Below are 217,257 nucleotides of genomic sequence, written 5' to 3' on the forward strand. Positions count from 1 at the left end.
CTTGATAAGTAGTGCTAGATATTCTGACTTGGGCAGAAACAGAGACAGACACATGAGGGTCCCCACTGGCAGTCAGACCCTGTGGGCAGCAGGAAAGGTGATGCTCAGTGCATGTGAAGGAAGGTCACTTGGCTGTGCTGCATGAAAAAATCCCTGTTAACTGCCCAGTGCAGTTCAAGCTTGCTGACTGAAGGCCAATGTATAAAATATGTCGTTAGTCTCCTCAGTTATCAAGACAGCCCTTCTCAGAGTATATATTTTCCTTCCATCCAGCTCATTAAATATCAGTCTTAAAAGCAAAACAAATGAAGTGAGAAAACAAAAGCCAGCTCACTACTGAAATAAAAGTTTAATTGAAGAGTGCCAGCTGAGTTTCACATACATGGTCAAATATTAGTAATGAAAGGTTGCAATTATTTCCCTTCTTCTCTTTAAATATTCCAAATAGATGTCTTTTGGAGAGTCAAATCCAGTAGATTACCCCAGGCTTTAAAGCACAAGAACTGTAAGGAATAGACCACAGAGCAAAAACCAAAGATCAAAAAACATTCCTTTAAAACAACCCTTCTTTAAAAAAATAAAAGTGCAAAATCAATAGGTACAGTTGCAGAACCTGGGTTCCACAAGGAAGCCCTTAATGGATGCTCAAGAGCATTGCTTCCAGCTGCCTTAAGAGCCTTGTAGAGAAATGAGAACAAAATTACCTTTATTTCACAGTAACAGCAAAAGTCAAAGAGTTTCTAAAATTGGATGGTTATTTATTGGAAGAACTTTCTACTGAGTTTGTTTAAAAACTTATTAAATCAGAGTTTGTCTCCTTGATCTTACACCTTCAACTGCACTTGATGACCAGAGGGGTTGCAATTTTAGGAGCTGGTCACTGATTTTTACTGCTGAAGTTCACGGTTGTCACAACTCCGTTCTTGGCAGATAACAGCCTACCTATGAGCAATGGAAAGAAAAAAAGGATGGCAGAATAATACAAAAATTATGCAAACACAAGAGTAAATGTTTAGGCTGTGATACACATTCTGCTTGGGAAATGTAAAGGAAGACAAAGAATTAGCTGTAAGGCTCATGGATTCATTCCTTTTCTATGTGTTTTCCTGAATTTCTTCCCCCCCAAATCCCTTCTTGTCTGAGCATTCCTCAGTGTCCTACTAGAGTTACCAGAAAAACTTACTGATCTTCCTTCTAACAGTTTTTACATGACAGCTTGATATTCCCACTGGATATTTATAGAATAATTAATGAAAAACAAAAGTCAGAATTGGAAAAGGGCTTTTGGATCATCCTCTCCATCTCTCTCTGCCATAAGCACTGCAGTCAAAAAAGCAACATAAAAAGCTGACATTTTTGCAGTCTAAAACAGGCTTGAAAGAGAAAATTGTGATGCTCTAAAATACAAATTCTGGAAGTAACTATGGATAAACTACCTTCATTTCTTTGCCTTTGTTTTTTATTCCACTTTTGTTGCTGCTTTTGTAGTTATCAAGGCCACTTCTTGCTGACAATAATTATTCTCATACAATATCATAGTTTAGTCTGATGTTTGTCCCTGACATTCAGTCTGTATTGCAGCATGCTGTCATTTACAACTGAGGCCCAAGAGCACCATGAGATTTCCAGTTCTCTTGTCTGTAATGCCCAGGCAGGGACAGATACATTGCAAGGGAGGCACCAGAGAACTGATGAACAGTTATTGGTAATTCAAATGGCATAGCAGAACTAGCAACAATTTTCTCTCTAACCTACTGTCTTCAAGCCCTACAAAGGCTAACACTGCCTTCAGAAGCACTGTTTGAATTGTTCCTCTTCCCTGTGATTATAGCCAATTCTGTTGGTAGAAAATTAGCCTTATGATACTCCATTACAGCTATTCCCATTATATAAACATTTATTGTTTAGCACATTTCTCCTTTCCTGTAGCTGCAATGCTGATGTGCAGATAATACTCGTCTCATTTATTACTTTTTAGTTTGCATCCCTTTATTCATCTCTCAAGGAAAGTTTCCTGAGCTCTAAGATCCTGGTCACACCAGACTTCGTAATAAATAGGATTTATATGAAAATTTAAGATTCTTCTTGTCTTTGGTAGAGACTGTCTACCAGCCCGACTGACAGACTCGTTTGTGACTTGCTGCCAAAGGATTTGTTTTCTACTAGCACGGGTTCAGGTCTATTAGCAAAGACAGGATGTCTTGACTGTTATGTCTGTGCTTTGGATAATGTTTGCAGGAGCTGGTGTTCTTGGCTAATGGACCTTGGCTAATGGGATTTTGTTTCAAACAAAGGCTTTTCTATGTTTTACCTTTGCATCAGTCAATTACAGTCTGGCACTTGTTTTTCATCAGCTGACTTAATCTATCTCTTAGCTTCCTGCATGGCTTAGTAGATCCAAGTGGGATGAGCAGCAAAGCAGGAATTTCCCTGGCTAGAGCTTTCTGTCATACACCTGCGGTGAGCTGAGCCCTGGGCTGTCATTGTGCCTGTGAGGCAAAAGGTCCCAGCAGCCCAGGCTTCACCCAGCACTGGGGCGTTCACAACCAGATTGAAGAGCCACACACAAAGGCTGGACAACCTTGGCTTTCATCCACAGAAGTCCAGAGCACCAGCACTGTCAAATTAAGCATCATCAGATAAGCACAGCTCAAAGGCAATTATGTCCTTAAGCACATGTTGCCCTTTCCTCTTTGTGGGACTCAGCTGTGATCCAGAGCCAATGCAGCATTTGTTTCCCCAGATTCTCCAGTCTCTGCAGAATCTGGAGGCACTGAACTTCTATTGGCTCACTAAGTCTGGAGGAGGAGGGATAAGATCCCGTGGGTTCAGCCGAGCAACGAGGCAAACATCGTAACTGTCGTGCATGAGGACATCGGTGGCCACCACGTTCCACTGGTTCTCCCACGTATCCAGCTCAAGGATCTCTTTGGTGATAACTTCATGACGAGCTGAAAAACAAAGGCAACAGCAGCAGGCATCAGGGGGCAAGTCAAAAAGGATCAGAGAGATTTGGGCAGTTGTTACTATGAACCTTCTGAAATGGGAAATTAAAAGGTAATTTCTGTGATACTAACACTGTGCAAAGAGCGCGTGAGTTGTCAACATACAGAAAATTAAATAGTGCAGATGGAAATCTTCACAGTGCATTCAATTCTCACACTCTGGGCGCCAGGTGCAGCTGCAAAGACAAAAGCATCAAGTGCTCCATCTTTTACAAGTATGCAGGTGGCATTTTATCCTGCAGTCAATTGTCAGATGTTCATCTTTTAGAGACTGAGTATTGCCTCTTGCTCACAAGTGTGCCTGCATGCAGTGAGGTCTTTTCTTTGCCCCGACCAAGATGCAATTCTCAGCCTGCAGGAAGCACTCCAATACTATGGCTTTTCTTGGGTGCACAATCTGGACATCCTGTGATTTAGGGAGAAATAAAGACAGAAAAAAAAAACAAACACCAAGGGTCTAGATGCACTTTAGGTGTTCCAAAATGCTGAGGAATTTGTCATGGACAGGCAGGTTAGAAGAATGCCATTAAATCACAGCCAATCTCCAGACAAGAAGCTTTTTACAAAGACACAAAAATGAAAGAATCACCACAAAGCAGAGAACCAGCAGTGCTATATTGAAATTCTTACAGGACCAGAGACCCTTTCTTTGCTAACAACAGTCCTCAGCTCTGCAACAATTGTTACTCAAAGCCAATGTTTCCTAAAAATAAAACCATCTTTCATTTCTGCTCACTTTTTCTTTTAATCTTAAAGTTGCTTTCTCACAGCAAGTGACCTTAGCCTAAACTTTCCTTACTTTGAGCTGAAGACATGCATGTGCTTTGCCATCAGATGAGCCTGGGAAGGGATGTATTAAAAGCCAGGTCTCAGACTTCCAAGGACACTTCACTGGTAATGGGATAAGAACCATGATAGCAAGAAACATTGTATACTCAATGCTGTTTTATTGAGTCTTAAGAGACAGGTGACAGGATAAAATTTACAGGCTCCTGAGTGAGATTTCCATTCAGTTATCCCTTATGGGAAGTTATTTTATACAAACAAACCTGCAGCAACAGCCCTGCCTCGCATTTATCAATTGCACCTCATGGTTTAGGCACTGCTCTTGTGTGAAACTGATGCTAAGGGATTGAAGAAGGGAAAAAGAATGAAAGCAGAGGAGTTTTCATCCAGAGACACAGGTTGTTTCTCAAGTTAGAAACAGACTATATATTTCTCCAGGGGACAGCAACCCTGGGGGTTTAGTACCCCCAAGACAATGCTGTTATGGTTTAGGTTCCATGCAAATAACAATGTTATAATAATGTAGTGTGGTGGGGTTTAAAATACCCCTAAGGCTCCTCTGCAAGGAGGAGCTTTGGGATGTGGGGAGGTCAGCTGGAACCAAGACTTCTCCTCCCAGGAGCTGGCTTCCTTGCTGAGTAGATACAGGACAGCTCTATTTTCTGCAGGTCCTGAACATGCACAAGTTTTGTGGACATTTCTGCATATTTTTGTTATGCTTATCTAAGGAAATCTCCTACTAGTCATTCACCATTGCCCTCTTTCATCTGGATAAAGGAGGGCAGCACAGCATTTCTACCCCTGCTTCAACAACCTGTTCTCATTTCTTCCCCCACTGTTTCACAATTTATTGTGGTATGATTTTTGTTGGTCCACAGCCAGACTCCTGGGGCTCTCATAGATCTCCACAAAGATCTATGAGATCTATCTCCACAAGCTTACTCTCTGTGAGCTTTGAGTAAGATTTCAGGATATAATCTCATCTGAATAGTCTTTGTTCCATTCCTTTCTGTGAAACAAGTTGTGATGGTTTGTTTTTTGAACCTGGAGCTTTATAGGAGAATAATAATACATTGGGAGGCTGCACCCATTCAAGATAGAAGACAGCAAACTGCTAAAAAAAGCCATTTACAAGTGAAGAGAGAAGACATGACTGAAAAAGAGCAAACAAATAGCACGTGCCAGTGCCAGCAAACTCCTGTATGACCCTGCAAGAGTGAAGAGGTTTTTCCTGAGGCAAATACAGAAACACAAACAGACCAAAGCTGTGACGTAGGAGGCTCCTGTCTCTGTGGTTTTTTTTATTAGATAGTCTCTTTCATGCAATAAATTTTTGTGCCTGGATTTTCTTTGGCATGGATGATGACAAAAATGAGACAATCAGAGGAAAAATAATCAAATGCTGGAACCAAGACAGTCCATGAGTGATTGCAACACTTCAGAAAAAAAAAAATTCATAATTAAAACATCAAAGGCAGATTCAGCAACCCTTCCTTACAAGCCTTGCTGTGTTTTTTCCTGACCCTGGCTGACTCTCAACCTTTATGTCCCTTGTTTCCTTTTTCTGTGGGATATTCTAACTGTTTTTGTTCCACTCTAGAAATTCTGTTTTCCAGCACATGGAGTGTTAGTTAACTCTTAACCCTTGGGAGGTAAAAAGAGTATTTTTTTTTAAACAAGGGAAGCAGTAATTCTCCAGCCTTATCTTGTTCAAAGGAAATTAAACAGCACCCTTTAGATGAGAAAGTTCATGTGAGGCAAAGCACTACTTAAAATAGTCACACTTCAGAAAGAAAAATTACACCTTTTCTATTTAAAAGAGAAATGAGTTGAAGAATTTCAGTTCTCAAGCCTTATTTTTTAAATTTATTTTTTCCCTTAGTTTTTCTTGGTAAGAACAACAGAAAAGGTGGTGCTTTTCAAAGAGAGTAACACCTTTGATTCCAGGCTGTAATGCTGGATTTGGGCTTTAATCCAAATAAACAGTTTGAAGGTACAAATAATTCCTGATTCTTCATCATTGATTTGACTTATTTAATTGCAATTTTTAAAAGGCAATATCTTAGCAGCCAATATTGCTCACAGGAGAATCATGTGACACATACAAAAAGAAATTGGCTGTATTACAGAGATTACCTTCTTAAAAAGCCACCCCACACACCTCTCTGTGCTCATAGCATTATTCTGTCTCACCAGACAACCACCTTATAGGAAATTAAATATTCCTTATAGGAATGAAGGGGTTTCATTCATTTTATTTCTACCAAATGAGGCAGTGTTTTTCTGCACATTCTTGTTTAACCATGAGAAGTTTTAAGAAATTTTCTTAGACTCTGTTCTTCTGCACAGGATTTAAACCACTTTATATTAGAATTATTCCAACTGTACAAACCTAACCCTGATGCAGATCCTTTTCTAGCAGTAAAACTGTGCTTTATTCATACTCAGGAAAGAAAGACTCTAAACCAGCAAATGGTTCATTAATCCCAGCATAATTTAACCCCCACCAGAAACTGTGATATGTTAAAAACAGTCAGAAATCTTTTGGAACATTTTTGCCTTCTTGATGTACAAGTGCAGACTGAAAGTTAACAATGAGCCTACAAATCCATTTCTTCCCAGTGACAAGACTTAAATTACACCTGAAAATGTTTAATTTTTAAGTGTTAAAATTGTATTTTATATATGCAAATATAGTAATCAAAGCAAAATTAGTCTAATCTTTAACTTTTATATTCTGGTCTGCAAAAACAAAACACTTTCCCAAAATTTTTCATATTTTTTTCTTTGAATGTGCAGAAAGAAGAAAAAGATTAGTTTTCAGTAAGTGATTGCCTACACTCCATATACACAATCATGTTTTTTCTTGAAAAGGTTTATGATTCACTCCCCAAATATGACCAGACTTCATTTTATGCCATAAGTTTTCTCATGCCATTTGAATCAGGATTGAACATAAAACAGGATGAACGATTCTTGGAAAGACCCACAGAGTGACTGCAGGCAACATAAATATTTGATGTGCTTTTTCATCTGTTTTGTTGGGGGTTTATTTGTTTGGTTTGTTGTTGTTTTTTTTTAAACCACATTCCAATTCTGATTTGGAGGCTAGAAAGGAAGGAACCACTTTCCATATGACAATAGTATTCATTACCATTTTTGGTCTCTTTTTTTGACCTTTCTTTCTCTTTTGCATTTGTAACTGAAAATTCAGGTACAATTATTTGGTTTTGAGTTGGGAGGGCTAAAGGGAGGCAGATGTAGGAGAATTAAGCAATATGCTTAGGAGGTAGAAAATCTGTATTTCATCCAGGACTACTAACCATTAAGCTATTATGTTTGTAAGCCAAGATAAATAAATTCACTCTGCTGTAGTCTGCTCATTGTCTAGAGGACTGAACTAAAAAATTAAAAAAAAAAAAAAAAAATCATTCTGAATTTCCATTCCCTTGAGTTAAATCTGTGGCAAGTTTGCTGAAATATGGTTGAAATTTCATTGTTTCTTCCAGAAGCCCATTGACATCAGCTGGGAGGTTGAGAGCAGGTGCCAAGTCACAAGTCATGATGCCTCTGCACCAGTGCAAGGCTGAGCTATCCAGAGCATTTTGGGACAAGTTCACCTGCCTTTTAGCAGTGACACCTTGTGTGCTGGGGAAAGCCTCAGTGTCACATCTGTCCTTGAGCTCTGTGTCCTGGGACATCTTCACACAGGCCACTTGTTTGAGCTCCTCCTGATGCTGGTTCTCAGGTTGATACAACATTTTTTCCTTTCCAGTTTGAAGGTTCCCAATATGCTCTGTATTCTTCTGCCGTATATCTATATAAATAAAAGAAAAGGACACCAAACCTGCAGCAGTTGAACTGCTGTCTTTTCTGCTCTTGTGATGGAAAAAAAACACCTGAATATCACAGGGTGCTTGCCAATTCAACAGTCCTTGAAATATTTACTCAGGTGTTTCTTTCACTTGTCCACCCAGTTCTTGACAGCAAACAGCCGCCCAGAGCTGCCTTGAAGCATTTCAGCCTCCACTGCTGTTTTTTACCTGTTTTGTCATGCCATTATCTGTACCAGAGAATGATTTCAAACATATGGGACTAGCCTCTGCTACTTATCTTCCTCGCCACTAATAGCTGCTTCCATAATTACATGAGGCAGAGTTAGGTGACCTGGGAATTCATATTTGTGTTGCAATGGGATAGAAGTGCATTTAGATCATTACTACCAGATGTCCTGGCTTCTCATTTGCAGTAGGAAAAATAATAAGTTCATCAAGTCTGTGGCCTTCAATCCCATTTGTGTGTGTGAGCTGCTCCCTAACTCCACCAGCCTCGCTGGGGAGACACAGCCAGCCCCCTTGTGAGATCAAGGACATCCATCATCTGTGCCTGTGGGCAGAAGCAGGCAGAGAATACACAGGAGAGGCGACTTGGCTTGGCTGTTTAACATGCTGGCCAGCCTTCATGATGTGAAGTACCAAGGCAGTGTATCCCACCAGACACACCCAAAGCTGGGAAGAAGGCTGGGGCTTGAATTTACCACTGTGACAGCTTATTGCTTTCCCAGCACCTGCATGGAGTAAGGTAAGATATTCATTCTCATAGACAGATCCTCTTTCCTCCTGGATCTGCTGTGCAGTTCTTCAGGACCATAGTTTCATGATTGACCCATTCACTCACAAATCAATGGGTAATAAAATAAAATAAAAAAATATCTATAAAGAATGGGCTGGTCTACAGAAGGGAGCTTCTAATTCAGTTGCTTCAACTGTTATCCTTGGGATTAACCCAGCTGCTTAAGCTTTTAAAATCTTTCAGATTTTGCCTGCTCTTCATGGCCAAGGTGTCTTTCAGGCACAATCTTACAAGTAGGTGATAGCAGGATCAAAGGATCACAGGTTACAGAGGCAGCGAGTCAATGCAATATGAACTCATATAGGTAAAAACAGCAAATCAGAGTAAAAACTATTTGGCTCAGCCCATCCTGAAAGACTAAATGCCTTACAATAGGTTCATATATAATTTATAGAAGATATGAAACATGTTTAGACTGTGTGCACAGCAGGCAGTTTTGAGCACAAAGAAGATGTCATACATGGCTACAAGCCATGTTTCTAAACAACCTATTGACCTCTTCAGCTATTAATTAAAATGCATTAAAATATCTATTAATCATTCATTAACCCTTTATAAACAATAAATGAGCCTCAGTAAGAGGCAGGACTGAATAGCTAATATCACTCTTCTGGAGAGTGAGAAGGTCAAATTTAGATGTGAAATGAGCAGGTGCTGCTGCCCAGCAATTCCCCTGACCTGATTTGGCCTCATTTATGGCAGCACATTTCCAGCTAATGAGCAGGGTAGATGAGCAGCCCTCCCTGGGCAGGCAGCATTTGCAGAGGTCTCTCCCAGTGCCAGCAGCTCATGCTGGTGCTGGGGGAGAATTTGGTGAAAGGTCAAGCTGCATTCTTTGGGGTGGCTTTGGGCTGCAGAGCCCTGTGCTGAGCAAAATACAAGGGCCCTGAATCCCTTCCATTGGTGGGAATATTTATTCTAATGGCAACAACTGTGGGCAGGAGAACTTTAATTATTCATCTGTGCACACTAAATTTTAACAGAGGGAAACAAACAGTGCTGCAGATAAGCAGCCCGGGGTTTGAACTTCTGCTTTATTTAGCTGGGAACATGGGAAGGTGCTGGAGAACCAGGTTTTGTTCCAATCTCTCAACCCCCAAGCTTCACAAGTGCAGTATTTAATGTGCCAGACTCCTTAATATGTCTATATTTAATCCCAGTAATGTTCCATAACCACTATAATAAAAAACAAGCACTAGAATGATTCTCCATCTAAATCACATAATGGAGGAGACTAAAGGGAACAACTTTTATGGGAGATTAGTCAAAGTAAATAACTATTAAGCTAGTCCACTGTTTGAAGTGGGCAGTGTGGAGATAGAAATTCATTAGCTCAGCTGTAATACAGTAATTACGACACAGTTCTGCACTACTGCAAGCAGAGCTGCTTCTATTCCAATGCATGGATTGCAGATTATGTAAATGAGGAAGAATAGGCTAGAAAATTAATCCATGGTACATCTTGGGGTTTTTTTTGGTTTATTTTAAGAATCAAAATTAATACAGGTAATAGGACTCTCTATCACTAACACCTATCCTGGGTAACAGTTGCAAGCACAAAATAATTTAGATTCTTGCATGTCTGTTTCATAGATATTTCTTCCCTTTTCTCTTCCTCTGGCTGTAGCACTATTCAAGTGAAAAGTTAATTTCTACTTGATATCAGTAAGTAAATAACAAAACTGTATTAAGCAGCCCTGGTCCCACATGAGACTAAACACATTACAGAAATTTTCAACATATATGGTAGGGAAGCAGTACATTCACCTTCTCTGCTCTAAGCTGCATAGGAGGGAGATGGCAAAACTGCCAGCTCAGAGACAGACAGTTCTAAAACAAGCCCCATTACCTGATGAAATTATAAGACCTTTTAGGGGATACGCGCTGCTAAGAGCAGATCTATTAAACATTTCATAATTCGCATTGAGGTGGCTGTACTTGTACTTTGCACATCAGCTGATGTCACATGGGTGACAGTATCACAGTAAAGGTGGCATTTTAATTAACTTCATAGAATCACTTAGGCTGGAAAATCCCTCTAAGATCACCAAGTCCAATCGTTAGCCCAGCACTACCAAGCCACCGCTAACTCCTGTCCCTCAGTGCCACAACTACACGGCTTTTAAACACCTCCAGGGATGGTGAATCCACCACTGCACTGGGCAGCCCATTCGGTGCTTGAAGGTGCTTTTAGTGAAGAAATTTTCCTTAATATCCAATCTAAACCTCCCTGGCATAACTTGGGGCTGTTTCCTCATCTTGTCACTTGTTACAGCTGGGAGAAGAGCCAACCCCACCTGGCTACAATCTCCTTTCAGGTGTTGAAGAGCCATAAGGTCCCCCCTGAGCCTCCTTTTCTCCAGGCTAAACACTCCCAGCTACTGCCAAGGAGACTTGTGCTCCAGCCCCTTCCCCAGCTCCACTGCCCTTCTCTGGGCACACTCCAGCACCTCAATGTCTTTTGTGTACTGAGGGGCCCAAATCTGAACCCAGGATTTGAGCTGTGGCCCCAACAGTGCCCAGTGCAGGGGGACAATCACTGCCCTGGTCCTGCTGGCCACACATTACTGATACAGCCAGGATGCTTTGAGTTAAAAAAAAAAAAATAAAAAAAATCAACTCTTCATTTCAGTTTCCTTCTTTCAAATCTAAGAAACAGCCAGCTGGACTAACATCTATAGCCTGAAACTAAAGCCACACTTCCCAGCCACCAGATACAGACTACAAGTGACAGTGACAGCAGATGACATGGTTCCAGCAAGTAGGCACACACCCTTTCATTACTTTTACCAGAAAAAACATTTATAATGCTCAGAAGCAGACAAAAAGAAAGGGAACCTGATCTGGCAGGCATTTTACAAGGGTGCAATCCTGCATACCTGAAGAGCTTCTCCCCCCTCCATCAGGGAGCCACGCTAATGAGGCTGCTTCTGCTGGGCACAGGCTGATGTCTGTAGCTGTCAGCCTGTGCAGGTTGACAGGTTTTTGTTCAATGAAGAGAAAATAAAACATGTCAACAAGAATACTGTACAGTCAGGCTGTAAAGGCTGGTTTAAAATCCACGCTTACAGCAGGAAATGCGGCAGTATTTTAGCAGAAAGCTGTCTGGCTGTTGCACACTGAGCCCTGCTGAGTATTCATACTAGGGGTAATGTTTGCCCTCTGCGCTGAACTATAAACTAATGGAAAAAAATTAAAAAGTGTCTGATTATCTTGATGGATGCTACAACAGTGCTAGAAAATGACAACACTCACGACACAAGGCTTCATGAACTGGCTGGAGCTGAGGCAAACATGTTAACAGCTCCTGTTTACCACAGTAGTTTTAGTGGAAAAAGAGCTAATTTGTATAAACTGCTGGATAACAGATGAATAAACTGTTTGTATAAACTACTGGCCATCAGATGTTTCCTCCTTGCTAAGGATTTAAAAGAAGTGGGTTTTTTATTATTTCTGACTGTAAAAACATACAACATTCTTTATCTAGTGATAACAATACAGAGGTCTGTCAGGTGTCAACAAACTATAGACACCAAGTTCCTGATGTGTTTGGTCTAGGTAAGCAAAGCTAGAGTCCCTCACATCCTGATTTAAATATGAAGCTTTAGGAGAAGGAGAGCTCCTCAGGATTCTGAATTTCTTTCTGCTCCTTCAGAGCAGACATAAAGCACCAAGGATCTGAATCTCCCTCTGAAGTGTCTGTGGTTCTCCATCTGCTGCAGGGAGCCTGGGGTTACCAAGGCCTTAGGTGTAGGCACTGCAGACAAGTGTCTAAGCTTCAGCTGAATTAATCCCCTTTCCTCTTCCATGGCCAGCTTTGAACAAGCTTCTAACCTGAACCTCTAACAGCAGGGGAAGCCTTACAGGCTTTACCAACTTATCTCAACATTGAAAAATATTCCTTGCAGTTCAGAGGAAGCTTGAACACACTCATCTTTTAGAAGGACTCCTATTGCTACTGTCAGCTGGCCAGGCTGACTTTCCTCTCAAGTAGCTGCAGTTTTTCTTCCTTTTCTCTTGGGGATGGTGTTAGGGCTGCACCATTTGTCCTCCCTTCAGGCAGACAAGCACTTGTGACAGGAAATACATATGGAATGGGAATCCTGCCATTGCAAAACTTCAATTGCCATGTGGGACTCAGAAAATACAGTAGCTGAGCAGTACTCATCCTTTCTTGCGTATTTCAGACCCTTTAAGCAGTTAACAGCTGCTTTTCAGCTTTGGCTACAGCATCTCTGGGCTCCAATGATCCACTTAGGTCTATACACATCCAGGAAGGCATACAGAGCATGATACATATCAGTAAAAAATGAACATGCAACATCTTTACTAGGTCAACTTCCTGCTGAATCAAGAGTGGGTTTAAGCAAAAGCAAAGGCAAGCAAAGACTGAAGAGATTGGCACAGATCCATACTATACAAGGGGTTAGTTTCAGCTCCATAGGCTAAGACTTTCATTGCAGCAGTGATCTTGGCTTCTTCTTTTTTTTCCCTCTGCTGTGCTTATTCTTGAATGATCACAGCAGCCCTTTGGCGTTCAGTAGGCAGAAAACCCAAAGACTACAGCTGTGCTTCCAGCTTGTTCCAAGAACTCTACTTGGATGACACTAAATTACAATGTTTTGTAAAATTGGAATATCCTCTTTTGGTCGCATCCCTCACAAAAAGCAAAGTGACATGCCAAGAAGCCCAAAGACCAAAACCAAACAAACACATTCTAAAATAATACTATCTTCTATTAAAGCAGCAGCAGCACATGCTGTTCTGTACCTTGAAGCTGCTGAGCAGCTGCAATTGTGAAAGTGCAGAGTCAAGTCACCCTCTCCAAGGATGTCCCATGTGACAGTAATAAACCTCTCACTGCACCCTTCATCCTCAGAGAGTACATCAGGCAAGAGCCCTTTCCAGCATGCAGAGAACATGTGGCCAGGGAAGAGAGGCCAGCCAGGTGACATCTTCATGTTCAGCTTATGGCCTCTGCCCACCCTTGTCCTGATGGTAGCTAGAAGCCATTACTGTGACCATTTAGAAAGCCCTTTTCCTATAGTAACTTGAAAGTCACATTAAGATGCCTGTCTTTAAGGCACAGGTTCCTCTCAACTCCTAAATTATATGGTTGTGCTTGATTTGACAGTGAGACTCTTATTTTGCCTGCCTTGTTAATAGACACCATAGCAATGTCTAACAACACAAGTATACACTACTTTTTACTGGTGTACAGAATGCACATGTAGGGGGTCAGAATTCAGGTTGCACAGATAACTGAAAAACCGGCATTTTCTAACTTTGACTTCTTGTTTCCAATCTAAATAACACTGTTAGTGCAGAGGAGTTCTATGCATAATGATAGATTGCAATAGTAGAGGGAGGAATCAGGATCCCATTGAGCTAGCATTATACAAATATACAAAAGATGGCCTTCTTGAAATCCACAGGAAGACTTTCAGCCTCTCCCAGAACAACCACTCTTTATACATGACTCAGTGACAGAATGTGGTGTTATTGTACAGAAAGCGTTTTTATGGCTCTGAAGTTACCCTAGTCAGAAAATCTCATATTAATCTGTTAGTCATCTGGAACAAAATTGCTTCATTTTTCAGTGCTAATGATCACAGAGTCATCAGATTGTTTAGGGTGGAAAAGACCTTTATGATCATCCAGTCCAACCATTAACCCAGCACTGCCAAGCCCACCACTAAACCATGTACCCAAGTTCCTCATCTACACATCTTTTATATCCCTCCAGGGATGGTGACTCAGCCATTTCCCATGATTAGCCTTTTGAAATTTTTACCCACTAACTTTAGGCTCTTTCATAGTGCTGCTGAGAAAAAGACAACTAGAATGGCACAAGTTTTGCTGTGGAAACATGGTGAGTTGTTATAAGCATAATTTCTCTGATGTCACAGAACTTCCGTCAGAAATGACATGAGAACCTGCCTGGTAGAGAGCTGCCAAACAATTCTTTTCAGGAAGCAGCTTCCTCAAACAGTAGCAAATGAAAGCAGAAGGCAGGTTGTGAACTAGCTAATGAAAATCATCATTCTGAAATAACAGCAGCTTTAAGTTTAGAGGTTGTTATACAAATAAAAGTGTAATGAGAGGGATGGATCTCCCAGTGATACCATGTGACCATTCCTGGTCAACAGTGAGGCTGACATGATATTTATTAGCAGTGGATAACTGCTATTGCTATCTCTGCTATTGCTTTCTCCTAGAAAGGAAATTGGGGTGGGAGCTGTATGTAGCAGAGTCATGTAAGTGCGCTCATTTTGCAATTCTTTGCATCTATAATGGAAAAAAAATAAATATAGGTTATATGCACTGGAGATCTAGATAAAGCTAAGCAAACTTGGAAGGAAGAAGACTTAAAAGAAGAAAGGTGTCCATGGGGCTGGGATTATTTAAAACCACCAGATCTGGAAATTTAGTCTCTTTGTATCTCAGTTCCCTACCCAGGGTACTCATTAAGTATACAAGCTTTATCAATGCTGATTACAAAAAGCATGTAAATAAGTAGGCAGAATGAGATAACATGGCTAAGGACTGATGGATAGGGCCTTAATCTTCCACAAATACGCCCAAGTTCTCTAAGGTCCATAAAACACTAAGCTCCTCATTTGTGTGATTCTAAATGTAAATCCTGAATAATTCTGCTGAGGTTTTAGATTTGGACAGGTTCAGTGCAGATCAGAAACATCCTTAATTTTTTGTGTTTTGTTAAGGAAAAAAGCAAAAGTCAAACAGAATCCAATTCATATTGACATTAGGGGCTGGCAGTCCAAAGGGCAGAATCAGGTCTGTGGCTCCAGGGCCAGTGCCACCTGATAGGGCTGACCACTCATCAGGCCAGTCTGTGTCCAGTGAAACTGATTTTAACTACACAGAGAATGCTGGACTCATGTTAGTACCTGCTCCATGAAATCCTCCACAGAGGTACAGCTTCCCTTCCACAGAGCCTGCGCTGGTAGAGTTTGTCCGCAAGGAGAGGAGGGGAGAAGGCATAGGGGGTCCATCCCTCCAAAAGTCTCCATCAGGGTTATAAATCTCCACTGCATCAAGGCATTTCCGTGTCTGTCCTCTGTCATAACCAAGGCACCCAATTCCTCCTGCAAAAGATACATAGGTCAAATGTAGCAGTCCCATGTTCTGCTGTAAAATGCAGTGCTGGCTGCATTTTCTGTTTACATCTTCTCATCTCCCACTCTTTCCTCTTTGCAGCTTCAGAAGTTTGTGAAAGAGCACAAAGCAGAAGCTACAGCACATTATCCACAGACACCGAAGCAAGATCTTTTCTGAAGTCTTCTATCAAAGGAAGGACAAGCAGAATGTCTTCAAAACACAAAGGTATTTTGTTTTGTTTTCTTCCCGTATAGTAGAAATTATCATAATTGTTTGTTCTGTTTGCTGGACAAATTTCAGTGGATCAAAACCTATATTTCAAATACCATTGGTGGATTTGACCCTCACACATTGCCAGCAATTATTTGCATTTATTGGTTAGTTTTCATCAATAAAAGAAAAAATATTACACTTATCTCTTACAGCAAATTACACCTGTTTCTTAAGGCAAATCAAATTCCAGGAACAAACCCATCCAACACACAGCAGTGCCAGCAGCACAGAAGAGCAACAAGCCCTACTGTTGAGTGGTTAATTAGGGTGCTTGAAATCAGTGTGCAAGACTGAAACAGATCAGTTTCCTTTTGCTGCAGATGTACCTGAGATCCCTGTGAGCACTAGCAGCACTGTACCCTGATAGCACATTTCAAACTCTGCCTTTCCAAATCCCTTCCAGTGATCAAATCCACATTTTGAATTTACAGCCTTTGGTTCTGGGGAATGAATATTCTGACGTCCTGGCGCAGGTTTTCCATCTGTGCCAATGGACACAATACTCTGTAATGAGCACTGATGGTGTTCTTTTGTGCAAGTGTGTGTTTGTCACTAGCTTTAAACATAAAATGAGTGCAATAGGCAAGCCATTTCCACATGGAGGCTGCCATTCCAGACACACGTGTAGGGCTGCTCAATTGTGCAGATCCAAAGTGCGTGGTAAGCATGTAATTATGCCCTTGCATATACAAAGGGAAAGGACTGCAAGTGCAACCTGTGCTGGTTCAGCTGCTTTTAAAATATATTGGCCCTAGTGCTGTTAAGCTGGTCTCTCAGAGAAATGAGTCCCTAATGCTCCCAGTTTTACTTGCATATGATTTTCCATCTACTTCTTAAAAGGGACCGTGTTATTTTTTAAATCTTTTGTGCATTCTCCAGAAGTGTTTGCAAGCAGAAACTCCCCATAAATGGGGACTGTAACACTCCAAATTTGCTAGCACTGTATTCCTGATTGTATATTAGAGTCAGGCAAAGAAAATCAGTTAAATCTGCATCAGAGCAGCACAATTAGAATAAAATTCAGTGTCCATTATCATCAGCAGAAAGATTTCCTCTGGCTGAAATTAACAGTATTTTATTTCACTCAACATTTGAATTTGAAAACCTTCACTGAATTTGGTTTTCATCTCCTTTTCCAGCAAAGCAAATCTGTACTTGCCTCAATACCCACCAGCGAGGTCCTTGCAGTTTGTACTAGACTCCCCTCAGTGTGTGCTTACACCAGGCTGGCATCTAAATGTGTTCAGTATTAACACCCTCAATTAAAGCAGCATTTGCTCTGATGGGCTCCATCTCTGAGGCTTGATTCACCTAAGAGAGCTGAGGTAGAGATTAACCGTGGTCATGGAATTTTGCTAGTCATTTCCATGTCAAAAAGGGAAGCATCACTCTGTGAGCCTTTCTCATGATGGAATCTCACTGAGCTATTCCTTGGGGTATTTCAGAATTCAGACATTTACTCATTGTATTGTTCTTTACTGCCAGAAGCATTATCCTCTCCTGTGCGGTCTTTTCCACTACTCCTCAATGCCTCATTAAAGAGGTGCCACTCTTTGGACAGGACAATATTCCCCTGAATTTATCAAGAAAAATTTTAACAGCTAAGCATTTTTTTTTAACTTTTTAAGGTTTTTAAAATTTTTTTAATTTTTTAAGGCTATTTAACTGACTGCTTCTCATAGGGTTTCTACTTGTACAGCTTCTATTGGCAGATTCACAGCATGCAAGACAATTTACCACCAGTTTATGTACAGTCCACAGACTGCAGTGTAATGCAGAGGGAGATTCTCAAGACAGTTTTAACTGGGAACCAATAATATTAAAACTCCCCACAGACTAAATTGACCCTTTCAAAATACAGCTTTGTGGTGCCAAAGACAGATGGCTGCTGGTTGTCAAGCTAGATATTTTTAAATTAGCCTAGTTTTTACTGTACCCCACCGAAGAATATGCACTCACCCAAAAGAAAAGTCTACATGTGAAAAATGAAAGAGGTTCTTGTTCAATCAAAGGAATAAATGGTTCCAGTTAGAGAATGCATGCAGCATGTCAGAAACCAATAACTTTGCTGATTGCCTTATTATTTCAAGCAGGGAGGAGGAGGTGAAGAAAATGGCCCTGAACTTTTCTAGAAGCATAATAGCTGTTTATTACTTACTGTGCTTTTATTGTAATTTTCTAAATAGAGTAACTGTGGGGCAAGGCAACTTCAGAAAGAGCACAAATAATCAGGTACAAAACTAACAAAGCACTCAGTGACTTTTTGCAAAAAAACCTCCCAACCATTACCTGTTAATGAAGACATTCATCTGCCAGTACAGGGGATCCACCACCAAATATTTTTCCTGTATAGATATTAGGAAAGAAGTTTGCCAGCACCTATTGGTGTATCTTTTCAAAAATTTCAGAGCTACTGCATGTTTTCAAGCATTTATGAAACCTTCATTGGGTGGTTTAAACAACTTATATTTAACCTGTTTTAATCCTGTCTTTATCAGAGATAAAGATTCTCTGCAATGATAGACAGAAACAGTCCTGAAGGTACAAAATATCTCCATTTTATTTAAACCCTGCACAGCTATTTCAGCTAAATCAAATTTCATATTCAATTTACAATAGCAAAACAAAGTTCTCAGAAGATATAAAGGAAGAGAGAAAAATCAGAGGGGAGTAGAATTTAATTTTCAAGCTTAGAAGAAGAGCATTCTGGAGAACAAGAAATCATGAACTTCAACCTCCTTTCTTAAAGCAATGTTAACACTGAAGGGTTGCTAACAAAGGAGCTGAGGATATCAGACTCTCTGAGTATTGTTTTTCTGTGTTCCCAGATGCAGTAGTTGAGAATTACTCTTGTGAGACAGTATATTTTTTCCTCTATGGAAATAGATGTCTCAGGACTCTTTCCAAAGAAATGAATACAAAAATCAACAACAAAAAAAGTCTCAAATTTAAATCAATTCACATCTACAACCAAGGGGAGGAATCTCGCATTAACCAGGCTATTCATCATCTACAATGTATATACCATGTGAGATTTCAAATTGGCAGAAAAAAACCCAAACCCTTTCTGTGTCAGACAACTCTGGCCACTTTCTGCTCCATCATTCAAGAATCCAGATCATCCTGTCCCACTGGCTTCTTCATTCATATTTATGAAACCATCAGGAATGCAAGTGGAGACATAGGGAACTGTAGTTAAGACCACAAAGATTGTCTTTATCTCAGGTTCTCTGGATAGAGCAGCTGAAAAACTGAGCTCATGCTCTGCTCCTACAGGAGCCTCTACATAAAATGGGGGTGACAATTTGGGAGCTAAGGCAGGGTGCAGAAGAGGGCACAGGGGTTTAGGTCATTCAAGGGACACTCTTGTGCCAAGTGATCCATCAGCAGTGCATGGTGTACTTGAAGTTGTGCCTTAAACCACCCAAAATTATAGATGGGGTCAGTAAAACTCACCTGGTCGCAGCCTCCTGGGAGCCCCACCAGGTGTGCCAAGGGCACCAATGACTGTTTCCATGCCCATGATGTGGGGAGGGCCCTTTGTTAAGCCACACTCATGAACAGAGCAGGTGAATTCAACCCTACCTGGTTCAGTTCTCTGCCTAAAGCTCAATTACATGTCCTTTGTGCAGGGAAGATTGATTTCTCATTGTGAGTTTTAAACATTTCTGTCATTATCACATTGGTCACATGAGAAGATCAAATCCCAGAACCCAGTCTACCTATCCCTTACAAATACACCCTTTCAACACTTCAGGCTTTTTACAATTGCACTTTTCCTAGGAGATATTTCAGATGCCACTGAAGCCACCTTTGTGTTTCCCAATCTATATCACACTTGGATTAGTCTGCAATTAAACATACTTTCAAGGGCACTAGTGGACTTTAAAGTTAGCATAAAGCTCCCTTAGTAAAACAAAGATATCAATAAAATACATCTTCATTAAGCAGTCAGGACAAAGAAGACAAGACTTTGATGCAAGAAGGCAAGGCAGGGCACGTGATGTGATTAGCACAACTTCAGCATTTCAGTGAGGCAGTCCTGTGCCGTGCTCTACCCACACTCTGCTTGTAGCTTGCTGAAGGCAAGGCACCCAGCTTGGGCTGGGGTCAGCTGCCTCTCCCTGACCCCATGCTCATTGCAGAAGACCAAATGCAATTTAGAGCCACATCAGCCTTAATAACAGCACAGCCTTCCAGCACCTGGGGGGAAGGTCTATAAGTGATGGTGAAGTGCTAAAGAGTCACTGTCAATTAGTTCAGCAGGTGCAAAAGCAATAACTGCTTTAAATACCTCTGAATATTTCTATAGGAGTGAGCCTGACATGCAGCTGAGTTACAAGAAATAAGGAACATTCCAGCATCCACTGACTTCACCCATGTCACTGATACAAAACAGGCACTGGCACAGAAGAATTGCACTTGCAAATCTCATCCACACCGAGCTCTTATGGAATTAAATTTGCCAGGCAGCCAAGTCCAACAGTGACAATTTTTTCTCCTCCAGGAGAATCACAGAGACACAAGTCTAGATTGCTCATTGCATAGACAGGATGGTTGAACAAAATAATTCCTACGTGGTGGCTGGGGGCCCACACAGGACTGCACTCCATTGAGACTGACTGCCGGATTCACACCACATAGTTTGGTTCCCCCACCAACAGACAGCTGAAATCAGACATGCTCTACTGTCTCTCAGACAGGGCAGTGTATCAGGAACAGCAAGAGCAGAGCTGCTTCCAAAGGGAAGCTGAGCCAGGTAACGAGCTCACCATGAGGGCACAGCTCCACAGAGCCAGAGACGGGCAATGGCAGGAGTCTCCACCAGTGGGTGTCAGGCAAAGGCACAGCAGGAACTGACCCCTCAGGCCTGTGTTTAAATGATGTTCCTGGACCTATGAGCAAAAGGGGTGAGTGGAGGCCCCAGGTGATGCTGCTCAGGATGATCAGGACTTGTTGGTGCCTGCAGGGTACTGACTGTTATTCTTCATCCTGTAACTGAGTCCTCAGATCACAGTACCGAGCAATGTATGCTCTCAGTAGTGGCTCTTTGAATTTTTATCAAAGGGACCTGGGAAACGGGTAAAAAACAAAAAAAAACCAAAAAACAACAAAGCAAAAAAACAAAACAAGGAAACAAAAGACCCACCAAAAACCAAAACCAACTAACCAACCAACCAAAAAAACCCAAACAAAAAAAACAAGGCAAACAAAAAAAAAAACCAAAAAACAAACCACAAACAAACAAACAGACAAACAAAAAAAGGGTAACTCTTCAACAAGAAACTGAAATGTAAGATTTGTCTCAGTAAAGTAATTCATTATTAAATTGATCTCCGGAATGCACAATGGATTTAATAGTGCTAATCTCTTATGTAACGTTTCCCTTCATTACCAGCACTCAAGCTGAGTCTCAGCAGTTCCATTTGTCTCTCATTCTCTGCTAAGCTGGGCTGCATAGCTGGTGTCTCAGAAATGAGGGAGCCATAAACCAGCCCAGGCAGGCACTTCCAAAGATGAAACCGAGGAGCATTGTCATCGTTTGGTAACCCAGAGCACAGCAAGTGAGGCAATGCAGCTTGTAGAAGACATGAGGGCAGAAGATTGATTAGAAGCAGGGCTGAAAAACCAGATTATTTTCTTCCTAAGCATGGTCAATGTCTCAGATTCAGCTCCTTCTTTTCTCATAAAATGCCTTTTTGCACTTTGAAAATACTTCAATGTGTAGAAAGCAGTTTCAATCTCATCTATCAGACCAATTTATCTGCCTGTTTTTGTTCCTCCCTGCACATGGACACTTTGGAGGCTGTTGCACAGATATAAAAGCTCAAAATCAGACCCATAAGCTGCTACTTGTCAGAAGTCCAAAGCATATTTATAAATAGACATGTTTATTTTAAAAGAAAGTGTTATTCAAATGCACAGTTAATACTCAAGCATGAAAGCTAAAATGTCTCCTTCCAGCTCCTCCTACACACACTTTATTTTCCAGAGAGACCCCAAACTACATATTCAAATAAGTATTTTATGATCAAGACATTCAGTATTTAATTGAACCTCATTTAACTGTTTAAAACTTTTAAAAGAAGCTTTCAGCAAGAACCCTGGGGGGAAAAGCCCCACGCTGTAAGAGGTAGGATGCCAATCTGAGGGGGATAAACAAAAATTCTTTGGTTTCTAAATCTTCCCTAATAGGATTTCTCATTTAAGTCCTTCAATACATTATTATTTATAAAGCAAGAATTATACAGCATAAAAGCAACACATGGCTAAAGCTGTCATAGTGATACAACTTTTTTTTACCAGTGACCTGTATTTCAGAGACACCAGTTCTACTGAGTGTGTTTTAACACAAGTAATGAATATGACATTCAAATAGATTCATTTGGATAAATTTTCCTAATTTGTATGTTGGCTGTGATAAGTTTTCAGAGAAGTAGCTTGAAAGGATGTTTTTTTAAGTGAGAGATTAAAATGCATGACCTTAAATAGAGCCCTCCCATCTGGTTTTCTTCCAAAAGTGTCTCAATTGCCTCTGTCATTAAGAGCACAATACTGCCCTTTCTTGGGCTTTCCAACGAATATAGTTATGTTCCTGGGAAAATATGGAGAGAAAGAGCTGAGACCAGTGAAAAGAGATGAATAGGAGAAAGGATTTTGAGCCTTAGGAAATGCTGTTCATTTACTTATGAGGATTATGTATGGTGTATAAATAGCATGAGATTCTCTAGGAACATTAGACAACAAACAGACAATTATGTTGCAGGATTGCTGATTAAGACACACTGTACAGGTTCTTGAACAATACTCAGACCAAAAACTCTGATCTATTTCTCATTTTCCTTCCATCAGCGTGACTCCAGAATAATTCCATTTAAGTCATTAGGGTTTTACATGTTGGAGCTGGCAATTAGTCTGGGAAGGGTTTTTGAACAGTGGCTACATACTCTGTGCTGAGCCAATAGGACTTTTCAGAAATTAACACTTCAAAGGCTAAGCATCAGTTTCTGATCTGGGTGAGAATAAAGTGATCTTGACACAACACAACTGCCATCAGCAGACTACTTACTACAGATTTACACCTACATGGATGAAAACAAAGATTAGACTTATCTATCAAAGAATCTGCTACTTCACCTTATTCAACTCTAGTATTCCATCAATTCTTTCTGCTTCTTGTTTATGATAGAAATTGCATTTATACATCACAGACATTAGACAGGATCAACTTTCTCTGCATTTTTCATCTATGCCCTAGAGTCCCTCAATCTGCTAACACCTGTGTAAGGGATCCTACTGGAAGGAGCTGACATCCTTACTTCATTTAAGGACTTTGTTTTCAAGACTTATTTGAAAAAAATCTTATCTCTCTGCATCTCTATGTGCCCAGCTAGACCTATCTCTATTTCATATATTTATTCCTGGGAAGCAGGATGTGGTCCTCCAGGCATACAGAAGATATCTTGCATTTACCTGTTTCCACCTTGCCTCCCTTCCTTTCCTTCCTCTGCCTCCATCAGGCTCCAGTGGATCTCCTTAGCTGGCTGCAGACTGCAGGATGCTGTGGAGATGGTGCACCCCAAAAGGAACAAGAATAGTAGGAGAAGTGGGGGATATCTCTGGGAATCCAAGCAGTGCCATTCCATGCTTCTGAACAGCCCTTCACTGAGTGTCCCCTGACTGGGGCTGCACAGGAGCCTGATAGATGTCCAGGTTCTGAGCACACACACTTCACCATGAGAAATTCCCATTAGGATTGGGCAGGGTATCAATAGCAATAGCAGAGACTCAATTAAAGTCCCTCTCATCTATAGCACAAAGGCTTAGTCATTATGCCTGAGCTGTCTCTGAGGCCACTACACTAGAGAACAACCTATGATCCTCTTCAGAATGTGTCTTTTTTGCACAAATCACCCTTGATAGGGTCTTCCTAGACTCCCAGAGTACCTGACACTCCTTATGAAGCAGGGTGATGTCCAAGGGATCCATAGCTTTGGGGAACCTGAAGTGGTTTTACTACCCTCATGACAGTTGCTATTCTTTGCTCTGTCAGTGTCAACCTCTATTCTTTCCATTCCCATTCTCTCCTGAACATCACCTGCACGATCAAGTACCACATCAGCCAGATCAGGAACTCTTTCACTGCTTTCCTCTCAATGCCATGAATTGTCCATTTCCCCAGCTGGGGTTACCAATGCCATTGTGTCCAAAGGGGAGCTGGGCCCACCTCACAGCCCAGCAGCCACAGAACACACAAGGTGACAAGAACCTGTCACCACGGATAAACTGGAACATGGCTTTTCTGTGTGAGGTTTAATTCCAGTTGGCAATTGTGAGTTTACAGCTGGAGATGAGGCCACGTGTGGTGCCTGTGGAGTAAGATGCCAATATCATGGCTGTATTGCTGTTTCCAGCCAGAGCTCATTTGGAAATTGCTTCATCACTTTGAGAGGTCTTGGAAAATGCTTTAAACACTCCACAGAGTTTTCATGATCATGACAGTGATGGTTAACATTTAACAACCATGTTGTCTTTTAACAGATAAATCTCTGTTTCCATCCATACTTTTGTAGGTGGATTTAAACTAGCATATTCAAAGGCAGAATTTGTTGACCAATCATTTTTGGCTCAGACTTGTCTTTCAATTAAAAAATTAATAAGCTGGAATATTATTTGACTTCCCAAGAAAACAAGACTTATGCAATTCCTCTAACTATATGTGTGTTCTCTATCTACATTTACATCTTTTTCTCTACCCTGCATAGCTTTTGTGCCTGCTGGCCAGTTTCAACTAAATTTTTCAGATTTACGGATGTTAAAATTCTTACAAGGTTTGTGAAAACTGGCAATGAGGAGTTTGTGAAAGCAGCCCAGACCTAGGTCAAAATGTCTTCTCTGCAACTGATATTCCTGCTACCTGATGGTAACTCACCCGTGTCTGCACTTGCTGCAGTTACACCTTGAGTGGGCAGAGCATCAGAAGGGAGGCAGGCTCAGAAATGTAATGGTAAAAATAGACCAATCTTTCTCAAAAATCTGCTGCTTGGAGCAGTGTGTGTGAGCTTCGTTACCCTTGGTATAAATCATGAGCAAGTTTGTCCATTACAGTGGAATTACCCCAGATCTATACTGTTAAAATTGAGAACAAACACTGCCTTTATGAATGTTTAGTTAGACTTAGTGGTGAGAGTGAAGGGTCCAATGCAGCAAACTGTAAAGTGCATTGGTTCTCTTAGGAATAGGCTCAAATAAAGACTGCCATGGGAAGGTGTGTGAAGCAGCAGAATGATGGAGACAGAGCAAAACCCTGTTACCACCTATGTGCGGATCAGATTATAGCAAAGATTTTTTCTCCCATACACAGAGAATTTTTGGTATTAGCCAGCAGGTAAGAAAGAATTCAAGTTAGTGTTCAGTCCCCTGAATACTGCAGCACTGGCTGCTACACATACAAAACCAAGGCTTTTTTTATTTTTAATTAGCAAAATGCTTCTGAAGGTCCACGAGACCATGAGCTTTCCTCATGTCATTTAAACAGGCATTTTTCAGATTTAAGGCTGTATTTTGTGTTCAATCTGTATATTTCATTACTGTAATCGCTCACATGTGCTTCCTGCTTTGTGAGGTTTTGAGGGAAGAAAATGGAAGCTGTTTTCCCCATTAGCTGCCACTCCTTTTCCTTGTGCCAGTGTCAGGCTTGCTGTGAAGAAGACTGACAATTTGTTTCACCACATGCATCCCAAGGTGGCTGCTTTTCTTTGCTCCCTGACTCCCTGTGTCATCACAGCCTTTGAGGTCTTGATCTCGGAGCACTTCTTACTGAAACACATGAATGCTGCTCTTCTCTTCCCAGCTATTCCAGCTGCTTCTGCTGCCCCATTAGAGCATCAGTGCCAGTATAAATAATTATATGTATTTAACCTTTTACAGAGCACGAACTCTCCACATTTTCAAAGCACCTTTGAACCTGGGCAGCCAACACTCTCATTATTTAACAGCACACCAACATTCTCTGTCACTAACCTTTGACAAGAGCGACATGACTTTCTGTTTGCAAAACTCACTTTTCCATATGGGCTTCTTTCACCCCTCCTCCTGGTTGTACCTATGGGCCTCTCTCAAACCACTTAAGAGAAAGAGGTTTCTCTAAAAGAAGACAAATGCAGCATTAGAGCCACTTGCCTCTTCTGCTTCAAAGACACCTTTCCTGCATATCCCCCCTCCACAACACACCTTCTGTTTTATGAGCCAGGAACAAACTCTGCTTTATCCCTGCTCTGAAACAACCCAGACAAAGCCAGAGCACCCTGATACAGGAGGTGTATTAAGCTGACAACACTGTATTTTTGTGTTCACTTTGATAAGCTTGTAAGGAGGGACAGTTTGAAGCAGAAGGGATTGAAATGTCCTGTGGTCCTGATAGAATTTCTGCTTTCTTCATGCCTAAAGCTGCCCATGAGACCATGGGAGCATGGAAGGGCATGAATCTCTCACAGCCCACCTGTAGATTGACTGGATGAACTTCTTTCCCTGCTTCTCCAAGAATTTTCCAGCCATATATTTATCCACACTAAGGGACAAAAGATTTTGGGGGTAGGTAGGAGATTAATGAACTGATTTGTTCAAAGTACTGTTTCACAAAACCAGAAAGGATTCAATCAAAATTAGAAAAAAGGAAATATTTAGATTTATTTTTTTTTTGAAAAAGCATGCTGTGTTGAGGTAGGTAAAGAGAAGAATTCACTGAGTTTTATCAGGAGACACTCATGATGTTGGTTTTGGAAAATCAAAATTCTCTTTGACCGTATGCCTTTCCTTCATGATGCTGCATATAATCTTCAGCATTTCACTGCTCACCTGTGAAGTGGTGCTTCAAGACTTGTCTACTCACTTTTTAAAATTCATTGTTATTTATGGCACATACTGATACCCTAAAGGAAAATGTCTGAAAAAGTGAAGTATCTTTGTTTCTCAAATCCAGAACACTACACATTCACATAATTTAATCTACATAAATTACAGAAGGAAGAAATCATGTGGAGAACAAATAACTTTAGAAAAATACTCTCCATTTAGTACGAGGTACTTTGTCCTACGGTACGTAACAAAGGGTGAGATATTTCACTTCACAAAGGCAAATTGCTGCGAAGAAGAAAAAGTCATGGTGCTATCTGTTAAAAATCTGTTTCCTCTTACCCAAGACATAAATCTCCCCGTTGACTACGGCTGTGCTGAAGCGGTACTTGGAGAACTTCATTGGAGCTTTTTCCACCCATTTGTCTTGGCCCGGGTCGTACTGAAACATTCTGTTACTTAATCGATCCGGCTCCTCGTCAGGCAGATCCATCTGTATGAAATATGACAGCCATATAATAATACAACATTTGGAGCCCTCCACACATGCCTGCAGGCAATTAATCACAGCAGACAGCTCGGCAGATAAATAGCATAAACACATCGATTACAGCTGCAGGGGATTGTACTCCCCAGGGTTTAGCAGCACCCATGGCTGGTGGCTGGGAGCCTGCTGTAGAAGGCAAAGGAATAAGAGGCTATCTATATCCTGCAGGAATAAAGCCAAGGATTTGGTACTAACAGTACATTCAGGGTTAAGGTTCTCAGCTCTGGAAGAACATACCCCCTTCCACTGTACTGGTTATTATATTATTGTTAGGCTGCTCTACAGTCCTAATAAAAATGAGGGAAAATCAGTCTATTGTTTTATTCCTGCTAAATGTTGAAATCTCTTTCCACTGTTACTCAGACTATACCATGGGTCTCAGTCAGGTACTTTGCCGGCCTTTCTTAGTTATATATATATATATATATGTGTATATATATATATATATATGTATTTATTTATCTATCTTATCCTAATAAACATGTGCATGTTTATTTAGTCAGCCTATCCACAGTGATGTTCAACAGCTGTAGCTTCAATAGTTTTCATTATAAGCTCCTAACCCCCTTGCTATATCTTTGCTGCCATAACACTTTTTATACTCACTCCTACTCCTCTTGTTCTCTCTAATCTTCTTCCCCCTTCTCTGCCTGTCTTATACAATGCAGGGAATTCAGATCCTGTTTTCTGGGTACAACACCCTTGAATGTTAGCAGTAGGATGTGGAGGGAGGATTCTGAAATATTTTGGGATGAAAGTTTTCACATAGAGAGAGTGAGAAGGAGAGAAATGCTTTGCTTGCTTGTGATGGTGTTACATGTGTCCTTGTTTTCTTGTAATTTTTTTATTCCCAAAAGACCTTTCTAACACTAATGTCATGGACAAGATAAGAGGCAAACTAGAGAGTAAATATAAAGCCCCTTGGTTATTCCCTGTAAGTGCCCGGGGCATGTTCTTTCTCTGTGGTAAGTGTGAAACACTAATTTATTCACTGAAAGAGGGGTATTTGAAAGCTGTGTATTTTCAGCACAGACTAAACATGTACTTAGGAGAAGACACCACTTGACATGCTGCAAATTCACATGCAACTTCATTTTTTGGAGTGCACCCTGTTCTCTCTGTGTACAGAAAACATAACTTCCAGCAGCCCTTCTCTGAAGATCTTCTCTGAAGATCTGAAATCTTCCTCTCAGCCTCACCAAACACTTTCTTCCATTTTAACAGTCCCCAGTTACCAAGGCTGGAGTCACTTTGGGTTTTAACTGTACTGGCATCAGGGGCCAGAGCAATGCTGAGTAGAGCAGCGCTGTTGTGAGCGAGCCCTTGCCCTCCTAAGCTGTCATTTTATGTCCTGGCTTGACTTTGTCTTGTCTTATTTCAATTACAAAGCCTGAATGGGAAGGGAACATGTATTTATCTCTGTCCTGTAATGGACACATGCATTTAGGGCACTCTGTTAATGCTGTTGTTAGTGTTTGTTCAGGATTGACAGAACATTCAGTGCTGCTCCAGCACAGGGACAGCCCCTGGCTTGGCCAGCTCTTTTGCTTTCCTAGTGCAGCTGTGGAAACCCCACATATACAATCACTGCATCTGTCAGGGAGAGGATAGATGGTACCAGAAGAATTCAGCACTCTCTAGTGCTGGTCTTAAAGCACTTTTTTGAGAGCTTTAGCTAATTTATTCTGGTCTGTGCAGGTACGCCATAATCTTACAAAGCTGTGGGTTTTGATCAATTGCTGTTAATCTGCTCATCTCAAACCTATTTCTATATAAACTCAGACGCCCATGCACTGTTACTGATAGCACTGGTAGGCAGGTACCCACTTCAGGTGGGTTTTAAAAAATTATTCTTGGCTCAATATTCCTGACTTGTGCTTCTAAGCCACTTTTCCTTCTCACAATCTGTTCTGGAAAAAAGCTTAACAAAGCTGGTTGTCTGCCTTCAACATCTATCTTTGTTATATGACATATATTTCAGTTCAAGTTTTTTTTTTTAACAGACAGATTGTTTCTATGTTAAATGTTTTCATATTTTAGTTCTTCGCATAAGACATACCCTTGCACAGTTGTTTCTGTATCAGAAATATTCTGTGATCTTTCTGTTGCATCCCTGGGGACTCCTGCACTCAAAATATTCAGAGATGTGGAGGTCTTGTTAGCTGAATGCATCTCACTTTTAAATACTTTAAACAATAATTTATTTCAAGAGGGCAGAAACCATTGAGTTGTGATGACAGTCTGAACATGTTGCAACGAGGGTTACAGATGCTCCACTTCATTGTCAAGTGAATGTGAGGCTTTTCCCTGAGCACTCAGATTTAAAATTCACAAAGCAATAAATAAAAGTGGGCTAGACTCTTAAAAAAAGATATTTTGCACTGGGAGCAACTGGAGAGAATGAGCACGGCCCTTGACATCCATCTTCCTTGTAACATAGCCCTGTATAGTCTCTCTACTACTGAACATGTATCCATGGCCCTGCTGAAAATCCCTGTAAAAACTTTACATAGCCAAGCAATGCAACAGAAATAAATAAATAGATTGGTTAAACGACTCTGTTTCCCAGAGAATGCTTTGACTTTTCATTTAAAATGCAATGCAATGAAAATAAAATAAATTAACTTTAGTTAACCAAGAAACCTTCCTGAGAAATTGAGGTGAACTTTAAATGTCATAAATAAATCTGTCCCTGAAGTGTACCTGTGTACATGCTTTTTAAAAACAGGGCACGGTTAAGGGTCCCTGTATGATTAAATGCCATTTTTTATTATATCTAGAAAAATTAAGAAGATGGTAAATAAGGACTAGGAAGGATGGAACCTATAACAAAGGAAATGTATTTTAAACTCTTGCCTGTCCGTATCTCTGTGAATAAAAACTGTCCTTCCTGAAGCTGAATGAGGATGGCATAGATGGATATTATTCTTCTTCACCCTGTTAGGTTTTCCTACAGACCATGTTTAATCAGAAGAATGTGAGCAACTCATTCTCCTGCTATCACTGATGTATCTTCCCATGCAAGAAGCACTGTAAAATGACACAGCAGCTCTTGTTAGTGCACAAAACAAGCCAGGTACAGGGGCACAGTTCTCAACCTGTGGTGTCCATCCGCCCAGCACGTACAGCTTGTCCTTCACCGTCACCACCATGTGGCAGGCCAATGGAACTGGCAGAGGGGCCGTGCTTCTCCAGGTGCCTTGCTCCATGGAATACTTCTCCACACAGTTTGTGACCAGATACTGGTTTTTCACTTTCATTTGCCCTCCTATTACATAGAGGTCGTTGTGGGCAGTGCCCAGTGCGTAGAGCTCACGGAGCTCAGTGGTGCACAGACTGTGCCAAAAGTGGTTTCCTCGCTGGTGGTACCTGTAGGAAAATCCAGAGTTGTCAATGCCCTGGTTCACCCGGGTCCCATCAGTCTGTTTGGAAATGTTACCCCCTTTAATTGTCAGTGTTTATTCAGTACAGTGACCAGAGGAGCTCTCTCCTTCACAGAGAAGTTATAAAATCAAGCCCAATGATTGCAACATTTTTAGTATGAGGAATCCTAGGTGTCCTTTCAAAGATATTTGACCCTAATTAAGGTAAGAAGTCACTTATTTCTGCATGTGCTGCTCAATCACAGTTTCTGCTGAAATTAGCAGGAGCGGTGAGGACTCCGTACTGCTGAAAAGAAAGCCACTTCACCTGCCTCACTATGAATTTATTTCCTCAGATTTAGGCATTTGCATTTGAAAATGCTGTCACCATTTTAAAATTTTATCTTTCATCCAGGAAATGTCTGGTTTTCTTTAAAATGTGTGCATCTGAAAAAGATATGAGTAAAAACAGAATGAGGTTTTTGAGCTATCAATCATTATCTTTAATCTATGAAGCAACTATCATCAGCATCAACAGAGAAGCATGTTTTCTCTGTGTTACTGGGCTCATTGAATTGTTCACTTGGCTCATATCCCCCTGCTAGTGACCTAGAAAAGAGATATCCAAGGAAATTACTAAGATTTGGGTAAGGAGAATATAAAATCTACATGCACTGATTTAATTGAGCTCATTTGCTCGGAGATACCACAAGAGTAACTCTTCATTCTTTCAGGAGAAGAGGCATCAAGATTTGGTTCTATGTATATAACTCGGAGCTAAGAAAATAAGTAGTGACAAATTGATTAAAATATTCAAAATCTCTAAGGAAAAAAAATCACGTAAAAAATGCTTTGTATAATGGTCTTTTTTCTTTTTTGTCCCCAGGGACATTATTTAGATTTAAAATTTTTAAATAATTAGGGGATTTCTGACAGAGGGTACACACCTATAAATTTCAATGTTCCTGGTCCTTTGTCTAGACATTTTGACGGCGCTTGCCTCGCCTGCCACAATGATATCATTTTTCTCAGTGACAACACCAGTGCAAACACATCCTAAACCCTCTCCATACTTCGGGGAGGAAATGAAGTAAGTCTTTCGTGTGGCAGGAGCGTAACAAAAGCTGGCATCTGCATAGCTGCCATGCCTGGACCTGATGCCTTGGGAGTTGTTGCCAATGCAGAGCAGGAGGTCCGTAGTCTCCATGCCGTATCGCAGGCTGAGGGAAGGGTGGCTGGACAGCTGGATGGTTTTCAGTGCTTCCTCAAACATATCATTGCATTCTGAATTGCACAGAATAATTGTGTTCCTTTTCCGGGCTTCCACAAGAAAAGAGGGGCTGACCAGTACCAGTCGCACTTGCTTGAGGAGCTCAACAAGATGTTCTAAACGTGACTCTCTGCTGTGCTTGACCCATCTAATGACGAGGTCCAGAATGCTCTCCTCCCTGGAAATATTCAGATCATCTGATTTGATCAGATTCATCAGCTGCTGGAATTCGATCTCTAGTATTTCTTCCTGCAAGCTCACCTCAGCAAAATGCTGATACACGTATTTCCTCGCTTGGTCACATAAATCTTCTGCCCCAATGTGGTTTGCGAAATAGTAGATGCCCAAGCAGTTGGAAGCATCCATATGGTCCATCATGTACTTCTGACACGCATTGCAGACCTCTTCCATCTGCATGAAGTAGGCAGCGAGGGCGACAGTCTGCACGTTGTGGTTGGTGAGGCGCAGCTCCGCGCTGTACATGTAGTGCAGGATCACCGACACGCTCTCGGCAGAGACGTCATGCAGCACCACTTCCCTCTGCACACACTCTGCCAAGCCACACGTGAACATGGCTTTGAAATAGGCACTGAAGGCAGCCAGCACCACCTTATGGCAGGGGAATTTCTCGCCTTCTGCAACCAGCACCACATCGATTATCTGTGTTGATTCCTTCATTCGCTTTACTTGCTCCAATAAAGTCAAGCTATGGCGCTGCTTCCTCTTCTCTTCTGCCTTGGGATTCATGGTTGATCTCCAAACTTCCTCTCTGTAAATATCCTCAGAACTCAAGGTCTTCATTGGGAATGTTTCTAGAGCTAGAAGCATAATATTGTCCAATAAGAACAAACTATTGAGCAAATTAATATTTCTGTAATTATCTAAAGTTCGTCATCTATATGGTGTGATATGAACCAGTAATGTATAAAACTTGTGCAAAATTATGGTGAGATCTCAGGTTCAGGACCTCCAAGACAAAATATAAGAAAAATCAACATTTCAAATGACCTTCAGTACTGAATACCTACCCCAAGTTCAGTGATTATTTAAAGACAATTACAGACTTCCTTTCAAAGTAGCCTTTTTCAACTGCCTCCTCCCTCTTTTCCCTGATCCTGATAGAGAGCCTATAAATATTGAGCTGAGAGGTCAACACAGTGTTGTGGGTAGAGGCAGCATTTACCCCCAAAGGCTGGTAGTGAAGTGACAGGAAGACACTTTATCCAACTGGCCAGATTCTTTTCTCTCTCATAGCAAAGCAAAGGTCACTGGTTTCTACAAAGTTGCTACTGGTTTCTTTTGGAATAGATAAAGGATCTGTAAACAGAGGCCAGCCTTCAAGCTGTCCTCCTCAGCAGGATGTTTATGTGCTGCAGAGTCACAGTTTTGGTTCCACTCACTGTAAGCTCAAGGGACATTTTAAATTAAATTGTAATTATTAACATACTCCCTCCAGTTCTATTTATGAGGGGGGAATTAAAGGAAATTTGTGGTCTCATTTCTGTTTGGTTTTTGTTGGATCTTTTTTGAAGACAGATCCTTTTGTGAATCTTTTTCTGCAGAATGTGAGGTACAGGTGTAGAATTTCAGTGGGAGAATGACATTTACCACCACTTGAGGGATACCAGTCCTTATCACAGTTTTTGGCTGTAATATGGTAATGAGAGAGTTCTGTTCTAGAAATGCATTAAGGACTTGTGTCATGAATCACCAGTACACGAACAAGTCCTAAAGCTGTGGTATAACCATATTTGAAACACATTGGAAACATGCTACATAGTGCTTAATGAGACTGTTGAAATTAGTAACATTCCTCAGCAGCTTAAATATTTGCAGGATCAAGGGCTTGTATCACAGATTGAATTGGTTTTCTCAAATCCTGGCAGCACAAACTCTTAGTTTCATTAAAGAAACATGTATCAACATAAAAAATGAGTATATGAAATTCTTTGAAATTCCTCTAAAGGTATTTTTTGCAAACAGTCCAGATTTTTCCACAGATTTAGAAAGATAGATATTTAAAAATATTACAGTTATTTCCCAGGTGGAAAGGAAATCTACAGCTTTATCACCAAACTCAAACCTACTCTTTTAGCTGTTCAGTTGTTCTTGGAACTATTCATCATCCTACAAGTTAGGTAGATTCCTCACTTTGAGTGCTAATTTAAAAGCCAAGCATGTTTGAAGATTGGCATTTCCTTGATTTGATCAATTCTTTCCATATTCCTAATATGGAACCAGAAGCAACAAATCTAAGAAATGAAACTGGGTTATTACCAGATTTTAAAAAGGGATTTGGAAGATTAAACACTAACATTTGGATGTGGGCCAAGCTCTGAGCTCCTCTTATGATACTTCTAAAATTCAATCAAAACAGTAAGTTTAGTACAAAAAAGACAGAGATGGTATTTAAAAATCTAGATTTTTTTCTTTCTGTCTCCTTTGAAATTAAATACTGCATTTGAGAAAACATGAGTCTTAATCCTGCATCGACAGCCTGTGGAGCAGCCTTTACAGTCAGTAGAAGCCTTTCATGAGATAGGAGATGTTCTTTTTTTTATCCTACATGGCAATTAGACATTTATTGTTTTCCCCTAGTGTTATTTTATCACTTTTTTAATATTTGATCTTCACTGCATTTTGATAAAGGAGCCTCCCTATACCTCAGAAATTGTGGTTACCATCTCAAAGACCACAAGCACAGACATCTTAAAGAAGATGAGCTGTAGAGTCTTGAACCAGGCTGCTCATCTCCAGCTGTATGAAAGTATTAGTAAGCACCAACAAGCCCCAATCCTGTTTCACAATCTGACTAATCATGACTTTTCCTTCAAAATTATCAACTTCCCTCCTTTCTCTTTTATGATGTCAGAACTTCATGCATCCCCCAGCTTTTCTATAATGGTCAAAATGTGTATTTTTAATGTAAAGAACAAGTGAGATAATTAATCACCATCATTTCCCCCTGACTTTTTTACAGATCAAGAAGAAGCCGTGTGTAGAAGTGAGTTATGGTTTCATTTCCTTTGCTGGCCATTTTTAAGTTTTCTTTCACTGTTAATTTAACTTTCTTAAGAGCAGCAGCCATTTATGTGCTATTTGAGGTATTAATAATCTGATGGACGAGGCCCACACCCACTGCCAGGCAAGGAGGGGCAGTGCCCGTCTGCGCCCAGGGCAGGTGGTCTCCTCTGCCAGCTGAAAGCTGCTGTGTCTGCTCTGGGTGCCCTCCCCAGCAGCAACAGCAGCCTGGGAGCAGATGGGTGCACCCCTTCTCCTGGCCCTGGTCCATACCCAGCCATCCTCTCATCCTGTGCAGAGTCTGCACCTCCCAGGCAGGATCACTGCAGCCCTCCAACCTGCCTTCACCCACCTCATTCAGTTCTGCAGAGCAGTGCTGCTTCCCCAGGCAGAGCTGTAGGAAGGGAGTGGTTACCTCACACCTGCAAGAAGACAATATTCACTTTTCTTTGTCAGAACACACCTTCTTTACCTCTGTGCTTTGACAGCACAGCCAGCTCCTGACTGAACTGTATCAAAAAACAAAATCGTGCTGCTGACTTGCATGTGAGTCTACTTGCTCCATGCTACAGCTGAGGAAACTGAAGCTAAAAGGTTAAAAGAGAAACAGGATTAAAACCCAGGGGTGAAATCCTTTCATTAGCTTCAGAAATTCATCTCTGTGCTTTAGCTGCAAACTTGTCACTTCCCTCCTGGCTTTTAGCAGTGTTTAGGTGAGGTCATTGGAAGGATATTAATATTCTCCTTTATATCACTGGAAAGACTATTAAAGGGTAATAATGAAAGAGTACTTCTTTGCCTTCCCTCTGGGTTACAGAGGGAAAAAGATGGTACATTGATGGTAAAAGAGAGGATAAGTGTGATACAAATATAATTTGCAGTGAGACACTGCTCTGAGATTGTGTCAGAGACTGGGTTCTCATTATAAAACTTCCAGCGCAAGGTTCAAATCCTTTATAATATCACCAGGAGCTGAAAGTTTATGTCTTACGCAGAATTTTGGAATAATTTTTTCTCCTACTGTGAAAAATGGATTCAGGTGCAAATCTCCATTGGATGTTACTTTATTTGAGAGCTGGGCTATTAATTTTTCTCCAGTACTCTCTTCTACTTTAATTATTATATCAACCATTTAGTTAGTCTAATTTCACCTTTTTATTTTTTTTGCCTTTGTGCCATGAACCTTATGAAGAGCCATGTATAATGGTATGCAGGAGCTCCAGCATACACTTTGCAAGGCAGTAGCATGCTGCATGAGCAGTTTAAAACATAAATAAGCACACTGCTGTGAGCTCAGCTCTCCAGCTTTTATGAGGCTATCAAACTATAAATAAATGCTGTCCTCAATTCTCAGTTACACTGTAGGCTCTTTGAACTGCCCCAGTGCAAAGGGGCTGTAAACCAGATGGAAGTAGCTCATCAGGAATTTCCCCCAACCTCTGGGGTAAAAAAAAAAGCTACCCTGTAATTAGAGACATTATTTTGTCTGTATTTTTTGTCTGGGACATAGATTTTTTTCATCTTTTCCCGAGGAATCTCCTGTTTCCATGTCGTGGTGGGAGGGTGGGAGCTGCAGGACCTGGCCCAGCAGAGGTCACAGCAGCCAGCGTGGGGGGCACCTCCTGCATCCTCCTCTTCCCCCCCTGCTTTTTCTTCTCTTTTTCTTTGCCTTAATGAGGCTGCCCTACCTTCAGGCGGCCTCCCTTCAGGTGCTGAAAGGATCAGAGTTCAATCACATCAAAGAACCAGTGCCTCTGCCTATAAATTATTTGTGCTTCCTTTGTTATCAGTAAGCTGAGAAGGAAATCTGTTAATTGTATGCATTATGACATTTGGCTGACAGCCACAGTGAGGCAGAAATCAGCGCCCAGATGATAATCACACTATAATCTCAGAGTTCAATTATGAAGGCTGTGCTGGCATTTAAGATCAAGATTTTAAACTGTGCAAGAGATCCCACAGTGCTCAAAAAGTGAAAATAATAATGCTAATCTTGATACAAGGAAAAGGTAAAATAAGACATATAAAGGAAGCTTCCAATGAATTACAGATGTTTCTATGTCTATAGGATAATAGGAATAATTCTCTTAATTCTGACACCTGGAGAGGCACCAGAAGAAATTATTATGTGATTGAATTATAAGGATTTAGAGGGTAACAAGGTGATAAAAGCAGTTATGGCACCTATTTATCAAGAACAAGTTGTGTAAATCCAATCTAATTTTCTTCATTTTTTTCAGGGATAATAGGGGGTATATTAGATACTTCATCTTAAGACTACTGATATGGTTATATGTGACAAATTGTGATGAAATCCACAGACTAAATCAACATCAGTTAGGTGCCCAACTGGTTGAAAAAGCAGATTCAAATTATAGTTATTGATGGTCAGACTGGGAAGCATCTCTACTCTGTGACTGGAGATCTCTGCTGAAAAGGTCACTCACAGTTTCAGGGAATCCTTACTTTCTTTGACTGAGATATGATTTCTTGAATTAATTCCATCCATTCTGTCCAGATAAAATATACAGACTTGTGGCAGAACATTAAGTGGGAGAACAACCAATTATTTTTAGGAAATTTATGTTCATATGGGCACACAGGTAAGTGTGACTAAAAGACGGTACTCTGTAACAATTATGCATTCAATGCATGGATCTGTTTCGAGTATCACTGGAGCTACCAACAGCCAGGGTACCCTTCTGGAAGTTTTCCATATTCAGTCCATTGCCAATTACTTAGAAAATTAGGATTTTGAGGCTTTCAAAGGCATCTAATTAAGTTAAAAGCCCAGCCCCTGCTTCAGCTCATTGTGCAGTGTAAGAACTGAAATGTCTGCATCGCTTCTAAAACTTCAGCTTTAAATAGCGTAGGGAATTCTGAAAGATTTGCCAGATGATGGGATCACCTTCTATGAAACTCACAGAAAGAACTCTCCTTGCTCAGCCCTCTCATTCTCCCAGGATCAGCCCCATGGCAGGTACAGTTCAGGTGATCTGAACTGATTTATTTATTTAATCTGAATTGATTTATGGCAGGGAAGGAGAAATTTTGAAGTTTTGAAACTACTAACACTACAGATCAGATGACATCATTTGCCCATAGAAGATAAAGTCTAACAATCCTTCTGAGAGAGATTTTAACTACTTTTCTCCCTCCATACCTGTGGCTCCTTGTTTCTGTTACCGACAAGCCTGAGTCAAGGCACTCTGAGCTCTCACTATATCCAAGCAGAAACCAGTTCTTGCTGGGATGTGCTGCTAGGCAGGCTCATGGGAGCTTTCTTAGCTTGTTACAGTCTGCAAGTAGTGCAAAAGGAGGCTCTCAGTGCAGGGAGACAGGCTGCTCACCTACAAGCTGCTTCTGTAGATGTCGGCAGCTGTGGCTGTACTGTGTTCCCCTGTGTGCACCCCTGCATCCCTGCTGCTCCAAGCATCCCACTCCAGCTCAGCCTGCAGTCATCTCCACTCAGACTGCAACAGACACAGCCTGGCCTTTCTGCAGAAGCTTCATTTTCCTTCTCATTGCATTCCTCTTCATTTAAAGTAAAAATAAAATGGGACTCCGTAAGGTTCTCTGAGCTAGGAGAAACTTGGTACCTACCAGGGAGATTTTTTAAGCAGTCTGCAAAGCTTCAAAAACTGTGTTTGGGAGCATGATTGACCATTGGAGACCTGCAGATGCTTTGATCAGTTTTCAAAGCCTTTGGGTAGTTTATGATTCTGGGAAGATTTGACAGTTTGAGCTCCGTTTACTGCCAAGACAGAGGCCTAGATGTGGGATTGGATTAATATTGATCCTATCTCAACAAATAACAGGCATATTTTTTTTTCTTTAAACTGTTATAGATTCATGAAGAAATGGAAAGAAATCAAAGCAGCTGGAAATGAAAGACCATATGGGCCATCTTTTCGAATGTGCCCTCACCTGACTTAGTCTAGTTCAAAGCTCAGTGGAGTCAGTGGAAAGAATCCCACAATTTAGGTAGAAAAATGTGGCTCTGTTAACAAACAAACACCTATGAACAAAAACCTCAATCTGAGCCAATTATGTGCATTAATTTTATGAGAAGAATAGAAGCTAAAGATGTACATACCAAGCCCATTTCTTTTACAATTCACATATGCAGATCACTTTTCTTGCATATAAAAACTAACAGAAATGGCAACGTGATCATTCAAAGAAGAAGGATGCACAAGTTTTTTAAAATGACAGATGCCAGCAGAAGGAAAATGTATTTCTAAAATGCATTTCAGTAGCTCTTTAAGCAGTCTGACAAAGGCCTTAGGGGTTTCTCTTTTTGCATTTCTCTAAATATGCTGGCCAGTATAGGAAAGGCTCACTTTCCAGAACAACTATATCATATAATGTAAACAGGACTGTATCACAATTAGAAGAAACATATCTTGGTAACTGTGCAAACTAAGCTCTCTTTTTACAAAAGATTGCCAACTCTAATTGCTAATATTTACATCACTCTGGAGCATGCATCCCTCTGGTGAGCAAATGCTAGTGTGTAAAAACTTTACTAACCCTGTCATTCAGCAGTGAGGTTAGAATAAAGTGCAAATTGTAAACCCTTAAAACTTGATGTCAGGATTCCATTCATTACTGTTTAAATCCAAACTTACCACTGAATTTCTCCAGTTCCAATTTCAGTTGCTACCAAGCAAATATGTGGGTATGTCCATATTCACAGAAAGGAAAATTCAGAGCAACCCATGGCAGCAACACACACCACCACCTCCAAAATGGCCCCTGCACTGACACACACATTCAATATCTCCTAAATCTGCAATCCCTACTGAACCCTCATATTGAAAATGTTCATCCCTTTGGCAGGGAGCAGTCCCAGGCATGTATAGATAATCTGATGGAAGAGGCAAGAGCTTCTCTGAGCTTTCTATCTGGAAGTAAGTCCAGATGTTTGCAGGTTTGTGGAGTATTGAAATCTCCCCACTGTGCACAGACCTCAGGCATTGAAATTTCTGCATCCACTGGCTGATCCTGTTTCCACAATGCTGACAAACCACATACAGCTGCAAACAGACCCCCAGTTTGATGTTGATCAGTGCTTCCTGTCCTAACTTTGTAATGAATCTCTTACAATTCCTTTATGAAGTGGACAGCAGGCACTGTAAGGAACTGAGAGGGCTCAGTTTTGGCACCAACAGTGGGTCCCTAAAGCCTCCTCCCCCTGTTGCTGCTGGCCCTGTGTTTGTGCTCCACTGTAAGGAGCTCCTGCTCCTCCTTTAAGGGTTCCCCAAGACAAACATTCAGTTATCCCTGCCCACAAGTCTCCCATGCACCCAGCAACCCAAACCAAGCTTGGCCCTGGTGATCCCACATTGCTCATCTGTCCCAACACCCAACACCCTTCCCTTTCCTGTCCAAGTGGGGATGGGATTTGCATGTACCTTTCCGACGCTGGGAGCGGCGAGGGCCTGGGAGAGGGCATGGGAGAGGGAAGCAGAGCTCCCACACAGCAGCACAGAGCTCTGGTGACAGTGAGGTGCCAGGAGTATAAATAGCCCTGCACTGGGCTCCCAGCTGGGATGAGGAGCTGCTCTAATGTCAGGCACAGGGGCACATTAGGACACAGCCTGGAGCTGTTCTCCTTGCCCCTGTCCATGTGCTGCCTGTGCTAGAGAGCACCAGGCTCCTCTTTGGGCTGGTGCAGCCACAGTTGGTGTTGGTGGGCACTTTTAGGAGTTATGTCCCCCACAGAACTCGCACAGAATGAGGAATATCTCTGTGTGGAAGCTGTTCCTGGGTGGCTGGAGCAGTTCCAGCCCAGGAACACTCACCTACCTCTGAGCTGTGGCTACCCAACCACAGCAGGTGCTGTTGCTTGCTGGCCCTATTCAAGTAAGTTCCAAAACCAAGGCCACTGTCTCCATAGCTGATAGAAATTTTCCCAAACTGATCCTCCTGCCCTTCTTTGAGACCCCCAAGGGCTGGAGCTGTACACAAAAGAAGGATTGCTGACCAAATTGAAGTGTTAGCTGTATATTTTGTGGCTATCTTTTTGTTTGTGCTGGTGTAGATCAGAAACAGATCCACTAAATTGGTCTAGAATAGTGGGGCTCCTCTGATCTTCTACTCTGAAAATTAAAGAGGAACAGGGAGGGCTGTAATACACTATTTTTATTTCCATATGTTTAAGCAAAGATGGAAAAAAGATTAAGCAGAATTTAGGGTTATAAAATTGATTAATGTTGAGCCAATACTTTTAGTTGAGAAAGACATTAAGGGGTTTTCAGAATGTTCTTTTTTAAATGGCATTAATTTATTTATTCACCATGCTAATTGGTTGATTGATTGTAATAGCTTCTGAGAAAATTGAAAATGAAATGTATTTCCTTATCTAGATTTTTAGTCTGATGATTTTATTACTCAGTTTTTCTAAAAGCCATAGAGGAAGCATGCAGAAAAGTTCAACTGCTAATAGCAGTTTGTTGGGTTTAGAGGGAAAATTAAAGTACATTATTTTAAAAGCGTATTTCATAACATTTGCGAACAAAACTAGGAAAAAAAATCCCAGGGATGAAAGTTTATTCTCATCAGAGAATTCAATAGACAAGATTACAAAGGTATATGTTGTCTAAACTCCCAGATTGTTCTTATTAAAAGTTCAGATTTATCTTAGAAATAAAAATACCCAATCTGATACCACAGGTCTCACAGAAGCCAAGATAGAACAGTGTGTTGATGAAATGCCACAGCTGTGATAAAAATGGACCATATCCTGTAAATTGCCCTGTTCTCCTCTAACTTGGAACAATTTATAGCTTGGTGCTGGTTATCAATGGAGCATTTATGTAGTTAATTTTATTTATATGAAACCAGTGCACTAGCATAATAATAATTACGTTTCCTTTATGGGTGCATTTCTTCTGCTAATTTCCATAATGAGCCTGTTTCACAAAAACACTAACAATTTTAAGGCAAATTTCTCTTTATTGCTCATGAAATTACATGTATTTCTCTTGCACTTCACTGAATTAACTGGGACACCCTGTCATGCAGTGGGGCAACCCCTGGGCAGCTCTCAGCAGCTTCATGATGTCACAAATGGAGTGTGTGCCCCCCATATTTTTGCTGGAATTAAAAGCTTTTTCTGCCATAAACCAAGCCTATTTTCACCTTCTTCATGTAATTAAGTCATAATCCTTTCATTCTGATATCATTATCTGTTGTCATGGTGATTTTTATTATAAAAATGAATGGCTGAGATGTGGGCGAAGACAAGTTTTTCCTGAACTTTGTTAAGCTAATACCAAAGGGAAGAGTATCTGTGATAATTCAACAAATGTGTGATCTTTTAGCACAGTGTATTTTAAAACAACGAGAAGGAGTAGGCATCAGAGACGCTGATAGAGACAGAAAAGAGACAGAAAAGGCACATTTAATGCAAATATATCAGTGTTTAGGAAATATGTGTTGGATTTAATGTTTTAGAACAGTCTCTGCATGACAGCAGTCATACAGTGCATGCTGGTGCTGCATGAGCAGAGACATTCCTTTCTAAATCTCAACTCTCAATGATTCACTTATTGGGAAAATAGCCCTTTTTTTATGAGGAAGTCTGACCAGTTTCCAAGTGTGTGTTAATCACAGTCCAGACTTTGAGAACAGCTACAGAACATTCACACTTCAACCAAACGCAGGACACCTGTTCTGGTGAGTGGGTGCACACAAAGTGTCCATGGGTGAAGCTTTGCTCTGGTTTGCCGTGAGCGGGACCATGAGTCACTGTCAGTTCTAGCTGAACTTCAGAGGAGACCTACATCAGCTCAGTTAAACTCTGGTGGGCATCAGGACATGGTTTTTCTTTTCTGCCACTGAAACATTGCAGCCAAGGTTTTCAGCTGAGCCCATCTCTGTCACTCTTGGCATGGCTCAGAGCAAAACCTCATTCTCCTCTGAAAAATACAGCTGTGTCATTAAATGGTGGCACATCATCGTGGCCTGGGAGAGGAGACCCTCATGCTTGGTGACCCCCTGCCCATGGGTGACTCCCCAGGATGGCCACTGCTCTTCTCATCTCTCAGCATTTTCTCGGGGCTCCTCAGCCTCCTTTCCTGTAGAGTGAGGGCAGCCTCTGGTTTGGCAACAGGTATCTCATGTTTACCTCCAACATGAGTAGTTCTGGAGTGTTCATTCATCCATGTGGCATCAGCTGAGTGACAGCAGCAGTGCAGCTCACGCCACAGCTGCTCCCTGCTCCCAGCACGTCCTGCGTGGGCAGCGTTGGCATCTCCTGGCTGGGCAGAGAGCCCCAGTGCCTCCAGCTCTCTGGGTGGGTCTGGACCACATTACAGTGGCTGCTCTACAAACCATTTGTTGTCAGAAGCAGTAATGGTGTTTTGGCTATCATATCTGTATAAACAGTGCCAGTGTGGGTACATAGGGACAAAAAAATCAGAAATACAGTGATTTCAAACTTAATTGTATTATCTATTCTCTTCTGGCAGTCCAGATACAATATTGATCTGGGGTTTTTTCCTTGTTGTTGTTGACCTTTAGAGCAGGCCAAGGGCAATCTGGAGCTTGTCTGTGACCACAGGTCCGGGAGGCAGCACCCTGCAGCCCCTCTGAATTGAAATCTCTTTCTGGCTCTGTCAACTGATTCCCAGGTTGCCTGACAGATAATGTGGCATGCCAGCAACCCGCTGCTTTTCCATTTAAATAAATGAGAAAGTTGTGGTTAAATTAACACTCCAGCAGAGGTAATAAGGACTAACTCAGCAGCTGCCATGATGTATGCAAATTGCAGTTTCACACATTAGGAGCTAAATGTTGCTTAATTTGTAGGTCTTTCTGTCTTTTAAATGAGAGAGCCTTCATCAAGTTCAGGGAATCTTAAAACAGAAGGCAAAAGAAACCCCCTGAAGTCAACCACTCACCAGTGCTTATAACTGCACCTAGAGTTTTTCTTCTGGGGTTTCCCTCCTGAGCCCCAATAAACAGTTATTACTGAGTTACACTGCACTGCTGGGTGCTTTTAGGCAAAATATCTGCTGATTTCCAAAGAACAGACAGCCCGATTAAGGATGTAGTGCTGGCCCTTTGGTATAAACAGAAACCTCATTTAATTTGCAGTGGTGCCACAATCCAGAGGCTCAATATCCATCAGGGCTTTTTCCTCTGGAAATGAAACTGTAACAGAGAAAAAGAAGAGCTGTGATAGCTGCCAGTTAATCAGACAGCAGGAACAGGCTGATAGGAGAGTCCTTTTTCTCCTTTTACATCAGTAGTGATGGGAATAGATATGCAAAGAATCATGTAACTAGATGGGTTTTTGGAAAGGTTGCTCTGTACATTAGTTTTATTGCTCCTTAATCTCTCTAAGAAAATGATGGCTGTAACTGTGTTGGAGTCCAAAGATTTCCAAATTGACACCAAAACTGAAACTAAGTAAGGGAAGTACATCCTCAAAGCAGCAGAACTTGGGGTTATTATGGCCACAGAAAATAGGAATAACTCATGTCCATCAAGGTGTGCTCTGTGAGAAGCAAAATATTAAAACATTCTGAATCAAATTTTAGCTGCCTCATAAATATGCAGCCTCTGCAAATAAAGCTAAAAATATACTTGAAGCTCACACAATCTTTTCCAGGTTTTATTCAGAAAGGCAGAGACTTAATTCTGAAACAAATCCCATCCACATGATTTAGGGATTTTCCCATCTTCTGATTTATGTGGTCAGTACTCAAAATCTACCACTACAGGTCTTTGAATACATTTGGAGGAGATTCTCCTTCCTCTGCTCTTGTCAGTAACCCCTCCATGCTCTCTTCCTGATCCTGGACATCATCTTCTTAGCCTTCATCTCACCTAGAGATACCTTAGTGACCCCTGGTATCCCATTAGCAAAGAAATAATAGGAACTTGCCCTGTCTAGTCATTACTTGGCTGCAAGTGTTGAAACAAACTACCACAGGAAAACGTAAGATAAAAGGCTGCAATGACTTTGTGGACAAGAAACACTCAGACTCTAACCAAAACACGGTGTCTGAGTGATTCCCCAGAAGTGAAATGCATAGTCAGGCTGGTTTCCAGCTCACTGCTGCAGTCAGAGCTAGCAGGTGCCTCCTCTCCATTGCTCTTATCTCTCAAGGAAAGGAGATCTGAGCAGTCAGCTGGGATGAGAGCTGCAGCCTGGCCTGAGCTGAGCTATTTGAGACAGGGACTGAGGGAAAAGCCCCCAGTGCCTCCATTCTGCTCTTCAGATGCAGTCTTGCCACAGCTGGGTGGTTTACTGTTCAGAACACCAAAGAAGAGTGCAGTTGTGTCTGCTCTGACTCTGTTACTCTGGACAAGCCCCTGCCACTCTCTTCAGTCTTTATGTCTCATTGCTGAACCAGGATAACGATTTCCTAGCAGTCTGAGAGATTAATTAGCATTTACTAAGCTGCAGGGCCTGCTTGCCAATTGTGCAGATACATGTTTGTGTATTCCAATAAATTCTGCATTTGCTGCAGCCCCCCAGCCTGGGACACACTGTGTTTCTCTCTCCCATTCCTGTGCTGTCCCAAAGGTGACTGGGATTTGTAATGTAGTGCTGAAGCTCCAAGCCACATGATGAAACTCTGTACCAGAGACACAGCCTGGGCTGTCTGTCCAGCCCTGGGTGACTGGAGACACATGGTCACAGCAGGAGCAGGGAGGAAGGACCAGCAGGGCCTGACCCTCACAGCGCTCAGTAAACGGTGCACATCCTGACAGGCTGAGAAACAGATATCCTCCTTCACCCTGTGATCTGAGGCACCAGGCTGCAGCTTCATGCGTTCACCTCTGAAAGTTCTCATGAATTAAGAGGTAAAAACTTGGAAAGATCTGCAATACCACCATTCTTTTAATTGCCCACCTACAGCTGCCCATAAACATGCAGCTGATTTTGCTCAAACCTTGAACATAGTGGTTTATCCTAAAGCAGCATACAAAATAAACAGGAATTAGGATCCTTCAAAAAAGGTAAAATTTCTTCTATTTCTGTTCAGAAAAAAAAAAAAAAAGGATGAAGAAATGTAGCATCTTCCAAGCTACATCCCATGTGGCAATCTTCCAAACCTCCTTCCATATGTTCCCAAGTGTTGAAAGCCCAAATGTTCCCTATCTTGCTGCCAAATTCTCTGCCTCAATCCAAATGGCTTTTACAATACGGTTGGATATTGTCTGGTGAAAAAAATCCCCTCAGATTGATTGATAATTAAAAATATATTTGATCATCAGATAGATAAGAATGGCCGAGGGGTGCTGTGCTGAATGAATCATTCATACTCACATATTTCAAAACAGAAGGGTATCTTTCTGATCTTAATGGAGTTGCCCCAGAAATCCTTAATTGTTACAGAACATATTGCTGAAGAGATTTGAAACTGGGCGCAGAGGAGGAGGCAGATGATCCCCAGCAGAGATCTGCACTGCCGGGTGCCGTCTGGGGAACGTGTCTGGCTGCCTGCAGAGGGAGGCTTTGGGCTCCAGCAGACATCGCTGGCTTGGTCTCAGCCCTGTCTCATTTCAGACTGAGCCCCACAAAACTGATGGCTAGGGATTTGTCCTTGTTTTAAACCAAAGCATAGCTGCTGCTGTAATCCCATCCCTGCAAGGGCTGGGGCACTAAGCAGAGGTCTCGGGATGGGATTGAGGCTACATGTGTTGGTCAGTGCTTCTTGTACACATTTCACAGCACAGGAGGGAAAGAGAGACTCTCCAGCTTAGGAGTGGAATGTTGCAGCTTCCCATCTGCTGTCCTCTTCCTCAAACCTCACAAGGTCTAGGAATGATGGAGCTTCACAGAGATATCTCCCTCCAGGAGCTGTCCTTCCTCTTGTGTCTGAAAGTGTAGCATCTCCAGACCTTAGTTTCCATTTAAAAACTTACTGTAACTCCAGTGAAGGTTCAGTAATGTACCCAAAAAAAGTCAACAAGTGAGATTAAACACGTGCTGGTGTCAGAACATGGTACTGTGGGCAAGATGGGAATCAGGAATCCCCTCCAATGGGTCTGCAACAGAAACATGACCTGACATTGGTCCTCAGCAGCTGCAGATGCCACTGACTCCAGAGCACAAACAAAACCACAGGTACCTTTGCTACATGACAGTCAGCAACTGTAGCCAAGATACAAAGATAACTTGTGTTGGAGGAAACAGGATGAGGTCTGGGGGCATGAACTCTCAGATACTGTAACTTTTGATGTTATTAACAGTACATGCTACAAATTTACAATAAGATAAATAAGGGGGTGTTGATGGCCTTGGGGATTGAAGACAAATCTCTAAAGCATATGAGGCTCTGGTAACCATCCCTTGATGTCCTGAGATTGTCCAGGAAGCATTGCCATCTTATATAGGATATGCTTTGGGATGCTTTGTCCCACTTTTCACTGCAATGCTTCTCATTTGACTTCTCCTTTCTGTGTACCCCTGGGTTAATTACCACGTGCATTAATTCAGCCTAGGAGAAAAAACAGTGAGTGCATTTTCCTGCCCTAGAAGGTATAAAGTAGTTGCAGCAGGCACTGTAAAAATTAAATAACTGAGAGGGAACAATTATGAACCAGATGCAAACAGTAATGGGTCTGGTGCTTAGTACAAATAGGTCACATGTGATTTCATGGTATTAGGGCACAACACTGAGCACAACGGGGCCCTAGTTCTGTTGGTCACCCAGTGCTATCACAGTAAAAGAACCCCCCCAGGAGCTAGCAGTGTATTTGGGATAAGGTTTCTGCAAGACATCAAGATCCTGCCTAACACCTATACCAGGATGGCAGAGTATCTGCTACAGTTCTTTTGTTGCTCCATAGCACAATGATTTATTTTTTCTGTAATGTGTATTTCACACTAGGGATATTTTTTATTTTCTCTGGTACTATTTCTGCTTTGCATCAGTGTGAGCAAGAGCAGGATCAGGCCTCCAGTTAAATAACTAATGTAACTGTTTTGCTGAACCAGCTTCCTGGCTGGGAAATGAATCCAGTCAGCTGTGGATAACAAGCCCCAGTAATAGAGATTTCAAAGATTTCATACATTAATTTTCTTTCTTAATATTTGAAGAGTTACTTTTCTTACAAAATCTGTTAGGCAGATGTTAGGAAGTAATTACTGTACATGAATCAGAAAGAGAATGCACATCTTACATTGAACATGAGTGGACTGAGTAAAGAAACTTACGGTAGATAAAAAAGAAAGCTAAAACATATCTGAGTGAAATATGCCAGAATTTTCCTCAGGATTATAAGGAGCACAAGGCAATCTCCTCTCATGAGCCATGTGTTCATTGTCTTTCCAAAATAAGCAGCCCACTGCTTTATTTATCAACAGCAGAACTATTGAGAGAAATTGGCCCTGGCTGGGCAGGAAGAGTTCCCATCAACACCTAACATCTAATTGCTTTCCAGACAATTGCATCAGTGTCCAGTGTGGTGGACAGAACACAAACATCACAGAACCAAAATACTCTCAGGTATCCCAAAAAGTCCTTAAATCATGGAGCACATAGATATGGCTGATAGGACCGATTATGTTGGTTAAACTCTTGTCTCCATGTACAGATTTATTGTAATTTTTATGTATAAATACAAACAATCTTCAAGTGATGGTATCAGGAGTAACAACACCAGAACAATAGGATAGAAAGCAAAACTGTATGGAAAATGTTGCCCTGAAGAATGCAGTTCTCCAGGCTGTGGTTTTGTCCAGGCCACAATACCGCATATATTTACAAACATGGGCAATCTTCAATGGCTGAAGAAGTTGCTGCTTCCACTGTACACAGAGCTCTGATGGATAAATTTTGAGATGAGGTGGGAGTTAGTAATTGGGTAAACAAAATCAGGAGCATTAAGAATGGATTCTGCTCTCAGCTTGCCTCCAGCATTGAGCCCTACTTTTCTCTGCCTTGGTTTCTCCTACGTAAAATACAAAAATCATTCTTCCTTTCCGAAGTACTTTAAAATCTCAACTTCAAAGTACAACATTAGAGTTAAATAAAATATCTCCACAGCTGATTATAATAAAAATACTGTGTATCTTCTTCCATCACTAGCAGTTAATGCCCTTCAGAGGTGGGGTTTCTATAATTACCTTTATGTCACAGTGTGGCTGGAGCAGCTGAGGCTGTAATCAAGGAAATGATTCACCTGTATCATGAAAGCTGATGTAAGATACTTTTTAGGGACATAAAATAGACCTTCAGATTGTGCTTATTGTCACACATACAGTCAATTTCATTCAAAATACAAATTTCACATCAGTAACTACAGCCTTTTAAATTCCATCCCAGAGTCTGTAACTTATAAACACCATAAACAGAAATTTTACTGTCACAGTCGGCCCACTGTGACTCTGAGCCCAATCTTCCGGGCAGGCATGGCAAAACAGAGGGATGGGAATGATGGAGTTACCTGCAGTACTTTAATGATGGCAAAATAACAAACCACAGAAACTGCACGTCCTGGGGGCAAGCTCCCCAGACCCAGGGGCATGGCAAACTTAACAATACACAGGGGTGCCTCAGGGCAGGGGTCCAATGGCAAACACTGAACAGGGACAGGACCTTATATGTGACAGGTCCTGAACCAACTGAGAGCCAGAACCAGGAACATGGCCTGTTATAGAAGGATCCCAGTAACATCCTAGCTTCCATCCTTTCAGTATCCCTCCTCCCAGCTCGCAGGTTTATGCCTTCTGTACAAGTCACCTGAGCTATCCAACCCAACCAGCCAGTTCAGTTCCCATATGTTACAAAGGAAGCCTTTAAAATTACAAATCAGACAGAATGTTTAATATTTAAAGTCCAATTTACAATATAGAACCTAATTTTGAGAAATGCTATGAAAGCATCGGGGTTGGGCGCATTTTAGAACAGCATTTGTCACAAAAAAAGAGCTTGAACATTTGGGTTGCCAAGGCAGAAACAAGCACCACAGACTCATTTTACCCTTATGGGGATTCATCAAGGTTGTGCAGTGCAGCTGTTGTCTTAGTAAAAGAAAGTATTGGCCCCTGGCTGAAGGAAACAGAAACATAATTATGTTATGATGAGCTACAAAACGTGCAAAGAAAAATTGGAATGCAAAGCATGATAGATGATGCTTTGTCAATTGCAAAGAAAAAAAGAAAAGCAAGCGGCACAATAACAATCCTTCTCCAGTCAACGCTTCCAGTGCAGTACCAAAATAAAGCACTACTCTAACCATGGCAGGGTAGTGCTAGCTTTTGGCTATAGCATTTAGCCCTGGTGCAATAATGCTGGGTTTGTAGAGTGGATTATGCAGTCAGCCTTAGGAATAAAAGTAAGAAAAGAAATGGCCAGGTACTCCTCAAAACTGAGACTATAATTCCTGCTAGAGAAAATTTATATCTTACTCTGATTTTTATGCATATTAAAATTCAAAGGTTTGAACCTTGTCCTTCGGGTTCCTTTTGATTATGTTTTCTGCCTCCAAAACCCTTATTCTGCCAAGGTGACCAACATTTTATGAACATTACTGTGGCTTTATGCAGGGCAATGTTGTTATGTAAAAAAAAACAACTTTAAGCTGTCTGTGCTCATATTGACAAGGTCAGGATTTCCCTTCAGGTGAACCACTGAAGTTCATTCTAGTGATGTGAATAAATCCAGAGGGAAAATTGGACTAATTATATACCAGTACAGGAAACTTTTATTCAGAAATTGCAAAGCTAAAAAGAGACAAATGTCTAAAGAAAACCTCTAAATAAAGGGTAGAAAGAATAAAAATAACCCAAACCAAGCCAGCTGGGGGTTTTCTGGTAGGGTTGCAATGCCCTTGTCCAGCAGAGCTGAGGCTGTGCCCTCTAGTGCCTGCAGAACTGAGCTGAGACACCACTGCTGAGCCTGTGCACTTCCAGACCTCTGGAAAACCCCATTCCTTCCCAAGGCAGAGCTATTCTCAAGCAAAATGCTAGAATAACTCCATCAACATCCCTCCTATGCAAAAAAAACTCTAGGGTAGAATTTCCACTCTCATTTTGAATTTCCAGCCTTTGGAAGATGCCTTCCTCTTCATACGAAGAATGTCTCAGAATCTGGTATTAATAATCTTGTGGGGTTTTAATTAAAAAAAAAACCAACCAGAAACCAAATGAACCACCAACAAAATATATATTGCTTCTGTAATTAAAAACAACCAATTCCCAAATTAGCATCTATGTAGGATAGGTAATCTTTAATAATTAACTAATACATTAGTTTTAAAGGCTGAAACTGATATTCAATTACTGTATTTTTAAGTGTACATTTTTTTTAAAGTTAGGAGTATTTTTACCACTGATTATTTTTATTTACATGGGAAAATTACTTAATTATTTGTCTATAGTTTACATCTAGAGGTATTAAACCACTTGTAGCTTAAACCAACAATTTTGTTCCTACTGACTGGGGAAGGTAAGATTACTGAGGGGCAACAAATCAGTGGAAGTAAATCAGTGGAAATTGCAAACAATTTCTATGATACTCATGTATTCCCTGTGCTTACCCTTCAACCTTTCTCCATTTCATACTAATTTGTGAGAAGATCCATGAGGCTGTAGAATTTTGCAGAACAATCTTGATCCACTTATAATTCCTCTTGACATTGTTAAGATTAACCTGATCAATACAATATTTTCCTGTAGTGTTTCCTTCCTCAGCCTGGTTTGCATGATACCAAGCTTCTTTTCTGGCTGCAAGACATTAAAATAGATATTTTACAGGAAAATGAGAACAATTTGACTCAGCCTCCACTCCTGCCCCCATACATGTCTTATTCAGGAATAGAAACAGGAAAGCAAAGGCAGATTACAGAAATAAGTAAAGGTGAATGACTGGACTCCATCTAGGAATTATTAATTTTAGAAAAAAGAACAAAAAACAAACCAGTCAAAGAGAAGAGCAAATCCAAATTAATTACTCTAAACTGACAGCTTTAGTGGCATTGGCTTCTTTGCTTTTCACTTGATTCCAATTCTTCCTCTTCATGCTTCATTTCCCATCATTTCCCACATGTTCACTTGCTTGTGCTGTCTGTTGCTCTCTCCAGCTGCTCCCTGACTACTATAACTTCTAGCATTTTTCTGGTTTTACAGGAAATTCTTCCATAACCACATACTCCTAATATATTTTATTATTCTCTTCTCCTCCTTTGAAGTACTTTTTCCTCTTTCTTGTCAGCAAAAATTCACTTTGTGGTCCTGGTGAGCAGAATCCCAAATGGTTTAGCACACAGAACCTATCAAATCTACTTCTCTAACAAAACCACTACTTTACAATTTAGGAACATGGTGTTGTCAACAAGAGCAGGAAGATCTCATACAGTCTATTTATCTTTGCATGCCAACAGGATGGGATCCATTAAAAATTCATTTTGGGAACAAAAGCCTAACTGCAAAGAAAGTCCTTGTTCCTTGTTCCTTGCTCCCTTACCCTACTGTCAGAGCTACACAACAGACTGCTGTGCTCTCTCCTATCATCCCTCTTCTCCTCTTCTCTTCTCTTCTCTTCTCTTCTCTTCTCTTCTCTTCTCTTCTCTTCTCTTCTCTTCTCTTCTCTTCTCTTCTCTTCTCTTCTCTTCTCTTCTCTTCTCTTCTCTTCTCTTCTCTTCTCTTCTCTTCTCTTCTCTTCTCTTCTCTTCTCTTCTCTTCTCTTCTCTTCTCTTCTCTTCTCTTCTCTTCTCTTCTCTTCTCTTCTCTTCTCTTCTCTTCTCCTCTTCTCTCTTCTCTTTTCTTCCTCTCCACTTGCTGTGATATCAAGTTTCATTACATGTATTTACTCTGTCATTCCATCAATTGATCCATTTCCTAAAATTTGCCTTGTCTGAAAGTGTACCACTTTTCTCTGTACTCCTGTGCATACCTTGGGGGTCAATGGAGACACTTACATAAAGCAGCGCCCAACCTTTAATAAACAAAACATCCTTTCCTACAAGGATTGAGTAATTGCAGAGTTAGTGTAAAGATTCTCCAAGTGTGAATCTATTCTTTTATTACAAGTTGATTTAGCCTAAACTCCATTTCTGAAACGTATTTCACTCTACCAATACAAGAGATGTTACAGTCTCATAAATACTGCATGCTCAGGCATCCCTTTGATTTCTCACAGGGAGCCAGTATGCAGTAATTGCTGGCTGAAGCCTGGTGTATAGTCTGGGTATTAGGTACACAAATTCCCCAGACCCAATCCAGTTTTCTCCGGTGATGTTTCATGCACTGCTTAAACTGCAAAATAATAAAGCAACAAGTCAGCAGTTGCTCCACATTCATTTTTATGTGGTTAACATTGAGGTGGGGAAGTGTGTGTTACCCATGGAAAGAAATGTTCTCAGATTCCTGGGCTCTTAGGGAAGTTAGTGAGAAGGGAAGGAGCTGTTGGTTGATTCTTCATTCCAGTGCTGTGGTGAGGATCTGGCCTGCAGAACAGGCAGGCTCCACCACAGTTATGCTGCCTCCAATTTTAGCTACACCGAGGTTAACAGGGTATCAAGGGAATCATATATCTGGACTGACCAGGGCAAGCTCTCAAAGTCAGGATCTTGCCCTCGTGTCCCAACAAAGGTCGTTTTCCTTGAGATGTTATTTTTATCCAGAAGTTTAAAAAGAGATTTTTTCCTCAACTCCCTCCACCCTTCTGTGGCCCTGGGAACTCTGATATTCCCAGCACCACAACAGGAGAGGAGCTTGTTCCTGGCATCAGATTTCATAGATGGCTGTAGGGAACCAGTAAAGTGTTCCTGGCAGATAAATCCTGAGCAGGACAAGATGCTTCTTCCCTTCTTTCTTTTCTTCTTAATCCAGTTATTATCTGATCTGTATCATTTAAATAATTATATATGTCCTTGTTTCTACCAACTCTGGAGCTGGCTGGTGATAGCACTTTAATTCCATCCATTCATGCTTAGATCATAACTGGCCTAGCAAATGGTACAGCTCCAGGTACAGCTCCCAGGGCTCTGCTTAAGAGCCATCTGACCTAAATCTCACTCATTGTAAACAACCATAAATGTTGGTTTTGTTTATTCTTTTCCAAACAACAGCAGTTACAGGAACATGTAATTTCGCTTTTGCCATTTATAACTAACACCCCCCCTAGGCATTTAATATAAATGACACTGAAAGATGAATAAAATGAAATCTGGTTTTGATTTCCTTTTTATTTTCATATGGCTCATCTCTGAGGTTTTGCATTTATTGTTATTAGTGTTAGCATGTATTTCTTTCCTTTCCTCAGCCTTTGTTCACAGATTTGCACTTGATAAACATGTTGCCTTACTTTAGAAATAAGGTTAATAGCTGCCTCTTCTTAGAAAGGCTTGAGGCCTCTAAGCATATATAGGCATGTAAAAATGAAAGGAGCTGGTGAAATGTAAACGGTATGAATCTGTGCTCAATAAATGCTAAGCACTTAGCAGTATTAAATGACAAAATTCTGTGTTGGGATGCCTTTAAGCTGGGGAGCTATTTTGGCTTCAAGGAACCTTGCTGTGACAATTTTTATAAGCAAGTATCATATACCACCACACAGATCTCACATTACAGAGTAGCAGCATGTGTATGGCATATTATCTATAGTGATATTACGATTTATGTGAGTGTAAATCATATGCTGTGCTTATAAATGGCCTTTACCCTGAATGAAGGTGCAAAGCTTGGGCGCTTCTCTGAACCAGTATCTGAGAGATCTCCCCGGTATGGCTTCAAAGCCTGAAGAGATGCACGTTAAACGCAAAAGCGAAGTTTGGTGCTGGGATCCCAAGGAGCGGTCCGGATCGGGATGCCCAGGAGGCGGCACGGCTCCACGATGTTCTCTGTCTGAAATCCTGCTGGAGCAGCCGCCCCCGGGGTGTCTCGGCTGTCCCCCAGCCCGCATTATCTCAGCGGCCGGCGCTGTGGTCGGCTCCCGGTGCTGGGATGCGGGAGCGCTGCTGCCGCCTGGGCTCGGCGGGGCGGCGGAGCCCCCGCGGGCGGGCACCGGGGCTGGGGGCACCGTGCCTCCGCCCTCCCCGGGGCCAGGGGGCACCGCGGGGCTCCCCCGCTGCCGCCCAGCCCAGCCCGGCCGAGGGTGCGGCAGCACCGCCCGCCCCTCCATCCATCCTTTCATCCATCCATCCGTGCGTGCATGCATCCTCCATCCATCCAGCCGCCCTCCCACCGCCCTTCCGCCGCTGTCTCGCTCCTCTCCGGGAGCAGCCCGTGCGCACCGTGCGGTGGAGCCACCGCGCCTCGGCTCCGCGGGCGGACTCGGGGCAGCCGCGCCCGGCCGCGGCCGGAGGATGCGTGTGCAGGGCTGGCGACCTGGCATCGCGTCGGTGCTTGGATCCTCCCTCCTCCTTCTTCTCCTCCTCCTCCTCCCCTCCCTCCCGCTCTCCGCCTGGCAGCGCGGGGCTGGGGAAGTTGCGCTTACACGAGAGATGGCTTCGCAGCGGGGATCGCTTTGAGAAAAGGTCTCCCCCTCCCTCGCCTCCCCCCGTCGCCGCGGCCTCCGAACTGTAAGTGGCAGGAAGGAAGTAAAGTTGCAAACAACCTGCCGCGGCAGGAACTTTGTGAGCTGCTCCAGCTGCATGTGTTCAAGGTGCCTTTGATGTACGTGCAGCAGCTTCTGGAAAGTGGACTGCAGCTTTCCCACCCGCCAGCCCTCCCTCTCCCCATCCCTTCCCAGCCTCCCCTCCCACCACCGCCACTTCAGCCCGCACACACGCAATTTGTTTGAGAAGAAAAAAAAAAAAAAAAAAAAAAGAAGTGATGAACGAGAAGTGGTGAATTGCCCAAGCGACTTTCCTGAAAGAGCGAGCGAGGCGGGGAGAGGAGCCGGGGCGAGCCCCGCGCAGCGCCGGGAGGGACCCGCCGGGAGCCGCGGGGCTGCCGGGCTGTGAAGGCGGCTCCGCAGAGAGATGCAAAAAGCCTCAGCTGCTTGCGTTTGACTTGCGATGCCGGCTCCTCACTAGAATGCAAACCCTTGCACAGGATGAAAACAGGTTTGTGGCAAATTCTCCTGGAAATGTTTCGCTCCCCGCCGTCGCCACCTTCCTGTCTGAGATGTCAGAGAAGATCTTTATGATGACACGGTGGCAGATACCTCTGCTGTGTACCCTCCAGTGTTCTTTGGAGATGTTCCGCCAGATAAATCTTTTATGCAGCTGTCCTTTCATATCTGTAGCGATTGCTGCATAATTTGCTCTTGATTGCAGTTAAAATATTCTCTTTAGGATCCGTTTCACAAAATGATGCAAAAACACTCAGATGGGAGAAGTGTGGAATAGAAGGCTGGAAATGAAGTACTGATGGTGGATTGATTTTCCCTTCTTCTTTATCCACCCCCCGCCCCCCCCCCCATCCAATGCTCTACCTCTAAATGTGAGCCTTTTCTGGACAAAAAAATGTGCTATATTTCTGTTTTGAAGCAGTGATTTTGGGGGCTCTTTGGCTGGAGTTTTGAGAGCACCCTCCCATCAGTGGTGCTTGCCCTACTGATTGACTTCCTTGAGTATCTGTGGCTGCCAAGCCCATCAGCTTTTATCTTGTCTTTGCCTGTTTTTAAAGTATGTCTTGTTTCTTCTAACACTTTGCAGGTCATTCTTCCAGAATGCCAGAGGAAAGTTCACCAAAGCGGAGTCCTCAAAACATCCCATACAAGGATCTGCCCCATATCATCAATGCTGATGGGCAGTATCTCTTCTGCAGGTATTGGAAGCCAGCAGCATCTCCCAGGTGAGCACTTTCAACATTTCCTTTTTACTATCACTACATATGACTCAGTAAATGCAATTATTATTATTTGTAGCTTGACTGGCTTTACAGGGCCATGTACATGGACCTTTATAGAGCCTCTAAGACAGCTTTCTCTCAACTGAGAAAGTCCCTACTGTAAAGATTGCATTCTCCAAACCTTTGCTTGCTTGAGGCAGCCTTGCTGATATAAAACATGGAGTTACTGTCGTTCCATGCACAGCTGGCTTGGTTGGCAGTTCAATATTCAATATTCTACCAAGTGGCTCTGGCAGGTGGCTGCTGCCGATCAGCAGGAAACAACTATCCCCAAACTCACAGCACAGGCAGGACAGGGATACAGGCTCTGGGATGTTCACTCTTTCTGATTTTCTCTGTGTCAACAAACTTAACATCAGCATCTGAGTTCAGGTTCAATAGTAATAGCAGGGCAACAGGCAGAATGTTTGACTGCATTGCTTTTTGACCGGTTTTAAATTATTTATACCTGGTAAATGATTCAGGGAGCTCTCTCACTGGCAATTGCAATTTCAAAACTGACCTGTGTAATAAACACAGACAAAGAATCAGATGGAGAATTTTTTCTAATATTTTTGTCATCATTTAAATAATATCTTTAATAGTTTTCTCTGCTAATTATTATGTTGTGGCTCCCATAGTTATGATCTTTCTTCTTTCAATATCCGCTGGCTTGGCATGTATTTGTGCTGTCACTAGTTTTGTAGGTATCTACTTCATAAAAATCTGGATATTGTTTAATTGTTTTCTTTCTCTGCAAGCCAAAAGGAAGAGCTGTGTTGATTTTATACAGCTAGAAAACAGTCACAGGAAAAAGTTGTTCAGTCTGTTGTAGGGAGTTAAACTTTATCCTGACGACCCAACAGGTTAGACACCATTCTTTGCCCAAACCAGCCTGCAACTGCTCTGAAGGAGGGATATGGATCCAAACTAGCTGGCTTTGGGGTTTATGCCTTCAAAACTAAGGGACAATGGGAAGAACACAGGGCTGGGTTAACAGACAGGTAATACAGAGGGTGGGCAAGCACCAAAATATACCGTCCCCAGAGGAGAGGACAGTGCAGCCACCCCACCACAGCTCCATTGCACAGGTTGGGCTGTAGGACAGAGGTCTGGTTCAAGGTCTCCTGGTCTACAGAGCATTTTATAGTTATATCTACTTGCTGCCTTTCAGAAAGGAGGAAAGTTTTTGGCACTGATGCATTACATAGACTTTGCACCAGCCTGAAGATTGCCTTTACGGAAAAATAATGCTATAAAATTAAGGTTCTACAGTGAAACCAGGCTGGTTTTTATTATAGTGGTAATGAATTATTAACTACCCATAACATTCATCACCCAGTTGTGGAACTGCTTTTTTATCACATTTCATTTCTTATCAAATTAGTAGTGGGTGGATGTGTCTTTGTTCCAGAAACAATAAGGAGCTGAGAGTGAAAACTTGGTGTCTAAGTCCTCTGGGTAGTTAATATTTTTTTAGTGGTCTGTGCACCAAGCAGTTAATTAAGAGTGAACTTGTCCTAGTTTTGTGACAAGAAAAGTGGATGTATCAGTGTTGCTCATTTACAAGGAGCTCCTGAGTGTGTGTTTGCATGTTTGTGTGTAAGGAGGGGGCGTATTGTTTATTATTAGCTCCTCGTGAATTGTTATATATGAGAGAGATGGTAAGTGACTGAATAACAAGTCAGTGCCTGGATCCTGCAATCAAGAATGCTCTTGAAGTGCTTTTATAGGCAAACCAAAAATACATTATTTTGCCCCCTTTCACTTTACATAAGCTCTGCTTTTTCTTCTTCCTATGTAGAAGCTCAGGAACTTTCATCTAATTTTAAACGTTCAGCAAAACTGATCTCTCTGTATATATGTGTAGGGAGAGAAAGAGAGACACCTCAGGGGACTTTTACAGGCCTGTTACAATTTATTTCAAATACTGAAAGCAGTTCTTTCAATCTTCTAACTCAATTGTTGATTCAGGTTCAAATCTTAACACTAATGAATGATGCTATAATCGTCAAACGGTGGGATCTTTCATTGATCCATTATGTGCCTAATCCCAGCTAGAGCTGTAGAAATACCTCTTCACTGCAGATGCCCAAAGACTATCAGTGACTTGTCTTCCATTAGAATAGAACTTATAGCCCCTGATCCCTCCCCCAGGGAGGGGGAAAACCCAGGATGTCTGCCAAAGGAAATATTAAAAAGTAGCTTTAGCCTGGGCTTGAAGAGCAGACAATGGCCAGGGAGTCTCTGAAAGTGGGGATCACTGACAAGCATCACCCTTTGGAGCTGGTGCTTCTTTTTTATCTCCTTAAACAGGCACATAAATGTGGATAAAAGTCTGCTGCAGATTAATGTGCTGTAGCTTATTTAAAAAAAAAACAACAAACAAAAAAAACACCAAAACCTATTTTTTCAGGAAGATGGAGAAATTTTGTGAGGCTTTATTGCTTCACGCTCACAAATACCCAGGCTCTGATCCTGTGTGGTGTTGATCTGACTGATCAGCCCATACTGGTGCACATATGGAAGCTTTGTTATAAGTGCCACTGAGGCCAAGGTTGTCCTGCCAGTGAAAGGCACCTATTGTGAGTTCCTCAGCAGGGTCTGCTTTGTTTCAGAGGGGGATTTAGGTGATTACTTCGCAGGAAGCTGACACACAAAGGCACTCAGATGTCATAATGATTAGATGGGGTAGATGGAGTAAGGAGTAATGGGACTAAGGAAGAAGAAAGACAATGTTTTCCACTTGTTTTTTTTTGCGTGGGAAGTCACCCAACAGCAGGGCTGGGGCCTGGGTGTCATCTTCTCTTGCTGCCTGCTGGCAGCAGTGCAGGTGCAGCTTCCCTGGCCAGCAGCCCTGCAAGCTGCCCAACTTGTTGAGCCAGTTCCATCTTAAAGTGTAATTAAGTGGTCTTGCTGAATGCAGCAGGGAAGAAAAAGCAGTATGTTCTGGTGTCATTTTCATGTTTTGTGCCAACAGTAGGATTTGTGCACCATGGAAATGGGTAACTCTTTGGCTCAAGTGCTCGCTGCTGAATGCAACGCTTAAGAGCTATGCAAGGCATGGCATGTTCAGCACTGTGTAATGTTGTTTGGAGGAATGAAATCATTTGAACCAAACAGGGCTGATCTCATGCCTATAGCATGTCCCAGCAGCCAAAGAAACCCTACTTAATGGGAAAACAGTCATTGTGTAAACATAAACAGCTCCATGCAAGGCATAAACCTCTGCCTCCACCCTGAGCACTCTGAGACAAAATATGAGGTAACAGGAGGTGAGGAATTAAGAAACCACGTTCTATTCCCAGATCTCAAACAAAGCTGCTAAGAATAGAGGCTGATGAGGAAAGGGAAGGAAAGTTAGGAGGAGAAGTCAAGACATTTCCTTTGAGGCCCCTGAAGGGCCTGGGGAACTTCAGAGGTGACCTTCTTCCTCTGTGGTCTGTATCCCCGTAGACTTTTCTGGATACTTCCACCATTCTTGTCACTGCCTAGATAAGCACAAGTAGTTTTTTCTGGGGCATTTTTAGCCCATCTTCTTGACCTCAAGTAAACCCTGTGAGATTTATTGACTCAGAGTAATTTTTTCAAAGGTGCTCAGAGATGCAGCTGCCACTGAGCTCAGAGAGTTGTTCCTGAGCCTCTCCTGGTAGATCAGTCACTTTAAGCTGGGCACTTGAGACACCTGAAGCTAGAGGATGCACTTGAAAATGTGATTTCCAGACATCTGTGGACCTGAGCTTCCTCAGTCACCAAAGAGAAAGTTACCTGGCTAGTTAGCATGGTGCTTGATTGTCTCTCAAAGGGGGTGTGTAGGTGGACTTAGAAGGTTGCCAGTGTCCACTGTGGGTCACAGAGGTGTTCCTGGCCATTGTAAATGCACACTGCAATGGATTGGCTCAACTTTAGACATTGTCTGAGTAAACAATGCCTTTGTAAGAGTTCTTTCAGTTCTACACCTGAGATGTGTTTAAAAATACAAAATTAAACAAACAAAAAGCACACACTTCTCTATTTAGTTTTAACCTTTCTTTTATTCTTCGAAAAATGCCTGCCATTCTTTCTGACTTGTCAGTAATGAAAGGCCAAGCCAATAAGGAGAAAACAGATTTCTCTGTTCCCCAAAGACTTTGCAGATGTGCCTGTGGTGCAGAAATACAAACTGCTTTTATATTTGAACTGGCCCTTAAATTGTGAATATTGCTTGATGGTTTTGGAATCCCATTACCAGAACTTCCATGCCATTTCCAGAAGAGCAGCGCAGCTCCCAGCATGAGCAAATGACAAAATTGAATTTGACTTTCAGACCTTTCCAAAGTGAATGAATAAATAAATAAATAAGCCAAAGTGAAGTCAAAGCAAAAGAAATCAATTCACTCATTATAATGTCTTTAATTAGAGTGTATTGTGCTAGTCTCTAGAAATACTTAAAGCAGTTTCTAATTCAGTGTCATTCTTGAAGAACACTTTGTTTGTACTAAAGAGGTCAACTTGAAATTAAAGCCAAATCTGTAGGATGCAAAGTGACTTATGTCAGCACAGTTTGCCATAGGATGAATTCAGCTCCCTCTGTTTTTCTGATCCCATCACACACACTGCAAAGGGAAATAACAATGATCATTGTCAAATCAGCATTCCAGGCTTTGCTTGCTGTATTGCTATTGCCTGAGTTTCTAAAGCATCCCTTCTTTTCATCAGCTGTGTATGTGTTCCTCTAATGCCTCTGTTATCTTTGCTCCATGTGACTCTTATTCACTGTCAATGGGGGCATCCTTCTATGATTCCTTATGTGGTTCCAGAGGATGGGCAAATTATCAAACCAGCTTCATGTAAGAGGGACTCTGACAGGCAGGGGAGCAGCTTTGGTTCTCACTGCAGATGAGAACAGGCTTCTTCAGTAGCATTGGGTTTTTTTTCAGTCTCCACAGGAATGCCCAACACTAGCAAATCTGCCTTGTATTCCACAAAACCCAAGGAAAAAGGTGAATAGAAAATGGAATAACAATTGTAATTAAACTGTCCCTTTTGCTCATTGCCCTGTTAAGATCTGCTTCTGAGCACAGGTGTACAACTTCGTGACATCAAATATAAATATGTATTTTGTCTGGGAACAAGGTGACTTCTGGAGTTCCCTGTTGTGAGTCTCAAAGTAGTAATGTTTCATCCTGAACCTGAGAGCAGCAAAAAAAGCAAAATCAGTGTTGGTTCTGTGTGCCACCTGATGAATTTGAAACAATGCTGTCCAGCACGGTGAGTATAAGAAGGAGAGGTAGAAATAGGAGAAAAAAAAAAAAAGTTCTAGAGATAGTGTTGCAAAGATCATTTTTCTGCTCATTATTCTGCCAGAGACTGAAGCAAACCTGGCATCTGTAAAACAAACAGTTCATTTGCTTTTAATTGGAATACAAGTGTGATGATCAGTACTGGCTTTGTGCCATTACTCCAATGGATGCCCAAGTTGCTCACTCAGCTTTTAGAGATCTGCTGGTCCCTCCAAATGTCTTTATCCTGGGCAGACCCTCCAGTGACCTCTTCTTCAGCTCAATGAACTGGGAACACTCTGAACCAGCTCTTTGTTGGTAGTGACACAGTAGCTGAAGCAGACAACTCAGTCATCATATCAGGGTTCCAGAGCACTTTACTTCACTGCTATATGGAATATGTGGGTTTAGTGAAAATAATATAAGAGCTGCACACAATTCCTTGGTTCAAGTTTTTCAGTACTCTTGGAACATCCCTTGGGAGCACACAACAGCTCTTTTAGATCACTGAAAATACATCTACAAGAAGTGGCTGGTACAGCTTCTCTGGCTGGAAGATGGTATTTTTTCTAGATGTCTGCAGCAGAGGAGTTTGCCTTACAAGTTCCCTTCAGACTGCTGTGACTTGGTCCTTTTTTGAGCCAGGGTGAATATCTGATCTCTTTGTTCTTCTAGGGAAATTGCATTGTTCTAAGAGCTGTCCCTGAAGACTTGTTTGGCTGAGCTGCCTTCCCTAGGTTCTGCGTGTCATTGTCCTAATGTGTTCCCACTTGAATGGAAGCCATCAGTGTTTGAAACCTCCTATTGTCCTTTATCCAAGAGATGTGACACAACCCTCATAGCAAATGGCTGATTATTCCAGGTATCCAAGGAGGCAGTGTTGCATCTTGACCATGAGATTCCTAAAGATACGCTTAGGCAGGTCCCTTACCTCATCCCACCCCAGTTATATCCTTAACTGCACCCAGCCATCCCTGTCCTGAACTCCAGAGCAGACATTCTGACGCTGTCAGTATGCCTTATCATCCATAACAGGAAGGAAGGAAATTAGCAAACATCAGGGTAAGTAAAGTTTTTAGACATCATTAAAATTGTATCTCCTCTAGGGTTTCCTCTTGCAGACCATTACCATTTCACTTACATTAACTGCAAGGAAAATACTGGTACAGCAATCCCAAATACCAACCCTGGGCTAGTCCCAGCCATAAACATCTTCTAAAACAACCAGACATGGGGGCTGACTGAGTGGTGGTGGCAGAAGGGCATCCCCAAGCTGCCCAGACTCACTGCCCACACAGGGGTACCAAGGTGTGGCCTTGGAGCCAGGAAGGGAACAGCTGGTGGAAGCTGCTCTGGTGGCCACAGAACTGCAGTCAGATTTACCCACCTCCAAGAATGCTCCTATGGGATATCCCCATCAGCAGGAGAGGGAATAGATCTTGCTCTTGGTCTTTCTCTGCTTGGGAATGTGTTTGTTCCTCTTAGGCAGATGCAGTATATTTGTATCTTAAGGGATTTTCTCTTTCTGTAGCAGTTTTCAATGTCCCAGGACCTTCAGTAACACCAAACTTCATGAGTACTTCCACTGGCATGAAAGAGTCTCCCCTTCTGTGTCAGACACTGGCACACCAGCCAGAAACCATCTCTGATTCTGTTTGGCAGGAACTCACTTGATGATGGAAGCCTCTGAATCCTCCAGTACTGAGTGATGGCAAAGGCAACTTACTAGACCTAGAGGGTTTAGTGTCAGAAAACAGAAAAAAGAAGTCAGTGAGGAACAGAGAACAGGCAAAACATGGTCAAGACAGTCATTAGACAGAATAACCACTGATTTACAGAATCAGACTTACAATTTATCTGTACTTTTGTTTCCTTGTCTACAATTGCGTGTAGTCATCCAGTCAAGTGATACAAATTGGGGCTGGAGTCTCTAGGTGAAAGTTGCCAGAGAAAGTAAGTTATTCCTTGAGCAGCTAGTGGTTGAAGAAGGCTTGATGTTTCAAGAGAAATTTCAAATAAAGTCCACTAAGAGATGAATTAGTTGTTCTCTGCTGTTCTGCTGCAAATAAATTGTCTCAGCAGCAACTGTTGAAAAGAGAGGGGAAAAAGGGGGACAAAATATTGATGACTGGGCCAAAGTCAAACATTCAGCAGTAACAGGATAATAATCGTTTGCTCCAGTGTTGTGTACAGATAGGTAAGGAGAAAATGTACAAACTACTATAGATTTGGTATGCAAGAAAGATTGCTGATCTTTCTCAGATGTCTGTCTGAGCTGTGATAAATGGCTTGCTCTGTGTGTTTTCTTTCTTCCTTGCTCAAGTTTGAACCTTGCAGAGTGAGGGAATAAGACCTAAATTATTGGCCTTTCTTTAGAACAGAATTTGGTTTAATTTGCTGTAGATGTCAGCAGGTTAGTTGGTTCACCAACAGACAAGATGAGCTTATTTTTATAATTTTTCAACATACTTTTAACTTTTATTTTCAAAACTATCTCAGTGGGCTTTCAAATTCAACTGTCAGTTCCAGAAATCTGCAATGGTTTAATTTGCTGGGTGAAAATCATGAGGAGTGACAAGGAAGCAGTAAGTAATTAAATTTCTGTAAGATAACATCTAGCTGACTTAATGGTTAAGCTTTTTCTTCATTTTTTCAATTTTATGTGAGAGATAGTCCACAATATTTGGAGCATTAAAATCTGTATTCTGAGCATCATTCATAACCTCATATTATTAAAAAGACATTCAAGCAATCAGCATTCAGTCATCCTCTGATCCTCCCCAAACAAGGGGCATAGAGCATCTCAACCCAGGTTGTCCTGAAAATGCACAGAGCATCTCTCCCACATTATTAGATGCCCATAAATTCATTAGGACTGAAAGATTTTTTTAAATTGACTTTTTTCTTTCTAGGTTAGCTGTGGCCCCATGCATGTAGCACAGGGAACCCATGGTGATATCTTAACTCTGCTGTTATGCTCCTGCTGGCTGCTTTAGAGTCGGGTTTTACTCATGCTGTGTGTCCATCCTTGCCTCTGGCATGCTGTATAGCCACAGGAAAGGCTTTCTACCTCTGTGCTTCAGTTTATGTGGCAGTGGGAAGAGGGGTTGATCCTTGCTTGGGATGGGGTAATGGATCAGAGAATCTCTTGAGGTGCCACTCATCTCTGCCTTGTGTGACCTCTGCAAGCAGCCTGGTTGCACTATTTGTAAAGCATTTGGGGTTTTCTGTATGAGGAGTGTTGTACAAAAGCCAGCTGCTGTTATTATTTATCCTGTTTATTTACTGGTCACATTTCTCAGAGCTGGGGAATGGAAAAAAACAAGCAATCAGCAGATTCACTTTGTTTACATTTCATTTTGCTTTCGGTGTTTGAATGCTGATTTGTTAAACACTATTCCTTCCTTTGAAGCCTGTAATTTTGCATAGTGGAAACATTGCCTCATTCTTACACACAGGTGTAGATTTTTCTTTTGAAGCTTATTTAAGGGTTCTGCCCATCAGAGGTTTGCTTCCTGCTGGGCACATTCTCCTCCACACCCTTCTCACACACACCCAGCTCTCACTCTTTCTTTGCCAGGAATAGAAGGAGTTGAAGCTGGCCCGGCTGGTGGGGTTAATAATTGTGGTATTGAAAGTATTTGCTCTGGATATTGTTGAGATTTTTAAAAAATGGTCAGAAATATGTGGTACAGTCTCTGGTGAAGTGTTCCACATGAAACACAGCATTCCTGCAGCAGAATAACAGCTTGTGGTTTAAATAAATGTTGTTATTTCTGCTCAGCTGTAGGTGTACATGTATGTTTTGGTTCAGTGACTGCCAGATACTGTAAATGAGTATTGATTTCCTTTTCTATTTTAAGCTTTTCTGCAGAAAAGACATCCTACGTGCCTTTGGCTTTCTTTGCCTGTACCTAAAATGATTGCAGCCAAGGACTCATCTAACTAAATACTCTTTTTTATATTGTTACCACCCACCTTTATTCTAGTAGTTGCACCTCAAGTCGGACAGGTCCCCATTCACATTTTGGAGCTTAAGGCTGTTACATCTGGCCCTTTTTGAGAGAAAATCAACCAGGCAGTGATTAAAACTCATGGCAGGTAGGTTCCTTATTTGTGTTAGCATGGCAGCCCTCACTGCAAGAGGTAAAGCTACCTTGGTGTTAGAAATAAAATGACATTTTAAGGAACCAAGCCTCCAGTAGTTAAAGCCTTTGGACGCCCAGATTAGCTCATTGCAGCCAAGAAATAACTTAGATCGATTTGGCAACCATAGGCTGAAGTCTGTATTCAACTCTTAAGTCATCTGTAGGTAAACCCTTGCACCTCACCTGTGGCTAAAATACATTTTGGTTCAAAACATGAATAAACATTTCAGCCTTTAATGCTCCTGTTGCAGTGATCATGGTCTCAGCAGCATTCTATGTCTCATGTTTAACTGCTTATATTCAACTTTCCTTCCTACCTCAGGTCTACAGCAAACATGGAATAGTAAATTAATTGAAACATGCTGAAAGCCTTGGCAAACGTTTTGCCTGTGACATTCCTAATTTCCCAGAGGAGTAGCTGCTGATATTGATTTTGACAGAGCCTGTAAAGCCTCTTGCTGCAAAGATTCCTCTCATAGCTGGGCAAGGCTGAAGTGCAGCTCTGGGATATGCCAAGATTTCATTGGAAATTAATGTGTTTAATCTCAAAATATGTTAAAATATACATAAGCCCTTTACGATTAAGAAATCAATCCTTTAGTTTCTGCCTCTAAGTTTATAAGATAATTCCACCCTAGGTTTTGGAAAATCAAGCGGAAAAACTTGGCAATTTAGAGACCCATGCTGCCTCTGACATCTGAACTTATAACAAGTGTGTCAGTTCATTAAGAATAACTAATTAAGATCTCTGCCAACACAGAGGACTGCTGACAAAATTGGATCAGGAAGGTAAAAGTGAGGATGGGAAATTGACTCAGTGCAGGAAGTAATCAAGAGTTCCACATTAGGAGTGGAATTGCCTGGCCACAAACAGTGGTTATTATTGGGTCTAAGTATGCCAGGGACTTGAAGGCTTAAACCATTGCCATACAACTGTGAATTGCACAGTTAGTGCTTTATTAAAAAGATATAATAACATAATATCTTGACTTCACAGAGCAGGTAAAGTGTCATCTCCTCTCTTGCTCCTTTATTCACCCCTCTCTTCCTGGAAGGTGTCCCTGACCATCATAGGGGGGTTGGAACTATGGGATCTTTAAGGTCCCTTTCAACGCAAACCATTCTGTGATTCTGAAGCTAGTGAAGATTTTCCCATATAAACCCCAAATGCCTGATCAAAGTACTTCATTCATGCAGGAATAGCTCAGAAATGTTCTGACCCTCTTGTGCCAGGTGTGTGCTTTTCAGCCTTTTCCCCGCACAGGTGCTGGGCTGCTGAGCTGAATTCTTCCTGTAACAACTTTTTTGGTACTGCTGGTCATGAGTTGTCTGTACCATCCACTCCCTGAAATAGCAGCTTGAAACTGTAGGTGGTCAGAGTCATGGCTACAGCCTGAACCATGGAAAGAAACATTTTTAAGAACCATTGATTTAGGGGGGGATTGACTATGAAGAACCTCTGGTGCACCTGGGTTCAGACTACAAGTGATGTCCTGCATGAAAAATACCTTACAAAAGAATTGAGGTCAGAAGAAGTCTGCAGACTTTTCCTAGAGGACTTCAGCAAATGCCACTTAACATTTAGATGAAATATTCTCTGGAGCACTTGATTATTTGTCTCAAACCACAAGCCCTTCACAACAAATATTTGAAAATAACCGAGCAAGCAGCATGTTCCTAAGGACTTAAACATTACCATGTACTTGTGTGGATCTAACCAGGGGGAATGGCTTTAGTAAATAAAATAATTTCCATCATTTGGAAGCTACAGAGGCATATCCAAAATGCCTCACCTCAATTCAGGAATGCTGCTGTTTATTTCCATCTTCTGTGCTATGCCAAAAAATGAGATTAAATTGTCAATATGTGGCTGGGATGCCATGTAACGAGCATTCTTGCATGTCTTGGGCTCATTCCTTAATTAAGCACACCTTGTTCCTCTCTAGGAAGCTTCTCTTGAAGGGTTGAGTTGGATTTGTCAGGCTATGAACTTACAGCAGCAATTATGACTTGTCACTGGAACAGGTTCCAATGATCTGAATATGCCAAGACTTCAAGGGAGTTCAGTAAAAAGGAACTGGTTTTTCACAGCTATTTTGAAACAGAGACATACTTTTATATTAAAAAAAACCTTTTTTTGCTCAGAGAGCTGATGCAGTCCTGAACTAGTTAGTAGTGCTCAGTTTAAGCAATAGTGACGGTGCAGAAGAAGCTTCTTGCCCTTCAACTGCAGTTTTCTCATGCTTGGAAAGGACAGCCCATCTCATTACACAGGCCTTTCTATTTTCAAGGCTTTGGCTCACTAGGCAGTATCTGCATTTCGATTTCAAGAAGAAGCTGCTACACGACTGGCTAAACAGTCATTTTTGTCCCTTTGGAAATCATTAAACATTCAGTGCAAGTGAAGAGGAGAGTCTGTGAAAATTGTTCTTGCTCTTATTCCCTGTCTGTTGGTTCTCCATTGAGAATGGTGGCCCTGCAGCCATCACTCATCTGCAGTGGCTTTGCTTCCAAATCAAAGTTAATTTTTAATAAAAGTAGCCAGAAGTATTTTACTTTTCCTGATTTCCAAGGGGATCTGTGCCAGAAACTCTTTTATTTCTTGGCATAGTCTCCCTCCACACTCTAAAGCTAATCTGAAAAATTTGGGGGTGATTTCAGATTGACTTGAATTTTGCAGCTGATGTCTTCCATTTAAGCAGTGTTTTGCACAGTTTTTTTGGACAGACACTGAGTATTTTGTGCATCTATCCCTGTAGCACCCCTTGGGGATTTTTTTCTCCCTTGTAACCCTTGTACTGAGCAAGGGCTGAAGCAGAGCAAAGCACAGCACTGGGATGTCCAGTTCCAGCATTCCTCCCAGTCAGGTCCTGGACCAGTTCTGTCCCCCCCATCATCCCTTCCTCGGTCCTGTGTGTGTGGCAATGCCTACCCCTTGTCTTACTGGAAACAGAAAAAATGATCCTTCTGTCAAGGCTTCCTGTGCTCTGTGGAAGGGCAGCAGCCACAGGAAAGCTCAGATCCAACCCTGGCTTGCCCAAGTCTCCAGGGATCTTGTCTGTCTTGCAGGTTCAGAGCAGCAGGTCTGGCAGTCAGTTCTGCCAAGGCAAATCCCATCTCTGATATCAGTGAGGAGTGTCTCCCTAGGGCATTCCATGTAACTCTAGAATCCCTCCTCCTCAGCTTTATCCAAGAAAGGGGTGGGAAGATCCAACCCATGAATTTTAAGCTACACACCAGGCATTTCACCCCTGATCTCTGCTTCATGTCCCCTAAAATATTACTTCAAAGTTTCCTTGAAACTAAATACAGCTGATCTTAAATGTTGACTTTGCAGAGATTTACCCAGAGCTGTGCACTTGCAAGGACCCAATAATTCTTTCTCTCCCACCCCCACCTGAAATTTCCTTCCTCCCTTCTCCCTGTATTAGGCCACTCATGAGTTATTCTCAGTGAGGGCCTGCTTTTTGAAAAACTACAATAAATCAGCTTAAACTATTTCTCCACATTGTTTTGTGCTGGCTCTAGCTGGATCCTGTTGAACCTTTTGTTATGAAATATATTTGTACTAACCAGTTCTGTCTCTGCTCTGCTGATTTATGATGTCTGCATTTTCTGAGGTGGTTGGAAAACGTAGCTATGTTATTCCTTTTGAACATCATGGCACTTCTGAAATGTCCTCCTAATTCTGCTCTTGTGAGGAGCTGTGATTTTGAGATGTATAATGAGACCAGAGTAGCAAACATGTTGCAACAGGATTGCTTACAGGAGCAGGCACAGATTCCAAGACTGAGCCCTAAATCTCTATGGTGTAGGACAGCAAGATGGTGCTTAAATTAACAGTGTCTTCAGAGGGGCTTGCATGGGAACTTCCAAGCCTGAGGAAATGAGGAAATGAGGAAAGAAAGCAGGAAGCAGAGCTTGCTGAAGAGGCTTATTTTTTTAATTGCCTATTTAAGATTTGGACAGGAATAAAGATACTGATTCTACTAGTCTAGATCAAACCACATCAAACACTAATGTACAGAACCCTCAACCCCCACCAGCTCTGTATAGTCAAGCAGAAGTTGTGTGTTGTGAGCATAAGGCAAGTTCCTTTGACATGTTCTTTCATGCATCAATGTTTTTCAAAGTTAAGCCCCAGAGATAAACTCCTCCAGATTCAGAGCTCTGTGAGGTATCCGTGCCAATGCTGTGTGGTCTGTGATTTTGAGAGAAGGTTGATAGAGACTCAGCTCCATGCTATTGACATTCTGATTTGCTTTTTCCCCTGAACTGGGAAGAATTGTGAGAGCTGCTAGAAAGAGGTGGCTCCCCAGAGCCTGGGTCTGCTTAACAAAGCTGTGGGGCAGCAGGGCAGAGAATGCAAAAACCTGAGCAAGAGAGCAAGAAAAGCTCTCGGGTGTAATGCCTCCTTGAAACATGGATTGGAACTGGGAGAAAAGTCACTCCCTCTTGCACCTTCAGGGGGACATAACTCAGATGTTTCCCAGAGGCAGAAGGATGGTGTGAAGAGACACACCTGACTCCATAAATATTCCTGTCTAACTAGGCTGAACTCACGGGTAACTGTGTAGGTCAAAGGCATGCATAACATGAGTAAAATTGCTGTAGCTTTTTGTAACCCCTACACATGGCCTAAGTTTTTTTTTGGGTTGTCTTGGGGCACAAATCACCTCCAGAAAAAAGAATGCAAAAACTGACTCAAAAAGCAGATACAGAGGCAACCTCTTTCCAAACTTTGGGTCTTACACTCAAAGCAAGAGGCTGAAGAACCCCCCAGAGAAAAGGAAAAGATCACCAATAGTGCAAAAAAAGTTTCTTTTTCATTATGTGTTCTTGTAAATTGTTAGCTGGATTTTTTTTTTTTTTTTAATCTTTAAGCAAATACCAAGGGTAGAAAATTAGATTGGCACTTAAACCTCTACAAATCTTATTATATGATAGATAGCTAATCCTCATGGTGAGGCCCATTTACCCAGCTAACACAAGAATGAACACCTTTCAGTGACTTTCCATTGTAATATACTTTGGAAGCAAAATACACACATAACATTTTTAACTAAAAGATCTGTGAGCAACTATCCAGCTGCTTGTCCCAAAAGGTCACCAGTTTTTGGTAAATAAAATTAAATTGTTCAGCTACAAAGGAACTGATAAATCAGCTCAAACAATACAACAAACTGTAGTACTTAAGCCAGTCATTTTTCTGGCAGCTTAGCTGGCTCAGAGCTTTGTCAGATAACTTTTAAAAATTCCTTTAAGAATTTAGTGTCTGGAATTCAAAACTATGCAAGTCAGATGTTCTTTGTTAAAGCTGATCTGGTTCTGGTAACAACATCAGTAAGACCAAATGAAAAGCACAGTTGCCTAACATACAATAACATGGTATTAGCTTAAATTGTGAGGGCTAGATTCAGGAAATCACTTCTGTGTGTGATTAAATCAGTCCTTATTCCGGACAGCATTTATAAATCCTTTTTTAACTTTCATCCTGTACTTTGAGAGTCCTGTTGACTTTCATGTGTTGAAGAAAGTTTCCTGAGGTTAAGGCAAGTACTTAAATATTATTCTGAAGAGGGATGCTTTTGAATGGGGTGGAAAAGATTGCATTTTTCATATATGCAGTCATAGGAAGCTTGTCTTCCGTTCTTTGGTTCAGCCCTAATGTTTTGGGTTATTTTCTGGCAATAAAAGAGTGTGCACAGGGTCCCAGAAAAGTGGCTCTGTCCCCAGAGGACAAAAGATGTTAAAGTCACACCATCCTGCTTGCAACCTTCTTTGTCTGGTTCAGTTTCAACATGAATTTTGTTGAAAGCAAAGCAAGAACATGGGTCTCATGCCCAGCAGGACCCAAGCCCTCAGTGGTGTTTCAAGCCTACAAAGTGTCAGCACAGCAGCTTGCTGGGTGTTTTCAGTGTATTTTTCTTTTAACAGCCTTGGTTTAAGAGGGCTTTTGCTCACATGTGTAAGTCCAGTACTGCAACTTATTTTTCCTAGAATTGTTCTCCTGCAGTTGACTGTGGAATTGCATCTCTGAATAATTGTCTTAGCCCTTGACAAGACAATGCCAAAAAAGACAAAAAAAAAAAGAAAGTGAGAACCTTTAAACCTGGTACTGCCTTTCTACCTAGAACTGCAACCTAAAGCATGGCCCTGCCTTGCAAAGCTGCTGCAAAATGTGAAATATTAGTGGATGTGAAGCTACAGTGAGAAATAGGGAAGGGCTGGACACAGCTAAAGCTTGGATCAGCTGGTGACCTCTCCAAGAGGCAGGACACACAAATAACGTGTGCCCATGGATTTGTGAGCTCTGTCCTGCAGCCTGGCCACCACAGCTCCCACCCTCCCCAGCAAAGGACAGGGTGTTTGCAGGTGCTTTGTATTAACTGTGGGTGTGCAGTGCTGTGTTTTACAAAGATTAACAGGCTGTGTAGGAGGTGATGCCAGTCAGGGGTCACCAGCACAGCGGAGATGTGGGAGCAGGGACAGGTCACAGGTACATATCACCTCCTCACCAAAGAGAACTAAATACAGCCAGTATTTAGTAGTTGATTTGAACAGCAAAGACAAATATTATTCTGCTTTCTTGTTGTAATAAGCAACTTCATCTGTTTGCCAAGCTGTGCAGTACCAGGAGATAGAAACCTGCAGTGAGGAGGGGGCAGGAGGAGGAGGAGGTGATAAAGGCTACAGGAAGGGCACGAATCTGCGAAAACCATCTGTTGCTTTTGCAAACAGCAGTCAATAAAGTGGTTTCCTTTAATAGCCTGTAATTGTTGTTGCAGAGTTAGGTGAGAGCAAGGGCTCTTACTCCTGCTCAGCTCACACCTTGGCTTTGTGTGCAGATGCTGGGCGCAGGGAGTCCGGCTGCTGTGAGCAGCTTTCTGAGTGGGGACCAAACCACGCTACTTCAAAATGCTCAGCAATCACAGCTCCACCAGCCAAAACCAGCTGGTGCATCCAAAGATACACGAGCTTTCCCTGCCTATGGTCAGAGACATGAGAATTAGCAGGGATTCAGGAACAGGTCACCTTCCAGAGAACTTTGCAGGCTGTGCACAATGTTTTCTACCCAATAGGTGTGAACTTCCAAGGATTTCAGCAGCATAACTGCAAAAGGTGGAGGTGAAGAAATTTCTCCCCATTGCCAGTTTGATACATGGCCACGGCACAAACCTTTTTAGAACAAAATTCTCTTTGAGACTGCTCAGAAAGGCACTGCAGTCCTGCAAAATCTCAAACACTGCAGGATCCATATCAATTTAAAATGACACTGTTGAAAGCAAACTCAGATATTCTGTTATTCCAACCATGGTGGTAAGGAAGGAGAAGGCAGTGACTAAGAGCAGGGATATCTGCAAAAATGTTTACATACAGGAAAGAACTGCTGTCAGTCAATCTAATCATTTGTTGTATTTTCCTGTCAGCTTGCAAGTGATAACATGTTAAATCATATATTTGTTACAGTACATTCAGGTATTATTTGCCAAATCTAAACTTATTTTGTAATGGAAAATTGAAGATTAAGTGAAAGAGCCAAATCCTTCAATCCTTGTTCAGATAATACTCATACTAATTTCAATTTTTGAAGATTGTGTTCAATATATGGCCCTTGTGCTGAAAGCTGGAGCTAAAGAGCTGTGTAGATGTGACCTAGTTTTTAGTCAGCAAAGCCACTCTCACTTTTTGTTAAATAACAGGACAGGCTGATTTTGTTTCAGTGTAACAAATTGGAAATTTTATGCTTTGTTTATGATTATTGATAGGACAAAACTTTTAAAAGTATCTAAGTCTTTTTAACAGCTACTGTCATTAGAGCTCTTAAGGCACAGATAGGCTCAGGGGTTTTATTCAGTATTTTGCAGACAAATAATAATTGAGGTCTGTTCCCTGTGGTGTGCAAAGGCTCAGTTCTGTAACACCAGGCAATTGTGTTCCAGGTGGAAGAAAAGGTCACAGGAACACCTTGCCTCTCTAAAGCTTTGAGGCTTTATCTTTTCTCACTTGGTTTCACATAAAATGAGGGCCCTTAGCATCTAGAAGGATGCTGACAGGCAAAGTCATGGTACTGCATCAGTTTGAATAAAAGCAAAACAGGGGCTTTGCTGTCACAGAGATGAAGAACCAAGAATTTCCTGGAAGATCTCTCCTTGCCAGCTTCCCATTAGGTTTTGTTTGCTTAGTTCCATTTAGTGCAAAAATTCAGATACTCTTTCTCTGAGAAGTGAAGGGCTATATTCAGTCAGCCAAGCTGCACCTTAATCTCTGTGCCTAGTCAGCAGAAACATACAGGTCCCCTAAAGAGCTTAAGCAAGACATTGAGCAAGGAAGCTGTCAAGTTTGAAGGTAGTAGGAGGTATGGCAGAGAGATTTAACCTGGCTGAATCTGCTGGATATCAGGGCAGTGGGCCCACGGGAAGAAAGTTAATATTCTCTACTGAATAATCAATGTCTCGATTTCTTCAGCATTTGGAGGTACAATAATAGATTGTGCACTCCTAAAACCAGTCTGTCTGCCAGGTGCATTGATAACTTGACAAATCAATTGATCAGGGACAGTGACAAAGGAAGGAATGACTGCTCCACACGGATTGTTTTGCAACCTTCAGTGACACTAAAGAGGATTTGTAAGGCACAACAAGTTAAATATGGCACATGACCTAACCTCACCCTTGCTAATTGGTGTCAGACAGATACCAGAGCATCTTTGCCTTGTTGCTTTTGTGTTTGCAATGAACTCTGTATAATTCTTCTGGTCTGGATTGATGCTCTTTCAAATTGTCCAGCTGAGCAAATGCTTTGAAGCAGGTGCTAATTAAAGAGCTAGGACAGGAGTTTCTGCATCATCCAACATATTTTTTAAGTTTAAGTATATTAAGATTTAAGCAGTTTATTGCTGTGAACACACTATCTAAAAGAGTATTCAAAACCTCAATCAATATATAATTCAGGAATTCCTTAGCTATTAACTGCTGTCACTGTTTTATATTGTCAGTTCTTGCACTATTTCACTGTTCATGTACTGAAAATGCCAAACTTGTAGCCTTCAAATGGTTTTGTAGTTGCTGATGTTGCAATGACAAATGATCCTTTTAAACAAACAAGTTATGTTTATGTTTCTAAAGCTGGATTTTAAATATTCACCTGTCAAATCTAGCAGAACTTCTGTAATCTCATTGCTACTTCTGCTCTAGTTCTAGCCCAAGCCTATACAAATTTTATCTAGCAGAAACACTGGGGAGATTCAAATTCAGTCATTTTCATTTGATGACATTCCACTAAAAGTAAGGTATTTTTCATAAAACTGGAATATTCAAAGATAAGTATTTGCAAAAATGTCTATTAGACTAGTTTTTTATTATCTCTATCTGCACAGTGGCTATGTACGAGTCACTTTAATCATAGAAGTGATGCAACTGTTTTGGGATAGAAACTGGAATGGTAAAATTACCATAATTGGGTCAAAAGATAAAATTCCAAACTCCAAGCAAAGTGCTGGAGACTTATTCCTTGGCTGAAATTCCACCTTTGAGTGTTCTGGAGCATCAGACAATGTTTCAAGTCACAAAGCTAAGGACAGTGTTGGTATTTGAGTCACAGAGAGATACCAGTCCCAAAATACACAGATAGCATCACTTACACTGGAGGAGCCTCAAGCCCCCTGGAGTTATCCAGCTCAGGGACTGGTGCTGATGCCCATCTGCATCTTGAACTTGCAGCAGACCATGATGGCCCTGTCCCATGAGCAGTTGCCTTCCCTGTAATCCATCCTACCACAGCCTGGTGAAGGGCAGGTCAATGGCAGGTCAGGGTGCCAAGGGTTTCCCCTGTACTCAAACTCTGCAAATTCTGTACCTGCCTGCTGTTTGCTGATGTCTGAAATGCTGCTGCTGAATTGAATGTGCTGGTTTCCCTTGCAGCTCTGAAGCCTTTGCTGGTTGATGGCCAAGTTAATGATTTGTGCATTGCTGCTCCATTTAGGGCCCTGGTGTTTATCGCCCATGGCGCTGGGGAGCACTGCGGCCGCTACGACGACTTGGCCCAGAAGCTGACGGGACTCAACTTGTTTGTGTTTGCCCATGACCATGGTGAGTTGCCTAAAACTGTACTTGATTTACAGCAGCTCAGGCCTTTGCTGAAGTAAATGTCATTACAGCTACTCAGCAGTGAGAGAAGAGCCAATAAAATATTTACAACTAGACATAAATGAGAAAGGGAATATCTGTTGTTTTGTCAAGATCTGCATATTGAATCTGTAAAAGCTATCCCTGTTTGCTTTCAGTTTTCCTCAGCCTTGCCCTTGACATCACTGCTGGTGCTATTTTGACCTCACTCTAAGGGATTATTTCTCTTCCTCCTCTCCTGGGGGTGAAGTGGTATTGGCCACTGTGGAAGTGGGACTAGGAGCCACTTCTGCTGGATTCACAGTCAATGTCCTAAGTGATGCCAGACAGGAGGCTGAAATGTCAGCATAGCTTTAATACACTGATACAATGAGACAGCTGCACCCTTGGAGCATGGAGAGGCAAGAAGGCATCACAGACACCTTTGAGCACATCTCCACAGTCCAGCAGAGAGACTGGAGCTGGCTGTGCAGCCTCAGCTCTGAGGAGAAACCAGCCTGAGTGGTGCAAGGCTGTGACAACACCCCTTTGGCCCTTAGCCAGCAGTGGGGCAGTGCTGGGCCAGGTACACGTAGCTGTCCCTGCCTCTTCTGGCCTGAAGATCTCTGCTCTGTGCCCCATGCTGTGATGGAGATGTGCTGGGTGTCACCACGTCTCCTGCAGTGCATGCATCAGGACATGCCAGTAACATATTCCAGCCTCTCCTGGTTCTCTGGTAGCCTCCTGTCACACATCACACTTGCAACTTCATCACTTCCTTGTATTTGGAGATCTTTGCTTTGATTTTATCATTGCAGACTACTGCTCCCTGTGCCAGCCACTCTGTCAATAAAATGAATCAATGGGATTGATGATGGCAGCAGACAAAATGCAAGGCCAAATTCTGAGCTGACAGGTTGAAATGGGATGAATTTTGGTGTAAATCTGATGTTCTTTGGGCAGATTATCCACTAACATTGGGAAGTTTACTGCAATTTACTTAGCTGAAGCCAAGACTCAAACCTGCCCCTAGGTCTCCTCAAAGACAGGACTGTTTAATTTGAGTTTGAAGATCCTGAATGTACATGAGTCATTGCACCATTTATTTGTGAGAGGAATGTTAAACCTTACTTAATCTGGGTACCAAGGCTTTCCCTTGCTCTTGCTTTTGTGACTCACTTTTGGTCACAGCACTGTACTTGATGTGCAGAAATTACCCCTATTCTCTGAAAAAGAGAATGCCTGGTCCTCAGGACAGCTTGCAAGGAAAATAAATAAAACCCAGGTGAGTTCTTTTTTCTGAGAAATTTATCACATGCCATGTTTGAGGCTGGCTTTGCAAAGAGACCTGTGCAGAAGTATCCTTGCTCACCACCTAAGTCTCTTTCTCCCTGAGTAGGCAGAATGTTTCTAAGTGTTGATTAATTCATTTTGATACACTTCCTTCTGAGGTGGAGGTAGGCTAGCAGGAGCCTGCAGCTATCCCAGTGGAAGTGTCTCCATCCCCTTCTGTTTATCTGTGTGGTATAAAGTTCCTGGGAAGGGGGATGGAGAGGCCACATGCTGCTCACCCTGCAGCTGCTGTTAGCAGACCACAGCCAGTCCATACAAAAGTGACTGAACACCAGGACACACGAGCAACTTGTTCAGTCTCCATGAGCCCGTGAGGGGCTGCAGATGCTCTCTGTGCATGCTTAACACCATGCCTTAGCTCCTCATTCTCATAAAGCTTGATAAAAGTTTTAACTAGAGTTAAAATAGCAATAATTGAAACGATGAATCTAGAAGAAATGCTAAAACATTGTGTTTATTGCATGGATTTGATACAGGGAATGCCTCATCTGTTGATGGAGAAGGGTCTTTGAGGTGCATGTTCTTGTCAAGCATGTTTTGTGCTGTGTGACTATTTGCTCTTTCTCCTTGAATATCATTTTCACTAGACAAACAAAAATATTTCTTTGTGCTTTGGGTTTGGTTTTTTTTTTTAAATACACTAGTATTGCTGGATTAAGCAGTGCAGTTAGAACAAATCTGGTTTCTCAGGTCAGTTAACATCTGTCAGACTTACAGTTTTGTTTGTAAATTCTGTTCTCCTGATCAGCAAAGAATAGAGGGTGAAAAGGAACCTGAAAGCAGAACAATGGAAACAGTTGTGTTACACAAAGAGCTGATGTAACTAAGCCTTGATTCTCTGTAAGTTAGAAAGACAATTAACATCTTTTAGTCTTTGTATAATAATCTTTGCATTTAAAGAGGCAGCCACCAGGGATAAACTTTGATGAAATACAAGTTACAGCCTGAGCTAAATGCCAGTGAGAGGTGAAGGACATAAATGCCTCCATTGCTAAAACTGCTCTGGTCAGACTGGGACATTTAAACTTTTCCTGCACTATTTTATCTATTCCAAATTATTTCAGCAGTGTGTTCCCCTTTGTGTCCCTTCCCTTGGATATCTTTAGGTAATATCAATTATTCAATTGTGTTAGCACTATAATAGCTGTCTGTTCCCTACCTCATACCATGGCTCTTAGCTGAATGAGCTCAGTGTAGACTTCCAGACCTGGATATTTTTTCTGGTTCTGGTATTCTCATGGATAAAATTCCCAGTACAGGTGCATTATCCATGAGATCATTAATGCAGTTCCACAGCATGGCAAGTGTGATTTCCCAAATGACTTGGGAAGTTACCAGGGTTGTAGCATGCGTGACTTGACTGATTTATGTTGTGTCTGTCCTCCAGTCAAAAGAAGGAAAAATAATTTCCATTTTTATTGCTGACTCCATAGGAGCTCACACATGGGCTCTAAATCTTGCCAAAGGCTGCTCTGCATCACTGTTTCCTCTTCTGCAAGGCTTTACCAAAAAGGTTCTTCACAGAGTAACAAACACTGTGCACTCCAAGCTGTGTCTCAGTATTGTCCCATGTAAGGTGTCTCTGGCTCACATCTCTCAGTATGTCAAGATTTGAACATTTACTCTTTGGGATATTTCACTGTAATCACAAGACTGCTGGACCTCATAGATATGTATTAGAAATTTTCTGTGGTGATGGTGGAAATTGAATTACAAAAGACCTCTTTACCTTACCCTACATATAATATTATTAAATGACTTTGGTTTATATCAACCCTGTGTAAGAGGAAAATGGAATTTCTGTGAAGTACAGCATTTTTTTTTTCCTGTGGTCTCTTGTAAGGTGTTTTTAACAGACAGATAATTGTTTCCCATGATTTTTGGGTTTGCTTAGCATGCAGCTTCATAAAAAGCAGAATTAAGGCTGCTGGGATGACCTTGCTATTTCTGCAAGTTTTGGAATTTTGAAACAACATCTCACGTTTTCAACTTCATTTATGTATTACTATTAATTTATTATGGCAAGATTCTGACGACAGAAGAAAGAGACAAACATATTATGTTATTGGCAATCAATTTAGGAGATCTCTCTTAAAAAGAATACCTGTGGTGTATTCATCAAAGTGGAGTGATATTGCAATTCTTCAGTCAGCTGCAGATTGCAGCTCCTTTAGTTTCAACACAGTAATTTTAGGGATTTGTAAAGCTGAGAGCCAAGGAAAACAAGAATAAAGGCAAGAGAATGTGGCTTTGTTTTCTCATACCAAGCATTTTGAGTTGGTAAAGCACATGATGTTCCAGCCATCCTCGTCTCTCTTCCTATAACATCTCATTTGCTGAGATATAATGCACTATGGTTGCATTACGTGGCCAGAGCCCAGAAAAACCACAATTTCACCTTCAAAAGTACTTGTCAACTAATAGCAGTCAGAAACACATTTCCAAGATACAGGGACCACAAAAATGTGTTTATTTTTTTCTTACATTTTTTAATCATAGTTGAAATTAGCCCTCCTTTTCACTTGGACTTGCTCATGCTACTTACATGTATTATGTCTGTCTTACATGAAGATGAGGAGGATTAAATACTCAGCCCTAACCTGGTGGCAGTTTCTAGCCACCAGATTCACTCCCATCCTGCTTTCTCCAGGAGGAATAAACTCTCTATCTGTCCTGCTACATGAAGACCTTTGACCCCTTCACCCTTTTTGAAGCTGTTGAATTTCTCACTCTCGAGTTATGTTCAATGTCAGATCAAAGCAGAGGGAAAGGTTGCAGCTCTAACAGCTTATTCACATTCCTTAGATGTTTCTAACTGAAGTTCAGCTTGCTTTGGCAGCCCTGCTGCTGCTGCTGCTGCTTTGTGTGTGGTGAGCATTTCTGATGGATTAGCAGGTCCCTCTCAAACACCCACTGGTGCTTCTTCTCTCCATTAATTTCCTCACTCTTTCTCTGTTTAATGAAGGATTTATTTCTAAAATGTAGAAAATAGCTGGAGCAGAGATTTTTAAATGCATCAAATATTAGTTGCTTTTGTTTTGTTTTTTTTTTTCCCCAAGTGATTGCTATGTTGTTCTTGTAACTGTTAAAAGACCATTTTGTTGATGAGAACAGAAGGCTTTTATTTATTCATAGCACTGGGAAGGATTGGTCTACACAGAAAGATTAAAAAAAACTAAACATGGTCAAACTGGGAGGGGAAAATGACCAAAAAGGACGTCAGAATTAATAAGAACAAGAGTTAGAGTAGCACTGCAAGTGTGAAGTGCTCATGTACATTAGCATGCAGGAATGTTCTGGACAGCAGCATTCCCTGACATTGTGAATGGGCAGGCTCCAGGGATGGAGCCAGGAAAGCTTTGGCAGATGTTATTTGGAGCTGGTTTGTCCATGGAGCAGCACCACTGCTCCTTGATGCTGGGTTTGGGCCCATTAACCCACAGCAGTCTGCTCTCTGCTTCCTCTGATGAGCATTGGGGCAGGGAAGGTTTGAAGGGCTTTTCTGCAGAGCTGTGGGAAAGAATGGCTCTTACTGTTTCTTTTCCTTTGACAGGAGGCTTACAATGGGTTCTGGGCATTTTCACTTTTTTCCAGCTAAGAGCCATAGGTTCTTCTTAGCAGGGCACCCCAGAGGAGATGGCTCTTTGCCCTGGCTGGTAGAGCACTGCCAGAGATCTTTTATCCCTGTTTTGACTCCCTACTCGGTACAATCCCAAACCTTCCCCTGCCTTTCCTTCTCCACATATTGAATGAAGGTAGCAGTCAGGCTTACCTGCCTTCCAGGCAGTGGTGAGGAATGTTCTCCCTGTGTGGGGCACACAGGAGCTGAAACCACAGCATGTGATTGCAGGGTGAGAGCTCGGATACTGCAGTACACCATGGAATTCCTTAGGCAGTGAGACAACTGTGAGAACCTGGAGGAAAGTCATCCTATGAAACAAATAGCTAGTGAGTAAACTTAGTTCTGCCTTCCTTCTCTAACTCTGTTTTGGCAGTGGGGGTTCTCATGGAAAGAGATGAGCTGGGAGACCATGCTGTAGCCACCCATGAGCTTCAGGCAAAGTGAAACCAGTTGTTTCTGACCTCCAGCTCTTCTGGAATCACTGATCTTGTAGCTCTGGAACTCAGAGTAGCAGTGACAACTTGCTGAGGAAACCAGGTCATTCAGTTTTAGCCTCTTTGAAATTATAGGCAAAATTACTGCTACAGCTGAGATGTAACTTTTCACGTGCACTGAACAAGCTCTTGAACGCAATCTTTCAACTGGACAGTCTATTTTTCCTTGCTTTCTCCCAGGTTCCTGCATGAGCCTGGCTTCTTTTGGTGGTTGTGAGATGGTACCTCCCAGAGGGATCACAGCTCATGAAGGAAAATATCCTATGGATACACCTCCTATATAACATAATGATGCTGAAATGTGCCCATAATTGTATCATAACACAGTGTGGCCCAAGGGGAATATCCTGTGGCACAGCAGGCAATTGTAAGCACTTTGAGATGGGCTTTATTAAATGGAGGTTTCCACAATATTCTTGTTATTTTTGAGGAGGTCATTACAGACTTCTGCAGCCCAGTCTTGCCCTGGTGAAGTGATCTCTGCAGTGACTGTTGCTTTAGCCCCCACCCTTCATTCACACTGGGATCACATGGTCCCAAATCTCTGCATGCACCATGTGGCATCTTCCAGCGCAGGTAGGGTTGTTTCCATATGAGAGGAGCAGCCACACAACAGAAAGAAAACTCTGGGTGAGCCATGAAAGCACATACCTGCAGTACCTCTTGCTCCAGAGGAGGCCACATGCTGGGACTTGGAAAGGCAAATGCAACCTTTGTTTTTGTTTGTTGTGTGAAGGCAGATGAAACAACACTGTTGGGGCAGGAAGCAGCTAGACCACAGCAAACTAAAAATAAAGAAACAGTAAGGCTCCACACAGCTGGTGTGTCTGATGGAGAACACATATGCAGCACTGTAGTATTTTGTTTTAAATGTTTGGGTTAGAAAAGATGCAGGGGATACTCAGAGGTGTTTCCTCTCTACTCCACTCAGGGGGATGAGACTGTATTTGTTTCATGGATTTCCCTGCCAATGTAAAAGTGGGGGAAACATAGTCTTGCACCTATCTTTAAGGCAAGGGAGTTTGGAAATTGTGAGGGCTGGATACACCTATAGCACAGATGCATAGAAGAAAGAGCACCTGAAATCAGACATGTAGTGTCATCTAGTGTGAGCTATGAAAACTTGCCAACCACAGGCTGCTCAAAGCAATCTATTTGTTTATCTGACCCTGACCAGTTTTTATTTTTTAAGTCAGATTTAATTGTGGTACAGTCAGTGAGGTAAGATAGGCAGGTAAGCTCTATGCTATAACCAGAGCTGCATGGAGACACTGTTGGGATGGGGGGAAAGACAGTGCAGATGTTCCTTCATCACTGCCCCTATATGTGGACATCACTAGATGTTAATATTGTGGCAAAGATTGCAAAAGAATGGTTGTGGTTTCCTCAGTTACTCTGCTCCTCCCAACTGCTCAACCATTTCCTCATTGCTTTGTATCCACCCTGGAACAAAAGGTTATTGAATAAACAACATTGAACAGGATCTTTGGCTCAGGCCCTGGCTGAACTGACCTCACTTGTCATCCAGCAAGTGTGGTGTGAGCTCTGAGGGAAGCAGAGCTGGGACACATTTTACTCCTGTCATGTCCCATCCACCTTCTGGCATGAGCCATTCTCTTTCCTCACTCCATCAGGTGATGAGAAGAAGGTGCTGGAGATCCAGCTCCCCTGGGTTATGAGGGAATCCCTCTTGGGGCACACTGGGATCTGAGGGCCTGGTTTTCTACTCCGGATGAAATGGACCAGGCAACCCACCCCAGTTCTCCTAATTATTCACTGCTTACTAATGAGCAGGGGGAGAAATGTCAGTAGGTCATTCCATGAGACAGTACATCTTCTCAGCAGCTGCTTCTTGAACAAAGCCTCACTGTTGGCCTTCACACAAGGAGGCGTGAGGCTGGAACAACAGTCCCAGTGAGTGCAGACACGGCGGCAGAGGGAACAGAGTGCTCCCTTCGAGCACAATGGCTGAGCATGGGACTGTCAGCTCTGCCCACTGTCCAGAACCTGCTCTTCAACCTGTCACTGCTAACTGCTTACTGTTGACAGACAGACTGCATGACAGAAGAAAGATAGGTCATTCATTCAGGAGACTTAAAAGGCTTTTTTCTCCCATGAGGGTTGAGTCCCTCTGGCTTCCCTTCCACAGTTCTGCCTCTCAAATGAGAGATACACTCCATGATAAAGAGGAGTGGACCATTGAATTTGCGTGTGGTGCTGATAATGTTGGGCCTAAGTGATAGGCATTTTGAATGAGTGGTCCAAATAATCAGGAATAAAACATCCTCTTTCTGGACAAAAGTTTCACTTTGGTGAATTTGAGAAACTTAAGGGGAAATAGCCCTGACTGAACTCAGCTCATTTCATTTTACAATCTGTTGTTTTGCTCTTGTCATTTAAAGATTCTGTGCAATTGTCATCTGTACTCTGTACAGTCTTTACCTGTATAACTTAATCCCCAAATCAAGGGTTGAATTCTGCTTTCACAGCTGCTTATATAAATCCAGGATAGTCCTGTCACTATGTCAGAAAGCAGGCTCAAGCTGCAACTTGTAATTGCATTTCGTATTAGTGCAGAAGGGTTGGCAACCTCATGTAATGTTTTCAACAGCTTACTTGCTCTCCCATAACCAGCTCTGCAGGCTGTAGGCGTACGTCTGCATGCAAGATGCTTGAGGGTGGAAGGACAAGGACCAGATGGTTATTAGAGCTAAGACTGGGAGAACAGATCCTCTCATGTTGCCAGCTATGTTTGTTATCTGGGGCTACTGGACAGACATCAAACTCACTCCAAACTTTGTTCCTTTACTGACTTCTGTGACAGAACATTAGTTCATATCATCAGGGACTTTGACCTCAAGAAGCATCAGAGGAATCTGTATTTTTCAAGGGAAAGAGTAACAAATCAATGTTGTATATAATATCAGTGGACCATTTTCATTAATGGTGTGGATGATGGGATGGAGAGCACTTTCAGCCAGCTTTCAGGGTGGAAATTGAGCATATGCTGGAAGGCTGCTATTCACAGGGACCTCGACACACAGAAGAAAGGGACTGGCAGGGACCAAGTGAAGTTTCAACAAAGGCGCTTGGGGAGTTCTGCATCTGTGGTGGAGTAACCCAATTCAGCATTAAAGGCTGGGCACTGAATGAATGGAAAGCAGCTTTGCAGAAAAGGACCTGGGGATCCTCACAGACAAGCTGAACACAGGTCAGCACTGTGACCTTGTGGTGGAGAAGGCCACCCCATACTGAGCTGTATTGAAAGATTATAGCCAGCAACCAAAGAGAAGAGATTATTCTCTTCCATTCAGCGTTTTTGAGACCACATCTGAAACACTGGGTCCAATTTGCTCCCCAGTAAAATGAAAACATTGACATACTGGACCAAGGCCAGAGGAGGGCTGTCAAAACAATTAGGGTACTGGAGAACAAGATGTGTGAGGAGAGGCTGATAAAGCTGGGCTTATTTAGCCTTAGAAGAGAAGGGAGCTTTAGGAAGCCTTATTTAGGCTTAGAAGAGGGGATCTTGTTGCTGTCTACAAGTCTCCAGTGGGAGCATGTGGTGACAGCAGAACCAGACTCTTGGAGGTGCCCAGTGATGGAATGAGAGGGAAGTGACACAAGTTAAAAAACGAGAAATCCCAATTATGTACAAGGAAAAGTGTTTTCACTGTGAGGGCAGTCAAATGTTGGAGCAGGACCCAGGGAGGTGGGGACACCTCTAGCCTTGGAGATATTTAAAACCCAGCTCAATAAGGTCCTGAAAAACCTGGTTGAATGGGAAACACTTTGATTAGGGGCTTGAACTAGATAATCAGCATATGTCCCAATATCTTTTATTTTTAATGAACTAAAGAGAATCCTAGCTACTAGTATTTGGGATGTTGCTTCAGAAAATAAAGCATGGAGGGTTTTGAAATGGGTGGAAAAAATTACCTTCTTAAAAGCAGACTTTTATAGTACTTACAGTTAAAAACAGTTTCATCTTCAAGGAGATGCTTTTTGACATTTTTGCACTATAGGAAAAGAAAGCATGTTTATTTCCACCTTTACAGGGACAATTTTTCCATAGCAACAGCATTTTATTAATGTACCTAGCTTTCCTATTGTTTGTCAGATATGTCTAATTTGGATGAAGTTGTTTCAGAAGCTAATTACTCATTACTGTAGATGATTCCTCACCTAAAACTGTATTTTCATACAGGTGTGGACTTTGTCATCCTATTGAGATACAAATGACTGTTCCAACTTACTGAACAACACCCTTTGAAAAGTAAAGGGAAAAAGCATACTTTGTTTATATAACCCTGGTTGGATTTCAACATTATTTGGGTTTCTTTAGTATCTTTCAATAGATAATAGGAATCAAAGGAGCACAGCCCAGCTCAGATTAGTCCAGCTCATATTAGTACCTATTTCAGCACTAACCTGGAGAAGAATCTTATTGAGGAGTGTGGTGTGCAAAGAGAACTCTTCTTTGCATGAGCAAAGGCAAAGGACAGACAGATTTACAAAGAGAAACCAAACACATAACCAGTCAATAAACGGCCTGAACCTGCCATTTCATCTTCATTTTTAATGCTCTTTGTGCCTTGCCTACATTGGAGACTGAGAATAAAATCGTTCTTGCTGAACTGAACAGTCATAGTACCAGGGGAAATGATTCACTAGAGCAGCAAAACTTTCCAAAACTTCTGATAAGAGAATGGTTTTTCCTTATAATCTTCTGAAGTCATGGGAAGGCTCACTAAAACAGCATGCATTTGTGTGTTTTGATCAAAACTGTGGCATTCAGCCTATTTTTCACCAAAACTTGCTATTAACAGACTCCCTGGGCCTACTCCAGGCAAACCTACCACACTGTGTGTGTTGGCACAGTGTGAAATGCCAGGAGCTGGTGCAGGGTCCAAGCCAACCCCAGGCTCCTTCTGAGGCATCAACCTCCCACAGCTTCCTGTTCCTTCATGGCCCAAGCTCTTGAGTTCCAGAGCTCCACTTGACAAAATAAAGATGCAGAAGCAGCTCATAAACTGCTTTTCATAGTTTGTAGCTCTCATGTTCATTGTTTATTTGCTCATTCATAAAGAGTGGCATGTTTTTCCAGAGCTGGAAGGTCTGATTCTAGCTGGGGGATTTTCTCCCTGCTGGGAGTAGCTCAATTTGTTACAGACCATGAGCAGACCTTTTAAGGGACTCTCAGAAGTCCTTAAACTAACAGCCATTTTTTAAATAACAAAAGATGTAGAGACTTTTTTAAAAAACAGAATGTTCTCTATCAGTGCCTCCAAACAAGTGCATATTGCAGCAACAAGCCCCAGAAGGAAAATATTCATTGAACAATAGGAAAATTAATCCTTTGTTGATTCACACGTTCAGGTTCTTCCCTCTTCAATAAGTCCAAGTGTTGCAGAGAAACAGGTTTGGTTATGCAGTGTCTGGTGGATTTAATTTAATAGCGCTTCTCCTATTGCACTTTCATTTTGAATATAAAAGAGGGCATTTATTTGGTTATTAAGACATACACCTGTTAGCAGCACAGGCAGAAAGACACTCCCTGCATTATCTAGGCATTTGTTCCTGCAAACAACATCCTTCTGTCTTCTTCACAAGTGGTGAGAGATCACTTTTTAACCAAGTTTGGTGGCCAGCAAACACTGTTGCTGCTGAGCAGGCTGTTCCAGGCTCTTGCTCCTCTGACTCTTTGAAGGTCCTCACTTTTTGTCCCAGTGTATTCCTGCCCACATTAAGGCTGTATGCCAATGTTTTTCTCTTCTCCATCTATTAGGTACCCACAACGTCTTAGTTCAGAGCATTTATCTTTTGGTTGTCTGTGGAGCCTGGCAGAGAGTTAACATAAACTGCTGTCATTAACTGATGTCTTTCACTTCTGTACCACACATCCCATGGGTCTTTCCTTGTTCTGCTTCTCCTTTCCTCTTTGAGACCTGTCTGTCCTGGGTTCAGATGCCATCAGCTTTCCCTCTCTCTCCTCCAGGGATGGTGCCAGTCCATGTGTGCCTAGCTCAGCATTGCAGCCTCTCATTTCTTTCAGAATGCCTCTAACTTAAAGCCATGTTTATAATGTGATCCTTATGTAGTTTGGGGATTTATTTCTTAATTGCTTGAGCCTTAATTGGTTCTGTGCCGCTACGCACAGAATACATGCCTGATCCGCTGAAGGCAGTAGCGAAATGCCACTAATTTCAGGGCCAGGATTTGACTCATAGGTTTTAAGGTTGTTGTTCCTATTTTAGTAAAAAATTAGAATATCTTGGACTATTATTTTAGAGAATAAAATATCATTTCATCTTTTAAAGTGTACAGGGAACTATAAAATCATAGTTGGTCCTCTGAAAATTATTTCAGAATTTTGGGAAATTAGCCTAGATAGTTGAAAGCTTCTGGCAGTGTGATCCTCTTCACTTCTGAGGCCACTGGTAAAGTAAAACAAAACATCTGGTTAACCTCTGTTTTATTCTCCAACCCAGATAAGATTCTCCAGCATGCCACTAACACTCCTTTTGGCCTTGAGCCTTCTTTGGAATAACAAAATGAGGATTGCAAAAGATCTCACAGAACCTAAGGCCATCTGCAAGCAGTCTTACTTGAAGATGTGTGTGGAGTTCACTTTGAAGTCTTCTGTGCATTCTGGCAGTGAGGTAGCCAACTGCCATGGGGCAATTTTGGTTTCATAATGTACTAAGGCATCAAACTCATCAGCCCATTTCTGTAACAGCCAGTCCTCATATGGGAGCCTGTCCTGGTCTGTGCCAGCTGTGGCCAAATTTTAGTGACCTACACTAGAAAAGCTCTTTTGCTTGTATTTCTGAACACTTCCCTAGATTTCACATCACTTTAATTTGGCCTGTGCTCTGTTATGTTCCAATGGTGCTGCAGTTTTAGCTGTGGGTATCTCTTGCAGGTCACCCTTCCCACGATCAATCCTCTGTGATTCAAATCAGGGGGTGGCTCATCCTCTATCACTGTAGTAGACTATGCAAGAAGGTGTTTGGAAACTGCCACTTGGCTCTGCCACAGGTTTTTCATGGCTCTCAGGAGTAACACTTCACCTCAGGTTATTCATGAGAACATCTGAGTGTGATGCTGACCCACTTCCGAGAGCTTGCAGCTGAAAAGCCCTGATCTCCAAGAATGAAAAACCATTACTGTGAATGGTTCTTCACAGGCTGAGAGGAAGATTCAGCCAGTGAATAGAGCAGTTTATAATAAAACCTCTCACCAATATTGAAAGGGATGAGGCAGAAAAATAAGAAATGTGAAACTGCACCTGCATAACTTTTCCTTATATCCAAATTCTAAGCACGTGCTTTCAGAACTGCTAAGGAATGGGCTGTGGATAGAAGACAAGCAATCAGATGTCAGGTAATTGCAAGCTGCTTGACTAGTTTGGTAGTTACATGTCCCTTGGTTGAATTTGTCTTCAGGATTGCACCTGGAAACTTCGCCGCATCACAAACAATGCAGAAAACTTACTGTGTCAGCCATTCTAAGTTATTCTAAGCCTGTGCTTTGTTCCACCCTTGATCAGTATTGCTTCATGAATAGGAGAAACCTGTTCTAACCACAAGGTGAGATTTCCCAGAGCATTGAAACTGATGCTACAGGGCTTGCTCTGTGGCACTCGAGGGTTAATTTCTCTGAAGATACCGTCTGCAGATTCAGTTCATGGGGAGAGCTGTTATACCCACAGCATCTCTAATGCTGGGATTTATTCAGGGCTTGGCAGTACTCTCTAATCTGAGAATTCTTGTTTAGCTACAAAAATAAAATTTAAAAAAAATGTGCTGAATTGTAGATGGTACAAAGACTAATGCTCTCAACCCAGATCTCTTAAAATTGACGTTCTCCATGCTACATTTATTTTCTGGTTCTGAATTTATCCAAGACAAAGTCTGCTGACAGATCCTGGCTGTTTTCCTAATGCTACAGAGAGGGCAGCCTGACCCGTCGTGGTGCCAAGTTCATGCTCAGCTGGGCAGAGAGCTGGGGGAGGGAGAGGAGGCAGAGGACACTTCTGAACTGAGCCTGCCTGATACCACTTTTGACTACAGTGCCTTCTCATGAGCCTTGCTCCTCTCCTGCCCAGATTTTGTAGAGCTCTCTGAGCTGCAGATACATCCTTGCTGGCTGATTGTGAAGTAGCTCTCATAGCCCGAAAACAGCGTACGGGTCCGTAACCTTCAATAGCTCAACACTGGTGTCTGTGCATTGTTTACTGAACTGTAGACCTGCCAGCCAGGAGTCCTTGTCTACTGCCACCCAGCTGTGGTTTGAAATGAGAAACAGAGCACGGAAAGCAATAACCTGCCTGTCTGATCCTGGCTTTTTTGGTAAATATACATGTAGTGAGGAGAATTTCAGAGTTGCAGAGAAAAGGGTATGAAATGGTAAAAGAAACCAAACCAATAACTCTGAAATCAACCTCTACCATGAAAGGACAACAGCTTTGCTGCAAGACGAATTTAGGAGAGCTATTTTCTGCCCTGCCATTTCCCCGTGACTTCCCTCGTGCACCATCTAAATGCCACTCAGCCATGAGCCAACTGGCAGCATTTGTGCTCTGGCACACTGGGCAGGATTGACCCACCCAGGAATATTCCCTGCCAGACTTGCTTCATCAGGAGGTTTTTTCCCTACTTGTGTTGTTCCCAGTCAGATCTGTTAGGGTTTGAATGAGCTACAGCTCTGTGTGGATGTACCCTGCTAAAAAAAAAAAAAAAAGAAATTAAAAATGCCTGCCCTTATTTCAAATAATCCACCTGCTGCTCACCCATTGAGCTTGTGAAAAGTGGGTATAAAAAGCTATCGGCTCTGGGAGAGTGGTATTTCCTTCGTGCCTTGTCAGGAAGAGGGACAAATCCCATCTAATGAGGGTGGCACTGCCATGTGGCAATACGAAGGAGTGAAGCAAAAAGCAAAAATCTTTTTAACTCTGTGGGAAAGCTACCTTTGGAAAGGCTGGTTGAGAACTGGAAGTGCAACTCTCTCCTGGAGAGAGCTGACCCTGAATGGAGGGCCTTGAGATCTCAGGTTTGTTACTGACCTTTTGGCAGATTAATTGGTAAAACATCTAACTGGTATCCTAGAACACGAGTCACTCTTTTTAGAAACATTATTATTCATTTGCCAGTTGCTTAAAAATTATATAACCAACAATTCTGTGCCAAGATTGCTTTGGAATAGAGAAATGCTGTATTCTGGTGCCAAGAATCTCACAGACTAAACAGAACCCACTGGGAGCCCTTGCTCTAGATGAGAACTCATGTTTATTTTAACATGTAAATAAATCAGATGAAAAATGGGTCTTTTAAATTCTTTTTGTTGTTGTTGTTATTGATGTGGGTCTCTAATGGGTGGTCTGCATGGAGGGGAACCTTTTGAAGAGAGCTTGAAAGGAAGTTGTGTCTGTCTCTCAAGACACTCATCAGCAGCATGAAGGGGGTTCTTACATGACCCAGCTTTCATCTTCTTTTCTTCATGATGCCTAAACTCCTGTAGGCAGGGAAGAATTAGGTCTGTCTTTCCCAGGACTAATTGATTTGATTGTTTACTCAAGCACGGAAGTACCCAAGGCACACATCTGGATTTGGCCATGTGAGTAACTCGGTTGGTGCTGCGGCAGCGTGCGGGGCAAGGCTCGGGGTCATTCACTCAGAGCCCTCTGCGGAGGGGAACAGTCAGAAAGGGTCGTGCACACTCTCAGGCAGGGCAAATGGAACCATCTTTAAGCAAACAGAGGAGCAAGAAATGAATGGCCTTTGTTAAGGAAAGAAATGGAAATGTTTTCTAGTTAAACAAGCTGTCATTTAGGACTTAATAGCATGAGCGTGTTGGAGAGCCAGCCCACATGCCAGCTGTGCTTTGGAATAAATGGGCAGGGAAGGGGAAGGGGAGTGTGCAGTTCCTCTCCAGCACTGGCTTTTTCATTGAAAATCCTGACATTTTGAATTGGTGCCCCAGCTGTTTTAAAACTGGAACTTGAATCAGAAAGTTAATGCAAATGGATTTTCATCCTTGTTTTCAGCTAAGAAAAAGTACAGTTTGCACCCTTGCTTTTTTAATTTATGGGATTAAAACAAGAGAAGAAAATTATATTTTTTTTAAAAGCTAAAATAAAATACCAAGAGAGATATCCCTTGGCTGCTTGCCTCTTCTGCTGAAGGTGAAACTCTAGCTACCAGTAGTGATATCATACATGGAAACCAGAAAAAAAGCTCTTCTCTGCTCTTAGATCAGCAGCCCATAGGTCAAATGAACTTGTGAGACCCTGGATTAACCCCAGCAAAGTCCATGCATTTTTTTCTGCAGTATCTGGGCATTAATACTGGTTCTGTGTCATGCCAGAATAAGTCTTTGAAGACCAACTCCATTACTAAATAAAGTCACTTCACCAATACTTTAGGAAATTATGTGTTCCTCATGAAAGGGAGCAAAATCTCAGTGCAAAACTGCAAAAATAACTGTTAAAAATTATAGTGCCTTATAAAAATTGTTATAGGCCCTAAAGAAAATCCCTTAGTGCTTGATCGGTTAGTGTCTTTGACTCCTTAGAGCCACTGTAAGTTGTGCTTCACTGATTATATATCTTACATTGTGTTGTGATCTTCATCCCATAGGAGAAGGGATTAGACAGGAATAATTTCATTCATCAGCAAATGAAACTCTTTTGCAGAGGAACTCAACAGCCACTCAGCCATCTACAATGGGTTTGTGCAACGTTTTCAAACCATTGATCCCAGTAGCCTGGTAGAAACGGATTTTTCTGCCAGCTGTCTTATGCTTTTATGTTCTGAAGGGCCTGAGGAAGAAAGTGGAATACTACTGTGAATGTGCTTTGTGGAAGAGGAAGTGGGCTCCATATTCCTCTTTCATGGACCTTAACTTCACCAGCCACGCCAAGCAGCTTCCTGATTTTGTAACAGGGATGACAAAGCTGCCCCATTCCAGGCAGTGTGGAAGTGACTGTGGCATGTGCAGATTTTCATACTGTCTTGGCCCCTTCATCTCATGGTATCCCAGCAGGAACTTAGGTTTCTAGCCTGGCCACAGCGACTGCTGTTTGTAAATGCAGCTCCTTATTTTGCAACACTTATTTTGGGTTTTTTCAGCATGTTTTCATGAGCAACATAATGTTCCAGGAAGACTTTTAAGGAACTGCAGTTCAGAGCCAAATTCAGCAACAGCATTAGAAATGGGCAAGTCTTCTAAAACCAAAAGAGCCATGTTTGTATCCATTAGAGAAGAATTGGCTCTTAACATTGACAGAAACAGTTTGCCTTGTCGGCCAGAATTAACGACTGCTCTGATATGTACCAGGTCATTTTGTTTGTCATCTCTGCAGTACAGAAAAGATTTCAAATGGCTTTAGCAAGATGACTGGTTCTCTGCTCCCTAGAAATAAGGCACAAATAAATTTAGTATAGAAAATTGACTGTTGCCTTTTTTTTCCTAACCAAGACAACAAACAATGTATCTCTTTGTGCACTATTCTAAAAATATCTCGTCTCTGCAAATGTGTCTCTGATGTGGGAGGAGAATGCTTTCAGTTTGCTGCACTCTTTGTGTGAGGCAAGTGAATAAAAGCTACCCAGCAAATGCTGAAAGGAAAATGATTTTCCTAACCTTGGAATGGAAGAGGGAAGCTGATGGACTTGTGCCTTCAGGACAAGGCTCTCTTTTGGTCAGAGAGGGGCAGAATCCATCTCTAGTTCTTAGTTACATACTTCATACATAAAACACCCAGGGTAAGAGGTAATTCTGTTGGGTACCATATCTAGTGGTTATATAATGTGGGAAAACCCAGTGTGCTCACTGCATCTCTACTGGTGGTGCTAAAGAAGGGATGTCCATGGCTACCCAGACTTTGGTAAGGATAAGCATATGTTGAACTGTATTTCAGGTTCTCAAAGAACATAAAAGTGGAAGCAGTGGTGAGAGAGGATCCTCTCCTTTTAGTTCCTAATGGTTCCCATCTGATGTGAAAGTAATCTTCCTGGAAAAGACCATAGGCTTGTGTCAAACTGGTTTTTCTTCCAGTGGAAACCAGAGCTGTGGGAGAGGATGAGAGAGCACAGCTAAGGCTCAGTCAGGTGGACACTGAGACACTCCCCCCCAAGGTTTATCTACAAAATAAGCACAGCAGCTGACGTAGATGGCAGCTTGATCAGAGTCCAGGGACCATGACCTATGGACTAAATCCTAGGACAGCTTACCCTGCTTTCTCCTGGCTCATGTGTCTCTGTCCTGGTGCCAGTGCTCTCCACACACAGCAAAATGAAGAGTAGGCACAGATGGAGGGCAGAAATTTCATAGTGTCCTCCATGCATCAGACTTGATTTGGTTGAATAATGGAAAGAAATTGGGGAAATCAAACCAGAACAAGCTCCCTCACTGTGATAAGTCTGTTCTGAGGACAAGAAAGACGCTTTGTTGAGCAGGAATCTGCAGGATGATCTCTGAGGTGCTTCCTCTGTGTATTTGTTCTGCCAGTGGAACATTTGCTTTACATGTTACTGACAATACAGGCAGTCTGTTGACTTTTCCAGATGTTGATTGTCCTGCTTTGAAGCTTCTTCCTGTTTTAGTTGTTTGTGTGTCTGAATGGTGGCTTAGATGTACTGCTTGTTAAACAAATAATTAAACATTGAGAGCTTTGAAATCCAGTATGTTTAATTAATGAGCTTTGCTCACTTGATGAAAAAGATGTGTACTTAAATCATTACAAAACAAGTATCATTTTTTCAGTAGTGAACTGCTACGACAATTTGAAGTGTTTACTAGTTCATTAATAATTTTTTCATTAAACCTTAAAAAGTCACTGAGCAGAAAATCAAGGCTTCACAGAACATTTGCTGTGTTGCCTTGTGTATTGTCTCCCCCAAACTCCTCCTCTGCAAAACCATGCTGCCTTATAGCCTGGGATTAGAGTTAATTATTACTTTTAAGTCTTGCTGTACATTGGACCAAGGTCTATGGAGATGCCCTGTGGTGCTGGTGCGGTACAAGTGCCCAAAAAAACAACCCAAAACCCAAACCAAACCAAAAGAACTGCTCAGAGGAGTTTCAGTAGAGCTCAAAAATATGTACATCAGCTGCAATGCCTTGTGACACACTTCATTAACAGCTGCACTGGCTGCTAAAGCTGAAACACTCTGGAAAACTGTATCTGCTGCATCTTGTGCTTTAAGTTTTATCTCCAAGTCTGAATGCATTTTGGCAGAGAGGAAAGCAGGGGCAGGCAAGGGTCACTGTCTCCCAGTCTATGGGGTTTGGATGTTAAAATGAGCTGCTAAACTGGTCCTTTCCCATTGCACTGGGATCTCAGGATAGGTTGGGGGCCACCATATTGAGATGCCCACCTGAGCAAGCAGCCACAGGTTCAGGAAAATTGTGGGACAGGGTTTAGGCTGGCACATTACACCTCTAAAAGAGCCATCCACATTTCTGCCATTGGCATCTCCCTCCTGTGGGCTCCAGACCCAGCATCATTCCTGGGTGGGCCCATTGTGAGCCACCTGCAGAGGGAAAGCATCTATGAGAATTTTCAATTATGTGGCTTTTTTGCTAAACCAGACAGCTGAACAGTGAGCAGGACACAACTATTCTCATCTCTTACCAGCAGCATGACCTGTGACGGGGTGAGAGCAAAAACGGGTGAGGCAGGCTCACCTTCCCACAGTGTTCAACACCAGTGAGAGGTGCATTCCATCTCCAATTTTGGGCAGAATATAGAAGCAGAGGACTTCAGGAATCAAACAAATCTTTCCAAAAACTAATAAACACATAATAGCTTCTTTTCCAAAAGCCATTTGGGCATTTGCTTCAAATGGACCTGTCAGATTCCCACAAACTTATTGATGAACAGGCAGTGAAAGAAGAGGGTCTTCAACCTGAGCTCGTCTGAGGCCTCTAACAAAAATCCTTCCTCTGCACACCACTGTCTGTGCTGTAATGAGCTACTGCAGTGCCAGTGCTAAAGCAGCAAAATCACCTTTTCTGGCCTACACCAGCTCTTTGGGAACTGAATCACATCATGCTCCAGCTCATTAAATCAAACACTCCAGCACCAAGCCTTGCCAATGGCCTCTCTGCCATCATTAAGACATTTCTTCCCAGTGTGGGACTCCACAGTACCAGAGCTGCTCCTCAGCTGTCTGGAAATCATTGACTTCACAGTGGTGGAACTTCTCACCTTTAACCACTGAAAACTCCTGGCACTCCTCTGTTAGTACCAATTTGAAATGTGTCTATGCTGAGGGAGTGGTAAGCCTGGAATTCCTGACCTGACCCCTGGCTCTGTCTGTTCCTGATTCTTCTGCTCCAAAACCTTGGAGTTACACCTCTAGAGAGGAAAACAGATAGTGCTGATGAATCCTGAGGTAGGAGTCAAGCCCTGCATTCCTCCTGACTGTTTCTACCATCAGTTGGCCAGGGAGAGCATATCACCCTACAGTGGTGGTGTTCCCACTACAATAAAAATGGATCCAAACTATCCCCTTTCCCCCAAAGCTGGAAACATCAAAATATGTGAAAAACCAAGAGATAAATTCTTCCTGAAAAATTACTGTCCCCTAGGCAGATTTCTCCTGTCCTCTCTCTTTGTTTTATGGCTTTTCCATAATAAATAGGGGGCAAAGGCTGAAAAAAACCCATGGTGCATAATTTCTGCTTTCCCATGACTATAACCTTTAAGGAACAGCACTGAAATTGGTGAATTTACAGCAACATAGTGGAACTCAACATTTGACCTGCATTCCCATCACCTCATTTTCCATAGCAAAATGTTCCTGCTGAAGGTCAGAGGGTCAATTCAGTCCTCACCTGATCATCCAGGGTCAGGCTCAGCTTTTGTCAGGAGGGCTGAGCACTTGGAAAGAGAAACAAATATGCATAATGTGTGGCTTTCATGAAAGTTAGTGTTTAGAACAAAAGCAGTGCAGGTATCTGAGGGCTGACAGGCTGTGCTGCCCCACTCACCCACACCCTGGGGCACCCCACAGTGTGCAGGGACAGGTACTGCCAAGCTCTCCTCTCTGCCTAATATTCTGCTTGTCTTCTTTACTGCATTTAAGAACAGATTTCTTCAGCTCTGATTTGGCCCCACACCCCCAGCAAAAAAGCATCATGCTGCTGGAGATCCAGCCCAGGTCCCCTCATCAGAATGAGTCTGCCCAACAAGCCCAGAGCTGGGCTGCTGATTTCTTCAGGCAGCTCCCATTTGGCTTTTAATGAAGGGAGAAGAGTGTCAAGTTGGATTGTGCTTTTTATTTACATGTTTTTCAGCTTATCTCCAATCTGACCAGGATGTAACCTTTTTTGAAGTATGTGAGCCAAAGTCAGCTGAGGTCCCTGGCTGCTTTGAGTGGTTTTCAGAAGCAAGCCCCACAACAGGAGAGAATATGGGATTTGAGGAATGAAGGGACTTGTAGAAGTATGCATTTCCAGGGTCACAGGATCTGTTATGCAGGCAGAGTCGTACCTACACAGTTATAACAGACACCCCAGAGACCTCACACCCTCAAATACCCCATCTCTTCACTCTCAGATTTGTCTTCCTGTGCAGCCAGTCAGTATGATTTTACCCAGAGAGATGTGTAGTTTTGCAGGATCTATAATCATAGGTGGAATCATGCTCTGAAGTCATGCTTTCTGCCAGGACTGACTAAGTTGTTGTTCTTGACTCCAGTGGCAGAGCCACAGTCAGAGCATACTCGTGCCGAAAATAGAGGGAAGAATTTAATTACTATGACATATTGGGCCAGATCATCACAGCCTTTATTCAGATTTTGTTTGAGCAAACTCTGTTATTTTGCAGTAGTGTGTCTGGTTGAAAATGGATGCTTAAACCTCCTAATTCTAGCTTTGTAACTTGAAAATATGTGGTTTGAATTTTCACTTTTAAAGACACGTGGAAAGGGTGCCTGCAATTAGATCAGTACACACAACCTGAAATGATCACTGAACCACTGCACAAACACAGTAGTGGCAGTGAACCACACGAGCTGGGTGGGAAGCCAGGTAGATGTGAAACAGATGTGAAACAGCTTTTGAATGCTGAGTGTGCTGTGGGGATGTGCAGTCACAGCTCTGTGCACCTCACACTGCCCTGTTGAATCCAGGGGCCTCTGTGGGAGTGCTGGGATGAGGAGCTCATGGAGCTGTGATTCCTGGGACTCTCCTCTGTTGTGATCCTTGCCTTTGTTTCACTTGGGTGTGGAGCAGCCTCTGGCTGGTTCCAGTTGCTAGGGGAAGGTGGTTCCCCTCCTCTTGCACCCACTGTTTTGCCACTGGCACTGTGGAATCACTACAGCAGATTCATTCCCAGCAAAACCCAAAGCTAATAGCTTTACATCAAGGATGAACCTGACCTTTCATTCTTAATAGCTCTAAAGGCAAAAGATCAGAGAAAAACACGTCAATATTCTTGACTGTATTGATGTTCAGTTGTGCAAACATCTTTCATCTAATAGAAGGGGTCTTAGTTCCTCATCCTGAAGCTTTGTCAGCTGGGGGATTCAAACTTGCAATATACTCATTCATTGGGGGAACTAGTTTGGTTTTGGAGGGGAAAAAAGGAAAATAAGAAAATAAAAGACCATGACCTAGCAATAACCCCTGGCTAACCTTGTGCAAGGGGTAGTAGTGAACTACAACTACTAAAGTTTGATATTTTGATAGTATCAAAGCAAAGACTTGCATGGCTTTCCTGTCCCAAATGTGCAAACTGCTGCTCAGGCTTTACTATGTGCCATCTGAGTGGGGGACAGGAGTTTAGTATTTAAAACCAGGGCTAAAAGGGGCATTCATTAAGTTATTAACAAAAAAACCCAAATTCTCAAAAAAATTCAAAGAGGAACTTTTCACATCATTGCACAGGTATTTCTTGGATTCCACAATCATTACTTTGACTGTTACAAGCAGTGTCACTGTTATGTGGTGGGAGCAGGGAAAATTCTCCACACTGAGAGCCAAGGAGGCTTTCCAGATCTGCCTCTGTCCTATCCAAAAATAGACCAGAGACTCACAGTTCCAGAGCAAGGAGTCATGGCCCATTTACAGACCTGGGCCACGGGAGTTTGCTGTCTCTGCTTGCTCAGTTGTCTGAGCACTGGAGAGGAGAGACTAGAAGCAAGTGAGGCAGCATGGGAGAAAAAAAAAACCAGAAGGGCAGAGCTCTGTTAGTGAAAATGTTTCTCTCTCTGGACTGTTCAACTCATATTAACCTGCCATATCTGGAGGTGAATAGTAGGAAGATAACACATTTGAGGACCATAAAGTGAGTGGCTTGGATATAAAAAGTCGTCAAAAGCTTACTTTCCATCTGTAACAAAAACCAGTTTAAAGTTAATAGTTCCTCTAGCCACACACATGATTTCACTTCTGGAGATTATCATGACTTGTATTTTAATTTGCTCTTTGATTTGTTCCTGGTCACTGATCCATGGAGGATGCTTGCTGCAGCATATTTTGGCAGGAATTGGAGTGTGTGCATGGAAAGCAGAACTGGTAAAAGGTTATTTATAATTGATCAGCATGACGTGTATGGGTTTTTTTTGGCAGCCAGTGTGGCTGATTGCAGCCTTCACTGCCAAAAGACCCAGCCACAGAGACCACCTGACAGGACACAAAAACAAATTTGAGATTCAGTTTTTCCTAGATGGAGTGAGTTTAGTCCAGCTTTTTATTAGAAGTTCTGCCTGATTTACAGAGGTGATTTTTTGGGTGGCTTACAAGAAAGCTGAGACCTACAGATTTCCACTGGTATCACCACTGCCAGCAGATGTAACTACCTTTGTGGCTGTGTCAGCAGTGCTTTTCTTTACTGATCACTGGAAGGGGAACCATCCAGCATGTCAACAGTTATCAGCTTCACCTCCTTTAACAAGTCATTGTCCCTTTGTGCCTATAAATGTGCCTCAGTGCCCACTGGAGAAGGCCTAAGGAGACACTCAGCAGGAGGGAGATGTTTAAGACCCCCTATACCCTAACCCATACGAGTGGAATGTGTTTTCCCCCTCACCATTTTCCTTAACAACCTGCATGGAACAGAAACAAGCAAAGGGGCTGTTTCTAAGGGAAAACCCTATTTTTGACCGACAATAACATGCATGTGAGGTCAGGTAAACATGCAAACTGCTTTGCCAAGGTGGTATTAATTTCAAGCCTTTTCAAGCTCTCAATTGCCTGGGGCTGTGTTGGTGGTGATGCTGGCTCCACCTCTGCCAGGGATGCCACTGTTCCCATGGCAACTCACCATCTCCCATTTTAATCTTCCCCTTCCCTTCCATTAGGCAAGATAATTCCCAGATACAGAGTGAAGAAACAGTGTCCAGGTGTGGTACAGTTTGCATTAACACTTGTTTAGGAGGAGGATGCCACTGGATACTTGCCCAATGCAGCCTGTTACAACCTCCATCACTTGACCCCTAACCTCTCACACAAGAGGTTTCCAGCCCACCCAGCGCTGCAGGGTATCATGAGAAAAAGCAGGACTGTGAATCTTATGCACATTCAGGCCCTGGAAAAGGCAGTGTCCATGGTCCATTAAGTTTATAACAACTTCAGAGTCCTTCTGTTTCTTGCCAAGATGCTACACCGCAGTTACTGCTGTACCCTGAGCCACCAGACCCAAAGCATATGATCCCTGAGGCAAATCCCCATTTCCCAGGATGCAGCGACACATCAGCAAGGCAAGACAGCCCTTCCTGATGTTGGAGGTTGCAAGATGTAAATTGCTACTCTTGGTTTTGAAGGGCAGATAGAACTATGGGGGAATAGAAGTCCAAATTTAGTGGCCCCTTGCAACCCCTTAACATTCTATGGTTCTATGACGCTTTTTTGAAAAGTCAGGTCATGGACAGTATGGCATTTGACAGATCCATGCAGTTTCCTTTGCATTTCTGCAGCACTTTGTCTGTTGAGAGATGAGTGCAGGAGAAGGTCAAGTTAGGATAGAAAGAGTCCAAGAGGCTTATTTCTGCCAGCTCCTTTCTTGACTGTAACCACTCTTTCAAATGACTTAGCTGTGTGCTCTCCTTTCCCCCTGCAGTTGGCCATGGGCAGAGCGAGGGTGATCGTATGGTTGTGTCAGATTTCCACATCTTCATCAGAGACAGCTTGCAGCACATTGATCTGATGAAGAAAGAGCACCCTGAACTGCCTGTTCTCATCCTGGGGCACTCCATGGTAAGCACCATCCCCTACCCCTCCCAGCAGCACCCAGGACATGTGTCACAGTCCGGTGGTACTGTGGATGGCAGGAAATAACTCATTCCACAGCAAGGAAACAAAACTTCCAGGAACCTTCCCTTCCACTTCATTCACTGACTGATTTTCCAGCATGCTATAACCCTGAGATCTGCCTTGAGTAAAGACAGTCCTTAACTTTTCTATCCCCACCATGGCCCTAATTAGTGCCACTTGCAACAAGGAGCCTGTTTTTTAACACCACCATTCATTCCCGTGGCTATGTGGTAAGTCTCACCAGCTCCCTGCAGCATCGGGCTTCCCCTTTCATTTTAACCAGTAACCAGGAGGTTAAACCCTCCAAGGCTTTGTGAGCAGCATGGGGATGAAGCACAAAAATACCCTGTAGCCTCATTCTGTTAAACAACCTAACAGGAAAATGTACCAGGGATTAAGGCTGCAAAAACAAAGGCACTGATTTGGTGAACAGATCTGAAGCCTGATTCTGACAGCACGGGCCAAATCCCCTTATTCAAACTAACAGTATTCCCACTGATGTCATTGATCTGCCCTCCCTGCCTTCCTGGAGGAGAGGAAAATGAATAAGTACTTTGGGAGTCAGTCCATGCTCAGATAAATAAGTGTTCTTGCATAAGAAGGCATGGCATGCTCTGAAGGGCTCCCGCGCTCCAAAGCCGCCGTAACAAGGAGCAATTTCCCAGTGAGGTCTTTGAGATGCTTCTCGCTGCTGCTCCATTTAACAAGCCCCTGGTTCTCCAGCAGTGTGGAAGATCACCAAATATTTCCCTTGGCAACTAATCCTCTGCAAACTTTCCCAAGCAAGCCCACTGGATCCCTTCCATCTGCACCCCTCGCCATCAGCCCCTGTCCCCATGCAGGATGGCTCAGCCTGGTTGCCATTCAGCTCTGGACCATGGGCTGGGTGTTTGCTGCCAGGCCCTTGGCTCAGCACGGTGGGGCTGGAGGGGCTGGGGACACTGAGGAGGAGAATATTTGATTCCCATTAATTAGTGAAGATTTTCACATGCCAGTGGCAGCACTGCTGTTGCCCAGGTTACCAGTGGCACAGCACGGAGCAAGCCCGGCTTCACGGCATCTTCCCGATGCAGCACCAGTCTGTCAAGCTGACAAACCTCAACTTAATTTTCAAGTCCCACCTGAACTACCACAAGACATTTTCTTCTTACTTCTTAGTCCTTTTAAGTAAGGAGCACACAAGGCATCCCAGGGAGCTGACGGACATTGCACGGAAAGTTGAGTTCAGTGTGACGTGAGGGTTTATAGCATGAGAACAGAAACCAGATCTCTTCTCCCCCACGAAAACCAGACACTTCCAGTGCTTCTACTCCTCCAGCCTTCCTTGCTGACCACACTGTACTCCCAGTGGGGCAGAAATAATTGCTTGCTTGGACTAAAGCCCTTCCAGTAACAGGATTACTAAACAAACAAGATGTTGGCACCTGTATTAAGCTGTGGGCTGTTATTTTGCATTGCAGGGGGGAGCCATCTCCATTCTGACAGCTAGTGAGCGACCCAGTGAGTTTTCAGGCATGCTGTTAATCTCTCCTTTAGTGGTAGCCAGCCCAGAAGTCGCTACTCCCATCAAGGTAAGAGCAAACCCGCGTTGCGCATGGTCACCTTGCTCTTCTGCAGAAGGAAAAGTGTTAAGACCTCTGGCCTTGAAATGCAAAACCCTGCTGGGATCTGTGCCACCCAGATGCCAGTCAATACTTTTCTTCTAAGTGCCTCCCCCACAGTTCCACCTACTTTTCAGAGGGGAAGTGAATCCTGAACCTGTCCAGAAAAACCTATTTAAGCAAGAGCTGGGTACTGGTGGTAGCAGACTGTGCTTTCTTCACCTCACCCCGTGGCAGCCCACACAATGCTGTCCTTTCCCTTCCTCTCCTACAGCTTTCTTCCTGACTCATGCAGAGTCTGGTATAGTTGCAACACAGGCTGCTGGCTAAGTCAGGCCAGGGTTATTTTTGGCATTTGGGGGATGACCAATTTCTGAACAGAACTACAGCTCCTGAGTCCCAGAAATCCTTTATGAACCTCAAAAGAGGCTTCCAACTAAAGCATCACTGGCCCAGCTGCATCCCATTTGGCTTGGTACCATAACTGGTTCTTGTCCAGACCACCTCTTTTGGTTGCATTTAGGCTTTATCCCCCTCCCATTCACATCTGCCCTCAAGAGCTGCTTCTGATCCACAATTGCATTGCCCAGTTTGCCCCTCCCCAGGGAAGTTCTGCAAAGCAACAGAGCCTCAGCTCTCTCTTCATTTTTGCATTTTTAAAAGAATAAACAACAATCCTAAAAGAAGCTGGAAGCAAAGGGAAGGAGCAGCTAAACCAGCAGGAAGGACAGAGCCTCTCATTCCCACAGGACTCCTTCCTTTATCCTTTCTCCTTAGATACTTCTCCTAGGGCTAGCTTCTTGTTTTAATTTACTTCTAAGCTATTTCTGCATTTTTTTTCTTCTGTGAGGAAGGAGACAGATTGCCTCAGCTTTCAGTATTATCCTGTCCCACTTTCTGCTGTAGCCAAAGCCATCTATGGACCTCACAAATCATTACAAGCACCAAAGGGTGCTTTATAATCACTTCTTTTCCACTGAAGAAAATGCTTTAAGACCTGTGGCCTTAAGATGCAGGACCCTGCTGAGATCTGCACCACCCAGATTCCAGTCAATATTTTCCTTCTAAGTGCTTTCCCATTGTCTTAATTTTAAGAGAAGTGAATCCTGAAGTCATCCAGTCCAAGTAAACTGATTTAAACAGGAGTCAGAGTAACAAAGACTGGTTTTAGGAGGCTGGTTACTGATTGTTCATGGATGAGGCTACATCTGGCATAAGTGTCCTGTGAGCACCAGTGTCCCTGCTTTTTCTTACTTGGGAAAGCAAAAAAGAATAACTTTTAAGAAAAAATCATAAACAGTCTGAATATGAGAGAGACTGTTAGCCTTTTCTTTCTAATCAAGGAAAATAGGGAAAGATTGCTATAGCTTTACCTTTTGCTAGATGCTAAACCCTTTCTGAAACAAGGACTCACCAGTTCTGTGGGAACTAGCATTACTGTAGTCTGTTTTGTTGCAAATCTCTACTAGATGTTGCTTTATTTCCATGTAAGGTATAGATTCAATGATGCATTATTTAGGTAGGAAATCCTATTCTCTAACTGAAGTATTTTGGAGGTGTTTATACAGTCTCTTTCCTAGAAAGTCTTTCACATGCAGTATTACAAGAGCACAGTCACTTTCTTTCTCTTTCAAGTCTATTGTTGCATCTCAAAATTGATAAAAATTACTTATTCCTGAAATAGCTCTGCTCTGTCACACTCAGTTGAAATCATTTCAGGAGTTGAAAAGGTATTTTCAAGAGGAAGGATTGAAAACAAGCAGAGTATTCCCGCATAAGCCACATTTTCCCATAAAGCTGTGTGGTTTTTTTTTCCTCTGAGAGTCAAAAAAACATTTCATGGTGATTGTGCTTCTCAGGAACAAAGGCTTAGTTTTCCCTTGGAACTGGTATGACTTCTCAGCCCTGGGCCATTTCCCAAGGACCACTGCATTCATCCCTTTGCTGGGGAAGTTTCCAGCTGAGCAAGAATTTACCTTGGCCTGAACAAATGAGGGCTCAAGACAACAATAAGAGCAAACCAGATGACACACTGGGTCCTTCAGACCTTCCCTGACTGCCAAGGCAGCTCAGCAGCAGCAGAAGCACAGCATGTTTGCAGGCTGTGCAGGAAGATCAAATGCTGCTCTTTGCAGAAACACAATTTCACCACTGCCCTATAAATCCTGTGTCCTGATGGAAGCATCCAGTTACAAATCCAGTAGAGTGAGAGGGATCTTGCTGCCTTCCCCCTTTTCTTCTCAAGTGACCTGGACAAAATTCAGCTCTGAATCTTTGCAGTTTCAAAGGCAGAGATAGGAGTCACACACATCTTCTGGCAAAGGGCAGAGCAGGGGTGAAAGAGCATCTCCCACTTCATTTCTGCTATTGAATGCTTTGAAATCAGGTGGGCAGGACAACTGCTTAGGAAATATTCCATGGTGTCTAATCCCCTGTACTGACCCTCAGCCTATTGTTTAAGGACTCACTACACAATATTCTCTCTTTAGCTCCCATGTTTTCCATTTATATTTCAATTTCTATTTCCATTTCTATTGCTTTCTAAGCTGACTGGGCATCATGTTGCTCACTGTTTTTCAGCCAGTATCTGCACCCAGCCACCCTACAAAGGACTTTTCCTAAGGTGTAATCTGGAAGATAGTACTATATTAAAACTTTTTATTTTCTTCTTTTTTTTCTTTATTCTGTTCAGTTGAGCAGAGACAATAGTCATCAGATTCAGAGTCCATAATCCTGCCTAGGAAACATTAAGGTGCATAGCTCAAATCATCACTGCCTGGAGTTTACATGAAATGAGGGAAACCCCATTCCTTCTTGGATCATCATAAGCTCATACCTGCACTGTTGTGTAGTAAAATTTAGTTTTGCTGGCACAATGTCATAGCCAGTGAGGGGCTCAAAAACCCTGTGACACTGGTTTCTACTCGTATCTACCAGAGGTACACTTGTGCTCCCAAACCTGCTGTGAGTCTTTACAGCTTTTCACTTCTCGGTGACTTTGACTTCAACCTTGTGTTATTCCTCTAATACCATGATAATCTGTTGTGTGTCATCTGTGATCTGAAGTGCCAGGGAGTGCTTCAGAAAGGATTAGGTATCTTCAGAAACAGAGGGCAGAGGGGACAGCCTACCTCCAAGTGTTAGCTGTGAACAGCACAGGGCCATAAACCAGACCAGTGAGCACTAACTGTGTATCTTCTGACTTAAGCAGTGATCACTTAATTAAAGGCAGCTATCAAAGATCAGAGCAGAACTCTGGTATCAATGTGCTTGTAGTGCTATTGAAGTGAAAGATGTTACCCTTTCTTCTTGCAGCAGTTTCCAGCCTGGGCTGCCCAATGCTATTGTGTGCTGTTCCCAGGAGACGTGTGAGCAATGGATTTCCTTAGCCAATGCACACACACTTGGCTGTTATTTATTTACAGGTTCCCTGGAGAATGCTCTTATCAAAATTAGTGCAGCCTAGGCAACTCCTGCAAATCCCCAACATCACTTACGCACTGCAGCCTGAAATCAGAGCTGTGGCAGCAAGGAAAGGGCTATAAAACACCAAAACTCAGACCTCTAAGAGCTGGAAATTACCTTTTCCTATCAAAGTATTTAACTGAGGCCTTTCAGAAATTAACTTAAGAATGAGGCAAAGGCACAGTACAATGAAGTTGTGCTGCTGCATGTGGACGGACAGCTGACGGCATTTCAGTCTAGCACACCCACTCCCTGCTCCCAGGAGCAGTTTAAACACTTTCCTCATTAAGAGAAATGTTTTAAATATAGGACAGATCTTTATCCAGAGTTAGCTGACAATCCTCAACTATTTAACTCCTGTGCTGATTTCCATCAGCTCAGGATCTGGGCCTCTATGATCCCTCTTTTCCTCTAACTGACTCTGTGACTGCTTCCTTTCCTCTCCCACAGGTTTTTGCAGCGAAAGTGCTCAACTTTGTGCTCCCAAACCTATCACTGGGATCGATAGATCCAAGTGCAATTTCCCGGAACAAGAAAGAGGTGAGAACCTTAATGCCACTTTAAGTCACTGCATAGTTGGTATCTTGCCATTTTTCTTTTAGAAAAAAAACCCACAAGTGTTTTGCTAAATCAGGAGGGTGAAATCTGTGCTGGTGTAGAAAGGTGACATATCTTTGAAGCCAGTGGAACTGACTGCTCACAGAAGACTGTGGGAAACCAGCTGCTCTTGCCTGGGGTGTGCCTTTCACCCACAGCTGCTCTGGGTCCCAGACATGACAGAGAGCTACAGGTGCAGCAGGAAGGACATGGGAGCCCTGCCTTTGTCTCTGCTGCACCACCACCACCACTCATTACAGCAGCAAAACCCAACTCAGACAGCAAACACACTGCTAAAGTCAACTTTTCCACCCCTGCTCTTTGTGGTGAAATCCTGCAAAACCCTACAATACTGGAGTTTCATTTTCCAGCTTCCAAACCAGGATCGCATTGTGCCAGATGCATTGAAGCAGAGGAAAAGAGCATGCTTGAGCCAAAGAACTTGTTACAACATCTCCTGGATCACACTCTGCCTCTGCTACAGCCTTCCCAAACAAATGATATATTCATGCTGCACCCAAGAATAATACTTTAAGGATCTGCAATTGAAGCAGCTATTGTAACAACACAGCTCCAGACTCAGCACTGTGAATATGCATGGAACTGCCCCAGGGTTGAGTTTTCATAGTGCTGCAGTAGTCTGGGACTCATCTCCCATTCACACTCACTCCTGGTAATAACTGTGTCAGCCTTTTCATGCCACCACTGCAAAAATTGCTGCAACACCACCTAATGAGGGTTCATCCTTCTCACTGTTGTGAGGGCAGTGAAAGGAGAGAGTCACAAGCCATAAGTGAATGAAGGTGCTTAGGCTAGACCCAGAACCTGGTGCATTTCAGGAAGCACCATTTTTTCTTGAATTATAGAAAATGGCACTCAAGGGTGTCTCAAGAACTTGCCTGGTGTAAAGTGGTCACTTGTTCCTGTGCTCCCACGCCAGCTCACATCTCACTGACAGATGCTGTAATTTTCCACACTGTTCATGCAATGGTTCATACCTTAACTAGGAATTAATAAATTGCCTTTCTCTGGGAAGGCAGTTCGACCAGCATTGGAATTGAAGCTGAAAGAATCAGGTGCAAAGACAGTGCCAACATCTGCGTGAGTGCAGTGCATTTGGCCTTGGCATATCCCACATCTTTGGCTCACCTAGTCAGAAAACAGGAAAGCAAAGAGTTTCCCAGAATAGCCTTAAGGCTCAGGGCTGTTTCTTGGCACTGCCAGAGGGGTTTTTGTTCCAATGACTTTCAGTTCACTCATCCTTGAACAGAGCATAAGATTTCACTGTGTTGGAGGTGGAAAGATCCAAGGAGCTGAGGAAAAGAAGACAGGACTAGCATGGATTGTGATCATGTGCATCCGCTGATGCACCGTGTGCCATATGCTCCAAAGTATCATATGAGGCTGCACAAAATATATGCTTGGGAAGAAGGCTGACTCCAATCTAGCTGTAGAAACCTGCTCTTAATTATATTCAGCTGCCATAACTTGTTGCATATAATTCAGAGAAAAGGTTTAAATTAGAGAATCAATTCACTAAAATGACACAGAGGAAAGTTTTCACATCTACATTTGTATTTAGAGGATAAAAGCAATCAGTGCTCTGGAGGAGGAGAGGAATTGGAGAGCTTTATTCCCTACCTGAGGAGTGAGTGTGTCTGTGAAGTGTGGGTCTTTGCCTGCTTCTGCACTGATTTGTTATGTGACACCTGAACTCTGCTGCTGCTGCATTTAAAGGATGTTTTAAATTCAAAACATTTAAGGATGTTTTAAACACACCTTCAAGAGCTGGATCCTCTGCTGGAAGATGCTACTGCTGCACTCGATAGCTTTGCAGGAGAAAAGTGATGATGTAGGGACATCCTGAATAATAATACATTTAGGAAAGTGTCAGAGAGCTCCTGAAATTGGCACACAGTATTGACTGAGCACTTCCGTGTTGTGGTGCTGTTAGGAATCACCGCAGCAACCACTGGACATACTTTATAATAAATGCTATTGCATTGTCTTTCTAACCACATATTTGCTGCTGCTTCATCTGCTCTGTGATGCTTCAAGTCTCTAAAGCCTCCTTGGAGCATTGTTTTTCCTCTGTCCTTTCCCTTTCCATGGAGCAAGGGAGAGCCTTTTGCAGTGGATAAAGGTGCAGCTCTGCTTCTTTAGAGCCTGCCTGTAATGGAGACATCTTCCAGATGAGATGCCCTGTGTGCTGTGCTGCCTTCTCTCCTGTAAGTGAGCACACAGCTGACGTGGCAGCTGTGGGCAGTGACGTAAAGAGCTTTCCTGACCCTCTTCAAACACCAGGATTTGAGGCTCCAAGCACTTATGGAAGGCAAGACAGCATTTTTGTCCTCTGGCTGCCTCTAAGCACACTCCACCCTCCTTTTGGATTCAAGACGCTCAGTTTTAAAGCACACAATGTGCTGGGAACATCCATTATTTATATGTTACACATACTCTCCTGCCAGACCAGCTTTCTATTCACTAGAAATATTTTTGGGACAACATCCAAGAATTTACTAATGAGTTTGTGTTCCCAGAAAGCTGTCTTCAGGGTGTGGGGACTGAAATACAGAATGATATAGAGATGTTTGTTTGATGTTTGCTGTATCAAACACATGACAGAAAAAAGACAGCAAGAAGCAACCTTAAAAACCAGTCCTGTTCTTCCAAGGATGATTGACATCACAGTGGCAGGAACCTCTTTACCCCACTAGTCTTTGTTAGGTGCTGTTGACTTAGTGGAATGGTCCCCCTGACTTCAGCCTTGTTCCTGCCAGTCCACGAGGCTGCAAGAGGAGATGCAGACCTCTAAACAGGCCAATGCCATCCAGCAACCTGATGGTTGCTTCTGTCTTAGAATTACATAAAGATAAAAAGAGCTGTTGTGATGTGACAGACCCTGGAGAGCCTTTGCCTGACAGCGTCTGGAAGCAGTCACAGGCTCTCTTGGGATCACCTTCTGTTCTTGCCCCCTGTCTCAGAGCGTGGTGCAGCAACAACAATCTTGGGTTTGCAGGGTTTTCAGATTGTAGCCTGCAAAATATAAAGCCCATTCCCTGTCTTTCCTCCTTCCCCCAGAGAGCTGCTGCTTGGCACTCACCCCATGCACTGAGCATTAACTCTGACAAGGACACTGACTAGGATGATGGTACTGCCCCTGCAGTCCTGATCATTTTGGTTTGGGACTGGGTTTGGTCTTTTTATTTTCCTCCTGCCATCATCTACACCAAAATATTTGTTGGCTGCTCAGTAGATAAAAAATCCCCAGTCTTTCAGACAACAAGAGAAAGAAAGAAACCCTTCAGGTAATTTCTTGTAGCATTTATGGGGCTGACGAGGAGGCCAGCTCACATGAATTCATCAACACTGTTTTTTTCCACGGGAAGGGACCTTCTGTCAATCTGTCCACCCATCCCTCCTGAATCCCCCCTGAAAATCTCTTTTTTATTACATTCAATTAAAAAACAGGACCAGAAACAACAAAGAAAACAAGAAAACCACAACAAAACAAAACAAAAAAACCACACCAAACTAGAAAATAATAAAACCCACCCATCTCAAAACTGTGTTGGTTTAGCACAGCACTGTGACAGATCCAGATTAGGCCGAAGCCAGTTGCTAAGTAGCCAATGCAACACAGTGGTTTTTCTCAAAAAGCTGATGAAAGTCACCATGTTTGGCAGAGCATATCAGGGTAGATCCAGCTGTCAACAGAAGAGGAACTGCACCCCACCAGGCTCTTGGTGTCCTGAAAGTCAAAGCTGAACATTTTCCATGAGCACATTCACAAGGAAACAATTTCTTCTAAACACAGGCAGCTTCTTGCCCTGTTTGAAGGACTTTGGAGAGCAGGGAAGGTACAGCTGAACAGTGTAGGGGGTGAAAAAAAAAAGGGAAAAGCTGGAGATGGAGGTTTCTACATCAACAAGCTGGTTGGGCACTGGGATGGTCCATGAGGAGTCAAAAGGACTGTGAGCTGTTCAGTCTCTGCTTCCCAGGGCCATTAGCAGGAGAAGGGGATGTTTACCAAGTCTCAATGTTTTAACCACAGTCTCATCTTTGCAGTTGCCTCCTACAAGCAGTTTTCCAGACCCTCAGCAGGCACATACTTCTTTGAAAGGGAGATACCGTGTGTAATATCCTAATGTGATGAGCTGGGATGATTATCTTTGTCTCCCTGCCAAAAATTACCCCTCACTTCAGAGCAGCCATAATCTTGCACAGAGACCAAAATATAACAATGGCCTTAATCAAATCCTAGAAACATCCACGACTTCCAAGGATCCCTAAGTGAGTTCTATGACAACTTGAATTTTTTTGGTCCAACTCCACCCAATGTGGAGTGGCAGTACAACTGTCCCTCCCTGGACCACCTGTACTATTGTGGGCTGGGTCTGAATGGTGTCAGCCACTAATAGTCCCAAATTTCCCCCCACATCTTTCTCTTGCTGCACATAATATGGATAGGAACCGTGGATTCAAGCTGTGGGAGATGGTGGGGACTGGAAGTAGGAAAGTGATGGGGAAAGACTTGTAAGCAGCAAGGGTGCCTCACTGCCACCTCCATTTCCAGTGCTTTACATTCCGGAACATTTAAGATGACAACAGGGGAAACTGGTTTCAAACCCTCTGGCAAGTGAATGCATCCAGTGGGAAAGCCCCACCATGTACTGTTCTGCCCCCCTGAGAATCTCATCTCACGGGGAAGAAGACAAACTCCACCCCAAAACCTTTCTATCCATACTGTCCTACAGTGCCTGCCTGTGCCTACACTCACACATGTCCTTGGGTGGCCTGTTGGGTCACCTCCTACCTATGGTCCCCTCAGGGCAGGCACAGGCAGAAGCAAAAGGACCTCAAGTTAATGCCTTCAAGGTGGAATTTAAACAGACTCCACTGCCTGTGAGAAGAGGAGGAGACTGTTTTCAGCCAACCTATAAATAACCATAATTTCTATAAACATCTGCCAGGGTTGGGAGAAACTGGAGGCTGTGCCAGAGACCAGCCCATAGTCAAAGCATTCTGGCAAATATTGCAATAGTGGGGTCTGTGTGGGCCGTCTCCACATACAGTATACAAATATTTACTGTAGATTTGCCTGCTGCAGTAACTACTCTTTCCTAGCAACTTTCTGCACCAGCTCTTGAGCATTTTTATCCCCTCACAATCTGGCTGAGCAAGTTGTTGACTACTTTTTTTTGCCTACCACCTAATACCATAATTTGCTGCCTTTTCTGTCATGCTTTGCAGCCAGAGTTGACCCCTCAGCTTTGCAGTCACCTCTGTTGTCAGTTGTCTGTAGGTGTAGGTCATGGTCACCACCCCAGGAAAGGGAACGAGAACATTTGAGCACTCAGAGAAAATAATGGCTTGGAGAACATCAGCTTTCAAATAACACAGTTTTCTGAAGAAAACTCTGTAAGAAGAGATGTAACATTGGAATGATAGAAGGGAACAGCAGAGGAGAAGAATGCAGGCAGGTGCCCCTGTGGGAATGGTCTTTGTCCAGCACTGGTTGTTTCCCTGCAGGAGCTCCTTTCAAAGAGCTCTGGCTTGAATATTTTATAGTGGTGTAAGAGAGAAACATGCAGCAAACAGCATGTCAGGTTGTGTGAGCAGCGCTGGAAAGCCACAGTACCTCGACCTTGACTCGGATGGCCGGATGTCCTGAGAGAGTAGGGAACGACTGTGCAAGCCAAGGGAAGTCCTGGCTCACTGCCAGGCTGATCTGCTTTTTCCCATATGCATGAAATATTGCTAATCTTAAATCACCTCTTTCTCCCTGCCAGATGGAGTCTTACACATCCGATCCCTTGGTCTACCACGGTGGCATGAAGGTCTCCTTTGTCATCCAACTGATGAATGCCATTGCCAGAATTGAGCGAGCCCTGCCCAAGCTGACTTTGCCCATCCTGGTGCTACACGGCTCTTCTGACAAGCTCTGCGATATCAGGGGCTCTTATTTACTGATGGACACAGTGCAGAGCCAGGACAAAACGCTCAAGGTCATCTTGCTTTCTTGATTGTTAGGAGATGATGCTGTCAGTGTTGGCCTGAGCATGACTGTGAGGGGTAGGGAGCCTGCTGACCTTCAGAGAGCTGGAGGCAAAGAGAAATGATGGATTGGTGAGGCTGGGCAGGTGACAGCCCCTTTCACCAGGAGGTAGCCCAAGTCCAGCCCTCCCTGGGCTCAGTGTGGTGCTCTTCCACCAGCTACAGCCAGGCTGGGGTCAGGGCATGGTGGGCGACCTCCAGGCCTGCCCCAGAGCTGGCTGTGTGCCTAGAGGGTGCCTTGGACATGAAGCAGCTTGATGTAGAAGTAGAGCAAGGCTCATAAGCAGGTAAAGTCTTGACCCAAAAAGCTCTTCTGAACAATGCAAACTGTGTGAGCACCAGCCTTACCTCATGTCCCAGCGTGTAAAGGTGCAGGAAGGTCCTTCCAAAATGCTGAACAACAAAAGCCGCTTCACATCTGCTCATTTCAAGAGAACCACAGCTGATTAACCAATTGTTAGCACATGAATAAACCTGAAAGAGAGACTGGGAAGCCAAGGGAAAGCTTTTGTCATTGGAAAAATAACTGGATAGTCTGAGCATAAAAGGAGTAAAATTGCACAAGGCATGATGGGAACATCTCCCATTGTCCTTTACACTCCAAGGGCATGATAAGTATTTCCTCCTCCTTAGTGGGATAAGAAACAAGAAATGTATGGGGCTGGGACATGCATTATGTTCCTAAAGAGCAGCAGGGTGTTCTGGTACCCACAGATATCAGGCAGCAATGCCAACACCTTCCTGCTTGTTGAGGGCCAGCACCACCAGTGGCATCTCCTTGATTTCATAACCTGCTACATCTCAGAGAAAAACTGACAAGTTGTGGGCAGGACGTGTTGGACCTGTGGGTGTTGACGAGAGGGGACTGAAGGCTGTTTTGTTCATGCAGATTTATTTTTTCTGTGCTAATCTCTACTTTTCCCTGGTTGCAGGTGTATGAGGAAGCCTATCATGCCCTCCACAAAGAGCTGCCTGAGGTCTCTACCTCTGTCTTCACAGAAATACTGACATGGATTGGCCAGAAGGTCTCAGCAGCTGGGGAAACCAGCCATACTTAAGAGCAATTTCATTTGCAGCTCTTACTGGGGTTTTCTGGGAATAGATGTTTTTCTTACTAGAAATCTCTTGGGGAAAGATCTAACATGGAGGGATTATTGGAATATTTTATCACACACAGCATAAGGGAGGGTGGGGGGAGAGGCACAGGGTAGGGTATTATTTGCTGATGTAAATGGCCACTGCCCTAATCTGGGGAAGAACTGATAGCTGTGGGATGCCCCTCACCCACCAAACTTTCTCTATAGCTTCCCCTTCTCTACTTTTGCTGTGGTGACTGGGGCGTGTTTATACTGCAATAATTATTGGTATGTAAAAGAAATCAGTATCTTCCACTTCATGGTTTTGATGCCAGGTGCATCCCTTGTCCCCACCAACCAGTACCTTAAAAACCCTGGTCCTTGAGAGGAGAGCACTAACGAAGGTGCTGCGTGATGAGGAGAGGCTAAAGATGGAGTTGGCAGCTCCCTGAAGGTGAAGAGCTGATTTTCAAGATCAGACCCCTTTGGATACTACCTTTTTAAGTAGACCAGGCCAGGGGAGAGCATAGAGAGGCCTCCCCCGCCACCCTGCACATCCTCTGTGAGTTTGCACTCGGGGAAAGCATGTTGAACAGTGCTTTGATTTTCATCATCCAAGCAGGATCCCAGGGGGGAGAGCAGGAATGTGGAATCAAACCCACTTAGCACATTTAATTCCCATGCTTTTCCCATGTCAAACCCCATCTCCTCTGCAAGATGAACTATTCTGTAAATATTCCTAGGGATAGGGTTTTTTCTTTCCTCTTTTTTTTTTTTTTTTTTTTTTTTTTTGGAATTAATCACTTGTGCTACTGAAACTGAAAAAGCAAAGTCAAAGTTATAAGAGAATATAGTAATATATTATATGATCTATATAGAGGTGGCTGGAAGCTGGGAAAGAAATGGGAGGAGAGTAAGGAAGGAGTTAATCATTCCTTTTCTTGGCAAGGAACAATGTTGTCCTACCAGGATCCGGTCCTCTCACCATAACTTTACAGTCATAATCTGTTGTTTTTCTTCATCAGTTGGAAAGTGTCCTGAAAATAATGCTAGAGAGAAGTGCAGAGCATCTGGTGGGTGGGGAGTAGCAGTGGGTGTCCTCATGGTCCACTGGTTTAGCAGAAGACCCACAGCACGAGCAGAGATCCTGTCCAAGCTCATCCCACTCTCCTCCTCATCAGCACTGGGGGAGGTCACTGAGGGGCTGAGCTCAGCCCTTTGGGACGTGTGGGCAGCTGAAGGCAGAGTGTAGAGTGTGATCATCCATCCAGCCTCTACCCTGCTGGATTGGGGCATCCACAGACCCTGCTGTACAAGCTGCTGTGGAGGAGCCTGTGGATGGGGCCTGTGGTGCAGGTAAGCCAAATTCTAGAGCTGCCTGAGTCTCTGCTAGCAGGAGGGTGAGAGGAAAGGGTGTAGACCCTGGATGAGAGCAGAGACATTGTATTGACACAGTGAAAGCTGCAGTGATGACAGAGCGGCTGTGCGGGCCGATTTATTCAGCATGAATACACTTTTGGGCACTATCCAAAGGGAAGGGGTTTAACCAGCATCTCTCCCTCTGGTTTTGCAAGAAGAGAATGCAAATGTTGCACTATGAGAGAGTGGGATATCTCCCCCAGTGACAAACCAGCCCTCACTGCCTTCCCTGGCAGCAGCAAGAAACACCACTGTGTCTTGAGCTGCTGTCCCCAGGGCTGGATCCCTCCTTTGACAGTCAGGGGGTCACCCACCTCTTCTCCCTTTTGGAAGCAGTTCTAGCAAGGTTCAGGAGAGGGACCTCTGTGCAATAACAGTCAGAATCAGTCCCATTCAGTCCTAGCAGCATGGATGGATGAGAGATATGTGGATGCAGGTTGTGTCCTTGTAGTTGCCCTAAGGGGCCCAAGTCAGGGAAGCTCTTTTATACAGGTTGATTCAGGCACTTTGGCATTTGTATTTTCTTGCCTCTAAAGAGAGGAACGAGCTGTAGTTCTCCCAGCAATGCCAGCTTTTTATTGAAATATTATTGCAGTGCAATCGGCTGTTCTCAGCAGCCCCTGCTAAACCTCTGGTGACACTCTGGGAAGGAGCAGTGAGCAGGTCACCTGCTTCCCATCTTCCAGCAGCCTGTCTTGAGGCAACTTCTGTTGCCTGAGCAAGCTCCCTCCTGGCCAGATGCTGCTAGAGAAAGACAGCAAGAAGAGAAACACTACAGCAGTGATAAATCTCACCTCCTTCTTCAGCTGGAAGGGGAAACAAGTGGGTGTGATCCAGAGGTGACAGACGTTGCGGGGGTAGTAGCAAGATGATGACTTAAGGATAGGATTTTTGAAAGCACTTTTCTTGAGGAAGTCAGGAGGAGTAAATCAATGCCCACATTCTTTACATCCCTTCCAAAGTGACAAGCACTTTGCAGGAGGGGAGAGGGAAGTGACCCTTCAGCAGAAAGGTCAGAGCCCGTCCGCTCCCTTCAACCTGGCAGAGGAAAGTCCGTTGTCAGTGCCTTTGCTAAAATGTGTCCTTTCACCCAAGAAACATCTGCAGTTGAACAGAAATAAAGGGAAACAAATTACATTATCTGGGGAAGACTTGTCCTTCTGTCTATAGCTAAGCTCAGCAGTGGCACATGGCCTGGGGAGGCTGTGTTTGAAATAAAGGTTAACAAACAAAACCTGCAACGAACAATGACAACAAAAAAGCCAAATGACCCCAAAGCCATGGCACAGCAGCAGGTATTGCCACCCTCAGCCACTTTTTTGAAGAGTTACCTTCTGAGGCAATTTACACACTGAAACCTATCGAAAAGCTGGGCACTGCCCATGCTGACCCCACAGACCCCTGGGCTGGCTGCTGAGCAGAGAGGGGCCACAGCTCCTTGGCAGGTGGGGAAATGAGTGCAGTGGGAAGGAGTCGGGAACAAATCAGCCTGGGCCAGCTGAGACACTGAACTGCACATTTCAGCTCTCTCTGCTGTTGCTGATCCTTTTCCCTGCCTGTAAGCTCCTTTATACTGACCCAGTTAGGTTTCACCAAGCCCCAGAGGAATTCTTCCTTGGCTGACCAGATTAGCAATGAGCAGAGCAGCTGCTGAGGGAAATGTAATTACACTCTATTTCCAACTGGCAGGTACCACTTGCAGGGAGCACAGCTAGCCTTATGAATGTTGCTGTGCAGAGCCGCACGAGAGTCTGCTCTGCCTTGGAGAACAGGTGGCACTCGTGACTGAGCAATAGCAACGTGTAACTACTGTATATATCACCACCTGTAGCACTGAGAGGCCATTTCCCACTGCCTAACCCATCATGTTTTCTATTTAGCCTGTCCTTTTTATACCACTCACCTTAGCACACTGCCAGCACAAACCCATTGGGATCACATTTCCTTTTACAAGTAATTCCTGAGGTTGTCTCTCTTGTTCTGTTGTGTTCCAGTTCAATAAAATACATTATATATATATATATATATACATATATAAAAACATATATACATACACATGTATTTTCAGTGGAAAAACCATATACAAGTTTAGGATTCTTAAAGGAATACAATGTATATTGCAACTAATAATAAAGTTATGTTTTCTGAACAGAGCTTGTCTGAGGTGTCATTGGTGACCATTCCAAAGCGCTTCCCACAGCCCAGATTAAACAACAGTGTGGAGCTGGTGGAGGGTGTGCAGTAACAGGCAAACTCAGACTGCTTCAACACCTGGTTCCCATGCTTTTCATAGCCTTTTAAAATATGATGTTGGTCCCGAACTAAACACAATTCCAACAGGAAGCATCTGCACCATGGCCAGGAGCAACTGCTAATTAAATCCTACATTTTGTCCTCAGCTGTGACTGCAGATCAGGCTGGGGAGTGGCTTTGATGCTCTCAGCTCCCAGGCAGTGCCCAGATGCCATCAGAGCTCCTGGTCCATCCAGAGCTAGGGTTGGTGCTGTCAGTGTCCCACGCTGCAGAAATGCCCCTCCTGTCCAGTGTTGCCGCTGAAGATGAACAGATCACACGGACACAGGTCGAGGTGTGGTGAAGGAAAGAGCAGAGTTTATTTTTCCCCCCAGGATTTATAGGCTCCTGATCACAGCCGAGGATTGGATGGTCAGGATAACACTTTCTCACTGCACTGGCCATGAGAGATGCCCATCACAAGACGTGTAACAGAAAGAATGTACACATATCTATGTTTACAGTTACTGTCCTGGGAAAGTCTTTAGAAAACCATGTCAGCAAGCTCAGAAGCTGAGTTTTCAGGGCGACAGTCCAGAGAGTGGGGCTGGGCCAAAGAGCAGCCACAAGGTCCTCTCCCGCTCTCCTCTCCATGCATGCTTCAAGACAAGTCACTTGTTTGAGGTCTCCCCAGCCACTCACACTCCAAAACACGTGAGGACTGCTGCAGCACAGGACAGGACAGCATGCTCTCATGGCACCCCTCTGGCCAGAGTCATTAGCACCACCAGACCCAACCTGCAACCTTCATCAATTCATTTCAACTTCCTTATGCCTCAAGTCGCTAAATCAAGAGAATAATATTCTCCTTCTGCAGCCCTGTGCAGGCTCTGTGTCTGATCCCAGCCCACCAGGTCAGAAGCTCTGGCCGAGGGCTTTGATGCCCATCAACACAGACAACAGAGCTGGGCTTTTCACCAAGCCAGCAGGCACACCATGCTAGTAAGAAACATCATTAGTAACAACATTTGCTTTAATTCTGGCAAGTCCACAGCTCACTCTTCTGATATTTTGATGGTTTATTAAGCTCATCACAGTTTTGAGAGTCACTGGAGGGTGCACACCATGGTGCTGAGACAGGGACTGAGCACAGGAGGGAGGGGACAGTCCTTCACAAGGCTGGGAGCAGCACCAGCACAAAGGAGCTCTTTTGGATGTGCACTTCTCCCTGTGTCACCACCTGATGGCTGGTGAGCTGTCACAGCCAGAGGTGACCTTCCTGTTTTTAGCCTGGCTTCTATTCTGATCCTGTGAGTCTGCAGGAACCCTGAAGCTTTTGCCTTTTTCTCTTCCCTCGGCCTGTCCTCAGTCCCTTGTTATCCAAGGCTGGCCCTGGGGGTAGCTACAAGGTGGGGATCAGCCAATGAATGCTAAAGCAGGAGCCAGAGCAGTGTCAGGGTGAGGGGAAGAGCTCCTTAGCTTCCAGTCCCCCTGGCAAGGACAGACAGCCTGCATCACCATTGGGACATAAGAGGTGTCACAGTCACAGTGCAGCAGGGACCATGCCTCTGTCAGACTTCTGGCACCACACAGCCCAGCACACAGGCCAGGCTCAGCAAAGGCTGCAGCTCCAGTGAGCGGTGAAGAATTTTAATTCAGATCTTCTCAGCGTGTAACCCACAGTGCTTCACTTCCATTTGCTGCTGGTTAAGCATCAGAGGAGGGAGAAGTGGGGCTGCAAGCCACTGCTGCAGAGCTGCTGCTGGGGTGAGCAGGGTCTCACACCTCTCCACCTGCCACTGTCCCTGCTCAGCTTCCAGCAGAATTTCATCACAGGAAATAGGAGATGGAGCTGAAGGGTTGTGCAGGTGCCACCACAGCACCAGAGACACCAGTGCCATACACATGCCTGACTGCCTGCCAACAGCACTCCTGCTCACCCAGCCTCTCAGAAGTGGGGGGTTGATCAGTTATTTCCTCTTCTCTCCACATATAAGCACAAGTCTTCTTTGCTCTCTTTCTCCCTCTGATGAGGAAGCTGCTGATGTGGAGCTGCCACTCACCTTCCTGCTGCTCTCCAAACAGCTGCCTTATTAAGCAAAACTGCCACAACCATGAGCAAACACTGCAGAACCCACATCTCCCAACAGACACAAGCCAAACAACCAGCATTCCCATGGCCACCACTCCTCGAAGGGAGTGACACAGGATTAATTTCCCTTCTGTCTGGAGGAAACTCCAGTGTATGGAAACATTCCAGGAATTCAGATGAAAAACAATTCCTAAGAGATCAATTAAGAGTTTGGAGAGATCGCATGATATGTGCTATCCAAATGGAACTTGGAGAAGAAAGCTACTTGGCCTGGGGGGGAGCTGATGGGAGGGCAAGATGTCAAGCATGGAAAACACTTGTCTTCTAAGAAAACACAGAGACAAGAATGGCAGAGGGAAAGGAATGGCAGCTCAGGGGCAAAGGACAAGTGGTACCTTAGGAAGGTTCATGACCAGAGGCAAGCAAACTTCTGCCAGAGCACAGTAAACCCTGGCATGAGACAGAGCCCCAGGAAAAGTCGAGCTTTCCAGCCCTCCCAAAGTCAGAAGCCTTTGTGTCAGCATCTTGTCTTCATTTACATAAAACAACCATGCAATGGCAAACCAGCAAAGCTCTCTGCAGGCTGACACAGTGAACCCTGGAGCAGATCTTTTTAGCAAATAAACAACTCAGGCTCCCCATACAGAGGAAAACAAAAAAAACCAGCTTTTCCCTCTGGCTGGACTGCAGGGTCAGCCTCATGCTGAAATGACAGCAGTGAGCCATCCTCCCTGTGGGCTGCACAGGGTAGCCCTTGCCTTTGTCACATCAAAAGCTTCCAGGGTTCACCCTGTGCACTTAAAGCCAAGTCCTCTCCTCCCATGCTGAGCTTATGTACATCCCCTGCTGGGGCTGGTCTGGGCCAAAACCCAGCCCTGAGGCACTTGTGTGACTGGTGAGTCCTGGATCCCCAGTAAAGTCTAGACTGGCAGAGCAAGAAGTACCAGCCCCTTGTGTGCTTTCAGACTGGGAAGACTGATGTTTAATTGCACACCTGATTGGAAAAGGTCACAAAATCAGGAAATAAGAAATACCATCTCCCCTGCCTCCAGCAAGAGAAGGAGCAGTCACCCCAGGAGCAGCATGGCCAGAACCTGCACCTTGAACAGCTTTGAAGATGCTGTGCCTGACTGGCACTCAGACCAGAGAAGCAGCACAGCAGAAAACAACTCACCTGAAGCATTTTCAGCTTCTCAAGAAGAGACTTTGGAAAAGGGAAGGAGATTGAACTTGCCACCAGCAAACTTCCTTTGAAACTCCTGGATAATTTTTCGTTTTAGATGCATGGAGAAAGGGGATGGAAGGAGCTCTAGAGAGTAGATTGCTGGCTCCTGTTACAGAAGCAAGCTTAATAAAATTAATAGAAATATTGGTAGTTCTGCTATGCTGTGCCAAGAACATGTTAGAATAAATCCTTCTGAGCAGACAGGAGAGCTACAATGTCAACTTAGCCTTGATATGAAAGATCAGCCTTCATCTCCTAAAGCACATCCCAAGGAGCAGTAATTAACACACCAGCTTGCCTTCCCCTCAGAGCAGGTCTCTGCACAGCCTGCCTCATACAGTTCATCACTGTCACAGTCTTGTACAAATCATACTGGGATGACTCTGGCTCACAAAGAAGTTGTGAAGGAATAAAGAGGGAGGCATTTTTCCTTACTGGAGTTTCAATGACATCACAGTGCAACACAGACCAGCTTGGTTTCCTGCATGGGAAAGTTACATCAAGTTATTTTGGACCAAATCTACCCTTCCCTGAGCCCATGAACAGAAGCATCTGACCACACCTTAGCACTCCTTTCACCTCCTTTTCCTAACCCAACATGCCAAAGCAGCAGCCTTGCCTTCTGCCATACCTGCTCACTACCGCAAACAGAACAGGCAGACTGCTGCTGTCATGAGTGAGCAAATCTCACTTTCTAATCCTGCTCTCTTTCCCCTCGAGCTTGCTCTGCTGGTAACAGGAGGGAGAGGAAAGTTCTCACACTCATTTTCAGAGCTTATTTTGGGAACTGGCAGCCAGTCCCTTGGTACCAGAGCTAGTTGTTTGCATGGTACTGATTCTCTTCCAAGGCTTTCTTTAATCTGCTGAAATGCCCTTCAAAGCTTGCCCTGCACTTTTATGCTTACAAAGTTAACCACAACAGGGAAAAGCAAAGGGCATGTGCATGCTCACCCCCTCTTCCCCCAAGATGCTGACCACATATGAGCTTGAAGTTCATAGCTTGACTTCGGGTTAAGGATATGCATGTCCATAGCTGCAGCCAGCTGTGGCTGTTGTTCCCTAATTAACTGCCCCTCTGCAGCTTTTGACTTGGTTATTGCCAATAACCCAACTCCAATTTCCAGCCTCAAAACCATCTGCAGCCTAAAAAAGGGTTCTCTGTCCTTCTCCCTCAGCACTTCCTCAAGGCAGGCAGCAACCCCAGCAGAGCCAGCACCTTTATGCAAAATAGGCCCCGACTATAATAAATGGTTTGCTGGTGTGGCCTCTCAATTAATTTGTTTTGTCAAATCTCTTTTAGCTTAGAAGGTAAAACAAAAACCTGCATCTCAGCACACCTACCCCTGTGAGCAGAGAACCAAGCCAAGCCATGGTTTCCCATCAGCAGATCTAGCCAGGATCACTCATCCCTGGAAGCTGAGCACACATTTTGGCTCCCAAACCTGTGATCCTTGAGCCCCAAAAACCTGATTAAGCCTTGAATTCTTCCAAGCCCTCCCTTCAACAGCATTAGTCATTCAGATGTTATTAGTATCTCCCCTCTGAAAATTCCATGTTCCTACACAGAGCAATAAGGACAAGATGAATGCTCATTCCCTGAATGCCAGTCATGCTCTGAAGTCAACAGGGGCTGCACAGACAGCTCAGCTATTGCCTTTAGCCAAAAAGTTGTAGCCACCCAGGCATACTAGAAAGCAGATAAGAAAACCGGTGCCTGTGTCGTCAGAGAGGAAGGACTGACCAGACACTTGAGCAGAGTCATGGTTTTGGAGAAAACACAGGCTTTGACTCCAGGAGCGCACTGAACAAGTCAGAGCAGTTAAGCACAAAGGCTGAAAAATCTCAATCCTTGCATATAACATACAGTCATCAATGGCAGGGGTACAAGATGACAAGCAGAAAGGGAAAGAAAACTTACCCATTAACAACATCACCTCCCTAACAAACAACCATGGCAGTGACCAAGCCTGTGCCCTGGTGCTGCTAAAGAAAGGGAATAACCCTTGGAGAAAGAAGACAGTAAAAACGAGTTAATGCTTTATTCACCTGTTCTGTCAGGACTGTACACATTGTTTGTAAGCCACACAGCGCAGAACCAGTCCTTGGTCTGCACAAGGGAAAATGAAGGAGCCCACAGAGCCCTTTCACAAAAGCCATGCTGATCTTGTCAGTCAGTAACAAAGAGACCACAGCTGGAGCAGATATAGTGAAATAAACTATTTTATTGTTGCACACATGCTTACACGTTTCTTCTTAAATATAATGTCGCTCTAGTAAATTTTACAATCTTCTTGATTCGGCAAGTGGCTAGTAGTAAATAAAAAGGACAGAGGGAACAAAACACAAAAAGGACACTAGCAACAGAAGAAAAATCAGAAGGTTTTTATTGTGTGATAAAATCATTTGCAGCAAGAATAAAGTGAATTCAAATCTAAGTTTTGTCCTGGCTTATCTTAATTAGAGACCTTGCCCGCATGCTGACCATCTGCTTATGCATGCTTTTGGATAGCCCTATTTTGCCAAAAGGGATGGGGGGGGGAGTTAAAGGATCCCCAGTAATTGGACAATCTGACAGGCCTCACAGATGTGACCACTAAGTGCACGCAGACAGATGAGGCATTTGCTTGGAAGCCCACGTGGACTTGCACTGCTGGGGAGGCAGATCAAAAGGCCACGCTGACCTTTTCTCCCACATGTACAACTGCAGCCTCACTTGCTCCACGCTTAAGGATGTAGGAATGGAATTATTCAAGAGCAGCCATATGGAAAATGCTTCCCAGCACTGCTGCTCCTCCTCTGCCTTCCTCCTGCTTTGCCCACTGCCAGTGTCCATTTGCTTTAGCAGCTGAGGCATCTGCAGAGAAAAGCATTAGCACATTCCTTGAGAATTCTGCTTCTGCACCTCGCTCAGTACAAGCAGAAGGCAAAGGCCACACATCCTGTTCTCTAGTGGCTCTGTGCAAGCCTTGTGAGCTGTCACAACCACTGTTGTGGAAAGCCAAGATGTCAGAAGTGGAATTTCTGCTGGAGGAGGAGAAGAGATGTGATAAACAAAACATCCTGCTTATGTTCAGTGCTATCTTCAGCCATATACTGAGGAGAAGCATAGGGAAACTGAACTAGCTGAGTTAAGCTGCCGGTTTCTGTAGCAGATTTTCATGAGCCTGACACTCCACTCAGCAAGAAAACAAGCAGTTCTCCTTTCACTCTTCTTTCTCCAAAACATATGGGACTTCATATTAAAGCTGCTTCGATAGCTCTTCACCCTCCCCTAGTACATGGAGATAGCTTCATCAGTAGTGCTGGGCTCTTTGGTGGTCCTATCAAAGACACGCTGAGCTTAGAGGTGGACATGGGGGTACACACGAAATCACACAAGAAATGCACAGCTCCTCTCCATGTCACTGTCCCAGACAGAAGTCCTGCTGCTTCCTGCTTCCATGCACACTCCTGTGCACATGGTGGGACATCCTCCACCCTCACCCTAATATGACTGCAGAAAACAAACCACAAGTCCTTGCACTTCTTCATAAGGGTTTTCAAACAGAATTGAAACACACACTGCTTGAATAGCCCTGCCACCACCATCCCCTGCCCCAGAGACACCACTTAAACACAGATGACAAAGTGCACAAGCATCTGGGGTTTAATTATATCAATGAACCTCATCCCTGCTCCCCCCACCCCAGCTCTATCCCCAGCTTCTGTTAAGTGCAACTCAATCCTGACACATGATTTTGCCAGAAGTCTGGCTTTCCCCAAGCACAGTGGCCAAGGCCCAGAGTCCCCTCTGGCACTGTTGAGTGCAGGCTGCTTAGTGCAAGCGGTGCCCAGAGCCTGCCCACGTACCTGCCAACAGCTTCAGTGCAGGAGAGGTACAGGCAGTGAGGCTGCAGCTCTCACTTGCTGTGGGGTATCAGTCTCACCTGGTGAGATCACCAAAGAAGAAAAACCCATCCTCCCAATACATTCACACCTGAAGGAAGCCCCTGCCAAACCCCTGATCTCCAAACCTTTTATCTATGCGAGGTACCACCACCACTGCAGAAAACAACACCCTGAAGCTGCAGGGGATCCTTGATCAGTTCCCACATCACATAATAAAAACACACCTGACACAGTATACTTCGAGCTCTTGCCTCAGGAAGTGACCAAAATGATTGTATGAGGTGGTCATGGCAGCCCAGTGCCTGTGCAGGATCACCATGTGCTTCACTCAATGCCTCTTCTCCCTCCCAAAGCACAGCATGGGAAAGCACACCCAGCCTGCACTCTGGAGACCTGAGACTCTTCCCAACACACCATTCCAGAGACAGTTCCAAGGGCACCCCATTTGGGAAGGCCAGCTTTATGCAGGGTTATCACCTGCTGATTAGTGCCAAGGAGAAGGAACACCATTACCCTCATTAAGAATCCAGACAGACAACACAAGATAACATGATCTACTGCAGAATACGGATTCAAAAACATTCATCAGTACAAACAGTGAATTTCCTGGAGAACAATGAAGCTACAACACTCAAGGCTGAGCAAAGCCAGAAGGTCATAGAGTGGGACAGCAGCCCTGTGAGAGACCCAAAAGGCCCCTTTCCTTTTAAAAAAGATTTCCAGTGATCCCTCTTCCCGGACCCACCAGCCAGTCAGCCTTGCCCTACCACATTGGACAAAAATAAAGGGAAAAGTGCTGTTTCCAAGAAGAAGGTATTTACTTCCCCTCTTAAAGAGGGCTGCTCTCCCTTCTTTTGTGCATTGAAAGCTACTGCTTTCTAAGAATGCAAGGATTCTGGTCTCTGCTGTATTCCCAAAGATGCCTGTTCAGAAAGAAAAGCTTTTAAATTTTGAGCACTTCAAAGCAATGAAAATCTAGGGAAGACCTGGAAATAACTTTTGTTTTTTTTCATCTAAGTACTAAAATAGCAGGTGAAGACAGTGCCTTCCACATAGCCAAGTACCTCTGTGCCCCCATTAGGGAAGCACTGCCCAGTTCTGCCAGTCTTATAATGCTGACAGTGACAGTGCTGACCTCCTTTCCCATATACACTTATTAAGACTTTAATCCAGTTTTCTTCCCCTGCTGCTGGTAATTCAACAAATATTCTGGCATAAGCCAGTTTTGGAAGTATGTTACTGAACCACAGAACAGGATGGGTTCTAACCCCGGGCAGCAGGAAGTCCCCAGAACAGCTCCCTCACCATTCCCAACAGTCTCCTCCTCACAGTGTATTGGAGTAGCTACTGACTTAGGCTGAGCTTTGGGAGCTACTTCTGAAAGGAGAAACAAAATAAAACCAAACACAAACCAGAAATGCAAATGTCCAGACACAAATAAATTAAAAGGAAACCATGCCTGAAGGTGGATGGGAAGGAAGACAGAGAATGGGAAGCGGGACATTCAGACTCAGATGTTCTTGCACTCTGAGCCAACACAGTGAGGGCTGTGCAGGCTGCATATGACAGGCAGGGGTTGCACACATCAGCACTCAAGCCCTATACTGGCCAGGAGGTTTTCTAGAGCTTCAAGTTTCTGGTTGGCTTCCTCAATGGCACTGTAAGTCTGCACATTGCTGGTGATGTGGAAGCGGATGTCATCAACCAGAGGGATGGAGTCAGTCTCCTGCCGCTCCTCCACGGCCTCTGCGTTCTCCTTCACAGCAGCTGCAAACTCCTCCAACTCCACCAGCTGGACCAGAAGGAAAAAAGAACCATTAGGAAGACAAGAAGACGGGTAAAGAGATGGAAAGGGTTGGGATAACGGTCTGAGACACTGTTAAAGGATCCCACAGGAAAGAAAGGAAAGCTAGGGTACATAGAGGCCCAAATCCTCCTACAGACACCACTTCGAGATGCATCCTGACATCCATCCAAAGGAAACAGTAATACTCTGACAATAAACAGTCTCAACTGAAGACAATCTGCATCTCCAACATTGCCCTGTAACATCCTCTAACTAAGCATCCCTGGTTCTGGTACTGGGGCACATGCACATACACTGTATTCCCCCCAAAAAGGCTCCCCAGCAGGAACCAGGAGATGTTGCCAGACACTTTTGGGCAATGTGTTCTAGCAAAGAAGCCAGTGGGTGCTTGTGCCCATTTCAGCACTGGGAGCCACAAATGACTATCCTCCTTTGATTCAGCCCCACCACCACCAGCAGAGCAGCTGCTCTGCTCTGCACTCAACCTGACAGAATTGGGTCACCCATGAATGATTCTGCATCCGGTTCCCCAGGAACTTGTGGCGTGATGAGGGGTGAGAGGCAGCTTCCATCTGTCTACACTATTGAACTGTGCCTGGACACAGCAGGTTCCTGAGCTCTGCTCTGCTACCACATTGCCAAAATCTCTCCCTGCTGCCATCAGTGCATCTCCACAGGATGCTGGCAACCACTGATGTCTGAATATCAGCTGGGGTGGCTCTGTCTGTGCCAACACCCTTAAGAAGACACACTGCCAGTGCTGGGTTCAAGGACTCCCACTCAAGCTAGAGAATAGGGAACTCACAAGCAAAGCCCTATTCTGGTCTCTACTTGGGATATTCAGTATCTTTTAAATCCTTTTTCAGAACCCAGAATCTGGATACATGTTGATGTGTCTGTCATTCCCAAGCTATACACTAAACAAAGTAACAGCCCCAGAACCCTTTCCTTCATTGTTTTCTCATGACAAAAATAATTTCGCACCTTTCAAGCTGCAGGTGAAAATGTTACATTCCCATGTGAACTGCACAAGCCATTTATAAAGATCTGTCTCAGGATAAAAACCCCGCATAGGTTCTAGTTTATCTTTTCATATGGCAACTTCTTCCAAGAGTCCTGAGACTAAGCTATAATCACTCAGGTTAACACTTAAATTGAACCCCATAAGGAAAACTTCAGTGTTAAATTCATTCCCTCTTGCTGTGTGTCAGCGAATTACCCACTGAGCAAAACCCTACTATTTGATTTGTCATCCTGGAAAAGATTAGAGGTCACAGTGATTTCTCCTATCTAGAGCATTATGCCAGAAAGAATTTCCCCCAGAAAACACCAAAAAACATTTCCTGCACAGATCTCCCCTACACACCCCTTTGGCTTCTCCAGGCTGCAGCTAGTGTATTCAGGCAACACCATGGCTACCTGGGCACAGTGACTGAAAGTTCAGTGGAAATCACCTGCCCCTGGTACTTGCAAAGCTTTTTGGGCAACTTTTTCACCCCCACATTCCACAGGGATGTGCTAGCCAGGGACCAAACTCTGGCTTATTGTGGTGACATCAGGTACCGCCACACTCCTCCTCCTCTGTCCTAACTCACCGTATGCTTTGCTACTTAAATACTGCACATTCATCCAGAGAGGACAACCATTAACTACAGAACAAAGTACAACCATTCAATCTGTTGTCTCTGCGGCCCAGATATTTGGGCACACGTGGTCACCGCCATGGGGAGTGTTTCAGTACCTTCTCGATGATCTTGGCCATGTACTCCGTGCACTGGTCCTCCAGTCGGGTCAGCTGGAACAGCTTTGCAATCCTCCAGATGCTGATGATGTTGTCCTCATCGAGGATTTGCGCCAAGGTCCTGCCACAGAGGCGCTTGAGCCCAGGCAGCAGGTACATGTCTGCCACACACAGCACGTCATAGGCGTTCTCTGGAGACAGCTGGCAGGGCAGAGGGGAGTTATTGCCCAGTCCTAAGCACACTGCTTGTCACTGGCAAGCTAATGTGCTGTTTGGCCCATTACTGGACAAGTGCTGGCTATGGACAGACAGAAGCTCTGTCCTTCAGGCTGCATCTCCCCCTTGGTTACCACAGAGGAATTTGAAGTGCAGCAGGGAGATTCTCATGCTGCAGTTAACCCCTCTAGCTAAGCACAGGGCAGTGCTAAAACACCCAAGTGCACCTGACTGCTAAAAAATGTTCAGTGTGACAGTGGCAGGTCGCTTTTACCAGACATACTTCCAAGAGACAAACAGAAGAGGCTGTCAGGACAGAGAACCTTGTCCCCACATTTTTCCTTCCATTTTATACTGCTGGACTCACATTTTGTGAAAAATATGGAAAATTCTCTTAAGAGCCAGCACAACCTCCCTAGCACAGGGGGTACACTAAAGGACAGAAAATTGAAAACAAAATAAACTGTAAGTGAGGCCCAACTGGATAAGAACATATTTTACACATCAAATACTAGTGGAGCTCTAACACGCTTTCAGAATGGACTAAATTAATGGACCAGATGACCAAACTTAAACTGTTGTGATTGGCCTTTAACATTTAAAGGCTCTTAAGCAAGAGAACCACCTTCCCATTTCCCTCTTGGCTACTTGCAAGTAATCTGATAAAAAAAAACCTGTAGATAAAGTTGGAGACACCACCTCCAGCTTCATTCAGCCTCTTCCCCCTGGCCGGGCAAATCCTATTTTTGTCAGCCATCTGCGTCACTAACCTGGAGCTAGAGTCTCTTTCTGTTCCTGCTAATGTGAATTGCAGTTACCCACATCCATTGTGACAGTGGATCTGCAGGACACTGCATGCCCTGGCTGTGGAGGAGGCAAGGGCCTTTGCATTTAGAGACAAAGCAGCTGATCTGGATGGAGAAATGGTAACTGGTACAGCCTGGCCCACTCTCCTGATAACTACTGAGCAGCAAACACACTGCTGTGCACATCTATACGTGTAGCTGTTCACTTTGACAACTGCAAACAGCTGAATTTTTTCTTCCCCAACAGCTGTCTGCACCTGTGTTTGGAGAGACAGCTCCCAGCAAGTGACCCAGCTGTGTAACACCCTGCAGCAGCTGGGCAGAAGAATACAAGATGTAGGAGAGCCATGCCATAAGGGCTATGTATGCACACGGGGTAAAAAAAGCTCTTGGGGTTATTAATCAAGTGCTGCTTTGTCCCTTCATAAGCTGTGGCAAGCTCAGGAGCTGGATGTGTTTGAGCCAGTAGTATTGATGAAGCAGCTCCCAACTGCTTCATCAAGGACAAGCCTGGCAAACGCTTCTCCAAGAACTGCCCTCAAGCCTACACAAGTATTCTGATCAGCAACTTGTCTTTGTGTCTGGAACCCTTTATGTCCTCTGCACACACTCTTCCGCCTAACTGCAAACGCAGCCACTACTGCATGGCAGAGACACCATAAACCCTTTGCAAAGAAAAACACAGTATTAAGAATGCTGATACTTGGCCTGAGAAACACAGTACAGGGAAAACACTCCATATGTAAATGTGGATCTTGAGCTATATTCCTGTCTTCCTGACCATTTTTTCTGGTAGTTTCTCATGACAGGTGAACTCTCTGCAGAAGCTCACATCTTGGCTGCTTGGTTTGAAACCCAAGCTATGCACCATTCTGCACAGGAAACATATGAGTAAGATCCTTTTAACTCCTACACACTGTTGTTGGTCTGTCCTCCTGACCCAACCCCAGACAGAGCAGCTGAGGTACCCTTGGAAAGGAATAGCTGCTTGGGAAACATCCTTCCTGTGAGTCATCATGACGAGAGCAGGCAGACTGGAGAAGTGCAAGGGAACACGGACAGCAGGATCTTCAAGCAGCTTCTTTCCCTCTCTGCCTGCCCTGTCAGCAAGTGGCTGCAGCAAGAGTGCAGGCAAGTGAAGGATCAGCTCTCTGGCACACCAGTAGCAATCCTGCCCTTGCTGCCTACCAAACACATCTCTCCTCACTGCTACCTGGAGGTGAACAGATCAGCAGAAACAAGGTCACAGCTGTGTGCACTCTCTGTATGTGGCACCTAACTCAGAGCACAAACACTGCTTGGGGGAAGTGACACTGGCAGGTGCATCAGCATCTCCAGTCACTGCTCTGATGCCAGAATGTGTTCTGGGATCTTGCAGCAAGACCTGCTGAAAGCATTTGCCACAAAACCAAAGCAGGAAGCTAATTAAACGCTGGGATTTACTGCATCTTCCATTAGGCTGAAAACTGAGTGGGTTAGGGCTATTTTGTTACTGCTTGTGATACTGAGCACAGCAAGGCACTGGTCTCCCAGTGGCATCTTTGCCCATCCCAGTAATAAACAGTGGAAATAATGACTTGCTACAAATGGAAAAGTAGGCTACGATGCCAAGAGTACATAAGCAGAATCTCTCAACCTATCCAGGTCCCCAAATGTGTTCAATCTGCCATCTACTGGTAGATGCTTCCCTTACCTTCCCACAGAGCCCAAGAGGGAAAGCTGCAAAGCCATGTATTTATCATGTCAATAAACAGCATGCAACCTCATTTCCAGATTTTTACTGTGGGATAAAAGACTAGGGATTTGCTTCCTGAACATCATGAACATGAACTACAACCCTGCCTAGCTAACAGCACATCCCAGTATGTGGATTCCTGAGACAAAAGTGAAGTAGCAGAGCAGGTCAGTAAAATTTAAGAATATACACACACACACACCCTACTCCAGATTTAGAAAAATACTGCTGAATACACTCCAGAGCTCAGGTGGCCTCACCTCTGTATCATCACTGTAGATGTAGTAGAGGATGCGAATGAAGATGTCCTCTGAGATGTTATGCAGAGTCACCACAGGAATACTGGGCTGTGTCTGTAGCTCCTCACTCTCACTGAAATGATCTTCAAGGAGGGCTTTGAAATAATCACTGCGACCACAGAAAAATGCCTGAAGAGGAATGAAAAACCAAAACACTGATGTCTTGCTCACTGCACCAAACCAAAGGGCACTACCAATCAGAGTCAGAGCAGCTCAAAGATATTTCAGAAGTTCAGACTCTGTAACTTTGATTTTCCCTACATTTTGAATCTGTATCTCCAATATTTTTCTAGACTTTATTCTATCCATGCCTACCCTCAGAACCACAAACACATTAAACTCAAGAGATTCAAAATTAGCATGGCACTAGGGCAGGACCTTAAGTTGAGGTTGGAGCTCAAAATTCATTCTTACTGCTGTTCATCTGCAGCTCAAACATTCCTCTCTCCAGACACTGAACTCATAGGCCAGCAGCAGCAGATTTTGCAGCTGTGAATCCTGTAGCTGAAATTACAAATTTATCTCCACACCTCTGCAAGAAAGGCAGGCTTTGCTGCCTTGTTAAATGCTTTAAATGCAGTTTTCCAGCTGAATTAATGCTGCTTCTGCAGAGTGTATCCAGCATAGGAGGAGAGGGGGACACAAGTAGACTAGATTCATGGCAAAAAGGGAGGAGAAGGAGGTACAGCACAAGCACATACCTTATGGCACAAGAAGTTGTAATCTTCCACCCGGAAACACACATCGGGACAGCTGTTGAAGTTGTCCGTGCTGTCAAACGGCAACTCACCAAAACCAACCTAGGAAGAGAAACCAGAAAATCCTTCTTTTAACATTCCTGCTTTAAACATGCTCAGGGTCCCTAGTTCAGACTCCTATGTTTTCCCAGAAAATGCCATCCTTCTATTCTCTCAGCACAGTACAGAGCACCAGAGATGCTTTGAACACAGATTCCAATGTCAGGAAATGAAGAACTTGCACTTCTGATAAGAAATACTCCTGGTACAAGTTACAGCTGCCTCCTTTATCCATAGTAATTTCCTGACTCTCCATACACCTTTGGAAAGTGTTTCTCTGCCATCTAACAAGGCAGATAACTAGGTGGAGGTGAAGTTTCATGCAACAGTAAGCACAATGGAGCTTAGGACCAGTCTTTTACTGGGTACATAATGTATAGATTACGTCCATGTATACACCAGTTTGAAATGGTTTGGCTACAATTATTGCCTCACTTGAATAATCCAACATTGCTAGAGCACATTTTGGATTTTTTATTTGATTTGCAGCCAAACATAGTGCTGTTGTGGTATTAATACTCAAGTGAATTATTTTAACAACACACCTCCACCCAATCCCACATGCCAACAATGACAGCATACACCAAAAAAAAAAAACCCAAACCTGTTTGCCTTATGTTATTTTAAAGTGACACTTTGAAATATTTTCCCTTTCCCCTTATTCTATATACAGTGTAATTCAATTGCAACAACAACAAAAAAAAAAGAAAAATGAAAAAAAAAAAAAAGAAAATGTTTTTATTTACAGTCATATAGCCCAGACAATCTCTGGAAACTAAAGTTTCCCCTGGTTCTTGCTTTCCATAAATATGTCCCTGAGGTACCTGGGATAAGCAGTTTATTCCTGCTGTCCTCCATCCAGGAAAACTACATCTCAAATTTGCACCCAGGAAAACCCTGGGCTGACGATAAGGATTGGACTCACAATACCAGACTGTCCATTTCCAACCCACCTGCCTCCAACCTGACTTCCAGCTCTGCTGAGGAGCCAGATGACTCCTCCCTGCTGAGCTAAACAAAGGCACAGACTGGAACACACTGGGTGGGAGCTCTCAGCCAGGCTCAGTGAGGTTTCTCACAAAACATGTTCTCGGATGTGGCAAGGCACCAAGCTGGTGAAAGCTCACACCACCACTGACCATGGCAATCTGGACCCATCTACCACGATCTTTGTTCCACAGCAACACTCAGCAGCCTCTGATTCCTAATCACAGGAGAAGCCCAGTGATGCAAATCATGCACACACGGCTGTTGCAGTAATGCTGGCCCTCCGAAGCACCTCTCTCCTGCAATCCTGCTCCACTGGGCAACTCCTGCTCCAGAAGAGATGCAGCAATTCAAGGAATGCTGCCCAACCTGACCTAACACCTGCTTTTCATATAGCTGCAACACAGAGGGCAACAGCTCCAACACAAAGGGCACCACCTCAACAAGATGAGATGAAATTGTCCCATTTGTAGATTCCCCAGGCTGCTATTTTACTGTTATCCATGTCTCATATTTCAAGGCTCTGGTCCTTGGTCCATGGTCTGGGGATCCTCACTCTGTGGCAATGTGTTACAAACACCAGTACCATGATGCAGCTGTCCACTCTGTTTGCCTTGCTGTTCTCTCCATCCTATGCCCACAGCTTCCATGTCCTCTCCTACAAATTCTGACACAAATCTGAAGGATTTACAGGCACATCACAGGTAAAACAAACCTAGAAACAAACCTGGACAAGATCCCACTCTGTGCCACAGAGATTTTAACTGAGATAAATGCCACATCTCCTATGTGCACCCCTTCTTTGCTCTCCTTTCATTGTCCAAACATAAATCTCTAAAATGAGTCCATCCCTCTGGGAATGGATATGGGAATTTTGAGTTTGTCTCCTGAATTATAAATTCCTCTGGGCCAGATTTCCTGCTTCTAGCTTTTCCTGGTCCCTACTCTGCTGGTCAGGTTTACAAGGTTATTTTCAATTCCTACTACAGAAGCAGGTTCATGTCTTTGTTTCTCCTATTCAGCATGGAGTGGCTTTGCAAAGTTTTCCATTTTACTGCCTTTCAAGTCTCTACCACTTCTACTCTCTTCCCTTGCCACGCTTGAGGAATCTAATCTTTTCAGGTTCTTCCTGCAGAATATTGGCTTATTCCTCCCACCACCCCTATTCACACAACCTCCTTCATGGGCCTCTGTCCAGGCAAAGAGCTGCCAAAGTCAACCAGGGAGCACAGCACAGTCCAGCCTACAAGGTGCAAACACACCCACAATAACTCAATCACCGTCATCACATGTGGAAGACCAACTGCTACAAATTTCCTATTAGAGCTTACATAGAAATGTTGCTGGAGGCAAAAACATACAAAACAAATCAGTGGCAGCAATTTGTACCTTGGCCAGATTATCTCTGCAAGAAAATTGTAAATAAATTACAACACAAAATACAGGGGTTGGTGATCCAAGAGAAGATTAGCAGCACACAACCAGATGCAAGTGGACTGGATACAGAAAAACCCCTAAATTGGAAACATGTTGTAAATATTTCAGTTAATCTGCCTCTGCCAAACAGGCAAAGCAAAGCACAGGAGTCACTGCCATGGACAAGCACAGTACACAGGTGCAGACAGACAAGATGGAACCCATCTACTTGTTTCAAACTGTTCTTCCTGTGCATTATAAGATCTAGTTTTACCCCCTAAGTGGCAAGTGGTCTCTTTTTTGCAGCCACACATGTCAATATGGATGGTAAGAACAGTATTTATTTCATGGCAAACTCTGATCCTTTTAAGTGTCACTTCTTCTTGGTTTGGAACATAAGATCTCAGTTGATAACTGAAAAACAGACACAAGGAAACCATGTGTCTACAGTGGAATATACTGGAAGCCTTGGAGTCTAACTCAGAGGTCACCTGGCAAACATGAAACGAAGAACCAGGCAGACAGTGGGAAGCCACATGGTTTTTTACAGTTGCCTGGCTTTTTATGGTATTTTACTTAAATCTGTCACTACTAAATTTTATTGCAACGAACTGAGGAAGCAGCTGTTGTGGACAGAAAAATCCTGGCCATTACTACTTTAAAACAAAACAGAGACAACAACCACACTTGTAAAAGGAAACACCGAAGGGAAAATAAAAAAAAGGTTTTCAAGCACAAACAGGAAAGAGAAACAAGGTACCAGAATTATAAATGTGTTTGATATTTCAAAGAGTACACAGTTCTCAGTCTAGAAAATAGCAATGAGCTGTAATTAGATATCAAACATTCATTACTGTTTTAGTTGTGTAAGATATCACTAACCATGAAATTAGAATGCACTAAGTTTCAAACATCATCCAAGTATCAAAGACACTATATGCAAATTATTTGTTTATACTGAAACAGAATGCTGAATACATCCCCATTTCATATAATATGGCATTACATGACATGCAGTAGCTCAAAACATTTCTTGCCAAATTCTGGAAATGGTGGCTTTTATGCAGAAGCCAAATACCTACTTTGCTCTGCATAGGCTGGAAAAAAGAAAAAAAGTATGTTTCTCTTCAGAATATGGATGTCTGTGTGTGACTACTCAGTTGCTCCTCACATTTTAGGTTACATAGTTTGTATCCTATTCCTTGTATAGCAGCAAACCCTGCAAGAATGAGGATGTGCAATGCCTCTGTCTCAGAACAAAGATGCACAATTCACAGAACAATTTGAAAACATTAGAATAAGAGATAAATGGCAAACAAAGAAAAACAAACAAGAAGTACCTAGAGAGAGAAAAATGGGACTCTTTTAGACTCTATTAAGCTTAAACAAATCCACACTTGTGCATGGCACACAAATTCTCTAGTGAACAGGTGTGTGTTCACTTGTACAGCTGTAATAATTCTAATGCTGCCTTCATTCCAATCTATGAACACAGCAAGAACACCACAACTCACAGCACTGTCAGATGATTACATTGTCCCAAGTTTCCTCCTTTCCTTCCAGCTCCTATTCTACATGAAAGAATTAAGAAGGAAAGTGTTTCAAACTCCAGAAGAAAAACTTAATAGGAGAACGCCATCAAAGTCTGGAAACAAGCACTCAAACAGGAAGTATTCTTCTTCTTTGTGAAGTGACTTAAAATATATGTAAATCTCACTATTTTGGGGTCCATGATCCTTTTTTAAATTCCTGGAGAGTTAATCTTAAGTTTACTTATAGTATCACCTCCCTTTAAAGCCTGCAAACATACAGAAAAGCATATTGAAAGCCACAAAAAAAATGTACAGTTATTTGGAGGAGGCAGGTTACACAGGAAATATTTCTGAACTGGTCACTGTAAACTTGACGGAGAAAAAAACTCCCTCTATAGTGAAATAGATCTGAAAAAGGCCAGCACAAAGCATATTGGCTTATTAAGGTAAGAAACCTTATCCATGAACACACACACACACACACACTCTGCACTAGGCAAGTCTATTTGGCAGGGAACAGAAAAAGGCAATAAAACTTTGCTGTATCACTCAGTCATACAACCTCTGGGCACAGCAGCCACCTACAATGAGTCCACATTATTAAACACAATGGTTGGTATAAGACAGCGGGAAAAAAAAGGACATACATAAGACCAAAATGAATCTGCTGATATTACAGAAAACACCAGATGCAGAAAGAATGAAGACAACTAATAGTTATCCTGTCCTGCAAGTGGGAGAGAAGACCCACATATGTGATTCTAACTAGTAATATGATGGTATTTTAACATAGTCATCATCAGCCTGGGGGCTATTTCTGAGGGACAAGAGACAGTTAGGAAAAGTAGATCAATAGCCAGTCAAGTTAAATTCTCTTCAGAGGGACTCACAATTCTGCTGGAAATATTTTCAGGGTTTGGAAGCATCTCTCCATTGCAGTGTGTCAGCTCCTAGCAAGCAAGCCCAGCAAGCCATTTTTCAGCTATATTCCTTTGGGTACCAATGCCTGCTGCTACAACATTTCTAATTCTCAAGAAGGATGTCAAAGAGAAGAGGTGGGGGCCTTGTTCCATTGTATTCAATGGAGAAATCCCCACCAACCACATGGAAAGGGTTTTATTTACCAAGATCCCTGCTGGGGGGAGTATCCAAGGGGAAAGACCAGCACTGATGGCCTCATTACACAATTTTACAGCATTTCCAAGCAATAAAAGCCTTTCAGCATTTGGAGCACCAAGAAACAAGCAAGCACTGAAGTGTGTATAGCAATGTGTGACTGGACACAAGTGAGCAGATATCCCAGCCCCAGAGAGCCCACAAGGAGTAGAAGTGCTCCCTACCCGCAGTTCAGCTGGCAGGGCGCAGTCTGCCAGGAGAGCCAGATCTTCCTGCAGCCGGCAGTTACCTGTGGGCTCAATCGTCAGCACTTTCACACAGGTCCCTGGCTTGGAAGAGACTGGAAGAAGCAAAAAAAAAAAAGAGCAGAGATGCCTGAATTCCTCTACAAACATTCTCTCCCATTTAGATAAAAGACACGCCAGGACAAAGAGTATTATTGCTGTTCAGCTTTTACTGCAAAACACACACAATTCCTCTATGCACACACACATTCAGCACCCCTCCGTGCAGCCAGTGAGCAGAGCTAGAAGGGAATGCATGTATTCTCTCTCCTCCAACCTCCACTTAATTCCTTATGCTGGAGTATCAACTGTGGGAAACAAAGTTGTCACAAGCATATTTCAAGCCCAATTTGCTGTTTGGAATCCATGTCATCAATTACAGTTAAAGACCATGGATCAGGCTGCCCTGATCCCTGTAGCAGCCACTCACACACTGCCTTCCCCAACCACCCCTACAACTGACAGTGTCACCTAAGGTAAAGCCCATGCTGGGGAGTTTTTAAAATTAATCTGCTTCCATGCCTCTCTGCTCTGCCATGTGCCTTCACTGGCTCCCGTTTCAGCTGTGCCATCCTGATTTCACTGCAGGGAACAAAGGGATTTATTCTTGTTTAGCCAGTAAGTTCATCGGGTATGAGCTTGTCCTCCACTCTCCATCCATAGATCCTTAAAGCACAAAGACCCCAAAGTACCCAGACTCCTGCATGTGCTTGAGCTAAGCATCACTACCATCAAAGAGCTCCAACAGACCATTCAGAGCGGTTTCATTTGCCATTTTCAGACCTAGTGTGTCTTCCTGTCTTATCAGCCTACACAATAAAACAGCCCATTAAAGGGATAGCAAAATACACAATCATACTTTAGTGATCTTGCTAGGACCAAACTCGTTGTGGAGCCCATGGAAGCCAACCCTGACTTCAAATGAGTGGCAGCCCAAAGCAGACCCACTATGATACGATGGGCACAGCCTTTCTTGTTGCTGGTTACCTTGCTCCACCACCTCAGCTCACCACCTGAGGTTTGCTCCCAGGTCAGCATGGTTTGAGGGAAGAACTGGAGCATGTAAGACATTCAAGAGTCCCTGGCATACAAGGAAGCATGTGAAAAAAGATAGAGCACCACAGGAAAATGCAAAGTTGTGGTGAGGAAGCCTTAAGATACTGTTGGGAGCCAGAGAGACACAGAGTTAACTCCAAAGCATTCAGAAGAATTTCTGACAGGTATGATTCACCACATTAAAACCCCTCACAGGTGAATCACGCCACCTTGAGACCTCATTTCTCCTGACATTTTGCACAGCATTACATGAGCTCCATCAGATGACTCCATTGGGTCGTGGGCGAAACAAGACCACGATGTACCACAAAACAAGATCTCCACCCCCTCCTCCACATCACTGCTGTACCCTTCAAATATGCCACCACTGCACCTCTCCATAGGCCACATATCCCAGAAAGATTTCTGGAAAGGGAAGGATAATCTACCAGTACAAAATAGTCAGATACCATGATTGCTACACACAAAGCTCACCAGCAAGGAGACAGGCTGCCCTTTTAGCACAAAATGCTACCCTCAGATGGATAACTTCCAGGGTAAATAAGCTAAGAGGAGGCCTGGCACCAACACAAACCAGAGTGAGTGCATTTTCAAAAAAACCCTGATCACTTACACATCAGCATGAGAGAAGAAAATTTCTTACTTTGCAATTAGGAATGGCAGAGAGGAACATTTGTATTTCTGTAGTACTTATTGTAACAGTCACCAGGTCAGGCTCAGTAAGTGCTAATGGACTCAGCAAGTTTTAAGTAGTAGTCAAGGCAAAGAGTTCTTGGGATCCACAGAACATCTGTGCATTTTCCCAGTGACACAAAAGAACAGTGATTTTTCTGAGAAGCAAATCTATTCAGACACTGCATGACTCAAATCTAAGGGCACAGCATTTGGTATCACAGGAAAATCCCTCCTAACAGAGACAACAAAAATCAAAGTTGTGAAATAGTAATAAGCTGCTGGCCGCCAGCTAGCAGCAGGGACCATGGAAGAGGAACATAAGAAAGATGAATGGAGGAGTTTCTGAAAGAAGAAACATAAATAATGCAAGGAGCTGAAGGGAGTAACCAAACTGCAGCTGAGATTGAGACTGCGTTTCTTCCAGTCTAGCACATCTGTATAGCACTGAACATCACCTACCAATGTATCACCTGCCTTGGTTTTCCTGCTCAATACTTCTTTGTAATCTTCTGATTAAATTGAGCCAGTGTACCACAGAACATAAGAGCAAATAAACACTAAACTCCAAAATCTTCAAAATGATGCCACACTCAAATGCATCTTCTTCCCAATGGTATAATTAGCTACAACCACAGATTCTGCACATCCAGTGTCTTTACTACAAAGATAAGCATCTCAAACCTTGCTCTCACCCTTTTTGCCCTAAAACTTGCTGAAGTAACTGCAGAATATTTGTTTTCTAATACAGGCACCTCTAAAGGAAGGATTATGTCTTAATCTGGACAAATTGTTTGAGCTCTTCCAAACACTGTAATAATTTTTTCTTGTTATAGCCACAATATACACACAGGGGAAAACAGATAAGCATTCACACCCAAATATATTTCAGGTGCAACAGAAGGCACTGGGTCATCTTCATGTACTACTGTCTGTGCATGCCAAGATACTAAGTGCTTTTGAAACACTGATTAACTCTAGATAATGAGATCACAGACACTGCAATTATCCAGTGGAGCTGCAGAGGCTTGAGTTCATCTTGTTTTCTTGTTCCAACTTCATAATACAGATGCAACGCATGACCCTGCTCTGCAGACCTAAATCAGATGTCTGTTCCACAGCATGTACTCGGAACAGGCAGAGGTTCCTCAAACACTCAAAAAAACAGACATGCTTGGTCAAGTGCCAGACATGATGTGTTCTAAGATCTTTCCAATTTTTTAACTTCTGTAACTCTTATATATACGTTTTTCTGCAGAATCAAATTTTTCTGGCTTCCACATGAGATTTAAGAAACAAACTTTTAACAGTTTTCTATTTGTTTGAATACAAGCTATCATAAATAAAAATCAAGACTAGTACTTCTATCAGTGCTTTAAACCACCCACTGATAGTCTTCTGTCAGGCCTCAAAATTAAAGAACTGTTCCCTCCCCAAAGAACACAGAAGTTAAATGATTTGTCCAGTGCCATTATAATTCCAAGTGGTGCTTTCCAACTAACCTGAAACTTTACTTCATTATTTTCCATTTGAAAACCCACCAAGAAGTCAGCTTTTTTGCAGTTCTCAGATTTAAGCACTTTCTTTTCCTTCCACAATATAATATGAGATTTCAACTAAATGAATTAAAGTAGAATGTCTCAGCTAGATCCTGGGAGAAAAAGATAAAAAGGAAAAAACAGATCTCTGGCATCTCACTGAATTACTCTGATCTCAAAAGATGACACAAGTTAATTTTGTTACCTGATTTCTGAGTAGCTTTTATTTTATATTCTTTCACCACTCCCTTTTTCAGCCACTTATTTAATACAAACTGATACTCTGCAGTTTTTGTAGATACCAATAAATGCATTTCTAATCTCCTCAGGTCCATGTTTACATAGCAAAAGTAAGACATGTGACACAGCTTCCATAAGGACTTTTACCCTGGGCTACATGGGAACAGCTTACCATGATAATCTTGTACCCCACCACCACCAAACAACTGCACATGTGTAAAGGGAGACCTGCACATGGTAATACTTCCCATGTGATTTGCAGATGAGGAATTTCTTGAGCCAGAAGTATTCTATCAATTATGTCCTGCAGCTTCAGGAGGCTGAATAATCACAACTTGTATTCAAAAGGAAAAGGCGGCACAGCTACACCCCTGCCTTTTAGATCAGGGAAGATGCTATTGACTTTGAACTACAGACTGGAGTCTCAAATGAAAATTAACTTGATTAAAGTAAAGTAGTTAAGTCAGAGCATGGAATCAGAATCAGGAGCTTTCAGCCTGAAGGTTTTGTTATCTGGTAATTTTTTCTGCTTCGTGACTAACACCACTTGTGCTGTTCTGATTGCTCTTCACATGTCCATTAGCTTGAGCTAAGGAGATGAATGATAAACTCCAGCTGCTGGTCTTCATGCAATAAGCTTATGTCATGATTAGATCACAAGTTATTTGAATAACAAAAAGTCCTTAAATAAAGGATGGTTTCATTTAAGGTTTGGCACATTCATGTGTTACTAATATACACATGCTTTCAGAAATACTTCTCTGCTTTTTAAAAAAGTGTTATATCTCCCTCTGCATCCATTTTGGGCCAATTATCAAACATTTTACTTTGGTTAGGGGTCAGATAAATGCAGAAAATTACTTATTTTATATATATAAAATACTTCTATTTTATATTTATAGATTTATAAATATAAAATATATATAAAATACTAACTGTATATTTTTTTATCTTCCTGGGGATTTAAACAAGATCCCTGTTGGAAGGCACTTGCCAGCATATACTCCACCATGCTCAACTGAATGTTTGGCAACCACAGCAAAGTCCTCCTGCCATGGCTGCTATACTACAAATTCAATATAAATTATAAACATGCACGTGTCAGAAACTACTACAGCTGCCCTGCAGAAAGGCCATGACTGAAAACTATCATGCAAACCTGGAAATTCCACAACAGAATAATTTTCTGGAAGCCCCAAGAACACCACGAAACATCCACCACCAAACTTTCCTGTTTCTCCCTGAAAGGGCACACAGGCACAGCAGAGACAACAGCAAGTCAAATGCTTACCAAATTCATAGACTTTTTTACATTTGGTCTCCAAATCATCGATGAGGTCCTGCAGGCGGCACTGCTTGGCCAACCTCTTGCAATCACCGACATATTCTACGTCAATATCCAGACGACCTGTCAAGAAGAAATGCAGTCTGCTCTCTTAATCCACAGGACTTAGCTATAAAAATGGCAAAAATAAGGTCTGAAGGCTTGATAGGAAACTTAGTAATTAGATACACTGCCTCACTTTTCAGCATCCACTTACAATTCAGTCCCAGAAACTAAGACACAGTATTCTACCACCACCCACCACTTAAATCAATAACAGTTTGGCATTTAATTCACATTTCCACTTTCCAGAGTTTACCCTAATAGCTTCATTCAAGAGTCTAAAAGACCAAACAGCCTACACAAAACATGTCTACTTCCCTCAGAAAATCAAAAAACAGCAGCACAGCAGCAGCAGACATGACTGCCACTATTGACTATCTGCATTTGGGTAAGAATAGATTTTAGGCTCACAAGTTTTCTTCCCAGGATCCTTCACAAGCACTGAAAATGTGGAAAGAGACATTTCTGAACACACTATTGGAAAAGAAGAGCCTTAACGACAATGTTAATTTCTGGCACCACCTCCTGGCCTGAGATAGTTCAGCATTTAGCATGCCTACAATACAACAGTGGGCACTTTCACAGAAGGTTTAGGATCAACTTCTGTTCAGAAAAATATTAGAAAGTAGTTAAAACATTTGGCACACACTGCTCAGGTTTGCCAAACTGAAAATGTCCTACATGGGAAACTGGCTTTTTACCACCTTAGGTGGCTGCTATACCAGATGATAGATTTTCCTTCCGTAAGTTAAAAATACAGTCTCTAAATCCACCCAGCCAATCAACCTAAGCTGATTTTGGTTTTAATTGACTGTATAATTACTGGCAAGATAACAACTGGCAAAAGGTACAAACATCTTGGAAGAGCTGGTGATTGCTCACATTCTCCCCTTCTGCCAGCAGAGGGGATTTGTTGGCAACTCAAGCACCCAAACACTTCTGAGTGCAAGCCTGTGCAGAGGCACAGACATGTGCCAGCCATGTAAACAAACACCAGAGGGTAAGGTCATTTACCTGTGTATAGATACTGCAGAAGAGCACCAAAGGCTGCTGGGTTAATCTAAAATAAAACAAGAGAAAGTTACATTTGGAATCACGACGAATTCCACAGTAAATTTGAAACATGATCCTGAACAAGTGAAAAAAAAAATCCTTAAGTAAGAGCTCACACACTGCACGTAATTTCCTTGCTCCTCACATAACTAATGTCAGCCACTACACCTGGCTTAACAGTTCCTTACTGTTTCAACTAATACTAATCCCTCAGGTACCTCAGGAGACAGGACCTGATTAATGGAGGAACTTGAGAGACATGGTTGTAATACAGGCTCTGCAAAATCCAGGTTTTTGCTGATCATAAACATTTCCACATCTTCCTAATTCCAGAGGAAAGACACTCTTGTACTAAGAGAGAGGAGAGTAGTGTTTTGAGAAATGGGAATTATGTTTGTCACAAGAGGATTTGCACTGCCAGAGTCAAGTTACAGAAACGTATGCCAGAGTATTGGTGGCTAATGGATGGAATGCACTTATGGCCTATTTAGTTCTTGCTGCAAAGGCAACAAAAGGGACTCAATTAGGGCCAATTATGGAGGTGATGTCTTCACCACAGACCACCTGTCCACCAGGAATTAGATAGACTCAACTCATCCCAGAGAGGGGTTGTGACACAGCTGGCAGATGGTAACAGCTACATGCTACCGCAATTAATTAAGGTATGTTTGAGTCCATGACAGAGGGAACAAAGGGAAGGTATGCAATCTGCAGCCTTTTATTATCTGAAAAAGATGCAATTTTATTGTATAAAGTGCCTCCAAAAGCCCTTCTCCTCAACTAGGGTCATTCTGAGCCCCAGGAGCTATTCACTGTGGAACTTAACCCTCAAACTCACTTTCCCCCACCCAGCAGGAAGAGCAAAAGAAAGGAAAGAACTGGAAGCACAGCCTTGCTCACCAGTGGGTGCTTCAACACTATCATGTTTTTCCCCTTCCACTTGGTCTCAAACATCTCCGCAAAGTAGGCGCTGCGAGCGCTGAGGATGCAGCGGTGGGCACAGAAGGATTTGCCATGAACAATGAAAACAATGTCACTCTGGTAACCCTGCTCCAGCAACCTGTGAGGAACAGACAGAAGGGAAACTCATGGTAGGATGAGAAAGGAAAGAATGGAGTAATGCTAGTAGGGAACATGGTACAATTAGGTCTAAATGAACAAATACCCCTGGGCATTGCAGTCTCTCCGTGCCCAGCAGGAAGGCCAGCATGGGGGCTGGTACTTCACATACTGGACTGGGATGTCTCACTCCCTTCCATAATTCAGAGAAGTTTTGTTAGTGCAACAGGGAGGATGGAGAATCAAATCTTCCTGCCTTAGGTGAACACCTGAACACTGGGAACAGATTTTAAAGTGGAACTAGTTGCCCCCAAACACATCTTCAAAAGTTAATATTGCTTTTAAATTGTCAGATATCAAAAAAAAAAGCCCTGCAAAATCACACACTTTCAAAAAGAACTACCCTGCTACTAAGTAAGATGCAACTTTCCTGCTCTCTGGACATTGTCAGTGTGCACATTTTCACCATGTAACAAGTAGAGAGGGCTTGATGTCACCCACTCTCAGAAGAAGGAAGGATGTAACAGGCATGAAATGCAGGCGATTACCACATCAGAGTGGGCCTTGTTTACACCTGCATGCCTATACCCTCATTCTTAAAAAGAAAACCAAAACTGCTACTTCTAGAGTTTACAGCAACCATCAGCATTGTTTTCTACTGCCCATCACTCCTTGCATATATATCCTCACAAACATCCTTAAGAGGTCAAATCAGGTGGACATCAAGCATCACGCTCCTTCTAGAGAGCTGGACTGGTGAATAGAAAGGTGTGGAATCACACACGGAGATGTTGTTAAGAGTCTTGAATGTCAATCTCAATCTCCTGCCACTAGCACACCCTTCCTTCTAAGTGTCTTGCCCCAAACCAAACAGAAGCATTATGTTTTTACATTTTGCCCCCCAGCTGTTGATCTTTGTTTCAATTTTAACAAAAGGTCTGCTTGAATGAAAAGCAGAAACCAGCACATTTTAGCTTTCATGTATGCTCAATGCTGCACCATCTGAGCCACAGTTACCAGGGCAGTAATAAATCACCCTGCAAAATTCTACTTCTCTGGAACACAGAATCTGATTTTACTCAGATAAATGAGTTTCCTTCCTCCCCTCTTTTCCTACAGCTTCAGAAATTAGACACTGTAGTACTGGGAAGACTGTCAGATTTTTTGAGGACTTATTAACACTCCAGCTTCAAAGATTTTAAAAAAACACAATGAGGTTTTAACATCTGTAAGTCAGTCCAATTGGAAATAAAAAGGATAAAAAAAAAAAAAACAGTAAGTCTGTAGTAACATCAGAGTAACCAAGGTAGAGAAAAACAAGAAAAGCTTGAAACTATTCCTCTACTCCTGAGTAAGTTAGGGTGCCACTCAAGCTCTAGTACAATGTGGGACAGGCAACTTTCAGAAGTATCTTAACGAATTTTAATAACCTAAAAGAAAGAACTGAGGCTTCTTAAAGTACTCTGTTTGACAACTGAGAAACATTTTATCAGTGTTGAAAATTTCAGCTTTCAAGCTATAGTACCTTCAGGCCTGAAACTTAAGTTTCAGTTGACATACTATCCTAAATTGTTGATGTGGTTTCAGTGATCTGATTTTGGTTTGACAGTCAAGGATGATAACTTAGTGCTTCTGCATTATACAGACCAGCTTTCTGCAGACTCTGGAGTCTGTACCAAACTCACTGGAGGCTATGCACACACACACACCTGGAGATCATGCCTTAGGGCACAGAGGAACATCCCTTAGGAAGCTCTACATGCTCAGGAATGAGAGAGAGTACTGATCAGCTGCCTTTCAAAGCTGCCCTGAACAGAGAGCTTGAATATTCAGAAGAGCTCAGGAAGGATGATGGGATGCTGTGCACATGCCTCATGTCCTTACCGCTGCAGGAAGACATCGTAGTAGTCTCTCTTCATGCACTTGGCTGTGATCTGTTTGTACTCCTTCAGCAGCCGGCGGATGGCATCACTCAGAGCTCCGTACAAACAACGTTCTCCATCAAAAGTGTTTGCCTCACACTTTGCTCCTGTAAAACAACCACAGGCACATGCCAGCAGGCAGAGTTAGTTCCCTCTCCACTGTCCCCAAATGGTCACTAAATGAGTGTGACTTCTGGCTGCTGACATGTTTCACTGTGTCCCCTCTGCTGCTGAGCATACTGACAAAAACTGAGTTTCCCTCACATGTGTACAATCCAAAGCTGCTCTCCCACAGCCAAATCCCTTTCTGAGGAAGTCATGACTTGTTCAAACTGACCCGTGTAAAAAGCCTCCCAGCATGGCTCCAGTAGTGTTCTGGGAAGACAAATCACACAGTACAAAGAGTGCAATTATTTCTTGGACTGTTAAGAACTCCTCCTAAAAAGTATTTCTGCTTTGTATAAGACAGGAAATGCCTCTTTAGGTTAGAAATTGCTAGAAATTTGGAGGGCATTTGTATTTTCCTATTTAGAATTACACAAGTGGTTGATTAAGATGCTGGGAATGCAGTAGAAAACAAAACCTTTTGAGATGTGACTCTGCACTCTGGTTGCTCTGGCAAAACACTATCAGTACCTAGGGGGGTTTGGGTGATGAGAACCAAATGGGTAAGCCTGAAGAACTTGGCCTGAAGAACTGGTCTTGCTTTGTTTGAGACTAACAAAATCCCTTGCATTTCACTTTCAGTCCTGCTTACAAACCCAGGCTACAAGTAGAGTACAAGAAAGTTTTACACAGACAATTTTTCCTATGAAATATAACTCTTAGATCAGCATATTCCCAACACCACTGCATCCTCACAAAACATCAGCTGTGATTTCAGGGAGTCATGCTGCCTTGAGCCATCACAGACAGTTTCCCTTTCTGTGCATTTTCAACATTTCAAGCAAATCAAGAAATTTCAAGCAGTTTCAAGAAGGAAATTCAAGCAGCAAATGGCCTGCAAAAGAGCCCATGAAAGTGTGTGCAGGGCTCCCTCTGTAGCCTGAGATCACTGATCAGATGGTTGGTTGTAACAGAAGAAGTTTCCACAAGGGACAGCTAGAAGGACATACAATACCAATGGACCAGAGAAAGACACTGCACCCATATCAGGGCACTTTTGCTCACCATTGGCTAGAAGATAACGTACAAGCTCCTCATGTCCACACAGACAGGCATAATACCTGACAATAACGAGAGAAAGAAAATTAGAGATGCAGTAGGAAGCAAAATGCAGTGTTTTGGCACATCACCACACAGAGATCACAGCACTGAGCATCCCTGAGAAGCTTGGGAGACAGCTCCTCATAGGAGTGAGGAATTGCTACCAAACAGCACAGAAGCCTGATCCCAGGAACAGGCTAAGCAAGATCTGTTCCCAGCAATCCTAGGCACTGCAAGGAGATCTCAAGGTCCCAGTCTGGGCTCAGCATCTTCTGTTGCACCACCAGCTGCCAAATCCATCCTCATTTTAATGGAGATCATTTCATGGGCACTCAGCAGTCCACTGAATTCTCAAAAACGCTCCTTCTGTTGTCAGTCTGACTGCTGCATGCTATGTCAAGGAGGGAACAGCACCCGCACTGGATGTGCAGCAAATCTACCCCTTGAAGTTCTACTCCAACGAGTTTTGTTTTCTCTTTCACAGTCTAAGCCCCTCATGATTCTCTTTCACAAGGACCTCAAATTGTCCTACCAACTAGGAGAATTCTGTAAAGCACAGTGCAGCAGGCAAATGTTTGTTTACCTTTACTTTGGGAAGTTACTCTGTACTCTAAATATATTGCAGATGTCTAAATGTACTTGGGAATTGTGGGGAGGTAACAAGCTCACAGCACATCCCTCAGCCCCTCCAGGGGGTTCCTCATTACCTACTGCCAGACAGACTGTGATCCCACAGTCACCTGGCATTTTACTAGGCCAAGCTTTCACCTGAAAAGACATGCTAGAATGCTAGAGACTTTGGTGGGGGAAAAGCCTAATTCAGCCAAGAGCAGAGTGCTTAATCCAAGTAATTTGGTCACAAAACCCTGCTTGTGAGCATGACTACGGCAAAGCCCAGTCAAAAAGGGAGACAAAGACACATTTAGCACAGCACCCACAGGGAAGAGAAGCAGAAATATGTAGCCAAAGCTCCACAAAAGCAGAACCTAAGACATTTTGTAATAGTGCTCATGACTGCGGATGCAGAGAGAGTAAAGGAGCTCTGAAGGCCCTACCCCCCGCCCAGCCAGTGCTCCAGGCTGGCAGCACTCACAGGGGTGTACTGTCCCACTTATCACGGACATTAATTTCCACATCTCGCTGTTCAAGAAGGTATCTGGAAGAAAAGGGAGAGAGCAAAGTTATAACTTCATGCAGCTACTCAGTCACATTCTCCTCTTTCAGAAGATGTAACTTCAAGTTCATAGAGTAACTTCCAAGGGTATGACAGGATCTTGCACTGGACTTGGGGAACTGTCAGCTGTGTCTGGTGGGGCATCAGCCAAATCTTCAACCCAAAGAATGGTGATCTACACCATGGCCTGGCAGCTTCCTTCAATTTTAAGTGGTGCACATGGGGAAAGAAAGAGGGTAATCAAACACATCTCTAACAGGGCAGCAACCTCAAAAGAAGCCTGAGTACTTCTGCAGTACCTTCACATTCCCCAGCAATGCTCCCACCCTGGATGTTTACAAAGAAGTGGCCGATTTTACAAGGTCAAAACCTTTGGACTCCCATCCTGCTCAGGGCTTCTCCACACAGAAGCAACAACATCAGTGTCACTCCAGACTGCTCTTAAATCCTGCCACTTCCTTGTCCTGCACATTTGGGCTAGATCCAATGCTGCCAACACTCCCTCTTTGACACCTCTAGAAGCTGGGCTTTGCCTTGCAGACAAATCTCCTGCACAGCCTGGCTCAAGTTTTGTTTTTTTATCACCCACCACATGAGTCCTCTCTTTTATTCCCTTCACCTATGCTGTCTCAAACTTCAGGTTCCTCTGCCCACATTCAACACACCAAGCAACTCAGCTCCTTTCTACTCAGTCCCATGTGGTCAGTTTGTCCCTCCTGCTCTGACAGCACTCTCAGACTCTTATTTCTCCACCATTACTTCTATACAGGTCATCTTAAACCTCTGTAAGGCCATCCCTCAGACCCCTCTTCTACAGTAAACCTGCAATTTACTGCTTGCAACGATTTAATCTAACACAATCACAACAGGTAACAATGCTCTCCAGACTTTATCCTTCACTAGCAAGCACCTTGAAAGAGAGGTTGATTTGATTATCTGGCATATCACACATTAAGAGATGGAAGAATCAAGTAGGATAAGAGAGTGAAGAACAGTTTTAGATTCAAACCACGAAAATTACCCAGGAAAAGAGCCTGTTGTAAACCCCAGACCTTGCATTCACCCTGCAGACAAAATCTGCCTCCCGATCCGAAATCACTGCAGTTAAGCTGTGCTGCTTTGAGATGAGCAAGGAAACTTGACCTGAAATTTTAGTATCCCCATATTTCTCAGAGATACTCCTACAGTCTACAGCACAAGGCGTCTAAACATTTCCATGACGATCGCGTCCCAGGGACCCAGCTTCCTACCAACGCAAATAGCATTTCCAACGGTAAAGAAGGAGCAGCTGGAGAGGAGCCTCGTGCAAGGACATTTACCACAGACAGCATCCACACCCACGAGTACGCAGCGACAGTCTGACACTCAGACACCTGCCGGAACCAGGCACAGCTCACCCGAACCTAAGCACCCCGGCAAAGACCTGTGCACATCCAGCTCCTCGGCGTGCGAACAAGCTGCATTTATGTACGAGAAACAAACTGCCCTTTCAGCACCGCGGCCGCCCTGGGAGGCCGGGACGAGCTTCAGGTAAACACGTCCCGGCGAGGCCGGGCCGCCCCGACAGGCCCGGCCCCGCTCGCCCCGGTGAGCAGGGCGGTTAAAGGCGCACGCAGGTTCGAGGGACCCGCTCCCCGGCCCGGCTCACCGCACGCGGCTCACGTCGCCCTTCTTGCAGCTGGTGAATAGGTCGCTGGTGTCCATGGCCGAGCCAGGCCGCGGGGCGGCGGCGCCGCATTGACGCGGAGTGCGGAGGAGCGGCTGCGGGCCGGGCCGGGCCGAGGGGCAGCGGTAGCGGGGCGGGAGCGGCGGGCGCTGTAAACACGGCGGAGGCACCGCCCGCCCGGCCCCGCCCGGCCCCGCGCAGCGCCCCCTGCGGCCCGGAGGAACAACGGCCGGCCGCGCTGCGCGGGGAGCCGCGGCGCTCGGGAAAAGGGCCTGCTCGGAACCGGGGCTCGGGAAAAGGGCCTGCTCGGAACCGGGGCTCGGGAAAAGGGCCTGCTCGGAACCGGGGCTCGGGAAAAGGGCCTGCTTGGAACCGGGGCTCGGGAAAAGGGCCTGCTCGGAACAAACCGGGGCTCGGGAAAAGGGCCTGCTCGGAACAAACCGGGGCTCGGGAAAAGGGCCTGCTCGGAACCGGGGCTCGGGAAAAGGGCCTGCTCGGAACCGGGGCTCGGGAAAAGGGCCTGCTCGGAACCGGGGCTCGGGAAAAGGGCCTGCTCGGAACCGGGGCTCGGGAAAAGGGGCCTGCTCGGAACCGGGGCTCGGGAAAAGGGCCTGCTCGGAACCGGGGCTCGGGAAAAGGGGCCTGCTTGGAACAAACCGGGGCTCGGGAAAAGGGGTCTGCTGTGAACCGGGGCTCGGGAAAAAGGGGCCAGCTCTGTAAGAAACCGAGGGGACTGATCTACAACACACCTGAGGGGAGCTGGCCCAGGACATGGTTGTGATGGGGTTTGGAACATGTGGCAGGCTCCCTGCGGACTAGGTGCAGATGTGATGAGAGGGGCCCTCATTAATCCATTCAAAGATAGGTGCCAAGAAGACGATGCCAGACTCTTTTTGGTGGTGCCCAGCAACAAGACAAGGAGCAAAGGCCAAAAACCAAAACACAAGAAATTCCACTTCAACATGAGAAAGAATTTCTTGACGTTGAGGGTGGCAGAGCCCTGGAACAGCACCTAGGAACTGTGTGGAGTCTCGGGAGGCATTCAAGCATTACCTGGATGTGTTCTTGTGTCACCTGCTCTGGGTGACCTGCCTTGCCAGGGTGCTGGGCTGGATGATCTCCAGAGGTCCCTTCCAACCCTAATAATTCTGTGATTCTGTATGGGGTCCAGTTTTGGAGCAGGTGTGGGATGGAAGAGCTGTGTGGGACACACGTGGCACAGGGCACACAGGCAAGGACTCTGCTGTGGAACAGAGGCTTGTGCTAGGCCACTCTAGCAGGAAAGGTATCCTGGGCTGGTCCTGTGGGTACTGGAGGGTAGAGTGCTCCATGGGGGAAGCTGTTTCCACAGCCTGGGCACCTGGCAGAAATCTGTGATGGGAGAATTAAGGAGTGCACTGTGGGGAAAGGGGGGGCAGACTGACAGCCCCCATCCTGGCAGAGAAACCCTGGCCAGCACTGCATTATGAGAGGCAGCAGACATGAATTCAGGCAGATCTAACCAAGCAAAGCACTGCACTCAGGTCAGTGTTCAGACACCCAGTAGGTGTGTTTTATTGCAAAGAAAACAAAACCACAACCCTGTTATTTCCAGGGCCAGACACAAGTGTTTCTAAGTGTTCTTCAGCAGCAATCCCGAGCAGCGACCAGGGCTTGCCGTTTGTGTCCAGCAGGAATGAAGGTGTTGAGAATGGCTCAAAGCCTGCCTGTCAGCTTAGACGAGCGCCTGAGGCTCTCATAAGCCAGCACAGATGAAGATGCTTGTGTCTGACTGAGCTGTCCCAAACCTATGAAGGGTAGATGCACTCCTGCATGGCTGCAAAGGCAGATGGGAACAGACGAGTTGCTGACGGCTGTGGCTGCAGTGGCACCCTGCTGCAATGCTCTAAGGTCATGCTGCAATAGTCCTCAGGATAAAGTACCTTCATTTCACACCATAGCCTCTGCCAGAGGGATCCTTAAAGTGTATCTTGGATGTATTCTCAAGCTGCATTACATCCTTCACAGCACGATTACTAGATCACTCCTCGTTGTTTCCTTCCACCCTACATACCCCATGGCGGCATGCAGGATGAAGAGTCCTAGAACATGTTAGACTCCATGTTACAGGCACAGTTCCAGATATCTGGGTGACACCTCGGAGTAATCTGAAGCTTGGTGATCCCAGATCACATCTGGCCACGATCCCACAGAGATGGAGAGCCACTGATCTTGGCTGTGCATCCAGACGATGCTATCGCCGGTGTTCCCCGAGGCACTGCACTCCTCACAACAGCACCTGATGCTCTCTCTGAAGAACCATCTCCACTTCAAGGCAGAGTCCCTGCATTCTAGCTGTGGTCCCAAGGAGCAGAGGGAGCAAGTGGCAGACAAAGCAGGAAGATGGAGGTGAGACCCGTAGTTGCTACCCAGGGCCTCTATACTGGTGACTCCAAGGAATGTCCCATCTCACTACTTTGCAGACAAGGATGTCCTCACAAAAACCATCCTTGACATGCCTGGTACAAGCCCCTCTGCTCACAGTCGAGTCCTGCAGCCCCTCATGAATAAAGCAGGTTATCCTAGGCAAGTCACAGGAAACAAATATCCAAAGCTAAGAGAAAAGCTCTTTTTTTTTTAATTTTTCGTTTCCAACTCCCAACTGCCACCAGGTGTCAGTGCGACCAAACATTTGGCAGATGGAATTATGGTGATGTCCGAGTAGGTGGTAAAGTTTTCCAGGAATTGCTTTGTCTCCTGCATCTACTCTGTTGCCTGGCACACTGCTCTGAAAAGTCCAGCTTTCACAGTTTTTATTAAAAAGAAGTTTAACTACATTAGGGTGATAGAAAAGCTTCCTGTTACAAATGCTAAGACAAAGGTTTTCTTCCTCTTTACATCCTCCCTGTGCAGAGCTGGAAATGCAAACACTGGACAGAGTAAAGTAGGCTACCAACAGCCTCTCTACAGTGCTTCCCAGCCCGCAGGTCCCCGGAGATGACCCGTCTCTGCAGGGCTGGCAGGAGAGGGACAACAGTGCAATCGACTTGACAAGATCAGCCTAGTGCAAAAAAATGATACAGAGAAAAAACAAACTGTAAAAGGACAAAAAGTATCACCAGACTAAAGTGAAATTCTATCAACCAGTAGATTTCTGAAGCTAAACTGGGATCATACAGCTAGGTACACCCTGTCAGAGATGGCAGAAAAGTGTCCTCAGCCTCACAACAGCCACCCTTGAAGTGTCTCTCAGATCACCTGGACGGTCCAGACAGAGAAGAGCATCTCTGGAAAATCCTCCAGGCCACCAGAGGCCAGAAGAGCAAATTAGGAGAACTTGCTAGCTGATTTTTGAGCCCACATAGCCTCCTTGGTTTCTTTAAAATTTGAAGACTTTACATGAGATTGGGAAGTGCTGAGCCCAGCTGGAAGCATTGCTTCATCAGTGCCTTGTTGTTTCTCTAAATTAGGATAGTGGAGAGAAAACAGGGCAGCAAAGCAGCTCTTAGCAGGGATGTGCACCAAGGAAGCGATTTGTGGGTGAAATGATTCACACCTGATTGGTGGCATTATCTTTTTAACAGCCACTGGGCATTAAAAACATATTTGATGAGGATTATTTGACTTGGAAAGATTTACACAGTGCAGATGCCTAAAGGCCATGGGCATGCCAGGCCCCGTTATGCTAAGTGCTATAAAAACTCAAATTTTAACTCCATGTTTTAATTTACTCACCATAACAATTTGCATTTAATCCTGTGATCCCCAAAGTGCCTTCAACACAGCCAATGGACTTGTACAGCTTTACTGCACAGACCCATCAAACTCAGCAGGAGCCATCAGTGAGGTCAGAAAGGGCCATTTATGGCTGTCCACATACATGGACTGTCCCCCACTACCAACTGCTGGGGCAAGAGAAGGAACTCTGAGCATCTCTGCAACCCTACCAAGGTACAAAAGGAGCTGATAATCACTGTCTCCTACATAACACCAGGAAAGATATGGAGGCTAAAACCACTGAAAATTGGAATCTGGATAGGAAACCAAAAGTTATCACCTTTCTTGAATCCCTAATAAACTGGTATCAGAGTGGTCCTACATCGAGGTGATCTGTGATTCAGTTTGTGTGCAAAGCGCTACACAAACTGCAACAACAGATTCTTGCACCTTGACTTTAGGCACACACACCAGGGAGGAACATGCTAGAGGTCTCTATACATACAGTGATAGATTTACAGGCTCAGCATCAGGCTGCACATCTGGGGCCTCTGTATACAAAGGTTCCCTTCAAGACCAAGTGTGAAGCTGCATCTTGCAGGAAGCAAGCATGCAGATCACCACCAGGGAGAGAAGTACTGGTGCCTCTGACCGAAGCAAGTCCCTCAATCCCTCAATGACAGAAGAAACAAATGTTCTGGGATTTCAGGCTTGACAGTAGTTTAGGCAGGGCTCAGAGAACAATTACTCATATTCACGTGCCTTTAGCACACATCTTGAGGGAGCTGGAGCCTCAAAGTTGCCTGAGGCATGCCTGAGAAACATTCATTGCAGAGCTCTTACATCCGATTCTCATCTCATCAGAACTGGCTCTTGTATTGTTTAAATGCAGTGATTTTATGGATGTTACCCTGATTTATACCTGTGGGATATTAAATACTTCCACCCTTACCTCAGGGCAAGATGCTGAAATTGAAACAATAGGATGAGAACATTACTTGTTCTCATTTAAAAAGTTTAAGAAGTTTCACATAGTCTTCATATTTACGACAAAATGACCAACTGAAACCAAACTATCCTGAAAAATAGAACCGGAGTGGAAAAGGCCAGCCAGTTTAAAACCTACACTTAGACAAGGGATATTTTCCTGCTGATTTCCCAGGCTATTGTGAAAGAGGCATGTAAACATAATTTTTGAACAACACTCCAACCTAAAGCACATTTCCATCTAAAATGCTGCACCATGGCACTGAATTTTCTGCAATCAGTCAAGCAAGGGTAAAGTGCTCAAACTTTGCAAGCTCAGCTTGGAGTTGTGGAGCTGAAAAAAGGAGTGGGGCTGTTTGTGGTATCAGGGGTGAAATTAGATGACAGCAGGGAGTGGGTGGTAGGGGTGTTTTCCCCAGATGTAAACATCAGCTCTCATACAATTAGTAACTGAATGCTAGAGCACTAGAAAACCTGTTTTCACATGGGGAATGCAAACTCTGCCCAGGACATGGATGGAATCTTGGCTCCCCTCCATCCAGAATGCACAGGTTTTACTGCACCTGCACAGACTGAATGTGATCTCAAGGTCAGGATCTGGAAAGAGAATTTACTCCCCAAATCTGGACTCTTGGTGGCAAGCAGCCCCATCATCTTGTTTCTCCAATCCAGACACTCTCAGCCACTACCACAGAGCTACAGTAAGTGCATTTAAAGGTGATGAAAGCATTGGTGCTACTGATAGGAACACACACATGGAGATCTATAAACCCACCCCTCCTGCTTCCCTCTGTTCCGTGATCCTCCTGCCTCCAAGCCTCAGATGCAGGCTCAGGACTTCCATAGGGAAAACTTGCCCAAAGACCTGTTCAAAGGTTTTAAGAAGTTCCTGAGAAGCCACCTGATCCCATGGTCCATCAGTCAAGATAGGAGAGAAACAAGTGTGTTTAAGAGGGTGGTTCCCTCCTTTCTTTATCTAAAGATGCGTGTCTTCCTCAAACACATCCACATCCTCGCTCGCCTGCTTATTGATCAGGACGTCCCAGCTGTCGGGGCCATTGATGGTGTTTCCACCGTTCACACTCGGCTTCTTCTCCTGCATTTCCGACTGGCTGTCACTGGCCACGTCCAAGGTGGGGTTGTCATGGCAGCCATTCTCAACAAAGCGCAGCTCCTCGCCGTGCGACTGCCAGGGATGAGAGGACACAAATGGAGACAAAGAGGGACAGGTTTTAATGCTGCTGAGAAGCAAAATCAGACCAGGCTATGAGGGTCACTGAGAACTTTGTGGAGTCAGTGGGAAGAGGTAGATTTATTCCCAGCCCAACCCTCACACTGGAAATAAGCTGTCCTAAGCACATTTGCATCTCTCTTACACCTGAATGAACTCCACTGCTGCTCCAGCAGTGTATCCAGTTATGTTCCATAACTGAACAGGGGAAAACAATTGCCCTCTTAACTTTCCAATCTCCTCCATCCCAAGGGCTAAGAGTCTGGCCACCTTCTCCACCCATCCAGCGCTCACCATGTTCTTCATCTTGGGCAGGCGTCTCTGCCAGCAGTTGTAGATGAGCCCCAACACGATGATGATGGCACAGATGGAGCCGATGATCACCAACACCACAAAGAGCTTCCCATAATCACTGCGCGTCTGGTTAGGGTGCGACTGGCAGCTTGTGGTGGTCGAGTAGTTCTGGATACCAATCTGGAAGGAAGAAAGGAAGCAATACACTAAAAGTCCTGACCTGCAGGCAGATAGAATCCTGTTCAGACTTTCCAGGGTCCAAGAACAGGACCAAAAATGTGGGCAGAATACTAAAAGCCAGAGTTGGAGACTCAGGTCTCCATGTACACTGTCTTACATTACTAGAAAGCTCATAACTATATATAACACCATTTTCCATGAAAGATGACACAGCAGCAAATGACAGTAGGCTCAATTTTATTTTGCTTACCTGCACAAGGGTATCACACCTTTGTGTATGACAAGGAGGCTTTCACGGGAGAAACTGTCCAAGACTGAGAGTTCCTAAGACAAACTAAGACCACTGATGGGTGCTGAGGCTTTGGTAACTGCTTGTCAGATAATGTAACCCTAATAAATAGATTTCCATTAAATCTCAGGTCCTAAGAGGGCATAGCAGTCTTTATAAGGTTTTGAAAGTGGACAGCTGCCTGCTGAGCCTAAAAGCTTAGGAATAGCTGTGCTGGAAACTGCCTCCCTGTGGCTGTCAGCCCAGCGTTGGTCCCAGTGACTTGGCAGATCTGAAACAGGTCATGTATCAATTCAATAGTAAGTGTGACAGGTGTAAGAGCTTGTGCAAGGGCAGCACTTTAAGCAGACAGAGCCAGAGTCAGAAGCATGGAGCAAGGAGGCTCTGGTAGGACTCACGGAGCCACCAATTGCAAAGCCAAACCTTGCATCCACATAAACCCTTCTTTCTGGGCAGTTCTAGGTGCTGATACTTCAGTCACAAGTTCTATAGGGTTGGCTTTTTGCACTTTCTCTGGTGTAAGCCAATCAATACACCACTGAGCACTTAATTTGCTTTGTCTAACTGCACCAGTTTGTTAGGTCAGAGCAAAACCTGAGAGCAGATAGCCAGCAAGGCAGTGACCCAACCCTGCTGCTAAAACCAGCAAAATTACTCCAGTGGTGGGCACAAAATATTTGAGCAGAATCAGGTCCTCAATGCCCTACATGCCCTGTAGGACAAAGGGGCAAAGCCAGAGACTGTGGGACTGATTTGTCCTCCCCTCTACCCTCTTCCAAGCTGCCCAGGGTTAGAAGGGAATATGTGAGGCCTAGAGGCAACTGGGAGGGGAGTCTGGCATCCACTGACCCAGGTCCTCTGCCTGCCCTTGTGAAGACAGTTGTTTAAGGAGTGAAATGCAGACCCTGGAATTGCAGAAGGTGTGTGAATGTGTCAAGAGAAGCCAATATATGTAAAACAGCTGCAGGGTGAGCAGGGCCAAATGTGGAGGTCTGCAGCACCCACACTGCTTTCAACAATATTATGGAAGGGGTGACACTGAGAATCCCAACAAAATGAATGTGTGAAAAGCAGCCCCACAACCAAGCCAGAAAAGAATAAACCATAGTTACTCTCTTAAAAGGAGCAGACACTTGATGGTCTGGCTACTACCAGTGAGGGGAGAAGGGAGTTTTCCAAGCATCTGATTCATCTGTCTGCCTGCTGTGGGTTCAGCACTTGGTTAGACTGAGATATGCTCCCAGTTTTCAAGTTGCTTATTTTAATTGTATAACGGGTCTTAACAAATGGATGCAGGCAGACAGGCTCTTACCTCAGCTAAGCTCCTCTTAACATCCCCCAGTGCCATGAGAACATCTTTTGTAGGGATAACGCCTGTAAAGTAGAGGAAGAGATCAGTGCTGCTCTCAGCTCAGGTTATTCAGTCAGATGTATTCATCAGTCTAAAATTCCCAACAGGATGGAGACAGGGAAACACACATTTTTGTTCTTTGGTGTTTTATGTCAGGAGGCTGCAAGAACACAGCATCAATGACAAGGGTACCTCCAAATACTCTTTAAAGGAGTTAAAAAATCCAAGGATGAACTGATATCAGAGCAACCTAGGTACCCTCCCCACCACCACAGAAGCTCTCAGGATCTGCATCTGCTCTGGGAGCAAACACCAGCACTCAGAAGGTCATGGAGACAGGTTCATAAAGGTCGTAGAGGCCATAATGTCAACATCAGAAACCTCTGTTACTAAGCAGGCAGCAGAAGCAGTACAAGAAAAGGGCCCCTTTACCAAAACTAGAATAAAGAGATGGTAAAATGTTCCAGTCCAGCCCATGTTCACTGTCAGCTTGTGTTTCTTTGGGGATGAGGGAAGGCACTATGAGGACCATCCTAGTTCGAACAAGACTTAAAAATTGATAGGTTAGGAAGTGAACCAAGAGCAGGCTGTCATATCCTACCATGAAGGGGAGTACATAAGCATCAGGAGAAAGCTGAAAGCTGCTCAGGGAAAGGCAATCCAGGGAGGCAGCAAAGCAGAAGGCCAAGTGCAGAAGATGGAGCTTTGTGCAAGCAGTGAGGGACATCCCAGAAGGCAAATGTGAAGAAAGATGTCCTCAGTCCCTCTCCATCCCTCAAGTCCAGTGAACACTGAAAACTGGTGGGATTGAAATGGATTGGAAAGCAAAAGCTCCTTCCAACATGGCTGTGTACCTCTGTTTGGGAGCCCCTTAAATATACTCCCCATCACAGGAAGGCTCCTTCTGCCAGCACTTACCCTGTTCCCCTGCCAGCGTCATTAGCAAGTGCTTCTCATTCTCATTGGGTTTGCTCAGAGAGATGAGCCAGCGGTCCTGCAGCCCCTCTGCCTGCCTGGAGAAGGCATCCTCCACCAGTGCCAACAGCTGGGGACCCCTCTCCAACCGAAATTCCTCCTGCCACAGGAAAGGAACCTTGGTGAGTGCATGGTAGGGACAAGGCAGCTGTAGTACCGCAGGGCTGGTACAGCTGAGACCTGACATGTGCCCAAAAGCCAGCAGTGTTAAACCTGGTGCAATGGTCCACTGCACAGTGCCCCAGGCTGGACCCACAAACATTTCCTGATGCACCAACCTTCCTCCTCAGCTCCTGTGGCTGCCATATGCCCCATACCAAGTCTAGCTCTCCTGGCACACAGGGATCTTGAAGCAATGTTATGTGAGAAGGAAGCAGCCACAGCCAGCACTGGGTCAGAGCCTGACATGCTCCAGCCATCCCTCAGCAGGCTCCTTTGCTGCTTTCTCACTCCTGTGTTTCTATTCTCATCTCCAGTTGCCATGCCAACCTGAAGGCCACACAGATGATTAATAAAATGGAGAGTTCTTGTTGCCATGGCAATTTGAAGCGCTCAGGGCAGGCACAGGCCTGTGCCAAAAATGGCCTAATTGGAGAAGACATCGATGACTGGAGCCTGAATCACAAGAGCCTGGCAGTGCCTCCTCTCATCAAATTATAGGTTTTGGTATGGGGAGGCAGGAGGAGCTGCATGAGGAAGCAGCACCGTGATGCAGCACCAGGATGCTCAGCTGCAGCTCATGGCCCCACTGCCAGTCTGAGGCTCTCTTTTGGGGGATGCAGTGGAAAGAGGAACAGCTGAGCCAGGAGCAGGAGGACAGAAGTGAGATGTTTCTGGTGAAGGGGAAATCAGAGGTTGCAGAACACTGATCAGTTCTCCATTCTGGAGAGGAGAGAGCAGTGAAGGAGCCTGAATGCATCTGTGCCAAGGTGGAGGTCACCTTCCAATGCATAGCCAGGTGCCACTGCTGGGTCAGATCCTGCAGTCCTCATTTGGGTAAACCTTCCTGGAATGTTGAGTGGGAGATTTGCCCAGAGCAAATCTTACTTCAGAGACTGAAGTGATTCCCTTGCCTAGAGAAGTGAAGATTTTCCCTTCCCAATGGGAAGACAAATGGGCTTCCATCATAACCCAGAAATACAGACATGGTCCGTGCAGCAGGTAAAAGCCTGGTGCCATGAAGTATATTGAAGGTCAAAGTTCAACCCTCTGGGAGGAGCTAAGCACCCTCCTTGTCCCTCAGCTTTTCAGTGGGACTTCCTACAGATCATGGCACCAAAACATTGAAATATGTGAGGAATACTCATTCACATTAATTTAAACTACAGCACTTGCAACACAGCTTCTCCCTTAAAACCCCAGAAACCCAAACACCACAGAGTTCCAATAGAGAAACCAAAAAACAAAAGGGACAGGCAGACAGTAGGTGAGGTGCCCAAACTGAGAAAATTACCAAGGGCATGAACCAAACTGCATCAACATCAGTGGAAAGAAGAGGAGCTTGATTCCAGCTTCACTCATGCAAAGTGGTAATGGGAGGCAGGGAACGATGAGATGCTCATGTTAAATATGTATGACGACAAATGTCCCTTTGAATAAGGGGTAGTACAGCACAAATCATTCACTGGGAAATATGCTTTGAAACATGAAATCAAGTAGAAAAACAGTTCAGTCCTGCCTATCCCAGGGCACCATCTTCCTCCAGCAAGGCAGAACTGAGGATTCAACAGCAAAGACATAATTTGATCAAGAGACATCTGCACATCTGCTTTTCAGGTCTTCCCCTTACAGAGGTTTAAACAACACAAGTAAAAGTGACCACAGAAAGGAAGTTAGTACATACTACAAAATTATCCAGTATTGAAAGTCCACAGAGATGGGAGAGTGATAGGGACATGAAGGGAATAGAGCAGAAGGATGCTGGTTTTCAAGGACTCCTGTGTTACAATTGTGAACTGTAGCAGAGATACTTAAAACCGTCCACACTGGTTTTCCTAAATCAGGAGGAAAAAGACTGACTTTTCATCTATCCTTATAACAGCCAGCATGTCTTACTGTGTACAGGAATTTCTCCATTTTGTACATCCCCAGAAAAGTCACCTTTTAAAAAAATAAAAACAAACCAACCTAGAACTCACCACTAGTGGCAAGAGGTCAGTGCCACAGAGCAGCCCTGCAGTAACAGAACCAGCTGGCTCTGCCCACAGCAGGAGCCCCACAAAGCAGGAGTGCAGATGCATGAGGCCAGAAGACAATTCCTCAATGAAATATTTTGGTCTCAGGTTGTCAGGCTTATAATAATTTCTTAGAATTAAGAAAGGCACCTTGACCCCAGGCCTTTCATAACTGGTTTTTAAGTGCCTGATAAAAGGCCCAGCAGAAGTGAACAAGCCCTTTTATCAGGGATCCACAACAGACTCTGGGCTCATGAATTAACTGCAGCTTTATGAGGATGGATGGACAGGCATTGAACTAGCAGAGCATGACTGGCTAACAGACACAGATAACACACAAGATAACAGGGTGGGGAGAAGAGACCCTTAAGAAAGATTTAATGATAGCTGCTTGATACTTTTCCATGCACAGTGCAAATGGGAGTCCCTATTCCTCTGAGCCATCAGAGGGTTGTTACTATATGGTGAAAGGAATGGAAGGAAAAGGAAGAGAAGGAAGGAGAACTGCATTCAATCCTGTAAGAGGTGCAATGTTAAAAGCTGTCATGTCTCATGACAATCCAGGTATTGACTGGCACAGACTAGCAGCCACAAGTTAGTAAAACATCCAATATGGAACTGACATGTGCTAGACTTGGAGCAAAATCATCTTTCTCCACCCACTCTTTTTTCCCTTTTGGAGAACAGGAATATTTCTGTCCTCCTACCCTTCACTTCACAGCCTCTATAGGTTGAGGTTTAGTGCTTTTAAAATGTTTTGTGGTGAAAGCAGACAGCAAGAGCTGCTTTTACTTTCCTAAACATCCATGCCATCAAATCTCTTTGGACTGACTTACACAGTCAATGTTATCCGACATATTCAGGATGATATAGTTCTTTCCTGCGAGGTTGCTCCAGTCTTTGCAGATCACCTGGAAAGACAAGACAAAGACAGCTGGGCTCAGGCATGAATGTAACTCTGCTGCTGAAAGTACAGGGTACACAAGGGACAGGAGCAAGGCACTGTGCCACACTCCCAGGAGCACTTCTTAAAGGATGTGACTGTCCTTTAACTCTCTGTTCTGAGGAGGAATCACTCTTTCAGTGCTAACATAGAACAGGGACAAAGTTACTCTGCCAGCTTGCCACAGCTCAGCTTGACCTTCCACCTCTATCTAGACTCAAGGAGGACACAGGCTCTCAGTGGAAAGCTCTCTAGCCTGCAGCCTTATCAGCACTTAACACAAAACCTAAACAGGAGTCTCTGTGGTCCTTAAACAAACTGGTGAGACAGGGCAGCACTTTGCAGGCAGGATAGGATGCACAGAGGGACTAAGTCACTTGCTCAAGCTCCTGAGTACCATAGAGCAGAAGGCAAAATGAAAAGCTTTGCTTGGTACTTTCTCACCCGTCAGCTCCTGCTACATATCTTCCCTTAACCAGCTGCCAGTTTGCTGGATTCAGGAACTGCAGTTCACCCCTCCTCTCCCACAGGCTCTCCAAGACCAACATCCTCACACATAACTGTACTCTGCTCCACCTGCTCCGCATCTGGTCCCTTCAGGCAGCAGCAGCACTTTCTTCTCACTCCCTTTCTAGAAATCCTTGGGGCCGTGTTTGTCCTGACACTTCCAGTAATGGAGGCTGAGGAAACAAGGAGCTTCCTCTGCTCCACATGCCCCAGAGGAAAGGTGTTCAGCTTCTATTTATCAGAAGCAGGATTTTGTGCCGCTAGGAAGATGTGAGGAGCCAGGGCTTTCACCAAGGATGATAGAGATGCTCTTAAGAACTGCTGTGAATAACTCTACTTGAAAAAATGCAGTTTTGACTGGGTGAACAGAATAAACTACTTCCAGCAGTCAGACTTAGGGACTTAGGTTAAATGCTCCCCAGGAGTGAAGTACCCAAATATCCCCATGGCAACCTCCCACCCTAGCCCCTGCTCCCAGTGCAACCTGTGCTGAGTCCCAGGGCAGCTCAGTTGGCAGCATGGCCACGCGGGCATCCCCAGCCTGTGGAGATGAGCTCCTCTCTGCTGCTGCAGCCTCAGTGGCTGACTCGGTGTCATTCCAAGCGGGATCCAGCGCAGGCTCATCAGCTCTGTCCCACGGAGACACAGAAGGGGGGTGCTGCTCACTACCAGGAAGAGTCTGGGTGCCTGGGGAGCTGCTTGCAGGATAGAGTGTTCCCACAGGCATTTCCACGGTCTGCTCCATTTCAGTCAGCATCGTGGGCTCCAGCATCTCCCACCCCACCGTGGCCTCTGAGACCTCCTCCCTGGCTGAATGCTCTTCCCCAGCAGCCTCCACCGTGGTCTCTGCAAGCTCTGCTCCTGTTGTAGCCACAGTCAGCTCTGAATCTGTTCCCCCAACAGCCCAACTGTCTCTAGTTGTTACCTCAAAGGGTTCCTCGGAATCACTGGGAGAACTGGCAGATCTTGCAGCAACAGTAGTAGAAAAAGTAGAGGGCACAGGTAGAAGACCTGGTCCCATGCTGCTCCCAAGGTCTAAGCCTGGAGAAACAGAGTCCTCTTCTTGCCCTCCTATGGCTGCCTCAGTCACAACACCTGGCTGGGCAGAGGCTGTGGAAAACAGAAGGGAGAAGGAGTCCTCTTGGTCCACTGGTTCAGAAGATGCAACCTCTGGTCCAGAGGTATGAAGGCTCTCCATTCCTCCTCTTGAGTGGTCTATAGGGAGCAGCCCCTCCTCTTCCTCTAGTGTGGAGAAAGGTGTGTGTAAGTCAGGCTCCACAAATTCTGCTGGTGGCTGGACAGTGGCCATTTCCCAGTTGTCTACTTGTGTCCCATTTCGTTTCAGCAATGCCTTCTGAGATGAAGCAGGAAAGGTATAATCTAAAAAGAGATCAAAAAAACTTCATATTACATCTGAACTAAGAACTCTGAGAGGCAGAGAATATCCCATTATATGTGTCCAGCCACAGGTGGGAGTTAAATGGCAGAGACTTTCCAAGAGCAGGTAGCCTGCCACAGCAAAGAACCATCCCATACAATATGTGCACTTTTCCATCTACCCATCCCATCCCAGTGAACCCATATTCCACAGGATAATTTCCATGTTTGTTCTCTCCACATCTGCCTGTCCATAGGCACTTTAACAGACAATAATAAATAATAGTTTTGACACCTGGCATCTTTAAGTTGAGGTTATGAGTGTTAGGAACCAGATGGAACCCGGAGATTCATTTCAGATGGGACTGAGAAAGATATGGGGTGGTAGCAGCAGTCAGCCACAAGTTAAATGGGAAATACTATAGAAAGTAATAAAAACTAAAAAAAAAAAAGAACTGGCTTTAGAAACTAAAGCACAGAAAACCAAATCCTCCTTCCTGGCACTCCCAAGTAATACCACCAAACCCTGAATCAACCTGGGCATACTTGAAATGCAGAATTTTAGTTTGTACAGCAATTCAGAAAAGTCATCCCACGAACATCTGCATTAGTTCTGCTTTGCTACAGCAGCTGAATCTAACTCCCCTCCCTCCAACTACAGCCCCTGTTGTTCTGTTGCTCTGACCACAAATGGAAGTGTTGTTGCTAGACAAATATAAATGCTGAAGGAGATGCAGCTCACAAAAGTAAGGACAGAGCAAGCTGGGGTTTCTTCTGGAAGCTAACAAGGAGCTGGGGACCCAGGAAAAGGAAAGTATCTGTAAGATCAGATATGTTTAGCTCAGGGTGGCAGGCACAAATCCAGCAAGCATAAATCAACCTTCATCTTTCTTGAGAAACTGCTCATACCCACGGAGTTCTGTTTCAGGAGTCTGCATCCCAATTAATTCCCTTTCTCCCCAAGCCAAGCACAGCACATTCTCACTGAGAAGGGAAGGAAGACGATCCCTTCACAGCCAGAAATGAGCCCCCTGCTCTGTCTATGGTTATTAAGTAAATGACTGTCTGAAATTCCCAAGGCTCCCGTCTCCTCTCCTGCCTGCCAAAGCAGATGCTCCACTGAGCACAGTGGGCAGCAGCTGTCTGGATGCCTTACAGAGATCTGCACAAAAAATCTCCACACATCCCTGACTCCAATCCATCGCTCGCTGCTGCCAGAGTGGGTGCAAGCTCCCGGGCAGGGGGGGCATGTCAGCAAACACACCCATTGCCCTGGGTATTCCTTGGCAATCAGGACTTCCCATGCTACTCCTGCCCAACCCTCCTAAGCAGGAAAACACTGTTCCAAGCAGGAGGTGTAAAGATCCTCCTCTTCAGAGAGCAGATTCCCTAACCCACAGCTCATTCCCTTTATGGTGTCAGCAGCTCCTCCCAGATGTTGCCCAAAGATCAGTGTTACCCAGCTGCAGACCTTCAGAGCTGTGGTGTGGAGACTGGCTCCCAGTTCTGTCTGCAAAGAGGCCACTGGGATTCACTGCCCAGAGCAGGCAGAAGTCATGTCACTTTGCAGCTGTGTCTCACTAGAGAGCACCCCACAACTGACACCCCACCTAAAGACCCTGAGAATTAAAAGATTTTTGCTTCCCAACAGCCAGCTGGTGATGCTTCCTCATAGGCCAAGGAGGCTGGTAAGAGCAATCAGCAGCAGCACAGACCAAAGAAAACCCATTTCTCCTCCACTGCCTGGCACTGGTCTTCCCAAAGGCACCTACCAACAGGTAACATCCCAATGTTTGCAGATGTGGTCACTACCTTGCTGGATGGATGGCAGGAACAGCCACAGGCCATCAGATTAAGGAGGTTTGGGTGGGACTGTCTTCAGACAGATAGTAAAGCAGGCTCTGCTACTCCTCCTGCTGCAGGGCTAACTCAGGATTTGCACCAAGAACCCCCTCTGCCCTGACATGCTGTGGGTGAAAAGTGAGGGTTTCGCCCTTTAAAACAAGGCCCTGTCAGATGAGATGTTATTTTCAAGGATTGGTGATCCAATCTGCCACCTCCTTTGCCTAAAGACATTCTAAGATATTTTCAAGTCCTTTGCATCTTCCTCTCTTCCATGCTCTTCTTTCCACCTGGAGCAGAGCACGAACTGGCAGGCAGATGGGCACAGCAAAAAAACAAACCACAAAAAAGCAGCATGAGGTTTGTCTCACAGGACCAGAAATGCTCCCAGCCTGTCAACTCTCCTTTGAAGTCACACGCTCAACCTTTCCTTAAAGTGCTCTGTCACAGATTAGTTGGCTCCCATGGGGGAAAGCCCCGCATGGTACAGCTGCGCTGCCTTTCCACCAACACGATCTAAAGATCTCGGAGGAACTGCTGCCTCTGCCATCTCTTCTGGGCAAAGAAAGTTTAGGACCCATCCTACTCTCTCCCAGCAGACTTCTAATAAGCCAAAGATTGAAACCTGAGCTGCTTCTCTATAAGCGGACACAGGAATCCTCACACTTGCTACTAACCGGGTTAGCATTTTCCCACTTGTCATCAGTTTCCCCACTACCCTGCCTGTTAAGCTGGGAACATCCTTCCATCTGGTTCACAAGACTCCAGTGATTAGAAACTCAACTCCTCTCAAATCCTGAGAGAGCTATTAGTCAGATTCAAGTAGGGAACAGTAAAACTGGAGGCACAGGGGTGGTAGATTGTGCTCCTTAAAACAAGGATCTCTCAATATAACCCAGTTACCAAAGGGGTTCAATCCCTTCCCGGGTTCAGGAAGGATCACAGAATCATCAAGGCTGGAAGAGATCTTCAAGATCTAGTCCAACCATCAACCCAGAAGCACTGTAATCATTCCTAAACCATATCCCCAAGTGCCACATCCAGATGCCAACTATGATGAGTCAATCCTTCCTTCCAGACTCTTCAGCTAGACAGTTCCCATCTGGAATCAGCTCCTCCTGTCTCATTAACAAGGGCATCTGCCAGCTTCTCAAGATCAGGTGTCTTTAAGGCACTCATATTTTCTTTTAGTTTCACCCCTCTTCTATGATTTGAAGGAATTTTTGCACCTTGTCTATCTCCCTGGTATGATCTCAGCCCCAAAGCTGGTCCCAGCCACAATCCAGACAAGCTGGCCTGTCACTCTATGCAATGCAGAGCTAACAGCTTGCCCATTTCAAGAGTCTTCACAGCATTTCCCTTGACCCCTCTTCCCTCCAATCCTAAGGGAACTCAAATGGCATCTCCCATTTCTAGCATCTCTTCCAGCATCGAGGTAGTAGCTCCCTTTCAGCAAGTGGTTTACAGCCCCTTGGCCCACCTGGTTGTCCTCTACCTTCAGCAGACCTGATGTACCTGGTTTCCCATGCTCCAGGCATCTGGCAGTGTACCCACAGACCTTCCCACCTTCCAATGCCAGTGCCATCCACCTCCCTTCTCATCACTTCTGTGGGGAGGAACAGCAACCATGGAACAGAGGCAAAGAGACACAGCAGCCTGTGCTCCTGCTGCAGAAATGGGACAGTCTTCTGTTAAAGGAGACAGGTATTATGGAGCTGGCTGCAATGCCAGATTTGCCTGGCAAAATCAGCTCATCTAATTTCAGGGAGGAAGCAGAGCTCTGCCAATCCCAAAGATGCCTGAGGAGGGAGGAGGTAGTAACTGAACACACCATCAGCTCCTTCCCTGCCAGGGTCTACTGTCTCCCACCAAGATCAGCAGTAGGCTGGAGCAAAAGAGGAGCCACAAATGAGAACAGCCAAGCCACAATGGAGCCAGTCTGATCACAGGGGGAAACAGCTTAGGAGAACCAACCGCTGGAATGATGAGACTGTCCCAGCTCCTCTGGCAAACAGTCAAGCAGGGATAGACCAGAGGAGTGTAGCAGGCAGACACTGCTCTATGTCATGGACCCTCCCAGAGCTTCTCTGCCACACCATCCCTTTGGCAGTGTCTGGTTCACCAATATGAAATTACACACCTCTATCTCACCTCTTTGCCACCATATCCTTAGCTTCACTCCTTAATGCTTTCCATCAGTGGTGATATTACGCATATTGCAGCATCCAGCTGCCTTCCGCAGTCTCCCAACTTTTCCCTTCCAAGCTCTCTTACAAAAACCCTCAGGCAGTATTTTTCAAAGAAACCATCTTTCACAGCCCTTCCAAGTCTTGCCCTTTGCATCTCCCAGCAGACCTAGGTCTGGGTCACACAGATCCACTTTCTTTGCCTGGGGAGATGATTTTCCCTGGGAGAGGTGAACATGAGCTTCAAATCTTTGCAAAAGCCCCCATCCAGGCAATGTCCTGCTTCCTCCAAAATCAATACCACAACTTCCCTGACACCAGATGGGCCAAGACATGGCACAATTCCCCAGCCAGACACTTAATTCATTAGATTTCTGCTCCTCTGTCATTCAGAAGAGCTGGTCTCAGTTACTGCCCTACAAGGTTCCCTACCCTGCATTTGCTATTAACAATTTAAAGCAACTGTGACAACTCAGGAAGAGGGTGATCCTCATTGTTTTTAGTACACATAACCTGACCATAAGGTGTTTATTGGATTAAACTGGAAGATCATGTTAACCAGTGATTGAATTACTGATAACTAGAAGGTACTGTAATAAAGACAAGACCATTCCTGTGCTCCAATCACAACACACAGCATTATTCACACTGAAACATCTGCCAACTTTGGGAATCACAAAGTGCACGGAAAATGCAGATAGGTCTGAAACTGTATCTGCTCTCTTTTTTGCAGTACAGAACAGCAAGGCTTACTGCAAAAAAGTTATACTCCAGCTGACTGAAACCACAGGGGGATTTCAAAGAGGCAAAATACAATTACTGGTGCTGGAATTGAGCCAGTTGGGGCTAATATACTAATCTTCCAGAAGAGCAAGGAGAGGTTATTATCAGCAACTCCAAGACAAGTCCACACACACGAAAGAGATCACAGTTAAAAGAGAGACCCAAAGCAGCAAAGTGATTAGGCTTCATTATGGTTGAATTTGCTTGAGGTACAGACTGGTCACCAAGGAGTACAGCTGTTCCCAAATAGCCTCGTACCTTACTCCAGCTCGGCACACAGAGTGCAATAAAGGCAGAGAAAGCCATCCTCACCCAAACACAGTCAGTCAGGGATAGCTGCACCAGAGTAACACCCTGCCCAGAGAAACCCTCTGGCACGAGTCAGCCTTTGGCAGCAATGCCTTGTCCCAAGACAGATCACCCGTGTCACTGTACACTAAACCAGGGCATAAACAAGAGGCATCCCGGGAGCTGAGCTAGGGCAGGTGGCTGCTCAGCACTAAGCTGCTTATGGAGACAGTCTTTACCAGGTGCTTCATTTCATTAATGCTTGTCTTGAAGATGGTATTAAGAACTGCAGATCTGCTGTCAGTCTGGATGAAGAGGAAGTAGATTTCAGTAAGGCTGAGGGATACCAGGATCTCTCTGGCCAGAGGCAAGTAATTCATCATGGAAGGAAGTGAATCTCACTACCAGGGAAGATGGAAGGTATTTTATTCCATTAGCTGGTCAGAAAACTTACTTTTTCCTGATTATAGTCTTTCTAACTTCTCTGTCCCACTCATCCTAACTCTCATGGAAATCCCTTCTGCTAATTACTATGAATAATTAAAAGATTACAATTTCCTCCCCCATCCCACAAAGCACCACATGCTGTCCTAGGAAATCACCAATCTATAAGACTAGATTTGATAGCTCCCAGTACAGTCATCCCTTGGTATTCAAGCACCTTGGAGCTAAAGAGCAGTCCCTGACTGTAACGAAGTGAGCCTCATGCCAGCCCACTGTATCACTGGAAAATGGGATGATGCACTCCAACCCATGAGTACTCAGCTGTTGGGCAGGTGAGGAGAGGGACTAAGTGCCCTCATGCACCAGACATTCACAAGCCTTGTGTCCATTTTCTGGGGCCCACACTTCCCAGCAATTAATGGTGAGGCTGCCTCAGACTCGAGCCTTCACTGGAAGAGAGGAACATGTGGAGCAGCGCATCCTGATGGAGCCAAAGGAGAACTCTGAGAACTGCAAACAGGGAGCACTCCAGGGTGGATACAACACCATGTAACTCTTTCACCAAAACCAAGGCATTCAAAGAGACCTACAATCCTATTGACTCCCATCTTCTAGCCCTAAAGCTGGATGTTTTATCTGTTGCCAAGGACATCTGTGTAAAAGCAGGAAACACAGGGGACTGGAAGCATCTAGGCAAAAAAGATGGAGAAATGGGAAGAAAGGAAAGGATAGGAAGGGCCAGATGCAAGACCCTGCAGGTCCACTCTCTCTTCAGAGTTGATCTGTGGCTCAGGCCAATTTGCTACCAAAGGTGAAGCAAGCAGCCAAATTCAAACTACAACCAGAAGCTTCTGGGTTCCCTGGAAGCCTGAAGGGATGCAGAAGTAATAGGTTCACAGCTCCACTGACTTGCCTTTTGGCTGCTGTACAAAAATCACACACTACTTCTTTCCATAAGGATATAGCATCCAAATTCCCACCAGACCTAATCCATCTCCTCCACATGTGGCTCCATGGGGTAGCAGCTGTGCATGGGATGACACACATGCAAGTGCACACTTCCGTGCACCCTCAGACAGAATGAGACAAATGTTAGGGCCCTGCCAAAGGTTGGTGCTCACCGATATCTGTATAGAATCACTGTTCTGTAGCGTAAATCAGCAAAAGCACATTATTCAGAAGAACCAGAGCCCCAGGCTGAGCTGTGCTGTGCCACTGGGAGTTTGTCCTCACTTTCTAATGGACTAACAGGTGGCCCTAGAAATGTTTCCTAGAAATATTTTTAAAGGATATTTCTGTGCACTTAACAAAAAAAAAAAAAAAAAAAAAAAAAAGCAGCAGCTGCAGATTGCTACTGCTTTTTAGCTCTTGCAACCTCCAAGTCACACAAAGGCAGGGTAGTCTCCCCACACAGAGTTCAGATGGACATAAAAAATGAGAGATAACTAACACAGCTTTTGAATAACAGGAGATCTGGCCTATCTGTAAAACTCCCACCAGTTCAGGCCCAAAATTTTAATACAAAGACAACAAGAAGCCAGCACAGGTCTCCTTTCATAGCAGGTAATTTTCTCTCTCCAGGAGTACAACAATCCTGTTCTGTGCCTTGATTGATGCAGTGTTTCCAGTGTGTGCCTGGGACAGAGCTACCAACTGTGCTGAGCTACACTTCACTGAATGAAATCTCACATAAGGAAAACTTACACCACAAACTTTTTTTCCCTTAAACAGCAGCTGTTTAAAACTGTTTAATGGGTTTATACATTGAAAATAACCTAACAGATGTCACCACACAGTTCTGCAAGGTATCACATGGCATCTGTCACACATGCAGCATGTAAGTTCCATTGGTTGGGTGCATTTCTCATACAGAGGCTTTGCATGACAGGAGAAGACTGCCCAATTTAGGGATGCTATTACAATATCCTTTATTGTAAAATGACACACGGCAGGTTTCTAATTAAATTTTAAGTAGAAATGTGCTCCCAGCTCTTGAATAATTCAAACTGTTCTATTAACCAAGGTTCTGAAATGCCATTGAGACACGAGCTGGACACAGTGACTGTCAGGGGAAGAAACAGCACTTGGAAGCAGAGCAGTGGTTAGCCGGGCAGCGGATAGGGCAGGGTATGCATAAAGGACAGCTGAAAGAGCACATCTGCTCCTGGAGGAAAGAACTGCAGGCGAGAACGGAAGGAGAGAGCAGCGTGTTCTGCATGCAAATGGGGCGAGGCACGTGCAGGAGGCAAGGCTGGGTTCAGTACCCAGTCATCTCGCTCTCAATGCACAAGCACATGCTGTTCTCCAAGTCACGTCCAGATCTGTGAGGACATGCAGGTGCCTGCTGGCACGCCAAGAAAAGCGTCGCTGAGCGCTGCCAGCGCGTGAGAGCGGCTGAGCCAGAGCGTGTCCCGCTGGCAGGAGCGGCACCATCCGCCCCCAGCACCGCTGCACGGCACAGCTGCCCCACGGCCAGGCCTGCGGGTGCCCCAGGGCAGCGAGGGCACAGCCACACAGGCTTAGCAGCACTGCCAGTGAGCAAAGGGCTTTGGAGACCTAAGCTGGGATGGCCCTTGTCCCACAGAGCGCACACTGTGCCCCAGCGGGCAGCCCAAGCCACAGCTCTGCGGCAGCTCTCGGCCCTATGTGAGCACAGGTGTTTTTTAAGGTCACAGAAACAGGAGTGGAGATAAAACAAGACTTATGCTTTCTAATTGCAGAGCTCAGTCAGATCTGCTGAGAGCGATACTGCCTAAGGGAGGCGGGATAAGGCTGAAGCCTGGCCCTTGGGTAACACTTAATACATGCCCCACATGACACTTAAGAGCAGGAGCATGTGAAATAATCTCCTAAACTACTGGAAACCCTGCAGTGCACCTCTTCCTTCCTCCCATCCCTCTCCCTGGGAGCATCTCAAACCCAATGACAGGCTTGGGGAGAGACTATTGTGGGGACTCAGTGGTCTCAGAAAAACACTCCACAGAGGAAAGCAAACTCAAATGCCAACGAAACCCACTTTGGTCATGACCTCTCAGGAAGTAGCAGGACAGGATAGGCAACAGGACAGCTACCCAAGGGATGAAACTTGCTGTTTTCTCCTGGACCAAATCGCCACTGAAGTCACGGAGTGAGGAACCCAGAATTTGATCCAGGGAACTGAGCTCTGACTCAAATGCTAAGATGGCCTCCATCTCAGTTGGGCTCTTGAGACCTTAAAGTTGTGCTTAATAGACAGCAACACATAAAAGCAAGAGAGAAGAGAGCATAAAGGGGAGAAAGTGAAAGGAGAGCGTGAGGCAATGGGAAACTAGATGGAGGCAATGCTTTTCCCAGCTCATAGCAGCTCAGGAATAAAAGCTCAGCTGTAACTTGGTTTCTAAAGCCTGTGCTTGCTCAGGGTTCACTGGGGACACATCAGGCACTGAGGTGAGAAAACAGAGCTGACATTTAATCTCAGGCCCTCTTAGCAAGGGCTGTGTCAAAGCAGGAAGATAGATCCCTGCATCCTTCCACTTCCCCAGAGTCCCTGCAGAGTGGAAGGAAGAATGGAGTAAAAATAACTTACCTGTTGCTGGTCCCAAGTCCAGGCTGGAGTCGTTGAGCTCTCCCCCATCTTCCCAGAAGTATTGTGGGGGCTGCAAGATCTTGGATTCCTCATTCTCCTCGCTGGCAAAGCCTGACCCTGGAGCAGCATGCAGAGAGCCAGGGGCAAGATCTGGCTCTGCAGCCTCCGGGCTGCTCTGCTCATGGGAATTCATGGCCTCCAGGTGGGACATCATAGCAAATTCCAGCAGGGAAGTTGATGTGAGGCCATCGGCAGTTGGGTCCTCAGAGGAGGCAAGACAGAGGCACAAGGTCCCTGTATAATGACAGTAAACACACATCAGAGAGAGAAATGACACCCACTGGGTTTGTCTTCCCCTTGAAGCCTATTCCTGCCAAACCAAACAAGATGGGCTGTGCTCTCAGCTGATGAGGAAAATTAGGGTATTTTTGGACACATCCACAAGCATGCAGAGTAGCATTCACATCCAGGAGGAGTCAGTGCCAAGCAATCATCCAGCCTGGAGCACCTCTTACTGGGATGATGATTCACCCTCTGTGAGGTGTTTTTTCCTCTGTTGAAGGATAAGGTGCCTTGTTAATCACCCATCCTGGAGAGGAGGTGGAATGTCTTATAGTTCAGCCCTGAAACCCTGGCCTTGTGAAAACAATGACAGTTTCTATCAGACTGTCCTGATCTACAGCTATATTATATGCAGGGAGACTGACCCAAACCAATATTATTTACAACAAGTATTAATCATGATTTAAATCTGTAGGGTGAAAATCTATTTTTTGGTTTGAACTCCAATGCACTCACACTGTTGGTTTTCTTAAGGAAAGGCTGACCATTACAGGTTAACAATTATATTGTGACAACACCAAACATCTACCAAACACTAAGCAGGGAAGCAAGCTGCATTTTGCACTTTTATTTCAACATTATACTTTTATTATTTCCATTTTAACTCTTTGAAGGATTGACTGACACTTCTTCATTCCTAGATGAGACTTTAATTGCGATTTGTGTCAAGGTACATTCACATGCATATTGAACTTCAATCAAAATGCAAGAAAACGGCACCTGGGACTTGGCTTTATTCAGCTGCTAAATACCATTATAAATATGGAGGCATAAGGAAAAAATAAAATTACCAAAAGCTGTTTTACATTTAAAACAGTTTTGTTAAGCAAGCAAAGTAACTACTTTGGGTGAACTGAACCATTTGCTTTGCAGCCTTCTATTATTCAGCACATCAAAACTAAAAGATCTCATCCTCTCACAGCTGATTTTTATTCATAGATCAAAAGAAAAAAGGACAAGTTTTCTTGCTTTCTCAGCTCAGACTCAGTTTCTCAATTGTCAATGAACTAGTCACTGAACTGAACTAATTGAATAAGCTGAAATGAAGACTAATTTGGTATTTTTCTTTGATAACTGATTTTCTAGACAACAGAAATGCAGCAGCTCTAATCCATCTGGACTTCAGTCAAATATCTGATACAGTGCCTCATGCAGAATTACAAGAGACACAAGGAAAGATACCTATTAGCAGGAAAACTGTAAGGCATTGGCTAGACAAAAAAATGACGGAGGCTTGTGCTGGAGGGAGGCTACTAGTGGAATTCCTCAAGGTTTGTCCTTAGATCTGCTGTTCTATCATATTTTCCTAAGTGACCTTGGAACAAAAAGTAGGAGCGTGATAATGAAATTAGCCAAGGACACAAAGCAAGGAGACATCCTCACTGCACAGAAAAACCTAGGTACAGCTAGGTGATCTTGAGAATGGGAATAACAGAAATATTATGAAAAGAAAATAGCTTAAAGTGATAAGCCACCCCCTTGAGAACTAGCACAAAACATTTCTGATACGAGATGGGAAAACATCCATTAGAAACATCTTAAGAGGAGAAACTCTTGTATTAGGAACAGCTCTGAGATATCACTGGAATGCAGATGTGAAAATCCTTGCAGAGTTGTGAAGTATTAGAAACAGATTTTACAAAGCACTGCTGAGACATCACCTGGGGCTGCACACAGATCTGGATACATGTGGCCTGAAATTATTTAAGCAGATCTGAATTGCCTTCAGGCAAGGGCACAGACGAGGCAACCTCCTGATGTTGCTACCCACCACTGTGCCCTACAACTCCACATCCCAGAAGCACAAATCCAAATCAGGGCAAGTGCTAAGATGAGCTATGGGGCAATGGCAGATGGGTTGACCCTGGTGCATTCATTGAAAACATTGGCAATTTGGCACAGAAAGTTTGGGAGTAGCTGCTCACCTGACAGAATGATTACCAAGCCTGTCCTGGGAATACCAAAAGCCAGAAATGCATTTCTTAAGTCTTCCGCCCACTCTGACCCCCTCCACCTCTCTCCACTGTTCTCTGAACTGAGCAAAATCCAGTATTGGTTACCCCCTCCCATACACACTTAGGCCAGGCTTCAGCACTTCTCAGTCTTGTTTATTTTGCCTTATTGATCCCAGGCAAGATCAGCTGAGGGCTGAGCAGCAATAAAAAGGGAATGACAAAAGATGCAGTGTATCAAAGGGGAAGGAAGCTACTGCAGCATCACAGAGCCAACCAAAACACCTCAGGGCATCTCTAGGGATATGCCAGCTCCTGAGCCATGCATGAACAGGGAAGTCCACAGCTGGAACCAAGAGCTCACATCCCCTGTGTGTGAGCATGGATCTGGGAAGATCTGCCAGGACAGCCCCATGCGGTTTCAGGGGTGCTCAGCAGGCTCGAGTGTGAGCTTCCCCAGCTGCCAGACAACACCTGCATCACTGACAGAGCAGCCCAACAGAGAGAGCACTTGTCTTGAGAAGCTTACAGCTTAAGCAAACATGACAGAGAGCAGCAAGGAGGAGAAAAGAAACATTATTCTCAAAGTTATCCAGCAAAGGAAAGCCGAAAGATAGGAAGAAACCATGGCAGGTCCAAGGCCACATGGAATATTTGGTTTATATGTGACTGCAACTGACTGCCTGGATCCTGAGCAAGCTCTTTATCCACACCAATGCCTCAGTTTCCCCTGACTCCCATTAGCAGACACATGGCTGATGTGGGACCTCAGCTTTCCAGCCACACTACAAAGCACATCCTGAGTCTCCCCAGAAGCAAGGCAAAGCCTCAAAATGTACCTCTGTGACAGAATCTACACTGCCTCAAACCTCTTTTTCATTAGCTACCCTCTGTTTGGGCTGCCTACAGAGCTCAGCCAGAGCCCATCCCACCCCTTCTACAACACCCATCTCGTGGCAGGTGAACCTGGTAATCCAGAGAGCTATTTCCATCCATGTGGGAAGCTCAGATGCTGGGAGTTTGTTTACCTTCCTTTAACTCTGAAGTGTTTACCCAGTTAAAACCCCCTAAGCTGCCTTATCTGGTTTACTGGGATGCAGCGCTTTCCTCAGCCCAAGATAAAACTACAGCACCTCATCCCTAAGAATGAGTCATGCACAGCCTGAGCAAGACAGGTGTCTCCTGGGGTGGATGTGAGTAACACCCTGGGGACTGATCTACAGGCACAGGATGCAGAGACCGGTCTGGGGGAACCCTCTGTGCCAGCACCATCCTGAATGCCCCAGGGCTTAAAGAACCACCACACCAGGGTACAAATCCTGACACCACTTCATTCATGCCTTCTGCACCAGCAGCAAAATCCCAAAGGCTTGGGGTGCCAAAAAGCAGCCTGAAGATTTGCCATCTTCCCTCTCTCTTACAAGTCTCTCATAAAGGAGCTCCACGCAGCTGTCAACTACAAGGCAAAGAAAGAATCAAAGCATGAACTGAGCTGGGAGGCAGGGGAGCACAGCTGAGAGAGGAAATCTAATGCCCAAGACCTCAGTTGCAGACCATTTTCCTCCTAGGACGGTAACAGGGATTAGACAACTTCTACCAGCCATCAGTCTCCCGATTTTGTATTCTAAAACACAGATCAAGTGATAGGAATAAAGAAACAAATGAATAAAGACCTGCAACTGTAGATGGGAGGGAGCAGGGAACGGAGCCAGGGCTCACCAGCTGCTTCAATGGGGCGTTTGTCTCTCATTTCTATTTTTGCGGCACCTCTGCGTAACCTGGAGGAGATGAGGCTCTGCATGCTAAAAAGGGCAGCCAGCCTTCGGGGAAACAGCAGGGCTTCAAGCACGGGAGGAAAAACCCTCCCAGAGCAGACAGAGGAGGGGCAAGAAAGGAGAGAAAGTGGGAGAGGTAGATTGAGAGAGGAGAGGGAACAAAGACGGAGAGCACCAAAACCAGGATGGGAGCTCCTGTGCTGGCTGCACGCTGTCCTGCTGCCAGCATCCACAGAGGTGACATGTGGAGGCAAAGCAAAAGGTGTTTCACCTCTATAAGGAGCAGAATAGGGCAATTCCAACAGCAGGGAATAACGCTGCAGTGTTACCTTTCTGAGGCCACTGGAAAAAAGCCAGCCAGGAGGATAAAGATGAAATGAGTTCGCTAGTGCTGACCCCACTGACCCCTCAGAAAACAGCTCTAAGTCAAAGTGACGAAGCTTGCTCTGCTCAGCTGAGCAGAGGATTCAACACTACAGCCCCAGACAAGGAGATGAGGGAGCTTCACTCAACAACAGAAAAAAAAACCATCTGAAGACTATCTGCCATCTTTCTCACAAAGTGCTGTGAATAAGAGCAGTTTCACAATTCTAAATAATTCTAAAAGAACCCCAATGTGTTTTCTACATTGGTTGACCAAGGGAAAAAAAAAAAAAAAAGCTTCATCCCTTTGCCACAAAGCAAGTCACCTCTCCACGGGACAGGGCAGCTATTTAAAAGCTCCCAACTGGCCTACTGAACAGGACTAGAAATGAAAGAGGAAATAAGTCATTTTTGTGTCCAGCTGAAATGAGAAGAGGGATTTGGGGAGCTGAAATGGAATCCGACTGTGACTGAGTCAAACAGCCTTTAAAAATTTTTTGCTTTTTAATTAGTAACAAGCAAACCTCAATTTCTCTCCAAGGAAACACACAATCATCCCTTAAGATGTCATCACATCAGCTTGATCTGTAGAGGAGCTGGAGTGCTCTTCAGTTTACCCAATAGAAGGTTGGTTTTACCTCTCCTTCCTGAGTGTTGTGGCTACTCCACAGTGCCATGGAGGCAGGATCAGCCTGCTGAAGAGAAGAACATTTGCCTGGGGCACACTTGGACTTACCTGTCGGTCACCACCAACTAGCAGAGCCTGCAGACCCCACCAAAGCACACTTGCACAATGGGTACCAGGGAGGGAGGTCAGAGCATGGTGGTATTGCCAAAGCAGCCACAAGAATGTCCATCTGGCCCTGCTACCGTTGACCTTCCTTTCAAGCCCACCCCAGAGGCAGGAGCTACCCAACAATGTTATTTCCTAGGAGAGCTGGGTCAGGAATGGGTCATTTACTGATAATCGGTTAGGACAGAAACACAATGACCAGATGAGGGAAGCATCTGCCAGGGATATTCCCTCCCCCAGACCACTGTGCCTGGAAAGGCCAGGGAGCAAGGCCCAAGGGCAGAGAGGAGAGAGGCCCCAGGGCAGAACGGTCAACGGCACAAACCACTTCCAGAACATAACAAAATGCAGGGTAATTTAAATAACAAAAAAGGGTCCCAACCACGGCCAGTGGAGGAAGAGATGGCAATGTTGTTTGACTGAGGGATGTCCAAGCTGATTCCCACACAGTCACCTGGAGCCTCTGCACTCCAAACCCTCAACAGCTTGCACAGGGAAGCATATGGGATGACTGTATCAAACCAAATTCTTTTGGGGCTCATTCAGAGTTACAGACCATACCTGTTCTGGGATACACCACCTAAGAGAACTCACCCACCCCAGCTCACACAGAGCCTTGCTGCTGCTCTCCCACACTTCACTAGACTACTTACACATCCAGCCATGGCCCTAATCTCAGAGATCATTTCCAATTAGGACTTCAGAAAACAAGATCAGACTGCCATCCTCCTCTGGTATTGCCAGCAAGCAGGTCCCTTACTGAGTGTCCCTCTAGAACCATCCACCTTCCTGTGACTCCGGCATATCTTAGAAAGCAATAGGAAAAGCACATGGTCTGCAGGGAGCACATACACAAGAGCGACAAGGCATAACAGAAGAAGCCCTTGCAATGGGACAGCTCCTTAGAGGGATGTTGTGCCAGCATCTTTAAGCTTTTACAGCTCCTTACAGCAAGAATAATGAGAGCTCCAACACCCAGCTGCAGGGAGTGCGTGACTGCACGTACTGGGTGGGCACTACCTCACAAAGAACTGCCAACATCTGCTCCCTTGGCGTTTCAGCAGAGAACATCCACAGCACACAGGTCCAGGTATATCCATGGGAAACAGTACAGCACTGCCAGGGGATGCACCTGGTTTTGCAGGTAATTGCAGATGTGCCCTTTGCCAGCACTGGGGCCCGGTGTCCAGGGGTGCTGGGCATCCTCATCCCAGCGCCAAGATGTGTCAGGTCTCCTGTCCTTAGGATCTGTAACATCTGGACTGCTCTAAACACCTCCACCCATTTGCACACAAGAGACTCCATGCAAGCAGGTCACAGACACTCCAACATGACTGCCTGTCCTCCCCACTCTGCTCAGCCATTCATGATGGGAGTCACAATCTCACTTGGTTTCAGCCTCCCAGCCTGTTTGCCTTCACTCCCTCCCCAGATTGTCTCGTAGCCTTCACACCTCCCTCCTCTGCTGCCGCAGCGTCTGCTCTCCTCCACAATTCTTGCTATTGACAATGGCAGCTCCCAGCTCGGGGCCAGAGGAGATGCAGCCCCTGGGAAAACAGCATCGGGTAGACAGTTCTACACAGTAGAAGTGAATTTTCTTTCCTCAGTTATCTTTCATAGGCCTCTTCAAACAGCCCACAGACCTCCAGGGGTTAACAGACCACGGGATGAAAGCCACTAATCTAAGAGAAAAACCACAGCCCACAGACTTCTTTGCCCTCTTGCAGGTCCAAAGCATTTCATCTGTCTCGTCAGATGGACTGTGCTTCCTCTTCTCACTGTCCCAGCCTGGACTATGTACCCCACAGTGCCCATTCTGATTTCCAGCATACAAATAAAGGCTCATGCCTGCTTCTTCTGCAAAGCCTCCCTGCCCAGGCACAGCAGGCAATACCTCAGGTGCCTGAGGGACTTCCCTTGAGAGGTAGTCACCCCTCAAAATGTAACTGAAACCTTTTACACCCCAAAAGGTCTTTAAATCCCCTGGTACAAGACTGAGCACAAAATGGTTACTCTCCACTCCAGCCCCTGCAGCAGAGCAATGACAACCACCCTGCCACACACTGCACCCCCAAGAGGCTCCACTCCCCAGCTTCATGTATCCTAGGCAAAAAAAAAAGCTCATGCAAAGGTTTGGTGGCCCCAGGCCACATATATTGGTTCTGACTACCTTCACAACACCAGGCAGGACAAGAAGGGCCATGGTTGCAGTTGGCATACATAGGGAGGGCTGCAAAGCTGGTTTTCCAGCACTAATAAATTGACCCCAGCCAATAATGTACATACAAAGCCTGGTAACCACAACAGGGCTTCACCAGGCACAGGTACAGTCGGGGACTGATCTGAGCCCCAGCAGGATGTACCTTCCTTGCCAGCACCCCTGGCCCTCTGAACAAACCAACACGTGTGTTTTCTTGCCCTTGGTGCAGGTTGTGCTCGTGTGGCTGACAAACAGCCTCTCTCCATTCTTTTGGGGTTGCATGTTTCAATAGTGCCCTGGTTTCGACAAACAGCCAGCAAGAATGAGGAGCCAGCTCACCCAAGCACCAGCTGTGAGCCGTGATGCACCCTCCTCCAGCCCCTCTGCCCCGGCCCTGCAGCGGGGCTGTCAGTGCTGCTGATTGCCCAGGTACCCACAAAATGCCACATCTTCTACCCATGCAGAGTGAGTGAAAAAACTTCTGTGCACTCTGATCTGCTGCTCGTCGCCAGCAGCTTCCCCTTGAGGGCTTAATGTGGTTATTTCTACCCCTGATGCCTGTAATTAAATGAACATTTCCTTATGGCAGTGAGACAGCCAAGGAAAAACTGACTACAGGGAATTTTCATTCATCCTGATCTATACTCCCTCATCTCTGGCTTGTTCACACAATGCTAACAAGACATCTTCTAAGCAGGCAGAAAGAAAAAAAAAAAAGCCCTTAAACAGCCCACATGCAGACAACCACCTGGGGAGACAAAAAGAGGAAGGAGACCAATTCCCTCCTTCTCCCCCTGCATCATTTTTCTACTTGGAAAACCAAAGGGGCTCGGATACCCTGGAGCCTGGAGAGAGGTTTCCACACTCTGCCAACAGACTTGTGCTGCCCAGCAGTCTGATGGGACCCTGATGAGGCACATGTCCAATTTCAGCAAATCCTGCAGGTCTACGGAGGCTCTCAGACCAGGAACACATGGGGAACATCACACAAAAAAATGCAGCTCTCTCTCAGGTATTAACTGTTCCTGTCCTGTGGGACTAGAGAAGTGAGGCCAGAGTGCACTGAATTATTTCAGACTGGAACTGATCCTGAACCACTGAGCAAAGCTACTAACCAGAACAGAGCTTGATGTACAAATTCCTAGGAGTCTGAACCTCCGCTTCTGACCTCCCATCTCGGTAGGAGCCCAGTTGTCTGGGGACACCTGGCCAACCAAGTCCAGCCCCACAGTGCTGCCACATCCCACCAGGATTACAAATTTCACTAGATTAGGAACTGAGCTGTCCCTGGGAGCTACTCCTCACCTCCCACCCCTACACCTCTCCCTGCTAGGACAGCAGAGAGGATCACAGGGAAAGCCAAGGACCAAATCCTCTGTATCACCACCAGCTGGACAACAGCACTAGAAAGTTTCTAGCAGCCTCAGCAGAATAGGAAGCATATCCTCCCCTCAGCACAGCACCACCAGTGGTGGTCCTTTTGGCTGCCACATTTTAAAACCACCATGAGGTTCATCTCCCTCCTGTGCAGAGCAAACACAGCTTTCAAGCTATGGGGATAGGGTCAACCCTCACTGGCAGATTGGCAGGGTGGGATTATGTCAGCTCCCTCCCTCATGTCTTACACTCTTCTCTGGAGGAGGCAGAGGTTTGGCTGAATTTAGGGACAGGGGTTTCCTGCTGAGATGTGGCTGAGGAACCTTTGCCAGCTGTGCCAAAGGTTTTCCCTTAGTTGGACAACCTGCCTGAAGGAAGCCACAGAACTGGCTTCCTCCTCAGCTCTGGAAAGATTTATTGTTTCTGTGCCACAGAGTGTTGGCACAAAACCCCAACAGGTTTTCAGATCCATTTTGCTCTTTAAGCTCACTATTGTTTGCAAACCTAAAAGGCTTTATCTCTCCTCTTTAGGGAGCCCCAGACAAGAGAGGCTCACAGCCCATGGACAGAGTGGCTCTACAGATGACACATTCCCCCAAGAACATTTTCAGGAGATTGGGGTAATAAGAGAGATGTGCCAGGGGACAGGATGTCACTGTATCACAGCTTGGTCGCGCTGGAAGACAGTGACTGGTTGGTAAGTCAGCCCTTCCCTCCCTGTCAGAATGACTCAAGACAAAGACTCCCCCACACTTCAAATGTCCCTGTTCAGAACTCCTGTTCCACACCAACCAGATTTCTGTACAAAGGGATGGATTAGGGAGAAAGAGGACAATCTCAGCCTCATGGGTCTTTGGGGGATCCCTTTGTTGGGAAATTTCCCCAGACTATTTAAAAATAGAAGCAGAGCCTTCATAACTATTCCGAGTATAATTATTCCTGCACTTAATTGCCTTTCCCTGGCACCCCACCTCTCCTCCAAATTTCAAGAGAAGGCTCTTGGGGAATCGCAAAGCAATTTTTGGTGGCCCGTTCTTTGTATCAGTTTCGCGGTAGTTCGCAAAAACACCACGACGCCAGACGAAGCCATCGATAGCCAAGCGGGCGGTGTGGGGCAGCGCTGCCGCAGCCGAGGCTGCCCCGGCCGGGCCGGGCCGCGAGCCCGTCCCTCGCCGCCGGTGCCCCAGGGCGTGCGGGTCCCCGCGGGTCCGTGCCGGCTGCTCCATCTCCGGGGCAGGACACACGTGCATCAGCCCGCCATGCCCGAACACAGGGGCCCTGACAACCCCCGGGGGCCCCGGGACAGACACCGGCTGCCCCAGAGGGCTCTGATGCCCGGCTGGGGGGCAGTGCCCGGAACACGGGGAGAGCTCCGGGGTGGGAGGCTGGGAGCCGCCGCAAGTCCCGGTACCCGGGCTCAGCGGTGCCTGCGGGGAGCAGAGGGGTGATGGAGAGCTGCCCGCCGCAGAGGTCCCGGTGCCCCGGAGCATCGGACCCACGGTGCACCACTCTTCCCCGGGGCGGGGGTGAGCACACCCGCCTCCCGCCGGGGGTCCCGGTGGCCGCGGAGGGGATCGACACCCACCCGCCGCCCAGCCCGCAGGGATGGCAGCGACTCCCGCCGCGCCAAGCCTCACTCACCGGCGGCCAGAAGCAGCAGCAACGCCGGGGCCCGGTGCGAGGGCTGCATGGCGGCGGCCGCTGCCCTGCCGCACCGCCTCTTCACGGGGAGCGGGGCCGCCCCGCCGCCCGCCGGGCTCTGCCCCTCGCCGCCGCGCCCGCCCGCCGCCCGGCCCCGCACCGCATCCCGCCGCCCGGCGCCGCCTCCTCCCGCCGCCGCCGCCGCTCCGGGGGCGGGGAACCGGCAGGGGGGTCCGCTCTGCCCGCCGGCTGCGCCGACGGAGCGGCGGGGCAGGGGCGGAGCGCAGCCCTTGGTTTGCTCCTAATTTCTGGCTGCGGAGCCCCACCGTGGCCGGAGCCCCCCGGCCGCACGGCCCCGCACGCCGCCCCCGGTGCCCACAACGAGTGCCGGCGGCGCGGCTGCTTGCGCCGGGCAGGGGTGATCAGCCCCGCCGGCGGCAGGGACACGGCCCCCGCAGGGCAGCTCCGCGGCAGCCGCGACCGCCCCCAAAGCAGAGACCCTCCGCATCCGCCTGCTGACCTTTAGCTGTCCACGGCTGACGGAGCCACTGCTTCTCCCTCACCCCTCAGCTCCCACCTCATTTAATCACCTGGAAAAAGTTCTCCCGCTGGGAACATTCGTTTCCCCACCTCTGGAGGCCATCAGGTCCAAGCCCCTGCTCAGGTGGGTCACCCACAGCCAGTTTCCTAGGATCGTGACCGGATGGCTTTTGAGTATGCCCGAGGTTGGAGACCTCACACACTCTCTGAGCAACCTGTGCCACTTCTCAGTCAACCTTGCAGTAAAGATGTGTTTCCTGGTGTTCAGAAGGAACCTCTAGTGTTTCGGATTGTGCCCATTGCCTCTGGCCCTGTCACTGGGCACCACTGGAAGGAAATGAGGCCCTGGATGCCATCAGTATCTTTGTGGTAAAGGCACATCACTGGCTCCCATTTTATGTGGTGTTGCCATGACCTCCAACCTAGCAAGCTGGTTCCCAGATGGGTGGCCCCAGCATATACTGGTGCACGAGATTGTTCCTCCCCAGGTGCAGCCCTTTGAAAGCCTTGTTGAACTGCAGGAGGCTCCTGTCAGCCCACTTCTCCAGCCTGTCAAGGTCCCTCTGGATGGAAGTTTGACTCTCTGGTTTATCAGACAGATAAAGATATGCAGCTCTTCCCAGTTTTGTGTTGGGATCCTGAGCTCCACCATCTCATGGTCACTGCATCCAAGGCTGCCTTTGACCTTCACAGCCCCAACAAGCCTCTCACTGCTGCCTAGCACGAGATCCAGCAGAGCATCTCTTCTTGTTGGTTCCTTTATCACTCAATGCATCTTGAGGCTTGCGTCTTGCATCTGTTTTCTGAAGCTGGGTCCATGTTGGAGCCTCTGCCCTAGCAGGGACAGCTGCTTCCACACCTGCTGGGAAAACCATTCCATGGGGTGTCACCACCGTGCCCAAGACTGTCGCAGTGATACCAAGTCAGCTGATGTCCCCTTTTTCATGCCCTTCTGTGCAAACTGCTGTGTCTATAAAAATAAAAAATAAATCTGTATTGCAGCAGTTCTTGGGTACAAGCTCTCGGAGCAGTTCTGGTGGATAGCACAGCAAAGGAACACGCCAAAAATCATTATTACAGCCACAAGACCAACTGCTCCAATTACACTAAATTTCAAATTAAACACATCTTTAGTGGCCTCAGGGCACAACATTACAGTAAATGACTCCAGCAAGGGCTTTGTCAGACAGGTGCCCAAGAAATAAGGCTCAACAGATCCTATAATACCACAGCAGTTGTGAGGGAACATGTGCCAGCTTGCTGCACTTCAACCCCTCCTGCCAGCTGGATGGGCTACAGCCATCCCACTCCCCTCCTGCAGGCCTACAGCATGTGGGAAAAGCTGTGCAACTCTTGGTTCAAGGCTGCAAATATGATAGGACTCCAAACCAAAGGTGCCAAAAGCATATTGGTCCCTTCTCACTAGGCACTCAGCTCATGTTTTCAAGTTTTCCTCAGCAGTGGCTAGGAACTTTTCTCTTCGGTTTCCAAACAACTTTCTCATCACACATTCTAGGGGGGCAGGGGATGCTAAAATCCAACATTGCAGGTTCTGACGGAGGAAACAGCTGTACTGTCACAGCCTCACCAAATGTCTTTGTGCTTTGTGTTTGTACCATGTGCCTGGTACTTTGCCTCTCCCACACAGCATGTCACTGAGACAGCAGGACATAGGTCTGAAGGTGATCAGGATTTTAAATTCAAGCATTTTTATTCCTCAAGTAAGTGTTCATTAAAAACACTCCAGAGCCTTTATTTCCCTGTAATAAATTGATTTTTGTTGTTGTTGTTGTTGTTTGAAGAGCGAATCTCCTGAAGGAAAAATTGATGGTATTTTTTTTTCTGTCATGAACTTGCTGTTTTTCAGCAACTAGAGAAAGGTGTCAATGTGCCATAACCTGCTGAACTCTGTAATGAATCAGGCAGCCGCCTGAGGGTACTTGGTATTATTGATACTGACCTTTACAGCTCCTACCAGGGTGGTGCTGGCACAGGTCACCCCTCTGGGCTATTTCCAGCCTCTTTTTGCCAGCTCTTTCTTTCCATCATCTGCTCCGGTGCTGCAACTTTCCTCAGCATGACCAGGGCAGGTAAGAGACTGGCTGCACCCCTTCCCCAGCGTGGCAAGGCAAAGCTGACAGGCTTGGACCAAAATGCTTGCTTTTGGTTTCTTTTAGACCACATCCATCCAGGGCTCTGAAAGTCCTTTTTATCCCGGAATTAATGCAGCCCCCAGCCCCCACCAAGCAGGAAATGCAGTAGGAACTACCAAGCTGTCGCTTACCCATTAGATGAGATAAAAACACTTTAGTGCACTCAGATTCTAGCCCAAGCATGGCATTTAATGAATGCTCTTGTCATTTTTCACTTTGTTGCTGGTAATTTGGCTGTCTTTGCATGCAGGTGGCTTACTACAAGTGGGTAACTAAAAGCCTTTCAGATCTCCTGACCCTGCCACATCCAGCTCCCAAATCTCAGAAGCTCATGGTGCTCCCTGGATTTATTTTGACATTATACATCAATCTTACACTGAGCAACAAAGGGGGAGTATGAAAGGAGAAGATACATCTTAGGCAAGAAAATTAAATAAAATTAGTGGCAACATCGATCAGCCAGGTCAGCGCTGCCAGTGGAGCAGAAAACAGCCGGCAGAGATGGGCAGCACCAACTTCAACCCAGCACAGCCCCTGCATCTCCATTTCACACTCCGTGGAATAGGTGCAGCTGGCTTGGCTTTCTTCTGAGGCATTGACAGCTTTATAGTCAAAGGCTTGTCATTTCTCATTTGATCTCCCTCCAGCCTCCCTACCTGGTGTATATTCTCATACGATGTTCAGAGCACTGGTAAAAGAGGCTTTACATTTGCACTAAATGCTTTTTTCATAGCTGTTTCAAAGCTGTTCAGAAATTTTTCTTGGTATTACCATTATCTGTGATTTTCTGTTCTTCCCCAGAATTGTTCAATTTCACAGTTACGTCTGTTAGGCAGAATCAGAAAGCAAGTGTGTATTTTAGGCTGGCAAAACTGAAAATCCTTCTGCTGTCTCCCCCTGTGAGTTACTCTAACAGCTTTTGCCTTCAGGAAATTCAACCAGCTTTCCCATTTTGGTGTAAGGGTCGTATTTTGTTCCAAGATGCCTACAAACAAATACTACTGAGGTAGAGGAATGAGGTGATAGCTAAGGGAAAGAATTTGGTGCCTAAGACTTGTCAATTAAAAAGAAACTAACCACGAAGTCTAATCTCAAGAGAAATTTGACTTATTTTGAAACTCCACTTGAAAAAAAAAGCAGCAACTCATTAACTTGAAATATGCTGGTGAGATGTTTTATTCTCCTAAATACAGCAAAACTGAGTTCACCTACAAAGGTGAAAGTGATCTATTGCCTGTGCTCAGCAGAGCAAGAAAGTAAACAATAAGCAAAACAAATAAACAGTCAGTGTTAAGTTCTCACAGTGTTAGAAAATGCAAGATGTCACCAGTACCAGGAAAAGGGTTTAACCCTTCTTTCTTTGCCCACAGACACTTGTCAGGGCAACAAAAGGTGATCTGTGCCCATTCTTAGATCAGAAGGAAAAAATGGGCTGCTCCCACTACCTTGATTGCCTGCTCTTTGGGACAGAGGCTGGGTGACACAGCAGGCTTGTGGCACACCATGCAGTTTAACACAATCGTCTATCAAGCTATGCAGCCTTTTGGCATCTCATCCCTCCAGAAAATTCCCTGCCCTGTCCAGCCCCTCCTTCCTTAGGCACAAGGAAAGATTTAACCTCTCTCTTTTCCCAGAATATGTGAATTTACTTCAGAGCCTCCGACAAGCTTTATATAAGCTCATTTGCTGACTTAGCCTTTTTAATTCTGGGACACCGTGAAACATTTTGACGGTACCAAGCAGGGGCGGGTACCCACTCTCTTCCTGCACAGCCCAGGCATGCAGCCATTCTCTGGGCAAAACACACAGTTCCTGCTCTCATCCAAAATCCTGCTGGGGAAGAACTGCAATAAACACTTCAAGAGGAGTGACCTGGAGCAACTAATGCCTTCCAGGATAGGCTGCAATTAGAAGGGAAGATATTCTGCTCTGTTCAGAGCCCCAGCAAGATTTTCTATATGTTTGAGCCTTTTTCATCTTTGCATCAGCTTGTTCCCCTTAAGGGACAGCACACTGCCCACCTGGGACACAGTGCTTCTACCAGCCCTGCTTCTTTTCCTTCCCCTCTTGTGAAGTGCAGGGGAAGAACAAGCACAGGTTGTGCTTTACTTTCCCGTTTCCACATGCCCCTGCTGCCTCCCATCCCTAAAGGTTCGTGTTTCTCACCTCACCAAAGCAGAGCTGATTGCTGCGTTAATAGCCACTCTGACAGCAAACCTCAGCAGATTCCTAGAGGGCAAAGCAAAGAGAGCTATATTGAATTTGATTAAAAGGCCAGAAAAACCTTTAACAGAGTCACCTGGGGCAAGGAGGCAGGTAGTTCTCTAGCTGAAATCTCACACAGGATTCCTCAGAGCCCAGGGTTCCTCGCTCAGGGGAATGGCAAGCAGGTCACATTGCTCTGTCACAGCTGGCGTGCAGAGGGATGGTCAGAGCCCTCCATTTACACAAGCGGGGACTTCTGAGCCCCCAGCCAGGAAGGAGGAAGGAGTACATATATTTGGGGCCATTCATATAATTTAATCTGGTCCTCTGTATAGTTTAGAGAGCTCCTTTATCTCTGTGTTGAGCTTATCAACTCAGACAGTAAGCAAATTACTTTCTGGAACAGATGAAAAATCTACAGAAGGGGAGATGTCATGAGGGCAGCAAGCCTCAGCTCTTCTAAAGCTTTTGACTGGGGCAGAAGGACAAGCAAGATAAAGCCCAGTAAAGCCAAGGGGTTGATGACAAGGCACAGGAGGTTTAGTCTTAGCTCTGCCTGTTTGAGAGATATGACCAGAGCCTGAAGAAGTTGCTGTCAAACCCTCATTGTCCCAGGTTTGAGGAGCACACATCAGGGAGCTAAGCACAGCAGCCACCAGGACAGGAACCCCAGTACCCAAGACAGATGAGCAGCTCAGAGACAACACCCAGATTCAACCAGAAGCCCATATCCTCAGAGAAGCTCACGGTGATGAAGCCAGGCCAACACCAAACCAGTCAGTCCCTAGGTCAGGGTCAAGCTCTGCTGATGGCAGCCATCATGCAGGAATCACTTGGCAGTTCATAGCAGTAGATGACCAGATCAGGAAGGCAGTCCATGGATCATAGCCCAAAGCAAGAGGTACTTTGAACAGGCACAGGGAGACATAAACCAGTATTCCCCTCTGAAAGCTTACATAGGCCCCAGGCTGAGCTTAAATAGAGCACATAGGGCCATAGGTGAGGATAGAGGCCCAGGAGAGCCTGGCAATTAAGGCTTATTAGTACCCTCAGAACCCAGACAATTATAAACCTCTCTCCTTGAACAGTGACTTAAGAAGGTGAGGGGGAGTTCTTATCTTTTAATGGGCAAGGTATCTTCACTGTGTGGAACCCAGAGGTAGTTTATAGCTTTTCTAATTAAACTGAAAAGGCTAATGTCGTCTTCAGAAAAACTCTTGCTATTTTAATAGCTGACTAAGCTGGAATGTGGGTATGTATTTTCAGAGTGGAGGGATCAGCCTGTACCTGAAGAGGGTTGGTAACTCTTGACTCTGAGAAGAGCCAGTCACTGACTCATAGGCTCTATTGGTACTCCTACATATGTGTTTCTATGGGATTTAATGGGACTAAAGCTCTTCAGTATCTTTTAGACAGGACAGTTATTGTCAGATCTCCCTGAGCACTAGATCACCCAGCGAAGAAACTTGGCATTTCCTCTGGGTTCCCCCAACAGCCTTACCTCTCCTTTAGAGAGAAGTGACTTGCAGAATGAACAGAAAGGAGCACAAGCCCTTTCCAAGGTGCTTTTGCTGTAAAAATGCAGAGCTCAGCAGTCCCTTAAGGCTGCTCACAAATGTTCAGTAGAGGCTGAGGGGCATGCTGGATGGCTGGAATCCTTGGCAGACCAGCGCTCCATGATAATGGAGACATTAAATCAGTGATGGCAGCAAGAACTGCATAATAGATGCAAAATACAGCAGAAGCCTGATCCAATTTTGGCTCTGCCTTGTTAAGTAGAAAAGTGTTTTAGGAGATGGAAAAATACTAGGAAGTTCAGAGTGCATCCTCATTGCAGCACAGTAGGAGATGTAGCTGTTTGCAGAGATTCACCTGTATCTGTGGATACACATCTACTGTAAACATATTCCCATGCTGCGTTCACATGCTGGAATTCAGGTGACTTGGGGTCAACAAGGGCAGAGCTGTAAGCACCTGAAACAACCCTGCTGGCTGAACTGCAGCTGGCTGGAATGCACCAGGGTGGGAAGAGGCCACTATCCAATACAACTGCTGCATCCTGAGCACCATCACACTGGGAAAGTTCTTATCAACCAGTCTCCAGACAGCTCTTTAGTAAATGCAGCAGAGATGGACAGAGAAGGTTCCAGCCAAGGTCTGGCATGGGAGAAAGTGAAACACTGCTGGTCCAGAAATGCTGTATATGCTAGTTTTTCCAAGAGGCTTTGGCATTAATTTGGGGAAAAACACACATTAATCAATGTAGAAGTTCACCTATTCAAGGGGCATCTGCCATTTGACAGGCAAACTCAGAAACAACTGCTGGCACACTGGATAGGCCCGTGACTTGCAGTTGTCATGTGTTGGTTTATGATCACAATAAAGGCATAAGCTAAACTCTGCTAGTACGAATGAAAAGCCCTTTTTGGCAATCTCCTCTCTCCCTTTTTCCCAGCTCACACATGCTGTTTGAATAGCTGGTATCTGTGGGCACTTGCTCATACACCCCAAGCAGGTGCAGTGTTTGTGTGTTGTGTGTTTGCTCCATGCTGAGCTAAAGTCAAGCAGCTTATTATGAGATGCAGAGAGCCCTGCTGCTCTCTCAGAAGCTTGCACGCAGCATGTTCAGATTAAACTGGATCAGGATCTGGCCCATCATGCCCTTTTCAAATCCAGATGCTCTTTGAAGCCAGCCTTTGCCAGCAACCACAGTCCCAAGGGGAAGATGACCACAAGAAGGGACACCACTTGTCTCTATAAAGCCCTGTCTCCTTTACAAGGATCACCTTTATTATCTTCCATGTGAGCTCAGGCATAGCCTGCTGTGAACAGACCTCACCTCCCCCAGACTCTTGCCTTTGCCCCTGGCTGCCAAGGGCACTGTGCAGTTTCAATCACAGCAGCAAGAAGCCAAGTGCACAAGCTTGGCTGAACTCAAGGTTGTCAGGGGAGCAACTCCTCATTCCATGAGTGTGGCTTGGCTTGCCGAGCTCCAGAGCCCTGCAGCAAAATCCTCGCTACATTCAGCGGGAGCAAGGCTCCTGGCAGGGCAGTCCCTGCTCAGAGCAGCATGTTTTCACCCGCCTGCACCCCTGTCCAGACCAGACACCTGATGCTGTCAACAGCCAGAGCTTGCTCCAGGGAACCTGAAAAGCTCAGTGGCCGAGAGGAGGAACATGCCTTCAGACTGGCATTAACACTCCAGTGAGCAGCTGATGCCAGCATTAGCAAGGGCGCAGCTGCAAGAATTCATTGCGCTGCTGGATGCTGGCAACACAATGGTGGGAGGGCACAACTGCCTTTGTGTTGAAAATTTGGGAGGCAGAGTGAGCAAAATGACAAACAAGTGACTCCAAAAATGGCACCTCTCTGTTGCCACTGCTCACTTCATTTGCCAAGTGAGGTGGGACCAGAGTACAGGAGGCAGGAGAAAGCTGTAAGACAAACCTGAATGGTGCCTATCAACAGCCCTGTCCAGCAGCAGGGCAAGGAGTTGGGAAAACTGGGAGTCCCATCCTGTTCCCGTGTATCTCTCATGGCTTGCAGTGACATTTGGCCACCATTTAACTGCAGGTCACTACAGGCATAGCAGAGGCTTTACAAGGTTGCAAGGGTTTAGGAAGCATTTTCTATTTCTCCAGTAGGACACAAAGCCTCCTCCTCCTGCACCCAACATTCACTGACACAAACACACCAGCTTGCTTGACAACATTGTTTCATCCCTTGTTATTTCTGGTTTTGTTCTCTCAGGGCCAGGACCTTTCCCAACAAGGTGTGTGGGTTCCCACAGAGCTGGCAGTGTGCGAGCGCCTGCAGCTGCTGCTCCCAGGGACAGTCTCTGTGGCCTCTGGCATTAGGAGGTAAGGTGCTAACAGCTGTGTCCCTGAGGAACCACACTGGACCTCACCAGGCAGCTGCAGGCACACAGCAGCTTGGCCATCCCCAACACAGACCCGGTCCAGGCCCACGTTCAGGGGCAAAGGCTTGCTCAGGCAGGGAAGGATACCAGGAAGGGTCTCTATGGGCTGCCTGCAGAAAGTCCTGGTAGACAGAGACCCAGTAGGAAGGGAAAGAAACAGCCAAAGCAGTTAAACAAATACACAGGAGGGAGCTGGCAGACAGGAGGCAACATGCAGAGCCAGTTTCAGGCTGAGAGTCATGTGCTGAGCCCCCAGCAGGGCTCAAGCACTGCTGGCTCCAGGCTGGGAGGACACAGGCACACACATCACCGTGACAAACTCCACAGTGTGGGTGTGGACAGCCAGGGACACCTCTGCTTGGCCAGCACACAACTGCAGCAGCCAGCTCACAAATTCTCCTGAGCGCAGGCGGGAGGCTGGAGATGCCTTAAGGTCCTGCAACTCCAGCCAGGAAAAAGCACATTCAATGCAAAGCTCAGCCGAGTCCTGGAGAGGGGTTATTGCTTCTCCCAGACTGGAATTCAAGTGGCAGCCAAGGCATGAGATCAAGGCTATCTAATCCAAGTGTGTGTAAGGAAGGGAGATGAGAAATACTCTGATGGAATAGTTGCAATGGGACACAAACATAAACAGGCAAGACAGGGAAGGAAGCACTGCAGGCAGGTCCTTGGTGGGAAAGGCAGCATTAATGGCATGGTCCAGGGCAACTGTGTCCTGCTATAAGTCCACAGATGTCTCAGCTAGAGCTGAGAGCCAGAGCTGGTCGTTCCTACTAACCCAAGTGCAAACATGAGATGTGATTGTACCCAAACCTGACCCCACAACTGCTGAGCAGTTCATGCAGCACCCAGGTTGCTCACTTAAGCTCTTACTTCCACTCTTGGTGGCAGGAGTTACCAAAAGAGGAAATGCAGAAGTATTGAAAAACAAATGTATTTAAAACACACATACTAAGAAAATTGCATGTGAACATTGAGCCCATCCTGTCCTCCATGAACACATACATCCAGCTTAGGCCTCCTCCACTGCCATGCCCAAAACCAGCACCATGGGTACTTCACCCTCAACAAATGGGTGTGAGAGAGGGTGTTCAGTTTAAGTGTCAAAGGTTTGGATTCAGCTGTAAATTCACACTTGCTGACAGCTACACAGTGATAACATTCACTAAGCAAAGGAAGCCTCTCCACACCAGCTTCTGGAGATTCCCCAGCAGGTACTGAAGGAGTTTTCAGTGCCCATACAGGTCACCATTAAGATCAAAAGGAGCTATGTTTTGTTTCAGTTCTTGTCTTCCTCTGCCTCCCCCCTCCTCCCCTGCAGAAACCAAGCACAAGGTCAACCCATGTGGGCACCTGGGGAAATGTCAAGTGTCAGGCGCAAAGGCCTGGAGCAGAGAGGCTGGCTGGTTCATGGAGAGTTGAAAGCAGTTTCAGTTATCACCCACGAGGTTGTACAGTCACTAGAGATGGGAACAGAGAATCCCTGAGGGTGCTTGCAATCCAAGGGGGATGGATAATGCTTTCTGAATGCTCCCACTTAGTCCCTCCTGCAGAGGAGCCCATAACAACTAGTGACAAACAAACAGAAAACATGCCATGTATATGGCCAGCAATACTCTCCCTGCTGTGCTTAGCTACAAGGCAAAATAGTGAACAAAGTTGCTAAACAGACTTGACAGGGCATTTAACTACTTAATACTGTTCTATTTACAAGGTCTTCAGCAGCTCAGCACTCGCTTAATCCATAAGGCACAAAGCAAGCAAGAGGATGTGCAGCCTGGTCCCTCTGGCTCAGGATGTCCGTGGCATTCCTGGAGGGCTGGAAGATGGAGGTCTCATCTCACAGAAGCAGGTGGCAGACTCTGCTGCCAGCCTCAGAACTGCTGGACGATCAGCTTCCGTTTCACATCCCGGCTGAACCTGTTCATCTTGAACACTTCGCTGTCATAAAAGGCTGAGAGGTTGTGGATGTTGATCTGCCGAGCCTGGCAGGAGGAAGAGGGGAGAGGTAAATGTTTATTTAATCAAAGTAAGAACCATGTGATTTTCCATAGCAGAGGCTGCATAAAATTGGACAGTCAGCAATCTCTGCTCTGCTCAGCAGGATCCAGAACTGCAGTAGCAGGGGAGACTGTGGGTCAGGAGGAAAGAGCATTGGCAGTGCTGAGCTGAGCCAAGAGAGGATGCTGGCTCAGCATCTGCCTGCTCTCAGCTCCTTTTACTTCCACCAGAGCTAGAATGTAACTCCTATCCAAAAGTCCCCAAAACCTCATCCAGCAGGAGAGTTTTGCAAGGGAGATATCTGACTGGGGATGGCCACCCTGGCAACACCAAGCTGTGGCTTTGCAAGTAGTTACTCTGCACATCTGATGCAAAGAGCAAGAAAAACACTAATCCAGGAATCAAACACTGCTTTAGTGCCAAGCAAGGTCAGTATTTTGCACAGAAAGGCCAAGCCAGAAGTGCAGCCTTTGGACCAGCGTGAAGGAGGAGGCAAGTGAGCCTCAGGAGGCATTGGAAAAGTTCATATACATAGATTTTTCTGCTTTTTGCTTCTCCAAATGCAGATGCCAGGGAACTTGAGTTCTCATTCACCTGCAGGATCTACCATTCCAACCCTGAAGCTTTAAGCAGGGATATGAGAACAGAGAGGGAAGAATACGGTGCTTCCAAACAAGAGGAGCACATACAGAGGAGACAATCCTGATGATACTGATTAACACCAGTCTTTTTTATGGTATTGTAACACAGGAAGGGAAGTTAGGAGTCTCAGAACGCCTCTGCTTCTGAGGCTACAGAGAAAACCAGAGGCAGCTGGTTATAAGCCCATACCTTGTCCACCAGATCCTTCTCTGGGACTTCTATGGTGTCTTGCTGAGCTCCATAGCGGTTCCTCTGGTACATCACCTGCTCTGCAACCAGCTGCTTCAGGATGAACAGCAGCAGCTCGTTGTTGTCTCGCTTGAACGAAAGGTAGCGAGAGAATGTCTAGGAGGGAGGATGAGACGAGCCATGAGGATCAGAACAGTGACACACTGCAGTGCCCAACATCAACCAACCCCCTCCTCCCACAGAGCACACAGGGAACCAAATGACACTGCTGTCACCTGTGCCCTTAGTGTATCTCAAGTGACTACGGCCTTGCCAAGCTGCCACCTGCACATGCAGTGGCAGCCCTCTGACAGCCACAACTCCTCTGCTGACTGCTTTTATTCCCATCTGGAATCTCTGTAGCGGTGCTGGTGCCTCTTGGGGACTAGCAGTGCACTGCCCACAGGGACACAGCCGTGGGAGGGCTGGCCCTGGACAAGGCACAGAGCAGTTCCCCTTAAGCCAGACTGCCCTGTGCCTCCCCAGCAGACGCTCATACTTGGCAGGCTGTTTGAAGCCAAAGAGAGAGGCCACGAGTCGTCCAGACAGAGGGCAGACACTCAACAGTGGATAAATGCCAGCATGTGGCCAGCCAAGAGCTGTTTGGAGCCAGCCCCTGCTACTCAGAGAACAGGGCAGACTGCACATAACCCACAGTGAGTGCTACCCTGTGGGTAACTGTACCCTCAGAGCCCAATAAAAACGTGAACAAACTGCCTACTTGGCTTGATCACCTGGCAGCAGCAGCAGCAGCAGCTGCCCTGTGCCAAAATAGCAGGGAAGGTGTCAAAAAGAATAGACATGGCAGTGCTTTTGACTCAGAGGCTCGAGGTACACTTCCTTCTCAGACCCAACAAAGACATTGCCTCACCACAGACTAACGAGAGGCAGTCATGGAACAGTGCCTTGTTTGGGATCCCTCCTCAAAGGCACCCAGCTTGAGCTGTTGCTATTGCACAGTGATTAAATTACTTTAAGTATCCACATGTTTGAGGCTCTGCTATGGGAAAACCTGGGGTCAAGCTGGCAAGGAAACCTTGTCTGACTGTGAGTGTGGTGTGTGTAGCTGTGAAGTGGCCTCGGTCCCAGCTCAGGTGGTGTCAGTGTGACTGCCACAGTGGCTCCTGGATGGTCACACAGGGAACTTCCTTGACACTTCAGACCCACAGCACTCCACTTACACAGGCTCTGAGCCTGTCTCCCCAGGACAGACCCCTGCAGAGCACGAGGTCTCTCCCCACAGCCAGGGCAGTGCAAGGAGGCTGCAGCTGAACCCACGGGGCCTGGGGTGCAGCCACAGCCCTGGCTCAGCCGGTGCCCACCTTGCGCATGCTTCTCATGACACTGAACTTCTGTGTGTCGATGAAGCTCTCCAGCATCACCCTGATGGCCATGTTGACATCGTCCTCCACCACGTAATCGCGCAGGTGCATCCGCGCGTGCGCCTCGGCCATGCGGATCATGGACTCGATGTGCCGCACCGTGATGGGGATGCTGCCCGTTGCCTGAGGGGAGGAGGCAACGCGTTACTGAAGGATACAAGACACGGGGCAAGACAGGTGCCTTTGGGCCCGGGATCCAGTTCCTTTCACATCACAGGAGCTCTCTGCACCTCTGAGGGCGATTCACTCAGGCTAAGGAGGCTCTGCCACCTGCTGGCACAGCCACACAGCCTGGCACAGCTTCCCTGTTCATCTGAAATCAGCACAGTGCAAGGGGATGTTGTGGGGACACTCCGTGACACTCTTTAGGGCCTTTCCAAGGCTAGCAATCCCGTTTCCTTCAGCAAATTTTAGGAGTTAAAGAAACAAAACGCCAATCAAAAAAGGTATTGTTTTCCCAAGCTCCAAAAAATCTCCCTTACACCTCAACAAATTCCTCCTTCACTTGGAGAGCATGAAATGAGCCCGAGACATCCCACAGACAAAAAAGAGGGCGTTTCTACAGCTAATGGCTCCCTGTAATGTACCAGGAGCATGTGGATCTGAGTGAATGCAAACATCTCCTGCGGGCCTGCCAGACTGGGTGACAACAAAAGGACTTTGCCATGGCAGGCACTGTACATGTGTCCAGTCCATCAGTCCACACGTCACCAACAGGCGAGACTCTGCACTCAGATGAAGAATCATCTGTTCAGCAGACACTGCAGGATCTGCCTGTCTCTCACAAAACAGTGGCACAGACTTTTGTGATGGGAATGGCAAGAATGTGTCAACATATGCTGGAGCAGTCTCAGGCTGATTTGCAGCCTAGATACATACGGTTCTTCCCTCCTTTCCTCAGCATTCTCACCATAGACTCCTTCCTAAGGTCACTGTACATCCTGGCCACCTTGTCCTGGTCCATCTGGTTGAGTTTGGGGTGAACCTTCTCTTTGGCATAGATGATGTATTTCCTCAGGATCTCTTGAGGAATGGGTTCAACCCCATAGGTGTTGGGAAGGATGACCTCGTTATTGTCCCCATTCACTGCCTCCTTGTTGCCTGGGTGGTGCTTGATATGGCTGCCAACAACGAACCTGGCAAGCATTTCATCCTACAAGAGAGCAGTGAACCAACAGACACTGAGCACACTCACTGGACACAAAAACCTCAATGGGCAGCTGCAGCTGAGCATCCCAACAGCAGCACTGAGGCCCAGCACACGCTCAGACTCCTGACACAGCCCCTACCTGCACTGAGTCTACCGTGTCTCTCACCACACACAGGATATCGAAGCGAGAGATGATGGGCTCTGTCAGGTCTACGTTCTCCGAGAACGTCAGTGACGGGTCATATCGCCCACCTAGGCCAGAGACAATCCAGGTCACACAGGCTCCAAGGCTGGAGCTCTGGAGGAAGGACAGACCTCCAGTATGTTACTGAGGACTTTTCTGCTCGCTTGATCTCCGCTCCAGACTTGAAGGAACCAGGCAGAGGGAGGGGAAGCTGTGCCACAGCTCTCGTGACCGTGGACTTATGCTGAGAGGCCGAGATGGCCCTGTAGTCTCTCAGCACTTACCTATGGGATTGGCAGCAGCAATAATGGTGCAGCGAGCTTGCAAGGATGTGACAATGCCTGCTTTGGAGATGGAAATGCTTTGCTGTTCCATGGCTTCATGGATGCTGGTCCTATCCTGATCATTCATCTACAGGAAAGCAAAAATGAGGTAGAGTGAAACTATGTCTATACCCTACTGCCAAACACACCAAGGGGAATCAGCTCCAGGTGCTCTGGAAAGGCAGCAAACTGCACTATGGAATAGCAAGGGCCTAAGCAAACTGCAGGCACTTAGGTCATCTGGGAGACATCACCCTGAGTTACAGTGTGTCCTCAGAGGACAGAGGTTACAGCTGGTCACTTCACAGCTAATCCTTCCTGGAGAGATGAAGCTGGGCTCACCTTATCAAATTCATCAATCAGGCAGACACCTCTGTCAGCCAGCACAAGGGCTCCTGCCTCCAAAGTCCACTCCTTGGTGACTGGGTGCCTCTGCACATAGGCTGTCAGGCCCACAGCAGAAGCACCCTGGCCAGTGGTGAAGATTGCTCTGCTTGATGTCTTCTCTACGTATTTAAGAAACTGTGATTTTGCAGTACCAGGGTCTCCACACAGAAGCACATTGATGTCACCACGAACTTTGTGTTTGCCACCTACAAAAGCAATGGGAAAACCATGTGGCAGCTGAGGGCACGGCTTGGCAGCAACCCTGCCCTGAGCACCACAAAGCTGAAGAGAGGGCAACCAGCAGGCACAGCAACCAGTTTACAGGAAAGCTGAGGGTGAAAGAAAGTCAGTTTTGGAGCCAGTCATCTTTGTAAAACAGACTTTCTAACCTTGATATGTCCTAACACATCCTTCTAAGGAGATGATAACAAATCAGGGTGCCAGAAGGTCAAACCTCTGAAGGAGCATTAAAGGTGACCTCCTATAGGAGGGATAAAAACTTGCCTGGGTTTGCAGCAGGACCTGTTTTCAGTCATAGCATTTCTACTGTCACACTAAAGTTTTCAGTGTGATAAAACAGCCAGTTCAATCACAGATATCCCTCAGTCTGCTAAACCTTGTCTCTTACCAAGCCATGCAGACAAGTCTAACTGCTCCTGTTGCAATGGCACAGACAAACCCCAGTCCCTTTGCTCTCCCCTGAATGAGGCAGGACCAAAGGACACAAGTGACACTCACCTGGGTTTTTGGGCTCCCCACCAAAGAGAGCTAAAGCCAAACCCCTCTTGATATCTTCATGTCCATAAATAGATGGGGCAATGCTGGCAAAAATCTGAAAGGGAAACCAGAGTTGTCCAGGGAATACCAGTTCCTATTCTGAACAGAATCTTGCATGAACATCAGCAAGGTGCCGTATCTATAGCTACTCTCTAGATACTACTGCCTACAAAGAGTATTTTATTATCCAGGGCGTGAGAGCTTTTTCAAAGGTAACAATCCACCCACTGCCTGAGGGAGCTTCACAAAAATGGTGCAGTTGGGGCATGGCAGACTATTTAGTCTGGTGCTAGAAGCTGCTGCCACTGCCTCCACAACCCTGTTGTGCATAAGGCACATCACAAGTGCCTGTTATCAGCTCTTGTAAAGCTGGGGACCTTGATCAGAGGCTCACTCACTGCACGTGACAGCACTTGAATGGGCTATGCCGCACATGAATTGTTGTCACAGTCAAATATTATGAACAACTGGCTTGTGACCTCAAGGAGATTCTGAAAGTAACCTGATGCTGGGGACTACTCGTGTTAAAATACTCCTGGCTCAACTGAAGCTGTCCCTGTAACAACAGCACAGCCAAGGCAATGGAGCCAAGTCCCCCAGTGCAGAGATTAAATCTGACCCAAGTGAGGCTGAACATGCACCAATCCAGGAGCTTTGTTCTTTCAAGTACTGGATTCAGGTCTTACCATATAGAGGAAGCAAAGGTAAAACCTCTACCACAACTTAAACTAAGCAATAATATCCCCTTCAGTGGAGTGGAGATGCAGTCAGTGGCCTCACAGAACACTTCTGCCACTTGGCTTTTAAGACACAGGGAGAGAAAACTTATCAGATATAAGCAGTGTCTGAGTGTCTCTCACCTGTGTTCTAGCCTTGTGATGTAGAAGGCTCAGAGAATGAATGGGAGAAACAGAAAATTTGACCTCCAGAAGTACAAGGGAGGTTCCTTATTTATTTGCCTCCTAAAACTTGCTCATGAACAGCTGCCTGAGAGTTACAGAAAACTGGGATTTCTGGGTTCCTTTAACCATTGTTTGGCCAGCTGACCCATTTCATCAATTTCTGATCCAGCTGCCAGGTGATGGCAAGCTATCAACAGGGAAAAAAGGGATGTCTGAGGCTGACCCACCTTCTCCCCAATTTGCTCATCCTTGGACAGACCCACAATCACTTTCACATCTTCATCAGTCAGCTCCCCAACAGCCAGCTTGTTGTCCTTCTTGGCGATGTGGTTGGCCAGGATCACAGTTGCAAACACTGGGAACCCATTGGCAGTGTTCAAGGAGCCATCGTAGTTGTTGTGGTAGATCCCTGTCAGCTCCTGGGAAGCAGGAAATGCTGTGTCAGTGCCTGCACAGTACAAAGCAGCCCCCTCTCCATTTTAAGGTGAGGCTCAAATGCATCTGAGGACAACCCCTCCCCACACTCCCATAGATGTTCCCATGATGTCACTGTCAGAATTTAAAAATACCCTGTGCTCTCCTGATACATGAACAATGTACTCACAATCTCATCTCCTGGCTTGCAGCTGTCCACCAGATCAGCGAGGAGAATGGCATCCTTGGAGCGGGGCAGCCTGCCTGCAGCCACCTTCCCAGGGCTCTCCTGGATCTTGATGCGCTGATAGTTCTGATAGACTGTCTGCAGCAACAAAATCAAAGTGACCCAGCAAGTCCAGTAGGCACCAGCATGGCTTTTCACAGGCACCTCAGAGAGAAGGGCCGTTCCAAGACTTACTGTACTTCAGTAAGAAAAAGATGGACATGGGAAAAATAGACAATAGTGGTGACAGAAAAGCACTTTGCTGCATCTCACCACCGTGTTTCAGCCTCCACAGTTTGTCCACACAAATACCGGAGCAATTCCTGTGAGAAGAATGCTCCACTTGTGATGGTTAAAGGTATCAAAGCAAAGAATGAAAGTCAGAAGCTCCACATCAATGATTTTGCTCTCTGGTTTCCTTAGCTGACAGATCAGGACAGACTGAACTAATCTGGGAAGGAGATCTGGACAGCTTGTGTCTGCATTTCTAAAATAGGAATAAATAACTGTGTACCACAAAGATGATTGTGGCAAAAGAGTCAATCCAAACACCTACAGTGCGGCGATAAATTACTTTTGTTTGATAAATTGAGTTATTTGGGTCAAGAACTCAAACAGACCTCAAACGGACCTATCTTCACAGACCCCTGGATATAGCAGAAACCCCACAGCAAGTTGCTCAAAGGGTGGGAGTCAAAGCAGGGCCGTGAGGAACAGGCAGTGGAGCAGGATGAGCAGCCACTCCCATCCAGGCAAGCACACAATCTCTTACCTCTTCCATGTTGATTTCAAATGGGCCAAGAGACTGACACTCTGGACAGGAACCAGGTTTCACCTCCTGGTTCTGTGACTGGAAGAAGGGTCCTAGGATGAAGTTGCACTTGCTGCAGTTATATTTGACCATGCTGAGCTGAGGCAGGACCCCTGTGCAACTTGTCACCACTCCACTGGTCCGGATCAACTGATTCAAGTGCAGTTGCCTGGGGAAAGACACAGATATGCTGGATGCCTGCAGGGCACAGAAGGCAAAACACCCTCCAGAAATGCTCTTGCTGCAGGGCACAAGTTTAGCTCAGGGATGCTGAAAGTTCATCCTTAGTATGATTCTTTCCTGTGCTAACCTCAGCTATCCTGTTAGACCTACCCTGAGGTTTAGCTCACAGGTGAGTCCTGAGCACCCCAAAGCCTAACGCCAGTCCCACAGCCACTGCTGGTAGTTCTGCTCTTACCTGAGTGACCGCAGCTCTTCCACCAAAGGGAGGTGGGAGATGCGGACATGGATCTCCTGAGCAATACGATCATACTTGGGGTACATGGCCAGCACCACTTCCTTGGCTGCTTCATCAAAGATCTTCAGCATCTCTGCTGGGGCCTCAGGCAGAAAGTAGGCAAGGACATGCTCCTGGGCTGCCAGATCCTCGTAGTTCACCACCAGACTCTCTCTGTTCTCTTAAAAAAATATGGGGTGAATTGTAATTTCAGCCTGTTCCCTCCTCAAGGAGTTTGCAAAGGATAGCCAGAACAGACAAGACTGTATCCTGCAGGCTGCACCTTCCCTGAAATTTACAGGTTAACAATTTAAAAATTGTAAAAGGAAAACCCATTTAAATTTATTTCTCTAAGAAATTCTTCATCAATACCAAGCTTGTGATTGTTCCTCTCCAGTTCTGCACAGATACTTCCCAGGCTCAGTGTTCCTGAAATTCAAAAGCCTCAGCCCAATACACAACCCTCTCAGAGACCTCCAGGAAACAGAAGTTAATAGGAGAGACATTATGTGTGCTGAATGGCTGGCAAAAAACCTCCTGTGTCTTATGTTTGTGGAAATGGATGAGACAAATGCCTTTTATTTCCTAGCTTCATAAAACCGATCCTGTTCCACTGCTCAAGCTTCTGCTCAATATAAAGAAGAAATACAACAACTACAGCTACATGAGCTGTTCCTAGATGTGACAATTTCTGCTTTTAAAACTCATTAATGACAGCCTTAATGACCGTTTCTTCTGGCAGTGCCTAGTCAGAATACAAGGCTGCAACACTGACACAATTTCCAAAGTCACAAGGTCTATTTGTGTCCCCTTGCTGGATAATCCAGTTTCCAGTGTGAGAAAGTAACTGGTGCAAACAGCAAGCAATTGTTGTCTCTTTCAGATCACAAACTTGCAGACCACTGTCTGCTGCCCCACATATTCTTCTGCTAGCATTTCTACGAAATGAATATTAATGAGGAGCAGACGCCAGGGGCCTTCTAATTAGTCAGCCAGAATCAAAGAAGACAGTAGACATGTTTCCATTATTCATTTATCTCCATCAGCATCAGGCTTTCTTAAAGTGCTGATTCAATGTCTGGAACAAAGACAGCAAGCAGCAAAATATCCACCTCTGTACTGGATCACCACAAAGTACCATAACTCACATAAAAAAAGAGAGAGCCTCCGATGACCCAGCCATACCTTTGCACATGTCACTGATCCTCTCCTTGAAGACATTGTGCCCATGGTCATCCACATGGGTCTTCAGGAAGTTCTTGAAGCGGTGGTAGATCTCCAGCCGGGGAGCTGCCATGGAAACCCACTCCCTCACTGAGTGCCCTTTCATGTCTTCCAGATTCTCAATGCTCTCAATCATGTCTTCATCCTCCTCTTCCATGCCTTCAGCAGCCCGCTCTGCCAGCCGCCTCTTCCGTGCAGGACGGTCCTCATCTTCATCGTCACTGTCTAAGGGGTGGGAGGAAAAACTGTTCAAGATCTGGGATTCCCATTCCCACTCTATGGATTAGTCACAGTGGGATTGCACAGGCTGTGGAAGTAAAGCAGTCACAGCCAGGGATACAAACCAAGTGATAGCCCAGCCTAAATCCAGTTCTAGACTTCCTCCTACATCTTCTACAACATAGCTAAGACTTAAAGGGTGTGAATTTAAAAATTTGTATGCAACAGCACACATTCACATCCATTAATGCACTGACCAAGTAATGAGCTTAAAGTACATCAAAGGCCCTTCCATCCAGCCCACAAAAGTCTGTACAGGAGCACTAACACAAACAAATTCTACAGTATATGCTTGGTAAAATCCCAACCATTTGATCCAGGCCCAGGATCCTAACTGTTTCAGCAGTAACTAGAAGGTCACCAAACGAACTCCCAGGAAACCCAAAGGCTGCACTGGGGAATCCAGCCAAGCCCACAACCAGTGATTTCTTTAAGAGCCCAGACACACTGGAGCTGTAGAGACCTCCCTACTAACCTGGGAGTAAAGAGCCCAGTTCCCCCAAAGGGCTAGGTTATTACCAAGCACAGCTGGGTGTGTACACACAGGGTGGCACAACTGGTACAGCTCATTGCACCTACCGTAGAGCAGCCCCCTCCTCATGCGGCCCATGCCCTGCTCCAGCTCGCGGTCCCGCTGCCTCATCACTCGCTCGGCAGCTTCCCGCTGGCTGGCAGTCAGCTCCTCCACATCCTCATCATCCAGGGCCAGGCCCTCCGCTTCGTACACGTCCAGCTCCGGGATGGGGCGGTAGTCCCTAGCACACACACACAGAGCAGGGAATCAGGCCAGGAAAGCAATTCTGCAGCCCTTCTCCATTGCTGCTGGGCAGCTGTCAGGACAGTTGTTCTGCAGCAGGACAGAACGGTGTTGAGCAGGAAGGCACTTCTCAGTGGAAGATACCCTGCACTGAAGGGCTCCAGCACCACGGTTAGGAATACCAGCATTCAAGGCTTTGTGTTGTAAAGTTCAGCTTGCCGGCAGGCCTTGCTGAGTAAAACAGTATCAAAATTCATGCCTGCGGAAGTAAAGAGCTGGGCTGAATGCACATCACACATCCAGGCAGATCTTGGTTTACCCACCCTGGAACATACCGGCACTTTGCTCGGTTCTCCCAGAACTCAAATGACACCATACTCTGGCCTTTCTGCATTGCCCAGCAGTTCTTCAGCCCCCTCACCCCAGCTACCAGCACAGGGATCCCACAAGGCCTGAGAGCTCCCTCCACATCGCTGGCTGCTCTGACATCCCCAGCACCCCATCGCCAGACACAACCCACCCCGAACGATTTTCTTACCTTTCCATCCCTTCCCCAATGAGCTCTTCCCCTTCTTCCTCCTCTTCGGGGAGCCCCTCGGTCCCCAGGAGCCCTTCGGACTCATCCTCAAATGGGGGCAGGTCCCGACCGGGGCTGGAAGTGAAGGCATCGCCGCGGCGGGAGCTCCGCACGGGGCTGGTCACCGCTGCCTGCGACTCGGAGGAGTCCTGCAAGGACAAGAGGGAGGGTGAGGGCAGGGGGCCGCAGGGAGAGAGGGGGCTGGTGTCTCCAGAAGCCTCTGCGCCGCGGGCCGCGGTCGGAAGGGGGGTATATGGATCACCGATGAGTTATAGTAATTAGCCCTCCTCGCAAATGCCAATGGAAATTCGGCCCTCCAAAAATGGAGGGGCGAGACGGGGGTAAACCCATCCTCCGGGAGCAGCGCAGCCGGAGCGGGGGAAAGGGTCCGATCCTGCCCCGGCCCGGCTCTGGAGAGAGCGCTGCGGTGCTGGTACACGGGAAAATCCCCTCGGCCTTTTGGGAGCACAGCCGGGCGCACCCCCAATGTCCTCCCCACCCCGAAATCCTCTCTGGACCCCGCACGGCCGCAGTGACAAATGTCCCGCGGCGGGGGGCCCGCAGAGCCGGAGTGGCACCCCAAATGAACCCGGCCCAGCTGCTCACCGCCATCAGCGCCGCTTCCTGCCCCACCAGATTCCGCGCGAAAACCAACCCACGTGGTCACAAAAGCGCGCGAAACCTCATGAATAATAGATAATATGGGCGGCCCCCGCCTTATGAATATGTATGACGTGGGCGGGGCCCTGGAGTGGGCGGGGGCTCGGGCGGCTGGCGGGCAGCACTGGCAAACTTCGGAAAACATTTCCCTCTGGGCTGGAAGGATCTCCTCCTCCCGGGTACCCGAGTCACGGGACAGATCCCGCTGTGAATTCCCGTGCTCACGGCTGCCTCTTCGGCAGCTAAAATCAAGCCTGGCTTGACCGGGTTTGTTACTGACCAAATTCAGTCATCTGTTTCCTGATTCTCGCTAAAACTACAAGAGGTGGGAAGGAGATGCTGGCATTTGGGGGTTTTCTGTGGGGTTTGGGGGGTTTTGTTTTGTGGTTTGGTTTTTTTTTTGGCGTTTTGTTGCTTTGGGTTTTTTTTGCCATGGGGCTGATCAGAGCCGTTCTGGAGAACACACACATCTGTCTCTCCAGCTGTTCAGTGCAGCGAGCAAATGGTGTTTGTGAGAGGAACTGAAGAAGAGCACCTGTCCCATAGAGACTGGAAGAAGAATTTAAAGAGACAAACAAGCAATGAACAGATGTTTAGCAAGGAGGTGGAATACTTCTTTCCAGGCCACAGGGTCTTGCATAACAGCAGGTGGTTTGGATTTTGGAGATCTGCATTCTCTGAAGGGTTTATGACCACTCTCTAGTATCAGGCTATTTCTACTCTTGGCTGGACTCAGGGGTGGGACAATGACTCTGAAACAGGAGTCACCAGAAGCAAAAGTGACTGAAGAGGCAGCTGACAATCTGAAATGGATCTTCCAGGAGCTCAGCTGGATGATTCAGGCTGATACCAATATAGCAAAGCAGGAGTATCATGATATAAATAGGAGAGTGGCTCAGCCTCTTCTCTGTGACACATGACAGGGAGCTGGCTGGTGCTCAGAGTGAAACAGACACAGAGACACCCCCAAGATGCCCCCACTTGTAGGTTTCTAGAGACCACCATGGGCTTGATCTTAGAGGTCAGAGAGTCACAGAATCATGAAGGCAGGAAAAGATTCTCAAGGTCGTGGAGTCCAACAGTTAATCCAGCCCTACCAAGTCCACCACTATAACACATCTCTAAGCACCATGAAGCCATAAAATAGATAGCCTTCGAGAAATAATGGGTTAAAACATAGAATGTGAAGCATTTGAAGAAAGTATAGCATTTAGGAAACACCCGGAGCAATAAATTGGCTAGGACTAGGAACACAATGACAAGAGAGGAAGATAAGGATGGAAACCACCGGACAAAGCATACTTCGAGCCAAAGCTAAAGCATGCCTAATGCCAATATGTCAAGTTGACCCTAGGAGCCTGGCCAAAGCTTAGGAACTCAGCCAACTACACCGGGAATGGACCAAATTTGGAGAGAAGTTCAAAAGTTTAAGGAGGAAGACTCCTCGAAGACCCTCGCCCACGATGAAGGCCGACCGGAACGACCCCCGAAAAGATCCTCAAAACAGAAGTTTCCGCCCACGCTCCGCCTACGGCACGCCCCATATGAATATGCATAGACATGATGTAATCCCAAACCTAAAACTGTATAAAAGGCACGCTTTTGCTGTAAGACTTTGGAAAACTCCCTTTAGAGATTTCCCCAACGTGCACGTTGCTAATAAAATACCTCCTGTCTATCTGACTTAAACTGCGTCTCTTAGACAGTTATTTATCGCCTGTTGGGGCAAAATTCGGCATCAGTTCTGGCGACCCAGATGGGACCAAAACAGGAGACCCAGACTTTGAGGGGTTCCCTCCGAGGAGCCGGTCCGGGGCCGGGATCCTCTGGGGCCCCTGACGGATTTTTGTCAGAAGAGACTCCCCTCCCGGACCAGCGCTCCTCGGCAGAGGAAGGATTCCCTGCATCTCCTGCTCCAATTAAGAGGTATTTTTAATTGTTTATTGGTTTTGGTGTAAAGCGCTTTATTGGGACACGGGGGTCAGACGTGACCACCGAAGGGTAAACCAGGGGACGCCCTGGTAAAAATCCCTAATTGGTACCATTTGTGTTCGATATCTCGGACATCATAGGTTTTGGTACCATTGGTGTTTGTCCCTAATTGGTACCATTTGTGTTCGATATCTCGAACATCATAGGTTTTGGTACCATTGGTGTTTGTCCCTAATTGGTACCATTTGTGTTCGATATCTCGAACATCATAGGTTTTGGTACCATTGGTGTTTGTCCCTAATTGGTACCATTTGTGTTCGATATCTCGAACATCATAGGTTTTGGTACCATTGGTGTTTGTATGTGTTTTGTGTGTTCGTTTTATGTGTTTGTTGCAAAGTTTTATAAGGGACATCTTGTCACTCTTTATGTAATAGATTGAAACGCGCATTGTGCTGTCTACGTGCCTTGAATTTGGGAAGCCGGTACCTCACAGTTTGTGGGCGACTTTTTTTGTGACCAAACCTGGTAAAATAATTTTATTTCATAAGTGTGTGTTGTATGTGAGGGTGAGTGAGACGCAGCGTAGCTGCGAAGCGAGAGGGAGTCCTGCTCCGCATTTCCTGTTCTTCGCGAGAAGCCAGGTCGGAAACGGACGAAGCGATTGAGATTGTGTGCATGAAGTGTTAAAATATATCAGCATATCGTGGTTGCGAGAGAGGGACTGTTTCGGTTAACAGAAAACGCAGATACAGGAGATAGTCATGGGAGGTCAACAGAGTAAGGACGTAAATATGAAAACCCCTTTAGGGTGCATCCTAAAGCATTAGAAGGACCTGGGAGGGAGTCCGGGGTTGGAAGGAGGGCAGCCCATTAAAATCAGGGATTGACGAGAGGAAAAACAACCCTCAGGGACTAGATAGTCCACAGGGGTCAGGGAGCTACATGAATGCTGACAGCCCACCCACACTGGAGGTTGAGGGGGAGGAAGGCAGTGGGTCAGAAGCAGAGAGCCGAAGGGAGGCACGTAGCATACCCGAGCTCAGTCCATATGGAGATAGCAACACCTCCAGAGATGGAGGCGTCTGTAGAATGGAAACCAGTGCACCAAGGACTGGGGATAAAAGCAATTCACCGGGAGGCGACGTCCCTAAATTGAGATACAGCAAGAAGAATGATAATGAGGCATGCGAAAGGGAGGCAGAGAGTAACTCACAGAAACTGAACATAGTAATTCAGATAGAGGATAAGAGAAGTGGAGGGGGAGCAGAGGATGAGAGGAACCGCAGCCCGGGACAGGATAAGAGCTGGCAGATACAAAAGAGGCGACAGACGCAGGATGAGAATCGGATGGATTGTGTGATAGAGATAGGAGAGGAAAATGAAGAGCAAGAAGGGGGAAAGAAGAAAGAGAAGAGAAAGAATAGGGAAGGCATTGAGGCACAGGAAGAAAATCCCGGGGAGGGGACCAGTCACTCGTATTACACCAGATCTGTGGCACGGGGAGAAGCAAAGCAAGGGGAGAAAGGGAATCACACGATAGCTCCTCTCCGACAAGTTATGCCAATAGTAGGGGAAAAGACTAGAGTAAAGGTGCCATTCTCGACGAGTGATTTGAACAATTGGAGGGATGAGGCAAGGAACTTCAGGAGGAATCCAGAGGGAGTAGCAAAGAGGTTTGAACTAATGGCAAAGAACTTAGATATTGATTGGGAGGATATAGAAGTGATGTTGTCAGAGTTGACAGATACGGAAAGGGAACTCGTATTGGAAACGGGGAGGCGACATGCCCAACTATTATCGGGGAGACTAGAAGATAATTTTCCCAGCAGTAAACCAGAGTGGGACCCGGGCAACGCGGAACACTATCAACGGCTAGTGCAGTATAGAGCTAGGGGAGGGTAAAAAGGAATTAGACTTTTGATTGATACGGGAGCAACCTTTTCGGTTTTAAATCAAGAATTTGTACCTAAAAGTGATGAATTTGTACAAGTTGTGGGAGCAACAGGCCAACCAGAAAAGGCTTACTTTTTGAAACCCATTAAATACAAAATTGGGAAGCAAATGGGAATTCATCAGTTCTTGTATTTACCAAATTCACCAAAACCCCTACTAGGGAGAGACTTATTGGAGAACTTGGGGGCTGTAATAAAGTTTAACAAAGATCAATTAGAGTTTCAAGTAAATGAAGAACAACTGATTACAGCTTTAAGCCTAACGATCAGTTGTGTAGAGCCTAAACCTGAAAGCCACAATTTCGAGCAAATCCTGAGCAAGGCGTACCCATTGGTGTGGGCTACTGATATACCTGGAAAATCAAAACAAGCAGCACCGATTGTCGTTGAACTTAAAGCTGGGACAAAACCGGTGAGAAAGAAACAATACCCTCTGAGGATAGAAGATAGGAAAGGGATTGAGCCCACGATCAGAAGGTTTATGGAATTGGGGTTATTGGTAAAATGCGAATCAGATTTTAATACACCAATCCTGCCAGTCAAGAAACCTAATGGAACCTATAGGTTAGTCCAGGATTTGAGAGCAGTAAATGAAATAACTAAGGCATTGCATCCGGTAGTTGCTAACCCATACACGCTTTTGACCAGACTGAAGGAGAATTTGGCCTGGTTCACCGTATTAGATTTAAAAGACGCGTTCTTTGCCTCCCCTTAGCTCTCGAGAGTCAAAGGATTTTTGCCTTTGAGTGAGAATCTGTAAATAGTGGAAGAAAGACCCAACTCACCTGGACAGTGTTGCCCCAAGGGTGGTGCAATTCCCCTACGGTTTTTAGGAATCAGTTAGCCAAGGAACTAGAACAGTGGGAAAGGCCGCTGGGAGATGGCACCCTTCTGCAGTACGTAGACGACCTCCTAATAGCAACAGCGACAGAGGAAGAATGCATTGAATGGACCATTTCCTTGCTGAATTTCCTGGGTTTAAGTGGATATCGAGTCTCTCAACAGAAAGCACAGCTGGTACAGAAACAAGTGGTGTACCTGGGATACGAAGTCTCCAAAGGACAGCGATCCCTGGGAGCAGCTAGGAAAGAGGCCATCTGCCAGATGCCCAAACCAGAGACGGTGAGAGATCTGCGCGCCTTTTTGGGGATGACAGGTTGGTGTCGGCTATGGATCTACTCGTACGGGATACTTGCTAAACCACTGTATGATTTGTTGAAGGGGACTAAGAACATCCTAGTTTGGACTCCCGAGGCAGAAGAAGCCTTCAAGAAGCTGAAGATGGAACTAATGAGAGCACCAGCCTTAGGTCTCCCAGATGTATCAAAACCATTCTGGCTGTTCTCCCACGAACGACAAGGGATGGCCTTAGGAGTCCTAGCACAGCAGCTGGGACCACACAAGAGAGCTGTGGCCTACTTCTCTAAGCGATTGGATGAAGTAAGTAAAGGATGGCCAAGCTGTCTGAGGGCAGTGGCCGCAGTAATAATTAACATAGAAGAGGCCAGGAAGCTCACGCTGGGCCAAAAGGTGACTGTACTAGTATCCCACACCGTGTCGGCTGTGCTGGAACAGAAAGGCAACCATTGGTTGTCGCCTTCCAGATTCCTAAAATACCAGGCCGTTCTGGCTGAATCAGATGATGTAACCATTCAGGTAACTAACATTGTGAACCCAGCTTCATTTCTAGAAGGAAGAGCCCCGGCAGAACCCATCGAACACAAGTGCCTGGAAACAATTGAAGCTGTCTATTCCAGTCGCCCGGACCTCAAAGAAGAGCCGTTCGAAGATGCGGACAACTGGTTCTCGGATGGCAGCAGCTTCGTGAAGCAAGGAGTAAGAATGGCTGGTTATGCAGTCACTACTACAGAAAAGGTAATTGAGTCGAATCCCTTGCCCACAGGAACTTCAGCCCAGAAGGCAGAACTGATAACTCTGACTCGAGCTCTGGAATTGGCAAAGAACATGCAAATCAATATATGGACAGACTCTAAATATGCCTTTTCTGTTGTACATGCTCATGGGGCCATCTGAAAAGAAAGAGGACTGTTGACTACACAAGGAAAAACAGTTAAACATGCAGAGGAGGTTCTGCGATTGCTAGAGGCGGTCCAACTCCCAGCTCAAGTGGCCATAATGCATTGTAAGGGACATCTGAAAGGCAATACTATTCCAGAAATAGGAAATAGAAAGGCAGATACAGAGGCCAAATTAGCTGCCACAAGGTCTAGGGAAGTGGGAATAACGGCCCTAATACCAAGAGACCTGGATATCAGTATCAAGCCAGATTACCAGGAATCAGACCATAGATGGATTCAAAGAAATAAGAGCAAGATATTAGAAAATGGAAACAGGACAGTTAGTAGTACCAGGAAATGTGATGTGGCAGTTTGTAAAAGCAGAACATGAGAAGGCCCATTGGGGTTTAGATCCGCTTTACCAATATTTGCAAACCAGGATAGCAGGACCGAAATTATTTACTACTATAAAGCACGTAACATCCCAGTGCGAACGGTGCCTGAAAAATAACCCGAATACGGGAACCAAAATACACCAAGGAGCCATAAGTCGAGGTAAATTCCCAGGTGAGGTATGGCAAATTGATTTTTCTGAGCTCCCAAGAAAAGGGGGGTTTCGATATTTGTTAGTATTAACTGATACATTTTCTGGGTGGCCTGAAGCATTCCCTTGCAGGACAAACAAGAAAGAGAAGTGACCAAAATACTGTTGAATGAAATCATTCCGCGGTTTGGGGTACCGAAGAGTATTTCCTCGGATAGGGGTACACACTTCTGTGCGAAAGTAGTGAGAGCAATAAGCAAAGCACTACAAATCAAATGGCAATTACATACACCTTATCATCCACAGGCCAGTGGACAAGTAGAAAAAATGAATCATCTTATTAAGCAGCAAATTGCCAAAATATGCCAAGAGACTAATTTGCAATGGTATCAAGCCTTGCCTATTGCTCTGCTGAGGCTGAGAGTCAAACCAAGGTCAAAAGAGAAGCTAAGCCCATTCGAAATCCTGTATGGTAGACCTTATGCTATGCAAGTTGTAAACGGAGATGCCATAGGCCAAATCGGTAACCAGTACATTTATGATTATGTAATTACAGTAAGGAAACAATTGGATAAGAATGCTACCGTGGTGATAGAGCACCAACCTAAACAACCTGATTGTAAATTGCATCCGTTTAATCCCGGTGATTGGGTGTATGTTAAGAATCTTTTAGGAAAACCCCTACAAGAGAAGTGGGAAGGACCTTTCCAAGTGCTGCTGACTACCTTCACCGCGGTCCGGATCAAGGAGCGACCTACGTGGATTCATTACTCGCGGGTCAAGAAAGCTCCAGAGAGTAAACAAGAGGAACGGACATCATGATCTTGACCTCACCACAAGCCCTTTCAACCCTGGTCGTTGGACTCTCGATAAGTATAGTTCTTCCCCAAGACTCTGCCCCAATAGACCCATGGTCTCACGCACACCAGTGTATCCACCCGGAATGGGGAGAGAAGGGACCCTATTTCGAGGTATATGCCCTACGTAACAATCAGCCATACGCAAGTAAATTATGGCATCAACCTTCCATGGTAGCATACAAGGGAGACCAAATCCAAATTGGGTGTCGAGAGCTTGACTCAGTGGAAGGAAAAACAAGGCAGTTAGTATTAACAATTCGATCCTTGAGGAAATCAGCATCCGAACATAACCTAATTACCTTTAGTCCGGTAAAAATGGGCAAGCCCACTATTTGGAGGCAGCAAAAGGGCCCAATTTCATGTCGGTGGAGTGATTTCCGGGAAGATCCAACCGGATCACAGCCCCAAAACACAGTAATTTATAGAATTCGCTTGGGGAGCTGCGTCCTCAAAACATAACCCTTGACCCTCACCCTCTTCTTTTTCCTGCGGGAAAGATCGTGGCATCTGGTGGTCCCGAGGAAGGGAAGGCACGGTGTGAGATGGCATTTAGATTGGATCAATCGATGTCGTTCATATGCGAAAGACAGTTGAAGATACCGGAACAAGGTCTTAGCCTAGAGGGGGTCCCTGGTGGGCATGCTGTTGAATATAAGGTGGCACTATCGGAAGACGTGATCTCCTTATATCCAAATCTAGACTTGCCCCAAGAAATCACTCCACCAGCGGAATGCAAAGTAGTGCACAATTTAACCTTTGTAAAGCCTCAAGTGATAAGGAAATCTAATGAACTAAAATTATTATTGGATCCCACTTATTCCCTGAAAAAGGTGCAGATGAATATACATGCCGATGTTACGCATCTGCAGAAGGATTGCCGACCATTTGTACAGCAAAGCCTTAAGGGATGGAATGCATAGTTAGCAACTAGGTCCTATCACAGGCGGGCGCAAAGGGATATAAGTGGATGGGTTGGTACTAGAAACGGATGGTATGGCAGGTAGAACATGATTCAGAAAGAATAAAGAATGTCCTCACCGAAGTAGAACAAGTAGGCCAGCATCATTGGTGAGATATCTTCACAGGATTTTCCCCAACAGCTACACAGGTTTTCAATTACCTGGTGCACCCAATGATATTGGTAGTTGTAGCCCTGTTGGTATTAACTTTCACCAATATTTTTATGTGGTGGAAGCTAAAGATCATAATGAAAAGGACCCAAATGGTTTGGGCTATGGTACGAGCGCATCAGCGCTCTTAGGATCAGACCTTGACGAAAGAATTCGTAAGTCATAAGAAAAGGGGGGAATGAAGCCATAAAATAGATAGCCTTCGAGAAATAATGGGTTAAAACATAGAATGTGAAGCATTTGAAGAAAGTATAGCATTTAGGAAACACCCGGAGCAATAAATTGGCTAGGACTAGGAACACAATGACAAGAGAGGAAGATAAGGATGGAAACCACCGGACAAAGCATACTTCGAGCCAAAGCTAAAGCATGCCTAATGCCAATATGTCAAGTTGACCCTAGGAGCCTGGCCAAAGCTTAGGAACTCAGCCAACTACACCGGGAATGGACCAAATTTGGAGAGAAGTTCAAAAGTTTAAGGAGGAAGACTCCTCGAAGACCCTCGCCCACGATGAAGGCCGACCGGAACGACCCCCGAAAAGATCCTCAAAACAGAAGTTTCCGCCCACGCTCCGCCTACGGCACGCCCCATATGAATATGCATAGACATGATGTAATCCCAAACCTAAAACTGTATAAAAGGCACGCTTTTGCTGTAAGACTTTGGAAAACTCCCTTTAGAGATTTCCCCAACGTGCACGTTGCTAATAAAATACCTCCTGTCTATCTGACTTAAACTGCGTCTCTTAGACAGTTATTTATCGCCTGTTGGGGCAAAATTCGGCATCAACCACAACTCCAGGGTTTTGGAACACTTCCAGGGATGGTGAATCCACCACCTCCTTGGGAAGCCTGTTCAATGCTTGAGCACTCTTCCAATGAAGAATTCTTTCCTAATGTCCAGTCTTTCCCAACCCAATAGTTCTATGGCTTAAGGGAAGGCAGCCCAGGACCTGGCTAAGGTGGTGCTGTCTGACAAGGCCCAGATGACACACTGTGATGAGCCAGTGTCACCACAGGGTGCCACTGTCTCTCCAGGCACTCGACAGCTGGATGGACAGACAGATTTTCTGTTTGTCCTTTTTGGAAGACCACATGCCACGTCCTTGTTTTCACTGATAACTTTGGGTGCCACCTACAAGTGCTTGAGCTGGGGTGCTCAGTCTCTTTGACAAGGGCTGAGCTTGGGCAGCTAAAACCACCCCCAAAATCAGGCTGCTGCCATGGAATAGGGCTCCTTCTACTACACTAGTGACATGGACTGGGTATGTGAGATGCAGATGGGGCCCAGGCTGATCACTGGGGTGACCTTACCAAACTCCTGAATGTCTATCCACGCCACTAGGATTTTGCAGACTCGAGGCTTCTTACAGCACAGGAAGAGCCCTAGGGACTGAATTCCCCTTGAAAAAAAAGACACAGGAGTGCAGTCCAGCTGGTATCCTATGGTGTAAATTTATGCCCAGTACTAGAAATCAGTAGGTTGGTAGAATAGCTCTGAAACAAGACAGGTACATCTGTCCCTGCAGTTGCTCAGCACCTGAACAGCAAAGCAGTTTCAGATGAGAAGTAATATCCTGTCCAGTAGACTGATCTAATAAAAACTGAAAGAGTATTTGAGAGAGATAAAATGTCCCAGTAGAGTGGAATTTGGTGATGATATGAAGGTGTAATGCTGTCCTGGACACCATGTCTGCATCTTCCACCTCTGACACCTGCAAAGCAGGAGAGATTGCCATAGCACAGCAGGCTGCAGCAAGTACAGTAACAAGTGCCATCTTTCCTTGAGCCCTCAAGGTTGTATCAGGACTGCTGAACATCACCTCTTGTCCTGCTTCAGCACAGCAACACCAAGTAACACAGCAAGGACAAAGGGAGTGAGCCCTGCCACCTTCAAGCTCTGGCTGGAGATGAAACACGGAGCAGCAGTGCTCAGCTGAAGTGGAAGGATGTGTGCAGTTACAGATACAGAGCAGTCCTTGGAGGTGGGGAGAGGAGAGTTATGTTTGTGCACACCATGTGGGGGCTGATAGGCAAGGCTGGTTGATTCCAAGGAAATATAACTCCTGTTTCACACAAGCAGGGAGGAAGGCGGGAGATAGAGTCACAGTCCTTGCAGTGGCACCCGGCAGTCTCCTGACCATAAAACAGCTTCTGGATCTGGTGTCCCAAATACTGAGCTCTAGCCTCAAACTGAATCAGATGAAGAGCAGGTGGATTGGAAAGCAAAATCTCTCCTTCTGACACAGTTATGTGGGAGGTAACACATTCAACTAGTTAGTGCCTGAGGCTACAAGTGACAAGACATGGATTTTACTTGTCTGTTACCAAGGCACTTTTTAGGCAGAAACACTCCACCTCTCTTTAAACAGAAGTGTCCCTTCTGTAACTCAGAGATGCTGGTGTCAGCCAAGCCTGTGAGCTTGGATCCATAAATGGAACATGTCAAAATATTGCAACATATCATTAACCTGAACAACAGTGTGAAATGAGACAAGCTAAGGACTGGCTTCTCCAGATGTCATTCCAAAGGCATGACATCAGCATGAAAACCTTTTCAACCCAGTGGAAAATCAGAGGAATAGGGCTGAGGCAGGCAAGTCTTCAGGTACAACCCCTTTGTGAGGCTTGCTGAAGTGTAGCTGGAAAATTTGACCTGAGAAGAGGATGAAGAGAATTAAGCTGAGGAAGATCTATCTACGTGTGAGGAGGGCCTGGAACCCTCTGCGTATGGTGTTTGGTAGAGCAAAACACGCAAACTTGACCAATGTAGGGATCTTTTAAAGAGGTGTAGGCTCTGTAAAGCAAACTTCAGCTTAGCACAAGCCTTGCAT

General features: G+C 45.0%; 5 protein-coding genes across 10 annotated transcripts; 1 reads left to right on the forward strand and 4 right to left on the reverse strand.

Moving 5' to 3' along the window:
• Nucleotides 1–330: 330 nt before the first annotated feature.
• Nucleotides 331–40,384, reverse strand: KBTBD12 (kelch repeat and BTB domain containing 12). Of its 4 annotated transcripts, none has more exons than XM_058845463.1 (7): nt 40,290–40,384; nt 35,225–35,294; nt 31,529–32,663; nt 30,318–30,588; nt 27,015–27,165; nt 15,335–15,532; nt 331–2,951 (listed from the first exon to the last, which is right to left on the reverse strand). In XM_058845463.1, the coding sequence occupies exons 3-7, from the start codon at nt 32,650–32,652 to the stop codon at nt 2,782–2,784; spliced, it is 1,914 nt and encodes a 637-aa protein (XP_058701446.1). In that variant the 5' UTR covers nt 32,653–32,663; nt 35,225–35,294; nt 40,290–40,384; the 3' UTR covers nt 331–2,781. The 4 variants fall into 4 exon arrangements, with proteins under 4 accessions (XP_058701446.1, XP_058701447.1, XP_058701445.1 ...); XM_058845464.1 differs by having other exon boundaries at nt 31,529–32,669; XM_058845462.1 differs by lacking the exon at nt 35,225–35,294.
• MGLL (monoglyceride lipase) lies at nt 15,222–117,234 on the forward strand. Of its 3 annotated transcripts, XM_058845466.1 has the most exons (9): nt 15,222–15,359; nt 15,645–15,770; nt 56,446–56,584; nt 76,014–76,120; nt 100,677–100,813; nt 102,331–102,441; nt 106,387–106,476; nt 112,326–112,541; nt 113,523–117,234. In XM_058845466.1, the coding sequence occupies exons 2-9, from the start codon at nt 15,752–15,754 to the stop codon at nt 113,646–113,648; spliced, it is 945 nt and encodes a 314-aa protein (XP_058701449.1). In that variant the 5' UTR covers nt 15,222–15,359; nt 15,645–15,751; the 3' UTR covers nt 113,649–117,234. The 3 variants fall into 3 exon arrangements, with proteins under 3 accessions (XP_058701449.1, XP_058701448.1, XP_058701450.1); XM_058845465.1 differs by lacking the exons at nt 15,222–15,359; nt 15,645–15,770 and adding an exon at nt 54,016–55,365; XM_058845467.1 differs by lacking the exons at nt 15,222–15,359; nt 15,645–15,770 and adding an exon at nt 55,376–55,851.
• A 5,604-nt stretch (nt 117,235–122,838) lies between these two features.
• ABTB1 (ankyrin repeat and BTB domain containing 1) lies at nt 122,839–150,405 on the reverse strand. Its single transcript, XM_058844841.1, has 12 exons — nt 150,214–150,405; nt 148,485–148,547; nt 147,356–147,411; nt 146,148–146,292; nt 144,105–144,264; nt 143,166–143,211; nt 142,056–142,172; nt 137,199–137,314; nt 131,828–131,926; nt 131,088–131,255; nt 128,071–128,271; nt 122,839–126,314 (listed from the first exon to the last, which is right to left on the reverse strand). The coding sequence occupies exons 1-12, from the start codon at nt 150,267–150,269 to the stop codon at nt 126,108–126,110; spliced, it is 1,434 nt and encodes a 477-aa protein (XP_058700824.1). The 5' UTR covers nt 150,270–150,405; the 3' UTR covers nt 122,839–126,107.
• Nucleotides 150,406–151,755: 1,350 nt separating this feature from the next.
• Nucleotides 151,756–183,937, reverse strand: PODXL2 (podocalyxin like 2). Its single transcript, XM_058845416.1, has 9 exons — nt 183,787–183,937; nt 173,344–173,637; nt 163,343–164,238; nt 162,245–162,319; nt 159,178–159,334; nt 158,221–158,282; nt 156,440–156,619; nt 155,690–156,100; nt 151,756–153,271 (listed from the first exon to the last, which is right to left on the reverse strand). The coding sequence occupies exons 1-8, from the start codon at nt 183,833–183,835 to the stop codon at nt 155,891–155,893; spliced, it is 1,923 nt and encodes a 640-aa protein (XP_058701399.1). The 5' UTR covers nt 183,836–183,937; the 3' UTR covers nt 151,756–153,271; nt 155,690–155,890.
• Nucleotides 183,938–193,521: 9,584 nt separating this feature from the next.
• MCM2 (minichromosome maintenance complex component 2) lies at nt 193,522–205,967 on the reverse strand. The gene is made up of 16 exons (XM_058844919.1): nt 205,931–205,967; nt 205,286–205,473; nt 204,570–204,745; nt 203,673–203,936; nt 202,449–202,668; nt 201,992–202,199; nt 201,184–201,318; nt 200,807–200,998; nt 199,639–199,732; nt 198,856–199,106; nt 198,475–198,601; nt 198,146–198,258; nt 197,767–198,009; nt 196,797–196,979; nt 195,436–195,591; nt 193,522–194,588 (listed from the first exon to the last, which is right to left on the reverse strand). Exons 1-16 carry the CDS (start codon nt 205,934–205,936, stop codon nt 194,478–194,480), a joined length of 2,667 nt encoding a protein of 888 aa, XP_058700902.1. The 5' UTR covers nt 205,937–205,967; the 3' UTR covers nt 193,522–194,477.
• Nucleotides 205,968–217,257: the final 11,290 nt, after the last annotated feature.

Source organism: Poecile atricapillus, chromosome 9, assembly GCF_030490865.1.
Source record: "Poecile atricapillus isolate bPoeAtr1 chromosome 9, bPoeAtr1.hap1, whole genome shotgun sequence".
Lineage (NCBI taxonomy): Eukaryota > Metazoa > Chordata > Aves > Passeriformes > Paridae > Poecile > Poecile atricapillus.

What these genes read in the sequence shown, in the direction of transcription:
- MGLL (XM_058845465.1), top strand. Translation starts at nt 54,996, where the DNA reads ATGCATCCTCCATCCATCCAGCCGCCCTCCCACCGCCCTTCCGCCGCT. An exon ending in TGTGTTTGCCCATGACCATG is followed by an intron (nt 76,121 to 100,676) that starts GTGAGTTGCCTA and finishes TTCCCCCTGCAG; the next exon opens with TTGGCCATGGGCAGAGCGAG. An exon ending in GCCAGGACAAAACGCTCAAG is followed by an intron (nt 112,542 to 113,522) that starts GTCATCTTGCTT and finishes CCCTGGTTGCAG; the next exon opens with GTGTATGAGGAAGCCTATCA.
- ABTB1 (XM_058844841.1), bottom strand. Translation starts at nt 150,269, where the DNA reads ATGGACACCAGCGACCTATTCACCAGCTGCAAGAAGGGCGACGTGAGC. An exon ending in TCTGCAGTATCTATACACAG is followed by an intron (nt 142,173 to 143,165) that starts GTAAATGACCTT and finishes TCTTCTTGACAG; the next exon opens with GTCGTCTGGATATTGACGTA. An exon ending in TAAAAAAGTCTATGAATTTG is followed by an intron (nt 137,315 to 142,055) that starts GTAAGCATTTGA and finishes TGCTTCTTCCAG; the next exon opens with TCTCTTCCAAGCCAGGGACC.
- PODXL2 (XM_058845416.1), bottom strand. Translation starts at nt 183,835, where the DNA reads ATGCAGCCCTCGCACCGGGCCCCGGCGTTGCTGCTGCTTCTGGCCGCC. An exon ending in TGCCCTGGGACTCAGCACAG is followed by an intron (nt 162,320 to 163,342) that starts GTTGCACTGGGA and finishes TTGTCTTTCCAG; the next exon opens with GTGATCTGCAAAGACTGGAG. An exon ending in TGTCGGATAACATTGACTGT is followed by an intron (nt 159,335 to 162,244) that starts GTAAGTCAGTCC and finishes TTCCTGTGGCAG; the next exon opens with GAGGAATTTCGGTTGGAGAG.
- MCM2 (XM_058844919.1), bottom strand. An exon ending in ACACGGTAGACTCAGTGCAG is followed by an intron (nt 198,010 to 198,145) that starts GTAGGGGCTGTG and finishes GCTCTCTTGTAG; the next exon opens with GATGAAATGCTTGCCAGGTT. An exon ending in ACCTTAGGAAGGAGTCTATG is followed by an intron (nt 196,980 to 197,766) that starts GTGAGAATGCTG and finishes TCCTCCCCTCAG; the next exon opens with GCAACGGGCAGCATCCCCAT.
- KBTBD12 (XM_058845462.1), bottom strand. Translation starts at nt 32,652, where the DNA reads ATGAAGACCTTGAGTTCTGAGGATATTTACAGAGAGGAAGTTTGGAGA. An exon ending in CGGGGAGATTTATGTCTTGG is followed by an intron (nt 15,533 to 27,014) that starts GTAAGAGGAAAC and finishes TATCTTTTGCAG; the next exon opens with GAGGAATTGGGTGCCTTGGT. An exon ending in TGGAGGATTTCATGGAGCAG is followed by an intron (nt 2,952 to 15,334) that starts GTACTAACATGA and finishes TTTGTTTTTCAG; the next exon opens with CTCGTCATGAAGTTATCACC.